The sequence below is a fragment of the Pleurodeles waltl genome, chromosome 5 (genome assembly GCF_031143425.1).
Source record: "Pleurodeles waltl isolate 20211129_DDA chromosome 5, aPleWal1.hap1.20221129, whole genome shotgun sequence".
Classification (NCBI taxonomy): domain Eukaryota; kingdom Metazoa; phylum Chordata; class Amphibia; order Caudata; family Salamandridae; genus Pleurodeles; species Pleurodeles waltl.
In genome coordinates, this window is record NC_090444.1 from 147,819,154 (window position 1) to 148,107,511 (window position 288,358).

Sequence of the window (288,358 nt, forward strand, 5' to 3'; positions counted from 1 at the left end):
ACTAGCCTCCTGATCTGAAGTCTCAGGAACATAACAGACTTCCAACCACCCTGCTCCTGGACTCTGCTGTCTGTGAGTTTGTCCTGCCAAGTGATGCCACCCCAGTCCTGGACCCTTGAAAATGAACCTAAGGTTTTGCTCCAGCTGAACCGATGCATCCTCTGCTGCAGGAGCAGAAACAATGCATTGCTGCTGGTGCATGGAGAAAATCGATGCATCACCTCTAGTGCATGGGTCAGAACCGGCACAACAAGGATTGCACTGTAATCGCCCTCAGAATCAGCACTGTGGCTCTTTTCTCAGCTCCAATTCCTCGCATCCCTGTGGACGACAACTTTGATGACGATGCTGAAACTCTGCATTGCAGCCTCTGCTCTCATCAGAACTGATGTATTGTTGTAACTGCACCTCAGCTTCTCGACGTCGGTGCAGTAGGAATTTGCAGCACAGTCTCATCGCATCTCGAACCGACGCAGCGCTGATGTTGCATGAGAAAAAGCAACACATCCCCTCTAGGGCGTGGTTCAGAACAGATGCATCACTCCTCAACTTGAGTTTAAAGTATTTGCTCAGCGGGCCCAACTGGGTCCCGGTAGCCGGCCTGCGCTCCATCATGGTGAGACTGAACTTTTGACTTTGTCCCGGTCTGGTGCCACCAGATATCCCTGCTTGGAGACTGTTGCTTCTAAGCGCTATTTTACAGTTTAAACTTAAAAAATGTATAACTCAAGTTCTACTGATTGAGTTTTTGCCATTGTCATCTTGTTTTATTTATTAAATCTTACCCTATTTTTCTAAACTGGTATGGATTCATTTTGTCTGGTGTTTTCAATGTTTTAGTGTTTGAAGTGTTACACAAATACTTTACACACTGCTTATAAGTTAAGTTTGACTGCTCCGTGCCAAACTACCAGAGGGCGAGCAAAGGTTAATTTAGGGTTTACCTGAACCTTACGCATACTTGGATTGTGGTTGGTTTTGCACTAAGGTGTACACTCCAGTCAACCAACAACCCAACTCCTAACAGTTATTAAATGTGTATTTTAACTGCAAAGTCATCCCAAGGCTAGATACGATGGACGAACTTGTGGGTATCTTAGCAGATTTATTTGGGGCAAGTTCTGATAGCAACTGTACTGTCGACCCTGCAAGGCAGCCTGTTAAACACATTTCTTAAAACCCACCAAATGAAGTCTGCCACAGGATGGACTCACTAGTGGTAAAATGCCTACCTCTTTGAACAATGTCCCAACCTTGGACTATGTGCTTCTGAGCACATTTCTCATTGGCCAACTGCTGGATTTCCCAATTGAGCTACAGCAGACCAGTGACCACCTACCACTAACTGTTGCGCTATCTTTACTGTCATTTTACAGCACCTACAAAATAAATATCCTTGGCTCTCCCACTGGGGAAGAAACATACAAATTAATGAAAAGAGTGAAATGGCATAAAATAAACGCAGTGAGTCTGACTGCCTAGAAATGTAAATGGACACAGGAGAATAACAACAGCTTTGGAGCCCACATATCCTCGCAATGGCCGAAAAACAGCAGTAGCCTTGTACCAATTACCCCAAGGAAAAACATCGGATATGCAATAAGGATACCACACAAAGGAGAGCCATTTTCAACAAAAATTAGCAAGGATGTTAAACAGAGTAAGAGAATCCTGAGGAACGCCATTAGGCAATATAAACGACTCAGGAACAAAGAGCACCGCAACAAACTAACCACAGCCAGAAAGCTTCACAATAGGCTCACATGGCAGCACAAAGACAACAATATGTAACACAATCGTTCCCTGTTCTTAATCTTCTGAAACAATGTAATCAGGCCGAATTCTGGCAGCACATTAACAACTTAAATGTTCATACCCAAGAAAAATGTAATGGCAAACCGACCGCTGACTCTTGTGTTGAGAATGTCAAAGCATTGTTCTGCAAGTCCAGAACTAGCAGTCTTGTTGGACTCGAGCCACAAGGCAGTCCAGCGCTTAATCAATCCTATCTCTAAACCAAGGGCCAACATATGACAAGCCTTGCATCAAGCATAACTCAAGGGGACTGCAGCCGGCCATCAAAATCCTGAAGAACATAAGGCAAGACAGGCCCTGGAACCAGATGTGCTGCCAGGCTCTTTATTCAAGGAGGATTGTGTATTTTGGGCATCACTGCTTTCCCCACTTTACCAGCTTTACTTTGCAACAGTCCCAGGTTCCTGGCAGGGATCAATCCTCTGATCACTGCATAGAAAGGGACACAATACTGTCCCAACAAACCACAGAATGACCGCGCTACTGGATATTGAAGCAAAGGCTTTCACTAGTGCATTACTACAGAATTTGGAACAATGGGTCAGAGAAGAGGGTGTCCTGTCATTTTACCTATTGGGTTTCAGTGAAGGGGCTTCTACCACCGATAACATCATGACACTGCATTAGCTCATGGAGCAGGCTAATCATCCTAACAATCCTCCTCTCTTTGCATGCTTTATCACTTACACAGCAGCATTATATGGTGAGGATCATCATATGCTCTGGAATAATTTACACAGCTGAGGAATTATGAAAAAAACGCAATAATTGCACTCTGTTCTCAAATTTGGGTGAAAATTAAGCTCACGCAAAACACAACAATTTACGTGGACCAAAGCCTATAACCAGAATGTGTCCTTGCACCCATGCTCTTCAACTTGTACAGAGCTGATTTAGGTCAATCTCTAAAAACTGCAAATCTGCTAATGCTCAAAATCAGTTAGGTGTGCTTACTTCTGATGCAGTATGCAGTTGTTATGATCCTAATGGACCACACTAGGGTGGGAATGAAGAAAGCCCTGGATGCTAGTTGTACACTACTAAAGACAAACTGGTGGTGAACAGTACTAAGACCAAGGTTGTCATATTTGGGCAGTCCTCTAAGTAGCACAAGCTGCAATGGAGATTACGAAACTTGAAAATAAGGAGCGCTCCCAAATACAACCACTTGGGTGCGTGGTTTGCAAGCAGATGAAAGCCAAATTTGTGCATTACCCAAATGGAAGAAAAGGAAAAGACCTATGCTTTGTGCAGACTCCATACTAGCCTGCACAGCCCGTTCACTGAAGCAATACAGAGGGTAATAAGAGCTAAACTCCCACAAACTATCTGTTATGGCCCACTATCTTTCCCTGTGGCTTTAGTGGCTACTATGCAGAGTGTGCAATGCCGAGCCTGTAAGCGCATCTTCCAATTACCTTCACATACACAAACCCCCTCAGTACGCCTACATTTCAGCTTGAGTAAACAAGCATTCGAGAATATTGCCGCCATAGTCTGGAACTACCAAAGAGCTCTTGCTCCGGCCCCAGACATATTGAATGAATGAAAGGCTGATTCACAGCCAGGAAGAACCCCTGGTCAGATTACTTCAGTGAGGCATAACAAAACTAAATCTGGCCAGGGAAAATTGGGAAACAACCCAGTTCATCCAATGTCATTAAAACTGCACTGAAAACGCAAGTAAGATTTCTATCCAGCAAAGGAAGACATTAAAACCATAGAATAATGCAAATGAAACATCAAGGACAGATTAAACTTACATAGGAAAAAGCCCTCACAGCCTTACCTGAACAGTGCTCTAAGAAAGACATCACTCGAACGCATCATATAAACAGAGAAAACAGCAAATACATACTTAATTTTTAGTTTTTTGGGACACATAGGAAAAATGTGCTCTGAATAAAAGTGTTGATTTTTTCATTAAAATGGCACCAACAAACAATTTATAGTGCTAAAGTTGTTAATATTGGAAAAACTTATGTCGATGTTCCCCATGACACATTCACATATAAAAACAAAATCGCATCTGTATTACCCAATACACCCATCATCAACTCACCATTGACCCTTGACTCAGACGTGCGTGGTCAGGGAAGCTCTGAGACCTAGGTCACAGGTGGGGAAGCATATAGCCAGCAGATAAACGCGTAAAACAGGAAATTCAGATCAATTTCACAGATAGGCGCAGCGACACCACAATGGTCGCAGGAGATTGGCTCCAATAAGACACACATGGCCAAAGGAATGCATGCTTTCCCAAAACACCATAAAGTGAGATGCCACATGTAGTTAGGAACATTCAACCAAAACACAGCACACACAGGACACACAGCGATCACGCGCACCTCAGTCCATAAATCTGAACACGTTACCAACTGGCCCTCACTGTGTCCACGCCAGAGCGAGGCCCATCTGCATATGTTATCAGGAACTTATTTATGACTCCAAGGCAACTGTTCATATTCTTCCCCTCAAAAATAATTTTGTAATGGTTTTATGGCACTCAAAGAACTGTATAAAAGACAGCTCAGATCAATTGTACATTGAGAGACAGTCCTCAGACCCCATTTCTGTGACTGCTCTCCAAGCCGCAATGTTTATTTAAACAAACCGTTCTTTTTTTGCCAAACCCCTCTTGTCTTTCGTTTTTAAGGTAAATTCACATTCAAGCAACAATCATCATCTTCCCTGCTTTCTGGAACATGCAGAGCTGAATTAAAAAACCTTTTTTTTTTACTAAAGCTTTGGCAATTTTAATGAGGTAGCCCATTGTTCCTTCAACCTACTTTCAACCTACTTTCAGTTTGTGCTGCAACACAGTGTGAAATCCATGAGTGAGCCATGAAAGCTATTGATTTTGGAACAGTAGACAACATTCTGAATTCATCAAGGGCTCATATGTGTAAGTGCTGGACCTGGCCCTTTTTGCAGGGCCATCCCCAAACCTTTTGCCTCCTTCCTCCTATTTTTTATTGACCTCTTTATCACCACTGATCAATACTAAAGTGCATGTGCTGTCCCTTCTAAAGTTGGTATGATTGGCTTACACCTAATTGGCATATTTAAATTACCTGTAAGTTCCTTGTACAGTGGTATCTCTATGCCCAGGGCCTGTAAATAAAATGCTACTAGTGGGCCTGCAGCGCAGCTTGCGCCACCCACAGAAGTAGCCTTTCAAACATGTCTTAGGCCTGCCTTCGCCGGGCCTGCATGCGCAGTATACTGTCACAGGGACCTGGCATCTAAATTTACTTGCCAGGCCCAGAACTCCCCTTTTTAGGTCGAGCTTAGCGTTCGATGTGTTATATATATTTAAGTATACTTATAATATGGGTTCAAGCAAAATCAAGCCATTTCATTTGTTGGTTCCAGTGTCCTTTAAAAATCCTTGCTTGCTTGTGGTCAGTTCTGCCTCTTTATCCTGCCTTTGTCTCTTTGGGAGCAGCACAAACTACTGTAGAATTACGCTATGTCCTGTTTATCTCTTCTGTAAGGGACTTTTTTTTTAGTATTTGCCTGTTTGTCTTACACAGTGTGTGTGTTCAGTCCCTCCTCCCCACCAGCTCCTGCTTGTTCCTTTTGTCTGTCTTTGCGAGCTCACATCAGCGCTTTGAACCGGCCGCTTATGTTTTCAGTTTGTGTGGCAAGAAAATGCTAATAGCTGAAACTCGAACGAACATGAGACCCATTGCAGTTCAAATGCTTGTTTGTATTATTGTTTTGGTGCTGTAACACGAGCGAGACGACCTCTGATTAAAGCAGCTTAATTAACTCTGCTGCTGCCAGCCCCATATCCCACTGCTCACAGCTGCTCACTTTTACTTGACCGAGAGCCTGGAAGAATAACTGCGGTGCACAGAAAACATGCTAGCAAGAGTCCTATTGGAGGGGCAGCTAAAATGCACACTGCAATTTTCAACATGCACTTGTTTGTTTGACTTTCATGGCGCACTGGCACAGAGTGTCGCTCTGCTCCTGTGCTGTAACACAAACCAGTAGACATCTGATAAAATCCGCTTAATTAGCTGCTGCTGCTGGCCCCATATATCACTGCTCGAAGCCGCTCTTCAGCTTTCGCCATTTACTTGTTTGTTCCACTTTCATAGCTGGATGGTACCGAGTGTAAAGAGCAGTGTTCTTCACAATTAACATTTGTAATGCTTGTTTTTATTCAGTGCTTACCTGTCTGCTTTTGGAACGGTGGGAACATAAACCCAAAATAAGAACACGCTACTCTAATTTTTTTTTACTTTAACTTTTTAATCAATATTTATTTACATTTGTTTTCCAAAGGGCATCCTGAACGTAGGAACAAGCGAGAACAAACTTTGCTTTAATCTGTTACTTGAAAACGTACATTTCACTGTGTATGCAAAAAATTGCAACTCATTTTCCTTGAAGCAGATCAGTGTGTAAAATGTGATTCCTTTATCTCTTGTATAGTTGCCACTATTTTTTGTAAATCTTCGTGTTCAAATATGAGTCACAGTTGATTTATCACCATTCAGGATGGCGTTATTCATAGGAAATAGAGATGCTTGTCTTGCTTTTACAAGATGTAATTTTGTAACCAATTATGAGTCCCTGTGGAATTATCATCCCAGCTCGGGCTTATTTTAATTCTGATATTTTAAGTACTGAGCTTCAAAATAGGACCATCACATAAATAACTATTATTTTGGGTCCGCTTCTATGAAATAGGGGCATCTCTGATTGCAGCTAGTGTTACTAGTGATGAAATAGGGAGACAATGTATGCGATTTACGTGGTAGATCGGCTGAAGTATTAGGGTTTCCATTTGATCATGTTTCGTTTTTAGTGTACACCATGTCCATTCATTTTCAGCAGTAAGTATGTTAATATACTATGGCCCTCATTACAACACTGGCGGTCGGTGTGCAAGCGGCGGTAATACCGCCAACAGGCCGGCGGAAAAAAGAAATTGAATTAGGACCATGGCAATAACCGCCATGGAAATCCGCCACTTTTACACATCGAGCGCCAGGGTAGTAAAGACCGCTGGGCTGGAGACTTCGGTCTCCAGCCCGGCGGCCGTCACTAGACCGCTGGTGGTATCAGGACCCCGCGTACCGCATTGGATTTCGTGGGGTTTTCTACTGCCTCAAAATCCATGGCGGTAGGCACTATCAGTGCCAGGGAATTCGTTCCCTGGCACTGATTGGGGTTGCCCCCTCCCGCCTCCCCCTCCCCTGAGTCCCCAACACACACGACCCCCCTACTACCCCCCAAAGGTGGTAGAACCACCTCCCCACCCTACCCCACAGTAACACCCACACACACTCCCCACATCCCCCTACATGCACGCTCACACCACTCATACACATACACGCAGACATACATGCACACATATACGTCACATTTCCCATACAGACTATGCACCCCTGCATGCATACACACACTCACACAACCCAACTACACACTCACACGCATACCCCCATGCACGCACACAACACCTGCCCACCCCCTCCCCTAACAGACAATCACCTTACCTGTTCCGGTGATCCCCCGGGAGGGAATGGGATTCATGGGGGCTGCTCTGCCGCCAGCACCCCATCACCAGAACACCGCCATGCCGAATCCTGGGATGTGGTAGATCAGCTGCACGTCCCACGCCGAATCCTGGGACGTGATTCGGTGAGCGGGGTTCTGATGACGTGGCGGTGGAGCAGCCTCCACTTCACCGCCGACCGCCAGTATGGCTGCTGGCGGCTCTCCGTCCGAAAAAGGCAGAGGGCTGCCAGCAGTCATAATACGGTTGGCGGCAGACCGCCACCACTGGCGGTCTTTGGCTCGGAGTAAAGACCGCTGAGGTTAAAATGAGGACTTATGTTCCTACATTAATAATTGGTCTGAAAACTTAATCTGAGGGGTATTATGAAAAAACACATAATAATAATATAAACAAATAAAATAAATAATGGCAAAATTTTCATTTTTTGATGCTTTAGTTATATGCAGGGCCACCAGAATTATGTGGCAGAGAGGACCACATTATGCAGCATGGTTGACCAATTTATGTGGCAAAAAAGTCCAGTTATGCACTTACACAACCAATAGCTCTAACTCAAGCAAATGCAAGACCTATTGCATTGCAAATGCTTGTTACTACATGTAAGTCACCCCTAAGGTAGGCCCTAGCTAGCCCTATGGCATGGTGCTATATATGTAGAAGGCAGGACATGTGTCTGGTTGTGTGGCCTGTCCTGGTAGTGACAAACAGCCTATTTGGTTTCTCACTGCTGTGAGTGCTGCCTTGCTCATACGATTGCATTGGAAATGCCCTGCCTTATGACTAGGGAGTATTGTCTGATTTATGAGGGGTAGCATAGGCATGTTTGGTATGGTTGTAATGGTAGTGAGAAATGCTGCTTACTGGTGTAGGTGGATTTTCTATTACCATTATAGAAATGCCACTGTGCTTATGATTCAGGTGTTTTGCAGCTTGACTCCAATCCACGTATGGGGCAGAATGACAGCTGAGCTTTGTGCATACTTTTGAGACAGCCTGTACACAGGGTGTGTGGTAGGGTGACCACCCGTCCGTAAATTTCACTAACTGCCTGTAATTTGGCCCTGCCATCCGTTGTCCATGATGAAAGGCTTAACGGACGTAATTTGCCTGTAATATTAGCCTTTCACCAAAACAACAATGGATGGCAGGGCGAAATTACGGGCAGATTAATTTCCCCAGCTGGATTGAAGGTCAGGGAGTCTCGTTTGCTCTGAGGGAGGGAGGAGCAGACACCTAAGAAAAAGCCTTCTTGCCAGGGTGTCTCCTTCCCTAAAGAAATGCAAGTGTGTGCAACTGGTAAATCTGCAAATGCAAAGGGGCTTGAAAACCTGCATTGACTTTAATCAAAGGAGTCACTTGAAGCTTTCAGATGGGAAAGATATTTTCTTTTAGAGAGGTACTGTAATGGTGTTCCAAGGTGAGCTGTGGAGTGTGTGGTTTGAATGGAGTGTTATATCTAATGTTAGTACTAGGTATAAACTGTATAATATTAAAATCTGTATTTGAGAAGCACTTTTTTTATTTAACCAAAATGTATTTGCGCATTTTGTAGCAGCTTATATTATGGCTTAATTGTGTTTATATAGCGCTTACTACCCCTGACGAGGTGTCAAATGTGTGTGACTTACACATTAATAGTTCTTTCAGGAACCTCAGTACCTCATAGTACTAAGAAACATTGGCAAAGCCAATAGGTCTCGTCTACGCAAAAGTTATTGGCTTTGCCAATGTGTTTTAGCCATGTTATACACCAGAGTGGCTGCTGTTCATGGCTAAAGGTTAGTGGCATAGTGGTGTGGAGTGGAGTAGAGTGGCATAGGAGCAGTGGCGCAGTGGTGCAGAGTAAAGTGCAGTAGGGTACAGTGCAGTTGTTTAGAGTGTATTGGCATAGAATGCAGTAGTTTAGAGTGCAGTGGCATAGAGTGGGGTGGGAGCAAAGTAGTGGCACAGAGTGTCATACAATAGAGTGGCAGAGAGTGCAGTAGTGTAGAGTGGTGCAGTGGCATAGAGTGCAGAGTAGAGTTGCGTGGCAGAGAGTGCAGTGGCATAGAGTGGAGTAGTGTAGAGCGGTGTAGTGCAGAGTAGAGTATAGTGCTGCAGAGTGCAGTTCTGTAGAATGGAGTGATGTGGAGTGGCATAGAGTGCAGTGGCGTAGAATGCAGTAGTACAGAGTAGATTGGTGTACAGTACAGTGGCGGAGAGTGCAATGTTGCAGAGTAGAGTGTCAGTGCAGTGATGTAGAGTGGCACAAAGAGCAGTGGCTTACAGTACAGTGGTGCAGAGTAAAGGGCAGTGGCGTACAGTGCAATTGTTTAGAGGACATGGCGCAGAGTGCAGTGGCACAGAGTGGCATGGGGTAGAGTAGCATAGAGTGTAGTGGAGTAGAGTGGCATTCAATAGAGTGGCAGAGAGTGCAGTAATGCAGAGTGGTGCAGTGTCATAGAGTGATGTAGATTGAAATGACCATTACATTTGTACAGACATACAGTTTTTCAAATCAAACTATACTGTGCATAGACGATGATGTTTGGAAATTGCATCACCTAATGCAATGATTTGTTTCAATCATATAAAGGTATTTGTTTCCAGCACAGTTCAGAATTAACAAACATGTGTTTCATTTGTACTCCTAATTCTGATATATTCTGAAGTTTATTTAAATGTTGTCACATGATAGGAAACAATTCTTTCTTAACCCCAGGATCCAGCAAGATTGTGTCCTAAATACTCCCACTTTGATGTCAGAGAAAGAAAAGTAAACACTAAGTTCCACCGAAGACAGAGCCCGACATTTGACTTTGTTCTTTGAATGCACAGCAAATGTGATGAGATAGGAACAAGATTTACAGGTCTGTTTACAGAAAGGGAGCACTTGGAAGGATACTGTAAATAAGGTTTGGGTAAGGGAAAGGAGAACTCAAGCTGCATAACCTAAAACAAATAAAGCCAGCAAATTGAAAGCAACAAAATGTGAGTTACAAACCACAAAGCCAATTGCAAGCAACGGGCGGAATGCATTCCCAAGGAAGCTCTATGAATTAAAGTGACAGCCGTGGGATACTTTGTGAGGAAAGTCCAGTATTTTAGTCCAGTCTGTATCTTGCAGAGGTTTGACCACATCAATCACCCAGGTAGTATGACGAGAATACTTGCAGTGGTTTCCATGTTGCAGGAAATGTCTGTATACCCATTCTATCAGATTGCCACCAGTTCCTATGGTGTAGAGCTTCTGGCACACCTCTTGTAGGGTTAGTGCTAGGTGACAGACATGAAATAGGGTATTTAATGATTATTTAAGGTGGTTGTAAGTGAGGAGTTGACCAGGGTGAAGATGGTGTCTTCCACAAGGGTTTGGAAATTTAGTAGCTCACTGTCTAGAAACAAATCCCCCAATTTTAAGACACATGCAGGATGCCACTGATGAAGTTGCTCTGAGCACAGCAGTCCTGTGCGAGTGGGAAGGCTTAGCAAAGATAGTGCAGGAGCACAGGGTTTCTTCTTGTCAGTGAGTTCACAGGTTCTAGCAAGGCAAGAGAAAGCTGTGCATGCTAACCCCGGATGGTGATCCACAGAATGGTCATTAGGAAGCAATGAGCAGTGGATTACGCATTCCTTAAAAGTCTTTACTGATAAACCCCATCTCGTGCAGGGAGGTGGGCAGAAAGCCAGTGAGCCACCCATTGGACCTGTGCAGCTGAATAATAGCATTATAAGTCCAGAAGACCTAATCCACTCGCAGTCACAGGCAGCTTTAGAGTGGAAAGAGCTACCTGACGGCACCGCAGTGACCAAATCAGATGTGTGGCATGTCTGAAAAAGGAATGAAGGACGAGCAGGAGAAGGTTTGCAAAATAATACTATAATTGGGGTAGCAAACCATCTTCACTAGTGCAACGTGGCCCACTACAGAAAGCAGAAGAGAAGACCAAAAAGCAAACTGGGTTTGGAGGGACCTTGACGCTCTGATGAGATTTCCATCCTGCAAATCAGTGGGAGAATGGTAGATATTAATCACTAGGTATCAAAAGGTAACTGGTTTCCAGTTCAATCTGAGATCTAATTATAAGTAAAGGGAAAAACTGAGCCATATGTTAAAGAAACACTGATTACATTTTAACATTTTTACTTTTTGTTTGTGTAATTTACATCTTGACACTTAGGGATAACCCAGATTACTAGTTTGGCTTTTGCTCAATTTCAAAACCATTTAAAGACATAGACAATTCGGGCAATTACCTTGCACAACCTTGCAAGGGGTCTGGCCCCTGCTCACCCTTCACAAGCATGAACAGCGGACCATTGCACTAGAAGAGCTTTCCAAGGTGGATTGGTGTTGCTTGTTCAACCAATTGAGAGTGCCTCTTCTGTTTCTCTCCTGTGTGAAGAGACAACTCCCCAGGTACCCATTACCTTCCGATAGTCTTGGTGGACCCATCTTGTCTGATTTTAGGAATTGTCCAACCTTGTTCTTCTCTTCCTTATTTACCCAGTTCTTAGCAACAGCTCTTTGAATCACTTGCTCTGGATCTCCCATTTGATCTCGATTTCATCCTCCTCTTGTATTATCTTTGATTGGTAGTCCTGGCTCCCAGTTCAGTGATAAATGTAGCGTACTGGATGTACTCTCTAGTGCTGTGAGACTACAGGCAAGTTGTGGGTACCTCACATCCTGACATTAGTTGTGAGAGTGTCGCCCACACCATCTGCCTTGCCTCATAAAAAAATCTTTTAGGTTGAAAGTCCATGGGCGGTTGGGGAGAGCCAGATATTTTTGTTCAATTTGTTTAAACCAGCATAAGGTTAATTACCTAAATGTTTCCCAAACTGTTTGCCAGGGGTTTTAAAATGTTCAGAAACATAATCAAAATGTTGCTGTTTCTTTCTCTTCAAGAAAGATTGGGTAGATTTGGGTAGGGGTGATGGCCTTGACACAGTGCTTGAAGGGCATTAATTTACTGATGAACAAGGATGTAATGTGACACCTGAATGTAGCCCACCAGAAGGCAATCACAAAAAGACCACAGTGAATAAATAGTGCTATGTAAAAAAGAGTAAATAAATGCACTGACAACATAGTGAGGCATGGTCTCACTTGGGTGTGTCTGTAAAACTGATGTTTGTTCTTGGATTTTTGTCCTGAATTTTAACCCTTTGTCCTGAATTTTTGTCCTGAATTTTGACCCTTTGTCCTGCATTTTTTACAGTCCTGTCCAGAATTTACCTCAGTGCCAGGTGGAGGTGCCACAGAGGTGCACCTGCATATTGAATGGTCTTCCTGGGGAGGCGGGGCACATCTGCATTTGTAAAGGCTGTGCCCTGGCCTCACACAAAGGACTCATTTACCCCCAACTGATGTCTGGAGCCTGTGCTGGAGGAGAGAGGGGACACTCCTAGAATCAGTTGCAACCAGTTGGAACCTCTTCTCTCCCTCTTTGAAAGTGCTTTGCAAAACTGAATATAAGTACATGGGATTTTTCCCCATGGAAGAGACACAAACAGACACTCTGGAACAACTGAAATGGACCCAGATTGCTGCTGGAGGGACTCACCAGGAACCATCTTGGACTGTTGCTGCTGTGCTGGCCTGTGACCTGCTGGGTCACTAGGAGTAACTGCCACTGATTGCATCCCCTTTGTGCTGGCCTGCTGCTGGGCCCTACCGCCCTGTGCTCCACTTGTGTCCTCCAGGGCCTGGGTGTTGTGGTCCCTGCACCCTGCATCTACTTGCTTCTCAGTGCAAAGGAGTGCTTTGCCCTTGATTTCCTAGTGCCTTGAAAGTGCTTTTTGGTTGCCCCCTTAATGCCTTGAGAATGCTGATCTCCTAATTTCGTAGCGCCTTGAGAGTGCTGTATTGTTTCCAAAGGAGAAATCACCCCCCCTACCCTGGCAGGCTGTAATGTCGGAGCTAGTCTGAAGTGCACTCAGTGAAGTGTCCCTGGGCACGACAGAGGGAGATCTGAAGCCAGTACGCTCTGGGGTTAGGACCTACAGGATAGAGGAGCGCTTACCGTGGTGCCTCTGGGGCATGAGCAGGAACTACTCTTCGAGGTTCACTACAGCGGCCCAGGGAGATGAGCCCGCGCACCATGTCCGGTGCAGGTACATTGCGAGCCTGGTGGAAGCCTCATCGGAGGCCTCCCGCTCCACAAGGTCCCATCCAGTTGATAGGCATCACGGATAGGGTGGAACCCTCATCGGAGGCCCCCTGTGCCGCCGAGCCCCTTTCCCTGGGATTGTTCATGGAGGCCCCCATTGCCGCTGGGCCCCGTAGGTGGAAACCTCATCAGAGGCCCCCAGCTCCCTCAGGCCCCCTATCAGTTGGGAGAGTCACAGGTAGGGAGTCAACCTCGACGGAGGTCCCCCACCCTGCTGGGTACCCTAACAAAAAAAGGAAAAACGCGGAGTGCCGATCGGAGAACTTGTTCCCACGCCAGCGGCTAGGAGAGACCCCATCCGGCTGAGGGTCAAAGAGACGAGGTGGCCCCTGAGAGAGGAGTGGGGTCACCTGTCCCCACACACTGTTTAATCCCTGATGGGAGCGATGGAGACCCTGGTAAACGGGGTGGAATGTGCATCCCGTAGTCCTGTTTCTGCTATGTTGGAGACAGATGTCTTCATGGTGATGGGTTTATCACGCTAGGGGCATTAATGATGGCATGTCCCTGAGATATACATTTTTTTCTTTGTGGCTATATCATTCAGCGAATGTGCTTCATGATGGGTTTGTGAACCCCATGCTCATGATCCTGCCATTCGCTTTCCTTAATGAGGTTTCATCCTTCATCCACTCATGCTGGTATCTTGGCATGTTTACCATGACTCATGCATTTATGGTGATATATTTTCATGACTTGCCATGTGTTTTCTGATGTTCCGTTTATGGGCATTATTAATGGTAATATGTGCATTCTTTTAGTAATGTCTACCTGACTACTGCTTATGTTGCAGGTTAACTAGTAACTTATATATATTATGTGACTACTGCTGGCTTTTGCAGAGTAATAGTACTGTGTAATGTTCTGACAACTGCTTGGGTAGCAGGGTACTACTGACATTTTGGTGGTCATTACAACATTGGCGGTAAAAGGCGCTTACTGCCGCGCAGAAGACCGCCAATACACCGCCGCGGAATCCCGCCACAGCTATTATGACCCACATCTCGGAATCCGCCGAAATTCAGACACCCACACAAGTCCGCCACACCAAGGGTCAGTGATAAACTGGCGAAAACAAAACCTCCACCTCCACGCCAACAGAAACACGCCCATGCTATTACGACCCACGAATCCACGTGGCGGTCTTTCAACTGCGGTATTCCATTGGCGTACACACCGCCGCGCTCAAAATACACACACATCTCCAAAACACCACCACATTGGACAATTCCAAACACACACCTGACACACATACAAACACCACTCCCACACACAAAGCACCGCTGAACAGTCCAGAACCGCCATGGCAAAGCACCGCTGAACAGGGCAAAGACCGCCATGACAAAGCACAGCTGAACAGGGCAAAGACCGCCATGGCAAAGCACCGCTGAACAGGGCAAAGACCGCCATGGCAAAGCACCGCTGAACAGGACAAAGACCGCCATGGTGAAGACCGCTGAACAGGACAAAGACCGCCATGGTGAAGACCGCTGAACAGGGCAAGCACCGGGTAGGAATGAATAGAACACCACATCAGGCATCCTTATCCCATGTGCAGCTGGGACAGTGACAGGACAGGTACTTTCACGGGGAGACTCATCCAGTCTGGGCACCAAGCCCCCTCCAGAACCAGTGGAGACCTGCATCTACTTGAGAGACTGTGGCTTTGCACTCCCCAGGATGGCACAGTGGGCAACCCACCCACTGTAGAGACTTGAGAGACTGTGGCTTTGCACTCCCCAGGATGGCACAGTGGGCAACCCACCCACTGTAGAGACTTGAGAGACTGTGGCTTTGCACTCCCCAGGATACGTCAATGGGCATGGAGCCCCGTCGTGGATCTGGCTTTGCAGTCATCCGGCTGAGGTGCCCCCCCTTCCCTTGCCCCTGAGGTGCCTGTAGTATTTCTATCTGATGCCCCAGCATTGTTCTCTCTGATTGTGGTCAGGTATCCTTTGTGGGCCTCGCCCATGCATTTTTGGACTGTTGGTGCAAGGACATTGTTATGTACATATCTGCACTACTTCTCGTAAAGTATATATTTATGACTTCTTTCTTACACACAGGCTTCCATTTAGAAGGTACAAATTCAGTGAAATCTGATTGGTAATAAATATATCCTACTATGCTATGCTCCCACATGTCTTCTCATAAAAACACTACCTCACTTGTGTAGTTAGGCATACTACCCACAACAGGAAACAGCCCAAAACGCAACAGAGATACATCACATTTTTCCACTCAAAACTGACCCGGTTTTTGCAAAGTGGGTGGCTGTGAATGTTGGGCCCTAGCTCAGCTAGGACATATGGAAGCCTAACAAACCTGTACATTTTTAAAAACAAGACAGCCAGGGGAGTTCAGAGTGGTATTCCTCGTGTGCATCCCACAAAGTTTTCTTTTTGCACAATGCCCTGCAAACCTCAAACTTTGCCTACAATTTCACATTTTCCTTGCACACAAGGACCTGTGGAGAGGATGGCATGGAGCGGTCCTCCACACACATGGGGTTAAAGCCAGTAATTCAAACACACGGAGTGCGTACTTGTAGGGAAGCAAAATAATTACTTTACTGCCTGGAAACCCTGGCTGAGTTGGCAAGGTATGGCAAACTCATGGCCTTATTCCCTAGCCAAATTTCCACAAAATAACAGCGCAGCTCACAAACTACAAGACTGGAACAACATTAGGGTAAAAAAATCAAAACCCAAAACTTGACCCTTGCACTAATAACTGTGTGCCTCTATAATCAGCACGTTGCACTTTCAGATGTGGCTGCAACCATTACTTCACACAATTCACCGGGCGCCAACTGACTGTGGAACACAAAGGCTTAATAAGAACAGTGGACATACGAAAGTTACTTCACTAAACTCTTATCTACAGCTACTATTTTATTGTCACCTATGGTATAATCTTCAAAGTCCTACTAAGAATAGTGGGCGCACAATTGAAATTTTATTGCTGTTATATGGCACCAGTGGTTCCCTTGTAGCAATTTTAACTTCATAACCTGACCTCTGCACTAATAATGATTGGTTTCCACAATTGTATGCTGCACTTTCGCAGATGTGGCCCCACCAGTGAACACAATCAACTCATCGGGTGCCAAATAGATGACACTGCATATTACCATTAAGGGCCTGATGTAGGAATTAGCGGAGGGAAATACTCTGTCACAAATGTGACAGATATACAGTTTGCGATATTACAATCCCGTTATCTCCTATAGAGATTGAAATATGGCAAATTGGATATCCATCACGCTTGTGACGGAGTATTTCCCTTCGCCACAACCTAAATCAGGCCTGTACTGTTGAAGGATCCATCAAGAGTAGTGGATACATGAAAGGCATTACAATCAAGTCTGATGCTCTTTTTTTAATTTTTATATAATGCCCAAAACTTTCGTAAGACCACTGTCCGTAGTGAGCAAGCTACTTCTTGCCAGATGATGCTGGTGCCAGCGACAGCTCCCACTCCATCTATTATTCCAAATTTCTCCACAGCACCATCAATATGTAAGAAGCGGAACACCAATTCCTTTGCAGGTCAGTTTAATTCACAAAAAGAACAGCAAAATGTGTTTTGGCTATGGAGTAGCCTTTGGGGCCTATTGAGAGTTTGGCGGACAGAAACATCCGTCCGCCAAACTCCCGACTGGGTGGTCTTCGGCATGCGGTCGACCTCCCTGTCGGCCACATTTCACCTTTTCCGCTGGGCTGACAGGCAGTAACCAAGGTATCTGACCATCAGCCCAGTGGGAAAGGGGCGGCAGTATTGTCATAGGCTCATAATAGAGCCAGTAGCAATGCTGCAGCAAGCAGGGGACACCAGTTTTTATATATTCTGAATTTCTCCACAGCACCATCGGTATGTAAGAAGCGGCACACCATTTCCTCTGTAGTCAGTTTAATGGCACAAAAAAGCACAGCATGACATGTTCGGGTACGCAGTAGCCTTTGTCAAGATGAATGTAACCCCTACTGGCTATCAATATAGCAGACTTGGTTGGAAAACATCAAAAACAGACATAGCCACAGTGAACGTTCTGTGCGATACCCATTTTCCTTAGTTCATTCATTTCCATAGCAATGCTGCTGAAAATATTAAGACCCAAAATATGAGAATTAGAAGAAAAGGGGGTTCTTAGAAAAACATATATGATCCTAACAATTGTATGTTAGTCAATAACAAAAGGTAATCACAGAAAAAGAAAACAGATTATAAGGGAAAAGCGAAAGGGCAGGGAAAGGAAGGAGGTACCCCATAATAATTTCATTAGTTATTACAAAAAATAAATTTCATACTCTCAATTACAATAATGGTTGATCCTGCTGTAAGAAAAAGAAAAAAATGGTGTCCATAGTAGACCTTACATGGTACAACATAATGTTAAAATCATAGCACCTAGCTACTGGAGTCTGAATAACAATAACGTATATATGAGCACAGCATGATGGGACATTAATGTGCAATATGTGAATACCTGAACACTCCAAAAAGGATTCTTCAATGCACCCAGTGTGTAAAACTGTAAAGCAAAACAGGGGCTGGATTCCTCAAAAGAAGCACTGTTCAAAGTATGGTAAGAGCATGGAATCCTCTAACGGACAATAGCACTCAGGCATCCAATCATGACGCTAGACAAAGAAATTACATTTGATTATAAAATGCATAAGAAATCCTAGTTGTCTAAAATAAGGGAGAGAAAGAAAGAAAGAAAGAAAGAAAGAAAGAAAGAAAGAAGAAAGAAAGAAAGAAAGAAAGAAAGAAAGAAAGAAAAAAAGATAGAAAGAAAAGATATAAAGCAAGTGCCCTGCAATTTTTAATGGTGTCCGGCCAATGGTATTCCAATAAATAAATTGATATGATCAAGTAAACAAATAATTATGATAACAGAAAAAAAGAAAAATATTCATATCAGAAAGAGACATGATATCAGGCAAGTGCCTGGCAATTAGTCAATAAATTACAAAATTGCATGGGTATCAGTATTCCCAAATGGCATTCAGTCATGGTGTTCCAGCTACATAGATCCTTGTGGAAGCAATCCATCCACAGTAAACAAAGCATGGATAAGAACGAAAACCATGAACTGGCCCGCATCCTATCAAGAGTGCATGTCAAGGTATGGGAACTACAGCTCATTATGTCCCTTATTCATCTAGGGTCATCCTACTTTCCCAGAAACAAGAATAATGCCCGCCAACAGTGGCCCAATAGTGTGAAAAATTGCATAAGTGCACTATGACAAGAACAAATATATAAAACCAAATACTATGAATGACCTAATCACCCAAATGAATGGCTAATTCCTCTTCACTATTTAGGCCAAAGGGGAATTTGGAATTCAATGTTATTATGTAGCATGACTCTGAGATTCTTAATGATCGTTTACAATTGCCACCCCTGATGTTGCTCATAATTCTGTTAATACAGAAGTACCTTAACTGATCACTGTCACTATTGTGATAGTGGTGAAAATGTCTGGCCACCAGATAATTAGGATTGTTGTTTTTGATTTCATATTTGTGCTCCAAAATCCTTTTTTGACAGGCAGCTTGGTACTTCCCACATACTGTAGGGCACATCAGTACATATGTTGCAAAATTGGAAGAGCAGGTGATGAGCTTTGTGATTTTCTGCTTTTTGCCAGTGGGTAAACTGAAGGTGTTACACTTTTGCCTATTATTGTATTCTTTACATGACCCACACTTGAAAAATCCTAATTTAGTAGTAACTCAGGAGCTTTTGCTAGTAGGTGTGTAGCTGTTTACCACAATATCTCTTAGAGATTTGGACTTTCTGTATGTGATAGAGGTGGCATCACCTAGATTTCTCCCTATAAAGGGATCTACTTTCAAAATATTCCAGTGTTATTGCATAATTCTCCTGATCCTGTGGGAACGTCAGTTGTATGTAGTAATAAATCTAGGGATGACATCACTACCCCCCTATTCTTATTAGATACCTTTTCTTTGAAGGGGACCTGTTCATGTGACAGAGGACCAGATTACATGGCTGGCAGTCCAAAGACCGCCACATTAGAGGTTGGCAGACAGAACCACCAACCTCCTGCTGTCCCGGACAGGATCTCAGATCTGACGGGCTGTATTCTACAATTTTCATATTTAGAATTCAACCCTGCTGACTACAACCATGTTCTCCGCGTATTCTACAATTTATATATTTAGAATTCAATTAAATAAATAATTTATAATTTAAAAAATAATTAATTATTGTTTAAGTAACTTCCCATCCTACGCCCCTACAAATGTAGCAGCCCACTAATATCATGTACCATCCTGCAAGTAAAATGTAACTAAAATAAATCAGTATTAAGTATTTTACATATTTAAAAAACAATTAAATAATTAGTTAACGATTAATAATCATTTGTTACTTAATTATTACTTAATTAACTTCCACCCTACACACCAAGAAACCTAGTAGCCAGGCATTAAAATATAAGCAAAATAAATAACCATTCCATAAATTAAATAATTACAAATAAATTAAATATTTAATGAACAGTGAATAAATAATTGTTAGTTATTTCTTTAAAAAAATCCTACCTTATACCCCTACAAACCTAACAGAACAGCCTGCAAATAACAGAATAAATCAGTATTACATAAATTGCATCATGAATATCAATCACATAATAAATTAAATTTGTTAAATTATTCTTAATTAATTACCTAATTATTTTCCCACCCTATACCCCTATAAACCCAAAAACCCAGTATGACACAACACTATAAATTACTAATAAAAAAAAACAAAATTCTACATCACTTAGAATTGCAAGCTATATTTTAAAAACGATTGATAACAATTATTTAAACAATAGTAACATAAATTAATATATCAACTAACACACATTAAAATAATTCAAAAACAATATTTTAACAAGTATATCAGTGAAAACAATATATAAAATATCAATATAATTTAAAAATTAATACTTACCATAAAAAACAATATTCTTGACAACAATATATTTGCATCACAACTGATATTTCTGTCTCCTGATATTTTTGAATCAGTATTTTTTCCAAACACCTCTTCTACTCACAGAGAATGAAGGGATTTTCATGCGGTTAACAAACCACATCAAATCAAGTCAGGGTTTATAAAGCACAATTACTCCCCCTTAGGGGTCTTGCGGCGCTAAGGGGGTTTGTTCTCTGATCTTTAGTTGAAGAGCCAGGTATGAAGGTCCTTTCTGAATTGAGGTAGAGATGGTGACTGGTTGAGGGGTAGGGTGTTCCAGCTCTTTGCCGCGAGTTAGGTGAAGGATCTTCCACTATCTTAGGTCTTTTGTATGGGGGTACGGTGGCTAGTGCTTGTTGAGCAGACTGGAGAGGTCTGGTGGGGGAGTAAAAAGCGATGCAGTGGTTGAGGTAGGTGGGTCCTAGGTCATGGAGGTCCTTGTGAGTGTGAACGAGGAGCTTAAAGTTAATTATTTTCTTGATAGGAAGCAAGTGGAGGTTTCTTAGGTGATTGGAGATGTGTTCGCAGCAGGGGATGTCCAGCATGAGTCTGGTGGAGGCATTTTGGATGTGCTGTTGTTTCTTCAGGTTCTTCTAGGTGGTGCCGGCGTAGAGGGCGTTGGCATAGTCGAGTTTGCTAGTAAGCAGGCCATGGCTTATGGTTTTGCGGCAGTTCTTTGAGATCCATTTGTAGATGTTTTGTGGAAGTCAGAGTGTGTCAAAGCAGAAGGATGCGACTGAGTTGACCTGGCGGGTCATAATGAGTGATGAGTCCAGGATGAGCCGAGGTTGCATGCGTGGTTTGTTGGGGTGGGAGGCTGCCGAGGGTTGATGGCCACCAGGAGTCGTCCCAACCTGATGTGGAGATGTGGATGGTCCCAGGATCAGGATCTTGGTCTTGTCAGAGTTGAGCTTGAGGCAGCTGTCCTTCATCCAGACAGTGACGGCTTCCATCTTGTTGCAGAGGTTCTTCTTGGCAGTAGTTGGGTTTTTGGTGAGTGAGATGATCAACTGGGTATCGTCGGCATATGAGACGATGTTCAGTCTGTGGTCCCTGATGATGGATGCAAGCAGGGCCATGTAGACATTGAAGAGTTTGGGGCTCAGGGAGGAGCCCTGTGGAACTCTGTAGCTGATCTCTGTGGGCTCTGATAGGTAAGGCGGCAGTCTGACTCTCTGTGTTCTGCCAGATTGGAAGGAGCGTATCCATTGTTGGGCCTTTCTGTGGATACTGGCTGCGTGGATCCTGGAGCAGAAGTTGCTGTGTGAGGCTGTGACAAAGGCGGCTGATAGGTCTAGAAGGATGAGGGCTGCTGTATGGCTGCAGTCGAGGTGTGAGCAGATGTCATCTGTGGTGGTGAGGAGGGCAGTCTCCGGGCTGTGATTGCTCCTGAAGCCTGATTGGGAGGTATCCAGGATATTGTTGTCCTCGATGTGCTCATGGAGCTGTGCGTTGATGACCTTTTTGATTACCTTGGCTGGGAAAGGCAGCAGAGAGATGATTCGCTAATTCTTGAGGTCCAGGGGGATGGCTGTGGGTTTCTTCAAGAGCGGGTGGATCTCGACATACTTCCAGTCCTCTGGGAAGGCGGCTGTCTCTATGGAACAGTTGAGGGTGTCTTGGAGCTCAGGTGTGATGGATGTATTGGCTATGTTGAAGATGTGGTGAGGACAGAGATCCGTAGGGGCTTTGGAGTGGATGCTGCTCATGATGGTGTGGATGTCGTTTGTGGTGAGGGTGGTCCAGTGGTGCAGGGTCTGCAGTGGTTCGATGGGATGGATCTGGGAGGGTTGTTGGAGGGCTCGGAGGGTCTTGGGATCCAAAACTCATTGTGAATCCTGTGCTAAATACTAGATGGTGTTGTTTGGGAAAGGGTTTCTTATCAATTAAAGGGGTTTACAGAAATTATTCAAATTCTTTAGGACAATGTTTCTTTTTGCATGGTCACCTCCATTTTCTATGGACTGATGCTACTGTTTCTTTGACTCTGTGCACTGGGACACAACTTACCAGGCCCCAATGCATGTAATCTGACCTTCAAGAATGTAGACTATGGCTAACACCATAAATGGCATATTTTACTATCCTATAGGGCATAGTATGCTGTGCCTTAAGTACCCCCATGACATGAAAAGTTAAAAGGCACCTTTGTACTATAGCCCTACTGTGCTATTCACCAGTGTGACAAGACAAACATGACTCCAGGGTTACCAGTGTAGCCTGGCTGACGTAGTTTGAAAAGTGCAACCTGACCTGTGAAAATAAACCCTTCTGATAGTAGACAAACTCCCTTCTAAATTTTAATAATGCACCCCTATGTAGACCTTGTAGACAACAAGACACGGTGCATGATGTTTTAAAAATAAGGCATGTACAAATTTAAAATTGACCCATTCTCATAGTGACGAGCCCCCAAACACAATTTCTACTATACGAAGGCAGACTGGCCCATGCAGAAACATTGGGAAACAATAAGAAATATTAATGCTTTTACCTTTGGCTAGGGACCTGTTAGAAAAATAATTTAAGGATTGTTTTTCATTTTTTATGAATCTCCAACTGAATTGTGAAGTCAGGATTCTAATACATATAAGGGAAAAGGCACATCTAGTAACTTACCTTGTTTCAACCTGAAAGTCCTGGAATTGAGGTCCTGGAGTTGAATTGGCTTTAGCCTCCACCTGTCACCCAGTTGGCAAATGGCCCTGGTGAGGTATGAAAACTGCTCTCAGAACAGAAACAATGGCCTTAGTAAGGGGAGGTGTTTCGTTCTTCTTGTAGGAAGAAAAGTTTGACAGTGCTCAGGATGTTAATTTACTTCAAACGGGCCTCCCCTGTCAGAAGCAGATATTGGATAACACCTGCTCAGGACCCTTCTTTTGTTCTATCAGTCAGGGAGGCAACAAACCCAGTAGGGGGCTGCCCCCAGAACTAGGTTGGGGTGACCAAGGAGGAGGGGACAGTTAATTACCTCTGGATAGGCACATAGGCTCTGCACAAAAGGAGAAGGGATTCTCCATCATGAATATAGTGAGAGCTACTTTGGGATTGTATGCAGTTTGGCACACAGTACCTACTGTAAACATATGTAGACATACCCCTGTGAACCTTTACTCAATTGGTTAGGGAGGGGCCAGGATTCACCCCCACCCACAAGCTAGTGTTAGGCATAAATGTGACACTCTAAGAAGACACACCAGAGAAAGTACTGCACCTGCTGCTTGAGACCTATGAGGACATCTGATGGGCTGGATCAACTCTCACTGGTACCCAGGACAAAGAATGGACTCCAAGGGTCAGTTGTTATGTCTTCTCAAATAAGCAACAAGGCCAAAGCAAGCTGCAAGAGGCCTTTTTATGAAGAGCCCACCTGCCCAGTACCAACTGGATCTGACCTGGACCCTGTGGGTGGCCTCTTCTGGAATGAGTCTTGACCCCAAAGCACTGTTCCCAAGATTGATATCCTTGGTTGCGTCCAACTGGACTTCTCATAATAGCTCTGTAAACCTAGGACTTAGAAAGGTTTTGGACTTCAACACCTCCTGAGGACCAGTAAACACCTGCCAACCTGGCCTGCCCAAAGCGCTATGCCCCAAGGCTGATGAAATAGATTTCCAGCACTAAGAGCTTCACCACAGCAGCAAATTCAATTCATCAAGCCCTCAACAAGAAGGCTTCTGACCTCGTGGAGCCCTTTTTGGATACATCCTACAACCTTACTCTCCTGGAGGATTCAGAGTTCTGAAAAAAGACAATGGGTCTTATTTAGATGTTGGTAGAAAGGGTACTACATCACATAGGTGATGGAATTCACTTTCCACCACCCTGATGGTTCACCCACTTGATTTACAGATGGACAGACCTTCAATATGTAGATGGCAGAGACTATTCCATCTCTGCTGCCTATATAGCCCTCTAATGGCCCAATAGAGTAAGGGCTATAGGAAGTTTGGGCATGTGTCCGCCCACCCGATGTAGAGTTGGTGGACACATAGCCAGTTTTTGCTTTTAGAAACTGCCACCCAACAGGCGGTGGCCTGTAAAAGTAAAACCTATTCAGTGACCCCCATGCTATGGTAGAACACTTGTAATGATATTTGTGTTTTGACCACTGACACCATATTGCACTTAGCCTAGCAGCACACCATCACATTAGTGACAACCAGCTTCATTTTGCCTATTGACTTTATTTTAGCATTAGCCACCGCCACGTTAAAAGCTGCATGTATTTTTCCATGCCCATGTTATGCAATGTGCTTTTAGCTCATGTTTTTACTCTATGTGTCTGCGTGTTCTTTCTCACCAAGGGCTTAGACTGATAAGAGTGTGCCAGGAAGATGTTTATGGTATGACAGGGAATGGTTTGGTTTTGAGAAAGGGCACTTTGGGATCTTGGCCAATTCCAACGTATTCCTTTTAAAACTGACCTGAAGTAGCCAGCATTTTTGACCAACAAATTGCTGAGCGACGGGGGGTTTCTAGAAATCTCCTCTCTGGCTTGTTTAAGGTATATAAGTGACCCAGGATTGCCGGTGAGGGGATTCAGAGACCTCATTCAGGGTCCAGGCGCTGACACCTGTCTTCCCGTGAGGGTAGATCTCTCTTTCTCTTCAAAGTCGATCTGGGGAGTCTACGACTTGAAGCTACCGAGCGAAAGATGAAGGCACAACTGTGCCCCTCGGTGATGAATTTTTACTAATTATTTGCTTTGCATTATGTATGAATATATATATCTATATAGGTATTTGTATCTTTGCATATGTGGATGCTGTTTCTAGATTGAAGATTCTTTGCACATGTTTTCATTTCATTATTAAACACATTTTAAATGTGCACTTTCAGTTGTACCGACCTTCCTTTATGAGCCTTGCAGAGTGATTTATTAAATGTATTTCCTAGCCTAAGAGTTGCATTCCAGAGATCCTTTTCAGTGTGTGTGTGGTTCAGCTCAGTCAGCAGTGAAGCAGAACAACACTCCAAAGGGAAAGGAACAATTGCTTTTTTTAATTTAAAAACAAATCCCTCTTTAGGATTTTTTTTTTTAAAACAGGAAAATGAATGTGTGTCCTGCAGTACCACCATGTTGACAAAGTAGTGAGGCACACTTTTATTGCATTCACAGGAACCACTTTGACAGCGGATCTTGTGAATGCAAGAGATTTCTACTGGGTCGGTGGACATCTATAAATGTGGCAGGTGGAGTACCCTCCACATGGCGGGAGTAAAGTACTTTCCCATGAGGACAGTAATAACACCACCTGCAAACATTCAAATCAGGCCCTTAGCTCGAAGGGAAAACTCTTGGCTTGTTGAAGGCACTAAAAGTATCAGACTGGTGAGGGAACTTCCCTGGGTGTGTAATTTGACTTTTCTTGCTCTCAGCTTGTCCAGCCAAAACCAATGTCTTCACCAGAACCTCCTCCAAAGCCTATCTGGAGTTGTGGAACCCTTCTTGGATATAGTCTTCTGCCTTTCTCCTCTGCAGGATTTTGACTTACAGAAAAAAGACTCAGGGCCTGACTTATATCTAAGTAGGCGGCCAGTTTCTCTGCCAGGTGACAGAGTAAAATACTCCATCACCCTGATGGAGGTGCCACCCATGGTTGTGAGCCAGCGGACCTTTCAAGTATTGACAGGATTTGCTGTCAGGCAGGTTCCTGCCAATGCACTGTAAGCTTGACCTACTGCTCCATCAGCATGACGGAGCAGCGTTCCAAACTTACAATTCATTTTCATTTTCAAAAAGACAACCCCCAAAGCCCCTTACCACCAGAATTTTCCTGAAGGTAAAGGGCATTGAAATACGGCCTTATGCCCACCCATCTAACTGTGGAGAGCGGACATATAGCCATGCGCCTGACAGTCCTTACTTCATCAGGCTATCGAAAGAGTTTGACCACTTACCTGTCTGCAAACTATGGTTCACTGGAATTTAAACTGCACGGGTGGACCACTATGGTGGTGAAGGGAAACTCCTATGCAAAAGCAATAGAGTTTCCTCCCCACCAACATCTAAATTGGGCCTTAAGTTCTGGAGCATTTGCTCACTTGGCTGAAAGAGAAGGACACGCTGATGGAGGTGTATTGTGGGTTCAGAGAGGTGGCTCGGCATAATCGAGCAATGTCTAAACCTATTCCTTTTGGTGAACAAATACACAATGGCTAGATGGGGCTCAGTCTGCCTGGCCTTTATGGGCCTCTGGGCACCTTTGATAGTGTTGTACTGTCCAAACTGTAGCAGATTCTTTTAGATTTGGGGGTAGAGGCAGAGTTGGTCCAATTATTAAGAGTTCTGCATTTTGGCTTATCAGCATCTGTGAGATTTGGCCCACTTGGGGAGAGGTCTGACAGTTTAAAGTTGGGACGTAGGGTGAGGCAGGGCTGTGTATTGGCACCATTTTTATTTCTTTTGTATATTAATGGCATTGGAGCGCTCTATCTGGTGCAACCCCAGATGTCCCCATGATTGGTAGGAAAAAAGTTCAAATTTTATTGTATGCAGACAATGTGGTTTAATTATATAGAACCCCAAACAGCCTTCATAATCAATTCCAGGAATTTGTATACTTTATTGACTCCTTATGCTTGGCTACTAATCAAGCAAAAACCTTCACCATAGTATGTAATTGGAAGAGCTATTGGATGCGGGGCATTGTGCTTAATGGTCTGCTTGTTGCACTGGTCCCTGAGTTCACCTTGGTGTGGTTATGGACGCCAGGTTTAGCTGGGGGCCCTGCAATACCAGGGTGAGGAGCAAATTTGTCAGTGCAGTAGGGTGCATTTTTACCCTGGCAAGAATATTGGAAAGAAACCTATGGCCCCTCTCTTGGAAGTGTATAGAAATGAATGTCTTCCTATCCTCAAATATGGGGCCGGGATTTGGGGGTATGGGAATACCAGTGTGCTTCAGGTGGAGCATAATAGGGTTTTGAGTAGAATTTCAAGGGTTCCTCCTTCATGCTCAACGTTTATCGCCCATCAGGAGCTTGGGATAGAGTACGTTGAGGATGCTGTTAGGCTTGCTCCTCTACTTCTTTAGTGCTCCATTTGGGCCAGTATACATTCCTCATTAAATAGAGAGATTAATATCGATTGTTTGGGGTTTAAAGGGGGCCAGAGAATCCCTTGGCTAGGCTATGTCTCATCTGAACTGGATAACCTGGATAAATTAGGCAGGCCATCACTCTTCACTAATCCTTCCTCAATTCTGAAGGCTGATTTATTGTGGGTCAAAGCTGCCTTCATGTATAGGTCTAAGCTCCTGAGGGAATGTCTCAAGTTCGAGAAGCGATCTGTTAAGGACTATACAGAAGTTCATCTTTCTCCCTTCATTGAGCCTTATCTTGTGTGGAAGGATAAAGATCATCAATACAGAGCAGTGAGCTAAATAGACCACCGCACTTCCCCCTTGTCCCAATGTGTCATACTGTCGTGCTCCCAACCAAAACACCTACTGCTCCAAAGGTGCAACTAAAAGGTGCAACTAAAAGAGGTCAAACGTTCATATAATACTATTGGAGGAGCACCAACAACAATTTCAAGTGGAATCATCCAAGCAGGTCTCTTCCAACACAGTCTTTATTTTCTTCTTACAACGAAAAGCAGCCAACGCGTTTCGTTCACCACAAGTGAACTTCCTCATGGCAATGATGATTTGTAATAGTAAGGAACGTTGCAATCTTCACCTACATCTGCTTCATAAATTCCGGCTGAGTAAATTTAGTCACAATGTCCCTTTACGTATAATAACTCCACTTTCAAAGAAACTCCAATCTAGATCGCCATGATAAGCCCCCTCGTATACCTTCCTTCCGGTCACTCAGTAAAGCACCCTGGATGGATACCTTCTGGGATAGGTGCCTGCTCACCATATTTAGGCTGGATTTTGTGCAGTGGAGTCTTGGGTTTCCCTTAGACCAATTCTACCCTGTTAAGGTGCTTTTATGCCCTTGTGATGAATCCTCCCCACAAAGTCTGTGGCAATCTATTTTCTTTTGTAATTATTTTAAAGCCCTTTCTATTCAGTTCCTAGTCCCAATTATCTGTAAAAAGGGCATTAGATCCACAAGACTGCTCTGGTGTACTTACAACAGTTAGATTCTTCTACCACTTGTTTGAACATCTGCTCTTTTTTAAAATGTGCACTTCAAGTATTCTTTATTTCGGCTAAAAGCCATAAAAGTATCCAATAAGACAATATTCCATATTCACACAGTAAAATAGAGAAAAAGGATTACAAAAGTGCCATATAATACAGTGAGAGTCCCTACCACTTTCTTCTCAAATAAATTGTATGAGCACGCAAGTATAAAAACAGTGTGAAACAGTCAGTACATTTTATAAAATTAGAAACCATTCTGCCTTAGTTCCACTTAATTATCTGCTTTGGCCAAGTGTCATTTTAGGCTTTAACAATCAGTCAGCAAGGTTTTCTCTAGTTCTTATAGCCCATGCACTTTGGAGATATCTTGCGACTGCAAAGACTATCTTGTCACTTGTATCGCTTGCCAGTATTCGTAAGGATGTATTGTATTTCCTTATCCCCAGTGATCTACATAAAGGAATGATCCACTTCTTCCTAGGGACCAAATATCTAGGGCAGAAGAATACAAAGTGTGCAAGTGTCTCTGGTTGCTCGAGGCAGAAATGGCAGGAGCTCAAGTTATTATCCTCCTTACTCCACCTTGTGGTGAATGTCTTGAGCGGCAAAATCCCTAGTCTAAATTTAATAAAAAGGCTTTTAATGTAAGGAGGGTTTATATTGTCTATGTAGGCTTCAAACTTAGGGCTGCATGTATGGTCTAAAAACTGTAATGTCCTGCTACCTTGGTCCTTTTTGGACCAAGTCTGCACCAGAACCAGTAACAACGCCTTATGCGTATTTTTGCTTCCTTAGTTAGATTACAAGGGTCTCTCCACACCTCCTCCATTTTTATGAATTGGCTCATATCTCTGATGTATTTGAACCAGGGAATTTTCAATGCGCCACCATTCGCTAGCAGCTCAGCTGCTGCTGCTTGATAGGTGGTCAGATGTTCAGATGTCCAAAGTCGAACCCAATACATAAGTGGTCTCAGGGCAATTTCATTGTGGATCTCATTTAGAGCTAAGTCAAATCTGAGGGGTGTGAGAGGAGTGCTCATCGGCAAATGCAAGAAGTTACGCATAAAGCGATTTTCTACCATTGTCACGCTTCTGGAGTTGCAGTGTCCCCATAACTCGGCACCATAAAATGTGCACTTAGTAGGAGAAAATCTCTACTGTTTTGAGCAGGGGAGTTTTATTGTTGATGGATCTTTTGTAGGACCCTGAGTGTGTGTTTTGATTCATGCATGTTTATTTCATGCATGTTTATTTCCTCTATCTTATTTATGTTTTTGTTGTCACCTTTTCTATATTGTATGTTGCTTTGATGGTGTGCTCTTTCTTGGTTGCTCCTTGTGGACGAAATAAAGTTATTATGAGGATCGCTTACGACTGAACCACTAGACCACAGATCTAAAGGTACACACAACATGTCTGTCACCCTTGTGTAGAAGTTCAATTATACTGAATTCTTCCTTGCTTCCTGAAAGTTTACCACAGTAATTGGAGGAGTCAAATGCTGAGAAACATATGTTGAGGCAACAATCATTTGTGATTCCACTCTTTAGCATCCTAATTCTGATTGTGAGGGTATTTTCATATATAACCACACATATTACTTCCGAGTTCTAACATTGTTAAGTACAAGTGCGGTAGGTGACAGTTCCTTCCATCAAGTCAGAGTTGTTTGTCTCACTGTCAAGAGCAATACACAAAGACCAACTGTCAACTACGCCTAGTCATGTGCCCCAGGATACAGTCTGCAGGTACCAAATGGTTAGGACTAGAAGATATGTGACTTAAAATCTGACATTACAATTAAACAGGATTTTAACTTACAATTCTTTAGATACCAAACATGACATTCGTATCTGTTACCAACTGAACGTCAGCACCTTAAATGTCATAAGGGAACCCTATCTTATTCCATGGGAGAGGTAGGCCTCATAGTAGTGAAAAAACAAATTTAGGAGTTTTCAACTACCAGGATATGTAAAACCTTAAAGTGCATATCCATCTTTTTACATGCACTGCACCCAACCCTTTGGGATGTGTAGGGCCTACACTAGGTATGACTTATATGTGTTAACAAAAGAAGGTTTGGGCTTGTCAAGATATTTATCTCACCAGGTCAAAATGGCAGTAGAAAACTGTACACACAGGCTCTACTGGCAGGCTTGAGGCATGTTTTAGAAGGGCTACTTAAGAGGGTAACATTTTTGAGAGGCTGGTGCCCTCAACTTGCTGATGGACCAATAGTTACGTGGGAACTCCCAGATTTTTATCCTACGGTGTATCCCGAGGTGAAGGTGCCCTCCCAGTCTAACAAAAATGTTATTAACCCTCCCAGGGGTTGGTTTGCACCAGAAAGTATTGAACCCTTGATTACTGCCGGGAGATATGGGCCGTTATCCTGCCTAGATGAGAATGATTGACTCATTGGTAGAGAAGAAATAGTTAAATTAACTTTATTGAAATCCCCCCACATTGAAGATATAAGTTGGAAGGCTATTGCCACAGATCAAAGTAATAATCCTGACATCATCCCTGTTGGTACTTTGTCTGCATTACCCAATTTTAGTACGGACTCACCCTCTGCTTTAGCTGAGCCTGTTGATATGCTATCAAGGTATATATCCTGGAATATAGCCGGTCTGGAGTCCAGCCAGTGTATTCCTGATTGGAGGGACTTCATAGATCAGGGCGATATAATTGCATTCCAGGAAACATGGGCTATCACACTGATATTTCGGGTGGGGTATCTGAACTTTAGCAAGCCAGCAATTAGAGGCCAGAAAGGGCGTCCTGTTGGAGGTCTTACAATTTGGGTCCGCCAAAGTGCGGGTGTAAGAGTTGAAGAAGTGACAATTGATAGTCCAGACATAATTGCCTTAAAGATAAAGTCCAACCAAGGTACAAATATCCTGTTGGTTAATATTTATGTCAGGGGCCTCCAGGGAGGAAGGGTTTCTCCGACCCTCCTCCTGTTGGATGACATTTTATCAGGATCAACGACCGATGGCCACAAGATTGTGATGGGGGATTTTAACACTTGTTTTGAGCCTTTGGGTATTGAGGACGGCCCACTCACTGAGGATGAGGATCTATCCTGGGGTATTCCCCAACTCGAGATACCCTTGATTGCTAAGTGGTCGAGCTCAGCCACCTATATCAAGGGGCTATGCCTGGATATGGGTCTAAGAGCTGTTAATGGTAGGGTCAAGTCAGATAGGAAGGGCAGGCATACGTTCAACAACGGCAGACACAGTAGTCGTATCGACTATATTTTGGTCGATGTGAGGCAGTGGTTTGCAGTTGTTGATATGCTAGTTACGGAACGCCCAGAGAGCGATCATGACCCGCTGGTTTTGACCTTAAGGGATTCCAGCTTTCAGAGGTCTGAGGGCAGTGGTCCTAATATAACAGGGAAAAAGGTCATTGTGAGCAATGATACGCGCAGGGTTCGCTGGCCCAAAATAGCTGTGGACGCTGGGGCCCGTAGGGCGATAAGAACCTTAGTGTCTAGTTCTGTGGAGCTTTTAAACAATTGTGGCTCACAGGACGAGATTAACAGCGAACTTACACGTACCCATTCTGACTTGTTTCAGGAACTTAAAAAGTTGTTCATCAAATCTATCCCTAAACAACCTAGGACCAAGAAATACTCATCCACTACCTGGTTTGATAAAGAGTGTAGTAAGACAAAAAGAGTTCTCTTTGAGGCTATTAAAAACAAAAATCATAGCCAGATTAGATCTTGTAGAAAACTCTTTAATGAGGCAAAACGCAAAGCAAAACAAAAGTGGGACGAGGAACACTGGCGTATGCTGTCAGAAGCCTGTGGCAAACGCAATATGCAACAGTTTTGGCACCTCATAAAATGGGGTATCTCGCAGGACGCCCACTATAGCCCAGCATTTGTGTCTAATCAACAGTGGGTAAAAAATTTTGAGGATCAGTTTAAGTGTCATACAGCAGAAGTGACTATCCCCTACTGTCCTGAGCCCGCCGAGCCGCTAATATTCTCAGTTACTGAAGTTATCAATTGCCTGCAAAGCATTCCCAAAGGGAGGGCCCCTGGCCCAGATGGTATTCCAGCTGACATTTTTTTGGAAGACCAGGACCTGTGGGTACCTTATATACTCCACCTGGTGAATGCAGTTGCAGCAGACGCTAAAATTCCCGACTCATGGTATTGGGCAGAAATCCTTCCTATATACAAGAAAGGCGACCGCTCAGTACCCTCAAATTACCGGCCTATCAGCCTTATTGATGCGATCCAAAAAATCATAGCGCGCCTCATTTTAGGGAGGATACAGGAATGGATAACTGACTCAGATATTTTGACTCCGTTGCAGGCGGGTTTTAGACCTCATGTAAGCACCCTTGATCAAGCCTTTCGTTTTGCCCTTTTATATTGGAAAACAGTTTTTTTGGGTAAGGGAAAGTTGTATGCAGCTTTTGTGGATCTAAGATCTGCATTCGACTTGGTCCCTAGAACTAAATTATGGGATTGCTTACTGGAACAGGGAATGCCCAGGGCTCTAGTGCGACTCTTAATGAATCTTCATGCATACACTTATGCTCAAGTCCGCTGGGGTAAGCCTGGCGAGGTCACGGACAGGTTCCATGTTTTGAAAGGTGTCAGACAAGGATGAGTCCTGGCTCCCACTTTGTTTTCCCTGTTTATTAACAGGGTTACCAAATATTTTGTAACACATCCCACGGATGCTCCCCAGATAGCGGGAATGAAAGTACCATTGCTCATGTTCGCGGATGATACCTTGTTATTATCAAAGACAAGGCAAGGGCTCCAGCAGGCCCTTCTCAGATTTGAGTTATTTTGTGACGAGCATGAGCTAGAAGTTAATGTTTCTAAAACAAAATTTATGGTACTAAGAGGTCGAACACAAACTGTGGCAAGGGTCAAAATGGGTGGCGCTATTCTTGAGCAAACTAATGAATTTACATATCTGGGTGTGCACTTTAGTGATAATTTTAGTTGGAAACCTCAGATTGATATCCAAGCACTTAAACATGTTCAACTAGGCGGTGCCCTTCTTAAGGAATATAAACGATCATTTAACCGCCCGATGTCCACACTTATGGAAATCTATGGGTCAAAAATTCTTCCCTCAGTCTTGTATTGGGCAGAGCTTTGGGGTTATAGCAATCTGGACCAACTGATGCTGGCCCAAAACAGATTTGCAAGAGGGGCGGTTGGTCTTCCGAGATCATCCCCACGTATCCCGCTCCTTTATGACCTTGGGCTCCAACCGGTGGAAGATCAAGCCAGATTTCGGCCTTTGGCCTTCTGGCGGAGGTTGTGGTCTACCCCAGAACTGTTATTATATGCGAAAGCATGCCTTGAGGTAAGGGACACCCTAGGATCCGATAAGATCGGTTGGTTTAAGGGTGTTAGAACCACCCTTTGTGCCATGGGTCTAGGTGCCCTTTGGCACAACCCAGATTCAGCTATTTTTCCTTCAAAAAAGGAGCTGAAACAACTATATTGGGAATGGGTGGTAGGCATAAGACACTCATCCCTTACAGGTAGTTCCCTTACAACAACATTTGTACACATGAAAGATGCCTCTGCAATTGAAAAGTACTGGGATGTTATTACAAAACCTATGGACCGCAAATTATATCACCAAGTTAGAGTAGGCTCATTACCATTAAGGTGTTTAACCTCAACCTGGGGCATTGGTGGCCCAGATAAATGCCCATTGTGTACCGAGATGCGGGAAAATGTGAGCCATTTGTTTTTTGTCTGTCCATTATATGCTGCCCCAAGGAAGAAGTGGTTGGTACCCCTATGCAAAAGTCTGGGCACACAATCGGCCGAGACTGCTTGTAGGATCCTTAAAACTGATCTTTCACCTACCATAGCAGTAGGGGTGGCCAAGTTCCTGGGGTGGGCATGGATAATTCGTTCCGAATCACTAAAACAGCTACATGTTTTAGATAAGTAAATTATCTTGAACTGTAGAACTGAGTTCTTAAAGTAATGTACTCCTTTTTTTTTTATTTTCTTTTTATATGTTAAAATATTTAACAAATGATGCATTAGATAGATTTAATACGTTCTTAGTAGCTTTTATGAAATATAGTATTTATTGTTATAATCATTAGCACTGATAATTTTATAAGTTTTATGACGTGTAGCATGTCTTTTATGATGAAATATCGAATAAAGACTTCATTGACTTGACTTGACTTGACTTGGGTAACACAATCAGTGCTGCAGGCCTACTAATAGAATTTAATTTACAGGCCCAGGGTACATGCAATACCACTCTACTAGGGACTTTCTGGTAAATTATATGTGCTAATTGGGTTTAAGCCAAAGTTACCAATTTTGCACTGGTTAGCCATGGTAAAGTGTGCAGATTCCTGAGGCCAACCAAAACAAATTCAACAAAAACCAGAGGAGTGAGGCTAAATGTTTGAGGGACCTTAGGCAAAACCCTAAGGCTGACAGGTCTAACAGCAGGAAATTGGGATATTATATGAGGGGGTGAGTACCCACCTAAAATAATAATAATCACAAACCTTTTCAGAGTGAACTATAAAAGGTAAAAGCCACTAAATTAACCTGAGCTCAACCCTTTGGTAACTATGTCACAGGCAGACAGGCTTAACTTATTGGCAATGTATACATTATTTATACGGAACTCAAACTTTAAAAAATCTCAACACCAGAAAACACAACAAAAATCCCAAAATAATTTTGAAAAATAGACGTTTCACACTTACGTCCAGTAATATTCTGTTGAGGTTAGAGTGGTGGAACTCCTGGATACTCCCTAACCAATGGGATAATAGTTACACTCCTCTGTAATCTCTCAAAATCAGTTCTGGGGGCAGCTCTTCTCCTACTGGGCCTGGCTCCTGACTGGCTAGAAGTGTTAGTAACATGTGACTTGAAAAGGAAGACCTTTTGAAGTTAATTAAGTTCCTGGGCACAGCCACATGGCCAGCTTGCCAGGGAAAAAGAACATCTTCCCACACCCAGGGCCTTTGTCTCAGCTCTGAAAACAAGTTCACATCTCATTGACGGGGCTATTCAGCTCTTGGGTGACAGCTGGAAGCTCATGCAAATGGACTTCTAGAGGACATAAACAGGGAACAGAGAACGTTTTAAAAAATGTATTCTAAAATATTTCTTTACAAATCCAACTTTAACAGTGAATTGGGTTTGTAATAAATAACTATTTTACAAAGTCCAAGAATGAAGTCTGTAGCTGCTTTCTAAGTGAAGATAGCAATATTACATTTTATATTTTATCCCTCTGTTTTCCTATGACACTTCTAAACATTCTACAGTGAGAATAGCCTTTTGGGTCTTTACACTGTATGGACATGTTACTTCTATATTTCCTCCTCTTAATACAATGACCCCTGCCTTATTGGCCAGTAATGCCTACTTAAGCGTGAGTTGTTAATATTTAAAAGGAGGGTTTAGGCATGTCAAAAAGGGTTTCTTTGACTGGTTGATTTGGACAGGTCAAATGTGTATTCAAATCCTGCACCACTATGCTGCACATTGCAGGCCTGAAGTCATATGTCCTCTGTCACTGTAGTTGGTGGAACAATGTGTGCTGAAGCCCAGGGGTGACATTCATAAATACAGGTCCTCGATGGACTTTCGGTACCATATACCAGGGACCTATTGATTTGCTAAATATGACAATTTATTGATATGCCATTTTCATCATGTTGAAATGGGAAGCACAGACACATTTTCAATGGTTAGCAGTGGAATGTGCACTGAGTTGTACAGCCAGCAAAAACAGCCAAGGCAGACATCTGGTAGTACACCATGTAAAAGATGGTCTTTTCCAACCCAAACTCTCAAAATGAACAAAGTGCACTGGCAGCTCAAAAATGAGTCAGCCATCTTGCTCCCCCAAAACCTTACACCAAGGCTAAAAATGATCTCCAAGAAAGAAGTATTGTGCAATTGTCTTTTAATCGAAGAGATTGAAAGTACTATTTTCTATAGCGTTCCCTGCTTTTCATTTTCATGGTTGTCAGAAACATACATCCCATGAGTGGTATGAAAACATGCACAATATTTTTCGGTAACACGTTTTTGAAATTTCCTTTGGAATTCCGTTGTTGGACAAAAGACATTCTGGCATTCATTAGCAAAGCTGCAAGCACTAACCCACTAGGTCCTTCATTTCTTTGTAATTCTATCACTACTCATGCAGATTGTATGCTATGAAGTTTGGCCTTGTGTATAAACTACTTGTGGCACCTACTTCTTTCATTTCCTCTTATCAAGTGTCTAGGGAATGATTCTTACATCATTAGAGCAAATTCATTTTGTTGTGGGTTGAACCCAGGGTCTGTGTATGTGCCAACTGTTCAAAAGGCAGTAAAATGCTGTGGTGTTACATTTACCCTTCCCCAGAAAAAGTGTTTGAAAGTCTTGATATGTAAAAAGATTCAACTTGTAAACTGCCCAGCCTACATCTGAAGGTCAGCAACATATCCAGGCTTAAATCCCAATGCATTTAACAGCCCTAGTCAATACCATCTTTAATGCTTTAAAAAGAACAGGCATTGGAGTTTTTTTTTAGACTATTGGATCTGATTTATTGATGGTTTCGAGACTAGGGGGGTTATTACAACTTTGGAGGAGGTGTTAATCCGTCCCAAAAGTGACGGTAAAGTGACGGATATACCACCAGCCGTATTACGAGTTCCATAGGATATAATGGACTCGTAATACAGCTGGTGGTATATCCGTCACTTTACCGTCACTTTTGGGACGGATTAACACCACCTCCAAAGTTGTAAAAAACCCCTATATTTGGTGGAATATCAACTCCAATTCTTATAGTTTTCTAAGAACTGAGATGGGGCCTTCAGAATCATTACTTCTACTTTAATGCCTTCTGTTTATAGGGGAAAGGGCAATACTATTCAGTGTGCCCTTTCCGCATCTCTATCATATGGGCATGACCCATCTCCATAGGTTTATGTAATGTATGAATTGAAGATCTCTGTAACCTCGACCCTCGTCCACAGCCCGAACTTCTGCATCAATCTGATTTGCACAGTCTCAAATTCCCCAACTCGAACACACCTGTCAGCATAACTGTTTCAGATCGCAAGGAGGCACATTATCTCTTCCTGCATGGTGCATGTACATCACAGTAAGGTGGCTGCCTTTGCATGGGGGCCCACAGCGGTAGCTCTTGTACTCTTTTGACTTCCTTGATTATTTTTACAATGCCCAAATCCTTTGCTTCTGGGCATATTTACCAAAGCTCACTTGGCCCTTTTTTCTCATAGCCTCAGATAACAGAAAATGCCATTCCAACTTTCAGGTACTTTTCAATACCATTTAATGCACTTTCATCTTCTCTTGTATATGGGTCTACATTCATCACTTACATAATCCATACTCTTACTTGAGTTTGTAGGACCACCAATTTACGGTTTACAGTTATTTTTAAAGTCATTAAACAAGGACAAATGAATTATGAGTTACCTTCTGACACCTCTTGCCACTTTTAGAACTTTTTCACGTAATATTTGTCAACTTGAATGTTCTGTAATCCAGGTTTGAGTGTAAAGTTGTTTTATTTCTCATATTACTCGCTCTGGGATTTTCCACATCTGTAATTTCCTCCACAAGCTGCCTTGGTTGATGCAGTTAAATGCTGCTTTTAAATCTAAAAAACCAAGATGTAGTTTTACATGTTTTTGCTTGCATTTGTCCGCTCTCAAGGAGATGGCTAGGATATTTGTGTATGTGCCAAGGCCTTTTTAGAAATCCAGTCTGATTGAGTGGAATGAGGTTGTTCATGTCTGACCACTCTATAAAGTCTTCTAGGAGTAATGATGCATAGTATTTTGCTTTTGTATTTATTAGAGCAATTAGCCTGTATTTCGCTGGGTTCGTACAGTTTCCACCTTTTGTATTTAGGATTAAGGATAGAGCTACACCAGCTCAATGGAATACAGATTGTCATCTCCACCTCTTTGAATAAGGTTGCTAGTGGCCGTTCCCAATATTCCGGATCCCATTTGAAGATGGCCTGAGGGATTCCATTAGGTCCTGGAGCTCCAGATCTTCTGCCTTCAATTATTATTGCTTTGATTCTGTCTTGTGAATGACATGCATGTTTGCTGGAGCAGGCTTGAAGTTATTTCATTTTCTCTCAGACCTATCCCTTGTTCAGAACAATTAATATCCCATCATTGTGGCAACCGTGCAGAGACCCCACTAACAGGCATTGAATCCGACATACAGCACCCCTCAAACATCTTTGTCAAGTAGTCGACCCAGGCTGTTTCCTGAACATCTGAGTTGTTTAATGGCTTCCCTGGCCTATTCAGGCCATTCACGACCTCCTAGAATGGTCTAGCGTTGAGTTATTTGGTGGTGAAGATTAATTTAGCCCAAAATGCTTCTTCCCTTGCACTCCTGTCTTCCCATAGCTGTTTTTTTATAGTGCTTCCTCAGATTCCGTACTTTGTCCCAAAAGGCTGGGTCGGTGTAGGTGTCTATGGAGTTTAGCTCCCTGATGGCCTGTTTTAACCACCTTTTCAAGAGTCAACATTTTCCTGAGAGTCCTGTAACCTTCTTGCTAACTGGACTCTTTCTATCAGTCCTTGTATTGGCATCTAATATGAATTGTGTGGAGAAGTTTGTCCAGGCAGTTATTGGATTATTTTCCATTGATGAACTCTTCCCCACAAGTTCCTTTGCCATGTTGTGAAGGCCTGGTAAGGAGGCGTTTGACCATCTCAGGCGTTTGAGGTTTGTTGATGTTAAAATCCCAGGATCTACTAAAGCTGCTGTATGTTTCATGAACTCATCCTGAATGTTATCCCTTGTTGGATATGGTCACTTGCTGTAGTAAATTCAAATGAGTAGTTCCCCAGGTATGGAATTAATGAGAGAGGAATGATTGTATAGTTCAATATCGTTTGTGACCCATATAAGGTAAATTTTGGAGTGGCATCCTCACTCATTCTTCTGAAAGTGACTCTCATACCTAGGTACTCCAGAGCTATTACTAGTATATGTCTTTAGCGATCAGATCGATTTGATTGCAGATTGTACTGCAGCTTCACATTCCAGAGAATATTTTCTGATGTTAAGTTATCTTCTTCATCTAGGAGTGTAAAATAAATTAGCATAGAAGTCTCCTGTTAATATCACATCCCAGGTGGGATGAGCAAATCTTAATTCGGTTGCTGGTAAAATTATCAATTTGTTGAGTGTTTGTTTTTTCTTTGAGTTTGGGTGCACATAAGGTTTTAGCATCAGTATCAGATTGGGGTTGTTTCTCTGCCAATGACTGAACTTAATTATTTGCAGCCCTGGATCCAGGGATGCTAGTTGCTCCCATGTGAAATTCAGGGCTAAGGATACATAAACAGCTAAGCCTCCCTTTGGTCTTCCATAATGCTCAGTTCTTTCCGCTTTTACATGAAAATGAACATAGCCCTCCAATGGTAATTCATCCTTTGACCATGTCTCCTGGAGTGCTATGATGTCATAGAGCTCCCAATTTCGTGGAGGTATACCCTCTTACAGCATTCATTTGGCCCCGGCAATATTCCGCAAGAGGATGTGCAGTTCAGATTCATGCCTCCTATGCATATCTCTAATCCAAATGTTTGGTCAACAATTTTTTGGGGCATTTAAGGTGGCTGATAGCCAGCTCCACTGTTTCAGACTTCTGCCACTAGTTGCGGCCTGATTCTGCAAAGTCAGGCATTGCTAGGCAGTAGTGATTCATAAGGCAAACACAAATTATTAATGACTATGTCCATTGTCCATTCTCTGTTATCATCTAACCTATGCCAACCAGACCAGTTAACCTGACAATTACTGTCCTTAGTACTACTCAATATACCGTCTTGATATTTCAAAAATGCTTCTTGAAAGTATCAATAACTCAAAAACCCAGATATCAAATGAGAAGCCACACCATTAGGATCAAGACACACCATAAATGGACTTCTATCTTGCATACTACCAGTTCTTTCTTTTCTAAACCGCGCAGTTATAAATCAAGAATCAAATGTTCTAGCATGCCACTTACCCATGTGTGTTGACACATCCCACTTATAACCCAATATGTTCTCTTCTCATTATTCATACAAAATGTTTCTTCATGTTTTGTTTTATATTTTTCATGTTTAATTGTTTTTTTATGTTTGCAGTGTCACACAAAGTGTTGCTCACACCAAAACCCGCCTATCAACAGTAGAATAGATAATTAAAAGGGTTAAATATTTTTTATGAAGGATAAACAGATTGCTTTTGTATGTATTCAGTTTTTAAAGATATATGTACTAATTTGCAGCCTTGAAAAAAATGCAGGCTTCAGAGCCATGGCCAGATGGAACACAGGTTGGCTGTAAACCTCTGAATAGAAACTAAGAAATATAAGAATGCAACCAGCTGTCTGACTGCGCACACTCTCTTTTTTCTTTGGAACCATATAATAATTTCAGAATATATACTATTTGTACATCTCTTGAATTTGTAATTGTACCATGTGATACTTACTCTGCTAGCACCCTTACTTCAATTCATAAAATTCGTATAGATGGAGGTTATTAGACCTGGCATCCTTGGTGTGGTTTCCTTTGACCTTTTGCCATCAGACCTCCTGTTTTGGTGACCTTATTTTTGCTGGCTTTAGAACTCTGAGCACTTTACCACTGCTAACCAGTGCTAAAGTGATGTGCTTTCTGATTAACACATGATGGGATCGGCCTATCCACAATTGGCATATTTAATTTACTTATAAGTCCCTAGTAAAGTGCACCACCTGTGCCCAGGAATTGTAAATTAATTGCTACTAGTGGGCCTGCAGCACTGATTGTGCCAGTCACTTAAGTAGCCCTACCAACATGTCTCAGGCTTACCATTGCAGAGCCTCCGTGTGCAGTTTTAATCTACCATGTCCACCTGGCAAGTTACCCCGCTTGCCAGGCCCAAACTGTTTAATACATATGTCACCCCTAAGGTAGGCCTTGGGCAGCCCAAGTGCATGGTGCAGTATATTTAAAATGTAGGGCATGTATTTTTAAGTTTTACATGTCTCAGTAGTGAAAAGCTCTTATATTCATTTTTCACTACTGCAAGGCCCACCTCGCATAGGATAACTTTGAGACTGCCTTATTACAAGTGTAATTTCAAATAGGGAAGAGATGGGACCCCCAAGTTTGGTGTCTCTGGAATGACAATTTAAAATCACAACTTCTGATGAAGTTGGATTTTACATTGCAATTCTGAAAATTCCACTTTTAGAACGTTGGCATTTTCTTACTTTATTCATTTGGTGCTGTCAACATCAGGGCAGTGTGCACTCTATTGGCGACTAGAATGCAAAAACCCAGCACTCTCAAAACAACGTAATTTATCCATTGTGCTGATATGTTGTTGTTTAACCTTTTGCATTGCAGAGTTCAATCCTGAAGACTTATTTTTAATGTGCTTACAAATGATGTTCATTTGCAATGTATTGCTGCAGGCGTTCAGAGTGTGTTAGGGTGTGGTCCCTTTCCAGGGCCTTCTAGATACTTTCCCTGCAACATCCCTGGGTGTGGTTGTGGGCTGAGCCAAGAATCTATAAAAAGGAGCCAGCCCAGCTCCAAGTGCTCACTATTCAGAGGTCCCGGTGCATAGCAGCAGCTACTTCCTGAGCTCCTGTCCCGGTGGCCTATTTGATCTTCCAGATATCTGACTTTCATTCTTCATTTGGAGATCCTTGTTCTGGGCGGTAAGAAGGTGGTTGGGCTGGCCTCCCGATGCCATTATCGAGAACTCTCATGTTCTTGGGCCTAATTCTTTTATGATTTGACAGAGTACTTTACACGTGTGAAATATGCACTTGAGTGTTTGTGTCATTTGCAGGGTGACTTGTGAATCGTCAAGACGCGCAATTCGTTTCATGATAATTTAATCTTGTTATTCATTGCACGCTACCATTTCTTGACATTTGCATGGTGGCTTAAGAATCGGCAAGATGCGCAATTCGTTTTATGGTGTTTTAACTTTGTTGTTCATTGCGCACTACCATTTCTTGACATTTACATGGTGGCTTAAGAATCGGCAAAAGACGCGCGATTCGTTTCATTGTACTTTGAACTTGTTATTCATTGTGAGCTATTATATCTTGGCATTTACATTGTGGTTTACGAATCGGCAAGACGCGCGATTCGTTTAATGATGATTTGACTTTGATATTCATTGCGTCCTACCATTTCTTGGCATTTTACATGGTGACACTCGAATCTGCAAGACGCAGGATTCTCTCCTCATGTTTAATTCATGTTGTTTATTGTGTGCCACTATTCTAAGATATTTATCATGTAATATTCGAGTTGACAAATTATGTGATTTATTTTCCTGAATCAATATTGTGTTATTCATGGTGCACAATCCTTTTATGGTGTTTACTATATATATATATATATATATGTATATATATATATATATATATATATATATATATATATATAAATCTACAATATGCGCAATTTGTGTTGAAACATTTTAAGAGTATACAGAAGATCAGAGTTTCTAGATACAATATTGTATGGTCCTAGTATGAATTCTCAAAAAAGGATTTATATGACTGGTTTAAAATTTAGTCAGAATATTTTTCTGATTCTCATGTAAAGGAAAATACTTGAATAAGAAAGTTTTCATTTAATCCATCTTGATTCCCTTACAGGTATCCGGCCATCTTGAAACTTAGTCATTTTAAACTTAATTCTTAGATTGTTCATGTCTTCAGAAAGACTATGCTTAGAATCATAGGGGGGTCAATACAACCTCGGCGGTCTTTTAACAAGACCGCTGAGGGACTGCCGTGCGGAAGACCGCCAGCAGTGGCAGTTTGCCGCTCGGCGTATTATGACTGTTGGCTGCTCTCCGTCATTTTTTTCACCACCTGTGAATGCCGCCACTCGCAAGGGGTTGCAAATTGTAACCCAACTCATGAATATTAATGAGGTGGGCCTTTGCGACCCCCTTGCGAGTCGCTCTGACTCGCAATTTGCAAGTCGCAAATTGGACTCTACCTACATCTGGCCCTATATTTCTAACTAGGTGTGGTATATTTTTGTGTGGTGTCTACACTGCTTTACTTCTTGAAATGTTGCACAAATCCTTAACACATTGCCTCTTGAGTTAAGCCTGACTGATCTGTGCCAAACTATCAGAGGGTGAGCACAGGTTCATTTAGGGTTGTGTTTCCTGCTTGGACAGGGTGCATACCGTTGCCAATCAGACACCCAATTTCTAACAGATGGGCAATTCTTATTTTTTTTCTAGGGAAGGAATAAAAGTCATAATCAGTGTCAACGTGAGTGGAGACAAATCCTACCTGGCTGAAGCTCCTTGAGTGAGATCTGCGTTCTGGTGCATGAAGTGCTATGAAATAACTTTTCTGGACATTACATTGGAACAATCATCAATAATGTTGATCAATGTTTTGTAAGTAATTCGACCAATGAGAATGCATCAAGCTTTGTACACTGTAATCAAGTACCCATCATCAAAGAGGCTATATATGACAATGTGCCATATTCTACGATACTTCGGTAAACGCCATACCACTAACAGTTCTTGGTTGTCAGAACCAGTTAGTTTCATACTGCAAAATGCGTCAACAATCTCAACTATATCTTCAACACCACCTCTGCCATATTTGCCTGCAGTTTCACCATTCTTGTTCATGAAAGACTTATGGATTCTTCATCATGATCATTAACAGCTTGAGGAAGGCTGCATTGCTCCATTAAAGTTTAATATTTTTGATTTGATCTGCTCAATCAGGTTAATCAGAAGTCACTGGATGTCGGCTCACCAAATGCCAGGAAGAGCAGACATGATATCATACAATATTTGACCCTAGATGACATCAAAGGGCTGATCCATTATCCCCTCCCTTGTCCCACAACAATCTTGCATTTTTTGCTGATGGGCTATGGTAAAAGCAAATTGTGAAAGTAAGCAGGACTTCAGCAGCCCTGTCTACCATATTGACACTTGTGTCATGGCTGAGATTAGCATGGCAAGGTCTGTGTCAGGGATATGAAAAGATAAGCCAGGGGTAGCAGGTACTACTCTTGACTACACCTAATTTACGTTAATAGTTCCTTTGGTTTCACTTTTAGGCAAATGAGTGGAGGCATTGCTATTAAAAAGAAAGAAGTGGAAATGCAGTGTTGACCTAACTTATGAATTGTGTTCACAATCACACTGCCTGACTAACATTAATGAACTAATTTAGGAACTATGCCCATATTTATATTTTTTGCACCACTTTGCGTAATTTATTTACACAAACGCGGCGCAAAGTTACAAAATACAATTATATTTTGTGCGTTTGTACAGCTTTTGCATCAAAAAATGAAGCAAATGCAGTGCAAAAAAAGAATAAATATGGGCCTATGTTTGCAAGCACTCTGCCTGATCAAAATTAATTACACATATACATAATTGTGCTATAAATTCTTAATGTGAGGTAGGCTATATAGCCTATTCTGCAATGAAAAGACAGATACGAAAAACACTGAGTGAAGAGAAGGGAGTAGCATAAAGAAGTTGGAACAGGAGGATTGAGCAAGATGAGAGACAAGATGAAGACAAGGTGAAGACAAGGATGAGAGGGATCAGAGACAAAATGAAGGTGAGGTGAAGACATGGAGGAGAAGCATCAGAAGCAAGCAGAAATAAGGTGACAACAAGCATGAGAAGGATCTGAGATGAGATGAAGATGAGGTGAAGACAAGGAGGAGAAGCATCAGAAATGAGAAGATGAGGTAACAATAAGGATGGAGGGATCAAAGATGAGAGGAAGATGAGGTGAAGACAAGAAGGAGAAGCATGAGAAACGAGAAGATGAGGTGATGACAAGGGTGAGAGGGATCATAGAAGCGAAGAAGACATAGTGAAAAGAAGGAATGAGAACTATCCTGGAAGGGGGCATAGCTATCAATAGTACAGTAGGTGCAGTGGCATGGAGCCCAGAGGTGTGAAGGCCCAAGGCACCACAATTATGGCTTAGTTTCCTATCTAACCTGGGGGTGATGTGATAGAGCTCCCTTGCTTGTATCAAGGGCTCACGGGATCTTTGCACATTTAGACATTTGAGAATGTCTAAATGTGTGGGAGAGAGGAGGAAAGATATGACAGGTGAGATAAGTCACAAGGGGTAGAGAATGGATAAAAGGGATCAAAAACCATAAAGAGGCAGACAGTGTGGCTATATGGTATATAGGGAAGAGAAGGAATGGGAAAGACCAGAGGGTAGAGGTCATAATGCAAAACATGAGAGGAGCTAGATCACAAGGAGAAAAGAAGCTATGAGAGATATAGCCCACGTTTGAAAAACTGCAAAATAGCAGAAATTTGAGTTCTCAAAATGTTTAGCTCATTTATATAACTAAGTGATCTCAGAATGCACCTTTTTCATATACAAACAATGTAATAAATGTTATTGTGGACTGAAAATTATTTAATTAACATAGTAAGATCTTAAGTGGAGAAACGATCTGTTAAATGCAGAAGCTTCTTATCTGTGTGCCAGGGTGATCTTCCCTGCTCTCTCACTCCTACTCACTCACTCACTCTTTCACTCTCTTTCACTCTTTCTCTCTATCTCTCCTTCTCACTAGGTGTCTGTATATATCTGCGCTTTCATAATACCAAGATTCTAAATATGACTATGGCTATCGTTACATCAGGCTACTGAGTATTATGATCTCTAATTACAAAGGGTTATTTATGATAAGAAGGTTGTGTCTTTTAAATCTTCCATAAAAATGGTGATATGACTGAGCAGTCCTTGTGCAGTATAGTTACCCTATTGTGTGTTCACTGAATGGTGGAAATCTCATTTGCAGAAACTGTGAAGGTTCTGCCATTGTGTTTGTCAAGGGGCAGAGGGATCTACACCAGAAAGGAAAGTAAATCAGCCACTTGATTAAGTGTTGCTGGTCAGCACAGCGTCTGAATGACTTACCTACACGAAAAAGTCACTGTGGATTGTGTATCAGGTTTCAATGTAGAGGTAAGTGCTGTTGTGTACCCCAAAGCTTTTGGGGTCACATTTGGTAGATAACCTTGGCTCCAAAAGGAAAATAAAACCCTTTTCATGGAAAAATGACACTGTGATTTGTCACTCACCCCTCCCACTGAGTTATTATTATGTTTTGTTAATGCATATTTACAAAGCATTTTCTCACTGAAGTGGTCTCTTGGCACTGGCGTTAAAGAACTAAGATAATGTCTTACTGTGAAGTGAAAAAGTCCAGTGCTAAATGGTACAGTCATTTAGATGCCAGACAAAAGACTTTAAATTGAATGCTTTCTTATATAGAAAGCCAGGTTAACTGTTTCAAAATAAGTTTAGCTTAAGCAAAGTGAAGGGGTGAGGTAGTTCTTAGACTTCAGTGGAGTGTGAATGTTAGAAGGCAGACACGCTTTGAAGGAGGATTTTTTATGCTCTAATTCTGAGGTCAAAGAATGTCGATATCCATAAAAACAATGTCAATGTACGCCATGATATGTGCCAGCATAACAACAAACTCACTTTGCTATTGCCGATTCCACCCGACATGACCGCCCCACCAACCCTGAGCCAGAAGTACGTGGTCAAGCAGGCCCTGCGAATCAGGCCTGAAGCAACTTATTGACAGATCACAGGTGGGGTGACACGTAATCCATAGACAAACGTGCAAAGCAGGAAAGATCCAGATCGAGTCCCCAGATAGGCAGCAACACCATAAAGGTCCTAAAAAATTGACCCCCAATGAAACACATTTGGCCAGAAAGGTACGAGTTCCCAAAAAACGATAATGTTGGATGCCACATGGGGTTAGGAACACACAGCCAATCAGAAAACAGCACACTCATCACACACACACTGATCACGTGCTCCCCATGCCGGATATCTGGACATGTTACCTACTGACGCACACTATGTTCTCGCAAGGTCGACACCCACCAGCACACTTTATAAGATGGTTGGATTTATTGCCCAGTTTCCTTTTTTTATTTTTTTTCAAAGAATGCATCAAATTGTTTTATTGCTCCCCAAGACAATGTATAAAAAGATGCTCAAATCTCTGTAACTTTGCGAGACAGTGATTAGACCCAAACTCTGTACTGCTCTCTCCCGGCCATCGCGTTTAATTAAACAGACTGTCCCTGCTTTGCCAAATGCCTCTTGTCGTTCATTTATTTAAGGTAAATCTGCATTCCAGCAACGTTTTAGTGAGGCAGCCAGTAGAGATTGGTCCTCTGAGCCTAGACTGCAGCCAAAAGAAGGGGACCCCACCTGCATGGATTCACATCTGCACAGCAAAGAGCAGATGCCGCAATTGATTGAAAGTTCTGCTGAATCTGCGGGCTGGAGGTCCATCCTGAAACCCCTGAGACTACATTTGATCCTTAGTCCCAGCATTTGGTGTATGGAAAACTAGGACTCAGCTTGGACCACTGGGTGAGCCACAGATGGTACTCATGATTCTGGCTGTGTACAGGTTGCCGCTTGGACCGCTGGGTGAGACACAGATGGTACGCTTGATCCCTCATTGTGACATAAGGATGAGGCCTCAACGCTTGGACTGCAGGGTGTGACACAGATGGGATGAATAGGCTCTGGGTGTGAAAGAGAGTCATCACCTCAATCTTATTTTTTAGTGTAAAAGGGTTTATCAGCACTACCAGTCTCTTAAACACTGGTGGTGTCTGAAAGAGGCAAGAGGTGTTATTTGCTTGGACAACCGGGCATGACACAGACGGTACAATAATCCCCTGGTTGTGAAACAGGGTGCAATTTGGAAGTTAGGGAAATTTTGGACCTTGGAGATATGGGTGTAACTTGGCTTGGCCAAGGAATGCCTGTAGTTGTCAAGTTGTTCCTTCTTGGCATAAATTGTTGCTAGCTTTGCCCCCAGGCCGATATTGACAAACTATCGGGCTCACTTGGAGCCAGATGTACGAAACATTTTTCAAGTCGCAAAGGGGCCAATTTGCAGAATCGGCCCGTTTGCGACTTGAAATTTTTTGGGGGGATGTACAAAGCCCAAACTGTGATTCGATAACTTGTTACTGAATTGCATTTTGGGTTTTGCGATTCGGTATTAGGAAGGGGCGTGTCAAGGGCGTCCCTTCTTAATACCGAATCCGATTGGTAGGAATGATTGTTTTGTGACCTCGAATGCGGTCGCAAAACAATCACAGTTAGCACCAGTTTTAAACTGGTGCCTACCCATTTGCAAAGGGGAAGGGGTCCCCTTCCCCTTTGTGAAAGGCAGCAAAAATATTTTTTCAGAGCAGGCAGTGGTCCCACGGGCCACTGCCTGCTCTGAAAAAATGAAAAGAAAACTTTTCATTTTTGTGTTTGAAATGAATCTCGTTTTCCTGCTTTTAAAAAAAACTGCTTTATTTACAAGCAGTCACAGACATTGTGGTCTGCTGTCCCCAGCAGGCCACCATCCCTGTGAGGGTGGCCATTCCAAATGGGGTCGCAAATTGCGACCTACTCATGAATATTCATGAGGTAGGTCACTTGCGACCCCATTGGGAATCACAAACAGTGTAAAGTATACTGTTGTACATCCAGTTTTGCGACTCGCAGTTTCCGAGCCGCAAAATCGGATCTTTGTACATGTCGCCCTTGGTCCCTTATACTGCGCAGAGTCTCCCCACAGCATTGGGCAGCATGCGCTAGGATCGGGCTAAGGGTTTTTTTTTTTTTTTTGGACAGAGTCATCATTATTTATCTGTCATGTTTCTTGTCTTTTCACTTCATTTCCATTGTGGTTTTCAATTGATGCATTTTTTGGTGCTGATAAAATGTTATTTTTCGTTAAGTTATTATGTGCATATAAGGAAGTCACTATCTTTCTCTCACAAAGATTTATTCCATGCCTGCTAATCCGCTGCTAAAACAGTTACAATGTTTAAGTTACACACTGCACTTTCCTACAGTTAGTGATTCTTCATATGTGTAGTTTTATGTACTGTGAAAGTCTATTTGATGCATCTCTGTCTGAAATTGAGCTTATAGATAGTTGTATTTGACAGCATAATCCTGTGTACATATTGCCCCACGATTAGAATAGGCTTTTACGACCATTTAAAATTCAAAGAAGTTAGAACTGTACCAGTTCCTTTAAAAGGTTACCAACTCATCATGGAGTCGCCGTTAAGCCACATGCAAACTAGATTCTTCAGGCAGGTTAAAAGCCAGATAATTACTGATGTGAATGGCACACACATACTAAGGACCACACATTCCACAGGCCAGAACGGAGAACCTTTGAAACCAGCACAATCGAACACACGAGGAAACACAGTCAGACAAAATTTGTATGCCGGAAAAAGGCTAAAAGAGAATCACTGTTAGAAGTATGGGCCATATTTGGGGTGGCTCTGACCTGCAACCACCCAGAACTCACAAGCAAGCTTTTCACACCTCTCCCCTCCATACAAAGGTATGTAGGTGTCCTCTCTGATGCCAGTCATCCGAGCTGTTCCTGCCCTAGGTTAAACGAATCATCTGGTTATGGGGACCGGAGGGCCCCCGCTAGGCAGCGATCCAGAGCTGGAAGAACACTAGCCCCAGCCCAGGTGTTGGCTAGGGTTCCCCCCAAGCACACACCCCATACGCCACGCTCCATAGTTCAAACCCCGGCAGCACAGGGAGAATAAACTCAAACCTGTCCAGGTGGATGTGCCTGGGTGACAGGAAGCTACATATTGGATCTGAAGCATGACACCACTAATTATAGCGAGGACGAGGGATCCAGTCCCTTGAAATCTGACAGCGAGGGGGAAAATGCAGGGCTGGTCCCACCAACCAAGGGGAGAGGTAGGGAGCCTGCGCCGGTCCTCACCAAAGTGCCTTGCGACACGCATATACCACTGCCCGTCCTAGGCTGTTCTGAAGAATACCCCATGGTCACACTATTGGTTTTCAGCACACCATACAACTTTCTGATAGACCCAGGGATTACAAGGTCATGCCTATGAGAAGGGACAGTTCCCTTCCCAAGAAACTCCACCACCATGCAAGGGGTCTCTGGTAGGGTGGCAGGGTTCCCCTTCACAGAACCCCTTGAGCTGGAGATAGGGGGGAACAGGAGGAAGGAACAGTTGTTGTATTCTCCCTCATCCCTAACTAACATATTAGGACAGGATCTAATGTCCAAGCTAAAAATGTCTATCCATTTTGCCGAGAACAGGATTATAACCTGCTCCTCAACTGGTGTCCCCTTTCAAGACCACCAGCCATCAAAACACCCTCATACCACATGGATGCCAGTCAGTATGGTCCCAGCCAATCGAATTTCCATAAGGAGAATAATTCAGGAATATATGGAGCGGTTCCCCCAGCTATGTGAATAGGCTCTGCAATGGGCATGTCATATGTGCCACCTCCTAGTAGGGAACGCCAAAAGGATAACCAAAAAGGTCCACAAGGAGAACAAGGTCCAAGGCCATGATATGCCTACAGAGTCCCCCGGACTCGGAGGGGAGTCGGCCCCGGGCACATAGCAATGGTAGCGGGAGCAAACAGATGGCACGCTCCCCCAGGGCTACCGACTCCAGCCTCTGTTGCCACTCTGGCACCTCCATGAGTGAGAAAGTGCTGCAACGAGGTGGCTAGAGATGATGTGGTGCATTCCCTGCACCCAAAGCCCCCTACCAGCTTCCGAATCCGGTACCCAAATGAGTACCCGTTGTTTGGGATTCGGCTCGCCTGGCAAGCTGAGCAACACCCCAAGGAAATGTCTCTACCAACTATGTGGGGAGTGCCCTTGAGCCTGAGGTAGGTAGGCTACCATCCAGCCCCCCACGCAGTGGCCTGCTCGAGAGATCAAAAGCAAAGACTAACCCAGAGAGTCGCTGCCAAGCTGTTAAAAGATAAATTGAAAAAGACCACTATAGGAAGTTGGCTCTGTGTATACTATTTCAAAGTAAGAAATAGTGTGCACAGAGTCCAAGGGTTCCCCTTAGAGGTAAGATAGTGGCTAAATTAGATCATTTAAATGCTCTATTTTGTGGTAGTGTGGTCGAGCAGTAGGCTTATCAGAGGGTAGTGTTAAGCATTTGTTGTACACACACAGGCAATAAATGAGGAACACACACTGAAAGACTTACTCCAGGCCAATAGGTTTTTATATTGAAAAATATATTTTCTTAGTTTATTTTAAGAACCACAGGTTCAAGATTTACATTAAACACTTTAAATGTAAGGTACTTCACTTAGATACTTTAGGAACTTTGAATAAAAGCAATATCATATACAGTCTTTGTAAAAATGTCAATAAGCTATTTGCAAAGTCGACACTGCAAAAATCAACAGTTCCTGGGGGAGGTAAGTAAAGGTTAGATTAGGAGTTAAGTAAAACACTTACATGTCTCAGTTCTGGGGCATAGGCAGCCCACCGTTGGGGGTTCAAGGCAACCCCAAAGTTACCACACCAGCAACTCAGGGCCGGTCAGGTGCAGAGGTCAAAGAGGTACCCAAAACACATAGGCACCTTTGGAGAACAAGGGTGCTCCGGTTCCAGTCTGCCAGCAGGTAAGTACCTGCGTCCTTGAGGGGCAGACCAGGGGAGGTTTGTAGAGCACTGGGGGGGACACAAGTAGGCACACAAAACACACCCTCAGCGGCACAGGGGCGGCCGGGTACAGTGTCCAAAGCAGGTGTCGAGTTTCAGGTAGGAAACAATGGAGGGACCCGGGCGTCACTCTAGCGGTGCAGGCAGGCACGGGGGGGCTTCTCAGGACAGCCACCACCTGTGCTAGGCAGAGGGTCACCTGGGGGTCACTCCTGCATTGAAGTTTGGTTCCTTCAGGTCCTGGGGGCTGCGGGTGCAGTGTTGGTTCCAGGCCTATTGGGGGAATCCTCCAAACTCAAGATGGAGGATTTCTAAAGGCAGGGGTCATCTCAGCTCAGGACACCTTAGGGGCTGTCCTGACTGGTGGGCGACTCCTCCTTGTTTTTCTCATTATCTCCTCCAGCCTTGCCGCCAAAAGTGGGGGCAGTAGCCGGAGGGGCGGGCATCTCCACTAGCTGGGATGCCCTGGGGCGTTGTAACAAAAGGGGTGAGCCTTTGAGGCTCACCGCCAGGTGTTACAGTTCCTGCAGGGGGAGGTGAGAAGCACCTCCACCCAGTGCAGGCTTTGTTCCTGGCCACAGAGTGACAAAGGCACTCTCCCCATGTGGCCAGCAACATGTCTGGTGTGTGGCAGGCTGGCAGAAACTGGTCAGCCTACACTAGAAGTCGGATTGGTATTCAGGTGGCAGCTCTAAGATGCCCTCTGGGTGTATGTTACAATAAATTGCACACTGGCATCAGTGTGCATTTATTGTGCTGAGAAGTTTGATACCAAACTTCCCAAAGGCAAAAGGTTAGGGGGTAACCATGCCAAGGAGGCATTTCCTTAAAACCACCCTTGAGAAGGCCGCTTTGGCCACCAGCATGCAAATGGCACCAGTCTTGAAGGGAGAGCCGCCTTAGAACTCCAAGGGTTTTCGACTCAGTCCTAAAAGCAGAGGTCAGGGAGGCTGGCAACTGACAGACCTCATATAGTACTACTATTGCCATAAAATGGACCACATGGCTGATCAATGCTGTTTAAAGGAATAGAGAGGAATTAGCTTAGGCCAGTCCCCACAAAATCTCCATCTGCAAAACCAAGTTCCGAGCAATCCAAATGCATCCTGCATTCAGCAGACAGGGAGCTTAACCTAGCAAGTGCCGGGGCCACAGCCACGCAGGGAGGGGTAACTGTGTGGGAAGGCAATACATTTGCACAATCAGAAAACACAAATACACAGTAAGTCAAACTTCCAATGAGTTTACATTTGCCTCATACCCACTCCAAAACTCATTTCAACAATAAAAATCAACGACACAACATTAGGAGAGAACAAATGCCTTTACTTGAATTTGGAGCAACTCAGGGCTGCTGTACATTTTGTCGATTGGGAATCTGCACTAGAATCTGCCTTTCAGGTGCTTGTAGGGGCCTAGGCCTCACTGTGTTGCTGGTCCCCCAGGGTGGGGCTGGCCGGCCACCTCCCAAAGGGAGGGCAGTCTGACGAGAGGTATGGGGCAGCCCCAGCCCAGTGCATAACAGCCAATACCCATGTGCCCCCATCCAAATCCGATTGGGATGGGCTCCAATCACCAGATCAAATGGTCCCAATTCAAGGGCATGTATCCTGGGACCACAGTTCCTTTGTGGTGCGCAGCCCCAACTACAGCACCTCCAAGACCCGGCCTCCAGCTAGTGGAGGCCCCCTTTCAGTTTGAAAACAAAACAATGTTCAAGTGTTGACAGCCAGCTTTGCTGCACACTTGGGATGATACTGTCCCCACAAAATTCTGAAGTCTAAACACAAGTCCAACAAATTACGTAGTACACACACAAAGTCAGCAAGGAAATTCAATCAGTGTCCCAGCTCATTACCTGTATCAGGAAATACATGGAGAGTACTGGTCAGGCACATGACTCCCATCACAGCAAACACTCGGCCTCATCCTCTCCTTAAAAAGGCTTCCAAACTTTTAAAAGTCTGCTTGTCCGATCTTGTCTCTCCAAAACACTGAGAGTAGCACATCCCTGGTTACAGCTGGGGTGGGGGGGCTGCAGGCCTAAAACATCATGGCTCTGAGGAGAGGGGGTGGCAGGAGGAGAAGAGACTCAGTAAGTGAACATCATAGCCCCATGTAAGGTGCTTAGATACGCTCGCCGGCGTGTCTGTCTTGTTGGTCAGATCACATGAGGCCTCCCACACACACCACCCAGGAAAGCAATAGACCTAATCCCAGCCGTTGGCACAGCAAAATCACTCCGAGCATCTCTCCGACCTCCTCCAGGATTCCAATAAAACACCATTGCATGAAGATCTAGGGAAGTTCCCAGCACCCCTCAAAAAGAAGCCCAAAACCCCCCCAAAATTAAGGTTCCAGAAAAGGGGCATAGACATAAACACTAAACTCCATTAGAAAGAACCTCATTGCACGGCACATGCAGGGACTAGAGGGATGTACACATGACATGACACCAAGCCTCCACAACCCCACCTGGCTCGCCAGTGCGGTCGCACCGCCACGGCCAGCGGTGAGCACCTGCCAACCAGATTACGAGGCTGCAAACTGGGAGGCTTTCTGTAGCTGTCACTCAGCTTGTCCACAGATGGAGGGCCTCTGCTCCCTTGTGAGTGTGTACATCTTGACCCTGGTCATCCATGGAAAAAAACCAACATCCGCTGCAGAAGAAAACAACTCTGTTGCATCAGTTTCAAAAGAAAAGAACTGCTGAATATTTTGTTACAGCTCAGTACAAGGACATTCCAGAAGAATTCAGACTATTCACTGACACTGAAGAAAACACAGGAGGGTCCATACAACTACAGACAAAAGTGAGTGCCGACTGGTTGCAGATAACCAGGTGGGAAATGCTTAAAATGATCAACAGTACTGAGCTCGACCTAAACGCTATCAAGAAAGTACTAAGAGCCATCTGCCTCATGGTGACACAACATTGGTATGTGTTGGACTTGATGACTACAATGGAGGGTGGGGTATGCACCAAGAGTGGTGTATCCTGTTGCACATTATTACCTCGTAACGACCTCGACAATGGGACATTGATTTTTGCCATCCAAGCACAGCATTATCTACAAGCCGACATGAAGAAAGAAGGAGATGCCCCGGAGCAGGACTGGTTGTTTGATTGGTTTTCCTGGCTCCCCCAGTGGGTAGTCAGACTGTGCATGTAATTGCTGCTAATTTTCATTTCTGTGCTGTTTTTGTGTTGTTCCCTACAAATGGGGGTTTCTTGCTGTAAAAACACAGTCCTCACATTAGGTAGAGTTCAAGTAGGTAGGGAAATGGTAGCAGACACAACAGAAACACATCAAATCTCGAATAGTGTGAATGTCATGAAATAAAGTGTGGATAAAGCATTTGAAATTCAACTGGGGGGGCAACGTTGATATGCATTAAACAGTGTCAATGTACACCATGATGTGTGCCAGCATAACAATTAACTTGCTTTGATATTATCCATTCCACCCGACATGACCTCCACACCAACCCAAGCGAGAAGTATGTGGTCAAGCAGGCCCTGCAACCCAGGCCTAAAGATTGACAGATCACAGGTGGGGTGACACGTAGCCCATCGACAAACGCACAAAACAGGAAAGACCCAGATCGATTCCCCTGATAGGCAGCAACACCACAAAGCTCCTAGGAAATTGGCCAGTAGTAAAACACATTTGGCTGGAGGGAGATGGGTTTCCAAAACACCAGAAAGTTAGACGACACATGAGATTGGGAACACACAGCCAATCAGAACACAGCACACACACCACCACAGTGATCTCACCCTCCCAATGCCAGACATCTGGACATGTTACCTACTGGCCCACACTATGTCCACGCGAGGTAGAGACCCACCTGCACACTTTATCAGCTGGTCGGTGTTAAAAATGGGGTCTTTGGTTGGCAGTCAGGTTACCCCCTGTCCAAGTAAGGACCCTCACTCTAGTCAGGGTAAGTCACAAACAATCCAAATTATCCTGTGCCCACCCTCTGGTAGCGTGGCACTGAGCAGTCAGGCTTAACTTAGAAGGCAATGTGTAAAGTATTTGTGCAATAAATCATGCAATGACACAGTATAACACCACAAAAAGACACCACACAGTGTTTAGAAAAATATATAATATTTATCTGGTAAGATGCAGGTCAAAACAATCAAGATTTAATAAGTATACATTGAAATATCGCTGTAAAAATGATATAAAGGGGGTGATTCTTACCTTGGCGGGCGGCGGAGGCCGCCCGCCAAAGTACCCCCGCCAGAACACTGCACCGCGGTCGTCAGACCGCTGCGGTGATTCTGGGTTTTCCACTGGGCTGGCGGGCGACCGCCAAAAGGCCGCCCGCCAGCCCAGTGGAAAACAACCTTCCCACGAGGACGCCGGCTCAGAATTGAGCCGGCGGAGTGGGAAGGTGCGACGTGTGCAGTGGCACCTGTCGCGTATTTCAGTGTCTGCAAAGCAGACACTGAAATACAAAGTGGGGCCCTCTTACGGGGGCCCCTGCAGTGCCCATGCCATTGGCATGGGCACTGCAGGGGCCCCCAGGGGCCCCACGACAGCCCATACCGCCATCCTGTTCCTGGCGGGCAAACCGCCAGGAACAGGATGGCGGTATGGGGTGTCAGAATCCTCGAGCTGCGCCGCCATGGAGGATTCATTTGGGCAGCGGAAAACCGGCGGGAGACCGCCGGTTTTCCGCAACTGACCGCGGCCAAACCGCCGCGGTCAGAATGCCCTGCGGGGCACCGCCAGCCTGTTGGCGGTGCTCCCGCCAACCCTGGCCCCGGCGGTCCATGACCGCCGGGGTCAGAATGACCCCCAAAGTGTCTTTAGTTCTTAAAAAGCAACAAATGTCTCTTGCAATCACAAAGTACCTGGTTTGTGTTCAAATTCTCCGCAAGGGACCGCAGAGGAGGAGTTGCATGGAAAACGGAGAGGTGTGCGTCGATTTTTCCGGCGCACGCAGACAATGCGTCATTGAGTTTTCATGCAGGGCAGGCTTTGGGTAAATTTCTGGCACGGACACTGGGATCCTCTTCGGGTTGCAGGGGTTTTCAGACGCCCCGGGGATGATGCGTTGAAATCCTGGGCGTGCAGGACGAAGTCACAGGGGCTGCGTCAACCCAGTGGGTGATGTGTGGATATTTCTGCTGCACGGCAGGCACTGCGTCAATTCCTCTTGGGAAGTAGGGCTGCGTTGTTCCAGCTCGGTTTTGCATCGACCGAGTGGCCTGTGCGTCGATTTTCCGGTAGCAGATTCAAAAAACTAGGATAAAAGGAAAGATTCTAAAAAGGAATGGAAACAAAAATCAGACATGGAAGGTGAAGGGGAAGGTGTCAGCATTGCAGAGGTTTGGTCTTCTTTCAAAGGAGTTTGAGTGTAAGCCAAAACAACACTCAATAAAGCATAGGGCCAAAGGGAAGGTAAAAGGTCTGTGTCTCGCCAAATCCAAGTAAACACTGCTCTATCATCATCCAGTGTATGCCCTAGTTATTACTGCAAAAAGTACATTAGGAAACACCCCTCGGTCACCTCATCACATGCTTCATTATTCTCCTGTTTCACGGTGAAAACTTGCAACGTTACTCTTAGCTCCCACAGCAGTCCCAAGAATGCTGCTGTCCTTGGTCGCCTGGACATCATTGCAACATGAATGAATAAGGGACTATCATCCTTTCTCTCAATACCTCCCTGTACCTTTCAGTGTTGTTTTCTCAGACTCTCTATTAATAAGACAATAGCACATCTAATTCCAAACTAACACTTCATGTAAAAACACCTGCAATGAAAGGACCCGTTAGCAAAAATTGGAAAACAGTTTCTCACCTTAAAGAGACTCAGTCCTAGTCCATCTAACGTTAAACTACTGGACATTTTAATTCACATTATATTGTGCACATATTAGTTTCTTCATTCATATAACCCCAGTTACATTAATTCAATTAAAACTCATGTTACAGTTAATATAAACAAAATGCAATTATTATTTTATATACTTCATTATAATGGAGAACTACATTTTTCAACGTTAACTATAAACAGTAGTGCACATATTACATAAAATGTTATAATTTCTAGTACAAATACATCTAAATAACATAAGGATGGTTCTAAAGATGCATGCAATGATTATTTTTCTTTTATAAGGGTAAATAAACTCAAGATACTTTGTTCTCCTAGCCATAGAGTGAATGCACTTCAATATTGAATTTGAGTGCACCACTTACATCAGTAAAATATTAATCACACAATATAAGATCTCTTAATCATATATAGATCATAACTGTAATGTCAAGGGTGACAACCAGTTCTCTGCTGCACCAATTCCCCCTCTGTTGACGATTTAAACCATCACATCAATCTGTAATCTCTTAACAGAGAGAAAAATCAAAACCTCAGAGGTTGATCTAGGAAAAGTAATGAATTAATCCAACTGTTTTATGTCACTGTAAAATATTTCATCTGTTTTCAAGTTATATTTCTGTTCTTCTCCCCTTTTCTCATTTCTTCCCCTGCACTCTGCTGTACGGATGGTAACATCCATATATGGCTATCCCACACAGGGCAATTATCAGCAAAGGTCTTAAGAGGCTTCCAACAATTCCATACTTAGACTTCCAAACCATTTCCCAAAAGCTGAAATTCCACTCTCTATAGCTTCCCAAGCACCTGTTGCTTTCAGTGCCCTTTCAAGTCAGTAATTTTCTTAATGTATTTATTCAGTTCCTTACTACTATCAGGGATGTACATGTAACATTGTTGAACTTGCATCTGGAAAACTCCACCCTCCTTCACAAGAAAGATGTCTAATGCAATTCTGTTTTGCAAAACCATTGATCTTATCGCAACAATTTCTGTATCGACAAGTAATAAGGCACATGTTATAGTAGTGGACAAGTTATCTACAATAGTTGAGAGCTTTCTTATCTTGAGATCATTCAGAACCACTCCTACAGATGTAATAAATGCACCAAAAATATCTCCTACTATTTCTGAAGCAATAGCAACTATCTTGATTCTACTGCTCATCTTTGCTTCCCACACAGGATCATCAAAATGCTACACATGATAAATCTTTGGAAAAACTATACCTAAATAGCATATTCCATACTAAGGCTGGGCAGAAGATTTAATTCCACCAGCGGAATTAGATGAATTTAGTAATATGCTGTCAATTTATTCAGGTGTCAGAATCGGTGTGCCATTGTATACAGAGTTATGATTGGTTTAATGTTCAGGAGAGGGACTGTCGTATCTGGATCATTCTAGTAATTTCTCATTTGAGCATACCTAGAGCGTGTCTCTTAGTACACGTAGGCAAGATGTCCGCTTGAAAGGTTTTAAGTGGCTCTGAGTGTTGATTGACAGCTTTTCTTCTCCAATAGAAATACGGTCTACTGTGACATAGCCAATAAGTGTGTGTGTGAAGGAAGAACTAAGGTTGAGAGGAAGTTTGGGTCTGGTGTCAGTAGTGGTGACCTTTGAGAACTGCTGTCAATATCTAATCACACAACACCTGTGGCTGCCTTGAGTGCCCCAGTATTCAGTACCCTCTTCTCTCTCTGTCACTAACGCTGTGGGCCTCTAGTAGTTTCTTCCACTGCTGGTTGGGCAACGCAGGCTCCACCATACCTCAGGAGGAACTTGAGGTGCTGATGAAGCAGCACAAGGTGGCAATGTTCATCAACAGCACACCTGCGCAGCCCATGTGTAGATTCATTAATGCCATGGTACAGATTCTGTACATGCATGGTGCACACAAGTATATGGAGCTCACAATGTCTTAGAGTCGAGAATCAGGGCAGGGTGAATGTTGGCAGTGGGTAGTGTGATTCTGCAGAATTTGCTGGTGGAATTGTGGCTCTTTGGGTTTATGATCCGCTGTCCATTAGCAGTCTATTCTCACATGGGGCATACATTATCCATGTCCCTACTCCCCCTTATTGTTACTGCCCCATCCCCTGGGCTCTTATTATGACTTGTTCCCTTCACTGTAACTGCCTCTTTGTTTTTTGCACCCCATTACTCATGCCATTATCACTCCCATACCTCATCATGGCCAACCAGATGGCATGTGACTGGTAAAGTTAAAGCTAAGTCAACCCGTCTTGCTACTGATTGACTGTAGTGTACACTAACATGCCAGCACATAACAGGCCCTACGATGGACAGTATTGCCCTCTGCTCCTGTGGTGCTTTCTGTTTGTCCCTTCCCCCTCCCTGACTTCCTCCTCTATGGCATGCCAAAGATTAGAAGCTGAGCGGTCCTCTGCTGTAATGCGAGGCTCCCAGGAAGAGCAGTGGCAGGAGTCAAAGGCCAGGGCTGATTCCAATGGCCAGAACTGATTTTGCCCACAGATACATTTAATTTCTATTGCCAGCAGGTCCGAGTCCCAACATCTGCCCACCTCAACATGAGAATGCAGCCACCCTGTGTTGCACAATATGCATGTGCCCACGCGGATTAACTCTCCTCTTGTCTCCAACTGTTGGTGTGACTGTATGCCGCTTTCAAGGACTGCGCTAGCCTTTCTTTTTCCTCTCGATCTTGCAGGATTTGTGCAGCGCCACCTCTATGATAAATATTGAAAGACACTAAGGGGCATATTCATACTCTGTTTGCGCCGAATGTGCGTCACAAATTTTGACACAAATTTGGTGCAAACCTTTCCCCATATGTAAACTATGACGCCCGACCCCGCGGTAGGCGTTCCCGTCCAAAAAATGACTTTAAGGCCTGTGCGCCTTATTTATACTCCCGCGTCATTTTGACGCACACGACGGGCGGACCTTAAAAAACGGCACCCAGCCTGATGTGCACCATTTTTTAACGCCTGGGTGAGGGCAGGCGTTAAGGGACCTGTGGGCTCACTTCCATGGTCTCTGACCATGGAAGCAGCCCACAGGTGCCCTCCCCTGCCCTCATGGACACCCCCTGCCACCCTCGCCCACCCCTGGAGGGCTCCCATGGATGGGGGGACCCATCCCAGGTAGGTACAGGTAAGTTGGGGTAAGTATAATTTTGTATTTTTTAAAGTGGCATGGGGGGGGGCTAACTTGGGCCACATCCGGGTAGAGCCACAGCTATTCGGATCACAGGTGCAGCACACCTCCATAGTTAGGAAGATGGAGCTATGGCGCAGAATCGTGGACAGGGTCAACGCAGTGGGACAGCACCCAAGAATACGTGATGACATCAGGAAGAGGTGCAACGACCTACGGGGAAAGGTGCGTTCCGTGGTCCGTGGTCTCAAGACACCACATTGCGGTTCAGAGGACTGGCGGCGGACTCCACCCCCCTCCTCCCCCACAACTAACAACATGGGAGGAGCAGGTCTTGGCTATACTGCATCCTGAGGGCCTCGCAGGAGTAGCTGGAGGAATGGACTCTGGTAAGTTAAATCTTTAACTACTTCATCCCTCACCCTACCTGCATGCTAACACATACCCCCACCCTCACCCTCACCCCCATCACTCCAACTCCTCACAAATGTCCCACTATCACAAACCACACATCCCAACACCAAGCCCTGCATGCAACACCAAAGCAGGGACACCCATCACCAATGCATGTCCACTGCACATACCCACACAGACCCCTAAACAATTAGCACACAAGGTCCTACACAGGAATGCAAGAACTGGGGTACAGGGTCACCCACCCATTGCACACCATGCCACACACAGATACTAAAACTATGCCTTTACACCCCTGCAGGATCCCTACCCAACGTCACCGGACAGGAGGTTCCAGTCATGTCCACTCCCCCCACAGAAGAGGCCCACAGTGATGACAGCAGCTCTGTCCAACTGGATCTAGATGACCAGCCCGGCCCATCTGGGACCTCGGGACAGTCAGTTCCCCTCACACAGGCACAAGCCACAACAGAGCCTCCCCCCTCTGGAAACACCAGCACAGCACCCACCCAGCAGGCCCATACCTCTGTCCCCAGGACACGTCAAGCAGCAGTGTGTCCACCACTTCAGGGAGCCCAAGCTAACCCACCACCACAAGAACTGCAGGGACCTGGGGGCAGTGGTAGTGGGCACACGGTTCAGGGGAAAGAGGCCCAGGAACACAGGGGAACTGTGAGGGCTGCTGTGCGACAGAACCCCTCTCCAACATCATGGGAGCCTACCATCATCCCCAGGAGACGATGGCAACTGTACTGGCCAAGTTTCAGGAGACCCAGCGGCTGCAGGAGGAACAGTAATTGGGGTTCAGGGAGGAACTCAAATTCATCAATACCACCCTGGGCACAAATGTAGGGGTGCTGAAGGAACTCATGAACACCAGGAGGGACACTGTGGCACCACCAGGGGCCCCTGACACTAGCCTGGACGATGAACTGCCCACCACCTCCGCCTGCGCTAGTGGACAGGAGGCACCACCACAGGACCACGACACCAGCACCCCACCCCCTGCAGATGGAGAACCACCCCGCAAGCGGTCCCTGAGATCCAGGACAAAGACAGAGAACAATGCCAAGACCCCCGCCAAGAAATGAGACCCCCCCTGATTGTAATCCTTCTGTCCCACTTTGTCACCCTGTCCATCCCTCAACTGCCCCAGCTCCACTTCCTATGCCCCTTTGGAAAATGCACTTGTGATACAAATAGACTGGGCTCTGCCATGGACAGTCCTCCACCATCACCCCTGCCCATTTTACAACCCCCTCCGCTATTTAGCACTTAAATAAACACCCTTAAATCACAAAACTATCTGGAGTCAGTCTTTGCTTTCACAAATGTGTATTTGCAATAACTGAGGGAAATAGCAATATCCATTGTATTGTCAACATACCTATGTCACACAGCTCTAGTCCATGAGGAAACTTAGCAGAGGTCACACAGTGGGACCCACATCTATGAAATCGAAAGGGAAGTGACAAATCAGGGTCCATACACTGGGTGAAAGTGACAGTCAGATGAGAGGTAGAACAAGTGTATCAGATGTAGCGGGCAGTGATGTCTTCTTACCTGTGTCTCACTGGAAGTATTGATTAATCAAAGTGTTTCTGTTGCCGATATCCTCTTCTTCTGCTTCCTTTTCTTCACTGTCCACAGGCTCCACAGCTGCCACAAGACCTCCTTCAGGACCATCCTCCTGCAGAAAAGGCACCTGTCGTCGCAAAGCCAAGTTGTGCAGCATACAGCAGGCCACAATGATCTGGCACACCTTCTTTGGTGAGTAGAACAGGGAACCACCCGTCATATGGAGGCACCTGAACCTGGCCTTCAGTAGGCCGAAGGTCCTCTCTATGATCGTCCCAGTTCGCCCATGTGCCTCATTGTAGCGTTCCTCTGCCCTTGTCCTGGGATTCCTCACTGGGGTCAGTAGCCATGACAGGTTGGGGTAGCCAGAGTCACTTGCAAATGTTGAGGGACAACTGTTAGACACACACTAACCCTTAGGGACAACCCCAGACCCAGACAACTATTCACACTGTATAGGGTCCATATCCTCACCTAATAGCCACACACGGTGCCTCTGGAATTGCCCCATCACATAAGGGTTGCTGCTATTCCTCAGAATGTAAGCGTCATGCACTGAGCCAGGAAATTTGGCATTCACATGGGAGATGTACTGGTCGGCCAAACACACCATCTGCACATTCATAGAATGGTAACTGTTCCAGTTTCTGTACACATGTTCACTCCTGCGGGGGGGACCAAGGCCACATGTGTCCCATCAATGGCACCTATGATGTTGGGGATATGTCCCAAAGCATAGAAGTCACCTTTCCCTGTAGGGAAATCCTCCACCTGAGGAAACACGATGTAGCTGCGCATGTGTTTCAGCAGGGCAGACAACACTCTGGACAACACATTGGAGAACATAGGCTGAGACATCCCTGATGCTATGGCCACTGTCATCTGAAAAGACCCACTTGCCAGGAAATGGAGTATTGACAGCACCTGCATTAGAGGGGGTATCCCTGTGGGATGGCGGATAGCTGACATCAGGTCCGGCTCCAACTGGGCACACAGTTCATGGATTGTGGCACGGTCCAGTCTGTAGGTGACAATTACATGTCGCTCTTCCATTGTCGACAGGTCCACCAGCGGTCTGTACACCGGAGGATGCTGCCATCTCCTCACCTGCCCCAGCAGACGTACTCTATGGAGGAGAAGAGCGAGCAGAGGGTCAGCCAACACTGAGGTACGAAAACACAACTTCATTGCGCAAACTTTTCAATCCGCTATCGGCCTGTCTTAGTGTGTATGCCAGGCCTAGATATGTGTGACGCAATTAAAAATTATGCCATGTGGCCCCCTGAAATGGTGGCTGCCTGACCTGTAAGGTGGGACAATGGGATATGAGGTAACTGCGCTGGCGTTGTACACCGTTGTGGTAGGCGGTCAAAGACCGCAGCGCAATCCTGCATTGGTGAACATTGGGGCCTATGGGTCCCAGGAGCCAATGACGATGTACGCCAGCGGTGACGGTACGCACCGCCGTGGACGTGACCGCCATTTTCTATCTATTCACTCACTTGTTACCTGATCTTCGACAGGAGAGGACCTACACTGCAAGTGCTGCTGTGACCTCAGTCTGGAAGCGACAATGGCTCATGTGTCTGGGGAAAGGGCCCCTGCCTTCACCACGGAGGAGTTGGAGAAACTAGTGGATGGGGTCCTCCCCCAGTACACGCTACTCTACGGTCCTCCAGACAAAAAAGTAAGTACACTGTGAGCATGCTGTATGGGCATGGGGAGAATGAGGCGTGCATGAAACAATGGTGAGTGTATGTGCGTCATGGCAAGGGTCACGCGGGCCAATGACTGTGACGGTCCGGACGGTTATATCTTCTCCTTTTCTGCTGTACTATTCCTGTAGGTCAGCGCCCACCAGAAGAAGGATATTTGGCGTGCCATCACCAAGGAAATTTGGACCCTGGGGGTCTGCCACAGACGGAGCACCTACTGCCGGAAAAGATGGGAGGACATTCGCCGCTGGAGCAAGAAGACGGCGGAGGCCCAGCTGGGGATGGCCTCCCAATGTGGGAAGGGTGCTCGTCGCACCATGACCCTCCTGATGTTCCGGATCCTGGCGGTGGCCTACCCGGAGTTGGATGGGCGCTTTAGCGCATCACATCAGCCACAATGTGGTGAGTACACTCTCATTCAGCTGAATCAGCGCGGATTGGAGGTGTCTGGGTGGGGGAGGTGGGCTGTGGGTACCCCTAGGCCAGGGCGAGTTTTGTAGGCAAGGTCCCTTTGTAAGGCAGGCCATGTGGCACCCCACCCCACCAGTGTTAAGAGCCAACTACACCTAGTCAGGATCCTGTGACGTCCATGTGTGCAGCAATTGGGCATAGGCCTTGTACCCCATGGCCCTGTGATTAATGAGGGAACTCTAAGTGCATGGCAGAGTGCTGAGGGCTGCTGTGTCTGTAGTGTCCGCCAACGGTAGCGGTATTGCATGCACTGAACATGCCTTTCTTCTGTCCCCTCCCCCTTTATGTGGTCTTCCTGTTCTTGTGTGCAATAGCATCATCAGGCAGAGGAGCACTGGCACCGGAGCAGGAGGGAGCTGCTTCCCACATGGCACTGGAGGGCGAGACAACGGACTCCGAATTCACCAGTGGGACGGAGGGTGAGGGGAGCTCCACGGCGGGGACAGGAGCTGAGACCAGTGACACAGACTCCTCCTCTGATGGGAGCTCCCTTGTGCTGGCGGGCCCCTCTGTGCCCCCGCATCTACAGGTACAGCCACCACCCCCCCTACCAGCCCCGCCCTGCCAGCAGCTCTTCAGCGTGTGCCCCATGGCCGCTCACCCAGGAGGGTGGGCATCTCCTTCGCCCCAGGCACCTCAGCCCCTGCCAGCCCTGCTGCCCTCAGTGAGGAGGCCATTGACCTCCTCAGATCCCTCACTGTTGGGCAGTCTACCATCCTGAATGCCATCCAGGGTGTAGAGAGGCAGTTGCAACAGACGAATGCATACCTGGAGGGCATTCATTCTGGTCAGGCAGCCCAACAGCGAGCTTTTCAGACTCTGGCCTCAGCACTGATTGCAGCCATTGTCCCTGTGTCCAGCCTCCCACTTCCAACTTCCTCCACCCAGCCCCAATCCCCTGTACATCAGCCTATCCCAAGCACACCATCAGATCAGCATGCACACACCTCAACACACAAAGGTAGCTCTGGCAAACATAAGCACCACACATCCCACAGGCACTCACACAAGCATCATACCCATGCACACATACCAACATCCACTGCCTCCACTGTGTCCCCCTCCTCCCCGTCTCCCTCCTCCCTCCCTGTCACGTCTCCACTCACACCTGCATGCACTACATCTTCAGCCACTACGTCCATCACCAGCACGCCCATCACTACACACCGCTCACGTGCACTCACCACCCCCACTACCATTCACACATCCCCTGTGTCCTCTCCCAGTGTGTCTGTGAGCCCACCTCCCAAAGTACACAAACGCAGTCACACACCCACCCAACAGCCATCCACGTCACGACAGCCTCCAGCCCATGCACCTTCACCCAAAGTCAGCAAACTTACACCTCCTACAACGACTACCTCTTCCTCCACTCCCAAACTCCCTCCATCTACCCGTCCCAGTGTGTCTAAAAAACTTTTCCTCTTAAATGTTGACCTCTTCCCTACACCTCCCCCACCCCTTCTGTCCCCTAGGGCCCACCTTTCCAGGTCCCAACCCAGCAACCTAGCACCTCAGCACCACATCACCGGGAACAGTGGTGCCAGCAATAACTGGCTTCTGAAGCCAGACCATGGACAGTCCCCCACCTCAGAAACATAAGAAGTTGGCCACAGCCCGGAGGGAGAAGGGCAAAACACCTGCCACCAAGGGCTCTCCCAGGACTACAGCTGGGAGTGGCAAGACAGCTGCGCCATCATCCAAGGTGGGGAAGGGGCAGAGAAAGAAAGGGAAGTCGCCGCCAACCTGCACAGCAGACAAGACCGCCACCAGCACCACTTCCCAGGATGCCGCCGCCACCAGCCGCGTTTCCCAGGACACCGCCTCCACCAGCACTGCTTCCCAAGACACCGTCGCCACCAGCACCGCTGCCAAGGACACTGCTGCCACCTGCACTGCTGCCAAGGACACTGCTGCCACCAGCACCGCTGCCAAGGACACCGCCACCACCAGCACCACTTCCCAGGACACTGCCGCCACCAGCACCTCTGCCAAGGACACCGCTGCCACCAGCACCGCTGCCAAGGACACCGCCACCACCATCGCTCACTGAGCCACCCACCAGCACCACAGGCCCATGAGCACTGCAAGCACCGCTGCTACTGAGGCTGCCGCAAGCACCGCCAGCGGCCACGCCACATCATGTGCCAGTGGCACCACCGCAGACATGGCTGCCATCCCCAGTGGTTAGTCGTACGAAGCTGGTGGTCAGTTTCAGGGGCCTGGATAGCTTCCATGTAGGGCCACCGTCAGTGGAGAGTTACATCCACTACCTTGTCGTGTGGGCTCTCATTATCCTAAATGAGACTACTGGATTCCTATGCAGCAGGATCGATAATGGTGTGGGGGACTGAGTCTGACCCACGTGTAAGGAACTCTGCCACCCTAAATCCGGTGTTTGCTCCGGCTAACTAGCAGTGCCTCATTCCGCCGGCAGGAAGAGATGATTGTGCAGCCGAGCGCATGACATCTTTGGAACTTCTCAGGGAAGTCGTGGTCACTCAGATCCAAACCAACTCTCATTTACAATATGATCTCATATACAAATGACAAAGACAGTATAAGTGTTATATAATGTTTTAATAAAACGACTGTATTTTAGATAATAAGGCGTGAGCCGCAATAACCAGAACAATACAACACAGTAGGATTGAAATAGTCACCAGGAGAGTAAAACATAAGAACAAAGCTATCATAGTGCCTAACAGTTTCTACTCTCCCTCTGCTTGTTCTATTTAGAGCACAGCATGTTAAGCTTCTAGCTTGCCTTTCTGAATCACTGGGGAGATATCAGCCCTCATACCTGAGCAAAGGCCTGTGATCTGGTTCAGCATCTGCAACGAGGCAGTCAGCGTCTAGTTGTGGTTCCCTGGTCGGAATCTCCCTCTTGCGTGTATTGGGACAAGGAAGTGATTTTATAACTAACTTGTCAGCGTGATCACAAAATGTCCCTAAGCAGGAATGCCAAGTCTAAACTCCTACCACGTCTATCGGCAATGTACCAGACTGTATCCTTGACTGAAGCACAGAGTGAGAACTCCAGTGCTGAAGTAGGCTAAACAGTGTGATATGAATAAATAACAAAACCGTAGAACTGGCTATTTGAAAAATAACAGTACGAAGCCTAAGAAAAAGCATTCAGAGCAAAGTGCACAGAGGCTCTAAGCTGCAAACAAATGAATAAAATACATCCAGGGCAAAGTGCACAAAGGCCTAAAGCCTGAAGCTAACGTGCAAAGGATACGTAAAACTAACCACACTACACCCTCCCCTTGTTGGTAGCAAGTGGTTCCAATAATATAAAAATGTTCCCCAGATATAAACAATACCTAAAATTATATACATATTTCGACAAGGTCAGAAGACAACAAAGTCATAAATTTAGGAAACATGTGACGATAAAGCCAAATTCAATATAAAGTCAATTTTGCAGGAGAGGAAAAAAAAAATCCAATTGTTAAACAGAAGCAATAGAAAGTAGGAGCTCCTCCACTTCGATATATGTCAATATCGGAAGATCCACGCCACAAAGTACCATGGAGCAGGTGTGTTCCAAAGCCCCAAAACCAGTCAGGGCGGCACCCCGTGCAGGGCCTATGAATGAGACAAAACCATCTTCCTCCAGGAAGGGAATCTCATAAACTGCTTCACGAAGCAAACGCAACCGTAGTGCACAAGACTGGGAATGAGCCCTAAGCGGGAACATCAACAGATCAGGATCGGCCACTGGAGGGCGCTGCAGTGAGAGACAGAGAGCCAGTGCATGTTCAAACGAGCACCAAAGGCACCGAAACACGGGTTGCACACAATCCAAAACCGGTCGGAATGACAGAGACCAGTCACACTCCAAATGGCTCAGGAGCGTTGTTCCAAAATGGTGCATCATGCGTTCACGACACAGCTGCGCTGACGGGAGCAGCAATATAGGATCTCGTCGTGGCAGGACAGCCATTACGAAAAAATAGCAACAACAGCAAGACTCCAGCCAAGAAAGCCAAAGAAATCGGGAAACCCCAAAAAATGCTTCCGAAAATAAAGTGTATAGCCGAAGGTATCAAACCGAATATGGAAGAGAAGGTGTGAGCAAAACCAACACCAACGGCTTTGAAAAAATGTGCAATACCAGCAGTGCTGGATGCATTAAATATACGTCCCACAAGTTCACCGAAGTGACTTGGAAAGTTATTATTCAAAAGGGACTGTATTTCCGCCGATGGCCTTGCCACCTGAAGTGCGTAGGTCTTGCTCGCAGATGTAAGGGCCACATGCTTTTGAAACAATAAAGCCTTTAGTCGACTCAACTTGTCGAAATTAACCTTGGAAGTAGCAATATGAGGCCAGATGTCCGCTACCTCCCTAATTTGAGTGGGGGGAAACAACACATTCCCGCAGCACGTAACGGCCTTGTTGACAACGACAACGTAAACTATTCGGGCACGCATGCCACAGCAGCGTTCGCTGTTAAGAACAATGTAACTGCTGTTAGAAAGCACCTGGAAAGTTTTTTTAATAACCGGGATTGGAACTCCCTTCAGATAACAAGCTAAGTTAGCAAACGAAGCGTTACACGCTTCGTGCAAGGACAGCTGTTTACAAACCATAGAATAGCTGACAGAAGTTTCGCATTCACTACCGCTAAGAAAAACCTCCCTCAAACCATTAATACATCTGTTTTGAAAGGGAAGCTCCCACACCTTGTGTATGTAACTATCTCCCAATAGTTCATATCTACCCACAGGAATGTGCTTCAAACAAGAAGTAAATTGCAGAGTGGAGATAGGCAGATTAATAACCCCATGAATCAACCACTCAGCTGACGGAATCTCAGCAACCGTGAAAGGCAGTTTCTCCAATTTTTCAATATTCAACATGACATATGTTGCTTCCTTTTTAGCCATCAGCTGCTGTTGACGAGTCAAATTAAAGGAGACAAAGAATGTGCTGCCCTGGAACGCGACCTGCCTTCAAGGTCTGAAGAGTCCAACCCAGCTGCATGATGGACCGCGTCTGACTCTGCCCATGATATAAAGAAGACATGTCTGATTTAATAATGTCAATAGCAGAGGAAACAATGCTATCAATCGTGTAAACACGGTCAGAAAGGGTATGCATGCCATTATCAACAACAGACAAAGTCTGCAGCAGGTTTTCCTGATCAATCTGCCTCAATCGGGCTGCAGCCTCCTGTTGTGAAAGCTTCCAAATCTCATTATAAACTTCGTATAAAAATCTTTTCTTCCGTGGTACCTTGGGACCTTACAAAAAATCTTGTAAATCAGTATCATTAGACAGTAACGTGAGATGTGACTTAACTGCATCCAGCGTGGATGATTTCAACCATTGCTGACAAAGCTTCCCCACGCTGTATGTAGTTATTATATCAGCATGTTCTGGTGAAATGTAACGAGGGTCTGCCCTACTAGTCCTGAACCCCCCTGAAGAGGTGACAAAATGTTGATGACACTTATTAGCGTCTGTAGGCCATAATAACCACCCTCCCGGATGTATCGATGAAGTGTTATGCGTACCATTCTGGACCCAATGTGTAAAGTCACTAAAAGTAGCATTCACATAGTGCTGCCAGATGTTTAATTTGGAAGGGACAGGTATACTAGGCAAATTTAACTCCCTAATTGTTGCCAAGCCCAAACAGCTAGTCTGTTGTACTGTGTCATTGAGGAAAATCATCTGCACAGGGATAATACATGCTCTAAATAATGTGTCCCTGCCTCGCATCTGCCAATTTTTCGTACCCCAAACACTTTTCAAGTCAACAGTCTTAAACCAGTATTCATACCCCTCGACCGAAAGTTTAGATACAAACAAATTTGAATACAGTAATTTAGTATCGGTCAATAACATTTGCTTATTAGAATACGGAGTAACTTTAAAATAGTAAGACTTAGCATTTCGTTGATCATGCCCAGAAAAATATGCAAATTTATCATAATATGTTTTCAAACTCCCTTGTGGAGGAGTTGAGCAATGTTCCCATTGCACATAATTAAATATGGACTTAGGGCTACTAGTTTTATGAATAAAGTGGTGTCCATAATAGTTGTAGCAAAACATGTCACCATGATTATCTCTAAATTGGTAAGCATCTTCATCATCATAGACAGTATAATATTGCAAATCTGTCAGCATAGAATCTACTGTCTTCACATCCCAATCATCAGAAACAATGCCTGGTATAACAATATCATTCATTGATAACTTGAGGACATACGGTATTTGAATCAATTCAGTGGGACCATATATATCAAACATTACTTTATCCCACACAATCCCATCCGGAATCGGTATTGCAGAAATGTTTACATTGGACAAGTCTCTTCGAACCATGTGAGACGAAAAATGTGGTTTCAACACAGTCTCCACGTGCTTAATGTCAGATCGATCAGGAAGAAAATGACCATGTATTACCAGAAAAAAAGTAACCAACCACAAAAAAAAAGTCATTACAGCCATAAAAAGCCATAAATAGTTCCAAGGAAAAACAAAATATGTGCGTTTAAGCCAACACAGCAGCTTACGTGGACCACGGATTGAAGACATCGAGGACGAGGAGCTGGACACTGCATCATCAGTGTCGTTGAAGCAACCAGAGGCAGTTCTTGCAAAAGGTGCAACCGTGAACATAGAAGCAGATGGAGGCTCTCGCCTTGGCACACTGTAAACCACATGTTCAGAAACATCAGTAGAACGTACAGCAACTTGATCAAAAGATTCAAAATCAATCGTCGTTTGTGGAACAATCGCAAGATCATCTTCTACCCTCCCCAAGCTCGGAGAGGAAACAGCGTCAGTGTAAATCACCTGCAGCGGGACATCTTCCCCAGTAGTGAGAGGGATTCCGGAACTACTGGGCGTCCCTCTTGGTCTGCTGTGCAAAATCGGCCACATGTTGTAACTTGACATTATCAATGGAAACAAAGCGATTTCCTTTGGCCCCTTGCAGCGGCGGTAAAATCACAGTTCTCGTGCCGCTTACCCCTAACACAGGGACAGGTGCTCGATAAGAAGGACCAAATTCTTTCTTTACTGCGACCTTTTCACGCACTAGATCCCCAATCCTGGGTATCCAACCAGTAGGAGTTACTGGCTCATCCTTAATTCCTGAGGAGGCAGCACTTGCAGAAGAGTTATCTTCACGGAATTGTTGTAAATCCTGCAAAACAGTGACACGATCATTTATGTCAAAGGGCGTATCCGCCGCCTCCACACCAGGACCATCTAGATCAGGAACATACATTCGTGTTCCAAACAGGCACTCATATGAAGTACGACCCCCAAGTGACCTTCTAGGCAAGTTATTAAGTGCTCTCTGTACTCCATACAGGTGGGCTAGCCAACCACGATCCGTACCTATAACTCTGGCCGTTAAGGATTGCTTTAAATCACGATTTAAACGCTCCACAACAGAATTTCCCTCGGGATGAAATGGAGACGAGAATTGGAGTTGGACCCCCAACGAAGCCATGGTGTCCCTGAATGCCTTAGAGGCAAAAGCAGGGCCCTGGCCGGAATGAAAAGCCGCAACTGCAAATGTATCAACAAAGATGCGCAAATCTTTAATAACAGTTCGAGCGTCAGCCGAGCGTTGTGGCCATACCCACACAAATCTGGAGCACGAATCTACAGCAACCAATATATATTTGTATGCACTATCTGGTGTCAGCGGACCACAATGATCCAAGTACACACACTGTAAAGGTTTATTTGAAATCAGAAGGGGCGTCTGCTGCGGGCGTCTAGCCGACGAAGCTTTAATTTGTTGACAAACGTCACAACAAAGGACATACTGCTTTGTCTCTTTATAGAGACCAGGCCACCAGTAACAATCCTGTAAAAGTGAAATCGTGGCAGCCACACCAGCATGTGCAGATGCCACCCCCTCATGTGCTGCAGAAATTAATCGAGGTCTCTCAATTTTATTGGGTAGTTCACGTACACCAATGCCTGGAATATTAACAACAGCATTTAGCGCACTACTCAAGCAGTAACCATATTTAGAAGGAAATCCTTTAGGAAATGGCGTGCCATCAGCCGTAGCTTTTATGGCAGCCGAAATCTCTGTGTCTGGTTTGGAACTTGAACGAGTCACTGCGGCCACAGTGGCGACAGCCACTGCTGACTTTGCGGCTTCATCAGCCAAGGTATTCCCAGCAATGTGTATTCCAACGCGCTGGTGTCCAAGTGTATGCACAACATGGACCTTAGGAAGCGTTTCTTTCAGATTCGCAACCTTACCCCACAACAATTTATGTTTAATGGTGTTGCCTTTAGAATCCCTGAACCCATTCAACTTCCAATAGTGCAGATATTCATTGAAAAACTGAACACAGTAGTAGGAGTCACAGACCAGCAAGGTCAAAATCGCCGGATCCGCGTGCTCCAACGCTAACAATAGAGCTTTGAGCTCAGCCAGTTGTGCAGTGCAATCTTCCAAGGTTTTAGTATAAGTATGTCGGGGGCAGAACACTTCCCCCTCCATAGTGCCGCTCACCACCGCACATGCAGCAGAATACTGTTGTTTAGTCCCAACCGCTGGCTGCGCAGAGCCATCGGTATACATGACCACCTGATATTGGTCAATAGGCAACGTACCAGCAGGAACTGGGTACTCCATTTCATATTGAAGAAATTCTTGAGTCTGCAGTTTAGGGTCAAATATGTAATCTACATCAGTGGCTGTCAAAGACGTAGCCCATTGTATCCATCGCGGGTGTAAAGCTTTCGAATTAGGAACACTCGCTTTTGTAACAGCCTCTAAGGCCGGAATCGGGGAAACGATAATGATGCGTTGGCCCTGGGCAAGCGGTCTTTCTTTAATCACAGCCATCTGTACTGCAGTGAGTATTTTCTCAGTCTGTGCAAATCGTTGTTCTGCAGCAGAATACAAGTGGGACTTGTATGCAATCGGGACTGTCTCACCCTCATTAAATTTGACATACGTAAACCCAACAGCGCCAGGTATCACCCTGATGACTAAATGTGTCTTATTGTCCCGTGTGTGTAAGTGTTTAACTGCTAAGAGATCAGTCTGTAACTCTCGTAGTATGTGTGTATGCTCAATCGTCCAAAATCTACTCGAAAAATTCGGGCGAATCAATTCGTATAAGGGTTTTATACGCGTAGCATAATCAGGAATGTAAGTTCTGCCAAAATTCAGAAACCCCAACAATGACTGGAGCTTCAGAACCGTATTAGGAGGCTGCAATAAAGCACATTTCTCCCAAAAATTAGGCGCTAAGCTTTTGCCCTCACTCGACAATTCATATCCCAGAAAAATGACGCCGAGGAAGGCAATCTTCGATTTCTTAAAATTAAACTTATAGCCAATTTCAGCAAACCCCACAGCAATGCGCAATACACGCCTTAGATGTTGCAGTATCTCATCGTCTGTCAGATATATATTATCAACGTATGACAACGCTTCAGGGTCCAACTCGTGCAGAATTTCAGTTACACGAGCCGAAAACAGTCCTGGACTATTCTTATACCCCTGAGGCAAACGACAAAACTTTTTCTGAGATCCAAATGCACTGAAACTGGTATAGTCCCGACTTTCGGGCACTATATTTTGGCAGAAAAATCCATTCGAGATATCCAACGTTGTTTTGTATTTTTTACGCACTATATTATTCATAAGCGCTGCGCTATGTGAATTCTGTATTTCATATGTGCGTGTATGACTATTCAAATGTCTGTAATCCACCACTATCCTATAGGAATGGTCCGGTTTGGCAACCGGAAACAAGGGATTATTCATCGGCGAGACACAGGGCTCAACTACACCCTGTTACTCCAATTGCGTAAGAATTTTCCTAACCGATGCCCTTGCTTCAAATTTGATAGGATACTGCGGCTGCGGCTGAGGTTCGCCCTTTATTGGAATTACATGATAAGGTGATTGTTTATTCCACCCCACATTATTTCTATATAGAGCGGGGGCCTGTGTAAGAGCCCATAATTTACTATAGGACTCCACAAGTTCTCTCGGAACAAGTGGTAAGAAGGAAGGTGCAATAACCTGCTCCCCAACTGGACAATCGCAAACAAAGTCAGGTGGCCAATCCTGTTCTGCCAGCAGAACATCATATGATTTTACCACATGGTCCCAAAAGACGGCGTGTACTATGCGGTCAATGTCCCCTTCTAATTGCAGAGTCACCTGATATACTCTATCAGGATCAGAGACTCGCATGTCTGCCGTTTCGACTTGTGTGAATCATCAGTTGCTTTCACCTCCAGATGCTCTAGAAGACTCCGGCGAACTATTGTGACCTCTGCCGCGCTGTCTAACAGTGCCAGCGCCCATGTCTTGTTCATCAAGAGAACTCTCTTCTTGAGCGGCATGTCTAACTGAGACTGCTGCCACTTTCTTCTTTTTAAATTGTTGCTTTTGTTGGAGCGGTTTCTCTTGATGTTTAACAGAAACCTCCTTTGAGCGTTGTGATTCCTGTCTCGGTTTCACATACTCAGTTCTCCGCTCTGATCGCCCACCTCTCTCACTTCTCTTCTCCGAGGAGTCCTGAAAGGAACGAGATTGGCGTGTATAAGTATATTGATATCTTTCAGGCGTCTTCAAATTATCCCTATTCCTGAGATTATACCTATTCTGCGGGGTCTCCGGTTGCGGAGACTGTACCCCATCTGTCTTAGGTGTTTGCTGTTTCTTTTCCCAGCGCTTTTTAGTACCCTCAGGTTGCTGTTGTTTAGCATTATCTTTATTATTTTTACCCTGCAATTGGGGTTTTTGTGGTCTTGCCCCTAGGCTATCGCGACCAATACTGGAATATGTTTCCGCTATTATTCTCGGGAGTTCCCGCTCTTGATTAATCTGCGGAACTTCCCGAAGACGCATTCGCACTGCTAGTGCTACTGCCTCTCCCTTGAGATTACTCAAAATAATAGAAGAAACTGCTGCAAAATTGCCCATTAACTGCATGCCCAAATCTAAGGCAGGGGCAGCCCCATATTCATCTTGAATTTGTTTAAGCACTTCCGGTAAATTTGCTAATGTCGGTGTACCGTGTGCCGTAGTGTAGAGCGCGGCAAACACCGTGCGCCAGGTATTACAAAGGTCCACCGGAGGAACCATCCCATACGGCAAACACATCGTCAATATTCTATGTTTATCCTGAGGTCCCGTATGGGAAATACTGCTTCCAGCGTATTAATTTTCTGCGCCAGCCAAAATGGAGTCTCCTCACGTTTAGCCGGTACTTTACCCATAACTGAGTGCACAGTGGCTGGATTAATACCCGGAACCACTGCTTGTGGGTGCGCCGGAGCTGCACGCGCTGCATTAGTATTCAAGGTCTGCATTACAAACTGAACCAATAGTCTATATGTAGCCGTTAAGTCTGTATATAAACAACGAACTTCAACCACTGTCAACTGAGCAGCCGCAGGATGAGGTGTATATGTAGCCAAGAAAGGCCAGGTAGGACCATCGTTACTTAGTGGACCTAACCCAACTTGTGCTATTGTGTGTGGGAGGGCGCCATCAAGCCAATTATGGTGTTCTTGATAAGATAAAGGTATCTCTAAATATGCATAAGCCCTGTATTGTCCAGGGACATTCGCAACAGAGTATTCGTGAAAAGTGTTTGTACCCCCATCAACTGCTGGAAATATGACCCAAGAATAAAAAAGTTCTGTTCTATAGGCTGCATGGGCGTCCACCACAAAAGTGACCGGACCCCCCTGGACCGCCAGGCCATGTGCCACCAGATGTCCCGTGAGCGGTTGTCGCATATTGATTGCTATATTCACTACATTAGGATTTGCCATTTGTAAAAAATAGCACTAGGTCAGAGAAGGCACACCAATATCGGGGTTTTCCTTTTAGAGTTCAAGCTTGAACAACCAACCGCAATTAATAGGATCTACCTATATTGCGGTGGCGGAAGTCCTCAGTGCCACGGACGTCTCCGTATACGGAACCAAGGAGTCAATATATATATGAGACCGAGAGAGTTAGTCGGACCCGAAAATTAGAGCCAGACCAATCGTTGGCGGCGCCATGTCGCGTGGGCTCTCATTATCCTAAATGAGACTACTGGATTTCTAGGCAGCAGGATCGATATCAGTGTGGGGGACTGAGTCTGACCCACGTGTAAGGAACTCTGCCACCCTAAATTAGGTGTTTGCTCCGGCTAACTAGCAGTGCCTCATTCCTCCCACGGGGAAGAGATGATTGGGCAGCCGAGCGCATGACATCTTTGGAACTTCTCAGGGAAGTCATGGTCACTCAGATCCAAACCAACTCTCTCATTTACAATATGATCTCATATACAAATGACAAAGACAGTATAAGTTTTATATAATGTTTTAATAAAACAACTGTATATTAGATAATAAGGCGTGAGCCGCAATAACCAGAACAATACAACACAGTAGGATTGAAATAGTCACCAGGAGAGTAAAACATAAGAACAAAGCTATCATAGTGCCTAACAGTTTCTACTCTCCCTCTGCTTGTTCTATTTAGAGCACAGCATGTTAAGCTTCTAGCTTGCCTTTCTGAATCACTGGGGAGACATAAGCCCTCATACCTGAGCAAAGGCCTGTGATCTGGTTCAGCATCTGCAACGAGGCAGTCAGCGTCTAGTTGTGGTTCCCTGGTCGGAATCTCCCTCTTGCGTGTATTGGGACAAGGAAGTGATTTTATAACTAACATGTCAGCGTGATCACAAAATGTCCCTACGCAGGAATGCCAAGTCTAAACTCCTACCACGTCTATCGGCAATGTACCAGACTGTATCCTTGACTGAAGCACAGAGTGAGAAATCCAGTGCTGAAGTAGGCTGAACAGTGTGATATGAATAAATAACAAAACCGTAGAACTGGCTATTTGAAAAATAACAGTACGAAGCCTAAGAAAAAGCATTCAGAGCAAAGTGCACAGACGCTCTAAGCTGCAAACAAATGAATAAAATACATCCAGGGCAAAGTGCACAAAGGCCTAAAGCCTGAAGCTAACGCGCAAAGGATACGTAAAACTAACCACACTACAACCTTAGTCCTTGGCAGGAAGAAGCACTCTGGGCACCAAGCCCCCTCCAGAACCAGTGGAGAAAGGCACTACCTCAGTCCTTGGCAGGATGAAGCACTCTGGGCACAAAGCCCCCTCCAGAACCAGTGGAGAAAGCAATCCACTATCTCAGTCCTTGGCAGGATGAAGCACTCTGGGCACCAAGCCCCCTCCAGAACCAGTGGAGAAAGGCATCCACTACCTCAGTCCTTGGCAGGATGAAGCACTCTGGGCACAAAGCCCCCTCCAGAACCAGTGGAGAAAGGCATCCACTACCTCAGTCCTTGGCAGGATAAAGCACTCTGGGCACAAAGCCCCCTCCAGAACCATTGGAGACTGTTATCCACTTGAGAGACTGTGGCTTTGCACTCCCCAGGATGCAGCAGTGGACAAACCACCCACTGTAAAGACTTGTGAGACTGTGGCTTTGCACTCCCCAGGATGCAGCAGTGGGCAACCCACCCACTGTAAAGACTTGTGAGACTGTGGCTTTGCACTCCCCAGGATGCAGCAGTGGGCAAACCACCCACTGTAAAGACTTGTTAGACTGTGGCTTTGCACTCCCCAGGATGCAGCAGTGGGCAAACCACCCACTGTAAAGACTTGTGAGACTGTGGCTTTGCACTCCCCAGGATGCAGCAGTGAGCAAACCACCCACTGGAGAGACTTGTGAGACTGTAGCTTTGCACTCCCCAGGATACAACAAATGGGCATGGAGCCTCCTCGTGGATCTGGCGTCGTGCACTCATCCGGCTGAGGTGCCCCCCCTTCCCTTCCCCCTGAGGTGCCTGTTTTATTTCGATCTGATGCCCCTGCAGTGTTCTCTCCATTTTGGTTGGGTATCTTGTGTGGGCCTCGCCCATGCATTTTGGGCCCAGTGGTCCCCGGACTATGTATGTGCAGTACATGGACTTGAATTCTTGGTGTATATATTTGTTAATAGTGTACATATATTTTATGAGTACTGGATGTTTATTGATTGCAACTCATTTCCTTTTGTCCTTGCATTCTTCCGGGGGGGGTGGGAAGTGTAAATGTAATGTATCAACATTTACTTGTGTGTTTGTTGTAGTGGGTGAGGGTGGGGGCTTTGTGTGTTGCGTGTGTGTGTCACTCTCTTTTCCCTCCCCCCTCCCCTGTGTTGTAGGTGCAGTACTCACCGTGGTCTTCGCCGCCGGCATTCGTGTTCCTGGTAGAGGAGCAGGAATACAATGGCAGATTGAATATGGAGTTCCGGCTCCATGGCGTTCTGGTTCCTCGTGGGGTGTGTAGAGGTGAGCGTTTCCCCTTCCAAGTACTGTTTCCGCTGTGTTTTTGTTTGTGGTGAATCCGCCCTGGAAAAGGTGTCGGATTGGCCTCTCATGATACTGTGGGCGGTATATTGTCTTCCGCCTGTCTGTTGGCGGTGACCGCCATCCTGTTTGTTTGTACCGCTGTGGCGGTCGGAGTGTTAAAGTGGCTGTCTATGTTGGTGGTTTCCGCCACAGTCGTGATTCAATTTTTTTTACCACCGGCCTGTTGGCGGTTTTACCGCCACTTTAACACCGATCGCCAGGGTTGTAATGAGGGCCTTTATGTCAGCTGTTGATCTTTGCCGATATATGCATCATTTTAATTTACGTTTCCAATCTAATGTCAAAGCTCCTTGTTTTGATGCATCTGAATGTGCTAATTCTTCTTTTTCCCAAATGGATACAAATATACCATTTTCCAACATTTATTTCATTCCTACTCTTCAGTCCTCAACTGAATTCAAGAAATCCTTTGTCAGGACACATATCAAGTTGTTTTGGTAAACAGGATCTAATGTTATAGTTGGTTTAAAGAATCCTTCAACTGTATCTATGATCTTTGCTTTGGGATTTTTGTTCAGGTGTTTCATAATAGCAACATCTGAAAAGACCAAACCATAATTTGAATGATAATTTTGAAAGTGTTCTTGTTCATATAGAAGGCTTGTCAACAGGCTACAAGTAACACCATAAGTCAAAGGAATATGGTGATATGTTATTTCTTCTGCAGCTGATGCAGGTAACTGCATACACACGTAGCAATTCTTTGCATTCACAGTGTCAATGTACTCATAAAGCAATTTATAATTCACATTTCATGTAAAATCTCCTCTAGAGGTATCTATATGTAATTATTTTTCACTTAATAAATGTGTCAGTAGGAAATGAGGTGTTAGGTGCATTTTTGGATCCAATAATGTCTACTCTAGAATATGTAGGTAAACTCAATCCTATGAGCAAAGCAAGCATTACTAAAATTATTACAATTAACAGTTCAATACAGAAATATCTGTCTTTGCTATTATTGTTTCTAAATTCTATGGCTTCTTTTGATTCAGACCATTTAATAAAAATGCAGCAGTGGTAACAGCAATAGTCTCCTCAGTCTTTCTATTAAGCAAAGCAGTAGCAAGCAATTGTTAAATGCAATCTTCGTTAGTCTTCCTTAACCCTACTCCATTGTTCTTCTAAACGTCAACCCTACGATGAATTCTCCTGACTTGGACCTTGGTACTCTTCTTCATTCTCTACAATCTATTAATTGTCTCTAATAAATGTGCAGTATTATTTACTAATAATCACATCCAGGATATAATGTCTCAGTCTATCAAGTGGCAATGCAATTTCAAAGTTCAGTTTTACCACAAAGTCAGTTCAAGGAGGTTCTGCTGGATTCAAATTGTTAAACTAAAAGAATCAAAATTCTCTCTCCCAGCCACTGGCAGCAAAATATGTCCATTCAGGTGTGGCGTACCTCCGACTGAGTACCCTTGCTCTTTTTGATTTCCCTACTACTGGCCCTTCTCCATGACTGTCGCTGAGGCCAGACTCCTCAATCTCTTCAGGAATAGTTTGTGGAACTCGCACTTCAGACACAGTCTGTACTCTTGACCCCTGGTTTCCCGGCATAACCTATTTTGCTACAGCACTGGGTCTTTTGTCAGCATCTGAGTTTTGTACAGTCAACTTCTCTCAACTCAACCCTTCTGTACCGACTTCACCCATTGACTCACTCAAACTCCCTTCAGACCGTACATGTGCAGTCTCACTCACTTGCTCATCCCCAACAGCTCGACTAACCTGCTCCCTTCATCTCACTATAACTGGCCCTTCAGGGAGAGCTGCTTCTGCATCATTAAGCGGACACGAGACTCTACGAGTATGGGCTGAATGGATCCAATTGGGAAGCCCTCCACACTTCACATAAGTTGTAGGGATCAGTTTTACCTGAAAAGGCCCCTTCCACTGAAGCTCCAAGCACGACTTCTGAACATGCTTCTTCACATGAACCCAGCCTTCAGGACTGAAGGCATGGCCACTGCTCTTGCTGTGGCTGAGCTGGTGCTTCTTCAACCTGTTGGACACAAAATTAGCCACATCAGCAATTCCTTTGCAATAATCAAGAACCATGTCATCTGTAATGTTCACAAGCACATTCTAAAGCACAGCAAGTAATCTCATGGCTCGACCCTTAATGATTTCATGGGGAGACAGTCCTATGATCCTATCTGGAGTACATCAAAGACTCATCAATACAAGAGGCAATGCACCAGGCCATTTCAATGAAGTGGAAACACACACTTTAGTCGATCTGGATTTCAGTGTTCCATTAACTTGCCCAACAATACTAGAAGCCTCTGGTCTATAACTGTAATGTTGCACAGAGTAATTTCTGGACCTCACTATTAAAATGAGTTCCTTGGTCTGGCTCTAGAGAATTCGGGAACCCAAAATGTAGAATGCGATCTCTTAACAACAACTTTACAACTGTGAGACTGTCATTTCACCAAGTTGGGTAACCCTCAACCCAATGTGAGAAGGTGCATACAACAACCAAGACTTTCTCAATCTATTGCACACAGGTAATTTGATGAAATCTAACTGCATTCTATTGAGAGGTCCTCCTGATCTGTCTATATGACCCAGTGTTCCTGCCGTTCGTTTGTCTAAATTCATCTATTGAGTTGTAACACATCTGTGACACAAAGCACCTCCCATCAGTCTAAACCTAGCGAGCCATACGTGGTAACAGTTCTTCCATCATTTGAACCCCAAATATCATCCTCATCTCTTTTGACACATTCTGCTCTAATCCAACCCTGCTGTTCTGCTTCTGGCATTTCTCCTTGTAACCTCTTGACTTCTTACCATGTATCTGCTGTAGTTAGCAAGAGATTGTATTTTGTCTCATCTCCTCCCTCATTCTAGTACTCACCATTAAAAGCACAAGACTTCAAAGCACAGTATCTTGCCACTTCGTCTACATAGTTATTTCCCAAAGTCACATAGTCAGTCCCTTTACAGTGAGCTGATCACTTCACAAATGCAACTTGGGCAGGTAGCTGTAAAGCTTTCTGTAAACTATGGACTCTCCATTACAGATGGAAGAACCAGAGGAAATCATAAACCCATGTTGCAACCATAACTGTTCAAAGTCATGGAGTACACCAAAGCCATATCAATGAAAATGGCCACCTTTAGCTGGTCTGCAACACAGCATGCTCTTGTAAGGGAAATCAATTCAGCCACTTTTGCCGAAAAGACTCCTTGAAACCAGGAAGCATCAACCAAACCTGAGATAGTACAAACTGCTTAGGCAGCTCTCGGGTTTCCTTCATGATCTCTTAAGCAGGAGTCATCCAGAAAAAATGGCATAATTTGATTCATCATGTGCCATACCTTGTATGTCAGGTCTCGGCTTGGTGCATAGTTCAGTGGCATTCTGATAGTCATTCTCAAATTCAACATCAACATTTGCATCACTTACAGGCAATGGTAACACATTTGCAGGATTACATTTGTAAATTGTTTCAAATTCACATTGGAAGTAGCCGAAATGATCTATTCATAACAGGTTAGCCTACTGCTTGTGATGTGCTGGGTTTGGGTTTGAGTTAACAACATCTCTACAGAGTGGGGAACAAACACATCCAAGGGATGGCCCATAACAATGCTGTCACACTGTTTGATGCTGACACGGTGACTACGACAGCTTTCAGACAACCAGGGAACACTAAAGGTACTGGGACAAGTGTAGCCAAAAAGAGAGCGACAGGTCTGTGAGTGTCTCCATGTAACTGTGTCAGCACTGTGAGAGCGCATCCCTCCTCTCACTGCAATACAAAGTAAAACATTTACTGTAATCAGACATTGCCAGAGCAGGGACGCAACAGAGATTTTCTCTCAGCTTTGAGAAGGCATTCATGCAGATGAAATTCAATGGTACGGGATCTGACACATCCTTGTGTGTCAGCCTCTGTAAAGGCTTGGCCAACGGGGAAAAGCTGGGAAGCCACTGACAACAGTAGCCCACCATTCCCAAGAACAGTCTGGCTTCTCTCTGAGTTGCTGCGTGATTCATTTTCAGAATTGCTGAAATTCTCTTCCATAACCTTTGTTGCACTATTCTGAATGTCATGTCCAAGATATAGAACCTCTTTTTTGCATTAATCCAATTTTGTTGGGGATACCTTATGTCCATTTTGAGCTAAGTGGTTCAACTGGGTAAATGGTCTCTTCTGCAAGCTTCATGTGTATTTGACACCACCAATAGGTCGTCAATGTATTGTATCAGGACTGAATGATAAGGCATCGTAAGGGTCTTCAGATTCTTTTTCTTTTTTTTTTTTTAATACATTTTTTATTTGGAAAGGAATAATACAGCACATATATTCTTACATCACTTTACACTGCATGAAAGAAAAAAAAAAAAAGAAAAAAAAAGAATTCCAAACCAAAGAGAAAGACAAAGGAGCCTTAGAAGGGAGGCACCACCAAAATCTCTACTGAGAAGCACATCAGCCCAACTAATCCAGACGGAGAGCGATTTCCCAGATATTAAAATTAAATTAAATTGGGGGAGGATAATCTGGTTTTCAATTTAAACATTGATCATTATGAGCCAGGATTCAATCCTGAAATGACCCCCAGATTGCCTTCCCTTTCCTCCGACCACGTTTCCCCTTACGTTCGTATAGTGCCATCTCCAAGTAATATACAGACAACAATCTAGCCAGCCATTGCTGCCAGGACGGGGGTCGTACATTCAGCCACGCAGATGATATACATATTCGATACACTGCCATGGTCACAAAAATAAATGCTCTATGTGGTCCACCCACTTCTCCAGCGACTCCTAAAACCATAATCTCTGGGGTAAGAACCAGATCATATCCCAGAACCCCTTTCAAAACGGCTTGAATACCCTCCCTCAGAGCCATTAGCTCCCCACATGTAGCCATCATTTGTACAATGTCTGTTCCATGCATCCCACATCTTGGGCAGTTTATTCCTGACAGACTCCCCCATTTGACAAGATGGGCTGGGGTATGGTACAGGTCAAATATGGTTTTATGGTGTTGTGCTTGCAGGGACGACGAAAGTAAGATGGAATATCCCAGCTCTAATGACCTTATAAAAATATTACTCCCGTCCACTGACTTCTTTCTCCACCTCTCCTTGTTTTTTTCTAAATCATCCGGGTGTTCTGCCAGCAGTAGCGCGTACATCGATCTAATTGCTATATTGGGGTTAACCAAGATATCATTCAACAGTTGAGTACTTCTAAATCCCTGCACACCCCCTGTTTTCTGTGTAAGAAAATCTCGTATCTGAAGATATTTAAAGAAGTCCCTTCGCTCTAAACCATACTGCTCCTGTAGATCCCCAAACGAATTGACCACAGAATTATCGAAAAAATTCCCTAACCTCGCTATACCTAAGGAGGCCCACCTTGTCATACACCTATCCTTGAATATTTCGGGAAGCAGTGGGTTCTTCTCAATCATGGTGTAATAATTATATCTACCAAGTCCTTTCTTTTTATACCATAATCGCCAACACTTATAGGCCGCTTCCATTACCTTAAATCGGGTTTTCTTATAATATCCAGGCTCATGAAATGTTACCAAACACCCATTGGCTGCTGCTCCTATCTGCAGCTCTGCGTATATATTAGGGCAATCTTCTTCCGCGATCCCCTCTCTCTTAGGACCCCATAGTGGGCGCATATACTGAAAAGCTGCAGCCATTTGATATAATTTTATATTTGGTAAGGACCACCCCCCTCTTTCTCGCGGAACAGACATAAATTTACTTGCTCTTCTACACTTACCATAAGCCCAAATAAATCTCATAACCAATCTCTCTATCTCCTTGAATCTTAAATTTGTGAAACTCAGTGGTATAGCACGAAACAGATACAACAGCTTAGGAAGAAAAATCATTTTCACCATATTACACCTCCCCATAATAGTCAGATGTAAATTATTCCATCTGGACATATCTTTTCTGGCTTTCGAAAGTATGGGATCCAGATTCAAGCTAACAATTTCTCCTACTTTTGGTATAATATTTATACCCAAGTATACTGCATGGTCCACCCTCCGCGTGTCCTGGGTGCTTGTATATTGATTAGCCAATAACTGCGTTTTAGCTCTATTTAGCAGGTACCCTGAGAATCTTCCAAATTTCGTCGTCACCTCTTCAACCTCTCTCAATGCCGAATCAGGGGTGGGGGTTAATATAGCTATATCATCTGCATATGCTAGGACTTTTGTATCCCATCTCTGCCTGCGTATTGGCAAAATCTTGCAGTTCTCTTCCAACTGCCTAAGCAAGGGATCTATTTATAAAGCAAACAGGAGCGGAGAGCATGGGCATCCCTGCCTAGTACCCCTCCTGACCTGGATACCCTCGGACTGTCCTCCCATTAGTTGTATTTTCACTACCGGTGATCTATATAGCGCCTTTACTGCTACAATGAATTTCTTCCCTAACCCATAACGTTCCATTACATACCACAGGTAATTCCAGTTCACCCGGTCAAATGCCTTCTCTGCATCTAGTAATGAGACTGCCATAGGTTCCTCTGCTACTTCCGTAGCATCAAAGAGTGCGAGAACTCTTTGAATATGATTGGTAGTATCCCTTCCTGGGACAAACCCATGCTGCCTAGGGAAAACTAGCTTCCTTATCACCAAAGATAATCGGGCGGCCAATATTTTTGAATATATTTTCACATCACTGTTAATTAATGTAATCGGCCGATATGAAGCCGGATTTAAGGGGGGTTTCCCTTTTTTCAAAAACATTACCATATTGGCCATATCCCATGATGGGGGGGCTTCCCCTCCACTCTGAACCTGGATAAATAGCTCTATCATTACTGGAGATAACAATTCTTTAAAAGTTTTATAAAACTCTAGAGGAATCGAGTCAGGGCCTGTGGCCTTTCCAGAGGCAAGATCACTCATTGCCTTGTCAATTTCCGAGATATCTACCTGTTCTCCCATATATAGATTATCGCTCCCAGATAGCTTGTCTACCTTAATAGGGTGTAAAAATTCCACCATTTCTCCCTCCAGATATATCGATTTATCGTTATATAGTTCCGTATAGTATCTATGAAACACCTTCCTAATTCCATCCACTTCAGATACTATTTGTCCTTGCCAGTCTCTAATCTCTCTAATCACACCAGATGCTATCTTCTGACTTGCCCTTATTGCTAGCAAGCGACCGGATTTTTCTCCAAACTCATTCCCTTGTGAGCGCTGCGCTAGATATTTCTCCGCTATTCTTTGAGCCATAGCCTTATTCATTACTGCTTTGACTATAGCGACGTCCTCCTGGGCCGTCTTTACACCCTCCCCAGTTTCTATAGCTATGACCAATTGTCTTTCAGCTGCCCTCAGCTTTGTTTGGAAGTCTTTTATTCCCTCTTGGGAGTTTTTCTGCCTTCTAAAGCTAAAGCTCAAAGTTTCACCTCGAATTCCTGCTTTTAAGGTATCCCAGACTATCTCTACTGGAGCTGATCCCTGGTTGAACCCTAAGAATTCAACTATCCACTTTCTCATATATTTACAGTATTCCGGGTCCTTAAGAAGCCCTCTTTCAAATGTCCATCTCCTGACTTTTGATTCAAGCCCACCCAATTCCAGATCGAATACCAGGGGGTTATGATCTGATATAACCCGTGGGTAAGACTCCATCCTACCCTGCTTTAATAGTCCAGGAGATATAAAAAAATAATCGAGTCGTGCTAATTTCACATGAGGGGCCGAATAGTAAGTATATCCAGGGTCTGGCTTACATAGTTTCACCCAAGCATCTACTAGTCCTAATTCTTCCTGAATAGCGACCATTGCCTTATATACCCGAGGTTTACGCCCCTGATATTTCTTAGCTGTGGGTGCTAGTATATCCTGCAGTCCCTCCCAAGAGCCATTGAAGTTGAAGTCACCACATAGAATATAGGGAGGGGGCCATCCTGTTAGCTCAATAGCGAGGGTATCTAAAACTACTGGGTCGTCCGTGACTGCCCCATATACAGAACATAATGAAAAACTGCTATGACTGTAACTGCACTCTACAATTACTCATCTCCCACCCCTGTCCGCCTTCTGCCTGGTGAAATTTAATGTATTAGTCCGATCTAATATTGCCACTCCTTTAGTTCTGACCCATTGTTCTGACCGGGCGATCACTTTCAAACCAAGCGAGGCAAGAGTTCCAGAATTTTTAAATTCCACATTTGTCTCCTGTAGACAATAAATATCTGCCTTAAAAGTCTTTAATTCTTCAGCCACTCTCCTTCTTTTACGAGGGTCATTTAGTCCACATATATTGATTTAGGCGATTCGAAGTCTAACCATTTACTCTTTTTTTTTCCCTCCCCCCTCCACTGTTTTATTTCTTTTCTCTTTCTATTATCCGACTGCACACTGTCTTGAATTCTCTTCTCTCTTTGTTCCCCTCCTATTCTTTCCATTTCCCTTGTTTCCCTTGATCCTTTCCTTTCCATTTTATTCCCCTGGTTTCTTATCCCTTCCCTCCATCTCCTACCCTTCTCCCCTATCCCTCTCCTCCTCCCTCCTCCCCTCTCCTCCCCCTCCCCCATCCCAGACCAGTCTCCTCCATCCCCCTCCCATGCTTCCTCCCTCCCCGGGACTGGCCCCCCATCCTGTTGAGCAATCAGACCACCCATGGCCTGAGTATTGGCGTTGTGTATGTGCGGGCCCACCCACCAGTCTCCTGAGCACCTTTACCTTCTAAGTATCTCCACCCTTTGCTACTCGACCCCCATCAAGTATTCTTTTGCTTTAATTTCCGAAGTGAATACTTTTTTTTTCCCATTCATTATTATTTTAAGGCGAGCAGGGGCCAGCAGATACGCCTCCCCACTTTTATCTGAAACTGGTTTAATAAGCTGTCGGAGCCGCCATCTCCCCTCGACAGTGGCATGACAGAAATCAGGGCGAGTGAAAAAGGTAACCTCATCCAAGGTGCGAGGGGTATTAGGACGGGCTTTATCATATATCTCCTGTCGCAATAAGTAATTTCCAAAATAAACTAGAATAGCTCTAGGGTACTTAGAGTCTGCCCGTTGGCCCCCCTCCCACCGGGTTACCGGAAACCTGTAGTTCATTCTCCCAGTTCCAATTCCCCAGTTCCGGGAAAGCCCCGCGCAGGAGGTTGACCATATACTTCGTATATTGCTTCCTTCTAGCCCTTCCGGTATACCCAAAAATCGAGGATTATTCCTTCTCTGCCTATTCTCAAAATCTTCAAATTTCCTCATTACATTCGTCAATTGTTCGTCTCTCGTAGTGCTCTGCTCTTTAAGATTATCAACATCCTCCTCGACTGCCACTATCCTTTCTTCCATTGAACATAGCTTAGTCTCAATTTCTGTGCATGATTTTGCAACCTTGCGAACCGTTCCCTGTAATCTCTTTGTAGCGATCCTCGCACGTCGGCTTTCAATCCTAGTCTCTGTTTGCAGCTCTTTAATTGAACTATATATTGACTGCAGCATCCCTACCTCGGCACCCATCGTAGACGAATTGTAAGTGGGGTGCCCTGTATCTGGTTCCTTATTACCATTAACTGAGCCCTGGTTAGTTATAGACGATGAATCCGCTAATCCAAAACCGGAATAATCCCACTTTAAAGTCCTACCACCCGTGGATGTCAAGTTTTCGAGAGACTCCTGAGAACAGGGTCGTGTTTTAACAGATTTCCGATGTTGGCGCGGCTGTCGCACTGTAAGATCGTTACTTGACGATTTATTTTCGGCCTCCGATGTTTCGCTATCATCAGATCTACCAAAACTGTGATCGCCGCTACTGAGATCAGACTCTTCTGTCAGAGAGTAGAATTTATCGCTATTATCCTTGCCCCACTCCACAAATTGGAGGTCTTTTCCTGTTATTTTGCCCCACTTTTTAGGGCTTGCTGAAGACTTATGTAGATTCTCTCCTTCTGTTGCAGGTCTTGATATACTTAGACCTCCTTCCCCACCCTGATGCTCCAGTTGCTCAAACTGGTCGAATTGTTGTACTTGAGACTGCTTGTTCCCAGCAGGAGGGCAGAGCTCCTTCTCTCTTGTCTCCCTATGATTGTCTTCCATCTCTGACACACTCTCAATGCCTTGTCTAAGTTTAATAAGGGGGTCGTTGTTTACAGTACACACCTTCTTGATGCTGGTACTCAGGAGAGTAGGTTCTTTCCCTGGCATGTTAATTTCAGAGGGGGGGTTATATGTGCAGACCGACTGTCCTGCGCCCTACCTGCAAGAAAAGTCGTAATAGTAGATTGACTTTTGCCTTTTACCTTAATTTCCAGCGGGGGAGTAATAGTGCTATCACTTATCTTAACATCTTTCCCCAAACTCAGCATGTTTTCCCCAGCTGGTTTGACTGCAATTGCCGTCGGGCGTTTGTTTACTCCTGGTAGCTCTCCTTTACCTCTACCAACACACGTCGCTTTTACTCCTTCAGTCTTATCTCCAGGATTCCGAGTGGCTTTGGGAGCCATCTTAGTTTTCAATACATGCAACAACAGCCTAAAAAGTCCTATTATTCCGGCCGGTGCTGATAATGCATCAAAAATTGTTTGTTTTATCAAGCTCTTCCAGGGCCGTGAGGGGTTATATATATGCCAAAATGGATTGACTTCCGAACCCAAAAACATCAGAGCCCCCAGATCTTTAGTTCTCCTTTTATACCTGTCCCCCCCCTTTTTTTTTTTTTTGGATGACCCCCCTCCTCTTTTTTTCAGTTGCAGGAAAAAAAGAAGGGGGAATATCAAATAGCATTAGGTGATAGAGACTGTATCGGATTTTTTAGGGTTCACCACATTTTAGTGAAAATTTCTCCCCCTTTTTTTCCTTTCCTTTTCTTTAGAAAAAAAAAAAAAAAGAACAGGTTACTTGCGAAGTGGAGTAAGCTGGACTCTCCTCCTGCCTCCTCCTGGTACCTGGTTGGTTACAAGCTTCAGAACTGCTCACACCCTCTTCTCCTCTGGGTGTGAGCAGAATTGGTCCAAACTCGTTACTTCAGCTCTCCAGGGAAGGCCTCCAGCCCTGTACTGCCTGGGGGGTCCAGCACGTTCACCCTCAATCAGTCTCTATGTCTCCTGCGGCGCTCGGCGTCCTCTACCGAAGCGTCGCTATTTCCTCGCCTCCCCTCGCCTCTCCCGCAAAAAGAGCGATGGCCAGGCACCTGGGCACCCGGTGGAGGAAGGCTCCTCGTTTCCTCGTTTCGGCGGTGAAACCAAGCCGAGTTCGGCCGCTTGTTCAGCCGCTCCGCTCCGGCCACCGCGCAGCTGTGCACTCGGCTTCCTGGTGGGCGAGACTGCGACCTCGCAGTTACGCCGATACCGACGCCATGTTGCTTCTTTTTCATAATCTGATTAAAGATGGACAGACTCTCCATATATCCTTATGGGAATCGGCACCATGCCAAAACACAACCACCAAACTGAAATGTGAAGAGGAATTGGCTTTCCTCATGCAATGATATGGAGAAGAAGGTTTGGCAGAGGTCAATCAAAGTAAACCACTCGGCTTCACATGGAATCTGAAACAAAATCACTGCTGGACTTGGTGCATTGGGACAACAAGGAATGATAATTTCATTTATCTTTCTCAACTCCTGGACAATGTGGTACTTCCATTGGGCTTCCACAGTCCCATAATGGGTGAGTTATATGGACTTCCCATACCCTCCTTTCGTATTCCCTGCTCAGTCATGGAGTTGATCACTGAAGTAATGCCTGCAATTGTTTCAAAGGTCATGTTGTGTTGTGGGAGTCTCAGATACTCAGCATTTGACTTTACAGTTATCTGTACAGGCTCAACACCTTTGATGAGACCTCTCTCTTTTCCTGAAAATCCCAGACTCCAGGTAGCCCTGTCTCTCTCCAGTCAGTAAACAAATCTTTGTTTGTCAGCATGGGGTACAATGTGACACTTGGGGTTTGATTCAACATTTTACCTTTGCCATCTTCATCTTGAGTCTGTATCTCTATGACCCTTGGAGTGCCATTGCTAGAGCAATTCAACTTACATATGATTCCATAGGAGATTGCATGCAAGCAGACTCACAGGACTAGAATCACACACCACAAATTGGTAATTCTCTTCAAGTGATCCTATTTTTACAGGTACAGCTTCTGTTACAGGGCCTCTCAATTGTTTATTTGCAACTCCCACAACTTGGATTCTTTTTCCTGAGAGGGTTAGGTTGGGAACCTCTGCTGTTCCCACAGTTGAGCGGGTAGCACCAGTGTCAACCAAAAATGACACGGGTGGCCATTTACAAAACCACTCTGGTCTACCTCTAGGGATGCACCAAGTATGCATTCCTCCTCCCCCTTCAGGCACCATAATTGGGATTGATCTGAATGGTACTGTTGGGTTGTATTTTGATTCCTAAAAGGGTTACTGTTTACATTTCTAATCTGGTCCTGTTTAGACCTAAAATGTTTGGAGTTTGTTGGGGCATCTGGGCTTGTGGAAATCACTGTCTGACCTTGGGATTCATTACAATTTTTCACTTGCTCTCTCTGTACCTGCTGTGACTGAACCTGATTGTTTCCCTGAGATTGCACAAATCCTCCATTCTGAACCTGATTCTCATTTGTCATATTATTCAGTTTAAACCAACATTTCCTTTTCCAATGGTCCACCTTGCTACAGACATGACACCGATTAGTCCTTTTCAAAGTCATCACATCTACTCCTGCACCTTGTCCTTACCTCCTTGCATCATTTGAGCTCCCTCACACATCCATACATGCACACACAGACAACACGCATCACACACCCGCATACACACACGCACAGACATACACCCCCCTACACAGACACACAACACCTCTTTGTGAGGGGGTCCTCTGGCAGGAGACAGGACAGGGCACTGCTGCCAGCAGCAGCGTCTGCCAGCAGAACACCACCAGGCCATATCATGTGTCAGGATACGGTCTGTGGCAGTCTACTGGCGTGGCACTGCTGGTGGCAGCAGCACCACCTTACCACCGTCCACCGGCATGACCACAGATGGATTTCTACCATTCTTCCGGCGGAAATTCGGTTATGGTCATAATCTGGCTGATGGCTGGTAGCCGCGGCGACGGTCTTTTGGCGGCCATTGCCGCTGCGGTAGGTGGTATATACCGCCAATGTTATAATGAGGGCCTATTTATTCTGACTCTTTTGTGCAACTTTCCTCTGTGCTACCATCAACTTATCCTCAAATTTCTTCTGCTTCATTTCAAATTTTTTGCTACAGTACTTAGTGTATCTTGGAATTCTGTCAATCGGTTTGGTTTGCCAACAAATCAAATGCTACTGAATGAATGAAAAGTTGTATAGAGTGCACAGCTACTACTGGAGAGTCCCAGTGCTAGGCATAGAGCTGCTAAAAGAAGGAGTGACCATTTAATCCTTAAACAGATGGGTTTTGAATTGTTTCGGAAATGTATTCTCTGGGATGTTTCTGAGAAAAAAGGAAGATAGTTCCAGTATTTGGCAGCTAATACAGAGCAAGTAGAGCCACCCCCACATCTTCCTTTTTTTAGGGGTATATATTTAGAAGACAAGCAGACTGAGATCATAGGGATCTGCGAGGGCAGTAAGGGGTTAACCAGATCGAACCATCGTTCTCACTTTTGATTTCAATCCCTCTACAAATCCAAATATAAAATGTCCCATATCTTTCACCTCAATAGTCTTGGTGCGACTATACTGTTTGAACGCATTTAACAATCTCTCATAATAGGAATGTACTGACTCTAAGGACTCTTAAATCATTTTGTCAATCCTAATCCAATCAATATTTTTAGGAGACCCCTTTAATTTAAAAAAACAAAATCACTTGATGTCAGGCTAATACACAGACACTTTGCATTCAGTCCACAAATCACGTGGAACAACAATGTCAAACAATGTGTTCAAATCCTCCCACAGAACATTTGTAAGCTTTATAATTTGCTCGATCTGTCTGTGTCATTCCACAGACTTTTCTCTCAATTTTGTGAAATCATTTGTGAATAACACAATATCACTCCGACTCCAGAATACCTGAACATATCCTCCACCTGGAACCTCTGTCATAGGAAGCATGTGTACATCTTCCTCTTCCCCTTCTGCTCCAATTGGAGGCAGGTCTAGCCTTACCTACTTCTGATCCTTCTTCTTTACCCATCTTCCTTCTACTTCACTCAATTTTTTAATATAGCCAATTAATTCCCTGATCTGTAACTTCACTCCTGGAGGTCTCATGTTTGCAATATCTCGATCATTAAAACTCAAGCAATACATTTTCTGTAATGCTTTAGAGTTATTCAGATTGATTTCATATCTCTGGGCTAATTCAGTTAGTCTCTCATTAGCTCGTCCTGCACGTCTTGTAATGTCCATGTACATGAACAGGAGTTAGTCATCTCTGTAGGTGTCTAACTGAACTAGGTCAAGAGTTCCCAATATCATATAATTTCATTCCAATTTCAGTTTGGACACATCTAGGGTTTTTTTCTCTCTGAGGTTTGGAACGTTCTCCCACTAAATCCTAATTATCTAGCATTAGTTGGATTGTCTATACTCTTAAGCCAATCATCTAATTCTGAGAGCCCTAAGGCGTTATATTTCTGCTGGAGTATTAAGCAATATGTCAAATATGTCTCCTCTGGGAGAGTTTGGATTTACATGATCTGGGGTATTTTCAACGGACATTGCAGAATCTGGCAAGTTCAAAGCTGTTCTCCTAGTAGGAGTAGTACAGCCATCATTTGGAGTAGTGTTAATTTGGGATGCGAAAAATGTTGGTGATCCCTAAGGAACCCTAGCATTGGGAGGAAATGCTGTCTGACATGCTGTTAGGTTTGTGCTTGAAATGTGCGCAGGGGTTATCTGTCTTGGGAATGAAGGAAATCTCCTTAGTGTGTATTGTCTGAATTATCATTACTTGGGATACTCCTTTCCAAATGAACATTAGGAACAGCCAATGTATGTGTATTATTCCCTGTCGTTCTCGGTCCTTATAATGGAACAACAGGACCAATTGTCACAGGAAGTCAGTGCGTCTGGAGTAGTAAAAGCATTTGACTTCTGAGGGACTGTCATCCATAAGCTCTGTCCTGTCTGATTTGAATTTATTTATACTGGTAGGTGTATCAAAAATGTAATTTCCCATTGTCTCAGTTGCCCCTCCTATCTGGATCATGTTGTATGTTGGTGGACGATTCAAAAATACCTCACTTATGAAATCATCATCTAAATCACTCTCACAGTTATCACCCTTATTCTCAGTAGCCTTCTTCTCTTCCTTCTTTACTTTTCTTTTGATTTAGTCTTTCCTTCTTCTTTACTAGTCAAGGCAGGATATAATCTAGTTCCTTCAACTATGTCAGTTCTCCAAGCTTTTTGTTGATTATCTGACCGAGCATCTGCACAAATTCGCAACACTTTTCTGACCTTTCCCGGTTATTTTTCTTTTTGTTTCTGATGAGCTATGTGTTCCCAATCATAAAGTGCTTCAAACACTGTAGGTCTAGGAGGCGGCCTCATCTCATACAGTATTCTCCTCAAATTCTCAGTAATTTTTAAATTATGTGTTCTGTAACGTGAAAATACCAGTGCACCCTCTTTCTCAGTGATCTTATGCCATTGCTCCAGCCAAAGACGTGTGAAAACTTACGTTCAATGTCATTTAACAACCTGACGAACTTTCAGGTGGAGTGTTCTCTCCCTCTCTAACCGGTCTAAATGCATCTTCCTTCATTAGACTTTGCAATGCCTTAAATAATTTCATTTTTTAACCAAATTGTAATTTATCACAATAGTTTTTGTTTACAGTTAGGAAATAACTCTTCACCTACATTTCCCTGTTCATCTTTCATAACCAATACCAACATCAATTGCCGTGACGTAGTCAACCAATACCTGCGTAGCTTTACCCAACTGACCTATACCAGCGTGGCACAATGTGACATCAATCTCACTGCTCACAGAGGCTCACCCTCCTTTACAACTTCTGTTGCAGTCATATTCTCACTCAAAATGCAAGTGGTTTTTCAACAACTTTGTCTACTCCTATAAAGGTTTGCGTAATCAATCACTTAAAAAACAGTTTGGAGCTATACTTTCTGACCTACTCTCACTCACACTCGAATGAAACTCAACCAGCGAATCACACTCGGATTGATACAGTTCTCCCTGTGCACTTGAGATTCACTATACCAACCTCTCACAATCACACAAAATAAAGTCCCTTACTGATGGTACTGTCTACGACGTCTCACAAACATCACAGCTCAAACAGCAGACAAGAACAACAATAAGTTTCTTCTACACAGGACCTTGGGCCATGACCGACCCAATAGCCATCTCAACTTCTTAGCCATAAGCGCCACATTCAAACAACAGCTTCAAATATCTCCGCAAAACACTTCACACTCACCTCAAATCACTGCAATCTAAGTATAAGCAATGCAAAGTGCAACCCTATTAATACTCACAAATCTGCTGAATTGTTATGATGCTGGAACTCCATCAATCCTTTAAACGAGCCATGAGCTTCGAATTTTTGCCTGGGTTTGGATAACTTCATAATAGGATGCCCTCATTCCCTATCTCTCTCTCTCTCTCTCTCTCTCTGAGGATTGGAACGTCATCTGCTCAGCTTTGATGGAGCATTTTGTATGCTTTCTCTCTGAGGTCGAAGACCTTTGAACCTGAGCAAGGGGTTTGGCTAGGGAACCACATGACAATCAATAAACATCTATTTGCAGTGTAACCAATTTGGCCACACAGTGAAAACCCAAGTCGGAAATAAAGTTTAAGGGTTTTATTACAAATCAATACTCAGATTAATGTAAACAGGTCTCAAAGATGTACTTAAAGATACAGGATACCATAGGGTAACCAAAGCTTCTGAAGAAATTCAAATCAGTTAACAAAAGACAAATGAATAATTCAATTGCAGCAATGCAAAACATCAGAAGTAATATCTGATCTTCAGAAAACAAATGACAGTTAATTCTCTCACACATTAGTACAAGTTAAAATCATCTAGCTAAATTAATCTAAAGGGATAGTGAATTCTTGGATCAAAAAACTAAGAAAAAAGGAAAAATTCTAAAAGACATGGGAACAAAAATCAGAAATGAAAGGTGAAGGGTAAGGAGTCAGCATTTCAGAAGCTCATCAAGAGTCTTCTTTCAAAGGAGTTTACGGATAAGAGCATGGGGACCAGGGTGAAAATCAGAGCTCCGTACGGCTAAAAAACCAAGAGAAAATTGCTCTACCATTAACCAATGTAAGTCCTAGTTAATACTGCAAATAGTCCATCATGTAACATCCCTGTCTCGCTGTGAATCTAACAACATCACTATTAGCTCAACCTGCAGTCCTGGGAACGCTGCTGTCCTTGGTCCTATGGACATCATTGCAACATGTATGAATAAGGGGCAATCATCCTTTGTCTCAATGCCTCTTTGTACATTTCCAGGTTTTTTTCACAGACTTTCTATGAATAAGACAATAGCACATCTATTTACAAACTAATATTTGATGTGAAAACACCTGCAATGGAAATACACAATAGCAGAAATTGAAAAACAGTTCCTCATGTTAAAGAAATTCAGGCCTAGTGAAGCTAATGTTAAGCTAATACATGTTTGAAACAGCCCTTTAAAAGTGCCTTTTCCCGTACCTGTGACTGTTTAAATTTACCTCTTGGTTTCTGTGAATTTTGTACTTTAAAACTGCTGTTGTTTTCTACCCGTGACTGTTTTAAATTTCTCTCCTTGTTTTTCCACTAAACTATACTAAGCTCCCACCCCTCTCCCTAAAAGGTAAAAAGGCAAAATATATCTCAGTGGCTAACCAGAGTCTATTCAAGAGACTGCTTAATCTGCGTTATCGTTTGAACTGTATAGCACTCATTTTTGGCTTGAAAAGTGATTAGTTTAAGTGTGCGAAAAAGCAGTATGTTCGTGGTTTCAAAATTGGCCATTACAGGCAGAGCTGAATCAGAAAGCTATAAAGTTTTGATTGAGCATTTCTTTATCCAAGGAGTTTCTGAATTCAGGAGCATCTCCCTGCCCCCTTCCCTTTGCCCCAACAGCGTGTGCTTAAGGTCACTTGCCCATTATATACGTTTTTACTGGTTGTTGCATCTGTGATCTGATTGGTTGCTTGGGCTAGGGTTTCTATTAGACTAAGGGCTTAGGGTTTAACTTCTGATTGATGGTTAGGGCTGGAGTTCTGATTGGTTGCTAGGGCTACAATTGCTATTGCACTAAGGGCTTAGGGTTTGAGTTCTGATTGACTGTTAGGGCTAGGGTTCTGATTGGTTGCTAAGGCTAAGGGCTTCACTGGACTAAAGGTTTAGGGTTTGTTTTTTTATTGGCTAAAAGGCCTAGGGCTCTGATTTGTTAATAGGGCAATGTCTCTCATTGGCTGTTGGGTTTAGTGCTAGGGTTCTTACTGGTTAGGGCTAGGGTTCCCATTGGTCAAAGGCCACCTGACATAGGGCTATTTAAGCTTAGGGCTCAGGGCATCTCAGCTTAGGTCCCCAGGGCACAGGGGTCCACAGGACCCCTCCCTACATTAATTAAAGCATTTTTCCCCAGGGAGGTGGTGATCGTTGGAGAGCGGGGGGTCCACAGAACCCCTCCTTACTTTAAATAAATCTGCCTCAGGGAGATGGCGGACCCCGTGGCGCCGGGGGCCACACTGCCCCCCTGAATGCAATGTCAAAATCACCATCCAGAATCCCAGGAGGAGGGCCTGTGTGCCCCCCCTTCTTATTTAAAACAATACCCCCAGGACCTGGCCTACAAGGGGGCTTTTAAAGAAACAAACTTTTTTTTCAATACTTTTTTTGCATAGAATTTTGCAAATTCATGGCAAAATGTTTTAAAAAATGCTTTTTTGCTCTGGCGGGGTCCCACTGTCCCACTGGGACCCCTCCACCACAGCTAAATGGTCAGGGTGTCCCTACCCTGGGCGATTTTCCTTTTTTATTTCCATTTTTTAGTGAAACTTGTCTACAGCCGAGTCCCAAGATGGCTGCCCACACTTCCTGGTTTAAAGTATTGGCAGCCAATCAGAGCTCTGCTTTTGCTGTGCACAATTCTTAATCTTCGCAAAGTCTTTGCGGACAGAGATATACAAATTTGTTTTCCCTTTAACATCTCATAAACTACTGAAAAGATTTACACCAAAAAAGCATACTTGCCAGGTCGACATAGCAGTTTAAAACTGCACACAGAGAGACTGCAATGGCAGGTTTGAGACATGGGTACAGGGCTACTAATGTGGATAGCACAATTAGTACTGCTGGCCCATTAGTAGCATTTGAATGACAGGCCCTGGGCACACATGGTGCAATATACTAGGGACTTACCAGTAAATCTAATGTGCCAATCATGGAAACACAATCAGAATCATAATTTACAGAGAGATTATGCACGTTTGCGCTTGCACGGGTTAGCAGTGGTAAAGTACCCAGAGCCCTAAAACTAACAAAAACAGGTCAGAAAAAGCAGGAGGAAGGAGGCAAAAAGTTTGGGGATGACCCTGCTTAAAGGGTGAGGTCCAACAACCAGACTGAAGACAATGTTCCTGTTACTTTATTAGGATGTACACTTAAGATGCTGTGTAATATCGTTCTGACTCTACCGGCACTGGACTTATAGAAGGTCAATCTGCAAGCTGATTTCTAGCTAAAATGAAGCAGAGAATGAAAAAAATCTTTGCTGATTGTAGTATTATGAGCAACTGGAAATATGTGACAACTAATTCCATACATAACTTTTTTAGCTAACACAAGAAATTACATTAAGAAACCCCTGCTTTTAGATGCTCTGCAGAAACCTGAATTGGGCCTAACAGATCTTTGTTTATGAACTCCTGCACTCAAATCCTACCCATGACTCGGAAAACGACTCGATTTCCCCCACAGTTGATACAGACAATTTTGTGGCAGAGAATGCTAAAGTTGCTTTTCCTATGATACTTTAGAGGATGAAACATCAATTGCCCAAATGCAGCCTGGCCGGTTTGAACAGCTTTTTTCAATTGAGAAATATTTTGTGATGGACTTTATCATAAAACAAGCCATCAACCATTGTGAGTACATTTTTGGAACTATTATAAGGAGGCCATGCTTTTTTTTTAACCCCTTCGCTGCCAGGCCTTTTCCCCCTCCTGTGCCAGGCCTTTTTCTGCCTAGTTCTCGCTTAGGCCCTCATAACTTTTTGTCCACATGAGCTACCCACCTCAAATTTGCGTCCTTTTTTTCCAACATCCTAGGGATTCTAGAGGTTCCCAGACTTTGTGGGTTCCCCTGAAGGAGGCCAAGAAATTAGTCAAAATAGAGTGAAAATTTCGTTTTTTTCAAACAAATTGGAAAAAGGGGCTGCAGAAGAAGGCTTGTGGTTTTTTCCCTGTAAATGGCATCAACAACGGGTTTCTGGTGCTAAAATCACCAGCTTCCCAGCTTTCAGGAAAAGGCAGACTTGAATCAGAAAACCCAATTTTTCAACACAATTTTGGCATTTTACTGGGACATACCCCATTTTTACGATTTTTTGTGCTTTCAGCCTTCTTCCAGTCAGTGACAGAAATGGGCGTGAAACCAATGCTGGATCCCAGAAACCTAAACATTTATGAAAAGTAGACAAAATTCTGAATTCAGCAAGGGGTAATTTGAGTAGATCCTACGAGGGTTTTCTATAGAAAATAACAACTGAAAAATAAAAAAATATAGAAATTGAGGTGAAAAAACAGCCATTTTTCTCCACGTTTTACTCTGTAACTTTTTCCTGCAATGTCAGATTTTTGAAAGCAATATACCGTTACGTCTGCTGGACTCTTCTGGTTGCGGGGATATATAGGGCTTGTAGGTTCATCAAGAAACCTAGGTGCCCAGAGCCAATAAATGAGCTGCACCCTGCAGTGGGTTTTCATTCTATACCGGGTATACAGCAATTCATTTGCTGAAATATAAAGAGTGAAAAATAGCTATCAAGAAAACCTTAGTATTTCCAAAATGGGCACAAGATAGTGTGTTGAGGAGCAGTGGTTATTTGCACATCTCTGAATTCCGGGGGTGCCCATACTAGCATGTGAATTACAGGGCATTTCTCAAACAGATGTCTTTTTTACACACTCTCTTATATTTGGAAGGAAAAAATGTAGAGAAAGACAAGGGGCAATAACACTTGTTTTGCTATTCTATGGTCTCCTAAGTCTCCCGATAAAAATGATACCTCACTTGTGTGGGAAGGCCTAGCGCCCACGACAGGAAATGCCCCAAAACACAACGTGGACACATCCCATTTTTTGGCAGAAAACCGAGGTGTTTACCTGTAGATTTTGGCTTCTAGCTCAGCCGGCACCTAGGGAAACCTACAAAACCTGTGCCTTTTTGAAAACTAGAGACCTAGGGGAATCCAAGATGGGGTGACTTGTGGGGCTTTGACCTGGTTCTGTTACCCAGAATCCTTTGCAAACCTCAACATTTGGCTAAAAAAACAAATTTCCTCACATTTCAGTGACAGAAAGTTCTGGAATCTGAGAGGAGCCACAAATCTCCTTCCACCCAGTGTTCCCCCAAGTCTCCCGATACAAATGATACCTCACTTGTTTGGGTAGGCCTAATGCCCGCAACAGGAAATGCCCCAAAACACAACGTGGGTACATCCCATTTTTTGACAGAAAACAGAGGGTTTTTTTGCAAAGTGCCTACCTGTAGATTTTGGCCTCTAGCTCAGCCGGCACCTAGGGAAACCTACCAAACCTGTGCATTTTTTAAAACTAGAGACCTAGGGGAATCCAAGATGGGGTGACTTGTGAGGATCTGACCAGGTTCTGTTACCCAGAATCCTTTGCAAACCTCATAATTTGGCTAAAAAAACACGTTTTCCTCACATTTTGGTGACAGAAAGTTCTGGAATATGAGAGGAGCAACAAATTTCCTTCCATCCAGCGTTCCCCCAAGTCTCCCGATAAAAATGATACCTCACTTGTGTGGGTAGGCCTAGCGCCCGCGACAGGAAATGCCCCAAAACACAACGTGGACACATCCCATTTTTTGACAGAAAACAGAGGTGTTTTTTGCAAAGTGCCTACCTGTAGATTTTGGCCTCTAGCTCAGCTGGCACCTAGGGAAACCTACCAAACCTGTGCATTTTTTAAAACTAGAGACCTAGGGGAATCCAAGATGTGGTGACTTGTGGGGCTCTGACCAGGTTCTGTTACCCAGAATCCTTTGCAAACCTCAAAGTGTGGCTAAAAAGATAAATTTGCCTCACATTTCGGTGACAGAAAGTTCTGGAATCTGAGAGAAGCCACAAATTTCCTTCCACCCAGCGTTCCCCCAAGTCTCCCGATAAAAATTATACCTCACTTGTGTGGGTAGGCCTAGTGCCCGCAACAGGAAATGCCCCAAAACAGAACGTGGACACATCCCATTTTTTGGCAGAAAACAGAGGTGTTTACCTGTAGATTTTGGCTTCTAGCTCAGCCGGCACCTAGGGAAACCTACAAAACCTGTGCCTTTTTGAAAACTAGAGACCTAGGGAAATCCAAGATGGGGTGACTAGTGGGGCTTTGACCTGGTTCTGTTACCCAGAATCCTTTGCAAACCTCAACATTTGGCTAAAAAAACAAATTTCCTCACATTTCAGTGACAGAAAGTTCTGGAATCTGAGAGGAGCCACAAATCTCCTTCCACCCAGTGTTCCCCCAAGTCTCCCGATACAAATGATACCTCACTTGTTTGGGTAGGCCTAATGCCCGCAACAGGAAATGCCCCAAAACACAACGTGGGTACATCCCATTTTTTGACAGAAAACAGAGGTTTTTTTTGCAAAGTGCCTACCTGTAGATTTTGGCCTCTAGCTCAGCCGGCACCTAGGGAAACCTACCAAACCTGTGCATTTTTTAAAACTAGAGACCTAGGGGAATTCAAGATGTGGTGACTTGTGGGGCTCTGACCAGGTTCTGTTACCCAGAATCCTTTGCAAACCTCAAAGTGTGGCTAAAAAGATAAATTTGCCTCACATTTCGGTGACAGAAAGTTCTGGAATCTGAGAGAAGCCACAAATTTCCTTCCACCCAGCGTTCCCCCAAGTCTCCCGATAAAAATTATACCTCACTTGTGTGGGTAGGCCTAGTGCCCGCAACAGGAAATGCCCCAAAACAGAACGTGGACACATCCCATTTTTTGGCAGAAAACAGAGGTGTTTACCTGTAGATTTTGGCTTCTAGCTCAGCCGGCACCTAGGGAAACCTACAAAACCTGTGCCTTTTTGAAAACTAGAGACCTAGGGGAATCCAAGATGGGGTGGCTTGTGGGGCTTTGACCTGGTTCTGTTACCCAGAATCCTTTGCAAACCTCAACATTTGGCTAAAAAAACAAATTTCCTCACATTTCAGTGACAGAAAGTTCTGGAATCTGAGAGGAGCCACAAATCTCCTTCCACCCAGTGTTCCCCCAAGTCTCCCGATACAAATGATACCTCACTTGTTTGGGTAGGCCTAATGCCCGCAACAGGAAATGCCCCAAAACACAACGTGGGTACATCCCATTTTTTGACAGAAAACAGAGGTTTTTTTTGCAAAGTGCCTACCTGTAGATTTTGGCCTCTAGCTCAGCCGGCACCTAGGGAAACCTACCAAACCTGTGCATTTTTTAAAACTAGAGACCTAGGGGAATTCAAGATGTGGTGACTTGTGGGGCTCTGACCAGGTTCTGTTACCCAGAATCCTTTGCAAACTTAAAAATTTGGCCAAAAAAACAAGTTTTCCTCACATTTCGGTGACAGAAAGTTCTGGAATCTGCGAGGAGCAACAAATTTCCTTCCACCCAGCGTTCCTCCAAGTCTCCCGATAAAAATGATACCTCACTTGTGTGGGTAGGCTTAACGCCCACGACAGGAAATGCCCCAAAACACAAAGTGGACACATCCCATTTTATGACAGAAAACAGAGGTGTTTTTTGCAAAGTGCCTACCTGTAGATTTTGGCCTCTAGCTCAGCCGGCACCTAGGGAAACCTACCAAACCTGTGCATTTTTTAAAACTAGAGACCTAGGGGAATCCAAGATGGGGTGACTTGTGAGGATCTGACCAGGTTCTGTTACCCAGAATCCATTGCAAACCTCATAATTTGGCTAAAAAAACACATTTTCCTCACATTTTGGTGACAGAAAGTTCTGGAATATGAGAGGAGCAACAAATTTCCTTCCATCCAGCGTTCCCCCAAGTCTCCCGATAAAAATGATACCTCACTTGTGTGGGTAGGCCTAGCGCCCGCGACAGGAAATGACCCAAAACACAACGTGGACACATCCCATTTTTTGACAGAAAACAGAGGTGTTTTTTGCAAAGTGCCTACCTGTAGATTTTGGCCTCTAGCTCAGCTGGCACCTAGGGAAACCTACCAAACCTGTGCATTTTTTAAAACTAGAGACCTAGGGGAATCCAAGATGTGGTGACTTGTGGGGCTCTGACCAGGTTCTGTTACCCAGAATCCTTTGCAAACCTCAAAGTGTGGCTAAAAAGATAAATTTGCCTCACATTTCGGTGACAGAAAGTTCTGGAATCTGAGAGAAGCCACAAATTTCCTTCCACCCAGCGTTCCCCCAAGTCTCCCGATAAAAATTATACCTCACTTGTGTGGGTAGGCCTAGTGCCCGCAACAGGAAATGCCCCAAAACAGAACGTGGACACATCCCATTTTTTGACAGAAAACAGAGGTGTTTTTTGCAAAGTGCCTACCTGTAGATTTTGGCCTCTAGCTCAGCCCGCACCTACGGAAACCTACTAAGCCTGTGCATTTTTTAAAACTAGAGACCTAGGGGAATCCACTATGGGGTGACTTGTGGGGATATGACCAGGTTCTTTTATCCAGAATCCCTTGCAAACCTCAAAACTTGGCTAAAAAAACAAATTTTCCTCACATTTCGGTGACAGAAAGTTCTGGAATCTGAGAGGAGCCACACATTTCCTTCCACCCAGCGTTCCCCAAGTCTCCTGATAAAAATTATACCTCACTTGTGTGGGTGGGCTAGGTGCCTGCAACAGAATAAGGCCAAAAACTTGTAGAGATAGTGGGGATAGCACAGCGAGTTGATAAGGACATATTCTTCTTTTATACATCTTTAGGCTGACTCTGCTTTGGGGACCCACACAAGTGAGGTGTCATTTTACTTGGGAGACTGAGGGGAACGCTGCGGAGTAGGAATTTTGTGCTGGAGCGGTGATCGTACAAACGAAAGTCAGGAAATTTGAAGGTTTGCAGAGGAGTCTGGGTAAGAAAATGTTGGGGGATCCACGCAAGCCACACCTCCCTGGACTCCTTGGGCTGTCTAGTTTTAAAAAATGTCTGGGTTTGGTAGGTTTCTCTAGATGAAGGCTGCACCCAGGACCAAAAACATAGGCGCCTCTTCCCCCCCAAACGCAGGCAGTTTTGTAATATATCATTTTGATGTGTCCACACACATCTGTGATGTGCCAAACACTAAAATTGTGAAAAGAAACGCACTTAGGTTATGTGAAAAAGACCCCTCACCCTACCAACCAAGTTGGTGGCATGCTTCATCATCGGAGTCCCACCTGAGACACCTAGCGTGTCTCAAGTGTGCTGCGACGCCTGATTACAGTGTAGCAGGTTTTGTCATTTGTACCACACATACTGGTTGGATTTGTCACGAGGGTGAGTGATGGTTCAGTAGATCAAATTTTATTACAAGAGATTTCACAAAAGTGAAATGCACTGGTAATAACTGAAAGGCCAAAAAACTGAACCAATGACTCACAGCTCGTGAGCTGTAAAGCCACGGCAAGGCACCAACCGCTTTACAGTCCATTCACACACCTTTCATACATGACATGCACAAGACCATTCACGCCGCCAGCCACAGGCCCAGCACATTACAACACTCGCATCGACAGACAGCGCCAGTCAAATGTCCATCACTTTCATACGCCCACATGCCTGATACAGCAATCACACCAACTGATGGGTCACCCCAAGCACACCGCCAGCCAAGCGCCACCCCACCCATACCGCCAGCCAAGCGCCACCCCAAGCACACCGCCAGCCAAGTGCCCCCCCAAGCACACCGCCAGCCAAGCGCCACCCCACCCATACCGGCAGCCAAGTGCAACCCCAAGCACAGCGCCAGCCAAGCGCCACCCCACACATACGCCAGCCAAACGCCACCCCAGGAACACCACCATCACTTTTTTTTGTTTATTAACAACAAAGAAACCACTAACTAATTATTAAATAAGTACAAAACTACAAACACAAAAGCTCTAACTAAATACATGACAGTAATGCCAACCGTGAAACTCAACATATGAAAATATAAAACAGGCAGTTTACGCTCACAGTATTTCCCAAAAATGTTTCCTTCTGTGGTAACTTCTAAAACAGCCGGGCACACACAGCCCAGGCTTTGAAGGGCATTCAGGGCAGTACATACGGCTCTCCCTCTGGATTGATCTCCGGGCACATGCTCTACATTTCTTTGTGGGCAAGTCTTTTTTGGGAGTGGGAGGAATGTCATCTGGAAAGTGGCGATCTTTCAATCTAGCCACTTCCTCCACCACTTCTACTCTAGGAACTGTTGCCCGTTCCACCACAATAAGGCTCTCTATCACTGACTCCTGAAATTTAACAAATGTCATCCTTGACTCAGGTGAACAATCCTTGAACACAATAAAAACATTAAAAGTTGCCAAATGAAATAAATGTAGGGCCAACTTTTTATACCACACATATCCTGTACTGCTTTTTGACAGCATATACAATTTAATCCCATACCATGCCCTCTTACTAGGAATGTACTGCTTAAAAACTAAACGCCCCATGAAAAGGACCAAAGCCTCGTCCACACTTATCTCTTTGCCTGGAACATAGACCTCTGAAAACCGATCTACAAAATGATCAAGGACAGGTCTAATCTTAAAAAGACGGTCACAATCAGGGTGATCTTGTGGCAAGGCTAAAGCATTGCTACAAAATGCAGCATACGAAGAATAAGCAAATAGCGAATCAGTGTCATAGTTGCAGGAAATATAACTGTTGCCATCAAGGGACCAGTAGACCAATAAGAAGCCCAGTGACGGCTTCCTGATCAACCCCATCAAAAAAGTCAAACCTAAAAACTTTTTCATCTCTTCCAGATATGTGGGAACCCACTGAGTAGCTCTAGACTGAGGCCTAAGTCTGTCAGCGTTGTCCCTCAAATATTGCTCTGCATACAAATTAGTCTGCTCCACAATCTCTTCCAAAAACACATCGTCCATAAACAAGTGAAAGAAATGGACAGGCAAAAAGTTTTCCATATTGACTCTACAACCTGGGAGACCAGTAATTGCAGATAACTGTGGCTGCTCCATGTTTGGGGAAATCCAGGTGTCAGGTCTTCTAATGGGAAACCCTTCAGCCCCAGGCTGCTGCACTCTTGGCACATCAATGTCCTCCTCTAAAACAGGCCCTTCATCTGCACTGAGAGTAGCTCCCTCATCAGAAGGATACTCTCGGACAGAAAACTCACTACCAGAATCTCTCACTTCCTCCTCTGCCTCAGATGCAGAGTCAGGCTCATAATCATGGTTTGAAGACGACTCAAAGAGCATGCCAACAACCTGCTGAGCAGTCACTCTGCGGCTAGCCATGATCCTCACTAACAACAAATGTATTGCCAACAGCAACTAGCACTAAAATAATTAATAAACAAAGTGTAGCTTTATCACAAAGAGTTATGTACTAAAAAACTATACCACTCACTTGCCTGAAAATTTTCACCTTTTGGGGGGGGTGACCCTTGCCCAAGGGGTGCCCCCAAACACACAAAACACACACACACACCTCACAATCCCTGGCGCCTAGTGGGTTTCGACCCCCCCGGGGGCCAGATCGGCCAAAAACATGGCCTATCTAGCACCAGGGGGGGCCGGAACATATACAAAAATGATTGCCCCCGGGCCAGCGAGCCTTGCCTAAGGGGTTGCTGCCCTAAAACAAAAACAAAAATTTCCCTGGTGTCTAGTGGATATCTGCCCCCAAGGGGGGCCGAAATTCAGAAAAAAATAGCCCCCCATGGGAGCGACCCTTGCCCAAGGGGTCGCTCCCTAAAAAACATTACAAACATTATAAAAAATAACATCCCTGGTGTCTAGTGGATTTCGGCCCCCCTGGGGGCAGATCGGCCTAAAAATCGGCCGATCTGCCCCCAGGGGGGGCCGAAATTCTGAAAAAATTAGCCCCCCATGAAGGCGACCCTTGCCCAAGGGGTCGCTCCATAAAAAAACATTGCAAACATTATGAATAATATCATCCCTGGTGTCTAGTGGATTTCGGCCCCCCCGGGGGCAGAAATTCAGAAAAAATTAGCCCCCCCTGGGAGCGACCCTTGCCCAAGGGGTCGCTCCCTAAAAAACATTGCAAACATTATAAAAAATAACATCCCTGGTGTCTAGTGGATTTCGGCCCCCCAGGGGAGGGGCAAATTCTGAAAACATTAGCCACCCCCATGGGAGCGACCCTTGCCCAAGGGGTCGCTCCCTAAAAAACATTACTAACATAATGGAAAATAACATCACTGGTGTCTAGTGTATTTCGCACCCCCCCGGGGGCAGATCGGCCGCAAAATTGGCCGATCTGCCCCCAGGGGGGGCTGAAATTCGGAAAAAAAATCCCCCCATGGGAGCGACCCTTGCCCAAGGGGTCGCTCCCAAATCTAGCACCTAAAATAACTTCCTGGTGCCTAGTGGGGATTCCTGCTCCACGATCGCGGGCCCCGCCCGCGATCGTGGCCAGGAATCCACTGAAAAACAGGCACAGGGGAAAAGGAAAAACCCTTTCCTTTCCCCCATGTCTGTTTCCCCCCCTCACCCCCCAAAGAAGAAAGGACTCACCTTTGGATCCTTTCTCCTGGATGCGCTGGAAGCAAATGGCTTCCAGCGCGTCCCTCTGCAATATTTGATGACGGTGGATTGCCAAGGGGGGGTCATCCACAACCGGGGGGTATGGGTGGGAAGCCCAAGGGGGGAGCGCTAGTGCTCCCCCCTGTTCCCGGGTGCAGGACAAGGTGATCTCGTCCAAGGCACCCGGGAACCGGTGCCTTGGACGAGATCACCTCGTCCAAGGCACCGTACGAGTTAATAAACTTTTTGATTGTTTAGCTCAGAAAAATGAGTGCCTTTTAGTGTGTTCCTGTGGGCGGAGGCTTCATGAGGCTTCAGTTATCAGTGCACCTTTATGCTTACCGGGCAGGAGCTTATCCTAGCTGTTAGAAATAGGTTCTTTGGTTGGCAGTCAGGCTACCCCCTGTCCAAGCAAGGACCCTTACTCTAGTCAGGGAAAAAGAGAATCACCCCCAGCTAACCCCCGCTCACCCTCTTGGTAGCTTGGCACGAGCAGTAGGCTTAACTTCAGAGTGCTAGGTGTAAAGTATTTGTACCAACACACTCAGTAACTCAAATAAAACACTACAAAATGGCACAACACAGGTTTAGAAAAATAGAAAATATTTATCTAAACAAAACAAGACCAAAAAGACAAACAGCTACAATACACAAGTCAAGTTATCAATTAAAAAGCAAAAAGAGCCTTTATGTAATGCTGTTAGTGTGAAAATGTACTGGGGTGCGTCAAAAATAACCCCGCAAGGGTGATTGTGTGTCAAAAAGGGCTTGCAATGTGTCGATTTCACTGACGAGCGAGACCTTGCGTTGTTTCTCCATCAGTCGAGTCGGTGTGCGTTGTTTCTTCTCTCTGCAGGAGAGCAATGCATTGATTCGGTCCGCACTCTCAGGTCCGGGCAGGCCTTGCGTCGTTTTTGCACGCCTGCGATGTTTGCATCAGAATTCCTGCCGCACGATGATCCGAAAACCACGCAGCGCGGGTTGCGATCTCACCAGCCTCAGCCAGCGATACGTGCAGGCGAGTATCGATTTTCGGCCGCGAAGCCAGCGGCGCATCGATTTTTCAGTCGCAGATCGGATTCACATCGATCTATTCGCCGCACGATGGTCGGTGCGTGGATTTCTCACTCTTGGGCTACCAGCTTCTCCTTTCAGGGTCCCAGGAATGGGATGGGCACTACTTGGCAGAACAAGAGTCTCAGCAGATGCTCCAGGTGCTGGCAGAGAGAAGTCTTTGCTGTCCCTGAGACTTCAAACAACAGGAGGCAAGCTCTAAATCAAGCCCTTGGAGAGTTCTTCACAAGAATCTTGAACCTGTGGTTCTTAAAATAAACTAAGAAAATATATTTTTCTATATAAAAACCTACAGGCCTGGAATTTGTCTTTTTAGTGTGTGTTCCTCATTTATTGCCTATGTGTGTACAAAAAATGATTAACACTACCCTCTGATAAGCCTACTGCTCGACCACACTACCACAAAATAGAGCATTAGAATTATCTCTTTTTGCCACTATCTTACCTCTAAGGGGAACCCCTGGACTCTGTGCACACTATTTCTTACTTTGAAATAGTGTATACAGAGCCAACTTCCTACATTGGTGGCAGCGGTGGGATACAAGACTTTGCATTTGCTGGACTACTCAGCCAATACCTGATCACACGACTAAAATTCAAAAACTTTTCATTAGAAAATGATTTTGGAAATTTTAGCTATTTTTCTACATTTGTAAAAGTCCTGCTAGGGCCTTGTGTTAGTCCCTGTTAGCATTTCTTTTAGAGTTTAAAAAGTTTTGTAAAAGGTTGGATTAAGTTCTAGAGATAGTTTTAGATTCTTAAAAAGTATCCCAACTTTTAGAGAAATAATGTCTACTGCAGAAGAGATAGTGATGGAACTCAACCTCACCCCTTACCTGCATCTTAGGATGTCAGAGCTAAGGACTCTCTGCAAAATCAAAAAGATAAAAACTGGATCAATCCCTACCAAAGTACAGCTCCAGGAGCTCTTGGCAGAGTTTGCTAGAGACAACCCCTCTGAAGATACCCTTACAGAGGGGGACGCTAGCGATGGGGAGGAAAGTTTTCCACCTCCAATCCTAATCCCACAGGGGAATCCAACAGCTCTGGAAGCATTGAGGGCAGCCTCAATGAAGATGACCTTCTGTTAGCCAGGATGGCCAAAAGATTGGCTTTGGAGAGACAGCTCCTAGCCAAAGAAAGGGAAAGACAAGAGATGGGCTTAGCTCCTATCAATGGTGACAGCAACTTAAATAGGGTCAGAGATACTACTGACATGCTAAAAATCCCCAAAGGGATTGTAACAAAATATGAAGATGGTGATGATATCACCAAATGGTTCACAGCTTTTGAGAGGGCTTGTGCAACCAGAAAAGTAAACAAATCTCACTGGGGTGCTCTCCTTTGAGAAATGTTCATTGGAAAGTGTAGGGATAGACTACTCAAACTCTCTGGAAAAGATGCAGAATCCTATGACCTCATGAAGGCTACCCTGATTGAGGGCTTTGGATTCTCAACTGAGGAGTACAGGATTAGGTTTAGAGGGGCTCAAAAATCCTCGAGCCAGACCTGGGTTGATTTTGTTGACTTCTCAGTCAAAACACTGGATGGTTGGATTAATGGCAGTGGTGTAACTGATTATGAAGTGCTGTACAATCTGTTTATGAAAGAACACATTTTGAGTAATTGTTTCAATGATAAACTGCATCAGCATCTGGTAGACCTAGGTCCAATTTCTCCCCAAGAATTGGGAAAAAAGGCAGACCATTGGTTCAAGACTAGGGTGACCAAGACTTCCACAGGGGGTGACCAAAAGAAAGGGGTCACAAAGACTCCCCAGGGGAAGAGTGTTGAGACATCCAAGGGTAAAAGTAAAGAGTCTTCTACAGGGCCCCAAAAACCTGCTCAGGAGGGAGGGTCCAAAGCCTCTTCACAATCCAATTTTGGGTACAAGGATAAAAACTTTGATCCCAAAAAGGCCTGGTGTCGTAGCTGTAATCAGCAGGGACACCAAACTAGAGACAAGGCCTGTCCCAAGAAAGGTTCCACTTCTACTGCTACTCCAGTTACTGGAATAGCCAGTCTCCAGGTGGGATCAACAGTGTGCCCAGAGCAAATCAGGGTTCACACTGAAGCTACATTAGTTTCTGAGGGTGGGGTGGACTTAGCCACACTGGCTGCCTGCCCCCCTAATATGCACAAATACAGGCAGCAACTCTTGATTAATGGGACTAGTGCCAGTGTCACAATGGTGACAGACAAACTGGTTTCCCCAGGACAATATCTGACTGGACAAACTTATCCAGTCACCAACGCTGACAATCAGACTAAAATACATCCCATGGCTATGGTAACTTTAGAATGGGGAGGGGTCACTGGCCCGAAACAGGTGGTAGTCTCCTCTGCTAACCCAATAGACTGTTTGCTTGGAAATTACCTGGAGGCCTCAGCGTGGGCTGAGGTAGAACTCAAAACCCATACAGCCATGCTGGGTATCCCTGAACTGGTGTGTGTCAAGACAAGCGCACAGTGCAAGACTCAGGGTGAAAAAGAGGTGTTGGAGCCTGGAAGAATGGCCCAACCCTCCAAGAGAAAAGGAAAGAAGACTGGGGAACCAGCTTCAACACAGCAAAAGAAAAACAACCTCTCTTCCCAGGAAGAAGTTCTGCCCTCTGAGGGAACTGAACCGATGGAGTTGGAACCTTATCAGGTTGAACTCTTAGGCCCAGGGGGACCCACAAGGGAACAGCTGTGTAAGGGGCAAGAAACCTGTCCATCTCTTGAAGGCCTTAGGCAGCAAGCTGCTGAGGAAACAAAAGGAAAAGTCAGTGGAACACACAGGGTCTATTGGGAAGATGGACTCCTTTACACTGAGGCAAGAGATCCCAAACCTGGTGCCACTAGGAGAGTGGTAGTGCCTCAGGAGTTTAGGGATGTCATTCTGACCTTAGCCCATGATATTCCGCTTGCTGGGCATTTGGGACAAACCAAGACTTGGGAGAGGTTAGTCAATCATTTCTATTGGCCCAACATGTCCCAGAAAGTAAAGGAGTTTTGTGCCTCCTGTGCCACCTGTCAAGCCAGTGGTAAGACAGGTGGCCACCCAAAGGTCCCCCTCATTCCACTTCCAGTGATGGGGGTCCCCTTTGAAAGAGTGGGAGTGGACATAGTGGGTCCACTTGAACCTCCCACAGCCTCAGGGAATCAGTATATCCTAGTAGTAGTGGATCATGCTACTAGGTACCCTGAAGCAATTCCCCTTAGGTGCACTACTGTCCCTGCCGTAGCCAAAGCACTCATTGGTATCTTTACCAGAGTGGGATTTCCTAAGGAGGTGGTTTCTGACAGAGGTACCAACTTCATGTCAGCATACCTTAAACACATGTGGAATGAGTGTGTGGTGGCTTACAAGTTCACCACACCATACCATCCACAAACCAATGGTCTTGTGGAAAGGTTCAACAAGACATTGAAGGGCGTGATCATGGGGCTCCCTGAAAATCTCAAAAGGAGATGGGATGTTCTCTTGCCATGTCTGCATTTCGCCTATCTCCCAGCCGTGATGCAGGTGGAGCATCGATTTCAGCCACGAAGCCGGCGGCGCATCGTTTATCAACCACGTCGTGGAATGTGTGTCGTAAATTTCCTAGCACAAAATTCTGTGCATGGATTTTCACTTCCTGGCTGCCAGCTTCACCTCTCAAGGGCCCAGAGACTGGATAGGGCACCACTTGGCAGACCAGGAGTCTCAGCAGAGAGTCCAGGTGATGGCAGGGGAGGTCTTTGATGGTCCTGAAACTTCAACAAGCTCAGTTCAAGCCCTTGGAGATTCTTCTCAACCAGAAATGTACAACAAAGTCCAGTCTTTGTCCCCTTTCACAGGCAGAAGCAACAACTGCAGGATAGCCCAACAAAGCACATTCACAGGTAGAGGCAGCACTTCTACTCAGCTCTTCTCCTTGGCAGAGGTTCCTCTTGGTTCCAGAAGTGATCTAAAAGTCTGGGGTTTTGGGTCCACTACTTATACCCCTTTCTGCCTTTGAAGTAGGCAAACTTCAAAGGAAAGTCTCTCTTGTTTGTAAGATCCTGCCTTGTCCAGGGCAGGCCCCAGACACACACCAGGGGGTTGGAGACTGCTTCGTGTGAGGGCAGGCACAGCCCTTTCAGGTGTGAGTGACCACTCCTCCCCTCCCTCCAAGTACAGATAACTCATCAGGATATGCAGGCTACACCCTAGCTCCCTTTGTGTCACCGTCTAGAGGAGATGTGCAAACAGCCCAACTGTCAAAATGACCCAGACAGGGAATCCACAAAGTCACAGAATGGGTTAAGCAAGACAATGCCTACTTTCTAAAAGCGGAATTTTCTAACACACAGTCTAAAAACAACCTTTACTAAAAGATGTATTTTTAAATTGTGAGTTCAGAGACCCTAAATTCCACATTTCTATCTGCCCCCAAAGGGAATCCGCACTTTAATAATATTTAAAGGCAGCCCCCATGTTAATCTATGAGAGAGGTAGGCCTTACTCAGTGAAAACCGAATTTGGCAGTATTTCACTGTCAGGACATATAAAACACATTAGCATATATCCTACCTTAAACATACACTGCACCCTGCCCCTGGGGCATGTAATGTGCCTTACATGTAAGAAAAGGGAATGTTTAGGCCTGGCAAGTGGGTACACTTGCCAAGTCGAATTGGCAGTTTAAAATTGCACAAACAGACACTGCAGTGGCAGGTCTGAGTCATGTTTACAGGGCTAATCAGGTGGGTGGCATAACCAGTGTTGAAGGCCCAATAGTAGCATTTGATTTACAGGTCCTGGGCACCTCTAGTGCACTGCACTATGGACTTACTAGTAAATCAAATGTGCCAATTATGGAAAGCCAATTACACATACATTTTACATGGGAGCACTTGCCCTGTAGCATTTGATAGCAGTGGTAAAGTGCCCAGGGTATCAAAAACAGCAAAAACAGAGTACAGCACACATCAATAACCTGGGAAACAGAGGCAAAAAGTTAGCGGAGGCCACACCAAGGATGCCAAGTCTAACAGTGTTGTTCACCTATCACATAGCAGGCGGCCAGCTGTCTTCCCTCTCAACCGGGTGTTGGGGATTGCGTATGCCACAGCAGGCGGGAAACAAGGAATGCCAGAGAAGTTGAGACTAGAGGCTGTTGAGGCAGTATCTGGGATGGTGGCTGTAGGATTGCAGAGCTGAAGCTGGCACACCTTGGGTGAGAAGAGCACAGCAGGACCAAGGCACCCAGATAGTTAGAGTGTTGGAGGCTCACCGGGGGTCACTTCTTGCAGGGGAACTGCTTGCTGCAAGTGTATCAGTGGAGCAGGGGATTCACCCGACCCTTAGTGGCTGGAGCGCCAAGTGTTAGAACGGCCCTCTGCTTCTGGGGTACTGTGATGATCCCAGGCTTATGGGGCTTCAACATGACTGCCTTGCCTGCGGATATCAGCAAACTTCAAGGGGCGTCAGAGAAGGCTGTGGTGGGTGCAGAATGGCACCTTGAGAGGCCGACAGAGAGCGGGGGTCACTGCAGCGGGCAGCAGGCCGTCAGGTGAGGTGAGGAGCAGTGTGAGCAGTAGCGCAAGGCTGCAGGGGCTGCTAGTGACTCAAGAGGCACACGCAAAGGCAGTGGCCCTCATCGCTAGATGTTACATGTGTGAGCGGGCACACTAGGGTGAATATTCACGGCCTCAACCACATGTGGCGCGCGTTGGACCCAGAGCGCGGAACAACAACACACCACACTGCTTGATGGTTACATACTCATGGGCAGGAGGCCATCCCACTATATTTATTATCTCGCCTCCCACGTCACTGGTCCCAGCCAGTACACACAGTAACAGAGGTGTTCATTCTGAAACACCCCTATCGGGGCGTCACAATATCTTGACCCACTAGGTTGACCGCAGTCTCGCGATATAACACTCACTAACACCGTACTTTAGGGCAAAACCTAAATCAACATAACATAAACCTGATACCCTTCCAAAAACACATGAAACAACATTTATTTGGACGGTATTCGACTAGGGTGACCAGATTTTGAGGAGCAAAAACCGGGACAGGTCAGACATAAAAGAAGGACTAAAGACTTTACACTCACTTTTATATCTGGCATGTCCCGTTTTTTTTTAGTAGGTTGGTGAATGTGTACCTATACATGTGTGTGTTTACATATATAAATAAATACATACATACACATACACATTTACAAGACTACACATATAAAATTAGATATGGCTTGATCTCCCACCCTGCACCCCCAACCCGACCCCAGCCACCTCTCTCTGCTCCCCACTCCGTCTCTCAGCTGGGAGCACAAAGGTGACTGTGTTGCCTGAAACCAACAGATAAATTACTTTAATTATTGCATACTTTGTAGGCGTCTGTTAAAGGAGAGCATATCTTTAATGTATGCTTCCCTAGATTATCTGACCTTTGTCCCAAAAACCGGGACATTTATGTAATGATCTGACCTTTGTCCTAAAAACCGGGACATTTGTTTAAAATGAAGAGAAGCGTCGCGACACCCGGACAGTCCTCTAAAAACCGGGAAAGTCCGGGGAAATCCGGGATGACTGGTCACCCTATATTTGACAGACTAAATTAGCAAGCCCCAAGTTCATGTACACTTACCAGCAGCCACCCCACAAGCGCTGCTGCTATAGATTTTTTAAATAATTGATAAATATCTTGCTGTTATTTTTGCTGTTTGTGCTCTCAGCGATGTTCATTGTAGATTATAAGTATCTGTTAATGCGTTCTCTCACCTTTTTGGTTGCTCCCCTCGTCTGATTGAGTCAGCTATTCTCACTTGAATTATACACGTTGCTACTCTTCTAACAGCCACTAGATGGGAGGCTTGCTACGGAGAAGAGAGTACAGCAAGCGCTAAAACCGCGGTCACGAAATAGATTGCAGATTTACGTTTTAAGGCATGATCGTTCTCATTTATTTCTTTTATCCATCTAGTATCTTCTTGCTTCAGTTGAATTCCTTAAACGTTACTTCTTATACGCCCGTGTGTATTACTTACTGTATGCTGTACTAGTGTTTCTAATTGACCGTCTTTTGTCTCCATTCTGTGGTAGCAATCCGTATTATATTTTGCACATAAATGGAATATTTTATTAACATATTGCGACAGGTGCAGGTTTCTACTTTCGTTTTAGTTCGCACGTTTTAATAGTAAGCAAACTCTTTACATATTGTGCCATAACTATCATCAAGAATTACAACTACAGTTTTTTTTTACATTTCCTCTTCAATATTTATGTCGCTCTCTTAAATATTCATGGTTATTGTTTCCTTTTTCCTAGAGCGCACAGATGGCATCTATGTTTAGCTTCCATGCCCAGGGCACCCGATGAGTGTGAACAGCTTGCCCAGGCCTCTGATGGCTACAATGGGACAGTGGTGTCTGCAGGCTAAATCTACAAAACTGCTGCCACGAGACACTTTCAGGGCAGTGAAAAACAACTTGAAACGTCTGTGCAGGTTGTGTGTGTGTTTTTCTTTCAATACCGGGGACGTAAAATACTATATCCTGTTTTTGTATGTCAGTATTTTGCGAAGTTTGACATTTGGAATTTTCAACGAGATCGAGAAGAGTATGTCTTGTGTAATTTCACCCAGTGTAGTTTATAACAATAAGTTTTTGCATCGAAATGGGAACAGATCTGAGAAGCAGACTCATCAAACTATGGGACATAATTTATGAAAAGGGGCGCTGCACCTAGTGCACTGCCACTTTCCTTGCACCCCTTAGCGCCCTCTAACGCCACCATGTGTACGCCATGTTTAAAATACGGCGTACCATGGCGGTAGTCAGGGGTACTACCGTCATTAATTCTGACGCTAGTCTGACGCTTTGCAAGATTAGCGTAAACATTTTTGTTGCTAATCCTGCAAAGCACCCAGAGGCCCATTGAAAGCAATGGGAGCCTCCCTTTAAAGCCTGCTCTTGGCAAGAATTAAAAAATGCAGATAAAAATGCTGCAAAGAAATCTCTTAGATTTCTTTGCGCCATTTTTTCAGCCCCCCCCTACCGCCGGAATGACCCCTTGCATACATTGCCTGTGCTGCACTGCGTCATTTGGAAAGAGCAGGAATCAGTGGCATAACGAAACTTGAAGGGGCCCCCAGGGCAAAGTATCTGGAGGGGCCCCCTTCCTCCTGGACCCAGGCAGGGGACTGCCACCCATGCACAGTGTACTGTGCTGAGGGGAGCCCCTGGAACTCAGCCCCCAGCACAGCGGGGGTTGTGGCGGCCTTTGTAACGCCACTGGCAGGAATGTGTCGTATTTAAGGAATACAGCGCATTCCTGTCCTTTCCTCCTATGCTGGTGCACAGTGGGCTGCCTAGAGCCAACGCAGGCACTTGTCTGCATTGAACACAGGATTGTTTTTGTGCAGAAATGAGCACCTTCCTGCACGGAAGCAATTGTGGGAGGCACACATAGAAGGAGGAAAGACTACAAGAAATAAAAACTCTTCTCTTTGTTGCACCTCCCCTGGGAGGAGTACGGTTTTCACTCATCCCCAGGTTTACAAGCCCTTGTAAATCTGGGGATGCGTCAAAATCTATGGGTGTTGCATGGGAACACCCACCGCAACACCCCTGGAATGACTCCCTAATGCAGAGTAAGGCAATACAGAGATTTGTGCTGCCTTGTCATACTCCATATCTATGAGGACATTCAAAGTCACAAAAGTGGCTTTGCATGGCTTCATGGACATGGCTGAAAAGATTGTACCACCACTGTGTCATTAAAAGTGACACAACAGTGGTGAAAGCCTCATAAATATGCCCATTAGAGCCAAGAGGACATTACATGGGTGTTCTCATTCAACCACCCATGCCTTTTGATGCAAAACTTTACCTAGCAAATATGTAAGATAGGATTTTGTGTCAATAATTCATGCCACTTGTAAGTAGGCATTAAAAGGAGAAATGTTTTAATTCCTCCTTTCTTTTCCAACTTTGCATGTGTGCTGCACCGTACAGCCACACTTGCAAAGTAGGAAAAGGTTTAGTACTTGTCTAGGCATGATATTTTGAACTGGAAGGGAACCGTCCTATACAAAGTCTATGTTAGACTCGTGCACACAACCTTGCACTATGGCACAAGGGTGTGTCCGTGGTACATTGCAGCAAAATTCGACACCCACTCTAGGGAGAGAGGAGGAGAGTGCCATATCTCTATAGATCTGGCACTTTCCTGCTCCCTCCCTGTCATGCGATGCAGCACAGCATTTTTGGCTGCTGAGCTACTTGCCGTGATATGTTGGTAAATCTGGCCTGACAAGTAGCCCATCATCCTGAAAGTATGGCAAAGGCCCCATCCGCCTAGAAGAGGTTTGCCCAACATAGCACAAGATGCTGCCAGCTTTCCCTAAATTGTTTATATCAAAAGTCCTCAAGCTGACGGAGACAGAGTTTTTTTTCACCAAAAATGTAATGCTGTCTGTCCACTATTGTTTGGCAGTCTGTAGTTACTTTCTTCATTTTGTCAAATAAATTCCCAAACCGGTGGCCAGATTTATCAAGAGTATGTGTTGTCCTCGCATCACGCAAGGTGATGCAAGGCCATGCAAGTCCTTAAGCCAGATTTACCATGCCATGGAGAGCCACCCTGCTTGGTTATGAACAGCATAGTACATCTGTAGCAATGGAAGGCAGTGCAAGTTGCTGCCTTGCATTACTCTGCACTGGGAAGGTGCTCCATGAGTGGAACATGAGTGTTCCGATGCATGCACCCATTAGAGCATGGGTTTTCATACACATCCACCCATGGTGTTTGGTGCATTATTAGACTTACTAATACTAGTAAACCTAGGAATGCGTTATAAAGCTACTCCTTCCCAGGTCAGGTGTAAAAAGGAGAAATATCTTTATTTCTCATTGATACTTTCTCTATGTGAGCTGCATTCTGCAGCACACATAGAAAGAGGAAAACGCCTCAGAGGATTGTTTTCTGCAGGAAGGTGTCCCTTGCTGTATATAAACAAACTTGCCTGTAACACAGGCTCTGTTGCACCATGGCAAACGGGTGCCAGTGTTGGCGCTAGGCAGCAAAACATACACCAGTGCAAGGAGAAAACCTTGTTATTGTTGTAAATATGGTGCATTCATGCTCTCTCCCTTTCACGCAACGCAGTGTAGCAAGTTGTCTTGCTGCATTGTGTGACTTTTTGGTAAATCTGTCCCCAGGTGTTTATTTCTGCAAAACAAAAAAATTAGTGGCCCTTTTTCTTGGGGGACATTGGCCACTTTTCCTGCTAATTTCCACCATTTCTTACATGATGGCCCTCTCTAGGATAAATATGTGTAAAAAAATCTGCCCTAACTAGGGCAGGCTTTCTGACGCATTGACTTGGCAGGCCTGTGGTGGTTGCAGAGTCACCATTTTCCTAAAGATAAAACTGGGGGCATAATTTTTGAGGCCTAGCAGCACATTGCACCACTGGAGCGTCACTTTTTTTTATGCTCCCATATTTACAGGGCCATGAAAATCCACCTTGAAGGGGATTGTGGTAATACTGTCAAGATCTACATCAAGTCCTCAGTCTCTTCTGGAGAAAGGACAGTATCCTTGGGAACCCAGGAGTTTATGTTGAGTCATTTACTCACTGATTCATCTGCACATTCAGGTCCCTGGATCATTTTCACTAGACGTTTAGGGAGATTTAGCAGACAGCCGGGAACCAATTACTTCTATATTACGGTACATGGGAGAGGTACTATGGTACCCCTCATTAGCGTTATTAAATCCAGTTGGTGAGATAGGGACCCAGATGGCATCTCATTCTGCTGTTATATATGGCCCTGCTTGAAATTTGGCCCTCAACCAGTATACAGGCACAAGTATTCCAGCCAGAGGCTCCAGGCCTGCTCAACCCACACTGGATTTATATTTGACTCAGGACAGGAAGATCTTCACACTACTTGGACAGCCCTGCCTTTTCTTGCTGCTGACTGTTTGCTACCACCACAGAATTTGGAGCTACTCCTTCTTTGTCATTTGGAAGGTAGAGGTTGTCTAGTCTTATAGCAAGAAAACGGACACATCATATTAAGGTATCTCAGGTTGTGGGAGAGCTATAATGACAAGTCTCAGGTATGATGTGACTGATATATATCTTATTTTTGACCCCGCTTTCAGGTAACTTTGACTAAAAACACACATTTTCTTCATTTGTGTGAGGGAAAGTTCCAGAATGTGTGGGGAGATACACAATTCAAAATACACAGCATTCCCATATGTCTCCCCAATTGTGTGTCTTGGTCTAGAAATGGATTTAACCAGAAACCATGCCAAGTCAATATAGCCTTCGCATGGTCCCTGGTTTGATCTGTGGAATTCTGTTTTTATCAGAATTGTGGAGATGCCAAGTGGTAGGAAATGAGTGGCTCCCTGCAGACTCTGGAACTTTCTCTCATAAAGAGGAAAATGTATATTTTTGCCAAAGTTTGGGATTTGTAGGGTAATGTGGGTATGAAAATACCATGGTATCAGTGCAAGCACACAACCCTGGGATTTCCTGGGTGTCTAGGTTTCAGAAATGTCTGGTATTGTCATGTTTCCCTGGGTGGTGGCGGAGTCAAGTCCCAAAATGCACATCTACCCCAATTGCAAAAAATGTTGATTTTGAGTGGGAAAATGTAATCTGTCCATGCTGTGTTTTGGGGTGTTTCCTGTTCTGGGTGATAGGCCAACCATACTGTTTTTATTGAGACACTTGTAGTAAGAGAGAACAGGAGAGCATTGTTTATTACTAATTAGTTCCTCTGCATTTTTGGCTTCAAACATAAGCCAGCATGCAAGAAAGAAGACATTTTGCAAAATGCTCTCTGAATCACGTGATAGTATGAATAATCCCAAATGCAGAGGTGCACAAATAGCCATTGTTCCTAAATGTAGTACTCAGTATACAGTTTAGAAAAACAAAGGTTTCCTTCCTACCGATTTTTTCATTCATTATATTATACCCCTGCACAAAGAAAAACCATTATGAACTACAGCTCAGTTGTTGGCTCTGGGTTGCACATGTTTTTTGAGAACCTACAAACCTGATACGTCCTCAGGAGCAGAAAGGTCTATCAGACATAGCAGCATTTCGATTTTTCAAACCAGCCATCATGTCAAAATGATGTCACCAATGGTCATTTTTTCTTACTTTTTTTCAGCAATTACTTTCTCTGTGAAAACCTTGAGGGATCTGTGCAAATTACCCATTTGACAAATTTAGAATTTTATCTAGTTTTCAGAAATGTATAGCTTTCTGGGGTCACCGATGAGTTTCAAATCTTTTTCTCCCACAAAAGGCTTGTATGTTGAAGCAACCACAAATAGGCTACTTTGTAAAAAATTGCAAAAACTATATTAAGAAACATTTTTGACGCAACTCTTCTTGTTCCTGAAAGCTGGGAAGATTGTGATCCTAGCATAGCAAACTTTTCGTTGATGCTGTTTATAAAAAAACAAAAAAATGCATATTCTTGCACAGTACTTTTTCCCATTTCCCTCAAAAAACAAAACACATCTATATTGTGGCTATTTTCATGGTTCCCTCTAGGGAAATTCATAAACCCCAGATACCTTTAAAATGCCAAGGATGTTGGGATAGTAGGACACAAATTTGGCATCAATACCTTTTGAAGAACAAAAGTAATGATAGTTTAAGGGCAAACTACCCCAAACATTACAAAAGGGCTCAGCACCTTGAAGTATGGGGGAGGAAGCAGTCAAGTGGTTAAACCTGAGGTTGACCTGTGTATATGTTTCTATCTACATTGCAAACTAAGAAGCATGCTCGCTCCTCTGAAGGAGAGTATCAAACTGACATACCACCTGAGGATGTGAGTGTCCCTAAGACAGGAAACTAAAGATACAGTGACACAAGTTCTTCCTTGTGCTATAGGAGTCCTTCTTCTTTTAAAGGCAAGCACTTGGGATGATTTGGCTGTATAGATACAATATGCAGGCTCAGCAGCCCGAAAACAATAGAACTTCCAATTTTTCAGAGCAAGAAACATAAATCTAAAGCAAAGAGTAAGAATGAACAAGAACCGTGGTAATGGGTAAGTCAGAAAAAAGGGATGGTGGTTCGTTCTCAACATCTTCTGGGAGGTGTTAGACCTGACATCCTTGGCATGGTATTCCATCAAACATGTTTTGTTATGTTTTGTTATGTTACGTTATGTTAATTTTGTGAAGAAAGGAGGAGGCTCTGCTGTGTTGTGGGGATCGTTCCAGGCATTAGGGGCTAAGTCCGAGAAGACATGGTCCTCTGCTCTGCTTTTTGTATGCTGGGGTGTGTGCTAGTGAGAAACCAGAAGAGTGGAGGTGTCTGGAAGGTTGGTGTAAGCGAATATTGCTGTTCAAGTAGGCAGGACCAGTGTTGTAGAAAGCTTTGTAGGTGTTGGTGAGGAGTTTAAAGTGTGTGTGCTTGTGTATAGGGAGCCAGTGGAGGTCCAAATGGCGGAGTGTGATGTGGGCTCGGTATTGTAAGTTGAGGAGTAGTCTGGTTTCTGCGTTTCGAATGGTCTACAGCGCTTGTGAGCTGGTTCCCTGCCTGCATGCTTCGGATGGTCTACAATACTCCCTGCGTACAGTGTTTCTGTAATCCAGTCTGCTGGTGATGAGGGCTTGGGTGATTGTTTTCCTTGTATTGGCTCGTAAGCACTTGAAGATTTTCTTTAGCATCCTTAGCGTGTTGATGCAGGCAGAAACCACTACTTTGACTTGCGCAGTAATATCTGGTTTGCTTTCTATGATGATTCTAAAGTTTCCTACTTGTTAGCAAGACTTGGGGTGTGTGTCCAAGGTCTGTTAGTCCCTTGATGGAGTCACATGTGGATGCATTCTTTGCGAACACTATGACCACAGGGTTGGCCAACTTCAATTTGAGGCAGTTGTATTTTATCAAGGTTGCTACTTCTGTAATGCACGTGGTTACCTTGTTCCTGGTGTTGGGTGTTTTTTCTCCAAGAGTGAAAGTACCAGTTGTGTGTCTTCAGCATATGTGAAGATATTTATGTAGCTTGTATGTTGGGCTGAGCGAGGAACCCTACTGGACTCACCAAAGAAGATTTTATCCACTTCATATGGTTAGGGGGACATATTGACGGTTTGTGCCCTTCTGGTGAGTAAGGAGCAGATCCATTCAAAGGCGATTCTTTGCATACTTGCTTTGTGGATTTGTTTGACTAGGATAGAATGAGAAATGCTGTGGAAGGCTGCTGATAGGTCTAAAAGAATGAGGGATGCGCCCCCCGCTCCCTCCAGAGACTAGATTATAGGATTGAGAGGTTCCACTAGAACCCAGATTGTAATCCACCAACTAGCCAGGTGAGGAGCAGTGCTTAGTTTGTAAAAACAGTCAGTGCCCGAGTCCTTATCAGGTGGCCACTACAGATTGCATCACCCATTGGCCAGCGCCCAAAGCGCTATTCTTGTCAGTACCAACATGTAGGAGGCTGGACTGGCTTGTAGTGAGTACCAAGGGGTACTTACACCTTGCACCAGGCCCAGGTATCCCTTATTAGTGTATAGGGTGTCTAGAAGCTTAGGCTGATAGATAATGGTAGCTTAGCAGAGCAGCTTAGGCTGAACTAGGAGACGAGTGAAGCTCATACAGTACCACTTGTGTCACTTGCACAATATCATAAGAAAACACAATACACAGATATACTAAAAATAAAGGTACTTTATTTTTATGACAATATGCCAAAGTATCTCAGTGAGTACCCTCAGTATGAGGATAGCAAATATACACAAGATATATGTACACAATACCAGAAATATGCAGTATAGTCTTAGAAAACAGTGCAAACAATGTATAGTTACAATAGGATGCAATGGGGACACATAGGGATAGGGGCAACAAAAACCATATACTCCAAAAGTGGAATGCGAACCACGAATGGACCCCAAACCTATGTGACCTTGTAGAGGGTCGCTGGGACTGTAAGAAAACAGTGAGGGTTAGAAAAATAGCCCACCCCAAGACCCTGAAAAGTGAGTGCAAAGTGCACTAAAGTTCCCCAAAGAGCACAGAAGTCGTGATAGGGGAATTCTGCAGGAAAGACACAAACCAGCAATGCAACAACGATGGATTTCCAGTCGAGGGTACCTGTGGAACAAGAGGACCAAGTCCAAAAGTCACAAGCAAGTCGGAGATGGGCAGATGCCCAGGAAATGCCAGCTGTGGGTGCAAAGAAGCTGCTACTGGACAGTAGAAGCTGAGGATTCTGCAGGAACAACAAGGGCTAGAGACTTCCCCTTTGGAGGATGGATCCCCCACACCGTGGAGAGTCGTGTAGAAGTGTTTTCCTGAAGAAAGACCGCCAACAAGCCTTGCTAGTTGCAAAGCTCGCGGTTAGGGTTTTTGGATGCTGCTGTGGCCCAGGAGGGACCAGGATGTTGCCAATTGCGTCTGGGGACAGAGGGGGCGTCGAGCAAGACAAGGAGCCCTCTCAGAAGCAGGCAGCACCCACAGAAGTGCCGGAACAGGCACTACGAAGAGGAGTGAAATGGTGCTCACCCGAAGTTGCACAAAGGGGTCCCACGCCGCCGAAGGACAACTTAAAAAGTCGTGCAATGCAGGTTAGAGTGCCGTGGACCCAGGCTTGGCTGTGCACAAAGGATTTCCACCGGAAGTGCACAGAGGCCGAAGTAGCTGCAAAAGACGCGGTTCCCAGTAATGCAGTCTGGCGTGGGGAGGCAAGGACTTACCTCCACCAAACTTGGACTGAAGAGTCACTGGACTGTGGGAGTCACTTGGACAGAGTTGCAGGATTCAAGGGACCTCGCTCGTCGTGCTGAGAGGAGACCCAGGGTACCGGTGATGCAGTTCTTTGGTGCCTGCGGTAGCAGGGGGAAGATTCCGTCACCCACAGGAGATTTCTTCGGAGCTTCTAGTGCAGAGAGGAGGCAGACTACCCCCACAGTATGCACCACCAGGAAAACAGTCGAGAAGGCGTCAGGATCAGCGTTACAGAGTTGCAGTAGTCGTCTTTGCTACTTTGTTGCAGTTTTGCAGGCTTCCAGCACGGTCAGCAGTCGATTCCTTGGTAGAAGGTGAAGAGAGAGATGCAGAGGAACTCTGATGAGCTCTTGCATTCGTTATCTAAGGAATTCCCCAAAGCAGAGACCCTAAATAGCCAGAAAAGAGGGTTTGGCTACTTAGGAGAGAGGATAGGCTAGCAACACCTGAAGGAGCCTATCAGAAGGAGTCTCTGACGTCACCTGCTGGCCCTGGCCACTCAGAGCAGTCCAGTGTGCCAGCAGCACCTCTGTTTCCAAGATGGCAGAGGTCTGGAGCCCACTGGAGGAGCTCTGGGCACCTCTCAGGGTAGGTGCAGGTCAGGGGAGTGGTCACTCCCCTTTCCTTTGTCCAGTTTCGCGCCAGAGCAGGGCTGAGGGGTCCCTGAACCGGTGTAGACTGGCTTATGCAGAAATGGGCACCATCTGTGCCCATGAAAGCATTTCCAGAGGCTGGGGGAGGCTACTCCTCCCCTGCCTTAACACCTTTTTCCAAAGGGAGAGGGTGTAACACCCTCTCTCTGAGGAAGTCCTTTGTTCTGCCTTCCTGGGCCAAGCCTGGCTGGACCCCAGGAGAGCAGAAACCTGACTGAGGGGTTGGCAGCAGCAGCAGCTGCAGTGAAACCCCTGAAAAGGCAGTTTGGCAGTACCCGGGTCTGAGCTACAGACCCGTGGGATCATGGGATTGTGCCAACAATGCCAGGATGGCATAGAGGGGGCAATTCCATGATCTTAGACATGTTACATGGCCATATTCGGAGTTACCATTGTGAAGCTACACATAGGTATTGACCTATGGGTAGTGCACACGTGTAATGGTGTCCCCGCACTCACAAAGTCCGGGGAATTTGCCCTGATCCATGTGGGAGCACCTTGGCTAGTGCCAGGGTGCCCACACACTAAGTAACTTTGCACATAACCTTTACTAAGTAAAGGTTAGATATATAGGTGACTTATAAGTTACTTAAGTGCAGTGAAAATGGCTGTGAAATAATGTGTGCATTATTTCACTCAGGCTGCAGTGGCAGGCCTGTGTAAGAATTGTCAGAGCTCCCTATGGGTGGCAAAAGAAATGCTGCAGCCCATAGGGAACTCCTGGAACCCCAATACCCTGGGTACCTCAGTACCATATACTAGGGAATTATAAGGGTGTTCCAGTATGCCAATGTGAATTGGTGAAATTGGTCACTAGCCTGTTAGTGACAATTTGGAAAGAATTGAGAGAGCATAACCACTGAGGTTCTGGATAGCAGAGCCTCAGTGAGACAGTTAGTCATAACACAGGTAACACATTCAGGCACACTTATGAGCACTGGGGCCCTGGCTGGCAGGGTCCCAGTGACACATACAACTAAAACAACATATATACAGTGAAAAATGGGGGTAACATGCCAGGCAAGATGGCACTTTCCTACACAACACAACTACAAGTGTGCCAATTCAGACTGTTCTTGGAGCCCAACACCATAAGAATGGCTAGGGTGGGTGGCAGCTATGAGTCCTTTTTACTGAATATTGAATTAATAAACAACTTTCATTGTGCTCATTTCTAAATTAGACAGACAACACAACTGTGTGGCAGAATGTCATAACTGTCAGTGTTGACAACTAAGTGCTGATGCAGAGCACTGAAAACCACTGGCGCAAATAAGGTGAGCTGATGCTAGAGCCTCCACGCTCCTGGTCGAATGCTGTCTGCCATTTTGGAATCCTCAAAAAGTTTTTTTCACTCGTTAAATGATTTCTTAACACAAAGATGTTTATGTAAGTAAATCTTCTGACCATGGGTTGAAGTGATCATTACAGGGAAATATTTTTGAAGTTTGTGAATTCAAACAAACTTACATGTTTGTGGATGTTTAAAAACTCCTCTTCTACACATTCCCAACGTGGAACAGGTTGGCAAGTTACTCTTGACAAGGGCCTAGATAAGTGCCTTTGAAGTATCTGAAGGGACAGCACAAGGTTGGTGGGGGTGTAGGAGAAGGGATTTATCCACTGGGAAAAATGTTTTCCCAGTGAAGAAAGAAATCACAAGAAGTTATTGAGTGCATTTTCACTGTTGCTACAGATTTTCTGATGTGACTATTATGCACATGTATATTTTTGCTTTGGAAAATGGGCTTCTCAAACGTACTCCCGGAGCACACCTAGATAGATACAATTCAACTGTTGATGTTTCCCTCCTATGCTTCCAGAAACATTTATGAATTCTTCAAAGTCATAAACCTACATTCATTTAAGGTCGTAGAGCTGCTGGTTCAGATATAAAACTTTTTTTCATGTCAACCCCAAAATGAAGAACATTTTAGTTTGATAAACATTATTTGATTTTGAATAAATTCATAAAAACGCAATTGCAAAATATAGCATTCACAAAACAATAAAGTAGCTTTCCAGGAAACATAATAAAATGCATACACAATGTCTGCATTCAAAAGTGCGGATTACATTGGAATAGATATCAACTACACAAAAAGGCAACAGAACCCACAAACAACCAACAATTCTTATATCAAAAACCTCAAAAGATTCGCTATTACAAGAATTTATGAAAGAAACCTGTTCTAATAATAGAAGGACTTGCTCCATTAAGTAGTAACCTCACTCCACCTTCTCACAGCGAGTCGACAGCTCTCACCAACATTCTAAGTGCAACTACCTTCCACTCCTGGAATATACTAACACTCAAGGGGAAAAAAGGGGGGTAGGCACATACTACTATTATTTACATAAAATACAATTAATAAGTATATTGAGATATATACATATATATAACATGCTATAATTACCTATATTACAACACATCTTCCCACCTAAAAACAAAAATTGCATAAGATAAAATGTTCAATATGTTGTAATACCAAAAAGATGAATGATCAAGATCAAATATTGGTCTGCCATACAATTTACAAATTAAAGGTTTGAAATATGCATCTAAGGATTACATTTAAATTTACAGTCCTTATGCCAAACTGGAGCATGGATCTGTCTACCACTTGATCTTTTTACATGGATTCCTCCATTTCTTTGACTTGATGTGTCTTATATTTCACAACGGGTTTCACAGGTGTTTCTTCCATTGGGGCTAGAAGTAGATCATGTTTGACCAGCCTATCCATACTCCAGCATTGGCCGTTGTCCATGACAACTACATTATGTCTGACATTAGCAATACTTATAGGTCCTAGATATTTCATACCTGTTCCTGCCTTTCCCATAGGTTTTTTAACATACACCCAATCACCCACTTTCCACAGTTGATGTTTTGTGCCATGTTTGAAGTCATAATACCTTTTATATTTATTTTAGTGTAAAGTGATTTTGTCTTTTGTGTGGGGAAAGATATGCACAACCTTGTCCCCTCCTCCTAACCAAGAGGGAAAGAATTTGGTGCTGGGTTTCCTGCCTTTTAATGCTGAAAACTGAGATATTTTAGTTATCGAATTAGGTGTAGTGTGGTAAGCCCAAAGCATGTCTCAAATTGCATTCTCCACGTCTATATGATTTATGCTGGCCATCTGAATACACTCTTTGATCATGCAGTTAACTCTTTCAACTAGACCGTTTGACCATGGGCAATATAAAGCAGTGGTAAGGTGAGTAACGTTGAGGTGTGTGAGAAATTCAGGCATTGCTGAAGATGTTAATTGAACACCATTATCAGTAACTATAGTAGCTGGTATACCTTCAGTTGAAAATATGTCTTTTAGAAAATTGATGAGTGATATTGTTGTAATATGATTAACCATTCTTACAGTAATCCAATGCGAATGGTAATCAACTAATACAAATGCATAGTGTTTTATTACTCCTGACATATTATTAGGTCCAATTATATCAAGAGCTACCTTTTCCCAGGGTTTATCCAGAATGGACATTGGAGAAATTGGGACATTGTGGATTACTCTTGACCTGTCACTCGTTGCACATATTGAACAATCCTTGACCTTGGCTTCTATCATTGAATTCATATTAGGGAACCAATACTGTTCCCTAACACAGGGTTTGGTCATGCTTCTGCCAAAATCACCCTTGTGGGCAACCTCGATGATTTTATTTCTTGCGTTTACTGGAGGTATGATGTTGTCATTCCTGTATAAGAAATTATTGTTTAAATTGATTTCAAACCTTACCTCCCAGTAACCTTTGATATTTTCTTCTACCTCATTTCTTGAGCTTGGCCAACCTTCCTTCTTTTGTATACATTTTCAGCATGGAAAAGGCTTCATCTTGCTTATTAGCAGAATCCCATTACCCATTAGTGATAGAAGCTGTACCCACTGTCATGATGGGGTAGTCAGGTGATTCGTAGTCTTCCTTGATATTTAAAGGAGCTCTGGATAAGAAGTCAGCTGCCCTATTTTTGTTCTCAGGGACATGTTCTTCCTTAAAACAAAAATTTTACAGTCCCAGGATCCATCTGGCGATCCTTAGGTGCTATTGTAAGACCATTTTGTGAAAAACATGTATACCAGGAGGGGTTTGTGGTCTGTACGAATGTCGAATTGTATGCCCCAAAGAAAGAATTTAAAGTGTTTAACCACCCAAAAATAAGCTAGCGCCTCTCTTTCTACAACAGAGTAATTAGATTCTGCTTTACTAAGGGCCCTGGGTGCAAAAACAACAATCCTTCCCTTACCCTGTCAGAGTCACCAGATCCTCGGGGTCTGCGCACGTTCCCAACATGTCCACCACAAGACAGCTCCATTATTATGATTAGAATGTCACAGAGTCTAAGAGAGTCCAAGTGGGGAAAAGGGGACTAGGTAGGGAACAGCTGGGAAGGAGACCTGTAGGAAGCAAAAGGTTAAACAACGCAACATCAGAATAAAATCACATTTAGATTCATAAAAACTCTCTGTTGAATCTAGGGTTCAATGATACTCAGAACATGAAATAACACTCTGCTGAATCTAGGGTTCAATGATACTCAGAACATGAAATAACACTCTGTTGAGTCTAGAGTTCAATTATACTCGGAACGTGAAGTAACACTCTGTTGAATCTAGTGTTCAATGATACTCGGAACATGAAGTAACACTATGTTGAATCTAGAGTTCTGTGGTACTCGGAACATGAAATAACACTCTGTTGAATCTAGAGCTCTATGATACTCGGAACATGAAATAACACTCTGTTGAGTCTAGAGTTCAATGATACTCGGAACATGAAGTAACACTCTGTTGAGTCTAGAGTTCAATGATACTCGGAACATGAAGTAACACTCTGTTGAATTTAGAGTTCTATGATACTTGGAACATGAAATAACACATTGGCCTTATTATGACCTTGGCGGGTGGCTTCAGCCGCTCTCCAAGATGTGACCGCCAATGCAGCCGCACTCCCGCCGCGGTCATTTTGAGATCCCTGCTGGGCCAGCGGGCGGAACCTGGTTTCCGCCCGCCGGCCCAGCGGGGATCTCGGCAGCAACACAGGAGCCGGCTCCAAATGGAGCCGGCGGTGTTGCGGCCATGATATGCAGTCAGTGAAAAGCTGCACGGGGTCCCCAGGGGCCCCGCAACTCCCCGTACCGCCAGCCTTTTCCTGGCAGTTCAAACCACCAGGAAAAGGCTGGCGGTCGGGGACTCGTAATCCCCTGCCCTGGCGGATTATCACTGCTGGAGCAAATGTGGCGGGAAACCGCCGGCCCCGGTGGTGTGACCGCAGCGCAACCGCCGCGGTCGTAATGAGCTTAGAAGCACCGCCAGCCTGTTGGCGGTGCTTCCGTCAAAACAGCCCTGGCGGTTTTGGACCGCCAGGGTTGTAATGACTGCCTTAGACTGAAAGAACATGAATGGCCTAGCACAAGACTTTAACTAGGCCTCAAGAAATCTAGGTACCTGGAAAGGAATCAAGAATGGTTAATGCAATGTTTCATATGAGCTTTTCATAACATGTCACATAATGTCTAGAAATACAAGAACCTTCTAGAATACTGTTTCAGAACAAAACACTGCATTTTTTAACATGAGGACTAAAGGCTCTCTGAAAACCATCCCTGGTAAACAATTGGAATTGTACTAGGAACTTAATATGCACAAAGAACGTCATATTTAGGATTTGTCATCATCATAGAATAAATATGTGCACTTTAACTAACATTACACTTCAAAGTTTTTTGTATGGCCATGAAATAATTGCACACACTGTTACCGATCTGGGCAGCATGTTTTACATGAGGGAAATGAATCGTGCACTCTGCCGATTCCAACAGGAATATGTAAATGTCTTGAAATGTTCGCACAAGCCTTTGCCGATCTGAACACCAAGTCTAACATGTGGGAAATGAATCGCGCACACAGCCGATTCTAACAAGAGTATGCAAATGCCATGAAACGATCACGCAAACCTTTGCCGATCCGAACACCAAGATTGTCATACAGGAAATGAATCGCGCACACAGCTGATTCCAACAGGAATATGTAAATGCCATGAAATGATCGCGCAAACCTTTGCCGATCCGAACACCAAGGTTGTCATGCAGGAAATGAATCGCGCACACAGCCGATTCTAACAAGAGTGTGCAAATGCCATGAAACGATCGCGCAAACCTTTGCCGATCCCAACACCAAGATTGTCATGCAGGAAATGAATCGCTCACAGACGATTCCAACAGGAATATGTAAATGCCATGAAATGATCTCGCAAACCTTTGCCGATCCGAACACCAAGGTTGTCATGCAGGAAATTAATCGCGCACACAGCCAATTCTAACAAGAGTATGCAAATGCCATGAAATTATTGCGCAAACCTTTGCTGATCCGAACACCAAGATTGTCATGCAGGAAATAAATTGCGCACACAGCCGATCCACACAGGAATATGTAAATGCCATGAAGTGATCGCGCAAAACCTTTGCCGATCCGAACACCAAGGTTGTCATGCAGGAAATGAATTGCGCACACAGCCGATTCGAACAGGAATATGTAAATGCCATGAAATGATCGCGCAAACCTTTGCCGAGCCGAACAACAAGGTTGTCATGCAGGAAATGAATCGCACACACAGCCGATTCTAACAAGAGCATGCAAATGCCATGAAACGATTGCGCAAACCTTTGCCGATCCGAACACCAAGGTTGTCATGCAGGAAATGAATCACGCACACAGCCGATTCCAACAGAAATATGTAAATGCCATGAAATGATCGCGCAAACCTTTGCCGATCTGAACACCAAGGGTGTCATGCAGGAAATGAATCGCACACACAGCCGATTCTAACAAAAGCATGCAAATGCAATGAAATGATCCCGCAAACCTTTGCCGATCCGAACACCAAGGCTGTCGTGCAGGAAATTAATTGCACACACAGCCGATTCTAACAAGAGTATGCAAATGCCATGAAACGATCGCGCAAACCTTTCCCGATCCGAACACCAAGATTAACATCAGAGCAATGCTTCGCGTACCCTGAAAGTTTCAAGAATAGGCCCAAAAATTCAAGAGTCTTTTTAGAGCGGGGTCGGGGGCCCAGCGCGACCACCGTCTTACCACCCTGCTCTAGGATCACCAATATAATGCCAGGCAGGCCTGGAACGTCAAGGTAGGCATCCGGAACAGGAGCTCAGGAAATTGTTCCTGCTCTGTACAGCAACCTCTGAATAGTGAGCACGTGGAGCTGGGCTGGCTCCCTTATATAGAGTCTGGCCCAGCCCACAGACCAAACCCAGTCATGCTGCAGAGAAAACTTCTAGAAGGTCCTAGAAATGGACCACACCCTAACACACTCAATAAGTCTGCAGCAATACCTTGCAATTGAACAGTTACTGCAAACATCATTAATAGTGTTTTTCAAGGTTAAATTCTGTAATGCAAAAAGTTAACAAACTGCATATAAAGACAATGCATGAATTATGCTCCTGCATAAAGGCTTGGTTTTTGCATTTTCGTCGCCTGTAGAGCGCACACTGTCCTGATGTTGACATACCCTCTATGAACTGAGAAAGGGTCACACCTAATCCCTTGTTGCTTGCATCTGTAGTTAGGATAGTTTTTCTTTTGTGATCAAAATTACATAGGTACGGTGCTAATTATATGGCTTGTTTTACATTTTTGAAAGCAATTTGATGTTTTACAGACCATATATACAGAATGTGACTTTTTAGTAAATTCCTTACGTTGTACGTGAATTCAGAAAAGTTCTTGATATATTTTGCCATGAACTCAGCGAGCCCCAAAAACGACTTGAGCTCATCTTTGTTCCTGGACGCATTTGCTTTTCTGACTGCATCCAATAAGCACAATTTTTGTTTAAACCCATCTGTAGCAATAGTGTGCCCTAAATATTCCACAGTACTCTCACCAATTTGACATGTTTCTTTTTTTAACGTGAGCCCTGCTGTTTTTAATTTGTTTAGAATGATTTTTAGGTTTATGTCATGTTCCTCAACTGTGGCTCCATATATTAGAATATCATCCTGGAAGCATAGTGTTTTAGGACCCCACTTAAAATGCGCTGCATGCTTTTCTGAAATACTGCAGGGGAAGACGCCAACCCAAAATACATTCTGTTAAACATAAATGAACCTAAAGGGGTGATAAACAGAGTCAACCATTTGGATTCCGGATGTAATTCAACCTGGTGGTAGACATTAGACAAATCGAGAACAGAGAAATACATAGCTTCACCCATAGTGCTCAACATTTCATGAATTCTAGGAAGAGGATGTCTTCCAATCCATATACTTTTCTTTAACTCTTCGCAAGTCAACACAAACTCTGATGTCATTGCTATAGGGTTTTGTTTTGTGATAACATTGGGGCAAGCCAATCTGAGCTTTCAATGGGTTGTAGTATTCCCATGGATTCTAATCTGTTAAGTTCCTTTTCAAGAGCTTCTTTTATCACATGGGGTATAGGTCTAGTTTTGTGTATCACGGGTCTAGAGTTTGGTTTCATTTTAATTTTATGTTGGAAGTCCTTCAATAACCCTAACCCCTCATTGAAGATCTCTGGAAAATTATGATATATTTGTTCACCAGAGCTGGGTTGATTGATAACCACCACTTGCTCTGGGTTGTTAGGATCCAATTTAATTCCCTGTTGCCAACCCAACAAACTGGATCCTTCTCCTACTAAATAAACTTTTTCAACTGTGGTACGGTTTTTGAATGTTATAAGGGATTTAAACATACCTTTGAGAGGAATGGGGTCTTTATTATATCCCTTGGGCTTGATGTCAGGATTGAGTAAATTAATAGTATCCTTCTCTACCATTTTTCTATAATCTGAAACATTTATGAGGGTGATAGGAGAACAAGAATCAGCAAATACTTTGATAGGATTATCATCAATGTATATTGTACATTCAGGATACTGGGAGGAAGGGACTTCCTCATTGTTTACTTGTAAAATGATCCTCTTAATATCTTATGGGTTATCTTCCATTTTCTTATAGTGAAATGGTTTATCGGCCCTGGAAAAATCCCTGCATACCCCTGCAAAGTGACCTTTTTTATTGTATTTTGTAAAAGTGGCTGTTCTGGCATGGCAAGAGTTTGAATTTACAAAATGATTGTTCCTTCCACAACTATAGCACTTTAAATGTACATTTGAACTAATGTTTCTTTGGCGTAATTTGTTATTACTCTTTATTTTGAACACATTTTCATCTGCTTTATCTTCTTTGATTTCTGACACCTGTTCAAAAGAGGGTGGAGATCTGATTTCTTGTAAACAAAGAGCAGTATGTTTAATAGATTTCGCAATTTCAATAGCCTCTTGTAAATCTGGTTGTTTCTGAAACAACTTTTCTTGAATGTTTTTGTTATTAGTACATTGTACTAATTGATAGCGGATGAGAGAATCAATAAGATCCCCAAAGTTACACAAAGTGCTTAATCCGCTTAACACAGCTATATAGTTTGTTATACTTTATAGTTTACCCTGAGTGCAACAGAAAAAATTGTTACGTTCTAATACAATATTAATTCCATCTCCAAATTATTTTTCCAATTAAATATATGTAACAGAATATTCATCGTGATCACCTTCTGGTAGTCCTGGTTCAGGTAAGGATTCATACATTTTCCTCACATGTGTTCCTAAGTTATGCAATAAAATGTATTGTTTCCTTAGAGGGCTAAATGTGTTCCCTCCTATTCCTATGAAGTAGGATTCAAAAATGTTCACCCACTCCTTCCATGGAATGTTTGGTTCCCCAATTTCATTTAAGAATGGTGTAGGTTGAGACATTCCTGCAGCAGCCATCATGTGTAAATATCTAAAATATTATTTAGGACTACTAGTTTTGAAAGTATCAAATATTTGTGAATGTTCCTTAATATGTGAAATTGTAACTGCTAGTTTACACTGTAGAAAATACTGTTTGTAGAATGCACACTAATCTTGAAAATATTACAGAATAACCAGCAAGGTTGTCCCTTAAAACATATAAAATTATATAGGTAAAGAACAATTATTGCAAATAAAAATTAAGATATGCGCAATGTGTAATAATATATAATCCAAATAACCGTTGAAAATTAATCACTTCAGGTGAAAACTAGAGAAATAAACCAACGGTCTGGACTATTTAAAAAATATATAATTTATTTATTTATTTATTTATGTTTCATTCAAGGGAGGCGGAATGGGGCGGTTATGAGGAAACAAAATACTTAATGTAATGACAGGCCCACAATAATGCTGTGCCTGTCTGCGTGAAATCAGGAAGCCATATAAAGAATCCTCCAACAGCAGTAGCACTCCTCCGACAGCGGTACGGCAGCAAAGAAACCAACAGTATGTGAATCAACAGGCTGTGCCCCTTAGCGTGAAATGGGCGCGAAACTCCCGCTCCAAAACAGGAATTCCAAGAATGTCTCCACAATTACGTTTTATTGCTTACCAGCAAAAATGACAGGCTCCCGATAAGGCTGTGCCCGTCAGCGGATACAGATCATCACCACCGGCCGCAAGGAAACAAACATGCGTGACTTGACAGGCCTCTGAGTCCGTCACCCATTCCAAATAAGGATTCCTGTCAGCAACTCAAGGAATGTCTCCACAATGGTGATTCACTGCCAGGCTCTTGACACGGCAGTGCCCGTCAGCGGATAAAGATGGGCGTCTCCCGAGGAGAATTACCGATCGTACTGACTGTAATAAAGCCAAGAGGCTGCAGGATGAATCTTTCGACAAGAAGATAGTGAACGTTGACGGGTGAAATCAATCTGCTGTGCCTGTCAGTGTGTTATAACCAGTTAAGTCCTTTTGCAGCCCAATTGAAATAGGAAGCAGTTTTAAAGCAATGGAGTGCGCTTGAAATGTAAAATTAGCCAGGTTAAGCTAGCAGATATCAATGAAGATAAATCATCTGCTGCGACCATTAGATATACAGCGCTTTGCCGTGTGTCCTATAGCAGAAAATACGCTTATGTGTAGAGCAAACTAATACGTTTTGAAGAGGTACAGTACCTTTTTTTCCCTTGTTTCCACAAAAATCAGAAATAGATGAAGTAACGTAAAAGGGGTAAAGACTGAAGTGCCCCCTTACACACTTTAACTCGCCACCAATGTTATAACAATAGAATGACCTGCTCCATTAAGTAGTAACCTTTATTTTCCATCTCCACTGCTCCACCTTCTCACAGCGAGTCACCAGCTGTCACCAACATTCTAAGTACAACTCCTTTCCACTCCTGAAATGTACTCACACTCAAGGGGAAAAAAGTGGAGTAGGAACATACTACTATTAATTACATAACATGTGTAGGAAAATGGCTCCTTGTTTCAGTTACCCCTCCCCCCCACACACACTGTTCACCTGATATCGATGCTGACTTGAATGAGAGTGTGTCAACATCAGGGCAGTGCGCGCTCTACGGGCGACTGGAATGCAAAAACCCAGCTCTTATGAGAAAACGAAATTCATGAATTATGTTGATATGCTGTTGTTTAACCTTTTGCATTGCAGATTTTAATCCTGAAGACTTATATTCAATGTGCTTGAAAATCTTGTTCATTTGCAATGTATTGCTGCAGGCTTTCAGAGTGTGTCAGGGTGTGGTCCCTTTCCAGGGCCTTCTAGAAGCTTGCTTTCTCTGCAGCATGACTGGGTGTGGTTTGTGGGCTGGGCCAGACTCTATGAAAGGGAGTCAGCCCAGCTCCACATGCTCAGTATTCAGAGGTCCCGGTGCAGAGCAGCAGCAACTTCCTGAGCTCCTGTTCCGGAGGCCTACCTTGACCTTCCAGGCCTTTGCCCTTCATTGTATTAGTGATCCTTGAACAGGGCGGTAAGACGGAGGTCGGTCTGGGCCCCCGATCCCGTTTTCGAAGGCATTCGAGTTTTTGGGCCTAGTTTTCATGTTGAAAGATTTTTCCTTGTGCTTGTGAATGTGCTCGTGGTTTCTGGCATTTACATGTTGATATTCGAATCGGCAAGACATGCGATATATTCCTTACATTTAACTCTTGATACTCATTGTGCGCTACCATTTCTTGGCATTTGCATGGTGGCATTTGAATCGGCAAGACGAGCGATTCATTCCTTGCATTTAACTCTTGATACTCATTGTGCGCTACCATTTCTTGGCATTTACATGGTGGCATTCGAATCGGCAAGACGCGCGATTCATTCCTTGCATTTAACTCTTGATACTCATTGTGCGCTACCATTTCTTGGCCTTTGCATGGTGGCATTTGAATCGGCAAGACGCGCGATTCATTCCTTGCATTCAACTCTTGATACTCATTGTGCGCTACCATTTCTTGGCATTTGCATGATGGTATTCGAATCGGCAAGACGCGCGATTAATTCCTGCATTTAAACCTTGATGTTTCAGATCGTTTTGCAGAGAGCGTGAATATTTCATGGCATTTGCATATACTTGTTGGAATCGGCAGTGTGCGCGAATACATTTTCCCGCATTTAAACCCAGGTGTTCAGATTGCTTACAGTGTGCGCGATCATTTCATGGCAATTAAAAACTTTAGATGTGTAGTGTTTCCTGAAGTGCACACAACTATCCAGGGCTTTTGCATTTTCTGCAAAGGTTAAAATTAAAGATGTTACATTATGTGTGCATATTAAGTCCTTAGTACAAGTCCTATTGTTTTCCAGGAAATGTTCAAATTACTTTTTTGTCCTCATGTAAAAAGACAATGTTTTGTTCTGAAAACATAATTCTAGAAGGTTCTTATATTCCTAGACATTATGTAACATTTCATGAAAAGTTTTATATGAAAAGTTGTATTAATCATTCTTGATTCCTTCCCAGGTACCCAGACGTCTTGAGGCCTAGTTATAGTCCTTTCTTAAGTTATCCATGGTTACAGTATGGCAATGCCTAGAATCATAGTCTAGTAAAAATCAATGTGATATAATCTTGATATTGTGTGGTTTAACCTTTTGCTTCCTACAGGTCTCCTTCCCAGCTGTTCCCATCCTAATCCCCTTTTCTCCCGCTTGGTCTCTCTCAGGCTCTGTGATTTTCTCTATCAGAGTTTTGTTGCTGTCTAGTGGTGGACATGTTGGGAACATGCGCAGACCCCGAGGATCTGGCCTCCCTGACATAGTGTGCTGGGACCCTGCTAACCAGGCCCCAGCACCATTGTTTCCACACTTGCCACACCCCTGGCACACAGATAAGTCCCTTGTAAAAGGTACCAGTGGTACCAAGGGCCCTGTGACCAGGGAAGGTCCCTAAGGGCAGAAGCATGTGTTCTGCCACCCTAAGGGACCCCTCACCTAACACATGCACACTGCCATTGCAGATTGTGTGTGTTGGTGGGGAGAAAAAGGCAAAGTCGACATGGCATCCACTTCAGGGTACCATGCACACAAAACACTGCCTGTGGCATAGGTAAGTCACCCCTCTAGAAGGCCTTAAACCCTAAGGCAGGGTGCACAGGTGAGGGCATAGCTGCATGAGCAATATGCTCCTACAGTGTCTAAGTCCATTCTTAGACATTGTAAGTACAGTATGGCCATATTAAGTATATGGACTGGGAGTTTGTCAAATGAACTCCACAGTTCCATAATGGCTACACTGAATATGGGAAGTTTGGTATCAAACTTCTGAGAATAATAAACCCACACTGATTCTAGTGTTGGATTTATTAAAAAATGCACACAGAGGGCATCTTAGAGATGCCCCCTGTATTTTATCCAATCCTTTAGTGCAGGACTGACTGGTCTGTGCCAGCCTGCCACTGAGAGACAAGTTTCTGCCTCCTGGGGTGAGAGCCTTTGTGCTCTCTGGGGCCAGAAACAAAGCCTGCACTGGGCGGAGGTGCTGCACACCTCCCCCTGCAGGAACTGTAACATCTAGCGGTGAGCCTCAAAGTCTCAGGCTTCCTGTTACAATGCCCCAGGGCACTCTAACTAGTGGAGATGCCCAGCCTACGGACAAAGCCCCCCTTTTGTCAGCAAGTGCAGAGGGATAATTAGGAAAAACAAGGAGGTGTCACCACCTCAGCCAGGACTACCCCTAAGGAGTCCATCTTGGTTTGGAGGATCAGGGCCAATAGGGATACAAATGTGCTCCAATCCCCAAAGGGAGTGAGCACAAGGATGGTGTAGCCACCCTCAGGGACAGTAGCCATTGGCTACTGCCCTCTAACCCTAAAAACGCCCCTAAATATTGTATTTAAGGGCTTCCTGAACCAAGCTGGTCAGATTCCTGACGACCTCACAAGAAGAAGAAGGACTGCTTAGCTGAAGCCCCAGCATAGAAGGAAAGGAGACAACAACTGACTTGGCCACAGCCCTACCGGCCTGTCTCCTGCTTCAAAGAATCTGCAGAAGAAAGGCGACGCGTCCTGCAGGTCCAGCAACCTCTGAAAAACCTCCAGAGGACTGCCTGCATTACAGAGGATCAAGACCTCCCGTGGACAGGGGCCATGTCCAAAGAAGAACAGACGAAGAAACCTCTTCTGAAGTACTCCCACCGTGTGAGTCCTAACCACTCTGCACCCGACTCCCACGGCCCGAGTCCAGGTGGCCCAACCGACCAGAGAGGACCCCCAGGCGACGGCGAACAAGAGCCCACCCTGGGTTGACCTTTCTACAATGACGCCTGCAGAGGGAATCCCGAGGACTCCCCTGACCCCAACTGCCCTGGATGAAGATAACTGACGGCAAAGGACCCACTGCACCTGCAGCACTCAGACCTTGGAGAAATCGGCATCCAGTGCAGCAACGATCAACAGGCAGCCTTCTTCCCTGTCGCCCCTGGACATCACCAGCAGTGCATGAGTGAACCCCGGGGTCCCCTCATGGAGTTTCATTGGAAACCCTACGTCCTGTTTGCACCCTGCACCCGGACGCTCCACTGCTGCTGAGGGCATGGGATTGGTGCCTACTTGGGACCCCTCCAGTGCTCCTCTAATCCTACCTGGTCTGCCCTCCGAGCCATGGATACTTACCTCTGGCAGACCGAATTCTGAGTACCCCCTGTCTCCATAGGACCCCACGTTAAAATTGCTCAACTTTGACCTCTGCACCTGGCCGACCCCGGTGGTGGGTGTTTGGCCTTTACTTGAACCCCCAATTGTTGACTACCTATAACCCGGAGATTAGAACTGTAAGTCATGTACTTACCTCAAAAACTGTACTTTATTTTCTTCCCCCAGGAACTGTTCTGAAAATGCAGTGTTCACTTTTAACCTCAGCATTTTCACTACCCTCAGTGGCTGCTCTGAAATCTTGCGCGTCACACAGGTCCATTGGTGTATAAGAAACTTCGAATTTTACATTTGTCAGCTTTACCACGACTGCATCTGGATCAGGGCCTCCTGAAAGCACGTCTTCATAGATCGGCGAATTCGGTGGTGCTACACCTTCTAAATCATCTTCAGTGTCGCTGAAGTTGACTGCATCACTTAATTCGTCTTTCGAAGCTTCGCTGTCGCTGCTATCAACCTTGATCAGGGATACCAGCTGCAGCAAATCCTTGAGGCTGAGCTTTTCAAACCGCCGGCAGAGTTCCTCTTGAAACCTGGTAACAGCAGAACACCCATCTTTGGGGGCAGTCTGCTGTGCATTCTCATCCAACACCAGAGGTGCTAGGGTCCGATAATATCTATTGATAGGGTTCTGGGCTCCTGAGGTGCTGGCTTTTCTGGTGAGCGGATTGCATCTCTTCATATTGCCTAGACAACCTATTTCAGCAGTTGTTCACGATTTGGCATGCTGCTCTAACCGATATGTATTCTATGGTTCAAAAAGGGCGTACGCCTCTACAACACAGAGTGGTTACATGCTCTCCTTGATGGCTCTAATATGCTGCTGGGGTTCTAAGTGGTGCTAATCACATATCACGGCTTTTGCAGCATTTGCCCAGCCCCTCTTTTTGGATTAGCCAGCATTGTAGAGGTTTGGCCTTACATTCCCAATGCGTCGTCCTGAGAGGTGGCCTCCAAGCAGCCACTTGGGCCTGAATGTTTGACGTGTCAAGACCTGTCTCTTAGGCCCTGAAACAGGTTGCACACCAGCACAGCCCTCATTTTACACAGCCCATAGATCTAGACACAGGTGCTAGGACCCTTACACATGACTAACACGTGACCACCTGATGTCACAACCCACTTGACTCACCTACACCTATGTCAGTGCCTGCGCCAGCACAGGGCGGGGGCACCCACATCACCACCTACGTAATTGCCTACGTCAGCGTGGGGAGGGGCACCTGTCAAAAGTTTGATGGACGGTATCCCTTCCTACTACTACCATGTTTTGATAAACTTTACATGCATTCGTAACCTCGACCTGAATCCTAGGCTTGGCTGCCAAAGACTGCCTAAGGTTACAGTTTGCTACAGATCATTCAGTATTAAACCATCTGGGCTGAACAAGAACAACCTGCACTGACGTCATTAGGGTTTCTTTAATACATACACAGAGATTCCTAAAATAAGCGAACATATCGTCCACCCTAGTAACTTCTGATAAGCAGGCAAGAAAGATTCCTAAGTTATTAGCAATAAGGGAAGCAAGAAAAGGCTTAAGTGCCGATAGCTGCCAACATAGCCGTCGGCCATCATTAGCAGAAGATGACAACGGAAGGTGACTAGCAGACAGAACCACTTTTAAAACTGAGAAGCACCCTGTTACCACCAGGGCATTGTGGTTGCCCAGTCAGTTACTAATGTACAGCCCTTGATGAAAACAGGGGACGAATTGTGAGTAGAAAATATATAATCAATAGTAGAAGGGTGGCCCTGCCCTCTAAAGGTTGGCCCAGGTGGATCACTTTTGTCAAAAACCTGTCAAAAAGTTGGATGATGTTGATGAGATCACATGCTGCTATATAGGATGCTGACTTAATCCAAGTCCTCAACATGGTCAGTTGCAGTCTACAAAACAAAACAATTTGGCAAAATTGCCACAGTCTGCATTAGTGACATCGTTGTTACAAAAAAATCAAATAAAAGTAAAAAAAGAACTACTATTGTCCTTAATCAACACAAATTGAGAGAATACCCTTACCTCAGCCATGAGAAGAAACTATGGCAACTAAGAAACATGCAAAACCATCATCTGATGCAAGTGGCCCAGGTCTTTTAGAAAATAATAATATCAAAATGGCTAATAACCTTCAACCGATCTGGATTGGTAATCTTGGAACTAATCCCTGCAATGTTCCAACTAAACAATGAAAAAGAGGAGATGGCAAAGAGGAGGGTGCCACAGTACTAAGGTGCCTCTCATGGCCAGGGTGATTTAACACTAAGGATGGTATAGCAGGAACAGGCTTAGCTACGGCCTCAAAGGGAGAAATAAGCAGTCAGTCAAAGTGGGAACAACTTGAAAGAATTGCATAGCGATTAGTTAAAGGGATGCCCCCAGATAAACATGTGGTGTCGGCATTAGCGCCATTAACAGTAAGATGAGCAGGTTTTGGTTTAGGGTCACAATGGCTACCTTGCAATCCAATAGACCCCGTTGGTACTGGGATACATAGAGAGTTATCATGGACAGAAATCTGGACCTTATCTCTCCCTCCTCCCCAAACAGTAGCAAAATACATTGGGAATCATCCCATGAGGCATCAGGGAGCCAGGTAAAGTGCCCAGTCATGGACTACCTGGGTAGACGACAGGCGGTTGAAGGACCTCCAGTGGAGATCGGTGTGGGCTTCTCAATGACTGTTCCAATGCCCGAATCACCTTGGGTCATGTCATGTAGTTAGTAACAGCAAGGTCCAATTGTGAGATCAAGCTGTGTAGGAGCTTGAGAGACAGAGGTCGAAAGCAGGACTCCCACTGTGTGGTCAAATCAGTGTGGGCGACATCAAGGAGCTTGTTATTCATTACCACAAAGGTGGCCTTTGTCGTGTGAGGTGGGCTTGTAGCTGGACAGCTGTTGGGAGAACTGCATCACCTCTTTGGGGTCAGTGAAATAATGAGGTTTGTCATTGTGCTAAATCTGTAGTTTGGCTGGGTACAGTAATGAGTAAGGTATCTCTGCTTCCTAAAGCAGGTGTCTAGCAGGGCGGAATTTGCCTTGGGCCACCTAGACTGTGAGTGTAAAATCGGGGTAGAAGAAAACATCATTGTCCTGGTATTGGATAGTGTGGCGTTCATGTGCAAGCTGTAGTATTGTGCTGTGTCCCCTATAATTGATAAATCTTGTGATTAGGTTGTGCCGGCGTGGCTGGTTAGGGGAGTAAGGAAGCGGTTAACGCATTCCACATGAAGATCGCCAAAAGGGCATCCTCAAACAGTGCCCACAGCATGTGTTCAACATAATCTTTGCCCAATTTTGTTAATGACAGAGGATTCAGGTACTTTGGCGATGCGAAGATTGTTGCACCCCTTTTCTGCTTGATAACTTCCACAATTTTCTCCAAGCGGAGGAGGTGCTCACCCGAGGTAATCTGTGTGTCCGCCACATAAGACGTGTGGGTCTCTAGATATTGTAGATGGTTGTCGTGCTTGTCTACTCTCTCCTTTATGTGGTTGATGCGGATGGTTAAGAGATCTATTTTGGCATTGATGTTGTGGAGGCTGTTCTTGACATCCACCTGCATTTCCTTGATGTCAAGGTCTTGTGCAGTGGCATTTTCGGACAGCTAGGACAGAGAGGGTGCCGGAGCCTCTGTCGTGGTCTGTGTGGTGCATTTGGCATTTCCCCTGGAATGCCAGTTTGGATTGACTAACCACTAGCTTCCCCATGATGTGCTGTGCTCCCACACTCTAGGGGCCCAGGAAATGGATGCAGATGCTACAACCAGAGTCTATGTCAAGGGAATCAGCAAGTGGGAATGCAGAGACGTCTAGGCCTCTGTGCAGCGCCAGTGCAGACTGCCTCCGTGTCACAGTTAGTGAGCTGTGTATGGCTTGAAAGCATTGTAATCTTCTGTGGTCCCATCAGGGCCCTGACTCACCTCAAAAATAACAGGAGGAAGTTGGGGGCACAAGGAGGCCCAACGCTGGAAGAAAAAGGGGGTGGGAGCCCCAGCAGGTGATTATCAGCCTGTGCCAAACTGGGGGAGTGGAGTGCCTCAGGGGTACCCCTTGTGCCTCTCAGGGTCTTCAGATCAGCAGGGGGGCCTAGAGAAGGGCCCAGCCATGCCTCCTTGAGAGCAACTTCCCTCACTACCTATATCCTCTTACCGCTGCCTCTCACTTGCCTCTCCGGTAATTACTCCATGGCTGTCAGTCAGAGCAGATTGTCAGATGCCTTCTATAGGCCCTCTTCTTGCATGCATCCAAAGCTCACTAGTCCAGGGGGGGCAACAAGCTAGCAGCAGGCATGCAGTGGGGCACATGGCCTTGGTAGTACAAGTCTCACTTCTGTTGGAGCTCTCGCTGCTGGGGAGAGAAGGGCCGCAGTAATGTTAGGCTCTTTTCAACCTAGGTGGTCTGATCGCCAATGTCACGTCTCTTCCCTTGGGCGCAGCAGGCCTCAGATACTGCAACACATTAGTGTGGGCCCACTGCAATGGTAGATGTCGGCTGCCCCGATGCAGGAGCCCCCATCAAGACAGCAGGGGGCAGTGAGTGATAGAACCCCCTGGAGGCAGTGCCACAATAGGTTTAATGTGGCCACTCAGCAGCAGCATGAAGCCCTGGAAGTGCAGGTCCTGCCTTCCTCCTGGATCTTGCTACCATAGGAGGATCGGCTGTAGCGGCTCGCAAAGCTGTGATGTAGACTTCAGCAGGCCAAGTAGTTGTCCTGCTCTTCCGTGACAGCTACCGCTGAAATAGTGACATCACCCGCTGTGTCTTCTATTGAGACATGTCGTCAAGTCCATTAAGCAGCATTTGACACCCTCACACCACAGATTTTTGCCAGATGATAAAGTTGCCCGGCAGAGTCTTGCTCTGTTGCGGCTGTTTTGCTGCCGGGCTCTCTAGCTCCTCCAGGACATGTAAAACTTAAGTACACATGTCCTGCTTTTTAAATTCAGTGACTCTGACCTATGTGCCTTGACAGCGTACCTTATGGGTGAATTATATTCATTAAAATGGATGTTTAGGCCTAGCTAATAGTTTGTTTTGACAGGTGGAAATGGCAGTTTTAAAACTTTCCTAAAGGCTGGGGTGGCAGGCCTGAGACATAGTTTAAGGTGCTACTAGGGACGTACAAGTACAATACATGTGTCAATCAGGTGTAGGACAATTTTATCATGTTATAGGGAGAGAGAACAAGGACTTTAATACTGGTTAGCAGTGGTAAAGTGCACAGAGACCTAATGCCCAAAAAACCCAATTCAGAAACAGTAGGGGTGAAGGCAAAATAATTGGCTGGCACTGCAGAAAGGGTATGTCCAACATATCTGGTTCATGGTTCTGATTCATGGCATGGGCCAAGAAAGATCTATGGCACCTTAGGTATAGTACACATGTGGCCTAAATGAGTATAGATTTGCAATTGTGAATTATCAACAATGGATTCTAGAGAATGCATTTTACATTTTACTCTTGATCCATTTGAATTGTCCAAAACATTTCAGCTAGTATGGACGGAAACACACTGACCATTTGAATCGTGCTCTCTTTATGTACCTGATACACCCACCAATCACTGTGACTCATAGCACCCTCTGTCAATGAAAAATGTCAGCAACAAAATATTTGCTAAACTCCTGCCCAATCGGCTGTTTCCCTGACTGACAGATATTGTTCGTCCCGGACCAGTCGGGATTTGTGCTGGTGGCGCTCCACAGCTCATTACTTCCACAGGATGTTCACACAAATGCACACCATAGATCCTCAGCTGGCTGCAGTCACTACCTTGCTAGTGTACTTATTTCACCTTCTTCACTGACCTGAGCTTAGCCCTTGGTTTGTGAACTTGATTTGCTGCTACTATATACTTCCCCAGTGGCTTGCCTCCACCTTAACGGCACAACTTCTGCCCCAATCTCAAATACCCGCTGGATTAGGTAAGGGTGTCCTTTGTCCCCTGTCTTATTTGCTACAGCAATGGAGCCTCCAGATTCCAGGCTGCAACAGCACCACTCCCTTAGGGGCCTCAACTTTACCACCAGAAGGATATTAGTCTAGTTTGCAGATAACATCATGTCATATGTACGGGAACCCCAAACAAATCTGTCCCCCATAATACGTAAAGGGTTAAGGTTTGGTGGGTAATCTGGTATCAATATAAACTGGACTAAATCCATCCTATTCTTTCTCACTTCTGGTATGCAACCATTCATGTCTGACTACCCCTTGCAGCGGCCTTGGCCCAGTTTGCTACCTGGGTATTTGACTTGGCCAAGATATGGACGTAATCTAGTGGGCAAACTATGAGAGGGCTGCAGCCTGCCTTAAAGCGCATGTTCTGGCCAGGTCCCAACAACCCCTTTTCATGGTGGAGAGAGTAGCCATTGCTAAAATGATTGTCCTTCCCAAATTCGTATATCGCTTCTTCAACCTCCTGATCCCGCTCACCAAACAATTTATAAAAAGACTGCACTCAAATATGATCTCCCTGGCTTGTGGGTAGGGGGGCAAACAAACGGATTGCGTTAGAGATGCTCAACGTGCCCTTCAAGTAAGATGGCCTGAATGTGCCTGACCTGTGCCAATACTCATACTGCGCGCAAGGGCAATACATATATTTTTGTCTTTATCTCACTCGTTTCCAGCCCCACATGGCTGTGGAGGCAGACCAGGCAGCTCCCTGACCTCTAGCTACTGCACTACATCAGCCTTTCAAACCACCACCTGGGGAGATTGACACAGTGGCATGCATTCACTGGGTGTGGTTTGCGGCAAATGCCAAGTTGTCCTGCATATTTGCTCCCTCTATTTCACTTGTGCAAAATCCCATGCTCTCATTGCTACAGGACAACGGTGCTAAACAGCGATCCTCGGTGCTGGATGACTTTCTATACCATCAGCTTTGTGCTACATGATATGTTCCTTGCGCCACCACCTACATAGCATGCACTAGACCACCTGTTAACAAACCCATCTCCCTGTATGCTGGTCACCTGATTGTATGCCACAACACAGGAAGAAGAGCTGGTGTGTGACCCCACGGCCTGTTTTGCATGGGAACTGGACCTCAATCCCCACATCTGAGAAGCACAATGGTTACATTGTTGTGCTCAGATTGTGGCCTTGTCGCCTAGTAACAGACTCTGTCTCATTCAGTTTAAGTTTCTGAACGGACTATATCGAACCCCAGTACAATTGGGCCTGATCGAGGAGGCACTCCCTGAGGTGTGCCGCCCCACAGGCCACATCCCTATACCTCACTGGGGACTACTCACATGTAGCTAGCTATTGGACTGATTTTTACGGCACCCTTGCCCAGATCACTGGTCACTTGCTGTCTCCGACCCCACTAGTGGGGCTCCTGGGATATGTCAAAGATGCCCCACCCAAAGCCGCACTGCAAACTGCCAGGAACTGCTCTCACTCTATTGGGAACACATGCCACTGTGATTATGCCCGAAAGATATTTGGGAACTGCTGCTCACTTACCTGGCACAAAGGAGAGTATGATGCCACTACAGACATGGAAGAGGCTCAGCAGGATGTGGGGACAGATTCCCCGCCTAATGCCTTACAAATCAGATCGCCCAGCCTCCATGCATTTGCCAGTAGGACCACCGAGCTGTGCAACATCTACAGACTGCATGCCTGCTTGACCTGGACAGTCCTTCTGATAATATGGTTGTCTTGCACTCCCCCATACTGCAAGATGTATAAGTTGATGTATACTGTATGTCCGCTGATTTCTCCTTCGCCTTCCTACCCATTCCTATGATTGATTACCCTTTTGCTGTTTCTTCTCTTAAATACCAATAAACACATCTATCGAAAAAAGAGTTTTAGATGTCCTAGTAGTTAAAAACTCATAAATTTGTTTTTCACCATCGTAAGGCCTATTTCTCCCATTAGATACCACTGGGTTACCTTATTACATTTAATATGTGCTACCTTTTGATTGGGGGCAGGTACAAGTAGCATGTTTGAACTCAAATAAATTGTAAGGTTGGGTTTTAAGTCTCTATTCTGAAAGTGACAATTTTGAAGAGTTGGCATTTTCTTACCCTAACAATTTTGTGCCTCTGTCAGTGTCCTTGGTTACATGGATAGAAATGGCTCTGCTTTTGGAGGTTTGTGTATTCTGGCCAGGCAGTGAGACAAAGAGGACTAGATGTAGGCAGAATGGGGCATCATGCCTAGATGGCTGGGAGCAGAGCTGTTCCCTGCCCCACTTACACTTTAAATGTCTTGCCTCCAGCACCCATGAAGGAATCTAACATCATTCCTTTGTCAACCCAGATTTATTGATGCCTTGGCAGGGAAAGGGACGACACTTCCAGAACCAGATGTAGGTGTGAACCAAGATATTCCCCAACTTCAAAGGCCGGCACCAGGTACACATATTTGACCCTCAGAACATATCTGCAATACACTCTTGGATCTGTGGATCATAGAAGAAGGAATGCCTTGTCCCCTAGATGAGTGCCCTGTTGTTTGAGGCTTGCCTTGTTCCCCAGGGGACTGCCCTGCTGCTAGGCCTTCCCTGCTCCTTGAGATGGGAGACTGGAGCTGCTTCCTTCACCCTTGGCTGACAACAGTCAGTTGGCAGACCTCCTCTTCTGAGATATAGGGACACAGCAACCTCCAGGGGCCTTCCTGCTACAACCGGACCTTCCTGAGCCCTGCTGGCCTCTGCTAGAGTGAGTTCCTGATCCCTACGAGGTGCTTCCCTTGGTTCTAGACTACTGGCTGGCATCAGAGTGTACTCATCTGGAAGATAAAGAGAAATCGTGGATTACTGTTGTTAGGCTTACATGTGTACCAATCTATTTTTTCCAGCAACAACATCTACCACGTTATAATTAAGATTAAGTTGACTTTTTTTTGTCTTTCCCTAGATGGAAAATACTCATCAAAGTGGAGAAATTGTTTTCCCTGAGCCCCCACTAAAATATGTAAGTCTGTTGTCATATGTTTTGCACACAATTTTCATTCTCTTTTGAACTGTGTATAGCACCATGTTTAGGTGTGAAAATTGCATGTGAAACAAAATAATGGCCCTCATTATGAGGCTGGCGATCAGGACCGCCGCTGCCGTGGCGGTCCGACTGCCACATTAACACCCTGGTGCTTAGACCACCAGGTTACCACCATCACCGGCGGGATTCATGATTCCGACGGCCTGGCGGTGGCGGAGATCGCAATCAGCCAGGTCGCAATCTTCTTATTATGACCTCGTTCTCTGCCAGCCTTTTCATGGCAGTGTTACAGCCATGAAAAGGCTGGCGGAGAACAGGTTCAGGGGGTTACAGGGGGGCCTCTGCACTGCCCATGCACTTAGCATGCCCAGCACCATCGCTGTTCACTGTCTGCTGTGCATTGAAAAGGTGCTGGTGTACCCTGCAGTGGCAGCATTGCCTCCGGCTCAATATGAGCCAGAGACAATCCTGCCGCCTGTTTCCCGCTATGCTGGAAACCAAGGTTTCCGCCTGCCAGCCCAGCAGGAAACTCTTAATGGGCTCGGCAGGGAGGTAGCCAGAGTGGCGGCAACCTCTCAGTCGGAAGTTCAGAGGACGGTGCAAAGGCAGGGGGAATACTTGCTGATTTTTAATATTTGTAAATTTAATTTAATCTGTGGCCATCAGTTTAGATCCTGATTTTTAGGATTGGTCTTTGTATCCCCTGGTGACATTCTTGTGTACCTAAATTGAACTAATATGTGCAAACGGATTTGTGATTTAAACCCCATTTGTCCAACAAATCAATCTAGTAGTTTTTCACAAGGTAACCTTTAGAAAGGTTCTTTAGAAAGTGTTAAAAATAAACATTGAACTCCAGAAGGTAAATAGCTTTTGCCAAGCTTCCAACCATGAAGTGCCTTTACAATTCAATCTTTACCACGTATGGGCTTCTAACAGGCATATCTTTACCACACACATCTTTACCATGCATAATGGTAAGTACAGGCAAGTATATGTTATTGTGTTACTGATGTATGTTTTGGTTTAAATTAATATTAATGTTACATTATTGAAATTTAAAAGTTTCAAATTAAATTTCTAATGACCAAAAAAAAGCAGATTTGTTAATACTCAAGAAATAGTTAAAAACCTGGGTATTATTAATTTATTACATTTTATCATTATTAAAGCTATAATGCATATTGGTTTGATATAAGCCAAGTATTTTTAGGAGCAGGATGTGAGGAATCTAGTTGTCCTGGGTGGAGGAGTGCCCAAAATTGAAAACTATTGAACTTGCCAATAGTCTTTCAGACTACCTATGAATTAATGGACCTGGCTCATTTTTTGGATGTTTTCCAGGAAATGATCAGATTGGAATGGTTGTTCCCTATGGAATTGTTAAAACTGTTACACCAGCTCTCAATGGCATTGTTTGTTTTTGCACCTACATCTAAGCAGGTTGCATAGCTGTTCCACCATTCAATTGAAAATCATGTTTTTTTTGTTGACCCAACCTGTTTAGATTGCCAATCCATGTTTCTTCAAAATAATTCAGAAGTGGTGCTAATTTTTCTTCATTTTGTAAAAAGTATTCTGAGTGTACAATTATTGTATAAAATTCATCTATACATTCAGGAGCTACAATTATACGTTTTTGTAGTTCAAATTTAACTTGACTGCTTGTCATATAATTGTCAGCTAAGGATATTTTTTGATTTTATTCCAATTTACCTCGTAAAAATGTAAAAACTATCTTTGAATTTGGGTGTTTGCATAAAATTTGCTAATAATAATTATGATTTGTAGTTTGAAGTCAATTATGTTCCTAGGACTTCTGTTTATAGTTCTAGACGTTATCACTGATAAAAAAGCTGTGTATGCTGAGGATTGTTTGACTGAAAGTAAACAATAAATTAGGGGCACAGTAGTGTTATTTTAGCATTTACTGTGTAATTTTGGATGACTGGATTGGGGGGTCGACATAAATGTACTTTCCATTACCCAAATTTAATTATTTTCAAGGGCAACACTGTTATCTAGGGTAGCTAAGATGTGTATATATAAGTCAGGGTGCTTGTTGTCATAGAGGAGGAAGGTTCATCATTAAAGGATTCTGCTAGTGAAGGGAGATATTAATTGTAAAATAGGTTTGTAGAGTTCATATGTGTGGATTACACACCTATTTTTGTTGTACCGATCTTCTCAAATTTGGGATTGTGGGCATAGTACTTGCAAAAGACATGGATATGTTCTTGGCTATTTCCCTCGGTTCTGAGCCACAGGGTTCATAGAAGGTACCACCAAGTGTCTTTATGTGTTGTGCACGTTCTCTAATTTCTAAGTCCATTGCAGAGGTGGAGTGTTTATGTTGAATAGTCTGTTCTATTATATCTCCATGAGTAACCATTCTGCCTTTGCAACAGGTTGAGAAATAGTTTACACTCCACCATTGACTCCTGGGCTCAGTAAGCCTCTATGTACAATAAATGTACCCACCATATTTAAGTATTCTATTAACTCATTTAAATTTGATGCATTGTGCTTGATGTTGATTCTTCGTGTTTTACTTATGTGAAAAAAATGTAAATATAACATATCACTATAAAACCCCTGGGTGTATGGCCGGAATGATTAAGGGCAGAAAAATGAAAAAGAGAAAGCAAAAACTAGAAAACCATGTCAGTGATGTAATGTTACCACCATGAAAAACATATCAACTGTCTTGCATGCTGGGGTTAATCCTGTCAAAAGAAATAAAATGTTATTCATTTTCAACATCTTCTCTTAATAACAGTAAAATGTTACTGATCTGAAATCTGTTAGAGGACAGATACAAATGGTGGTTGCTTCACTGCTTGAACTTAGAAAATTGTTTAACATTTTGTTCTGCAGGAAATGTGAATTTGTTTACCTTCTGGTCTTGAGTACTGATCTTTGGTCTGAATTTTGTTTTGAATTTTTTATTGGAATTTCTTTGGTTTTTGTTAGTGGCAATGTTGTCTTTCAGATGAGTGTTGATGAGAAAATAAATGAAACTATGCGATTTAAACACCATGTTAAAATGGTTACAGACTGTTTTATACCTTCTGCTTAATCCTGTTAAATGCAAGAAATGTTGTTCATTTGAAACCCCATTTTCTAAACAAAATTATTATTTCTTTGCATTCTGTAAGAAGAAGGATAAATACAGTAGTTATTTGCCTGTTTGGACTTGGAACATTTTTAAATTTGAAAGAAAATGTTAAAGAAGGCAGTTGTGAAGTTCTTTACCTGATTGGCTTCAAGATGTGCTCTTTGTTGTGAATATTACTTTTCTTTTTTGATTGGAATATTATTTGTTTTTCTGGATGGTGGGTTTTCCATCTAGAAGATTAAGACAAATGTAATTTATAGGTTAAACATTTCAATGTTTGATTTTATTTTATTTGAGACAATAAAACAAATGTAGAAATGCAGAACGCAGCACAAGTAGAAAGAGGAAACACAAGAGAAATAAGCATATTTTTCCTTGTTACATGTCCCCTGGGGAGGCATAGCATTTTGATGCATTCTCTGGTCTACCACAAATGGTAAACATGGGAATGCACCAAAATCATTTGGTGGATATGTGGGAATACATCACGAGCCACCCATGGAATTCCTTCCCAGGTCACAGTAACATAGGGTAGCGACTTGCACTGCCTTGGATTAAACCACATTTACCAAATCACGCAGGGCCACACAAATATGCCCCTACATCTGCCCCCTTCATTGTCCAGCCCCATACACAAGTTGGCTCTTACTGAAATTTTGAATAGTGCATCTGCCCCTTCACTATCTAGCACCTTCTTTGAATTGGCTCTGACTGGAGTTTGAAACAGTAAATCTGCCCTCTTCACTATCCAGCACTTTCCACAAGTTGGCTCTAATTGGAGTTTTGAATAATAAATCTGCCCCCTTCACTATTGAGCAGCTTGTTTGAGTGGGTTGTGGCTGGAGTAAGGAATAGTAAGCATGCTCCTTTCAATGTCTAGCACTTTCTATGAGTTGGTTCTGACTGGAGTATAGAATAGTAAGGGCCTGATTACGAGTTTGATAGTCGGACCGCCAGACCGCCAGACCGCCATGTTGCCCGTCCTACAAATACCACTACGTCGGCGATCACAAGACTGCTGTATTACGAGTTATACAGACAGGACCACCTATTACAAACACAGTTGCTTGGTGGTCTCCTCACAGCAGTCAGCCAATGGCGGTCGATCATCGCAGTCCAAGTAACTAAAAAGTGCACATTGGATGAATTAAAAAACAACACAGCTGACCCACATTGGCCAAATGGACACAACTGCAAATCACACTATAAAACACACCCCTTCACAGACCAGAATCCTTTGCATTTCCACTGCAAGACAGACCACACATCTTGGATCCATTTTTCGTTCTAAGGCGGCCCTTTTTTCCACCATCATATTTTACACCTTTCACACACATCATCTATTTTTTCCCCATATTCACTTGTCTTGTTTAGTTAGTCACTGTCACCCCTTTATTTTTTAGTCAAGTCACGGTCCAAAAATCGTTTTACATAGGATGAATTGAGAGTAGAGTCTCAATTGTTTGGATCCCAAGTCTAGCATACTCCTCTCAGTATGAAAATAGAAATGTGGGACAGGATAGTTGACAGAGTGAATGTTGTAGCACCCCCCTGTGCACAAAGGAGGACATTGGGAAGAGGTGGAACGACCTCAGGGACAAGGTGCATTCCCTGGTCTCCAAGCACCAGCTGCAGGCCAAGAAGACTGGCAGTGGCCCTCCGCGTGCCCCATTATTACTCTTTCCCTGGGAGGAGAAGGTCTTGGACATCCTGCATCCTTAGGGCTTGACATGAATACCTAGGGGAGTGGAGGCTGGTAAGCCACAACATGAAAACTGTCACAAAACTGCATTGTCATGCATGCTCACAGCTCAGCTTTTGTCACTGTCTTGTTCATGTACTTCACTAAAATTCAATAACCAGAGTATCTGAGTATTAACACTGTTAATCTATATTGTTGGATACAACATCATTGATATCAAGGCCCATCACATGTCATATGTCCAAATGGAGTCTGTAAGTCTTACAAGATCAACAAACCATCCCAGGACTCATGGTATGTGTCAGCATGTAAATGTATGCCCCAATCTAAATGCAGCCTGCATACAGATATGTAATACCCCAAAATGTGTCTAGTGTGTGTAGTAGAGAGCGTTACCTGACTGCAACTCCCAGGAGGCACTGTTTCACTAACTCCAAACACCAGGCCAGTGTACACTTATCCAAATACCCCTGTTCCTCAATTCTCAATTGGAGTGTTCTTTCCTGGGAGGATACCATGGGGGGTCATTACAACCCTGGCGGACGGTGTTAAAGCTGCGGTAATACCGCAAACAGGCTGGCGGAGAAAAAAAGGGAATTATGACCATGGCGGAAACCGCCAACATAGACAGCCACTTTAACACTACGACCGTCACGGCGGTACAGATAAGCAGCGCGGTGGTCAACGCCAACAGACAGGCGGGAGACAAAGTACCGCCCACAGTATCACAACCTACCAATCCGCCACCTTTTCCGGGCCGGATTCACCGTGGATAAAAACACGGCGGAAACAGCTTTTGCAATGCAAAAACGCTCACCTTAACTCACTCCACGAGGAAGGAGGGCACCATGGAGCCCGAACTCCAAATACTCCCTGTGCTTGTCTTCCTGCTCCTCTACGAACATCAGCAACGGTGGCGCCGAAGACAACAGTGAGTACTGCACCTACGACATAGGGGAGGGGAGAGGCAAAAGTCAGGGGGACACACACGCTACACCCCCAACCCCACCCCGAACCTCACCCACTACAACACACACACCAATGCATATCCAAACATCACAGTAACAACCCACAACCCCCCCGGAAGAATGCAAAGACAAAAGGGAATCAGTATAACTATTGTAATGAATAAAAATACAGTAAGCTCATATATACAGAAATATATGCACATTCCAAATATATCCATCATGATTAGTAGTGCAGGTATGCACAATTCAATGTCCGTGGACCACTGGGCCCAAAATGCATGGGCGAGGCCCACACACGATACCTGTCCAGAAACGGAGAGAACACTGCAGGGGCATCAGATAGAAATACAACAGGCACCTCAGGGGGACGGGAAGGGGGGGGCACCTCAGCCGATGAGTGCAAAGCCAGATCCACGACGGGGCTCCATGCCCATTGATGTATCCTGGGGAGTGCAAAGCCACAGTCTCTCAAGTCTCTACAGTGGGTGGGTTGCCCACTGTACCATCCTGGGGAGTGCAAAGCCACAGTCTCTCAAGTCTCTACAGTGGGTGGTTTGCCCACTGTACCATCCTGGGGAGTGCAAAGCCACAGTCTCTCAAGTCTCTACAGTGGGTGGTTTGCCCACTGTACCATCCTGGGGAGTGCAAAGCCACAGTCTCTCAAGTCTCACAAGTGGGTGGCTTGCCCACTGTACCATCCTGGGGAGTGCAAAGCCACAGTCTCTCAAGTCTCTACAGTGGGTGGTTAGCCCACTGTACCATCCTGGGGAGTGCAAAGCCACAGTCTCTCAAGTCTCTACAGTGGGTGGCTTGCCCACTGTACCATCCTGGGGAGTGCAAAGCCACAGTCTCTCAAGTGGATAACAGTCTCCACTAGTTCTGGAGGGGGACTGGTGCCCAGAGTGCTTCATCCTGTGAAGGATTCAGGTAGTGGATGCAGTTCTCCACTGGTTCTGGAGGGGGACTGGTGCCCAGAGTGCTTCATCCTGTTAAGGATTCAGGTAGTGGATGCAGTTCTCCACTGGTTCTGGAGGGGGACTGGTGCCAGAGTGCTTCATCCTGTGAAGGACAGAGGTAGTGGATGCAGTTCTCCACTGGTTCTGGAGGGGGACTGGTGCCCAGATTGCTTCATCCTGTGAAGGATTCAGGTAGTGGATGCAGTTCTCCACTGGTTCTGGAGGGGGACTGGTGCCCAGAGTGCTTCATCCTGTGAAGGATTCAGGTAGTGGATGCAGTTCTCCACTGGTTCTGGAGTGGGACTGGTGCCCAGAGTGCATCACGCTCCTTGTGACGGTCCCAGTTCCGTCACTGTCCCAGCCGCACATGGGCTAACGATGCTTGAGTTGCTGGTGCTTGCCCTGTTCAGTGGTGCTTGCCATGGCGGTCTTTGCCCTGTTCAGCTGTGCTTGACTTTGCCATTTCTGACCTGTTCAGCAGTGCTTGCCCTGTTCAGCGGTGCTTGCCATGGCGGTCTTTGCCCTGTTCAGCGGTGCTTGCCCTGTTCAGCGGTGCTTGCCATGGCGGTTTTTGCCCTGTTCAGCGGTGCTTGAATTTGCCGTTTCTGACCTGTTCAGTGGTGCTTGCCCTGTTCAGTGGTGCTTGCAATGGCGGTCTTTGCCCTGTTCAGCGGTGCTTGACTTTGGCGTTTCTGACCTGTTCAGCGGTGCTTGCCCTGTTCAGCGGTGCTTGCCATGGCGGTCTTTTCCCTGTTCAGCAGTGCTTGCCCTGTTCAGCGGTGCTTGCCATGGTGGTCTTTGCCCTGTTAAGCGATGCTTGACTTTGCCGTTTCTGACCTGTTCATGACGGTCCCTCAGTGCCCAGCGGGGCTGTGGGTGCCGGGGCCCACCAGGGCACTGACGCTGGCGGTGGTCTCTGGACCAGTGACGATAGTGCTGCCCTCCAGGGCACTTACTCTGGCGGTGGTCTCCGGACCAGTGACAATAGTGCTGCCCTCCAGGGCACTGACTCTGACGGTGGTCTCCGGACCAGTGATGATGGGGCTGGAGGTGGCGTCCTGGCCAGCGGGGAGGATGGCGGCCTTCTCCGCCGTGCTGCTCTTGCCAGACTTTGGAGACTTCTTCTGCCCCTTCACCACCTTCGGAGGGGTCACAGCTGACTCGACACTCCCCCCGGGACCCTTGTGGGCGGCTTTGCCAGCAGGAGTCTTCACCTTCTCCCGTCGGGCACTGTCCAACTTCTGGTGCTTTACAGGGGGTGGACTGGCAGTGCTTTGGCTCTGTGTCACACTGGCTGCCCTGGTGGCCGGTGCACTCCACATACCTCTAACACGCACCACTGGTACTGGACTTTCTTTGCCTGAGGTGCTACTACGGGACCTATGAATTGGAGTGGTGGGGGTGGTGGGACAGAGGTCAAGGTTGCTCAGGAAAAGTTTCTGACGAACACTGGGACAGGTAGCTGGAGGGGGTCTGGGAGTGGAGGAAGAGGAGGTGGTTGTAGGAGGTGTAACTTTAGATGATTTGGGTGCAGGTGCATGTTCTGGAGGCTGTCGTGAGGTGGATGGATGTTGGGTGTGTGGGTGTCCGCATTTGTGTACTTTGGGAGGGGGCGTCACAGACACACTGGGAGAGGACACAGGAGACGTGTAAATGGTAGTGGGGGTGGTGAGTGCAGGTGAGCGGGGTGTGGTGCTGGTTGTTCTGGTGCGAGTCTGGGAGGAAGGAGGGACACAACGACGAGGGGGACACGGTGGAGGCAGTGGATGTTGCTGTGTCTGTATGTGGGTGATGCTTGTGTGAGTGCCTGTGGGATGTGTGGTGCCTATGTTTGCCTGAGCTGCCCTTGTGTGTTGAGGTGTGTGCAGGCTGGTCTGATGGTGTGCTTGGGATAGGCTGGGGTACAGGGGATTGGGTCTGGGTGGAGGAAGTTGGAGGGGGGAGGCTAGACACAGGGACAATGGCTGCCATCAGTGCTGAGGCCAGAGATTGCAGGGTTCGATGATGGGCAGCCTGACCAGAATGAATGCCCTCCAGGAATGCATTAATGTGTTGCAACTCCCTTTCTACACCCTGGATGGCATTCACAATGGTAGACTGCCCAACAGTGAGTGACCTGAGGAGGTCAATGGCCTCCTCACTGAGGGCAGCAGGGGTGACAGGGGCAGGGGCTGAGGTGCCTGGGGAGAAGGTGATGCCCACCCTCCTGAATGAGCGGGCACGGAGCGAAGCCTGAGGGGCTGCTGGGAGGGCAGTGCTGGTAGGGGGGGGGTGGCGGCTGTTGGGAGGCCATCCCCAGCTGAGCCTCCGCCGTCTTCTTGCTCCAGCGGCGAATGTCCTCCCATCTTTTACGGCAGTGGGTGCTCCTTCTCTGGTGGACCCCCAGGGTCCGGACGTCCTTGGCGATGGCACGCCAAATATCCTTCTTCTGGTGGGCGCTGACTTACATGACATGTACAGGGGAAGAAGAGAAGTCATTAGCAACAGCACCCTCGAAGTGAGTGGCCCACATCCCTGCCCTTGCCATGTGGCACATGCAATCACACTTCTACATGCTCGCAGGACTCTGCCCCCTTCCTACTGACATCCAGCCCTCCCCACCCAGGCATAGCCCATACAACGTGCTCCCTGTGTACTTACCTGTTGGTCTTGAGGACCGTAGAGTAGCGTGTACTGGGGTAGGACCCCGTCCATGAGCCTCTCCAACTCCTGTGCAGTGAAGGCAGGGGCCCTTTCCTCAGACGCACGAGCCATTGTCTCTTCCAGTCACAGCAGCATTTGCAGTGTAGGTCCTCTCCTGTCGAAGATCAGGTATCGAGTGATTGAACAGATAGAAAATGGCGGTCACGTCCGCGGCGGTGCGTATCATCACCGCCGGCGCACTTCGTCATTGGCTCCTGGGACCCATAGGGTCCAATGTTAACCAATGCAGCATTGCGCCGCGGTCTTTGACCGCCTACCACGACGGTGTACAACGCCAGCGCAGTTACCTCACATCCCATTGTCCCACTTTAGAGGTCAGGCAGCCGCCATTTCAGGGGCCCACATGGCTTCATTTACAACTGCGTCACACATACCTAGGCCTACACGCAACACACATACAGGAAGGATATTGTATTTAGTGTCGTGTTCTGTGTAGCTGTGGGTACATACCTCTGAATTTGTTGACTCTGTGGTCGATGTTGTCCTTCCTAGGCACCGTCAGCTGGGACATGTGAGGAGATGGCGGAATCCTCCGGTGTACCGACCGCTGGTGGACCTGTTTACAATGGAGGAGCGACATTTAATCATCACCTACAGGTTTGACCGTGCCACAATCCAGGAACTGTGTACCCAGTTGGAGCCTGACCTGATGTCACCAATACGCCATCCCACAGGAATCCCCCCTCAAGTGCAGGTGCTATCAGTGCTCCATTTCCTAGCAAGTGGGTCATTTCAGACAACAGTAGCCATGGCATCAGGGGTGTCCCAGCCTATGTTTTCCAACGTGTTGTCCAGAGTGTTGTCTGCCCTGCTGAAACACGTGAAGAGCTACATTGTTTTCCCTCAGGTGGAGGATTTGGCTACAGTGAAAGGTGACTTCTATGCCCTGGGACATATCCCTAACATCATAGGTGCCATTGATGGTACCCATGTGGCTTTTGTCCCCCCCCCCCACAGGAGTGAACAGGTGTACAGGAACCGGAAGAGTTATCATTCGATGAATGTACAGATGGTATGTTTGGCAGACCAGTACATCTCGCAAGTAAATGCTATGTTCCCTGGCTCAGTGCATGACGCCTACATCCTGCGGAATAGCAGCATCCCATATGTGATGGGTCAACTCCAGAGGCACCGTGTGTGGCTATTAGGGGACTCTGGTTACCCCAACCTGTCATGGCTATTGACCCCAGTGAGGAATCCCAGGACCAGGGCAGAGGAACGCTACAATGAGGCCCATGGGCGGACTAGGAGGGTGATCAAACGCACCTTCGGCCTCCTTAAGGCCAGGTTCAGGTGCCTCCATATGACATGTGTTTCCCTATTCTACTCACCAAGGAAGGTGTGCCAGATCATCATCGCCTGCTCAATGCTTCACAATCTTGCTTTGCGACACCAGGTGCCTTTTCTGCAGGAGGATGGTCCAGATGACGGTGTTGTGGCAGCTGTGGAACCTGTGGACAGTGATGAGGAGGAAGCAGAGGAAGAAGACATTGATAACAGGGACTCTGTCATACAGCAATATTTCCAGTGACACACAGGTGAGAACAATTTTTTTACTATTACATTCACTTTCACACTTCTACCTCTATCCTGTCTGTCAATTTGAAGTAGTATCTGCTAACTGAGTGATACATTTCCATTACGGTTTAACAGGTGTGGTTACCAACGTGTGTCATCTGCTTGCATCCTTCATGGACTTGTGATGTGTGACATAGGTATGTTGACATTACTATTGAGAACGGATTTTGTCACTGTCATAGCTAATACACATTTTCAAAATCACAGGCTGACTCCAGATTGTTTTGTGGTTCAAGGGTGTTTATTGAAGTGCTAATTATTGGAGGGGGTGGCAAAATGGTGATGGGTGATGGTGGAGGAATGTCCATGGCAGAGTCTAGTCTATTAGTCTCACAGGTGCATTGCCCACATGGGCATAGGAAGTGGAGCTGGGGCAGTTCCAATATGGACAGGGTTACAAAGTGGGACAGTGGGAGGACAATCAGGGTGGTCTTATTTCCTGGCGGGGGTCTTGCCATCTTGCTCTGTCCTGTTCCTGGATCTCAGGGACTGCTTGCGGGGTGTTTCTCCATCTGCAGGGGGTGGGGTGCTGGTGTGGTGGTCCTGTGGCGGAGCATCCTGTCCACTAGCGCCGGCGGAGGTGGTGGGCAGTTCATCATCCATGCTAGTGTCAGGGGCCCCTTGGAGTGTCACGGTGTCCCTCATGGTCTTTTGTATGTCCTTCAGCACCCCTACGATGGTGCCCAGGGCGGAGCTGATGGTTCTGAGCTCCTCCCTGAACCCCGAATACTGTTCGTCCTACATGCGCAGGGTCTCCTGAAACTTGGCCAGGACCGTTGCCATCGTCTCCTGGGAGTGGTGGTATGCTCCCATGATGGAGGAGAGGGCCTCGTGGAGAGTGGGTTCCCTTGGCCTGTCCGCCCCCTGTCGCACAACAGCCCTCCCAGTTCCCCTGTGTTCCTGTGCATCCGTCCCCTGGACCGTGTGCCCACTACCACTGCCTCCAGGTCCCTGTTGTTGTTGGGGTGGTGGGTTATCCTGGGTTCCCTGTAGTGGTGGACACACAGCTGACTGACGTGTCATGGGTACGGAGGTATGGGCCCGCTGGGTGGGTGCTGTGCTGGTGTTACCAGAGAGTGGAAGGTCAGTGTTGGGCTGTGCCTGTGTGAGGGGAACCAACTGTCCCGAGGCCCACGATGGTCCGGGCTGGTCATCTGGATCCAGTTGGCCAGAGCTGCTGTCATCACTGTGGGCCTCTTCTGGGGGTGGAGTGAAGATGTCTGGACCCTCCTGTCTGGTGACGTTAGGTAGTGGTCCTGCAGGGGTATAAAAGCATGATTATTGCATCTGTGTGTGTCATGGTGTGCAATGGGTGGGTGTGCGTGTACTCCAGTGCAAGCATTCCTGTGTGGGGGCTTGTGTGATGATGGTTCGGGGTGTTATGGGTTTGTGCATTGGGCATGCTTTAGTGATGGGTGTCCATGCTTAGTTGTGTCATGCAGGGCTTGGTGTTGGGATGGGTGGTTTGTGTTATAAGTACATTAGTGAAGAGTTGGAGTGATAGGGAAGGGGGTGAGGGTGGGGGTGTGTGATAGCATGCAGGTAGGGTGGGGGATATGATAGTTAAGATTTGACTTACCAGTGTCCATTCCTCCACCGACTCCTCCCAGGCCCTCAGGATGCATAATGGTCAAGACCTGCTCCTCCCATGTTGTTAGTTGTGGGGGAGGAGGTGGGGGTCCGCTGCCAGTCCGCTGAATTGCGATGTTGTGCCTGGAGACCACTGAACGCACCTTCCCCGTAGGTCATTCCACCTCTTCCTGATGTCCTCCAGATTTCTTGGGTGCTGTCCCACTGCGTTTACCCTGTCGACTATTCTTCGCCATAGCTCCATCTTCCTGGCTATAGAGGTGTGCTGCACCTGTGATCCAAATAGCTGTGGCTCTACCCATACGATTTCCTCCACCATGACCCTGAGCTCCTCCTCGGAAAACCTGGGGTGTCTTTGGCATGCCATGGGGTGGTGTAGGTGATGTGTGGGTGGTGTATGTGGTGATGAGTATGGTGATGTGTAGTGGTGTGGGGAATTTTGTGCTTGGATGTTGTGTGGGTGATGGTGTTTTGTGCCTCTGTGTGGTGGGGTTCTCTATTGCTGTGCTCTCTCTCTGTCACCTTTGTCTCTGATTTTGGGTCGTAGGGGTTTGTGGGTGATGTGGGTGTGTGTTTTATATTGTGTTGGGTGTGTGGGAGTGTTGTTTGTATGTGTATCAGGTGTGTGTATTTTGAATTGTCCAATGTGGCGATGTTTTAGAGATGTGTGTGTATTTTGAGCGCGGCGGTGTGTACTGCCAATGGAATACCGCGGTTGAAAGACCGCCGCGTGGATTCGTGGGTCGTAATAGCATGGGCGTGTTTCTGTTGGCGTGACGGTGGAGGTTTTGTTTTCGCCAGTTTATCACTGACCTTTGGTGTGGCGGACTTGTGTGGGTATCTGAGTTTCGGCCGATTCCGAGATGTGGGTCATAATAGCTGTGGCGGAATTCCGCAGCCGCGGCGGTGTATTGGCGGTCTTCTGCACGGCAGTAAGCGGCTTTTACCGCCAATGTTGTAATGACCCCCCATTTGTATAGTGTGTTTGTAATAAAGAGAGTGACCTGACTGCAGCTCCCAGGAGGGCTTGTGTCTGTAACTCAAAACACAAGCCTAGTGTTCACTTGTCCAAATACCCCTGTTCCTCGATTGAAGTGTACACACCTGGGAGGATACCATGTGTATAGTGTGCGTAGTAGAGAGAGTGCTCATACTGCAACTCCTAGGAGGCCTTGTGTCTGTAACTCAAAACACCAGCCTAGTGTTCACTTGTCCAAATACTCCTGTTTGTAATCTCTCAATTGAAGTGTACTCACATGCGAGGATACCATTTGTATAGTGTGTGCAGTAGAGGGAGTTACACGACTGCAACTCCCAGGAGGCCGTGTTTCTGTAACTCCAACCACCAGCCCAGTGTTCACTTTACCAAATACTCCTGTTTGTAATTTTTCAATTGAACTGTACTCACCTGGGAGGATGCCATTTGTATAGTGTGTGTAGTAGAGAGAGTGACCTGACTGCAGCTCCCAGGAGATATTGGGGGTTATTACAACTTTGGAGGAGGTGTTAATCCGTCCCAAAAGTGATGGTAAAGTGACAGATATACCACCAGCCGTATTACGAGTCCATTATATCCTATGGAACTCGTAATACGGCTGGTGGTATATCCGTCACTTTACCGTCACTTTTGGGACGGATTAACAACTCCTCCAAAGTTGTAATAACCCCCATTGAGTCTGTAACTCCAAACACCAGCTCAGTTTTCACTTGTCCAAATACTCCTTTTTGTAATCTCTCAATTGAAGTGTGATCACCTGGGAGGATACAATTTGTATATTGTGTGTGGTAGAAGAAGTTACAAGACTGCAACTCCCAGGAGGCCTTGTTTTTGTAACTCCAACCACCAGCCCAGTGGTCACTTGCCCAAATACCCCTGTTTTTAATCCCTCTAATGCTCTTCACTCACCTGGGAGTATTCCATTTGTCATGTATTAGGAAGTAAAGGGAGTGACCTAACTGCAAAGCCCAATAGGCCTTGTTTCTCTAACTCCAACAAAAAGCCCAATGTTCACTTGCCCAAATACCCCTGTCTGTCAGCTCTCAAAGTAAGTGAAATCCCCTGGGAGATATCAAGATACAGATCATGCTCAACTCAGAAACGTGTCTGTCTACCTTGCTAACCCAAGATGGAACTATTGAGAATGGGAATGACACCTTACACAGTGTGTGCAACAAGTATTCCTAAGGCCTCAAGCTGCATCCCCAGATTGGTAGCGGCAGACACATTGAAACAGCACTGTGCACATGATGACTCCAGTCACATATACCACAAGGTCCTGGGTTTGCCTGCATCCCACTCAACTAGGGCTCCAAATGTTCAAAGCCATATCTTGCCTCTCCACTGTGTTGCCTGCACTGGTGGTAAAATGTCATTTTCCGGCCATCTTCCATAGTGCAACTGCTCTGCACATCTCATCAGCCGCTTGAGTCAAATTATGTTGGCATGCTTCACACATGTCATGTCAAATTACTCTATACCATGGTTGCTTGACACAACTGGATTACCTACAACTTAACTTTGTCCAAGGTCTCTGCTTACTGTAACACAAAACCTTTGGAGGTAGATGTCACGATTCAACCAGTAAAAATGTATATTTTCCATCAACAGGATGAGCTGCCGCTGGGCACATGGAGGCCCTGGAAGTCTTCCACTACCCCCTTGGATGAAGCCCTCAATGATAACAACACTCCTGGACTTCTGAACATGGAGGATGGTTCTGGCCCATCTGAGCAACCTGGCAGATGGCAACAGTAAGTCTCACTGTGGCCACAATGTCTGTCACCTCCCAGCCCCCTTCCATCAACATCACAGGAAACCATTTGTAACCCAATCTGTGTCCCTAGCTCAGTGTCCACTATCTTGTGTACCCCAAGTCATGGATCCTGAGTTGCAGCACAACACTTCGGACAGCAAGGGCCCAGGAAAAAGCTGGAGAAGGCACCGTGTGGCAAGGGGACAGGCCTGTGGGGGTAGGGTGCATGGGAGAGATGCTGAGGGCCAGCAGGGTGAGGTCACTGAGGTTGTTATTTGCCAGGGCACCATCAGTCACGTCTTGGGGGCATCTATCAGGAGTCCCAAGGGGTGATGGACTAGGTGTTGACCAAACTCCAGAAAATCAAGCAGCTACAGAGGGACATGGAAAGGGACATGCATGAACAGATGCAGGCCCACAGTTCCAACATGGCCTCCCTAACGGGTGTTGAGGGAAATACATACCACCCTGAGCTTGGCTTTTCAAAACCAGTGTACCCCTCCCTTCAACTCATCAACAGCAGGCCCATCAAAATCGGCACTAGCCACAGGAAGGGAGGCCCTGCCAGAGGAAGAACCAGCTACAGACAGCCCTGCCTCTGTAGCAGCTCATCACCCTCCCCCGTAAGCGGGGAAGTCCAACAAAGAATCCAGGAGGTGCTGATGGCAAGACACCCACCACCTTCTTCCTTAATGCCTAACTTTGTGTGCCACACATTCACTCAGTGGACTGACCTGAATGACATTCCAGTTCCAATTGGAGGAGTACTCTGGACTCTGGGCTTCCAATGGTGTTGCATCTACTCCAGTGAGTTTATTCACCATGACTGACTCCTTCACATATTTTTTGGGTTGGTTAATGGCACGTATATTTTCTGTTATTCGTAGCTTCACAATAAAATCACCCATCACTGATTCATTTTCTGCTGATTTTGCTTTCATATTGAGCCATGTAGCTATGTCAGACCATGTGCACTATACGATGATGATCTAAGGTATTTATTCAAGATGGGATATGTTGCATGTACACAGTTTCCAGCTCAGGATTACAACCATCCCACACAAACACATACATGCAAGTGTCTGGTCTAACTTGAAATGTATTACAGTGTTCAGCACATAAGCTGTCAATATGTCTGAACTATTAGAAACTTAATGATTGCCTCATACTGAGCAAATGAACATATTTACAAGTACAGACCTCCAGATCATGGAAGGAAGGGATTTGTCAGACATTGTCCTGTAGAATAGGCAAACATTGAAGTTGTTGATGTCATCGGCCTGAGCCTCATAACATGCCACACCAAAGTAATCCAATATCACATTATCCAAGATTCAAACAGATGGCAGCACAACAGTTCCTGATCACAGGACCATTATAATCTAATGCTCATGCATCAGGTGGTATGACACAAACAAATGTCAGTGTTTTGGCACAGGCACCGTGGCCTACAGTGATGAAACACATCTACAGGTTCATACAGGTCATATAAAAAGAGTGGTTAGCCGATGTGAATGGAAAATGACTTTGTTGTAAGCTAGGACTACATATTTTATGATCACATGATGACACACATGATGCACCAGGCCCACCACAGGAAACAAAACAAGTTGAATGGGCAATTCTGAACTTCCATCCAAACACTTTGCAAGCTGTCTTGGCACAGGTCTCACACACCAAAACTATGTAACATACATTACCCAGAACAATCCATGTCCACTTCTATGTCAGAACAGCATCACATACCTGCCAATGTCACAACTCTGAAATGTCCACATGAAGATGTCATGGTAAAGGTACAGTTACAAAGAACAAAACAAGGAGTATAGGCTTGAAACCATAAATATTACACAAGTCACATAGCAGGCATCTGGAAAACAAAGTACATTGCTATAATTCTGACACAAACAAAGCAACATCATCAAGGTGGGGATGCGTCGAAAGCTATCTTATCAATCAGCCTTTGGCTGATTTTTGCAGTGTATCAGCTCCCTACCTCTTTGGAAAACACTAAACTCCACACATTCTCATAACTACAGGTCATTGTGCAGTCACAGTCATGATTTCACATGATATACTTACATTCACGAGAAGTAGCTGTGGATGAGATCTTCTTGCAAGTCAGCTCCTTCCTCTTCACCACTGTCATCTTCAGTTGTCATTTCAGGATTCTCACCTGGTAGCACTGCAGGCTCCCCTCCTCTGGGATGTATGGGATATTCCTCTGCAAGGCAATGTTGTGGAGCATGCAGCATGCCACAGTGATCTGGCACACTTTCTGGGGTGAGTAGAGGAGGGCTTCACCAGTCCTGTCCAGTCACCGAAATATGACCTTCAGGAGCACAAAAGCCCACTCTACTGCCCGCCGTGTTCTTCCATGGGCCTCATTGAAGGGGACATCCCCTGGTGTAGTTGGATTCCTCAACGGCGACAATAACCAAGCACAGTTTGGATATGTTGAGTCCCCTGTTATGAAATGGAAAATAAGTGCAGCAATGAGTCACTATCTGCAGTAGCAATGAGGGACATGACAGATAGTACTAGAGGTTTTACAGACAATGTGCATTTCCATGCCATTGATGTGGCATCCTGTGGAAATGTGCACTGTACATGTGTAATGGGAAATGTTTGTTATCTGACTGTTGTCATGCATCATGGAGTGACTTGCCGTTATGTTGGAATCACATGTGATTGGGTACCCCCATTCATCCATGGATATCTGAGTGTGCAGGAAGAAAATAGAGACAGTGATATAGCTTCCCAGTGTGCAACCTGTTGAGGGCCTTCTACAAGTACGTGGAAATCTCTGGGCCTCTCCAACATACAAAGCACTAATTGCTCCTACTGATGCAACCAGAGTAGGTCATTCTAAGGGGTGCCAGGCAGTAGTGGTGAGTTCCCTAGGTCTTGCTGATTCACTGAGTTGTAAATTTTAGTAATATATCTCCCTGACATTTTGCACATTTATTCAACAGTGTACATTTCCATGCTAAATGTGTAATATATCTGAGCAACATTAGCACTACCTCCATGACTTCATTAGGACAAATTATACATGGTGAAGTGTGCATTGTTGATATGTTTGCAGTGTGGCATGAGTATATCCATTTCACCTTCTTCAGGCTACTGTATTGCTGTCAGCAACATGGCATGATTTTGGACCATCATCTCTTATTGTTGTGTTATTGTGTACGTGACAAATAGATGTCTGCATGACCTTGTGTGGGATCTGTGGGAATGAACTTGGCACTGGTCTACTATTGTATGACAACAGGTAACTGAGGTATGCTCCATGAGGCAAAGCATTGAATATGAGGTGGTTTCCTACTTGCTTAATGGTTACTTTGATTGCACAACTTCACCCATGCAACTGTAGCTGTCTGAGATCTTGATTTTCCTGTGGGCAACTGTTGACAGTTCATGAGGTATGCATGCATATGGTACATGTAGAAGCCACTTTGATGTAATTTGTTGCTGGGGCCTACTTGACATCATTATAATGTTTGCTATTCATAGCTGTTAATCGAGTGTGATCAGGAACATGTGGTGCACCCTTTCCTCTTTGTTGTTGTAGCGTCAGCCCAAGCAAGTGAAGGAGACAGGGAACAACCAAGTGGGGAAGCATCTGGCCATTGTAGCTCCAGTCATGATACTGCTGACACAAATGGACCCAGTAGCCCAGAGAGTGAGGGGAGTGCCATGGAAGAGACAGGATCAACTTCAGCATCAGTGGATTCTACCTCCTGTGGCCACTCCCTAGTGATGGCGGACCCATCAGGACCTGCTCCTGTACCATCTTTGTCTGCCACCCCCAGTTCTATCTCCACCCTCCCTGTTGCTCACCACACAGTTGGTCGTGCCCACTCACCCAAGAGGGCATCTCCTTTGCCCCAGAAAGGAGTATCTCTGTGAAGCAAACTGCCATTGTGAATGCTATCTAGGGGTTGGCCAACCAACTTCAGCAGACCAATGCTTACCTGGAAGTCATTCAAAGTGAAATGTCTGGCCTATAGAGATCTTTTCGGGCTCTAGCCTCCTCACTGATGGCAGCTAGCCACCCGGCACTCCTGCCACCTCCATCTTCCCCCCTCTTCCCAATCCACATTCCCTATTACTCTACCTGTCCTAAGCACACAGACACATCTGCACTCACTCACCTCAACACAGACAAGCATCACATATTTACACAATCACCACAAGACACACCGGCACGCAGCCACTCAATATTCACCCACAGACATCACATCAGCCACCACTTCAACAGACACCACAATCATTCCCATGAAACATACACCACATCCAGCATACCCGCAAACACATCCACCACACCCACCATATACCAGACAACAGCTCATAACCCACGAACCCGCACACCTCAGATACCATACCCCAAGACACCAGCACAACACTCACAGACACATCCATCACATCAACCATACCTGCAGACACTACCCCAACACACACAGACACATCCACCACACCTGCAGACACCACCCCAAACACACAGACACACCCAACACATCCAGCATACCCACAGACACCATCCCAATAGACACATACACACATCCACCACATCCACATCACCCAGCACCTCTACTTCCCAGCCCCCCAAGACACGCAAATGCCCACACTCACTCACTCAACGGACACCACCCAAACAGAAGCATACCTCACACACGTACACACCCAAGGCATCTACACCCATACACAAGACGACCACTCCCTCAACCTCCAAATCCCCAACCCCTTCTCGTAACCCTACCTGTTTTCTCAAATAGAGTTTTCTATTCAAAACTTGCCCTTTTCCCTGTTACCTCCAAACCCCCTCCCAAAACAAAGAGGCTCCCGCCCACATCTCAACCCATTCCTTCTTCATCCAAGTCCTCTCCCGTCACACCTGCCTCCCTGCAAGCATCCATACCCCTCCCCCAAGAAGAAGCCCACCCCTGCAAAGAAAAAGGCTCCCCTCTAAAACCAAAATCCACCCTTCCCAAATTCAACCCCACCTCACCCAAGGATGATCCTTGAGGTGCCTGCCTGCCCACTTGATGTGCCTTCATGTGGAGGTTCCCTGACAGTGATTGGAGTCAAGTTTGGGAACAATAATGTGCATGGACATATATGGACTGGCCAATGGCCTGTGCTCTGAAGCATTTGGTTCCACTAAATCCAAGTTATTGTGTTTTGTGGATACATATTTGTCCTGCAATTACTTTTCTACCTTTATGTTGTTCCTTTGTAATTTGTTTGTATGCCTACAGTTGTGCATGTTTCACCTTGATTGCTGATCCATTTGCTGTTGTTTGCAAAATTTGGCTTCGTGGTCAGTGCTGGTGTGTTGCAAAGTCATCTTTTAGCCCTGTTCACCCCCAGTTTTTTGATGCTGACTGGTGCTGATGATAACTGACTCGGACTGTGCCCTGGGCTCTGTTACCCAGACCCAGGCCAGTGCTTTGTTAAAACACAAACTTGTAATAGAGTACAGTAGGTATTAGGGTACCCTTCCAAGTGGCCTGACAGTCCCAGTAAGGCACTAGTATATAATAGGGAAAGGGTGTACAATCTGCTGAGAAGCCCCTAGTATATAATAGGGCATAGAGAATAGAGGCCCAGCAGAATTTCTGCACTTGCATGTGTGTGCTTTCTGCCCTTTTAAATGCAGGCCTGCCTTGCAGCATGTCTTTAAAAGTTAAATTCATACCATTTGCATGACATCCCCTATACGGCCCTAGTAAATAATATGGCAAGGGGGTGCCAACTACCTATAAGACCCTAGTACATAATAGGGCATGGAAATAGGGGCCCAGCAGAATTGCTGCCCTTTGCATGTGGGCACTGCTGGAGGTTTGCTGTGATTTTTAAATGCAGCTTGACTCTTCAGACTGCATTTAAATGGAAACTGTGTCCCAATTTGACTTGGGTGCCATGGGCACTTTAAATGTGATGATCTACCTTATTTTCACTTATTAGGTACTCCCCAGGGTCTCCCCTAGGTGTCTGAGTCGTGGGGGTGGGGGGTCACATCACTATAAGCAGGGGCCTAAGATCTTTTATAAGCCCTGGTGTGGGAAAAACAAATCTTTTCATTTCACCCCATTGTAGATACAGGCCTTCATAGGCTATTATTGCAATATTGTATTTCATTGAAATTATACTAAGGAAAAATGCAGAAAAGCATTTTAAGGATTCAAAATATTTTTATGATAAATCCAGCAATTTGACATTGGTGAATTTATCACAACTTGTACAGAAAATAAGTTATAAGGCTTTTCTTTCTGTAAGCCAAAATCCAGCCTTCTGGGGGTCCCCTCTGATTGGTCAGTGCTAACAGAATTAACACAGCTACTTGATTAAGTGACATGTGGCTGTCCAGGGGAGCACCTATCTGATGAAGGGCGGCTCTGGGGCTACACAGTAATGCCAGAGCAGGGGAAGGTGCAATAAAACATACAGCCTCAAAGGGGAGCAGGACAGGGGGGAATGCCAGATCACCTAACCCCCACCTTCTGAGCTCCTAATCCAGATACTAGGCTCAAAGAAGGAATTAGCAGATGGTAGGAAGAGGAGAGCTATGGAAAGGAGCCACACTAGGGGATGGTTTAGTCAGCTCTTACTGCTCTGCTGAAATTTGAGCCATCATGGATTTTGGAAGAATGGTGCTATCTGGGAGAGGAATATGCCACACTTTGGAGGAAGCGGTCATGCATTTGGGTGTCATCCAGCATTCCATTGGTTGGGGTGCTCCCCTTCCTGATTCCCAGGAGCTGGGAATAAATATGTGAGAGGTGTATAGCCTCTCCGATCTGCTGCCTGAAACTTCAGGAGGAAGAAGGACTGCCTTGCTGGAGTCTGGATCTGCACCCTTGGTCTGCACTTCTGAGTGAACTGCGCCCGCTGCACAATCTGGTACTAGAGCCCAGGGGAGGGTGCCTTGCTTTAAGAAGGACTCAGGAGTGGACTCCCTGCAGCTACAGGTTAACAAAGTTTCACCTGCATCATCCCCAGCAGGAGTCCCCAGCCTGGAGTGCTTCCAGTGGACTTTTATGGATTTGTCCAGGTGCATTGTGGGAATTGTAGTCTAACTTTCCAAGGACCATCCAGGAGATTCCAGACCCTTGGGTTTGTGTTTTGGACGCTTTCTACCTGCAAGGAGGACTTCAGGAAACACCTCCTGAAGACTGGAGAAGTTTGGAGCATTTTTGGAAAGCTGGCTCTTTGTGTTTCTAAGCACTAGAAAGTTTTTATTCTTTAAAAAAAATCATATCTCCGGTTCCAAGGATCAACCAGGAGATTCCAGACCCTTGGATTTGTGTTTTGGACCTTTTGGACCTGCAAGGAGGACTTCAGGAAATACCTCCTGAAATTTGGAGAATTTTGGTAAAGTTGAAACTTTGTGTTTCTAGCGACAGAAAGTATTTATTCTTCTAAAATCCATAACTCTGGTTCCCTCCACTGAATTATTTTCATTTTGGTGTCTATATGCTCTTAAAAATATGACCTATTTTTATAAATTGGTGTGGGATTTTGTATTGTGTGTTGTGTCTCACTTATTTACTGTATTGCTGTTTTTCAATGCTTCACAATTTTGTCTCCCCAAGTTCGGTCTTCCTGCTCGATTTTAGCTACCAAGGGTTGAGCAAGGCACTAATTTACTGAGACCTTTACAGAACCTATATTTAGTTAGTGGCCTTATTGCCAGTGGTAGGTTCATTCTTACTACTACCAATAACCCACTTTCCAACATTGGGTCACCCAGGACAAGGGAAGATGCTCACTGTATGGATATTTGTTTGTTACGGCAATTGGGCTGTCATTGCAATGCTTGATAAGGTAATTGGGGTGTTGTTGCATTGTGTTCTGTTTGCTATGGTAAGTATCTCATCTTGTGTTGGCCAATGTCAGCATGTATGGTGTTAGACTTGTCTCCCTGACATGGATTGTACATGTGTCTCATGTGTGGAAGCTAGAGTTTTGTTTGTCCACACATGGAGTAAAGAGTGCTTCACCAGGGAGTTCAAGAGGCCTTGGAAGGTGGACACAGAAATACATATCTTGTCATTCATTTTGTACAGAAGTTTTCAAGGAAAGCTCTATTTTTCTCAACTTCAGCTCTGTTCTTTGCAATGAGCTTGGGTAAATAGCATGGAAACATTTAAACACACATTAACAATGACAATAGGTCTGGCTTATGAATGAAAGTGCTTTTTGTGTCACTGGATGTAGACACTCAATAAGACATCATACAAATACTCTGTCATTCATCTTTGCACACATCATCCGTTCATCAATCCACTGACTCACCTTTCCATTGAAACTCTGACACAAGGACAACATAACACACACAAACTCATTAAAGTATGTTTTTTTTTTTTTTAAATACATGCATAAAAAAGCTAACGTGCTGACTTCTAAACAAAGCGTGCAGATGATTGCACTAACAAAACTAACCATAGGACCGGGTATAAATCATGCAAAGGCATTGTAAATAGTCTATCATTGTTCAAGAAAGGCAGCTACATTTAGAAACAATGTGTTCGCCATTTTGGAATTGTAAAACAATAATAGACTGTGGATGACAGCATTTCCTCCTTGTTTAGAGGAAGTGGCCACATGGAATGCAACATGCAGATGAAATGAGAGGCAAGCACCTAACAAGTTAGCACTTTCTGAAGAGCTGAAGAATCCTCTTAAGAAACATTAAAATAAAAAGAGGAGAAGCAAAGAAATGAAAAGGGAACTTTAAAAGGAGAAAACTAAAAACTAAAGGACTGCCCAACCAGCCTTGACACTGTAGCACACTCATTTTTAGGCAGATGTACACATGTGCTCAGACAATGTTATGATTCACAGGGAAAAAGAGCCTATGACTGAAGCAGACTGAACCTTTACTCCATGAGGTACTGTTATGGATGGAAACCAAGTGTAGATGCCACTCACACAGACCAATGGCTGAGCGGAGTGGACCCAAAGGCCTCTCTGTATCAATATGGATATATATTTATATAGATGAATGTATGTATTATTTATTATTTTTATTACAAGATCCTGTTAGGCATTTAAGAAGAGAGTCTAGCAAGAATTATTACTGTGCAAATCATCTCCTCCTATGGTTTGTTAGAGGGAGCAATCACACCACAATCAATGCCCTAGAAAGGTAACCCCAGACTTTGTCGGTAGTCTTTAATACATAAAAAGAAAAATCCACCCTTAAATGCCTGATGAGTTTAACATAATGTTTTCATAATCAATAAGTCAAGCCTAATGTGTTTATGATAAATCTTCATAATAAACAGATCAGACCTTTGGCAACAGAAATAACTAGGCCTGTTTTCAGTGATGTATCACCATGACCAACTGAGGCCCTCCGTATGGAAAAGAAGCATTCCTGCAAGTCAACTATCAGGCATACAATCATAATATCACACGTTTTACAAAATTATAGTGGCCAAAGCAAAATCTTAAGAGAACCTACCATGGATTCTCATAGTACAAATTGTCTATATCCATGGTTTGTCAGAGGGTACAACCAGCACCAAAATGTTTGCTTACTATGGTACTCTGTGAGATTCCATGTAACAAAATACCTATCAGTGGCCTTTAATATAGAGTGATAACAAAGGTTTAAATGCCTACTGACTTAAACATATGCTTTTCACAATCAATATGTTAGACCTACTGCCTTTATCATCAATTATCATTATAAACAATCAAGCCTAAAACCTTTATCAGTATCTTGTCACCATAAGCAACCCACACCTTAATGTGTTGGTTCTTAACTTTCTCCAAGAGACCATCAGGTATAGCATAATACAATTACAAATATGTACAAAATACATTTGTCAAAATAATACAAATTCCCTTCATATGAGCCTAATAAGGATAACCATAGTGCAAAGTGTCTATACCCATGGTTTGTTCAAGTGGCTTCCCAGCTCCAAATCTCATGCCTACTGCAATGATCTGTGAGATTCCATATAATAAAATGCCTGTCTAGAGGCTTTAGCACTGTGTAATACCAATCCACCCTTGAAAGCTATTTGCCTTTAAAACATATGTTTCACAATAAGTAAGGGCTACTTGCTTGGTCATAACTTTTCATATACACAGACTACACCTAAGGAATCTGACATAATATTTGCCAGTGAACTGATAAGGCCTCCATCCTTTCCCAGTGGCTTAAAACTATATGTAACCTAGTTATATTGAAGTGTGCAGAAGCTGGCAGTCATCAGACATACATAAAATTGCAAGGCTGCAAAAAATTACAGTTGGCAAAACAATATACAACCCCTCTCAATTGGGGTTTACAAGAACAAGCACAGAGTAATTCTACTTCAGAGTTTATCAGAGACAGTGACCAACACCATTATCCTTGCCTAAAGTGGCAATTTGTGAGATTACATGTATCCGAAGTTCTTTCTAACACCTGTAACATAATGTGACAACAATCCACTGTTGAAGTCGTACTGGCTTTAAAATATTCTGTTCACAATATAAAAACCAGGCCTGCTGCCTTAGTAATAACATTAAATATTAAACAGGCCAGAACTATTGCATTGGATATAACAATTCCATGCACAACAATAAAGCTGGTAATATTGACTGGTGACCATAACCAACTCAGGCCTACTGTTCTGAGAATAAGATTTCCCACAAGGCAACCATCAGGTGTGCAATCATAAAACTGCAAATGTAGTCAGAAATACAGCTGGAAAAGCAAAATAGCATTTCTCCTTATAAGGTTAAAGAAGGATTCCCACAGTGCAAATCATCTCATGGTTTGTCAGAGAGAATAACCTACAAAAAAAGTCTTCCCTAGTAAGGTAATCTATGAGATTCCATGCAACAAGAAACCTATCTGTAGGCTTTATATTCAGAGTAATAACTATCCACCCTTAAATGCTTATTGATGTTAACATATGCTTTTCATAATCAATATGTCAGGCTTACTGCCTTTATCGTACCTTTTCATGAGAAACAATCAGGCATATAGCCTTTATTATTCACTTGTCCCCATAGTCAACTTAAGCCCATCATACTGAGTGAATTTCCACAAGGCAACCATCCGGCATGCAGTAGTAAAAGTATATACATATACAAAATTATAGTTGACAAACAAATATGCTATCTTACCCAAGAGAGCATATTAAGGATTATTGTAGTGAATATGTTCTATCCCCACCATTTTTTCAGGTAGCTCCTCAACACCAAAGCCCTTGCCTACTACACTAAATCTATGGAATTCCATTTAACCTGCCTACAGGCTTTAGCACAGTGTAATAACAATCTATTCTTAACCCTTTTGCTGCCAGGCCTTTTCCCCCTTAGGTGCCGGGGCTTTTTTTTGGCTATTTGGGGAAGTTTGCGCTTAGGCCCTCATAACTTTTTGCCCACATCATCTACCCATGCCAAATGTGCGTCCTTTTTTTCCAACATCCATGGGATTCTAGAGGTACCCAGAGTTTGTGGGTTCCCCTGGAAGAGATCAAGAAATTAGCCAAAATACAGCAAAAAGTTAATTAAAAAAAAATGTGAAAAAAGGCTTGTGGTTTTTTCCTTGAAAATGGCATCAACAAAGCGTTTGCAGTGCTAAAATCACCATGATCCCAGCTTTCAGGAACAGGCAGACTTGAATCAGAAAACCAAATTTTTCAACACAATTTTGGCATTTTACTGGGACATACCCCATTTTTACTATTTTTTGTGGTTTTAGCCTCCTTCCAGTTAGTGACAGAAATGGGTGTGAAACCAATGCTGTATCCTGGAAAGCTAAACACTTCTGAGTAGACAAAATTCTAAATTTACCAACTGGTCATTTGTGTAGATCCTACAAGGTTTTCCTACAGAAAATAAAAGCTGAATTAAAAACATTTAAATTGAGGTAAAAAAAGGCATTTTTTCATGTTTTTCCTCTGATGTCAGATTTTCAAAACTAATATACCGTTACATTTGCTGGACTCTTCCAGTTGCGGAGATATATTGGGCTTGAAGGTAGAACAAGAACCCTAGGGGTCCCAGAGCAAATAAAGGAGCTGCACCGTGCAATGGGTTTTCCTTGTATACCTGGTATACTGCAAATCATTTGGTGAAATATAAAGAGTGAAAAATAGGTATCAAGGAAACCTTTGTATTTCTAAAATGGGTACAAGATACGGTGTTGAGAAGCAGTGGTTATTTGCACATCTCTGAATTCCAGGGTGCCCATACTAGCAAGTGAAATACAGGGCATTTCTCAAAAAGACATATTTTTTTACACACTGTTTTACATTTTGAAGGAAAAAATATAGAGAAAGACAAGGGGCAATAGCACTTTTTCTGCTATTCTGTGTTCCCCCAAGTCTCCCCATAAAAATGGTACCTCACTTGCGTGGGTAGGCCTAATGCCCGCAACAGGAAACGCAAGATGGACACATCACGTTTTTACATTGAAAACTAACATGTTTTTTGGAAAGTGCCTAGCTGTGGTTTTTGATCTCTAGCTCAGCCGGGACCTAGGGAAACCTACCAAACCTGTGCATTTCTACAAACTAGACACCTAAGGGAATCCAAGATGGGGTGACTTGTGGGGCTCTCACCAGGTTCTGTTAACCAGAATCCTTTGCAAACGTCATAATTTGGCCCCAAAAAACTTTTTATTCACATTACGGTGACAGAAACTTCTGGAATCTGTGAGGCGCCACAAACTTCCTTCCACCCAACGTTCCCCCAAGTCTCCCTATACAATTGGTACCTCACTTGTGTGGGTAGGCCTAGTGCCCGTGACAGAAAATGGCCCAAAACACAATGTGAACACATCACATTTCCAACAAAAAACAGAGCTGTTTTTTGCAAAGTGCCTAGCTGTGAATTTTGGTCTCTACCTCAGCCGGCACCCCGGGAAACCTACCACACTTGTGCATTTTTTAAAACTAGACACCTAGGGGAATACAAGATGGGGTTAGTTGTGGGGCTCTCGCCAGGTTCTGTTACCCAGAATCCTTTGCAAACCTAAAATTTGGCCAAAAATACACTTTTTCCTCACATTTCAGTGACAGAAAGTTCTGGAATCTGACAGGAGCCCGTTCTCCCAAGTCTCCCGATAAAAATGGTACCTCACTTGTGTGGGTAGGCCTGGTGCCAGTGACAGGAAATGCCCCAAAACACTATGTGGACACATCAAAATGATCAAATACAAAACTACCTGTTTTTGATGGGAAAGGCACCTGCGTTTTTGGTCCTGGGCTCAGCAGCCATAAAGGGAAACGTACCAAACCCAAACATTTCTGAAAACTAGACACCCGAGGGAGTCCAGGGAGGTGGACTTGCGTGGATCTCCCAGTGTTTTCTTACCCCGAATCCTCAGCAAACCTAAAATTTAGTTTCTCACAAAACTGTCTGGTTACAGCTGCACTGTCATGCCAGACCGGAAAACTACAAAGTGGGTTAGAATTGACAACAGAAAATGTGATTTAGATTTTATTAGACATTACAAAGGATGAAAATTGAAAACATCTGAAAGATAAAGGCTGGAAATGTGGGAAAAGGTGTAATATATGTTACATAATTGCCCTAAAACTAATTTCTTTAGGAAAAGAATGAAAGGAAACTTTTGACACTCCTTGATAAAACTGTATAACAGATAGAAAAATGCCAGGGTAAAAGGCAGATCATGCAGCTACATTAGAAACAATAAAAACATAAAGAGGTTTCTCTTTTCTTCTGATATGTTTTCAAAAAAGAAAATGTTATAAATAGAAACAACATATTTATGATGTTTTTTTCCATGCTATGGGTTCTTACAGGAAAGATAGACTCTCTACCTCTCTACACTGTGAGGACATCACCCTTTTAGACTGCTCACTCCAATGTTTCTGACTGATACTGATTACTGATGGTAACTGACCCTAACTATGCCCTGGCCTCTGCTTAACAGGCCCCAGACCAGTGCTCTGAATAAAAGGTATATGGTCAAATGGCACAATGTTATATTTCCAATTGGCAATGATAGACCCTGTAAGTCCCTAGCAGATGATAGGGCAAGGGGGATTCAAACTGCCCATAAGTCGCTAGTATATAATAGGGCAGGAAGTTTTAGAGGGTTAGTAGATTTTGTTCCCTGGAGTGTGCACTGCTGTGTGCCTGTTGTCAATTTAAAAGGCAGCCCTACAAAATGTATGCAAATTCAGCTTTGGAATTAAAGGTACTTCCAAAGTAACAATCTACCTTATTTCTATATATAGGTCACCCCCAAAGTCTCCTCTATGTGTCCCAGGGGTAGGGTGCTATTTACCTATAAGCAGGGACATTATAACATATGTTTTATATGCCCTTGTGAGGGAAGAACTGCACCTTTCATTTCCCCCCATTGTAGAAAATTGGCTCCTTAGGCATAAGCCTAAATATTGCTAGAAAAAAAAGAAAAATGCCATGAAAGGACTAAAATGAATGGTAATGATACATGCAACAGTTTATAATGGTTAAATGTATCATACCTTGTACAGAAAATAAGTTATGAGACTTTCTTTACTGTAAGCCAAATTCTAGCCTGCTCTCTCTCCTGATTGGTCAGCCCTAACAGGATTAGTCAGGATGCTTTGATGAGGTGAGAACTGTCCTGCCCTGAGCAGAGGTTATCTGATGGGGGAGGTAGGCAGATAGTGAAGCTAGTGTGTCCTGGTCTAATACAACCTTACCTTTGAGCACTATTTGCTTCTAAGCGCTAGTTTTACTTTTAATCTTTAAAAAGTAATATCTTGTGTTCTCTACATTGGATTTTTGTCATTTTGGTGTCATTGTAAAGATAAAAAGATTTACTATTTTTACAAATTGGTGTCGGATTTTTATTGTGTGTTGTATCTCACTTATTTATTGTATTGGTGTATTTAAATGCTTTACATACCTGTCTCCGAGTTAAGCCTGACTGCTCATTGCCAAGCTACCAGGGGTTGAGCCAGAGGTTACTTTGTGTGACCTTGACTGGGCACAACCCTGTGATGGGGGTGTATTGCTAGTGGTAGTTGTATACTTACCCCTACCAATACCCAGCCTCTAACGTACACAATCTGAGCAACAGCTTTTTAAAAAAAATATATGACTTTCCCTTTATACTGGTTCTGATGTCTTTTTGTAAAAATTACTAACTTCTTTTTGGAGTATTTAATTTTGCCGTACAGATTTGGCTTTTATTCTTTTTGTCTTCAATGAACATTAAGGAGAAAAAGACACTGGGTTTAAGCAGTTTATGGTAAAGGTGTTGTTGGCAGGGGCGGCTCCTCCATGGGGGCGGAGGAGTGTCACCTCCCCCCGCCAGCAGCGGCAGCAGCAACACCTTTACAAGGAAACAATAACAAAACAGTGTTTGTTATCATTTCGTTGTAAAGGGGCGGGCCATGGGGGTGACTTACCCTGAGGGGAAGTGCTGGGGGAGTGCTCAGCACTAGTCTACCTGGGAGTGCCCTGGCTGAGTGCCCCCAGCCAATCCTGATGCTGCTTTGAGCAGCGTCAGGATTGGCCTCAGGGCAGGCTGGGAGCCTGTGCCTACAGCCAGCAGAGGAGCGGCGCGGGAGACAAGGTAAGTTTATGTATTTATTTCATTTTATTACTATTGCCATATCCCCGTGCCCCCGGCCCCCACGCGTGCAACACCACGCCCCACTTAATTTCTCAACCGCGAGCTGTGGCTGGTCGGTAGGACTATTTTATTATAGGCATCAAAATATCCCTGCCATACATTAAAAGGCTATTGCATGGTCATATAAAAGAACGAGGCTGCTGTACAGCAGGGTGTATTTTATCCTATGTATCTCTCTCTTAATTTTCTCAAGTGTTGTAAACTAACTTTCTTGGTCACAATTTCATTACAAGATTTTTTTTCTTTGGGAAAAATATGGCAAGAATTATTTCCACCGGATTGTACATTGCTGTTTGCAACTTGAGATCACCCATGCGGTAGATGGTTGCACTCACAGGATCCACATGTTAAATGTTACTAATGACAGCCCAAATCGTGGCGAACCTTTGCCCTTTAAAAACTGCTAGCTGCTCCTTGTTTTAATTCAAGCAACCGACTGTAACACTTAAATACATAATGAAGTAGAAAAAAATGAAGCAAAGTCCCTCAAGCGCCAGGCGATCTCTTCCCTGCTGCTGATTTTCTGACCAAATGTAATCGGTGTAATTGCTGCGCCTTCAGCTCCGTCGCAGATAATGTCAGGTCTGCCCGTGAGCGGCATTGTGCCCCTGGGCTGGCATGCTGTGCCCTCCGTCAGCACGGACTAATGCTTTGAAATCACACTGCTAACATAACTTCACTGCAGCCTGTGCTTGCAGCCAAGAGACGCACCTGTCACATAGTTTGATATGAAAATGTTCTTTCAAAAATGGCATCTGCCAGACCAAAACAGAATGGGCTGAAAAAAATCACTTTTTCAAATCCTGCTGAGAAAATCTTTCATGTGCAGTTGTCCATTATACCAGTTGTCCGCATCAGACTAGAGCCTAGAGGGTGGTGCCCCGGCAAACAGCAACAACTTTCACAGGGTGAAATAAAATTATTCTTCGTTTTATATATATTTATATATATTTAATATATTTTGTTTGGAATTTACTTCCAGAAGCCAGAAATATATATATATATATATATGGCTTCTGGAAGTAAATTTGCAAGGAAGATATATGTAAGTTTAAAGAATCTAGCATGCTTTTATTTGATGTTAATCAGCGTACTGCTACTGAGATGTCACAATAAATGTTTGTCTTCCAGGCTTAGAGCACGAGAACCTATCTGTGTTTTGCAGATGTAACTGTACAATCCACATAACGGCTACATGTTGAATGCAGTCAAATATGTATATCTATTTTTATCTAAGTATGTGTCCGCAGAAAAATACACATGTACACTGCATTTATTCATAAGTGCACATATGGATGTCTGTGTATGTGACAGTAAGGCTAAATATACTAAGGGTTGCACGGGTGCTCCCTTCAGTGCACCACAATTTAATGGTGTGCCTGTGGAACTTTTAATGGTATGTTAATTGATAAAGTCATTTGCACTCATTTGTACCATGCAAGTGCCTTTGCGCAACACTAGAAAATAACCCTCAAAGACCAGAGTGTATTGCTTATTTTCTGCTTTTCAGACAGACCATGAAACATCTCTTCTTTCCCATTTTGTCAACCCTCTGCTCGTTGTTGTCCATCAGGACATTGTGACATGGGCTAGCAAATCCTGTGCCACAAAAAGGAAACTTTAGTGACACAGATTTGAGTTTTTTGTGCCTTTTCCTGTAAGCATCAAAGTCTGCATTACAAATGTTTCGGGAAACAGGACAAATTTCCCACCCCCCCAAAATTATCAGTGGTAAGTAAGGTGGTGGTGAAAATCCAAGTCATTATGTGTTGGACAGAGAGGGACGACTTAGACACGAGGAATTGGCTTTGGAATTGGTAATTCTGGATCCAAATCCCCCGATAATTCCTTATTTTTAGCAGGACTTTCACCGGAAGTTTCTGGTGACTTCAAGCAACCCAAAGCCAGTGGTGGCCAGTAATTTTAGGAGGGAGAGGGCTGGATGGGACACACACGCACACATGCACAGTCACTTACACACATCCATTCACAACACTGATTACCAAATATTCAAATATATACACGTGCACCAAACATTCATTTAAAAACAAAAAACACACACACACACACATACCTGCAGATCAGCCTCGGGAGGTCCCAGGATGGTTGGGACTGCTTCCTTCCCTCACTGGCTGACCTAAGGTCAGCCAATGAGGGAAAGCAGCAGTCCTAAACTCGTCACAGAGTAGGATGGGGCCAATGGGACTGCTGACCCCACCCCACTCTGTGACGACGTGTCACGGATTAACACTCGTCCATAGGCTCAGGTCAGACTCAATTAGTGACACTAGCCCTTGTCACCAAGAGAGAGGGCCTCAAGGGCCTTTGCTGAGCTGAGGAGGCCACGTCCACAAGATCTGTGACCTCCTCAGCCCAGCAAAGACAGCCCAGGCAGCTAGGAGTCTGCACAAATAGAGCCTGTCCAGTTCCTGGCTGCCTGACCTGAAATGAAGAGTGTCTGACCTTTGCTCCGTCTGACAGACACTCTTCTTGAGGGGCAAAATGCAAGGGGCATAGCCCTTCAGCCCCATAGGATGGGCCACAGTTGCCAAAAGGTCCAGGTGAAATCGAAAAATGTAATTTACTAGCTTCATCAGCATAACGTGTCCATATCTACTTATAATGAGACCGTTACTGCGCTGAGTACATGACAGGGAAAGTGCAGGAATGCACCATATTTAAAAGATTAAGGTGCAATCCTTCCTTTGTCCCTGTGCTGGTGCCTTTTTGGTTGCCTAGTGTCAATTCAGGCACCCTTGTCCCATGGTGCAAGAGTGCCTGCATTGTAAGGAGGGTTGTTTTTGTGCAGGAAGGGATGCCTTCCAGCACAAAAACAATCCCCTGAGGTGGTTTCCTCTTTCTATGCATGCTGCAGAATGCAGCACACATAAAGAGAGGAAGAATTGAAAAGTAAAGATATTTCTCCTCATTATGCTTCACATGGGAAGGCAGAGCATTTTGCCGCATTCCCAGGTCGACCACTTCTAGTAACTCTTGTAATGCGTCAACATCCATGGATGGTGGGGGGGAACAACCATGCAACACTCAGGGAACTCCTCCCTGCGGCAGAGTAATGCAAAGCAGTGATTTGCATTGCATTGCTTTACTCCAGATTTATGAAGCCACTCGGGATCACACAAGGTGGCTTGGATGGCTTTATGGATACCATTTTGGGCTTGCATTGCACTTGAACCACGTTGAGTGGCGCAAGAGCGACGAAACTCCCCCTGTAAATATGCCCCTTAGTCTATTATGAGCCTGATTAAGCTATTATTAATTAAAGTCCCTTGTTTAAACAATAGCCTGGGAGAATAGCGATGTCTTCCCAGATGGATTATAGACCACTTTGTAACAATGCGCTCACAGACTGCTAAGGAGCACAACAAAGAATCCTATAAGACTGAGCCTCTTTAATGTATTCTGACTTCCTTGCAATTTAAGAAATCATTTCAATAATTGAATTCATATGGGATGATGACTGCAATAACAAGGTGATCTATTTTTTCCATATCCAAAAATCCACCAACCGATGCTGCTGAAACCCATGCTTAGGTTAAGCAATGTGCTGCTTGGAAAAACTCATTTGCGGTAGCCTACAGATATATTAGTCGATGTGATATGGATTTGCTTAATAACATTAAAGCTGAAAATGGAATTAATGCCTGGCCATCGGCAGCCCATGCACACGCGTTGAGGTGCCCAGAAGCTCTGATGAGTCACAGAAAGTTGCTGCCCATTACATGCTAAATCACCACCATATACAGCTCAGGGCCAGAGGCATGGCCCTTCATCTCCACTCAGCTCACGACTCATCCTTATCTAATTTGCTCATTGATGCTCTGAGGAATGCTAAAGGTTCATGCAAATGATCATCTTAGAACGAAACTGATCATTTGGAAATCTCATTAAAAATATTAAAATAAGTTGCAATTAAGCACGGCTGCAGCATGCTCAGCTAATTCTCTATACATTTAAAACAGTAAATTCCCATGGAGGCAAATAGTTTACCCCTGTTTCCCTATTAGTTGGGATTAACAACTCTGAATATCTTTTTCGCCATATGTTACCATTTCACCTCTCACTCTTCACTCCATGAAGATAACTCATGTGAAAAAAGCAACACCTCCTCCAAATTATTATCACCTGCATCCTATCCAAGTCTGGTGGTAAAGTAAACTCACAGATTCATTCATAAATGTTGTACCTGATCCTTCCTGCAGGATCACCCCAGTTTTTCGCCTTTCTTTGATGAACCCGTTGTTGTTGGCTTTTAGTACCATGTCCCTGCTAATCACTGGTACAGTACATGTGATCTCTCCCTAAAGCATAGTAAAATTGGCCTATACCTGATAGGTACATTGAATTTACTATAAGTCTCCAGTACCCAAGGCCTGTAAATTAAATGCTACTAGTGTGCCGCAGCACTCATTGTGTCATTTAGTTAAGTAGTCCTTTAAAAAGGTCCCATGCCTGCCACTGCAGCCTGCAGTGCAGTTTTACACTGCCACTTCAACCTGGAAAAATAAACAATTTGCCAGGGCCAAACTTTCCTTTCAAGTATTTGTAAGTCATTCTTAAGGTAGACCCTAAAGCCTCATTTGGCAGGGTGCATGGTATGTAAAACGTTACACATGTGATTTTACGTTTTACATTAGCTGGCAGTGAAAAAACTCCTAAAGTAATTTTTCAGTGTTGTAAACAAACTAAGGCCCTCATTATGATGTTGGCGTTCTGGGCCGCCATGCCGGCAGTGGCGGTAAATACCGCCATCCGGCATGGTGACCCAGACCGCCACATAATGAAGACACGGAGGCCCCTCGTCTACCGCGAGGCTGCCTCCGACAGGCAGTCTGACAGTGGACGGCATCATTATCCGGATAATGATCACATTTCCTCCAGCCTTTCCCTGGTGGGTTTCCCCGCCAAGGAAAGGCTGTCAGAAGGAGTGCTCTGGGGCCCCCCTGGGGGCCCATGCACTGCCCATGCATTTGGCATGGGCAGTGCAGGGGCCCCACTGCAGTGCCCCATCGCGCAGGTCACTGCCCAATTTATGGGCAGTGATCTTCACGACGGGTGCAGCTGCACCCGCTGCACAGAGGCATTGACGGTGGATCCATGCGGAGCCGCTGGCAATGTCCCGGCCCAGCAGAATGTATATTATATGGCCGGTGAGGTCCCAGGGGGGCTGGCGGTCTATAGAAAGACCGCCAGCATGAACACGGCGGTATTAACCGCCATGTTCATAATGAGGGCCTAAGACTGGGTTGCCTAATTGCATTCAATAAGTGCTAACTCAGATTGGAAGCAAACAGCAAAAAGAGGTTTAAACTCATATGAATTGTAATTTCAAATCCTATGTGACGGTAAAGTCGGTTTTTAAGTTCCAATTGTGAAAATGGCACTTTTAGAAAGTTAGCATTTTCATATCCAAACTAAAGGCACCTTTCTGCCTGTGTCCAGGGTCACATGACTATAAATGGCACTCCTGTGGAGTTTTCTGTATTACTTACAGACATAGGAGCAAAGAAAATCTAGGTGTGAGGTGGGTGAATTTTCCTGACTGACTGGATGCTCAGGCCAGAGCTGTACACTGCCTGAATTATTCTTCAAATGCTATGCCTGCAGCAAACGCTAAGGAACCTTACACCAGGCCTGCCCTTGCTTTTTTTTGTGACCCTAGTCAGAAAGGGCAAAACCTAGGGGAAGGTAAAGAACTGACCAGAACTGGTTTTAGGGGTAGTTCATGGGTTTCCCCTGGAGAAAATTAGGTTTTGATTGAGGAGGTTAAAACTCTTGTCAAGCAACAACCTCAATCCCTGTCAGGGTGAATCACAAAAGTCACTAAATTGACCTGTAAAACCCTCTGGTAGCTTAGCACAAAAGCGGTTAGCTTTAACTTAAAGGCACGGTATAAAGTACTTATGCAACATGTGAGAAAGTGGGTTATTGGTTGAAGGGGGTAAAAGCCTACTCAAGCAGGAACCACAATTCTTGTCAGGGTGAGGTAAAATCAATCCCCAAATTAACCTGTGCTCAACCCTCTGGTAGCTCAGCACAGAGCAGTTAGGATTAACTTAGAGGCAATGTGCATTGATGCCCCACTTCAAACATTAATAAAGTGAAACACAACACATGGAAAAGTACCACACCAAACGTAGAAGAATAAGGTACATTGTATAAAATAAAACAAGACAAAAACAAAAACAATCCAATCAGCAGAACTGGAGATGTGCAATTTTAAAGATTTCAGTGAACAGCGTGCCAAAAGCATAAAGTTCAAACTGTGGATATCTGGTTGTGCGAGACCAGGACAACGTCACAAGTTCATGCCACCTACGATGGAGCGGGGGCTGGCTACAGGGACCCAGTTAGGCCTGCCCAACAAGAATATCTTAAATCCTGGTTGCAGAGCATTGCAAGGTCCCCTGCAGTTGTGTTGCGCAGCAGAGGCGATCTGTTGGTTTGAGGTGGTGTGGAGATCTGATGAGAGGTTCTGCATCCTCGTCGAGGATCCCGTGGATGAGGGCTTGCAATGGAAAGTCCAGGTTTGAGGATGCATAATGTTGTTTACGTGTGGTGCCAAGGTTCCGACGAGCTGCAAGGCTGTGAGATCCTGGGTCCCTGTTGAGGCTGCTTTCGCCAAGAGATTTGCGATGGTGAAGCTTCACGCAGTGGTGGTTTTGATCTATGCAGCAAGGTCATTTGGGAGTACTTTCACTTGGAGAACCCTTGCTGCAGATGCGATGCATCAGTTCTGCTCTGATTTGTGCCGCCCAGTAGAGGAAATGCGTTGGTTCTGCTGGATTCATATATGAGCTGGCAAAGCACCTTCAGGGCCACTTCCATGGATCCAGGACTGGTGTGGCACTACTTGGCAGGGTATGTCTCACAGATGGCAGTCCAGGTGTTTGAGTTAAAGGTTGTTGGAGCTTTCTGTTCCTGAGGCTCTAGTCAGGAGTCCAGCCAAGAAGACCTTGGGATCACTTTGAGCTCCTGGGTTCAACACATGCAGGTCCAGTCCTTCTCACTCAGGCAAGAGGGCAGAAGATCAGCACAGAAGCGCAGCAGTCCATCAGAGCTGCAGTCCTTCAGAGCAGCAGTCCAGTAGAGTGGCAGTCCTTTCAGCAGCACAACAGTCCTTCTTCCTAGCAGAGTATCCAAAGGCCCTGAAGTGTACTTTAAAATTGGTGTCTGAGGTCCAATAATTCTACCTGGGCCTTCCTTTAAAGTAGGGAGAAGCTTCTAGAGGTTTCCCTTTGAAGACCACAGGCATCCTGCCTCCCCTGCCTTGGCTCCAGACTAACTATAAGGGGTATTCAGCACTTTACGTGGAGGCAGGACACATCCTATTCAAGTGTAAGTAAAATGTGCCAAGTCCCACCCTCCCATCCTGTCAGCGATGGCATATCCAGGCACACCTAAGCTCTCTATTGTGTATGCCTGTCTAGAAGGTATACACAAAGCATCTACACCTAGTCCTGTGGCCCAAAGACAGACTGTAGACACTAAATAGCTAAGAGAGGAATATGCCAACTTTATAAAAGCTGCATTTTCAAATTTGTAATTTAAAATCTGACTTCACCAGTGGAGAGGATTTTTCATTACAATTCCTAAGATCAAACATGAACTGGTTACCTGCTCCCAACTGGAAATTATCACTTAGGGTGACTTATATGTATTAAAAAGGAAGGTTTGGGCCTGACAAAAGGCTTCTTTTGCCAGGTCGAACTGGCAGTTTATAAACTGCTCAGAGGCTGCAATGGCAAACCTAAGACATGCTTTAAAGGGCTACTTAAGAGGGTGATACTATACTTGCAGCAGACCAACTAGTAGCATTTTATATTCAGGCCTTGGGTACAAGTAGGGTCACTTTACTAGGGACTTATAGGTAAATTAAATGTGCCAAATGGGTGTATGCCAAATTTACCATGTTCAAAGGAGTGAGTACAAGCACTTTAGCACTGGCTAGCAGTGGTAAAGTGCACAGAGTCATAAAGCCATGCTGATATCTGTGTTGGGAGACCAAGAGTTACTCGTGGGCCCGCCTCTACCCTTATATAACCAATGTTAGGCAGGGAGGGCACAATCAGACTGCACCAGGTCACTGCCCAAAAGCAATTGTGCAGTGATTCGTCTATGGTCCACAGTAGTGATAGCCTGCAGCCCAGTCACACATAGACCAGAGCAAGCAACACCACCCGGCCATGTCTTACTGCTTTCAAGCTAGTAGGCCAATGGTCCCCACTTGACCATTTGTCTCACCCTGTCAGCCAAACCCCAGTACCCAAGTCCGGACAGATGGAACTTATTCATCCTTAAGGGCAGGCTATCTACTCTGAGGATCTCCCTCTGCCTGAAGACGGGCTCAGTGTTGCCCTCCAGGCCCCGAACAGTGAGTATCCCAGCTTCAGTTCCCTGTGCTCTGCAGGACAGACAGGGGCTAGGTGGCTCTGTACCTCCACCCTGCAGTCGTCCAGTGGCCAGAGGGCCCAGTCGTGGTCATACGGTAGTGGTTTTGAGCTCCTCTGGTCCATGTGTGACCTTTTTCTACCTTGCAATTGACTAGTTGGCGTCGGTCCACGGAGAAAGAAGTGGATGAAGGAGTTGTTTTTGGAAATTGTACAACATTTCCGACGGATGTGTTGAAGCAAATGCATATTGAATAGATTTATATTGCAAACGCCAGCAACGAGTGTAAAAGATATTTGTTCCGGGATCAAGGGGGAAGCACTGATTTTGAATTGGACACATTTCAAAGAAAAGCTTGATCATTTATTATGCAGAGGGTGCTACCTGTAAAAACATGACTTTTGTCCTGATGATTACCCTTTGTTGATTGGTTCTCTTCTTGGGGTCCAAACGTCGACATTAATTCTTGTGGATTATCTCAGAATGAAATGAGTGACTTCTTGACACCTGGACTTAAATGTGTGCATTGCTGATACCCGCCTTGCCTTCCAATCCTAGAGCAGAGGACAACAATCATGACCCTCAATACACTCGACTGTAAGGGAAATGACCCTGCTGCAGGACTGGAAGTAGATTCACTAGCAAAGTCAAGCTTAAACACAACATGCCTACACATTCGCATGACAGGGCCTTGATCAGGATGTGTGACACTCTCAATGTGGTTCTCTGCTTATTGCACATCCCAATGGAGGCAGGCCCGAAAAAGATGAGAAACTACAACGAAGAAACTAGGAACAAAGCAACCATCTTGAGGAGTGAAATAGAAGCACTTGGCTACACTGAACATGACCACTACACCGAACATGACCACGTCTTCTTTAGAGTAGGTGTTGAAAGGCTGCACCTCTGAGATTGTAGATATTTTTTAAACAAATATACTGCCAAAAAAAGTAAGTCCTTCTTTCTGCCTGTCAACACTAAAGGAGCCACTGAACATGTATGGAATGATGGTCATCGAACCAGCGTGTTGTCATGAAGCTCAGCTTCAGTTAGAATATGCAGCAGTGACACAAATACAGCCATAGTTGTGGTCAGTAATAAAGCACACCACATAACTGAATTAACGCTGAGCATCACAACTTCTGATGCCATGTATTTTTATTCTGTAATTGGGGTGTGCTGCTGTTTCTTTCTAGGTAGCCCAACACTGACAGAAGCCAAAATATAAAAGGAGCTGAGCCATTTCCCCACTATATGTGTGCTAACTGTATGCTGATCCAGAATGTGAATTCAGTTCCTCAACCCAGTGTCTAAAGAAGGCTTACCCAAAGATTATATAAGTTATGTAAATCAGCTAACATTCTCTCTAGGTCACATGGAAACACTCATGTTGTCACAGAATATTTAAGGACTAATCCAACCCTGTAGCCTTATGTTACAAAGGATTGATTATGAAGTAAGCCAAACTCATCTTGAAGTAGTCATAAAATCAGTCAGGAATTGTAAAGAGAAGGTCTTTTTGGCAATGGTTGCAGAGTCCTCAGTACACAGAAATGGCCTACTCTCTAAAGAAACAAACCCATATGTCAGAATGAAACTGAGTGTCTAGAATTGCTCCAGAATATCCAGCAGGAAGGAAAAGACTTAAGACCAGAAAACTCTTCCAACTATCCAGCCCAACAAGCAAAGTGAGGAGTCGAAGCAGAAAACTGGAGAAGTCAGAAATATCCAAATCTAGAAAGCAAGCAATCAAGCAACCAAGCAACCATAATTCCAACACAACTGAATTGAATCAGTCCCCCCTATGGTGCCTCGTGTCCTGTAGATTTTCCTGAATGCGGCACTACAGAGATGCCAGCATGCAAGAAATGACTTGCCCCAGGATTCTTTACAAAGGACCACATCGACCTGACGTGCAGGAAGAGGGTAAGATGGCACCCAAGAAGGCCACGGCCTGTCAGGTTCTCAATCAATCAGAACCATGGCTGCATGAGAGAAATCTCACCGGGTGCGTAGGCCCAACAACCGAAAGGCAAAATCCTCACACTCTGCCTCCTCTTAGTTCTGGTAAATAATGAGGGGGAGGTTCGAATAGGATTGTTTAATAAAAAAGGAAGCTTGAACTTGTTCTGCTGGTTTCCAGGAGCAATTGCAAGGATTATATCCCTTCCAGTAAATTAGATACTGGAACTTCTGTATAAATTATTGAGAGTTACAAATGCCTTGATCCCCATTCTCTGGTTACCCATCAATACAATAAGTATGGGAGATGGTCTCTTTTTAATCTGAGGTCCTCTGCAAGGATGTTATGCGGTTTAGATGAGAAACATGGAAGGAAGGATGGTAGGCCATTTCTGTGCACCAAGAAGACTCTCCGAGAAATACTCATTGTGTCACCAACTAAAGTAACACAGTAAAACATGCAGCTTGATGGGACAGTTGTAAACTGCCATTTCGACTTGGCAAAATATACCTTTTCCAAGCATAAACCTTCCTTTGTAATGCTTATAACTTACCCCCAAAAAGGCCCTAAAGGCCGTTGGGCTGGGTGCATGGCATTTAAAATATTAGGCATTAATTTTTAATGGTTTAAATGTCCTGAAAGTGGAAACCCCCAAAGTCATTTTTCACTGTGTCTTGCTCCCCCATTGAAAAGCATTGGGTTACATTATCACATTAGCTTTAATTTGGGTGTAGCTAGAAAAATGGTTCAAGGAATAAGGATAATGGTTAAGGATTGTCATGGTAATGCAAAATCCAACTTACTAGTCAAGTCAGATTTTATATTACTAGTTTGAAAATGACACTTTTAGAAATTTGTAATTTTCCTACTTATGCCAAAAGGGGGCCTTTCTGCCAGCGTCCATGGCCACCTAACGGCATATAGTTTCCCTCTAGTGCAATGTGGAGTGCACAATGATCAATGTGCTGGATTGGATGTGTGGATTGGGTGTGGAGAAATCTTTTTTTCCCTTGATGCAGGATAGCACAGGGGCTGTGCCCATTCCTATCAAGAACTTTAAATGATGCCTACCTTGTCATTGGCAGATGTAGCTCTCACATAGGCCTGCTTCCCTTTTGCCCTGCTGGTCAGCTTGGTACCAAACCCAGTGGGGGGGAGCTGTCCCAGAACTGATTTGGTGTGACCACAAGGGAGGGTTTGCCCATTATTATAACCACACCTCAAGGGTGGGCACACAGCATTCTCACTAGGGGAAAAAAGGTTCTGACATGTTGGAGTTAGGCAGACAAAGGTGGGATAGATTACAGTAAAAGACAAGTGCTACAAAAGTCATTAGGGTCACCCCTGGGGACTTTCAGACAATTGGTTAGGGAGTGGCCATGAATTTCCAACACCAACATTCTGGCACTACACATAAATAAGGCATCCCTATTCCCCACCTCAGAAAACTTGTGGACCCCTAATGAATCTGAAGAAGGACTGCCTTGCTGCCTGAAGAACCAGAAGGAAAACTGGACCCGCTTGCCTTGAACCAAAGACTCCAGCCTCCAAGGGTCAGCTAGCTGACCTTCTGTTTGAGCGACAGGGACACAACGAGCTTCCAGAGGCTCTTTACCTTCAACTGCCCAACTGACCAGTACCAACTGGCTCTGCTCTGGACCCTGCTGCAGGCCTCTGTTGGTGTGAGTCCCACCCCCAAGCGGTGCCCACCAGGTCCTGACCTCCTGGCTGGTGTTAGAGTGTACTCCTCCTGTAGAAAATCTTGAAATTAGAAATTTTTTGCCAACTTTCTGAAAAAAATTAAAGGAAACGAAAATGCATTTATAAAGCATACAATTACCCAAAGTTTTCAATGTGTTAACAGACCAAAAAAACATGACAGCACAGATAGAAAAAGAACTAAACAAGTTCCCTAGGTGATTCAGAAAGAAAAAAGCAGTGTCGTAAGATGTCTTATAAACAGGAGGTGATCTTCAGTTTCTATGATATATTGTGATAGCATATTCCATTTTATCAGTGGCATAAGAAAAAGATCTGCCACCCCATCTGGCCCTGCAAATTCTGGACACTGCTACTAGTAGAGCACTCTTCTGAGTACACACCGCTGAAACCTGGGTGTAAGAAACCAGGGGCAAAGATTAAGTAGTGCCTTATGTGCTATACATAGGATTTAAAACATATTTGTTTCCTGACAGGTAGACCGAGCAGACCCCTCAGCTTCTGTAAGACTGACTGGTATTTTAGGATGTCAAGGATAAGTTGAATTGCAGCTCACCTGGTCCACCAGCAGTTTGTTAAGGGCAGCCTAATTGATAAAAAGATACAACCCATTGCAGCAGTCCAGCTGAGAGGACACCAATGCAAGGACAATACAGATCCATGAGGATAAAAGGACAAAGCTTTTTCTACAATTTACTGATATGAAAACAAGAGATGGCAAAGGAGAGCTTTTCATCAAAAAGTTCACCAAGATTTTTGGCTGAGCTAACCAGAGAAGGAGGGTAACTCAGAACTTCTGGCCACCACAATTGATGTGCACACAAACCAGGACCTCAGTTTTATCTGCATGAAACTTTAAGTAGTTGTACTTCATCCAGTTACTGATTTCCAGTATGTATCTCCTACAATTTGTTGTGACTAAGGAAAAAACATCAGTAATAGTAACAATATTCTGGGTATCATCAGCTAACAATAAAACTCAGAAACCAAAGGACCAAATCAGTTTCGCTAAGGACGACACATATAAATTACATAGAGCTGGACTCAAAGATGAACCCAGGGGGATTCTGCATGGTAGACTAAATGCTCAGCAGTAAACTGTCAACACCTAACAGTCTGAAGTCTGTCACCCTGAAAAGATTCCATGTAGGAGATTTCCTTTTAATACATAGCTGAGAGGGACACAATGTCAGAAGTTTGGGAGAGACCGTGTTGAAGGCTGCAGACAAATCAAGCATATTCAAAACATCTGCCTCCCCACCATTCACCACAGATATTACACCTTCTCCCACTACAGCTAGGGCGGATTCCATACTATGCTCACTTCTGCAGCCTGCCTGAGTTGGACCAGGAACTCACGTCTATCAATATACCTAATAGTATGCGGATTCAGATATTTTTTCAGAATCATTAGCCGGAGTAGGCAGCAGCAATATGGGCTGGTAGTTTTTAAAATCTTTGGAGTTGAGGTTGGGTTTCTTTAATAGCAGGATGACTATTACAAGAGTGAGGAAAATACCCTACCTCTATAACAGAGTTACAAGTCTAGGTACGGTACGGTGATTGGCCACTAGTGAGAAGCTAACTGAGAATTTTAGGAGGGCAAGGTCTAAAGGAGACCAAGATTTAGTCCCAAGAAAAAGCATCTTGACTTGTGCCACCAAGATCTGAGGAAAGGTCAGCTGTGCTAGCAGAAGGGATACAGATAAACACAGAAATCAGTTGTATCTGGTTAGAGAGGCTAGAAATTTGTTAAAGATATTGTTTAAAAGAAGGCCTCCAGGTTGTCACAAAAAATTTGGGAGGTATCCAAAACACATAGAATTGTTAGGAATAGACAGAAAATTCACAACATTAAAAACGTCTTTGAGGAATAGTCAGTGGTTTTAATTTTCCAAGTAAAATATTCTGATTTAGCCTCAAAGCAGCACGTTTAAACTCTTGCAAGGATCTATACTTCCTTTTATCTTGCTGATCAAGTGTGAAACGTCACTTACATTCGTGCCTGAGATATTTCTGCTGCAAAAGCTTAAGTTTGTTTGGGGCAGATGTTTTTTTCTATGAGGCCTGGCAGATTTGAGTGAAGCTACAGCATCCAAGGTGGAGCTTAGCCACTTCGAATAGTTTACCCCCAGCTCTGTCCTCATTCTGATAAAGTATAAAAAAGCCCCTAGCTGGACTTCTTTAAAGTTTTCACTCTATATCATTTTCAAATCACGACTCATGACATACATCCACTAGTACTGGAGAAATTGAGTGACTTTAATGGAAATGCCAACAGCCCAGTGATCTGACCACTTTAACTGAAGCAATTCCCTCATCTACATAAATTCCAAGCTGATAAAAATCTAGGGGCATATTTACAAGAAGTGACGCATCATTACATTGAGACAGCGATGCAACAAAATAACTTTGTACAGTTTCTTACATGGATGCATCATATTTACAACACAGTGCACCATGGCGTAAGGTCCCAGGCAGCATCAAAAAAATTTACGCATCTATGGTAGGGAGGTCATAAGGAAAACTGCTGCATGTGCTGCCAAAGTGGTGCATGGCTGATTTGTGGCACGTAAAGTAAGGTAAATCAGCTGTGAATCACATAATTTTTGAGTGTGTGATGTGTCAGAAATCCTTCAAAAAGTGACGCATTAAAAAAAAGTTTTCCCCTTTCACAGAAAGGAAAATATGGAGCAGGCAGCAGCAGCCAGGGTACCAACCCCACCATCTGCAGCACCAGCCAGGATGTCCAGGCAGAGTCCTAGGGAAAGAGGAAGAGGGAGATGAATTTTAGTGAGGAGGAGGAGAATGAAATACTAGTAACAGAGGTGACATAGCATGAACATCAACTCTTTGTCACCTCAAAATTGCCATTAATGAAGAAAGAGGCCATATCCAATTCCCTAGTGGATAAAATCAACACTGTAGGGGAAGTCAAGAGGATAGTGACAGACTGCAAGAAGTGCTGGCATGACTAGAAGCGCAGGACCAAGGAGAAACTGACAACAAATTGAAGGTAGCCATGCTCCCTAGAGGAGGAGGTTTTGAGGTCCAGAAGGAGTCGACATCCTTGGAGGAGGAGGTGGCATCAGTCATCTCAGCTGACATTGCAGCCTATCAGGACCAACAAGACACACAGGGTAAGTGGCAATAAGGGGAAATTGCACCAAATATGCCAGGTTCTGCAGTGCAGCAGGCTACCTTTCTGGGCTTCACTGCGCTGACTGTAAGGGAAAGGGATGGAAATGGCCACAAGTCCAGTCTCACATTATAGAAATGTAACTTAAGAACAAACACACACATGTTGCACAGCCCAGTCCACAGCCATCATGTGTGTTCAGTCCATGTGTGATGTGCTGCACCAGTCCAGCTTCACCGTTGGGTCTTTATATAATTTTTTTATAATGTATAACATCAGTGTCCAGGAGTTAAAGTCCCACATTACCAAGCAAAAGATCTCAGAGCATATTTACAAGCCCCATGGTGCAGGGCAGCGCAGCAAGTGACCTTGATGAGCTTCCATGCGCCACATGGAAAGGACAAAAGTGCACTGTATGTACAAGATACGCTTATAGATAAGATTGTGCTGGCACACAAATTCCTGTCAAGTGCCAGTGCAGGTACCCTTGCATCATGGTGCAAGGGTGCCTGTATTGTCAGCAGGATTGTTTTTGTGCTGGAAGGGGGTGGCTTCCTGCACAAAAACAATCCTGGGAGGGATTTTCTTCTTTCTATATGTGCTGCATTCGGCTTGTAAATATATCCCCTGGACTGGAACACCACAACATGGCAGGACACAGGAACCCTGGCAGCTCTTACTTGGATAATGCATGCTCCCTTGCGCCATGAGTCTAGTGGGTTTCTCGTGGGGCCATGCAGCCAAATCTGGACTGCAAAGCAATGGAATGGAATGTGGGTGCCAGTGGATCAATTCCTCATCTGAGAGGAGTGTCAGGTGTTGGGCATGTGAAGTACCACTACATAGGACCATGTGAAGAGCCATGTGCAGAGGAGCATAAGTACAACAGTACTGGCCCAGGGCAGCACAGCAAGTGACCATGCTGTGCTGCCCTGTGGAACAGGGAAAAGGCAGGCATGCTATGTATGTTAAAACAAACTGTGCATTCATGTTCCTTACCACAGCACCGATGCCCTTATGGCTGCCTAGCATCAACCCAGGCAGAGGTGCAACATGTGGCAAGAATGCCTGCATTGCATGCAGGATTGTCTTTGCCCAAGAAGACATACCATCCTGCACAATAACAATCCATAGAGGCATTTACCTCTTCCCGTCTGTGCAGAAAGCAGCACACATGGGAAGAGGCAAACAGGAGGAGAAGCAAAGTTATTTCTTCCTTTCATGCCTGCTCTAGGTAGGCCTATGTGTTAGAGATCGGGTCTCTAGTTGGCAGTGATTTGCGCCCTGTCAAAGTAGGGACCCTCACTCCAGTCTGGGTAGGGGAGTCACACAGCTAAGATAACCCCTACTCACCCACTTGGGAGCTTGGCTCAAGCAGTCAAGCTTATCTCAGAGGCAATATGTAAAGTATGTGTACACACACACACACACACACAGTAACACAGTGAAAACACTACAAAAGGATTCCACACCAGTTTAAAAAAGTCCCCGCTATTTATCTGACTAACCAAGACCAAAACGACAAAAATCCAATATACACAAGCAAAGATATCACTTTTAAAAGATTACATGCAATTGTAGTTCCTTGAAGTCAATGAAGCGCTTGACTGAGTCAAAGTACCTGAGATCCGTACAAAACAAAGACGATGCAGGCAGCAGTGGAGGTGATGCCTCAAAAGAGCCAGAGATGCGTTGGTTCCTTACTGTTGCAGGGGAGGTGATGTGTCAGTTCCTTATCGCTAGGCAGGGGAGGTGATGCATTGGCTCCTTAATGCCACAGGGGAGGTGATTGCGTCGTTTGTTGCACATAGAGTCAGTTTCTTACTGTGTTGTCGATGAAGAAAATGGCACCCAGGGACAATGCATCAGTGATGCATCAGAAGTCAAGCCGTGATGCTTTGATCCCACAGCGATGAAGCTGGTGGTGGATCAGAGTCAGAGTGTTTCATCACAGACTCCAGTGATGTGGTGCTCAAAACTCATGCAGCGTGGTTTTTCTGAAGCCCTGCGATGGAAAGCTGGGGCCTGTGTAGAAAAGCTTGGTCACTGGGTCAAGTGGGGACCATGTTCTGGTGCAGGCAGAAGTTATGTATCGAATTCTTGCAGCGGTGCGTCAGTTCAAAATGACTCAGTGAGTCGATGCGTGTATTTTCTCCTTACAGCACCACTACAAGGGACCAGACTGGATTTGGCACCACCTGGCAGGACAGGGGTCTCAGCAGAGGAGTCCAGGTGTTGGCAGATGAGGTCTTTGATGTCCCTGAGAGTTCTTAACAAGAGGCAAGCTCGACTCAAGTCCTTGGAGAACCTTGGAAAGGAAAGCAGGATGTAGGAAGCAAAGTTTAGTCCTTTTACTCCCAGGACAAAAGCAGCAAGCAGCAGGTCAGCACAACGAAGCAACAGGCAGAGTGGCAGTCCCTCCTACTGCATTCAGCTCTTCTACCTGGCAGAATGTCCTCAGTCAAGAAGTGGTCTAACTTTGTGGTGTCAAAGGTCCAGTTCTTATACCCATTTCTGTCTTTGAAGTAGGCAAACCTCAAAGAGTAGTGTTTGTAGTGCACAAGACCCTGCCTTTATTGCAATGGCCCTAGACACACATCAAGGGGTTGGAGACTGCTTTGTGTAAGGAGAGGCACACCCCTATTCAGGTACAAGTGTCAGCTCCCCCACCACTCTAGCTAAGGAAGACCCGTGAGGAAATGCAGAGCACACATCAGCTCCCTTTGTGAAACTGTCTAGAGTGAATTCACAAACATCCCAACCGCCATTCTGACCCAGACGTGTATTTCACAGACAAGCAGAGGCACAGAATGGTTGAGCAAGAAAATGCCCACTTTCTAAAAGTGGCATTTTGAAACTTACAATTTAAAAAACAACTTCACCAAAAGATTTATTTTTAACTTGTCAGTTCAGAGACCTCAAACTCCATATGTCTGTCAGCTCCCAATGGGAAATTCTATGTCAGGACCGGAGGCGAGGATTATGCCTTGCTTTCTTCACTTTATTAAATGAGCAGCCAAGAAATTAATACAAACTACAAGTTCCATGAACAGTTGGGAAAAATTAGTACAGTGATAACCAATGAACAGTAAGAATTTTGTCCAATTAACAGAAGGCAGTCCATAACATAGTACCTTGTTTGTGTTCAGTCTTCCTCTTTCGAAGCGCAAGCCAGTCAAGAACGATCATGAAGTCTCCTGTTTTGTCGTATCAGATCCTATGAAAATAAAACAGATTAAGGAAAACGTTCATTCTGAAACAAATTAAGTTGTTGTTTAAATTAAATGAATACATTTTTTTAAATGCAGTATAATAATAAATATGAGAAAAAACGTGAAATATATAAGATAGAAATTACTTACTAAAAATTTGTAGTATTATAAAGGTGATCAGGGTGGGATAATCCTCGCCTCCGAGTCCTTAATAGAATTGAAACTTTCCGTTACGATAGCTAGGAAATTTTTCATTCTATGTCAGGACCGGAGGCGAGGATTATGCTAGTTTAAAGCTCGTTGACAACCAACTGTGCTATGTTCAGAACTGGTTTGAAGTAAAACCTTTTGAAGGTAGAATCTGACGACCAGTCTGCTGCATTAATGATGTCTTCCAGACGAGCACCTAAGTGGAATGCTTTAGAGGCCATAGCCCCACGAGCAGAATGTGCACCAAAAAGGGAAAGATCAATGCCCGCTTCATGCATGACCCAACGAACCCAGCGAGCAATAGTAGGAGAAGAAACAGCTCTATGAGGCTTACGTAATGAGATAAGGAGCTGATCTTCACCAGGAGGACGGAGTTCAGAGGACATGTCCTCGTATGCTTTAAGGCATTGAACCACACATAGTTTTGGAGCATCAGGAAAAGATGGATAAGATATAACCCTGGTATTAGTTTTTGTGCGTCTACCTACTGTAAACGAGACTCCTGAAGGAGAAAAGGACCTATGGGAAATGTCGAGAGCACGAACATCAGAGACCCTCCTACAAGAAACGAGACAAAGTAGCATGGCTAACTTTGCCGAAAGCTCCTTCCTGGAAAGATAGTGATTATGATGCCAAGATAGGAAGAGATTCAGAACTTGATTAACATCCCAAAGGAAAGAATACCGGGGCTCCGGAGGCAAAGAAAGTCTTATACCCCGAAGAAGACGACACACCTTGTAGTTTGTATTAATTTCTTGGCTGCTCATTTAATAAAGTGAAGAAAGCAAGGCATAATCCTCGCCTCCGAGTCCTTAATAGAATTGAAACTTTCCGTTACGATAGCTAGGAAATTTTTCATTACACTTAAAAGATATTTAAAGGCAATCCCCATGTTAACCCATAGTAGAGATACGCCCTGCAATAGTGAAAAACAAAGGTAGCAGTATTTCACTATCAGGACATGTAAAAAACACCAGTACAAGTCCTACCATTTAAATACACTGAACTCTGCCTATGGGGCTGACTTGGGCCTACTTTAGGGGTGACTTACATGTAGTGAAAGGAAAGGTTTGGGCCTGGCAAGTGGATGAACACCTCAGGTCGAAAAGGCAGTTTAATACTGCACAGACACTGTAGTGGCAGGTCTGAGACATGTTTACAGGGCTACTCATGTGAGTGGCACAATCAGTGCTGCAGGCCCACTAGTAGCATTTGATTTACAGGCCCCAGGCACACATGGTGCACTATACTAGAAATTCACCAGGTAATCAAATCTGCCAATCATAGATAAACCAATTGCCAATACCATTTATACAGCAAGCACTTGCACTTTAGCACTGGTCAGCAATGGTAAAGTGCCAGAGTCCTAAAGCCAGCAAAAACGAGATTCAGCACAGGATCAAAAACAGGCAGTCAGAAGCAAAAAGACAGGGGAAACCATGCCAAGAGCTGACAGGCTTAACAATATGTTTTTTATGCATGTCCAGGTTTACCCATTTTAGAAAATCTGGAATGAGTCAAAAGCCATGGGGTTGTGTTAGAAAACTGAACATGACGCTCATGGAATGAGCCCCTGATGCAGACTAAGACAACACAGTCATTTTCCAATGCCTTAGTCCATATCTATAACGCTATTCAAAGGCATGCAAACAGCCTTTGCGTAGCCTCATACATATGGGTCTGCAGTCTGCACTGTTGATACGTCAGCACAAGTATTGCAATGGCAGTGCATGCAGCTTGTAAATTTGTCCCTTAGTCCCAAGTCTTAAACTAAATTTCACAGAGATGCTATGATTTGGTGGGGTGGAGGGTGGTGTAAGCATGCAGGTGTAGCCTGTAATGGTAGCCAACACCCTCAATCCTGGTATATAAAATAGCTTGGGGTGATGCATAAATAGTGAGTATGTTTTGTCAAACAATAGATGATGTGGGAGATAGGTTGTCCCCTGGAAGTGCTATTTAATGTAAGTGTGGCTGAGCACAATGAACTGTCACTGTGCTTGAATGGGGGCCAGTGATTAATTTGTGCTTGTTATTTCCGGTGCGGAGCACCAGTACTTACTTTTTAGGGCCGGAGCTTAGTTTTCTGCATCAGGCATTTACTGCGAGCAAAATACACACATAGGAAAGGCAGAGGAAGAGAAAAATGAAAAAGCGTTCAAAAGGAGAGAGCAGAAAGTTGCAAGAGTGAGTTGAAGAGGCAGGGAGTGGTTGTGAATGGCTTTAGGACTACGCTGCCCTGATGTTCTATGTTTGCAGATTTAATTGCAGCAGCCACTTGTTTCAGAGGAGAGCTTTGTGCACCGACACATTTTTATTTACAAATTAAGCACTGATGGGGGCACATTGCATAGCAAGAAGTTGAGAAGTGGCGTGTGTACTGCAAGGTAGCCTGAGCTATACCCACAACTTGCTGTGTTTGATATTGTCACACATCTGTTGCAGCTGGGAAGGGATGTCATAGAAGAGGGCATAGGTGTACTTCATACAACATGTGATGCTCACCGGGGGGGGAGTATAGCATCTGTCAGGAAGGGGACAGAAACAGAAGAAGAAAAATTGTACCACAATATATATGTCAAAGCAACAGGATGACAAACTGGATCCAGAAGAGACAGGATGAGCTAGGTTGCCATAACTATGGGCATAAATCTATGATGTTTTCAGGCTGTGAAGTAGGTGTAAAGTTGTGTGGCAAACCAGGGTAAGTCGTGCATTATGAAACATATTGGCCTGTGTGTGTCTAGCCTGATACATAGCTCACAAATACACTCAGACATGTTAGGCAATTGGAACTGGTGAATCAAAATGCAGGCTTTCGTGCCACATGAGTTAATGTATGATCAGGCTTCCATCCATGCGTGACAGTAAGTGAAGAAACTGAGCCAAAATGAGGATTGCCAGAGGAGTCATATATACATTCATTTGAGTGGCAATGAGTCTAACAATGTTTTATACTCAGAAGATAGTCAACTCTGGCAACAATGAAATCGGTTGAGGGTCAGTGTTAGCTCTCTACCTAGTTCCACTGTGTATATCCCCTCAGATTTCACACACACTGGCCACTGTTTAGACCGATAGCGCACCCACGGCAAGTATCTGCACTGACTAATTCCTGCAGTGTAGTAGGTTGCTAGCTGTGTAGAGTAGAATGGGTTCATCACCAATATGAAACTAGAACACATGAATGCACAGTGTGCATGCCAGACAGCACAACAAGGCAGACCGCCATGATGTAGCATGTGTAAGGCTAACAGCAGGATCCAATTGAATACATTAACAAACACTTAGGGCCTGATTCTAACTTTGGAGGACGGTGTTAAACCGTCCCAAAAGTGGCGGATATACCACCTACCGTATTACGAGTCCATTATATCCTATGGAACTCGTAATACGGTAGGTGGTATATCCGCCACTTTTGGGACGGTTTAACACCGTCCTCCAAAGTTAGAATCAGGCCCTTAGTGTTTCTAGGAGCTGTGGCCTGAATAGTGGCCACAGGGAATGCTAGGTACACTAGTGACCTGGGACAATATTGGAACAATGTGCACAGTAGTGCTGTGAATACATGAAAACATGTTAGACATAACCATCATGGAAAGAAGTACCAATCACCACGCAGGATGTGTACCTCAACTCAACATATCCTCACTGGCAGGACAGTCCAGCAAGCTGTGTAACTGTGTTGTAATGTGTGGTATGACACCAACACCCTTGTCACACAGTGACATGTGAACAGTGCACAGATACTACCATCTGAAAGGCAAATGCTTTACCACTTCCACTCAATACATTCAAGTCACATAGGTACAAAGCATCAATGTTGAGTTAAAAGTGAATGAGTTTAAATACTATGTCAGCCAGATAACTGCTGTCAACATCGAGCATTGAACAATATTGGCATATATCTATTTTATTGCAGAGGGAGAAACAACTACCCTTGACCAGCTGCCTGTCCAACAAGGCCAACAAGCTGCCAATGACATCCTGCCCCCCTATGGACGATGACTGACACCTTTCAGCAAATCCTGGATTACACTGTCTCACCTTCTCCGGGTGTGGGAGGGGTTGACAGCATCATCGGGTCTCCAGAGGAACTGCTTATAACCCAACCTACCCCATCAGCAAGTCCCAGACCAGCTCTGGACTCCACGGACCCACAGGTTGCATTTCAATGGCAATCGGTGGAAGTCCAGTGCCAGATGTTGGATGTGGTGCAGGCGGGGTTAGGGACCATTGCGGCACCCTAGAGGGAATCCGTAGGTGCCTCAGTCCCAATAAGGATACTTCTGGTGCAATTAGAGGCACCTACACTCTGCTCCAGAGACTATACAGTCCCTGGCTGACATCGCTGGTGTCATGAGGCAGAAGCAACAGCAACAGCCCTGCCAATGTAACACCAGCGAGGTTGCCACCCAGCTTGGAGCCACAAGTAACTTCCTACAATCCATGGCGCGGAAGCAGGACTCCTGTATTACAACAATGGGTGCCTTCACTGTGATGTTGTTGCTGTGCTGACAAGCCAGGAGGCCCTTCTCCTCGCTGTGCTGCTTCCTTGTTGATACAGGCAAATGCTGCTGGGGAAAGGGGAGCCACATCTTCAGCTACTGATGTGTGTGTACCTCATGCACAAACACCACCACCCTCAGGGGAGGAACACCACATATCAGAAGAGGAAGAAGTGAATTTCGCCACCTTCTGGGCAGAGAACTTCCCAGTAACATATGTCTGTGGCCTTTGGCCAGTTTCCCATTGAACCTGTGTTGAGTAGCATGCCATCGCCCTTGTCATCTGGCACTGTCCACTTTATGATTGCCCACCTGTTGCTCTTATCCATTTGTGGACTGTCAATGTGGCCTCCCTTCTCAAATGGCAATTTGGATCTCCTCTTCACTGGAATACTCCTCTCCTACACATGTGTCATGACATGTATCCTCTATGGGCTCTCTCTGGACACCTTTTAGCTCTAAAACAATGTTGAGGTTGTTGCTGAAATAACTGTGACTGTGATCCTGCATATTTACATACATGTAAATAAATGCCCCATCTTCATCATGTGTTGTATGTCTGTTGATGATTGTACTAAGTAGACAATGGTGGATTTCCGGACCCTAAAAACACTACCTTCTACCTAAATGGAATTGTGTTTCATAGAGACATGGACAAATGTACATGAGCCGGGGGGATAGTTTATGAGAACACTATGTGCATCTAAACTAGCAAGTATTTACTCAAGGTCACAAGCATGAAGTGCAACAATAAGTATTCAGTCAATGGCAAGGGTGAATAAAGTTGCAGCACAGGTGGGGAACACCTCCATGGACACTGGCCAGCAAACAACACTGCTGTGACATAAAATTGTGCAAGGGTGAGTGTGTAAGATGCTATCCCCAGTGTGTGAGCTGAAACCTCCTTGAGTACTAACAATCATTTGACATGATCATCCATATAACACATGTAGCACAACTTACACACAAACTGCCTGTTTTGGGGTGTGTCTCCATTCACAGCACGAGTGCCACTTACATTGTACAATCATGTTTGAGGATCCCTTAATTTAAGCCATTGCAAACTAGACAGGATCGTCTCCATAGGTGTTTTCTCTTCCATAAGGAAAATCTTCCCTTGTGTTCTGGTAGGCCATTAATTTTGTCACTTCCCAACTTGGGCCATTAGTCTGTTGGCCCTTCATGAGCAACAATCTATAAATATTTATGCTACCATACCTGTTGTGTTAAGGGTTTCACTTGGTCACACATGTATATAAACACTGCATGGAAGCCCTACACCATGTGCCTAACACAGCTTCAACAATATATGCAGTAAATCATGAAGCAGTTGTGAAAGTAGAAAACATACTTTATTAATATTTAGATATAACCTGTAAAATCCGAACCTAACTACACTACCTCAGCTCACCTAGCCTATCTAAAATACTCCTAAACTAGCATATGCAAACACACCTACACTAATTTAACTATAAAATACCTTAACTTACCTAATCTTAACTTATATTACTCTACACATATACCGCAGCAAACACTCCGCTTAATACATATTTTAACACAATAACATCATAAATTTCACCTATACACAAACTAACTAAACATTGAAACCTAAACAATTATATATTTTTGTATTTTAATTTTGTGTTTGTTTTTTGTGTTTTTTAAATTGTTAACATATACTAAACATCAACCTCCCCCTTAACAACCTACCCACCCATATCTCCACCTAACAACAAAACAGTAATAAAATCTCATAAATTACTACTACAAAACTAACCTATTCCTATGCTAATAACTAACCTAAGCTATGCTAATATACACATCCATAAAACTACATCATAAAAACTGGGAAAGGGCTGGTAGTAAAAGTGAGCCCTAGATCTGGGCAGCAATCCGGTCCACACACTGCTGTAGAGTGTTTTTCATCCTCATCATCATGTCCATCTGCTGTTCCATGCTTGCAACATGTTTTTTTTAGTTTGACACGGTCATTTAGTGCCAATTTCTCAAACACAGATGCCAGTCCTGAGGATGGTGTCTGGGCCTGTGGTGCCTCTGTAGTAGGTCCTGAAGATGGGCCAGGAACTGCTGCACCTCCCTCACCATGGGGTACATTGACTGCCTAGCTGGTGCCTGCCTTGTTTGCTTCTTGGTGCCTCTGAGGTCCTGAGCTCCAGGTCCCGGCTGCTTTCCCCTCAACATACATCAGGGGCATCCTACGGTATGCCAGTGAAACACGCCTGAGGTGGGGGTACCTGTCAAGACGGATCCCATGGGCCTCTTGCTGGGCAGGTGTCATGTTGTCTGTTGGAGAGGATGAATATGTGTATCAGACAAAGCTGAAGCTGTACATGTTGTAATCAATAATAGCCTTAAGTCAAATGTATTGGCATGTCATGTTCATTTTGTAATGTAATAATGAGAAAGACTCTTTAGAAACATATACTTCTCTGAATGTAACAATGCAAAGGTACTCATGAAATGGCAGTGTAGGTCCAATATATATGTGTACACATAAGATTACTAAGACAGATTTGTAAATGTGATATTGTGTACACGTGGAATGGCACACATGGTCAACCTAGCTACTCACTGGGGTGTTTCAAGCAGCATGCAAGATGGTTGAAACATAGATGGAGGGTGGCTAGCTATTCTTCCTTCATACTGGCCTGTTGAACACGTCTCCAATATTGACTCATGGAAGTACATGGAACCATATTACATGCTCCATGTGATGAAATTCAAGCAAATACATGTGGCCCTACACATATCCTAGTATCTGCCCACACATGTCAGTTTGGACTGTTACATTGATGCACATAAAATTAACCCACATCCATGTGATGAGTGTGTGCATGAATGCTGTAGTTCTCATATGTATGAGTATCCTGTGCTGTACCTTGCATGTATTTGCCTAAATTTAATCAAGGATGATAATTTTAGAGGGAGCCAGCATGGGTAACGCCACTAGTCGTTGGACTGCGTAATGGGCTGTATGCTGACCACTTAGTGCAGACATCCATGTGGTACTTTACACATTATCCTTTTACTTCACAAAATACTAGAAAGGTATGGTGATGTTTTTTATAGGACATTGGGCATATGAGGAAAAGAGTCAGACCTTTAACTGCATTACCAGGTGTGGACTGATGACATGTGCCATATCTAGTCTTGTCTATTCTGTCTGCACTGAGGTAGGAATCCTCACACTCCTGTGTGGACCTGCCATAGAAAATGACCATACATTCCCATGAGTACAACAACACTAGCAACATGCATCAGATAGGCAGATTGAAGTTGACCCGTACAAATGCAGGTTCACATAGACTTTCGATCAAACACCTTTAAAAAACCATGGCATGTTAGACGTTGCGCCTCTGCCATCCCTTCTCACACATCAATAATATTCAGCAATCTGAGGAAAGCTCAGCACCCCTGATTGTGGATGACAGTTCCCACATATCATGATAAATGTGGTATAAGAGGGGAATCCAAGTGAATGATTGCTATGGACAATAACACACAATCATAACAGAGCACAGTAAACATTCAACTGACACTCATTGGTATCATTGGTATCCCGGAATGTTTCCATCTCTGCAGCTGTGTGTGGTTCTGGTCCATCTACAAGACAAAAACATGGTACACTGCTCTGTGAATGTAGAACACCTACTCTTTGTACATATGAAGCACTGTACATTTGGTTCACAAATGTCTCAAAGTCTACACATTAGACGTGTAGCATATGGCAAAAATGATATGGCTTAGTGATGAACGGAGGTCTGCCATGTTGCAGTGTTTATGGGTAATATCCGGGGAAATCAAGACTCAGGTGCACAGAGTGCAGGCAAAGTTCTAAACCATCACTCATTGCTACATGTTCCAAGGGTGCCTGCCTTTGACAGCTATGTGAACAGAATGAATTGACAGACCACACTCTGCAAGGTAACAATTTTGCTGGCACTTTCTCACATCAATAAGAGTTCTGAACAATGCCACACACATCAGACAGTAGCCATTCTTGTTTGTTGGCTTCACTTAGCTCATTACATGGTATTACTGCACCGTAAAGAAACATTGTCCATTATTGCTCTGTACAAGCTCATTAAGGAATAGTGATCATGTTCAAAATAGCATGTACATTAAATTTTTTGGGGTGCTCGAAACAACCTGTTCAACCTGTGACATGATGACATGTGAGTGTGCTCCCCTGCAACATACACAGAGGGTGGCCCACACAGTTTGGACTTAGTAATGACCTGGCAGGCCAGGTGACAACACTCCATGCACAGTGCCAAATGGGTCCCCAATCACCTCTGGGCCTCCCCTGCACTGCGTGGTCTGTTTGGGCTAGTGCTAGGCCACTCTCTTTCATGTTTTTTTTTCATACCAGATTTGGCCTGTAACATGGCATACTAATCCCAAAACATATCTGACCCTTTGAGTCATAAAAGCACTAAAAGATTTTTACAAAGGAGCCACAGCTATAAGCTCATGGTATATATGTTCTTAACAAAAGGCTTACCAAGTTCAAGGCCGAGATGATCAATTAGTTCTTTCTCATGGCTGACAACATCTGACCTTCTGTGCGTCAGCTGATGGACTGCTCTCTTGACACCAATGACACAGTTCAGATGCACCTACACCGTCTCCCAGTGCTTCTTCCTCTCTCTGGTAGGGTACTCCTGGCTCACCGCCCACCGTGGCAACCATATTGGGAAGGTAGTGTACTAGGAGCCACAGGAGGTCATGAAACTCCCCCTCCAACAGATTTCTGGATCTGCTCCTCCTTGACATATCCCTCAACAAAGGAAACACCCTTAACTACTATCTAACTTAACCTAAAACCTTCAACCAATCTCTAACACTACAAACCCCTATAATGACAAACACCCAACAATAGAGTGACACAAATTACACTTTTGCCACACAACAGGAATAGCACAGACACCAACAAGATGAAAAACACCACCAATCTCTCCAACAACCACCAAGCACCTCCATCATCTAGCACAGAAAAAAAGACTGTAAGGGAAAGTGAAAGTAACTTCACACTTCCTGGTTTGCAGCATGGCAGAGCCATGCATCATTTCCTGGTTGGATGTGTCACATTTTCTCCAAATGCGTTGTTTTTTCAGACTCATCGTTGACAAATTAGGCAACGCGTGATCTATGCATAATGCATGCCAATGCACATTGCTATATTTTTGATGCATTGGCGTGGATGCGCAGCTGCTGAATGACGCAATGGGTGCAATCCTTCATGCATAAGGCAAATGCATGTGTTTACATTGACGCAACTAGCCTATTGTGTCTTGTACAGGGTAGTGTATCGTGCAATGCAGGTAAACACTCCCAGTGATCAGTTATTTAGTTCAAAATTTCTGACCTGACATGCTTGATGACTTGGAATGTGTTGCCTGTGAATGTTAACAGTGAATATACGTATGACTCATTGCATTATTGGTGCAGACACTGGGACATGCAAAATATCAATGTGAAATGCATTGACATATTGTGAATCCTTGAGAGCTTGCCATTAATTGTATGTCTTACAGTTTGTATCATGCTTGGCTAGATGTGGATAGCTGTGTAGTAGTTTTTTAAATTACTTAGCTATTGTAGTCCTATGCAAATGTAATACACATTGCAATACGTGATTATGGCAAAACCTGTGTAACATACTATTCTCTCTGCATTCATGATATAGGATGTCTTATGGATGCAATACACAGAGAATGACACACACTGGCTTCATCTGTCAGTCTCCAGTGTATGTAGCATCCTGGTCACAGATTGACTATCTAGATATGTAAGGATGGTGGCTAGGCCTATATGACACATGTTAATATGTGTGAAACAACACTTACCACACAGAAATACCCAATAACCACCACATCATGTTAGAGGGACACACACATCTGCTGACTGGGCTTGGTGTCTGGAACAATATATGTGGCATATGCACAGTAGTCCTACAGAAAAGTGTAAACCTTAAATGTTAGCTGATATTTTGCCCATCATGAGGACAGCTTCAGTATTCAAAACAAGTGTGATGACTTCCAAGTAGGTATATGTTTACCATTACCATGCATCACATTTTTTGACAACAGAGAGGACTTCTGTGAACTTGGAATGTGGGTAGGCATTCACACCAGATGGTCCTCAGTGCATTTCTGGACACAATATGCGCTCTAACCTGGAATGTGTCAGTGCATGCTAACTTGGCAGAAGTGATATTACATATAGTCATACCTGCACATCTATTTTTTAGAATCTCTTTGTGTACTGTTTTCACTAACCAACATAGATGGAGTTGTAGGCGTGACATCATTGTTTCTATCAGAGTGTGACACACCAGCACGGTCACAAACATTCCTGCATGTAACAGTTGCAACCTTGCCTAGTGGGACAAGTGTGCCAGCATTGGTCTTATGTAGCCAAACCAGCACTGGCACAGTTGACAAATCCACACTTATATGTGATATGTGATATAACACAATGATTTTGCTATGTACTTGCAAACATTGATGTTGCATATGGTGACTATATGGGTTGTACTGTGTGCCTAGGCATATCATATGTGCCTCTTTTCACAGCCATCGGACTATGAGTTCACTAAACTGACCTCCACAAGTGTAAGGCGCTAAAAGTACAACACACACACACAGTCATTTCATGCTGTCTACATTTACACTCCCTCTGGACTGTGGTAGGATGTCTGAAGGTCAGTACACTGTGGCAGCAGACGTATTCACAGCATGTCTACACTGTACTACATTACTAGTTTTTGTGGGTGTATGTCTGCCACATAGTGATGATATGCACACTGATTTCGTTCAAGATGATGCTGTGATGGGGTGAAAGTAACTCCCAGCCAGATACTTTTGGAATAGGCCTTAATTTAGTTGAGGATATGTGAGTGTTGTGTTGTTTACAGTAATTGAGATATGCAATTGGTAACATAAAGGTAGTGTTTAAACATTTATTTAAATTTAGCAGACATCTGTCCTTAAATCATAATCAAGTCCATCCGGACACTGAAAAATTGTGAAAAGAAATTTTTAACAAAGTTGCATCTCTGTGTCCCAGCAATTGATTGTTCAATATCTCCTCTGTCCTCATGCTCAGCCTCATCCATTGCTTCTGGCTCCTTAGGGGAACATCCCATGGTACATTAGCCCTTCCACATATATTGGGTAGCATGCAACATGCTAGGATTATTTTGCACATTATAGGAGGGGAGCATAGCAATGAGACTTCAGGATGTCAAAGGTCCATTCCACAATACCCCTGGTCTTTCCCAGTGCTTCGTTGTAGTTGGACTGTGCCTCTGACTGGGGATGTGCAAATAGGGTCATGATCCATGGCTGCAGAACCATATCCTTGGCCAGTTGAAAAGACAGGAAAAAAAATCAGACAATGATCATGTTGATCGATTCACCCACATTCACATACGTATCTTTTATGTGTACCTAATGACTCCTGCACATTTCCGCAAGTATAGGCCCTACACTGACATTGGATAAAATACATGCCCTTTCATTTTTTATATTACTGACACAGGACTACACATACAAGTATACTGGCATGTGTGATACAGTTACTAATTGTACAACTTTTTATTGGCAATACCATGAACCTGGTGAGTCTCTACTGATATGGAGAGTGAGTACGCCATTGAGGAAACACTTATCTCACACTTCTCTATTGTGTTGGCTTGGGACTATTCTTGGCATTTCTGCCCTACTACATGTATTCTTTTTAATTAGTTACCTAGTGCAGATGATGTGGTCCCATTCATTCACACAGATTTAAATGTGAGAGTAGTAGTCACTGTTCTTTAGTAGCTACTACCATGTATTGACTAGTGAGTGCATATCAGTGTGGGATAGTATTGTCTACACTTTGCAGTGCATTGGGTCAGCTATGTTGACAGGACACAAGGGCACAGAAGTTTAGAAATTGTGCACCGTACAGTTCAACTAGTAAATTATCAGCACGGCACTGGCATACTAAGTAAAGGCAGTGTAGGACACATTTTAGACCATACAGCAGTCCTGAGTTTTCAAGCTGCACTAGCACACAATGGCCTGTGTGGAACCAAGGCAGGCACAATTACAGCATTGCGATTGTGTGGCTGCATTTCCTATGAGATATACTTTGTGCATGAGTTGCTAGCTTCTGGCACAGCATGAACCCTTGGAAGTCTTATAGTGTATGTCTGTGTGCAAAGGAATGCACCAGATAGGGGTGGCAAGGGTGTTTGGGATTATGTAAGAAAGATTTCCATGGTACACATGACCTGAGGAGGGCAAATGATTTGAGACATTTCACCGTTTACATGGTGTTGAATACATGAAATGCCTCATGACCATGGGAGTTACATGTGGACACATAGGCAACAGACATTGAACCCTTCCTTGCACACTATATTACAAAACAGCATTTTCCAAGGTATTGCATTGATTGGGATCTTTCTACCATTGCAAATCACACACAGTGGCTTAGCAGGTCTTAACATGTGTGACTTGCTGGGTTGTATTGCACATGTGCCATGATGTTTGGTGCAAATATGACGCATACCTCTCCTACATATGCACTATCTCAGTCAGCAAACACAAAGACGGCTATTTTAGCATACATTGATTACTGTTTGCTAAACCTGACAGCCCTAGGGTGGTCACCCCTAACTTTTTGCCTGCCTCCCTCCACTTTTTGGACACTGTTTTTGCTTGTTTTAGGACTCTGCGCATTTTACCACTGCTAATCAGTGCTAAAGTGCATATGCTCTCTCCCTTAAAACATGATGACATTGGAGCATACCCTATTGGCTGATTTAATTTACTTATAACTCCCTAGTAAAGTGCACTATATGTGACCAGGACCTGTAGATTAAATGCTACTAGTGGGCCTGCAGCACTGCTTGTGCCACCCACTTAAGTAGCCCCTTAACCATGTCTCAGGCCTGCCATTGCAAGGCCTGTGTAGGTCTGTCATATACTTCAGATGTACTTGCAAACCAGTAGGCCATTTCCATATCGCCCATTCTGGAAGGGCTTATTGGTGATGGAGTGCCTGAAGATGTAGGCATGTTGAGCATTCCAAAGGTACTTTGCCAGCACATTGACTAACATCCCCAGATTGTCCACCATTCCCTGTAAGTTGAAAGAGTATGTGTGATTCCTATTGCGGTACAGGTGGGATGTAGCAGCAGGAGGCACAAGTTGCACATTTGTGCAATCCATTGCCCCCAAGACGTGGGAAACCAGCTATCTCAAAGAAGCCTTGCTTATGTTCCATTTGTTGCTGCTGTATCTTAGGGAACATGATGAACTAGGGAGTCAAGCTGATGATGGCATCCAGAACGGAGGGTAGGAATGCTGAAAAGGATGGGTGTGAGATTCCTGCCACTCTGGCTGTGGTGGTTTGGAATGACTCAGATGCCAGCATGTGCAGGACTGCCATCAGCTTGACCTGCAGAGGGATGTTGGTGTACCTCTGTGATGTTGCCTGCAGCCTTGGTGCAATCAGGTTCAGTAGCTGGATGATGGACTCCCTCCTGAGCCTGTAGTAAGTATTTACCTCCTCCTCCCTGAGGTCAAAGGGGGTAGTCCTTTGGCAGCATATCATCTCCCTTCTCCTGCGCTGCGTACATGGTGGTGGTGGAGGTAATGATAGCGCTGGTCTTCTCGCTGCTACCAACTGAATTACAAGTAACTCCATAGCGTAGTTGAGCTTGCCAAAGTGCTTTGTGTATGTTCTGTTCATATATCAGTGCCAATGCAGCATTTCTTACGCCTGGGTTGCCAATGCACAGGACTTTTTATGTTTTTCAGGCTCTGTGTGCCGTTTACTGACAATGCGCCACTATTCCATACACTCATAAATGTCACTGCGTCAGTTCTGCATTGGTTTTTATAAAGGTATTCCTACCTTGTGTATATTTATGGTTGTGTTATGTAGCTAGTTCAGGTGTAGGGAAATTCCCACGCAGGCCAATGAAAAGTGACGCATTGGCCCTAATGCGTCACTTTGTAAATATGGAGCACTGAATGCACCACCATAGCATGAAAAAAAATGTTGCAACGACCGCGCAAGCCCCTTGTAAATATGTCTCCTAGAGTATGACCCACAGCATGAGAAGGTGACTGAACAATCTGTGTAAAATCCAGGTTGGCCATCATGTCAATTAAAGATGAGGCACCACCATAGAAATTAAATTCCCTGAGGATTGTAAAATTAGATATAATTAAGAAAGGTTCAAGTATTTGGCCACAGGAGGACAACAAACTAGTCCTAGGTCCTCGTGGGAAATAAATAAGCAGTCCATAAAGGTAAAAGTGTAAAGAATTTAAAGTTCAAACAAAGGGGCCTCGCAAAGGGATTGAGAAGTGTGAGGTTCAAGTCTGCAGTGCAAAGTGTTTCAAAATATGATAGCAAGACCACCTCTGGCTCTGTTGGGAAGATCCTGCCTGACAATGGCATATTCTCTCGGGACCTCCTTCACTAGGTTGGGTCCCGGATGCTCACACACCCAGGTTTCTGTGATAAACACACAGGTTCCGTGACTGGATGAAGTCCATAACTTCTGTTTTTATTTTTGACCAGTGACCATGTGTTAATAAGCAAGCAGGCTGAATTGCACTCCCCATCCTAAATTCAGGCCCGATTCACAGAGGTAAACTTAGACCAAAAGTGTACTAATGTCAGTATTCACAAAGTCATGTTACAAGTATCTTTATGTCCGCACTTGGGGGAATTCTCTGCACTCGGGCAGAGTCTACATGCTCGGGGCAGAATCTCTGCACTCGGAGCAGAGTCTCCGCACTCAGGCCGGAATCTCCGCACTCTGGGAGGAGGAAGTAATCTTTCATCACGATACACCTTTTTTTAGTACCTACCATCCCCCCACCCAGCTCCACCTGAAACTCTTTAGCCCAACAGCCAATCCCAGCCCTGCTGCACACATAATAGCAGAGCTGCCACAAACAAACCTTTTCAGACCTTTCAACATGTCGCTGAATGTGTTTGTTGGTTTGCCCCTTGCCATGCGACAGGTGGATTTGAGGAGAAGGAGAGTTGAGAGGATGTACGGGCAGTGAAATGCGCGACGGGTGCTGCTGTACCTGCCTCACTGCTACATTGCCGCCAGCTCCAAATGTTCGGGCCCTGCATTCAGCTGGGCCGGCTGGAGGAAACACTGTTTCCGCCTGCCGGCCCAGCTGAATGTTCATTATGTGGCCGGCGGGGAGTTCTGCACGCTGGTGGTCTTTTGTTGACTGCCAACCCTGAACTCTGCAGGTTTTCCCACCGAGTTCATAATCACCACCATAGTACCTGCACTATCACCAGCAGGTGTCCATTCATTAGCATGGGGGTATAGCCCCATGCAAATGAGGGAATCCCTTTGCCACTGCACCTACGTCATATATTAGATGCGGCTGCAGAGGCAAAGAAGCTGTCAGGATGTGCATTGACAGTGAGCCAGATAAAAGGTGGGGCACTGTCATTGTATTCCCTGGTGGCAGCCCTCTGGCGGGGAGAAAGCTGTTCCCATGGGCCCCCCAGACCTACCTTTAGAGGCGGGTGCAGTCACTCACTGCAGCTGCCTCCAAGGGCATCTCTAATCCCTCTCAAACATGCACGTGGGTTGACACCTGACCAGTACTACATAGAGCGGATGCTTTAAGACTGCTCTGTTTTACACATGACTGTGCCGCCCCCAGAGCAGCACGAGTTTGCGGCTGACCTGGGGGCAGCTCATTCAATGTATTAGGGCACACTTTCTCTGTGCATGGCACATCTGTTTTAAGCTCTGCTGTGGCGCAAACAGAGAAAGTGTGTCCCATGTGTAATAAGGCCCCAGGTCTTTTTGTGTGGAGCTGCCCTCATCTGTTCTTCTGGGCCCACATAATGCAGAGACTACCTATCAAGCACCCCCTCAGTTAGTATATTCATGTTAGTGTCACAGAATGTGTGGGTGCCTTGTCCTTAAGTCCCTCAGCCATGTTGGGTGAGGTAGGTTCAACAGTGCAGCACAATGGCAGAGGATCGTGCTTGAAGGAGAGGCTGACTCAAAATTACCATAAAATGGATGTCTGAACCTCCATATCCCTGATGAAGGATGATATCCAGAAACACATTTATGGCCCAGATTCACAATAGCCCTCCACTTGGAATTCTCATTGTGGAGATTCTGCTCTGAGTGCAATAACTATCCCATGATTGATGGGCTTCTGTCACTAGTGCGGACGCTGTGTGTGAATCAATTCCTATGTGTCTAGGGATAAATAGCACTACCTGCTCCAACTTTGGTGAAACACTACACTCTACTTTGATGTAGTTGCCAAATGTGCACTGAATGTACCATAATGCAAAGTGGCTAACTGTGCTGGGATGTTAGGTAGTGTGTACATAAACGCTCTTCCGTTCCTGAATAGGACTTCCTACCTTTCTTTTACATGTTTTCAGATTTTACACTTATTAAACCTTCTTTTCTGTCCTGAGTGCGAAATCTCTGTCCGAGTGCGGAGTCTACACCTTGGGTGCAGAGAGTACACCCTGGGTGTGGAAACTCTACACTTGGGACAGAGAATCCGAAAATGAGCCAGAACCCCATGTTTTCATACAAGAAATGACAAAGAAAAAATACAAGGTAGGAAGTTCAAGACAGGAAGCTGCAGGCAGCTATTTTATGGTCATTCTGAGTAATCCTCACCTCCAAGTAAGATCTTCTGCCATCCTACTGCTCTGTTTATCCAAACTACCTCCAACATGACTGAGAGACTTGATGAGAAGGCACCCCTCTTCAGTGAAGCTGAATTGGACATATTAGCTGGGAGTGCTTGAAAACTACCCTCAGCTTTATGGGGTCCAGAGGACCAGCTGAGAGATGCAGCATGTGCCAGACTCTGGGCCAACATTGCAGAGCTCTGCAGTGCAGTGGGTGTGTACCACCGGCGGGCCAGAACATGCCACAAGCACTGGGAGAATCTGAAACACTGAGCCCGTCTGAAGGCCCAGGAATTATTGGGCCAGTCCTCCCAGTCCCACATGCACAGGCCCCACTATACGCCACTGTGCAAGAGGGTCTTGATGGCAGACTGGCCATGCCCAGCTGGAGGAGTATGAGCAGCAGAGACCTGGTAAGTGCATTACCTGCATTTTGTGTCTGGGAGTATGATGTGAGTGGCGAGGGAGCTATACCATCATATGTCTCATGTCACGTTCACATAATCTGAGCAATTGCTGCACTACTTAGAAGGCTAATGCCTCATTGGAGCACAATGGATGCATTAACCACACTGCATCCTGGGACTTGTAGTGTTGTGAACACAATTGGGGAAATGAGACTCACACTTGCATTTGAATGAATAAATGCAATGCCCATACCATGACTTGTGAAGCAAGGGCCTTATAACTGCTGTGTGCAATGGCAAAGGAATGTGCCAGGCAATCTCCCGTGTGGGGAGAAGAAGCCTTTGGGTGTTGGATGCTCTATCATGCATGCCTTTTGTGTGTTTCTCATGTCTCCTTTGACATAATCTGAGTGACTACAGTGGTCCAGGGTGCATTCTGGGACTTGTAGTGTTCTGAACATAACTGGGGAAATGAGCCTCTCACTTGCATTTCAATGAATAAATGCAATGCCAACACCATGACTGCTGAACCAAGGGCCTTATGACTGCTGTGTGAAATGGCAAAGAAATGTGCCAGACAATGTCCAGTGCGTGGACAAGAAGACTTTGGGTATTGGATGCTGTATCATGCATGCCTTTTGTGTGTTTCTCATGTCTCCTTTGATGTAATCTGAGCGACTGTAGCGGTAGTCATAAGGCCAACGTCTCATTGGAGCACATTGGATGCACTAACCAGATTGCATCCTGGGAGTTGTAGTGTTCTGAACACAACTAGGGAAATGAGCCTCATGCTTGTATTGAATGAATAACTGCAATACCAACACCATGACTGGTGAACCAAGGGCCTTATAACTACTGTGTGCAATGGCAAAGGAATGGGCCAGACAATGTCCAGTGTGGGGACAAAAAGCCTTTGGGTGTTGGATGCTGTATCATGCATGGGTTTTTCATGTCTCCTTTCACGTAATCCGTGCAACTGCTGCAGTAGTCGAAAGGCTAATGCCTCATTGGAGCACACTGGATGCACTAACCAGACTGCATCCTGGGACTTGTAGTGTTCTGAACACAAATGGGGAAATGAGCCTCACACTTGCATTTGAATGAATACTGGTGAACCAAGGACCTTATAACTGCTGTATGCAATGGTAAGGGAATGGACCAGACAATTTCCAGTGTGGGGACAAGAAGCCTTAGGGTGTTGGATTCAATCAATCAAAAAAAATCAATCAATCAATCAAAAAATGTATTAAGCGCACTACTCACCTGTTAGGGTCTCAAGGCGCTGGGGGGGAGGGTTGCTGTTTACTGCTCAAAAAGCCATGTCTTGAGGTGCTTTCTGGGTCTTGCGTAGGTTGGTGGGGAGGGAGTTCCAGGTCTTGGAGGCGAAGTGGGAGAAGGATCTGCCACCGGAGGTGGTGCGTTGGATGCTGGGGACTGTAGCGAGGGCGAGGTCACCGGGGCGGAGGAGTCGAGTAGGTGTGTGGAAGTTTACTCGTTCATTAAGGTAGGCTGGTCCAGTGTTGTGGAGGGATTTGTGAGCGTGGATAAGGACTTTGAAGATGATCCTTTTGCTGATGGTCAGCCAGTGTAGGGATCTGAGGTGAGTGGAGATGTGTTCATGGCGGGGGAGGCTGAGGATGAGACGTGCGGCTGTGTTCTGGATTCCCTGGAGTTGTTTCTGAAGCTTGGCTTTGGTACCAGCGTAGAGGGCATTGCCGTAGTCCAGTCTGCTGCTGATGAAGGCATGGGTGACCATTTTTCTTGTTTCTAAGGGAATCCATTTGAAAGTCTTCTGTAGCATGCGAAGGGTGTTGAAGCAGGAGAACAATATGGTGTTGATTTGCTGGGCCATGGAGAGAGATGAGTCTAAGATGATGTCCAGGTTGCGTTTGCGGGTGGTGGGTGTTGGGGGTGGTCCGAGGGCGGTGGGCCACCAGGAATCGTCCCATACTGTTTTGTTGGGGCTGAAGATGATGATTTCTGTTTTGTTGGAGTTAAGTTTGATGTGATTTGCTGTCATCCAATTGGCGATGTCGAGGAGTCCGGTGTGCAGGTTTGTCTTGGCAGTGGAAGGGTTCCTGGTGAGGGAGATGATGAGGTGGGTGTCGTCTGCGTAAGAGATGATGGTGATTCCGTGGGGGCGGAGGATGTTGGTGAGGGGGGCCATGTGTATGTTGAAGAGGGTGGGGCTGAGGGAGGATCCTGGGGGGACCCTGCAGATGATCTTGGTGGCTGGGGACCGGAAGGGAGGGAGGCAAACTCTTTGGGTTCTTTCGGTGAGGAAGGAGGTGAGCTAGTCTAGGGCCTTGTGTCGGATTCCTGCGTCAAAAAGGCATGAGCAGAGGATTTGGTGGCATACAGTGTCGAACGCTGCGGAGAGGTCCAGAAGGATGGGAGCAACGGGCTCGCCCTTGTCCACTGTGGTTCTGAGGTAGTCTGTGCAGGCTATGAGGGCGGTTTCAGTGCTGTGGTTCTTGCAGAATCCAGACTGGGAGGTGTTGAGTGCGTTGTTTTCCTCTAGGAAGTGAGACAGTTGGGCCTTCACTATCTTCTCAGTGACCTTGGCAGGGAAGGGGAGAAGAGAGATGGGACAGTAGTTTGTGAGGTCTTCCGGGTCTGCTTTGGGTTTTTTGAGGAGCGCGTTGACTTCAGCGTGCATCCAGCTGTCTGGGAAGGTTGCGGTGTTGAAGGAGCTGTTGATTACGGCGAGGAGCTGGGGAGCAATGATTTGACTGGCCTTGTTGAATATGTGGTGAGGGCAGGGGTCTGTGGGGGAGCCTGAGTGGATGGGGAGCCTGAGTGGATGGATTGGATTCTACATCATACATGCCTTTTGTGCATGTTTTAGCAGTGTAAATATTATTTCATGTGCCTTGGAGTAAAGGCTGACTTTGGGATACTTGCCTCACACAAAATGGTACCAAAATTTCCAAGGGGGACCAAATGCACACATCTTACAAACAGTGGCTTGTATGTCATATGTAGTTTCTAGCTAGCTGAACTAACTATGCATACGTGCCAATTAGTGTACGGCACCACAAGCAGTCTTGACCTGCTAAATGTGGCACTTACCATGTAGATTGTCTGATGTTGTCAGGGTTATTCCAATACATAGATTTTTATCTCAGCATAGGTCATATCCAAGGCCTTGTTTGTATATGTACTCCCAATCCAGCATTTGTGTGGTATCCAACCATGCTAAACATCATGTGCCATTCAATAGTAAGTTTAAGACTGTTAGGACTTCACATTACAGGATGATCATAGATCCATCCCTAGGTGTGGACATACCCATCCAGACTGTGTCCCATCTCCACCTGTAGACTGACATTGGAAGATGACTATGTAGCAACCTAAGGAGACACTGATAGCAATAAAAGTGAAGGTGAGAGTTAGTCAGTACATAAGTGTATACTCCCCACAATTGTGACAGGTGTCAATGTGTGAGTTATTTCACGACATCAGAGTGATAGTACACATGCATTTTGGCTCCAAGGCACATCTAATTGGTTAGTAAGATCGAAGAAGAACAAAGTCTGCACTTGCTTCATGTAAATATGTGTTTTGTCGTGAAGTATACACCAACTACATTATGTTTTTACTTCTATTTCAGTGGACCTGGCTGGCCCGGGACACCAGGAACAGGACCAGGGGCAGGCCAGGGCATTCTTGGGACATCGGTAGGCACAGCATCTTTCCTCCGCTGAAGAGGAGGAGGGACCTGGCAGGGGTTGTGCACCCACCTGGACAGAGGCTACAAACTCTACAACAAATCAGCTTATGCAAATGAGGAGGCTAAAGGCACTGTGGGGGAGGGCATCAATCTGGACACCTCTGGCTGGTGGGGAGGAAATTGATTCTCCCCCTGACATACAACAACTGGACACTGCTGAGGTGTCCCCTATGTAGAGCATGCTCTATCACCCTATCATGACCTGGGCCTGGCACAACCCCTCCTTACCTCTTGAGGCCACCATTTCATCGGGGCCTCCAGCTGCACCTTCTACCTCTAGTCCCCTCCAAGTGTCTGCCCAGAAGACCCAAGGGAAATCTCTGTCCCTGACATCCAACACCCCTTATGTGTGACCCAAACCCCTCCCTGTGTTGACACTCCTGTGAATGCATCCCAGAAAGTGATGGTGGCATTTGAGAGGGAGCCAGGTATGTCCTCTCAGATCCTATTGTGAATCTATGTTGAACTGTGAGGGTTCCAAGAGGAACATGTTAGAGACATTGCCACCCTCACTGCCAACATCACTTTTTTGGGTGCAGCCATGAGGTCTGGTGTGTCACAGTGTCCCTCCCATACCACCCTCCGTGTGTCTCCCTGTCAATCTACCCACACTGTTTCCTCTCGTGCCCCTTGTACTCCTAATGTATCACACTCCTGTGGGGTGTGTGGTTCTACACCGGCCAGCAAGCTCAAGGCCGCAGAGGTGGAGGATCTACTCATCATACAAAAGGAGGATGACCAGTATGACTTGTGGATATTAGGACAGTGGACAATTTGTTTACCCCTTGTATATGGACTGATTCCCCTGGCATTTCCTGATGTGTTTTATTTATTTTGTCTAACCCCATCCATGTCCCCTTGCCCATTCTGTATGAAGATCATTTTTTGTTAAGACCATTAATTATTTCCTTTTTCCCTTTCAAATCGACGGTTATTTAATTGCATTATTTTTTTCTAGTTAATATAAAAGGTCATTTTTTATCCAACCTCTCTGTCTTGTGTAGTTCATTGTATCTGCTGGATTCAAAGTATGGAAGTATATGTCTGGAGTGGTATAGCTATGCTTTCAACATGATACCTTTGTACACAAATGGTTCCACTAATAAACATGTCTTACACACATTTATCAACACATTTAAGGCCTACAACCAGATTAAGCAATTGACCATCATCAACTATTACTCAACTCAATTTAAATGTGGAATATATATTTTATTTTCAAAGTGTAGTAAAATATATATTACAGTGATCATAGGGGCTCTCCCTTGCGACTTCTCAATCGTGGTGGTGAGGATTGCTGTGTGTATGTTCGTTTCCTGGGGTTCTGAGGTGTGGGTGGGTGTGGTGCCTGTGTCTGTACATGTGGGGGAAGTGCCTGGACCTGAGGGTGCCTGTACAGGTGGGGGAGGTTCCTAGACAGGGGATGAGGGTGCCTTTACAGGTAGGGGAGGTGTCTGGACAGAAGGTGATGGTGGCTGTGCAGGTGGGAGAGGTGCCTGCACAGGCGGTGATGGTGTCTGTACAGGTGGGGGACACTTGCAAGGGGAGTAGTGCCTTTGAATATTGGGCAGTGCCTGTGCAGGTTTTAGTACTATGGGCTGGGTGTCACATGGTGCAGGTAGATGTGTTGGCTCTCCTCCATGTACTGACTGTCAAGGCTGACTTTGAATCAGTTTCAGCAGGCCCTCCACCATCCTCATAGCCAATACATGGTGTCTTGCATTCTCTTCCCTATGTATGGTCATGATGTCATTTATCTTCTTTCCCATGTCTTGCCAAGAAGTATGCATCCTCTCCAATACCTGAGTCATTCTGTGGACCAACTATTGGAGTTGGTGCGTGTCCTGTGGTGAGTCTGACATGTCAGACAGAGTAGGCCCTATGGCACGAATGTCCTGACTCACATCAGACTGCTGTGGGAAAAACTCCTCCCACTGTTTACCATGAACATCTACCAGCCTCCTCCACCCGGGATGGCCTCGGATACGACCGTCAGGTTCATCAACAGAGGGGGCTGGTAAGTGGGAGGTTGTGGGGAGGAGATGGGTGCCTAGGGGCTACCTGCTCCTCTCCAGGGCTGACAGGTCCCTCAGATGTTGGAGAGAAGGCCTGGGAGGCACTGTCATAGGAGGAGTGCGTAGGGGAATCAACACGCCTGACCTGGATGAGAGGGCTGTGAAGAGGTGATGGTTGTTTTGGGCTATGTGAATGCTGTGGCTGAATGGCTGACTGCTGGGAATGGGAAATCCTTGGGGTGAAGTGGGCGGCACTATGCTGGCCAGAGTAGGTGTGGGCTTAGATGTTTTGCCCAGTGGGCCAACAATGGTGGGCAGGGGATTAGCCTTTTCATCCATTGCAAAGAGTGCCAGAGCTTATTCATCCTCTATTTACTCCTCCTCCTCTTGTGCATTTTTGGCAGCAGACAAAGCTGCTTGGAAGAGGAGTGGGTTTTCCCCTTAGATTGCCCATTGCCTGCCATTGGTGCATGGTCCTCGGCACCTGAAAGGCAGAGGTTGCAACAGGCTAAGTATTTGCCTTAGAATATCATGTGGTGCAACACAAGGGTTGAGTCAAATGATCTGTGCATTAACTGATGTTCCACAAGTGATCTGCTTTGTGTACACCTACACATGACAGCTAATCCTGTAGCATTGATGTGTTCAATGCAGATGTGCAATGCAAAAGCAAACTGACCAGTTCCAAACACAGCTCTGTGTGATATTGAAATACCCGTTGACGTCAGCTGCTGAACCTGGCTTCTCGAGTGTGTAGCAGAAGATGTGGTCCTTGTACCAGCAGCTTGAGAAGGAAGTGACACGATACTTAGGGGGATTTTTACAAGAAAGTGGCACATCAGCTATTATGCGTCACTTTTCTTGCAACCCGCTGCGCTCCCTAACGTCACCTTGATGGCACTTTCGGAGCACCAAGTTGCACGTTAGCACAATAGCATCAAAGTTTTTGATGCTATTGTTGCACATTGATTGACTAGCACCAAAAAGGATGGTGCTAGTCCAGCACTATGTGGGGGGGCCCATTGGAAACAATGGGAGCATCACTTTAACGCCTGCCTTGGGCAGCCGTTAAAAATTATGAGAAAATGGTGCAGTGAAATGTTATCAATTTCACTGCACCATTTTCTGGGCCTCCTAATGGGGGAATGCCACCTTGCATACATTAAGGCCAGGGCTGGCATAATGTGGGGCAACGGATTACAAAGTGGCACAATGCTTGCATTGAGTCACTTTGTAAATCTGGTGTGGGGAAAAGGCCTCCTTGAAAATGCCTTAGCATAAAAAAATGACGCTAGGGCTGCGCAAGGAGGAGCTAGAGGCTTGTAAATATGCCCCTTAATGTTCTGCATGAATTGTGTGTGAATATAGACACTTGACATGTACATCAGTGATTATGCTGGGGACATTTTACACACCAAATTCAGATGCAATTCAAAAGTCCCTATAACTGCCAATGCCCTTCCACAAGGATATGGTTATTGTGCATGAGTAGGGTATCAATAGGCTACAGCACTATATGGCACACTTCCCTGACGAATGGATGGCAATGGGTTTGACTGCTGAAGCCAGGATGGCTCCTAAGCCCTGGATCGTGTCATCTGTATCACTGCGGTAATCCTGCCAGCAGATGTAATGTAACATAGGCAGAGTGTAGGATCACATCTGCATTGAAACTGCCAAGCGTACTGGTGAACTATGCAATCTGGGCGTGGACGGGCCCAGACAGGCTTGCCTTTGGCGTGTCTTCGGGGCCAGCAGTGGGCCTGCTGCAAGCCCCGACTAAGTGTACATTCTGCCATCTGGTTGAAACAGTGGGTGTGGTTCGGCAGTGACATGCCTTGTGTGTGCCTGAAGACTAGACAGAGAATGTGATCGCTATCGAAGTTGAAGCCTTTGACTTTGAATCGCTGAGGACATCTGACTTCCAGAAAGGTTTCTTAGTTAGAACGTAGAGTGCTTCACCAAGACCGGTGCCAAGCCAAAGCCGATAAATGATGAGGCCTTCCTAGGCACAGACATCAGACTTTGTCCACTTCGACCTTTCCCGCCTTTGTCAATGCCCATAGTGGCATACTCCAACAAACCACAGTTGTCAAGCTCTGCTTTGGATCCAGTTGCAGTTTGTCCCACGGTTGATTCTTGGACAACCACTTTTCCCTCTGTACAATGTCTCTAAATCAGAAGGTAAACTTTCCAGCAGGACGAATTTGTTCCCTGAATCTGACAGACAGTCCATCACTGCTGGCTTCAACTTTTGACAACATCTGGTTTTGACAAGGTCTAGCACAGCCACATAACCACAGGTGGCCCTTTGTGCTCTTTGAGGCTTTTTTAATTTGAAAATTAAAAAATTCATATCTCCCATTCTACTAATTAGATATTTCTTGTTGTGATGTCATTTTCTTGACTCTATTCTTGTAAATTTGTTTTGGGTTATTTTTCTGTTGTATTTTCCCTTTATTATTGTTTGAGTACTGCATTGCCTCTATGCTAAGCCAACCTGCTTTGTGCCAAGGTACCAGAGGGTTGAGTGCAGGTTTATTTAGTGACATTTGTGCTTCACAAGGATTGTGATTATTATTTGGAGTGGGTCTCAACCCCTCAACTAATACTCCAATTCCTTACAACCACGTATGTGTGAATTCATCTCTCCAGGTGAGATTTGGCAGGCATAAGCTGCTGCACTTCTGTTATACTTATTTGTATGTATAGTAGTTTTGTACCCCCTCTGCTGTTCTTCATCATTTTGCAGGGATGATTTTCTTGATGTTGATGGCGGTGCTCTTAAAATGATAAGGCCAGATTTACAAAAAAATGGTGCAGAGCAGTGCTACGCCAAAATTAGCAGCCCCATGCTGCACCAGTTTTGAAATTCAGTGATGCGCCATGTTTAGAAGAATACAGCACACCCCTACGCTTCCACCTGCACCAGTGCTAAATTAAGCAGCCTGCACCAATGCAGGCATCCTTGCACCATAGTACCTGTAAATCAAATGCTACTAGTGGGCCTGCAGCACTGATTGTGCCACCCACATGAGTAACCCTGTAAACATGGCTCAGACCAGTCACTGCAGTGTCTATAGGTGCAGTTTTAAACTGCCAATTCAGGCCCAAACATTTCCTTTTCACACTTGTAAGGCACCCCCTAAGGTAGGCCCTAGGTAGCCCCATGGGCAGGGTGCAGTGTATGTTAAAGGTGGGACATGTACTGATGTGTTTTACATTTACATGTCCTAACCATGAAATACTGCCAAATTGGGTTTTCACAGTTGCAGGGCATACCCTTCCGACTTACGGCAACTTCAGCAACACAAAAGGATGATGGACAGAGTGCTGAACAATGCCAACACTCACCCCCAGCCACAGATCTGGGTTTAATCCATCGTCCATCATCTGCTATTTTTTCATTTGTTGCCCCAAGTGGGAAGGGTACGTCCAGACGTGGGTCCCGTGCTTGCTATGCCACCAGATTCTAGCTAACCTGGCTGATGAAGGGTGATACCCTGAAACTGGTCCCAGGATGCTTTTTTCTGGTCCAGAGGGGACCTGGCCTGGCAGTTCGGGCTGGACTGTTCCCATGGGTAACAGGGTCAAGACTGATTTGCATATGGCTGGGTCCAAACTGGAATGGCATGGCAAGCAAAATAACATTGGATTAAACCCAGATCTGTGACTGGGGTTGATTGTTTGATTTGCTCTGCATTCTGTCCATCATCTGTTGTTTTTTCATTTGTTGCCCCAAGTGGGAAGGGTATGCCCAGACGTGGGTCCCGTGCTTGCTATGCCACCAGATTCTAGCTAGCCTGGCTGATGAAGGGTGATACCCTGAAACCGGTCCCAGAATGCTTTTTTTCTTGTCCAGGGGGACCTAGCCTAGCAGTTCAGACTGGCCTGTTCCCATAGGGAACAGGGTCAAGATTGATTTGCATATGGCTGGGTCCAAACTGGAACAGCATGGCAAGCAAAAGAATGATGGATTAAACCCAGAACTGACTGGGGGTGAATGTTTGATTTGCTCTGCATTCTGTCCATCATCTGTTCTTTTTTCACTCCTAGAAAGTAGGCATTTGTTTCGCTTTAACTATTCTGTGAATCTGTCTGTTTGTGGGTTCCCTGTCTGGGTCAGACTTATAGTTGGGCTGTTTGTGAATCTCCTCCAGACAGTGACACAGAGTGAGCTGGGGTATAGCCTGCATATCCTGATGAACCATCTGGGCTAGAGTGGAGGGATAACTGGTCACTTATACCTGAATGGGCTGTGCCTGCCCTCACACAATGTAGTCTCCAACCCCCTGGTGTGTGTATGGGACCTGGCCTGGGCAAGGGAGGATCCTGTAATCCACAGAGACTTTCCTTTGAAGTTTGAATACTTCAAAGGCAGAAAGGGGTATAAGTATTGGACCCAAAGCCCCAGACTTTAGATCACTTCTGGAACCAAGAGGAACCTCTGACAAGGAAAAGAGCTGACGAGCTGAGGAGAAGTTCTGCCCCTGCCTGTGACTGTGCTTTGTTGGGCTATCCTGCAGTTGTTGCTTCACCTGTGAAAGGGGACAAGACTGGACTTTGTTGTGCATTCCTGCTTGAGAAGAATCTCCAAGGGCTTAAACTGAGATTGCTTCCTGTTTTGAAGTCTCAGGACCATCAAAGACTTCCTCTGCCAGCACCTGGACTCTCTGCTGAGACCCCTGTCCTGCCAAGTGGTGCCCTATCCAGTCCCTGGGCCCTTGAAAGGTGAAGTTGGCAGAACAAGAACTGAAATCCATGCACAGAACACCATGCAGGGAAATTTTCAACGCACCATCTGCAACGCTGCTGATAATAATTGACATGCCACCCGCTTCGCAGCTAAAATCTACGCTCCACCTGTATCGCGGCTGGGAGATCGGCACATCGCGGCTGGAGAAATGGCGCAACACCCGCTTGCGGCTTCTGATAACAACACAAACCCCACACAGGGTGTTTTTCTAACACTGTGCAACCTGATTTCGCACGCATCGTCGCTGGGCATCAAAGTCATTGTGAACCTGTGCGGATCTGAGGTGCCCTGTCCGGAAATCGATGCATCGCTCTATTGCGAAGGAGAAAAATGATGCATCAGCGACACGACCGGAGAAGAAACGACACACGGCCTCTCTTGTGAGCAAGGAATCGACACATCACTGACTTTTCCGACGCACGCTCGCCCGTGCAGCTTTATTTTTTATGCAAACCAGGTACTTTGTGTAAAATCAATGTTTCCATTGTTTTCTATGGAGTAAGACTCTTATTCTTTTGAAAATTCATATTTTGACTTGTGTATGTTGGAATTGTAGTTGTTTTGGTCTTGTTTGATTTAGATAAATATTGCCTACTTTTCTAAACTAGTGTGTTGTCCCTTTTGTAGTGACTTCCCTGTATTACTGTGTGTGTTGGTACAAATACTTTACACATTGCTTCTAGGTTAAGCTTTTCTGCTCATGCCAAGCTACTAAGGGGGTAAGTGGGGTTAACAGGTGTGTTTCTCCTTTGCCCTAACTAGAGTGAGGGTCCTTGCTTGGACAGGGGGTAACCAAAGACCCCATTTTTAACAGCAGCACACATAGAAAAAGCAAAAAAACAAGGAGGAATAAAAGTATTTCTCCTCGTGCTGCCATGCTAACGCCACCCCTGGGGTGGCATTAGATTTTGGCGCTGCCTCAGATTTACAAGTTCCTGTACATCTGGGGCAGTGTCAAAAGCAATGGGTGTTGCTGTGGGCCCATTGCACGCCCCTCTGATGCAGAAAACTGCATCTGAGGGGCCAATATTCACAATGAGGTGTAAAGCCACAAAAAGTGGTGTTACACTTCCTTGTAAATATGGAGAAGTGGTTAGCGCCATCGGAACGTGGCAAAAAGTAATGCTCAGGTGGCGCTAGAGCCTTGTAAATCTGGCCCATAGTGCTTTATAAGTTACATTTCAAATGTATTTGAGGAGGGAGTGGGACATTTCACATCTTTCTTGTGAAGATGGTTTTCAACGCCATGATGTTTCAGGCCCAGTGTGCTTTTAATGCACCATTTTCGATGCATGTTCCTTGGAGGAAAACAACCTGACTGTATAAAGTTGTTTTTAAACCATAATAATGTTTTATTTATATTAAAATAGACAATTTAATACAATCTGTGCAGTGGAGCAGCCCGAGAGGAGTGCTCTAAGCCCCTCTGTAGTCTACCTTCAAATTCTACAAACACTTTGCTAATGTTTGACACAACAATGTTGCAATGATCAATGCACCAGTCGAGGTTTTATATTGCCAAGATAATGTCAAAGACAACCTAAACGCCCCTATAGTTTTAATGTTACACCTTATCCAGGTTTCCCCAGTACTACATTTCCAATATGGCTAAAACAAATACTACCTCCAAACTAAAGAGCCCCAAAATTCCTTCTTTGAGACCAACGTAGGCAGGAGTAGAGATGTGAACAGAAAAGACAATTTAAATGCACCTTTGTACAGAAGCAGGTTGGCAGGTAGACAAATCACAGCAACTTGCCGCTTTAACACCTTCGATGCCAGGCCTTTCCCCATCAGGTACCAGGCCTTTTTTTGGCTATTTGGAGCAGTTCGCGCTTTGGCCCTCTTGACTTTTTGTCCACATAAGCTACCCACACCAAATGTGCGTCCTTTTTTCCAACATCCTAGGAATTCTAGAGGTACCCAGAGTTTGTGGGTTAACCTGAAGCAGACCAATAAATTAGTCAAAATACAGTTCAAATTTAGTTTTTTTTAAAAACAGCGAAAAAAAGGGCAGCAGAATAATGCTTGTGGTTTTTTCCCTGAAAATGGCATCAACAAAAGGTTTGTGGTGCTAAAATCACCAGCTTCCTAGCTTTCAGGAACAGGCAGACTTGAATCAGAAAACCACATTTTTCAACACAATTTTGGCATTTTACTGGGACATACCCCAGTGTTACTATTTTTTGTGCTTTTAGCCTCCTTCCAGTTAGTGACAGAAATAGGTGTGAAACCATTTCTGGATCCCAGACAGCGAAACATTTCTAAAAAGTAGACAAAATTCTGGATTCAGCAAGGGGTAACTTGTGTAGATTCTACAAGGTATATCTACCGAAAATAACAGCTAAAATAAAAATAAATTTAAATTGAGGTAAAAAAAACAGCCATTTCTCTCCACGTTTTACTCTGCAACTTTTTCCTGCGATGTCAGATTTTTGAAAGCAATAGCCCGTTACGTCTGCTGGACGCTTCTGGTTGCTGGGATATATAGGGCTTGTAGGTTCATCAAGAGCCCTAGGTACCCAGAGCCAATAAATGAGCTGCACCTTGCAATGGGTTTTCATTCTGTACTGGATATGCAGCAATTCCTTTGGTGAAATATAGAGAGTGAGAAATAGGTATCAAGGAAACCTTTGTATTTCCAAAATGGGCACAAGATAAGGTGTTGAGAAGCAGTGGTTATTTGCACATCTCTGAATTCTGGGGACCCCATACTAGCATGTGAATTACAGGGCATTTCTCAAATAGACGTCTTTTTTAGACACTGTCTTACATTTGGAAGGAAAAAATGTAGAGAAAGACAAGGGGCAATAACACTTGTTCTGCTATTCTGTCTTCCCCCAAGTATCACAATAAAAATGGTACCTCACTTGCATGGGTAGGCCTAATGCCCACGACAGGAAACGCAACATGTAGACCTCACATTTTTACATTGAAAACTGATGTGTTTTCTGGGAAGTGCCTAGCTGTGGATTTTGATCTCTAGCTCAGCCGGCACCTAGGAAAACCTACCAAACCTGTGCATTTTTGAAAACTAGACACCTAGGGGAATCCAGGATCGGGTGATTTGTGGGGCTCTCACCAGGTTCTGTTACCCAGAATCCTTTGCAAACCTCAACATTTGGCAAAAACACACTTTTTCATCACATTTCGGTGACAGAAAGTTCTGGAATCTGAGAGGAGCCACAAATTTATTTCCACCTAGTGTTCCTCCAAGTCTCCCGATAACAATGGTACCTAACTTGTGTAGGTAGGCCTTGTGCCCGCGACAGGAAATGCCCCAAAACACAACATGGACACATCACATTTTCCCAAAGAAAACAGAGATGTTTTTTGCAAAGTGCCTAGCTGTGTATTTTGGCCTCTGGCTCAGCCGGCACCTAGGGAAACCTTCCAAACATGTGCATTTTAGAAAACTAGACACAGAGGAGAATCCAAGATGTGGTGACTTGTGGGGCTCTCACCGGGTTCTGTTACCCAGAATCCTTTGCAAACCTCAAAATGTGGCCAAAAAAACCACTTTTTCCTCACATTTCGGTAACAGAAAGTTCTGGAATCCGAGAGGAGCCACAAATTTCCTTCCACCTAGTGTTCCTCCAAGTCTCCCGATAACAATGGTACCTAACTTGTGTAGATAGGCCTTGTGCCCGCGACAGGAAATGCCCCAAAACACAACGTGGACACATCACATTTTCCCAAAGAAAACAGAGCTGTTTTTGCCAAGTGCCTAGCTGTGTATTTTGGCCTTTAGCTCAGCCAGCACCTAGGGAAACCTACCAAACCTGTGCATTTTTTAACACTAGACATCTAGGAGAATCCAAGATGTGGTGACTTGTAGGGCTCTCACCGGGTTCTGTTACCCAGAATCCTTTGCAAACCTCAAAAGTTGGCCAAAAAAAACACTTTTTCATCACATTTCGGTGACAGAAAGTTCTGGAATCTGAGAGGAGCCACAGATTTCCTTCCACCCAGAATTTCTTCAAGTCTCGCGATAAAAATGGTACCTCGCATGTGTAGGTAGGCCTTGTGCCCGCAACAGGAAATGCCCCAAAACACAACATGGACACATCACATTTTCCCAAAGAAAACAGAGCTGTTTTTTGCAAAGTGCCTAGCTGTGTCTTTTGGCCTCTGGCTCAGCCGGCACCTAGGGAAACCTTCCAAACCTGTGCATTTTTTAAAACTAGACACATAGGAGAATCCAAGATGTGGTGACTTGTGGGGCTCTCACCGGGTTCTGTTACCCAGAATCCTTTGCAAACCTCAACATTTGGCAATAAAAACACTTTTTCCTCACATTTCGGTGACAGAAAGTTCTGGAATCTGAGAGGAGCCACAAATTTCATTCCACCTAGTGTTCCTCCAAGTCTCCCGATAACAATGGTACCTAACTTGTGTAGGTAGGCCTTGTGTCCGCGACAGGAAATGCCCCAAAACACAACGTGGACACATCACATTTTCCCAAAGAAAACAGAGCTGTTTTTGCCAAGTGCCTAGCTGTGTATTTTGGCCTTTAGCTCAGCCAGCACCTAGGGAAACCTACCAAACCTGTGCATTTTTTAACACTAGACATCTAGAAGAATCCAAGATGGGGTGACTTGTGGGGTTCTCTCCAGGTTCTGTTACCCAAAATCCTTTGCAAACCTCAAAATCTGACAAAAAAGACACCTTTTTGTCACATTTTGGTAACAGAAAGTTCTGGAATCTGAGAGGAGCCACAGATTTCCTTCCACCCAGCATTTCTTCAAGTCTCGCGATAAAAATGGTACCTCGCATGTGTAGGTAGACCTAGTGCCCGCGACAGGAAATGCCCCAAAACACAACGTGGACACATCACAGTTTCTCAAATAAAACAGAGCTGTTTTTTGCAATATGCCTAGCTGTGGATTTTGGGCTCTAGCTCAGCCGGCACCTAGGGAAACCCACCAAACCTGTGCATTTTTAAAAACTAGACACCGAGGGGAATTCAAGATGCGGTGATTTGTGGGGCTCTCACCAGGTTCTGTTACCCAGAATCCTTGGTAAACCTCAAAATTTGGCAAAGAAACACTTTTTCCTCACATTTCGGTGACAGAAAATTCTGGAATCTAAGAGGAGCCACAAATTTCCTTCCACCTAGCCTTCCCCTAAGCCTCACGATAAAAATTATACCTCACTTGTGTGGGTGGCCCAGGTGTCTGAAACAGAAAAAGGCCAAAAACCTGTAGAGATTGAGGGGATAGCACAGCGAGTTGATAAGCACATATTTTTCTTTTATACATCTTTAGGCTGACTCTGCTTTGGGGACCCACACAAGTGAGGTATCATTGTACTTGGGAGACTGAGGGGAGTGCTGGGTGGTCGTAAATTTGTGCTGGAGCAGTGATCCTACAAAGAAAAGTGAGGAAAATATGCTTTTTGGAGCACATTTTGAGGTTTGCAGAAAAGTCTGGGTAAGAAAAAGTTGGGGGATCCACGCAGGTCACACCTCCTTGGACTCCTTTGGGTGTCTAGTTTAAAAAAATGTCTGGGTTTGGTAGGTTTCCATAGATGAAGGCCGCACCCGGGACCAAAAACATAGGTGCCCTCCTCTCCCCAAACACAGGTAGTTTTGTAATAGATCATTTTGATGTGCCCACGTACTTCTGTGATGTTCCAAACACTACAATTGTGAAAAGAAACAGACTTAGGTTATGTTAAAAAGACCCCTCACCCACCAACCAAGGTGGTGGCATGCTTCATCATCGGTGTCCCACCCGAGACACCTAGCGTGTCACAGGTGGGCTACGACGCCTGATTACAGCAGAGCAGGTTTTGTCATTTTTACCACACACACTGGTTGGATTTGTCACGAGGGTGAGTGATGGTTCAGTAGATCAATTTTTATTAACAAGAAATTTCACAAAAGTGAAATGCACTGTTAATAACTGAAAGGCCAAAAAACGGAACCAATGACTCATAGCTCGTGAGCTGTAAAGCCATGTCAAGGCACCAACCACTTTACAGTCCATTCACACACCTTTCATACATGACATGCACAAGACCATTCACGCTGCCAGCCGCGGGCCCAGCACATTACAGCACTCGCATCAACAGACAGTGCCATTGAAGGGCCCACCACTTTCATACACCAACATGTCTGATACAGCAATCACACCAGCTGATAGGAGTGTGTGGAAATGTGGAGTGACGTTTGGCTGGCACTGCCAGTCAAGCTCCACTCCAGGCACACTGCCAGCCAAGCGCCACCCCTCGCACACCGCCAGCCAAGCGCCACTCCACGCACACCACCAGTCAAGCGCCACCCCTCGCACACCGCCAGCCAAGTGCCACCCCACGCACACCACCAGCCAAGCGCCACTCCACGCACACCGTCAGTCAAGCGCCACTCCACGCACACCGCAGCAAAGCACTACTTTACGCACACAGCCAGCCAAGCACCACCCCACGCACACTGCCAACCAAGCGCCACTCCATGCACACTGCCATCACTTTTTTTGTTTTTAAACAATAAAGAAACCACAAACTAATTATAAATAAGTACAAAACTACAAACACAAACACTCTAACTGAATACATGACAGTAATGCCAACCATGAAACTGAACATATGAAAATATAAAACTGCAGTTTACGGTCACGGTATTTCCCAATAATTCTTCTGTGTGTGTTAGCTCCTGACACAGCCACCCACACAAAGCCCAGGCTTTGAAGAACAATCAGGGCAGTACATCCTAGTCTCCTTCCTGATACCTTTTCCAGCACAGACTCTGCATCTCTTATCAGGAAAGTCTTTTTTGGACGTGGGAGGAATATGCTCCGAAAAGTGACAATCTTTTATTCTAGCCACATCCTCCACCACTGCTTCTCTAGGAACTCTTGCCTGTTCCAGCACAACAAGGCTCGCTATGACAGACTCCTGAAATTTCACAAATGTCATCCTTGACTCTGGAGAACTATTCTTGAACACAACAAAAGCATTAAAGTTGCCAAGTGGAAGAAGTGAACCACTAATTGCTTATACCAAACATAAGCCTTACGAGTAGCAGTGTAAGGTACCAACCTCTGATCTACTCTATCAACACCACCCATGTGCTTATTGTAGTCTAAAATGCACACAGGTTTGCGTACTTCAGCAACTTGACCCCCAAACAGCCACAGGTGAAGTACTCTCATCATGGATGGTAGTTAGCATGTACACATCCCTCCTGTCCACAAATTTCAGAGCTAGCAGCTCATCATTCCGCAAGGCACTGCACTGTCCCTCCTCAAGTTTTTTACAACAAGCTCTCTTGGATAGCCTTTGTGGTTAGAGCGGATTGTGCCACAAGCAACAGTGTCCACTCTGAACAATTCCTTGAACAACCGCACTCCAGTGGAGAAATTATCTACGTACAAATGGTGATCTTTGTTAAACAGTCATCTACCAAGTTCCCACACAATTTTCTCGCTAACTCCAAAAGTGGGCGGACAACCAGGGGGGGTCAGTACTCGAATCCCTACCAGTGTAGACCTGGAAATTATAAACATATTCTGTACTACTTTCAGACAGCATATACAATTTAATTCCATAGTATGCCCTCCTGCTAGGAATGTACTGCCTAAAAACCAAACTACCCTTGAACAGGACCAAAGACTCATCTACAGATATTTCTTTGACTGGAATATAGATCTCTGAAAACTGATCTACAAAATGATCAAGGACATGTCTAATCTTAAAAAGACGGTCAGAATCAGGGTGATCTCATTGCAAGGCTAAAGCATTATCAACAAAATGCAGCATCCGAAGAAGAAGCTCATACCGGTTACGACCCAAGGCTGCAGGAAGTACAGCAGTTGCAATAAAGGGACAAGTAGACCAACATGAAGATAGTAATCACCTCCTTATCAGCCCCATCAAAAAAGTTAAACCCAAGAACTTTTTCAACTCTTCCAGATTTGTGGGAATCTAGAGTGTGGCCTGAGTCTGGCAGCGTTGTTCCTCAAATACTGCTCTGCATACAAATTAGTCTGCTCAACAATCTCTTCCAAAAAGACATCGTCCATAGACAACTAAAAGAAATTGAAAGGCAAAAAGTTTTCTGTATTCCCTCTACACCCTGGGAGACCAGTAAAGGCAGGCATCTGTGACTGCTCCATGATTGGGGCAACCCCGAGTTCAGGTCTTCCAATGGGAAGCCTTTTAACCTCTTGCTGCTGCACCATTGGCACATCAGTGTCCTCCTCTAAAACAGGCACTTCATCAGCACTGAGAGTGGCTTCATCATCAGATGATTCCCCTCTGACAGAACATTAACTTCCAGAATCTTGCACTTCCTCCTCTGCCTCAGATGCAGAGTCAGTCTCATAATCATGGTCAGAAGAGGACTCAAAAAGCACGCCAAGAACCTGCTGAGCTGTCATTCTACAGCTAACCATGATCTTTCCTATGAAAAGTAACTGGACAAATGCACCACCAACAACCAGCACTGTGTAAGATAAGTAATAAAAAAAGTGTGGCTTCATCACTAAGAAACTCAAAAACTATACCACTCACTTGCCTGAAAAATCTAGACTCACCAGAAACTACTCTGCACAGCCACATCAATCACCAATGATATCCCATTAAAAAGACAAAAGAAAGGCAAATTAGACATAAGACAACATAAATATCATTGTGCACAAATCTAAGGACAATTTCACACACAACCCTGCATTTAGTACACCACCTACAAACATGTCATTCATGCATGGCAACAATACTCCTTTGGAGTAAATTTATTTACTTACCTAAAGCATGCAACTATGCAAACCGCAGGTCAAACACTGCAAAAAACACAGAAAGCCAACGCAAAGGAAGCAAAAGCTTTGAACTAGAACAAAAAGGAGAAATAAACTGTTATAATCACAAATGCAAATACTTCGCCAGTTGACAAACACCCCTCCACCAAACATTTAGACATTTTCCCTGGTGTCTAGTGTTCTCTGCCCAGGGGCCAAAAAAAACGAGGACCGACCTGCCCCGAAGGAGGGCAGAAATGGCCTCCAATACTGTGCTGAATTCCTTGCCTAAGGGGCCGCCACCCACACAAAAAAAAACACAAAAAACCCTGGTGCCTTAGTGGCTTCTGCCCTCTTTGGGGGCAGATGGGCCAGAAAAGAATAGGCCTATCTGCCCCCAAGGGGAGCAGAAATGGCATAGACTATATTGCCCCCTTTGGGGGACAACCCTTGCCCAAGGGGTCACCCCCCACACAAAACACACACATGCATGATCCCTGGCGCTAAGTGGATTCTGCCCCCCATTGGGGGCAGATGGGCCAAAACAAAATAGACCGATTGGGGGCAGAACTGCCCAACAGTGCTTTGCCCCCTTTGGGGGTCGACCTTTGCCAAAGAGGGTGCCCCCCAACACAAAAAAAAGGAAAGAAAAAATAATATCCCTGGCATCTTGGTGTCTTCCCCACCCCCATGTGGGCAGATGGGCCTAAAAAAATAGGCTGATCGTCCCCCAAGGGGGCAGGAATGGCATAGAATATATTGCCCCCTTAGGGGGACAACCCTTGCCCCAGGGGCCGCTCCCCTTCACACAAAAAACACACACACCCAAAAAAAACAAAATCCCTGGTGCCTAGTAGCATTCCTGCTGCCTGATGTTATTATAGGATGGTGTCGGTGGAAGGGGAAGCGATTCCCCTTCCAACCCTGATCTGGGAGGGCCGCGCCACCAGACGTAACCATTACGTCCATGGTGACCAAGGGGTTAAGGAACACATATCAAAATAATGTCACAAATTCAACTTATAATCAACAACGTAATGACAGTTAAAAAGAAAGCAAATCCACTAAGAGCTTGTTGAAGTGTCATTGTAATGAAGCTGAACAATGTAAGTTTAAAGTTATTTATAGAAAACAGATCCCTGCATGAAAGGGAGAAACAATGGGAATGCCTTTAAACTCCATCCATTCTAATCCATGAACCCTCTTTCATTCATGTTCATTCATTCCACATTCTCCAGCAATCTGCCTTTACCTAGGAAGTTGGCTCTGTATGTACTATTTCAAAGTAAGAAATAGCATGCACAGAGTCCAGGGGTTCCCCTTAGAGGTAAGATAGTGGCAAAAAGAGATAATTCTAATGCTCTATTTTGTGGTAGTGTGGTTGAGCAGTAGGCTTATCAGAGGGTAGTGTTAAGGATTTGTTGTACATACACACAGGCAATAAATGAGGAACACACACTCAAAGACAATTCCAGGCCAATAGGTTTTTGTATAGAAAAATATTTTTTCTTAGTTTATTTTGAGAACCACAGGTCACAAAAATGGCAATAAGCTATTTTAAAACTAGACACAGTGCAAATTTCAACAGTTCCTGGGGGAGGTAAGTGTTTGTTAGTTTTGCAGGTAAGTAAACCACCTACAGGGTTCAAAGTTGGATCCAAGGTAGCCCACCGTTGGGGGTTCAGGGCAACCCCAAAGTTACCACACCAGCAGCTCAGGGCCGGTCAGGTGCAGAGGTCAAAGTGGTGCCCAAAACACATAGGCTTTAATGGAGAAGGGGGTGCCCCGGTTCCAGTCTGCCAGCAGGTAGGTACCCGCATCTTCGGAGGGCAGACCAGGGGGGTTTTGTAGGGCACCGTGGGGGACACAAGTCAGCACAGAAAGTACACCCTCAGCGGCACGGGGCGGCCAGGTGCAGAGTGCAAACAGGCGTCGGGTTTGCAATAGGTTTCAATGGGAGACCCAGGGATCTCTTCAGCGAAGCAGGCAGGCAAGGGGTGGGGGGCTCCTTGGGGTAGCCACCACCTGGGCAAGGGAAAGGGCCACCTGGGGGTCGCTTCTGCACTGGAGGTCGGATCCTTCAGGTCCAGGGGGCTGCGGGTGCAGTGTCTTTACCAGGCGTTGGGTTCTTAGAAGCAGGCAGTCGCGGTCAGGGGGAGCCTCTGGATTCCCTCTGCAGGCGTCGCTGGGGGGGCTCAGGAGGGTCAACTCTGGCTACTCACAGGGTCGCAATCGCCGGGGAGTCCTCCCTGTAGTGTTGTTTCTCCGCAGGTCGAGCCGGGGGCGCTGGGTGCAGAGTGGAAAGTCTCACACTTCCGGCGTGAAACGTGCAGTCCTTTAAAGTTTGTTTCTTTGTTGCAAAGTTGTTTCTTCTTTGGAGCAGAGCCGCTGTCCTCAGGAGTTCTTGGTCCTTTTAGATGCAGGTTAGTCCTCTGAAGCTTCAGAGGTTGCTGGACCCTGGGGAACGCTTTGCTGTTGCAGTTTTTCTTGAAGTGGGGAGACAGGCCGGTAGGGCTGGGGCCAAAGCAGTTGGTGTCTCCGTCTTCTCTGCAGGGCTTTCAGGTCAGCAGTCCTTCTTCGTCTTCAGGTTGCAGGAATCTCTCTTGCTAGGTTCTGTGAGCCCCTAAATACTCAATTTATGGGTATGTTTAGGTCTGGGGGGTTAGTAGCCAATGGCTACTAGCCCTGAGGGTGGCTCCACCCTCTTTGGGCCTCCTCCCTGAGGGGAGGGGGGGGGCACATCCCTAATCCTATTGGGGGAATCCTCCATCTGCAAGATGGAGGATTTCTAAAAGTCAGAGTCACCTCAGCTCAGGACACCTTAGGTGCTGTCCTGACTGGCCAGTGACTCCTCCTTGTTTTTCTCATTATCTCCTCCGGCCTTGCCGCCAAAAGTTGGGGCCGTGGCCGGAGGTGGCGAGCATCTTCACTAGCTGAAGTGCCCTGGGGCGCTGTAACAAAGGGGGTGAGCCTTTGAGGCTCACTGCCAGGTGTTACAGTTCCTGCAGGGGGAGGTGAGAAGCACCTCCACCCAGTACAGGCTTTGTTACTAGCCACAGAGTGACAAAGGCACTCTCCCCATGTGGCCAGCAACATGTCTGGTGTGTGGCAGGCTGGCAAAACTAGTCAGCCCACACTGGAAGTCAGGGATGTTTTCAGGGGGCATCTCTAAGATGCCCTCTGGGATGTATTTCACAATACAATGTATGCTGGCATCAGTGTGCATTTATTGTGCTGAGAAGTTTGATACCAAACTTCCCAGTTTTCAGTGTAGCCATTATGGTGCTGTGGAGTTCATGTATGACAGATTCCCAGACCATATATTCCCCTTTTGCTACCCTGCACTTACAATGTCTAAGGTTTTGCTTAGACACTGTAGGGGCATAGTGCTCTTGCACCTATGCCCTCGCCTATGGTATAGTGCACCCTGCCTTAGTGCTTTAAGGCCTGCTAGAGGGGTGACTTATCTATGCCATAGGCAGTGTGAGGTTGGCATGGCACCCTGAGGGGAGTGCCATGTCGACTTAGTCATTTTCTCCCCACCAGCACACACAAGCTGGCAAGCAGTACGTCTGTGCTGAGTGAGGGATCCCCAGGGTGGCATAACACATGCTGCAGCCCTTAGAGACCTTCCCTGGCATCAGGGCCCTTGGTACCAGGGGTACCAGTTACAAGGGACTTACCTGGATGCCAGGGTGTGCCAATTGTTGAAACAAAGGTACAGTTTTAGGGAAAGAACACTGGTGCTGGGGCCTGGTTAGCAGGCCTCAGCACACTTTCAAATCATAACTTGGCATCAGCAAAGGCAAAAAGTCAGGGGGTAACCATGCCAAGGAGGCATTTCCTTACACAACCCCCCCCCCCCCAAACGAAAGAGGATGAGACTAACCTTTCCCAAAAGAGTCTTCATTTTCTAAGTGGAAGAACCTGGAAAGACCATCTGCATTGGCATGGGCAGTCCTAGGTCTGTGCTCCACTATAAAGTCCATTCCCTGCAGGGAGATGGACCACCTCAACAGTTCTGGATTTTCACCTTTCATTTGCATTAGCCATCTGACAGGTCTGTGGTCAGTTTGAACTACAAAGTGAGTACCAAAGAGGTATGGTCTCAGCTTCTTCAGGGACCAAACCACAGCAAAGGCCTCCCTCTCAATGGCACTCCAAAGCTGCTCCCTGGGGAGTAACCTCCTGCTAATGAAAGCAACAGGCTGGTCAAGGCCATCATCATTTGTTTGGGACAAAACTGCCTCTATCCCATGTTCAGAGGCATCAGTCTGCACAATGAACTGCTTGGAGTAATGTGGAGCTTTTAGAACTGGTGCTGTGCACATAGCTTGTTTCAGGGTGTCAAAGGCCTGTTGGCATTCTACAGTCCAGTTTACCTTCTTGGGCATTTTCTTGGAGGTAAGTTCTATGAGGGGTGTCACTATTGATCCATATCCCTTCACAAACCTCCTGTAGTACCCAGTCAAGCCAAGAAATGCCCTGACTTGAGTCTTGGTTTTTGGAGCTGCCCAGTCCAGAATAGTCTGGATCTTGGGCTGGAATGGCTGAACTTGGCCTCCACCTACAAGGTGTCCCAAGTAAACCACAGTTCCCTGCCCTATCTGACATTTGGATGCCTTGATAGAGAGGTCTGCTGCTTGCAGGGCCTTCAAAAACTTCTTCAGGTGGATCAGGTGATCCTGCCAGCTTGAGCTAAAGAGAGCAATATCGTCAAGATAAGCTGCACTAAAGGACTCCAAGCCAGCAAGGACTTGATTCACCAACCTTTGGAAGGTGGCAGGGGCATTCTTTAACCCAAAGGGCATAACAGTAAACTGATAGTGCCCATCAGGTGTGGAGAATGCTGTCTTTTCTTTTGCTCCTGGTGCCATTTTGATTTGCCAGTACCCTGCTGTAAAGTCAAATGTACTTAAGTATCTGACAGCACCTAGTTTGTCAATCAATTCATCTGCCCTTGGAATGGGATGGGAATCTGTCTTGGTGACAGAATTAAGTCCTCTGTAGTCCACACAAAACCTCATCTCTCTCTTTCCATCTTTGGTGTGAGGTTTGGGGACTAAGACCACTGGGCTAGCCCAGGGGCTGTCAGAGTGCTCAATGACTCCGAATTCCAGCATCTTGAGGACTTCCACTTTGATGCTTTCCTTAACTTGGTCAGACTGTCTGAAAATGTTGTTTTTGACAGGCATGCTGTCTCCTGTGTCCACATCATGGGTACACAGGTGTGTCTGACCAGGGGTTAGGGAAAAGAGCTCAGCAAACTGTTGTAAGACCTTCCTACAGTCAGATTGCTGTTGGCCAGAGAGAGTGTCTGAATAGATCACTCCATCAACTGAGCCAGCTTTAGGGTCTGTGGAGAGGAGATCAGGGAGAGGTTCACTCTCAGCTTCCTGGTCCTCATCTGTTACCATCAACAGATTCACATCTGCCCTGTCATGAAAGAGTTTGAGGCGGTTCACATGGATCACCCTTTTGGGGGTCCTGCTAGTGCCTAGGTCTACCAGGTAGGTGACCTAACTCTTTCTCTCCAGCACTGGGTAAGGGCCACTCCATCTGTCCTGAAATGCCCTGGGAGCCACAGGCTCCAGAACCCAGACATTCTGCCCTGGCTGAAATTCAACCATAGCAGCCTTTTGGTCATACTACATCTTCTGGAGTTGTAGGCTGGCCTCTAGGTTTTTGCTTGCCTTTCCCATGTACTTTGCCATCCTGGAACGTAGGCCTAGTACATAGTCCACTATATCTTGTTTAGGCCCATGAAGAGGTCTCTCCCAGCCTTCTTTTACAAGAGCTAGTGGTCCCCTTACAGGATGGCCAAACAGAAGTTCAAAGGGGGAAAACCCTACTCCCTTCTGAGGCACCTCTCTGTAGGCGAAAAGCAGACATGGCAAGAGGACATCCCATCTCCTTTTGAGCTTTTCAGGGATCCCATGACATGCCTTTCAATGTCTTGTTAAACCTTTCTACAAGACCATTGGTTTGTGGATGGTATGGTGTGGTGAATTTGTAAGTCACCCCACACTCATTCCACATATGCTTCAGGTATGCTGACATGAAGTTGGTACTCCTGTCAGACACCACCTCCTTAGGAAATCCCACTCTGGTAAAGATACCAATGAGTGCTTTAGATACTGCAGGGGCAGTAGTGGACCTAAGGGGAATTGCTTCAGGGTACCTAGTGGCATGATCCACTACCACTAGGATATACTGGTTCCCTGAGGCTGTGGGAGGTTCAAGTGGACCCACTATGTCCACACCCACTCTTTCAAAGGGGACCCCCACCACTGGAAGTGGAAAGAGGGGGACCTTTGGGTGTCCACCTGTCTTACCACTGGCTTGACAGGTGGCACAGGAGACACAAAATTCCTTTACTTTCTGGGACATGTTGGGCCAATAGAAATGGTTAAGTAACCTTTTCCTAATCTTGGTTTGTCCCAAATGCCCAGCAAGTGGAATATCATGAGCTAAGGTTAGAATGAACTCCCTAAACTCCTGAGGCACTACCACTCTCCTAGTGGCACCAGGTATGGGATCTCTTGCCTCAGTGTAGAGGAGTCCATCTTCCCAATAGACTCTATGTGTTCCAACGATCTTTCCTTTGGACTCTTCAGCAGCTTGCTGCCTAAGGCCTTCAAGAGAGGGACATGTTTCTTACCCCTTACACAACTGTTCCCTTGTGGGTCCCCCTGGGCCTAAGAGTTCAACCTGATAAGGTTCCAACTCCATGGGCTCAGTTCCCTCAGAGGCCAGAACTTCTTCCTGGGAAGAGAGGCTTTCTTTCTCTTGTTGTGTGGAAGCTGGTTCCCCAGTCTTCTTTCCTTTTCTCTTGGAGGGTTTGGCCCTTTTTCCAGGCTCCAACACGACTTTTTCACCCTGAGCCTTGCACTGTGCCCTTGTCTTGACACACACCAGTTCAGGGATACCCAGCATGGCTGCATGGGTTTTGAATTCTACCTCAGCCCATGCTGAGGACTCCAGGTCATTTCCAAGCAAACAGTCTACAGGGATATTTGAGGAGATCACCACCTGTTTCAGGCCATTGACCCCTCCACACTCTAAAGTTACCATAGCCATGGGATGTACTTTAGTCTGATTGTCAGCGTTGGTGACTGGATAAGTTTGTCCAGCCAGGTATTGACCAGGGGAAACCAGTTTCTCTGTCACCATGGTGACACTGGTACCTGTATCCCTCAGGCCTTCTACACTTGTTCCATTAAGAGTTGCTGCCTTTATTTTGGCATATTAGAGGGCTAGGCAGCCAGTGTGGCTAAGTCCACCCCACCCTCAGAGACTAATGTAGCTTCAGTGTGAACCCTGATTTGCTCTGGGCACACTGTTGATCCCACCTGGAGACTGGCTATTCCAGTGTTAGCTGGAGTAGAGTTTGAAGTGGAACCTTTCTTGGGACAGGCCTTGTCTCCAGTTTGGTGTCCCTGCTGATTACAGCTACTACACCAGGCCTTTTTGGGATCAACGTTTTTACCCTTGTGCCCAAAATTGGATTGTGAAGAGGCTTTGGACCCTCCCTCCTGAGCAGGTTTTTGGGGCCCTGTAGAAGACTCTTTACTTTTTCCCTTGGATGTCTCAACACTCTTCCCCTGGGGAGTCTTTGTGACCCCTTTCTTTTGGTCACCCCCTGTGGAAGTCTTGGTCACCCTAGTCTTGACCCACTGGTCTGCCTTCTTTCCCAATTCTTGGGGAGAAATTGGTCCTAGGTCTACCAGATGCTGATGCAGTTTATCATTGAAACAATTACTTAACAGGTGTTCTTTCACAAATAAATTGTACAGCCCATCATAATCATTTACACCACTGCCATGAATCCAACCATCCAGTGTTTTGACTGAGAAGTCAACAAAATCAATCCAGGTCTGGCTCGAGGATTTTTGAGCCCCCCTGAACCTAATCCTGTACTCCTCAGTTGAGAATCCAAAGCCCTCAATCAGGGCAGCCTTCATGAGGTCATAGTATTCTGAATCTTTTCCAGAGAGTGTGAGGAGTCTATCCCTAGACTTTCCAGTGACCATTTCCCAAAGGAGAGCACCCCAGTGAGATTTGTTTACTTTTCTGGATGCACAAGCCCTCTCAAAAGCTGTGAACCATTTGGTGATGTCATCACCATTTTCATATTTAGTTACAATCCCTTTAGGGATTTTCAACATGTCAGGAGAATCTCTGACCCTATTTATGTTGCTGCCACCATTGATGGGACCTAAGCCCATCTCTTGTCTTTCCCTTTCTATGGCTAGGATCTGTCTTTCCAAAGCCAATATTTTGGCCAACCTGGCTAGCAGGAGGTCATCTTCATTGAGGCTGGCCTCAATGCTTACAGACTTGCTGGACTCTCCTGTGAGAGAAGCAGCATCTCTGACTATCACATTTAGAGTCAGGGTTGGAGAAACCCTGGTCTCCCTATCTAGGGTTGGAGGTGGGAGTTCCTCCAACTCACTAGTGTCCCCCTCTGTGAGGCCATCGTCAGAGGGGTTGTTTTTAGCAAACTCTGCCAAAAGCTCCTGGAGCTGTACTTTGGTAGGGTTTGAACCAGTGTTTATCTTTTTGATTTTACAGAGAGACCATAACTCTGACATCCTAAGATGCAGGTAAGGGGTGAGCTTGAGTTCCATCACTAACTCTTCTGTAGTAGACATTATGGGCCTCATTCTGACCCTGGCGGTCTATGACCGCCAGGGTGGAGGCTGGCTGAAGCACCGCCGACAGGCTGGCGGTGCTTCATTTTGTATTCCGACCGCGGCTGTGAAGCCGCGGTCGCCCAGCCGGGTCCGGCGGTTTTCAGACGGATTTCCCCCGGCTGGGGGAATCCTCCATGGCGGCGCTGCTTGCAGCGCCGTCATGGGGATTCCGACCCCCTTCCCGCCAGCCTGTTTCTGGCGGTTTTCACCGCCTGAAACAGGATGGCGGGAACGGGTGTCGTGGGGCCCCTGGGGGCCCCTGCACTGCCCATGCCACTGGCATGGGCAGTGCAGGGGCCCCCTAACAGGGCCCCATAAAGATTTGCACTGTCTGCTTAGCAGACAGTGAAAATTGCGACGGGTGCAACTGCACCCGTCGCACCCCTGCAACTCCGCCGGCTCCATTCGGAGCCGGCTTCCTTGTTGCAGGGCCTTTCCCACTGGGCCGGCGGGCGCTCTTTTGGCGGTCGCCCGCCGGCCCAGCGGGAAAGCCAGAATGGCATCCGCGGTCTTCTGACCGCGGAGCGGCCATTTGGCGGTTCCTGCCCAGCGGGCGGCGCCCGCCGCCCGCCAATGTTAGAATGAGGCCCTATGTTTCTAAAAGTTGGAATACTTTTTAAGAATCTAAAACTATCTCTAGAACTTAATTCAAACTTTTACAAAACTTTTAAACTCTAAAAGAAATGCTAACAGGGACTAACACAAGGCCCTAGCAGGACTTTTAAAAATTCAGAAAAATAGCTCAAATTTCAAAAATCAGTTTCTAATGACAATTTTTGGAATTCAGTCGTGTGATCAGGTATTAGCTGAGTAGTCCAGCAAATGCAAAGTCTTGTACCCCACCGCTGATCCACCAATGTAGGAAGTTGGCTCTGTATGTACTATTTCAAAGTAAGAAATAGCATGCACAGAGTCCAAGGGTTCCCGTTAGAGGTAAGATAGTGGCAAAAAGAGATAATTCTAATGCTCTATTTTGTGGTAGTGTGGTCGAGGAGTAGGCTTATCAGAGGGTAGTGTTAAGCATTTGTTGTACATACACACAGGCAATTAATGAGGAACACACACTCAAAGACAATTCCAGGCCAATAGGTTTTTGTATAGAAACATATATTTTCTTAGTTTATTTTAAGAACCACAGGTTCAAGATTTACAATCAATACTTCAAATGAAAGGTACTTCACTTGGGTATCTGAGGAACTTTGAATCAGCAAAATAGCATGTACAGTTTTCACAAAAATGGCAATAAGCTATTTTAAAACTAGACAGTGCAAATTTAAACAGTTCCTGGGGGAGGTAAGTGTTTGTTAGTTTTGCAGGTAAGTAAACCACCTAGAGGGTTCAAAGTTGGATCCAAGGTAGCCCAGCGTTGGGGGTTCAGGGCAACCCCAAAGTTACCACACCAGCCGCTCAGGGCCGGTCAGGTGCAGAGGTCAAAATGGCCCAAAACACATAGGCTTCAATGGAGAAGGGGGTGCCCCGGTTCCAGTCTCCCAGCAGGTAGGTATCCGCGTCTTCGGAGGGCAGACCAGGGGGGTTTTGTAGGGCACCGGGGAGGACACAAGTCAGCACAGAAAGTACACCCTCAGCGGCACAGGGGCGGCCGGTTGCAGAGTGCAAACAGGTGTCGGGTTTGCAATAGGTTTCAATGGGAGACCCGGGGGTCTCGTCAGCGAAGCAGGCAGGCAAGGGGTGGGGGCTCCTCGGGGTAGCCACCACCTGGGCAAGGGAGAGGGCCACCTGGTTGTCGCTTCTGTATTGGAGGTCGGATCCTTCAGGTCCTGGGGGCTGCGGGTGCAGTGTCTTTACCAGGCGTTGGGTTCTTAGAAGCAGGCAGTCGCGGTCAAGGGGAGCCTCTGGATTCCCTCTGCAGGCGTCGCTGGGGGGGTTCAGGGGGGTCAACTCTGGCTACTCACAGGGTCGCAGTCCTCCCTGTAGTGTTGTTTCTCCGCAGGTTGAGCTGGGGGCGTCGGGTGCAGAGTGGAAAGTCTCACGCTTCTGGCGGGAAACGTGCAGTCCTTTAAAGTTTGTTTCTTTGTTGCAAAGTTGTTTCTTCTTTGGAGCAGAGCCGCTGTCCTCAGGAGTTCTTGGTCCTTTTAGATGCAGGGTAGTCCTCTGAAGCTTCAGAGGTCGCTGGACCCTGGGGAACGCTTTGCTTTTGCAGTTTTTCTTGAAGTGGGGAGACAGGCCGGTAGGGCTGGGGCCAAAGCAGTTGGTGTCTCCGTCTTCTCTGCAGGGCTTTCAGGTCAGCAGTCCTTCTTCGTCTTCAGGTTGCAGGAATCTCTCTTGCTAGGTTCTGGGAGCCCCTAAATACTCAATTTAGGGGTGTGTTTAGGTCTGGGGGGTTAGTAGCCAATGGCTACTAGCCCTGAGGGTGGCTACACCCTCTTTGTGCCTCCTCCCTGAGGGGAGGGGGGCACATCCCTAATCCTATCGGGTGAATCCTCCATCTGCAAGATGGAGGATTTCTAAAAGTCAGAGTCACCTCAGCTCAGGACACCTTAGGGGCTGTCCTGACTGGCCAGTGACTCCTCCTTGTTTTTCTCATTGTCTCCTCTGGCCTTGCCGCCAAAAGTGGGACCGTGGCCGGAGGGGGCGGGCATCTCCACTAGCTGGAGTGCCCTGGGGCGCTGTAACAAAGGGGGTGAGCCTCTGAGGCTCACCGCCAGGTGTTACAGTTCCTGCAGGGGGAGGTGAGAAGCACCTCCACCCAGTACAGGCTTTGTTACTAGCCACAGAGTGACAAAGGCACTCTCCCCATATGGCCAGCAACATGTCTGGTGTGTGGCAGGCTGGCAAAACTAGTCAGCCCACACTGGAAGTCGGGTATGTTTTCAGGGGACATCTCTAAGATGCCCTCTAGGGTGTATTTCACAATAAAATGTACGCTGTCATCAGTGTGCATTTATTGTGCTGAGAAGTTTGATACCAAACTTCCCAGTTTTCAGTGTAGCCATTATGGTGCTGTGGAGTTTGTGTATGACAGACTCCCAGACCATATACTCTTATGGCTACCCTGCACTTACAATGTCTATGGTTTTGCTTAGACACTGTAGGGGCATAGTGCTCATGCACCTATGCCCTCACCTATGGTATAGTGCACCCTGCCTTAGGGCTGTACGGCCTGCTAGAGGGGTGACTTATCTATGCCATAGGCAGTGTGAGGTTGGCATGGCACCCTGAGGGGAGTGCCATGTCGACTTAGTCATTTTCTCCCCACCAGCACACACAAGCTGGCAAACAGTGTGTCTGTGTTGAGTGAGGGGTCCCCAGGGTGGCATAAGACATGCTGCAGCCCTTAGAGACCTTCCCTGGCATCAGGGCCCTTGGTACCAGGGGTACCAGTTACAAGAGACTTACCTGGATGCCAGGGTGTGCCAATTGTGGAAACAAAGGTACAGTTTTAGGGAAAGAACACTGGTGCTGGGGCCTGGTTAGCAGGCCTCAGCACACTTTCAAATCATAATTTGGCATCAGCAAAGGCAAAAAGACAGGGGGTAACCATGCCAAGGAGGCATTTCCTTACAAGAACCCCTAGCGCCACCTTACATCCGCAATAGCCTCATTTTTTTTACGCTAAGGCGGCGCTAAAGTGGCTTCTTCCCCACGCCATATTTACAAAGTGGCGCAATGCATACATTGCGCTACTTTGCAAACCCTGGTGCCACATTATGCCTGCGCCAGGCATAATGTATGTAAGGGGGGCGTTCCATATCTTGCCATTGCTCGATTCTGCTTCTTCATATTTGGCGTTTTCCATCTCCTGTGCCTGGCCATCCTTCCTTTTGCACTAGATTCTTGCCCATAGGCGGTTGTTTGCTTTTTCTGCTATTCTTGGTGCCTTTTCTGAAGGGCACTTTTCTGCCTCGCTGCTACCCAGTGTCGGTGGCAATGTGGCTACCAGAAAGGGTCACCCTTATCTCTGGCAGATAAGGACTGTAAATACCTAGAGGTTCTGGGTCAGAAAAACTCAGAGGCCGGTGGCCCGGCATCAAACCCCTGAAGGTGACACAATGAGATTGTGCATTATTATGTCTAAATCACGGCCATTGTAGATGGAGAAGAGGTGAACCTACTGTTGGACTAAGGTTTCAAGATAACTTTCTTCTGACACTGTATTTTGTCAGAGATAGCTTTTAGGAATTGTTTGCTTGTACTATTCGTCAAAGTGTATATGGAGCACATACCTTGATTATACAATTTTTATTTTTACAGAGATCCTATTTCAAGATAGAAGAAGAGAACTACATGCTGCTCAAAAAGGAATCAATATTTTGGGATGACTGCATCAAGGAAAAGTTAAGTTAGTTTACATATTTGGTGAATGCCAGCAGGTATTGGTGATTTTAGAAACAGAGGTTGCAACTTCTACACAAGATAAAAACAAGATTGTTTGTGACAAGTATATATCGAGGAGTGCTTTCTGATACTTTTGGGCAAGTTCAATTGAGACGGATAATTACAATCATAGCCAACCATATTTGAGTGTGTGCAAAGACTTCTCCATTGCATTACATTGGAATGTCTCAGGGTTCATGCACAACGCGTCAGTAACTGTGAGCAGTGAGCAGAGATTTCCTCTCATCGTTTTCAACCTTTTCTGTCTAAGGTGCCTGCATTCACTCTGATAAACGTTGAGTTATGTGTTTGAGGCTTAGACACCTCACACACACAAAAACACAGGATCTCTGCTCTGAGCTGAGGCACCATAGGCCATCATGATACTGCACCTGATGGTTTATTTCAGTACTGATGTTTGCCTTTTGGATTAGCCTCTGTAGCGTCTATCATATATTTGGATGGAGCTATTACATTTCAATTTATCTTGTTCATCTTTGGAAAATATAAAAACTCTCATGACACCATGCTGGAGAAGATTGTGTGCCTGCTAAATCCGGCTAGGGTAGGAGAAATCAAACTTCTGCTGTTAACTAGTGGAGTATGTAGGTCGTCTTGTTTCCACATGAGGAATTTCTAGCCTTCCCTATCTCATGGAGGCCATTAAACATGATAAACTGCCAGAAAATAAGGATGAGTTGAAATCCCATTTATGTATAAGTTCTATGCCAAATTCATGCTAAGTTTTGCCAGAAAAGTGTTCCTCTCGGAGACATCTTGAAAAAGATCAGAACCCTTTTTTGTCCCTTGGTGCAACAGAGAATTCTGATAGGATGCAAAGCTGAATTATTCAAACATTTACTCTACAAACGTTCAACCAAAGACGTAAGTCTTACATTCTTGTAGAGTTAGTGATAAAGGATTGGAAGAAATATTGTCAGAAACCGATAGTGTGAAGAATTTTACATTAGGTTAGCTGCTTCGGTTCTTAGAGAACAAGAACAATCATTTTGTGATAGGGAGAGAACATCTGGTATCTGTGTGGGCTGTCAGCAAATTTTGTTCATTTGTGTGGGACAGAAAATGTATTTGTGTTTTGAACAGATTGCCACCCTTTAGTCAATACTGTGAATGCTACTGCCAGAGTAAACTACAAGGACTGTGAAATTATGCACACATTTGTAGGAATACTGGTTCACTGTTGAATATACTCTTTGTGCAAGGAATGCTTGAGACGATTATCTTTCTCGTTCTTCTTCCTGATATGATGATGGCTTATGAGAATTTGAAGGAGATGAAGAATGTTTTGTCACCAGATTTAATATGGGTGTTGTCTCTAAGCATGGGACATTATCTGCATCTGCAGGTCCTCGGGCCAGCTCTTACCTCTCCGTCTGGCAGTCTCCTTCCAGCATTCCTGATCCCTGGGAAACCCCTTAGCAGCAGCCTTGCTGAAAGCACCACCGCTTCCGGTACCGTAGCCTTCCTGTCAGTATGTGCTCCATGCTAGACCCACATCTGTACTGCCCTTGTTGTCCTTATTGCCTCCTCAGTATTTCTGTCTTTGTTGCCCTCGTTGCCCTTGTTACCTCTTCAGTAGTTTTGTGTCATTGTAGCCATTTCAGCCTCTGCGTGTCCTGCTGTTTTTCCAGCTGTTTTTTTCCCCCCCGCTGCTAGTCTGCCCACCACCACCCAGCTCCCCACCCTCCCCAGGACCTACTTAATGGAGGCTGCAGTTTCAGCCATGCAGTGGGCCGCTCAAGGTGCGCCAAAGGCAAGCCCATCTGCACCACTCTGCAACTGGTCTAACCTCAGTGCCAGGAACCCTGGCTCTCCAACCATCCACCGATACTCAGCTTCCAGAATCGGGGATCTGACCCCCAGGAATTGAGAGGCCACAGTAGGACTGCTCGCCTGCCACCAATGCCACTTCACCTGCAGCACCAAAGCCACCAACGGTCCACACTGCCATCACCCCATCCTGAGAAAAAGCTCCACTGTCTATGGGACACTAGAACCACTCCCAAACCGGATCTTATGTTCATCTCAAAACCTGTCTCACCACTGCATCAGCTCCCAACATCACCTGTGCAAACCCCCAAGGCTACAAGCTGATTCACAGACACCAATGCAACAAACATGGAGGAGGCTTAGCCATGTGGCACAAGGACAACCTCCTATGCACCATGTTAGAAATGGGGTCTTTGGTTGATGGTCAGGTTACCCCCTGTTCAAGCAAGGACCCTCACTCTAGTCAGGGTAAAAGGGAATCATCCTCAGCTAAACCCTGCTTACCCCCTTGGTAGCTTGGCAGAGCAGTAGGCTTAACTTCAGAGTGCTAGGTTTAAAGTATTTGTACCATACAAAATGACACAACACCAGTTTAGAAAAATAGGAAATATTTATCTTAACAAAACAAGAACAAAACGCCAAAAATCCTACATACACAAGTCAAGTTATGAATTTTTAAAGATTAAACTCAAAAATAGCACTTAGAAACACAGAATGCTTCGATGAGTTGTTAATACGGCATCGTGACGGACTCGTTCCCAACAAGCCGACACCAGCGGCGCCGGACACGGAGTCGCGTAGACCCCCAAGTACAGTACCTTTAGTGAAGAGTGAAAACAAGTCGATGCGCGAAGTCGGGGATTGCGGCATCTGTGCGAAACGTTGAATCTGCGTACTTCGAGGGGCGTCGGTCACGACATGGTGCAGCGACTTCCACAGAGTCGCAGACTTCAGCGGGGCTGCAGCTGCGTAGGTCGTCGTGTTCCAGTGAAGATCACGGAGTGGGTTGCAGGAAGGCGTCACCGGACTCAGCAGCGTCATCGGTCCAAAAGTCATCCGAAGTCGATTTCCTTGGATTTTCACCAGCTTTCCTTTCAAGGGCCCAGGGACTGGATAGGGGACCACTTGTCAGAGCAGGAGTTTCTCCAGAGACTCCAGGTGCTGGCAGAGAGAAGTCTTTGCTGTCCCTGAGACTTCAAACAACAGGAGGCAAGTTCTAAATCAAGCCCTTGGAGATTTCTTCACGAGATGGAAGGCACACAAAGTCCAGTCTTTGCCCTCTTACGCTGGCAGAAGCAGCAACTACAGGATAGCTCCACAAAGCACAGTCACAGGCAGGGCAGCACTTCTCCTCAGCTCTTCAGCTCTTCTCCAGGCAGAGGTTCCTCTTGATGTCCAGAAGTGATCTAAAGTCTGTGGTTTTGGGTGCCCTTCTTATACCCAATTTCTCCTTTGAAGTAGGCCTACTTCAGAGTAAAGTCTCTTTTGAATGTGAAATCCTGCCTTGCCCAGGCCAGGCCCCAGACATTCACCAGGGGGTTGGAGACTGCATTGTGTGAGGACAGGCACAGCCCTTTCAGGTGTAAGTGACCACTCCTCCCCTCCCTCCTAGCACAGATGGCTCATCAGGAAATGCAGACTACACCCCAGCTCTCTTTGTGTCACTGTCTAGTGTGAGCTGCAACCAGCCCAACTGTCAAACTGACCCAGACAGGGAATCCACAAACAGGCAGAGTCACAGAAATGGTATAAGCAAGAACATGCTTACTTTCTAAAAGTGGCATTTTCAAACACACAATCTTAAAATCAACTTTACTAACATATGTATTTTTTAATTGTGAGCTCAGAGACCCCAACCTCCACATGTCCATCCGCTCCCAAAGGGAATCTACACTATAATAAGATTTAAAGGTAGCCCCCATGTTAACCTATGAGAGGGACAGGCCTTGCAACATTGAGAAAACAAAGTTAGGAATATTTCACTGTCAGGACATATAAAACACATTACTAGATGTCCTACTTTAACCATGCACTTCACCTGCCCTTGGGGCTACCTAGGGCCTACCTTCGGGGTGCCTTACATGTAAGAAAAGGGAAGGTTTAATTTACAGTTAAAACTGCACACACAGACCCTGCAGTGGCAGGTCTGAGACATGATTACAGAGCTACTTATGTGGGTGGTACAACCAGTGCTGCAGGCCCACTAGTAGCATTTGACTTACAGGCCCTGGCACCTCTATTGCAACTTGCTAGGGACTTACTAGTAAATCAGATATGCCAATCATGGATAAACCAATCAACCCTACAATTTACACAGAGAGGATATGCACTTTAGCACTGGTTAGCAGTGGTAAGGTGCTCAGAATTCAAAAGCCAACAGCAACAGGTCAGAAAAAATAGGAGGCAGGAGGCAAAAAGATTGGGGATGACCCTGCATAAGCAAAAAAGTCCAACACGCCCCCCTACCAGCCTAAAGCCAGGGGAGAACAATCAATAACTTGATGTACTTCCCTGATTGGGGCGATCGAACAAGGACCCAGGCCCACAACAGCAGGGGCATGTTCCAGTTCTACGCCTTCCTGACTCCAGTTGGAGCCCGCTGTCCATACTCTGAGGGTCCACTAAGCTAACCCATGGGGAACCCTTGTCCACATCTACAGATACCATCTGTGCAGCACCTAACTTTACTTTGCTCACAGATGTATCCCAAGGGGGAGAAAGCACCACCAAGGCCAACACAGTGGTGTTGCCCACTCCACCCCCGGGGTGTGACTTTCGTCCCCCACCCAGTGGCAACTCTGTCCACCAGGACGGCAACCCACAGTGACCTCTGACAACTGTCAGGGATGAGAGCCCGACCTCTGGCCTCTCCAACCATTGTGACTGTGGAGAGTGGGGGACGGTAGCTCCAGGTGCTTGGCACCCTTTGACCACTCTCCCTTCCAGCAGGTCAGGGATAACAACCTGACCCTGGTCCTCCCCTCTGGGGCTCTGTACACTCCTTGCCGGAGTGGTACTCCCTGAGTCCAGAATTGTCAGGGTGCTTGTAGAAGCAGTCCTGCACAATTCTCCCACCAGTGCAGGGATGTTGACCTGCAACTGGTCCTCCAACCTGGGGTCTGCACATTCAGGTTGGACTAGGGCCAAGGATGAGGCTTCCCTCATCCTGCCCTCCCTTCTGGGGTCCTGCACCCCCCAACTAGGAGTGGCCCCCTAAGAAGACAACATGGGAGGGGCACTGTTAGCAGTAGCCCCTTCCTCCAGGTCAGGGGGACACCCTGCACCTGATCCTCCAGTCCAGGGTCTCTACCCACAGACTGGACCATCGCCTGGCAACTCAGGACTTCCTGGGGGGCATACCTACCCCCCACCAGGTCAGAGTTTACCCTCTGAACCTGGAAATCCAACCCAGGGTCACCACCCTGCGGTTGAACCATTGCCTGGTGCACCAGGACTTCCTTGGGAGCACACCTACCCCCCATCAGGTCAGAGTTTACCCCCTGAACCTGATCGTTCAACCCTGCGGTCTAACCATTGCCTGGCACATCAGGACTTCCAGGGAGCACACTTACCCACATTAAGGGACACACCGTCCCCAAGGGCCACATAAGAATCTGGCTGGCGCAGGTCTCCTGACCACTGCCCATCTGACAGAGTCTGGATTCCTCCCAACCCAGAAATGGTCTCACCAAGGTCATTCCTGCGTGGCTCTGCTCTCAGAGCTGACCCTGTTGTAGTTTGGACTCTTGCTCTAGGCAAGACTGCTGGTTAAAGGATGACAGTACTTTTGTTTGTAGGTGACTATGCCTATCCTACAAGAAGTTGCAACTGTTGTCCCAACCTTCCTGGCTCACTAGCAGCACCTCACCAGAAACACAATAGTAAAAGGTGATTTGTGGCAGCCTTTACGCATGGACTCGAGAGTAATACATCTCAGGGAGTGTGGTGGTTAAACGGAGATTAGCCCTTTCTCACAGATATATCATGTCTCATTCAAACACAAGCAATGACAAAGATGCAGTAAAGTTTCAATAGTTTTTATTTAACATAACTGCAATGTGCGATACGTTGCATGGGCTGCAATGATTAGGATAATGAATAATGCAAGACACAGAATTGTGAAGACGAGAGTCATTATTACAAAGACCCTCACCATCTTGCAATGCATAGAAAAGACATACGAGATGTAATATGCCCATATACCCTAATGTGAGAGACCTAACCTCCTACCTAAAGGAGAGCTGGGTTTGCTAAACCTAATCTGCCAATGCCATGTCCATGAGAGGAGCCCCCAACCCTTGTTACCTTGGAATGAGGTCTCTATCTCAGGCTCCGCAGGGACACGAAGACTGGGTCAGCGTCAAGACGACGTGCAGCATCGATATCAGCGATGGTGGCGATGCCCTCTGGTCGGAATCCCTCTGATTATCTGTCTAAAGTGCAATGTATTTATACAGATCTACCAGGACCCCTGACGTAGGTGTGTTCCCAAACAATAGCTAACAGACATGCTTGGGACGGCAATTAATATAAGCAATCCCTCAAAAGTATAGAGGTTGAAAATCCCCAAGTGTGAACACCTACTGTTTGTTTGTCTTTGTTGCTTGATCTTGACGCCTTAGCGCGGTCGCACTGATAATGCAAAGCATAACAAGTGGCCTAACTATAAACAAGGCAGTCATCTTAGAAAAATTAAACAATTAAATGGGCTAAGACAGAGCAAGCTTAGTAGGTTAAAAGTCACTAGGTGACGGGGGCACAAGTCTGCAAGCCAGTTATCCCATTCAAACGAACTAGGATTCACTATACCCTCCCCATTGCCGTAACAGGTATGACAAAGGTACAGGAACCCAAACGTTAAAATTGCTCTGAACTTAAAAGCTAAAAGCATAAAAACCAGCAATTTTTTTTTTTTTAAATGTGTTAAAAGGGTAATAAAAACTGTTCCGCTAAAATACATACAGAGATGTTAATGTCAACCATGACAAGCACAGCGTGCCAAAGCAAGTTAATTTAAATGCATAACTTTAATCGGGAATGGCAAACCAATTGATCAAATTAATTGCTAGACGCATGATCTTGAAGAGTGTCTTCGAAGTCACCAACCAAGGACCTCAAAAATTAGTCAACATTATCTGAAGTTAAATCGAGTGCTGGGCGGACAAACAGATCCACAGAGCAGTAGTAAGCAGTACTTACTGTTGTAACATGATTCATTTCATGGCCCTCGTCCATGGTAGATCTCAAAACGGAAGGCTCATAGGTGGCCTCGTGGAGCAACCTCAGTCTCAAGGGGCATGACCGTGTATGAACTCTCATTGGGGACATCAGCAGTTCGTGGTCCACAGGAGATGTCGGTGCAACAGCAAGACAGACCATAGGCAGATGTTCAGAGGCACCATATGCAGCGGAAGACTGGTTGTACGCACCAGAGAAGGGGCCGAAATGACAACGACCAGTCATGCTCCAGTTCCACCAGCAAGGGTTCCACTGCGAATCAGAAGAAATAGCAGTAGTAGTCCACCAATCGAGTGGATGGCTGACGGGATGACTCCGAAGACAGTCTGGAAGATGGACACGAAACCAGACCTGACAGCCTTAAAGAAATGAACAATCCCAGTGGTTCCCAGTGGTCAGTAGCTTGAAGCATTGAATATTCTGGATACCAGTTCTCCAAAGTGCTTGGGGAAGTTGGTATTTAATAGGGATTGTATCTCGGCTGATGATCTTTCAATCTGGAGAGCATACGTCTCTTTTGCAGATGTCAAGGCGAACTGTTTTTGAAACAATAGTGCCTTTAGCCTGCTCAGCTTGTCATAGTTCACATTAATAGTATCTATGTGGGGCCACATGTCAGATACTTTTATCTCTCGTGTAGTGGGGGGGGACTAAACATGTCCTCAACACGTAACGACCTTCGAGACCGAGATTGCGTAGGCAATTCCTGGTCGCATGCCGCAACAACTTTGATCGTTCAGTACCACATAGCTTCCATTGGAAAGTACATGAAATACCAGGCGAATCAAAGGGACGGGAGTACCCTTCAGCAAACAGGCCAAATTGGCGACCCCCGCATGGAATGACTAACAGCAGTCTCACATTTGCTTCCGCTAAGAAAGACTTCTGTTTCGCCGTTCAGACATTTGTAATCAAAGGGCAACTCACACTCTTCCTTAATATAACTATCTCCTCGTTGCTTGTACCTTCCCATTGCAAGATGTTTCAAGCAGCTTGAGAAACGAAAGGTCGAAATGGGTAAATTAATTATGCAATGTAAGCGCCAGATAGTTGAAGGACTCTCTGCTACTGTGAAGGGCAACTTATCTAACTTTTCTACGTGAAGCATGGTGAAACTAGCCTCCCTTTTAGCCATTGTCTGTTGTTCCCTGGAAAAATTAAAAGCAGTGAAGAATTCATTCCCATTAATATACTTCCATGGAATGCAGCCATTTTTCAGTGTCTGTAAAGTCCAACCCTGCTGCATGCTGGAACGTAGCTGTGTTTGCCCATGATATAACCGGGACAAGTCTGTCTGAGTAATATCAATAGCAGATGACACTATATTTGATAGTGAATAAATCCTGTTGGACAGAGTATTCATGCCGTTGTCGACAACCGCTAAAGCCTTTTCTAAATTTTCCTTATCCAATTGCCTTAAACGCGCAGCAGCCTCAATCTGTGAAAGTTTCCAAATTTCAGTGTACATAGCATATAGAAACCTTTTAGAGCGCTGTTTTCTAGGACCCAGCAGAAAATCCTGCAAGCCTACATCTTCAGAAAGAGTGTTCAGGTGTTTCTTAACTGCGGCTAACGTGTTGGTCTGTAACCATTGCTGGCACAGCTTACCCACACTGTATGTTGTAACTACTGTATACCTGTATGTTGACCCGATACAAAGCGAGGTTCTGGCCTGTTAATTGATAAAAACCCTGAAGAGTTCAAAAAACGCACTTGACACTCATTAGTGTCAGTGGGCCATATTAACCACCCGTCGGGACTGGAAAGTGAAGAATTATAGGTACCAGCCAGAACCATTGCATCTAGCCTGCCCTCTGTGTTGTTAAGGAAGTATTGCCAATCTTTAAACCTTGCCAGAGTGGGGATACTGGGTGTGTTCAAGTCTTTAATTTTTGCTAACCCCAGACAGGATGTCTGCTGAATAGTGTCATTTAAGAAAATCATTTGCACAGGAATCAGGCATGCTCGAAATAAAGCCTCCCTACCCTGTATCTGCCAATCTTGTGTTCCCCATACACTTTTCAAGTCAATAGTGCTCTTCCAGTATTCGTAACCTTCAACTGTGAGCCGGGAAACAAAGGGATCTGAATAAATCATTTTTGTGTCAGTTAGCAGAATTTTCCTAATTTGTGCTGGAGGTATTTTAAAAATAATACGACTCTGCTTTTTTTGTATCATGCCCATAAAAATATGTAAATTTATCACTATAGTATTTTGGGCTCCCCACCGGTGGTGTAGAACAGTATTCCCACTGTTTGTAGTTTAATACTGGCCTGTATCTGGTGGCACGGTGTAGGTAGTAATGTCCCCAATTGTTATAGCAGAACATTTCCCCATGATTCATTATATGTTCATATACATCATCACTTTCAAAGGCGGAATAGTCCTTCATTTCAGTTAGCATGGAATCAACTGTTTGGACATCCCAATCATCCGAGACAACATCAGGTGTAATTACATCTGTCATAGAAATTTTGAACACGTATGGTATTTGAATAATTTCTGTAGGCCCGTACATATCAAATGGAACTTTGTCCCACACAATCCTGTCAGAAACCGGTATTGCTGTAACATTTACAGGGCACAAGTCTCTTTGGACCTTATGTGAGAAATGATATGGAGTTAAAACTTCATCAACAGGCTCAACAGAGGAGTGATCAGGAATATAGTGACCATTTATGAGCAAAAAGAAAACAGTCACAAAACCAATCCATAAAAATAATGCAAAAAATTTCAAACAGAACCATAAATAGTTCCATGGGTATATCAAATAGTTCTTTTTAAGCCATTGATACAGCTTACTTCTTTTTGAATCATTGTCAATCACAGTAGTGGATGAGTCTGAAGACAAATCATCAGTGTCTATGAAATAGCCAAAAGCAGTCTCTGCAAACACGGGAGCCGGTGCACTCTCCGTGGCTCTTGGTAGATGGTGTCATTAGTCTGTGATGTGTTTGTGTAAAAAACAGCCAAATCTTGGACAGGAGTGGTCACTGAAGTGGTGACAGGAACTAGCAAGAGTTCATTTTCCGCCCTCCCCATGGTTGAGAGGTATCTGGAACAGCGTTGGAGATCGTTGCATAGTCCGTAGTAGTGTTGTTCATCCTACTGTGTAGATGTATGTCCTGTTGGGTAGTGAGAGGGGATCTGGAACCACCCAAGGGACCTCTTGGTCTACTGTGAAGGATCGGCCACATGGCGTAATTTGATGTCATTGATGGAAATGAATCTGTTCGTTCTAGAGCCAGACAGCGCTGGTAAGATGACAGTCCAGGTACCTTGGATTCCCAAGACCGGTACAGGTGCTCTGTATGATGGACCGAATTCCTTCTTCACAGCGATCTTCTCACGAACCAGATCCCCAACTTTAGGAATCCAGCCAGTCGAAGTTTTCGCTAAATCCCTTTTTACTAAGGTGGCAGCACTTGCAGATGATTTATCATCACGAAATTGCTGAAGCTCCTGTAAAACTGAGAGACGTTCATTTATGTCAAATGGTGTTTCTGCTGCCACCATACCAGGGGCATCAAGATCTGGGACATACATAGGTATCCCAAAGAGAACCTCATATGGAGTGCGTCCCCCCAAGGACCGTCTTGGTAGATTATTCAGTGCTCTCTGGACCCCATATAAGTGATGTAACCAACTGCGGCCTGAACCTAATACTCGAGCTGTTAAGGACTGCTTTAGATCACAATTCCGCCTCTCCATGACCGAATTTCCCTCGGGATACTATGGTGAGTAGTAATGGAGTTCAACACCCATCGTCCCCATGGTGTCCCTGAATGCCTGAGAGGCAAATGTAGGGCCATGGTTCGAATGGAATGCTGCAGCTGCATATGTACCGATAAAGATCAGCAAGTCTTTTATAACAGTCCGAGCGTCAGCGGACCACTGTGGCCACACCCACAGGAATCTAGAACAAGAATCTACAGTGACTGGAATGTATTTGTATGCACCATCAGGCTGTAAGGGACCACAATGGTCCAGGTACACACACTGTAGTGGCCTGTTGGACACTAAGAGGGATGTCTGTGGTGGGCATTTGATAATAAAACCCTTTATCTGCTGGCAAATGTCACACCAAAGGACATACTTTTTTGTTTGTCTGCATAGACCAGGCCACCAGAAGCGTTTCTGTAAGAGTATTATTGTGTCCGATATACCAGCTTGTCCAGAAGCGACACCCTCATCCGCTGCTTTAATTAGATCTAATCTCTGGTCTTCGTTGGGGATCACTCGATCTCCAAACCCAGGAATTGTTGGGTAGGCACCATTCTGTGCACTGATATGGTAAGTATAGTTCGTAGGGTATCCCTTCGGAAGGGGCTTGCCTGCAGCCAAAGCTTTCACGGCAATCAAAATTTCATTATCCAATCACGTCTGTGAACGAGTCACTGCAGTCACAGAAGCCATAGCTACTGCTGCCTTGACCACTTCATCAGCCAATGTATTACCGGTAATGTGTACTCCTACACGTTGATGGCCCAATGTGTGTACTACATGGACACGCTGTAGCTTATCCTTAAGATCAGCCACCCTCCCCCACAATATTTTGTGTTTAATGGTGTTCCCTTTAGAGTCTCTAAACCCATTCAGTTTCCAATGACTGAGATAATCATTGTATGACTGAACGCAGTAATATGTGTCACAGACTATTAAAGTCAGGCTTCCTGGCTCTCTATGTTCGAGCGCTAGTATAAGAGCTTTAAGTTCAGCCAACTGGGCTGTGCAGTCCCCTGAGGTCTGCGTGTAGGTATTGTGTGGGTGGAAGACTCCATCTTACATCACTCCGCTCACGGCTGCGCAAGCTTTGGAGTATTGATGTTTAGTACGTACAGCCGTCAGTGTATATGACAGTATGGTATCTGTCTAGTGGCAAGATATTTAGAGGAGCGGGGTACTCTTGTTCGTACTTGAGAAACTATTGTGTCTGAAGTTTTGGATCAAAAATGTAATCGACATCAGTGGCGGTCAGAGACGTTGCCCATTGAATCCAACGTGGATGTAATGCTTTAGCGTTAGGAACGCTTGCTTTGGTGACAGCCTCTAAGGCCGGCACCGGGGAGACAACAATAATACGTTTCCCCTGGGCAAGTGACCTCTCTTTTATGAAGGCCATCTGAACTGCCGTCAGAATCTTTTCTGTAGGTGCAAAATGCTGTTCTGCATTGGAGTATAAATGGGATTTATATGCTATCGGTACTGTGTCACCCTCATTGAAGGTGACATAAGTAAATCCAATGGCACCAGCAATTATTCTGATGACCAAATTTGTTTTATTGTCACGTGTGTGCAAGTGTTTAGCTTCTGGCAGGTCCTGTTGAATTTCCCTAAGGATGTGGGTGTGTTTAACCGTCCAGTGTCTGCCAGAAAAATTGGCTGAATCAAGTAATAAAGTAGCTTTATTCGTTGTGCAGAATCTGGAATGTACGTTCTGTCAAAATTAAAGAAACCTAGTAATAACTGTAGTTTCTTAAGTGTTAGGAAGGTGCAGTTGAGTACATTTTTATAGAAAGTGTGGGGCCAGGCTTTTTCCCTCGTTCGATAGCTCATATCCCAGGAATAATACACTGAGAAAGGCGATCTTGCTTTTCTTAAAGTTGAATTTGTAACCAAGGTCTGCAAATCCCAAAATGATCCGATCGACCCTTGCAAGATGAATGCTGAGGTCGCCGTCTGTGAGATATCTGTCATCCACGTAGGATAACGCCTCGGAATCAATACCATGTAATATTGATGTTACGTGGGCTGAAAATAGCCCCAAGCTGTTTTTAGAGCCTTGAGGTAAACGACAAAAGCGTTTCTGAGAGCCAAATGAGAATGCACTCAGGTCCCGACTTTCATGTGCTACGTTCTGGCAGAAAAAGCCATTAGATATGTTTAATGTTGTTTTATATTTTTTACGCACTATATTATTTATTATTGCTGTGCTGTGTGAATTTTGTATAGCATATGTGCGTGTATGACTATTTAAATGTCTATAATCAATGACTATTCTATATAAATGGTCTGGCTTTGCAACGGGGAATAACGGATTGTTCATTGCAGATGTACAGGGCTCAATTACTCCCTGATACTCAAGTTGGGTGAGGATCTCCCTCACTGGAGCTTTTGCTTCATGTTTTACAGGATATTGTGGCTGCGGTTGGGGTGTAGACCTAATGGGAATAACATTAAAAGGAGACTCCTTGTCCCAACCTACATGATTGCGATATAGCGCAGGTGCCTGCGCTAAATCCCATTCAGCAGCATAGGCTTCTTTTTCTGCTTCTGGAACAAGATCGGAGAAAGAAGGCAAAATGACATTTTCTCCATGTTGCAGCTTACGGACGCTTTCAGGTGGCCAATCTCTTTCGGCCAGTAGGATATCACTAGTGAATACATCCCAAAATATCACACTTATAGTGCGCTCCACGTCTCCCTCTATCTGAATTTTTAAATCATAAACCCTGTTGAGGGGAAGAACACGGCCATCCGCTGTTTCAACTGCGAAGAAATCGCTAGTTGCTGTCGCATCCAGATGATCTTTCAGACTCTGGTGACATATCGTGACCTCTGCTGCGCTGTCTAACAGAGTCACTGCCCACGTCTTGTTCCTCAACAGTGTTCTCAAGTATACTGCCATTTTTAGCTGTCAGTGCTGCCACCTTTTTCTTTTTAAACTGTTTTTGCTGAGGAGTCTTTTCTTCTTTTTTAGTGGTAGACTGCTGCGAGTCTTTCTTTTCTTTCACGTATTCAGGACGTCGATCTGGATGGCCCCCTCTCTCGCTACGTCTATCCGGTGCGTCCTGAGAGGAACAAGAGGTACGTGAATCAGTATATCTGTCTAGAGTTTTTATGTCCTCCCTATTTCTTAGATTGTATCTCCTTTCGGAGTTCTCCGGATGTGGAGAATCAGCTCTCTTATTTCTTCTATCCTTGAAATCTTTGTGTTTGTCCCAGCGCCTCTTAGGGCCCTCTTGTGCCTGCTTTGTACCTTCCTTATGGGTGGTACCTTGTAAGTCCAATTTCTTTGGTTTGGCTCCCAAACTATCCCAGCCTATACTAGTATAGGTTTCGGAAATTATTTTCGGTAGCTGTCTCTCTTGTTCCTGGTGTGGAGTTTCCCGGAGATGCTGGCATATTGCCAGTGCTACCGCTTCCCCTTTAATATTACTGAGGAAACCGTGTCAAAGTTACGCATTAATTTCATCCCCAAATCCAGGGCTGGTGCAGCTCCATGCTCATTTTGTATTTGTTTTAACACTTCCAGTAAATTGGCAAGTGTCGGGGTACCATGTGTGGTAGTATATATAGCAGTGAAGACTGTACCCCATGTGGCACAGTCATCCACCGAGGGAACCATCCCAAAGGGCAAGCACATAGTGAGCAGTCTATGTTTTTCCTGTGGTCCCGAATGGGGAAACACAGCTTCCCGCTGATTAGTTTTCTGGGCAATCCAGAACGGTATTTTTTCCCGTTCTGCGGGTACTTTACCCATGATAGTATGCACTGTTTGTGGATTAATCCCAGTAGCCAATTGGTAACCACCAGGTGCTGGCGGTGCTGGCGGTGCCAGACGCGCTGGTGTTGTGTTCAATGTTTGCATTACGAACTGAACTAATCGTCTATACAATGTCACCAATTCATTATATAAATCTCGCAGATCTGCTATTGGCATATTTTGTATGCTTGGGTGAGGTATGTCTGTGGCAAACATAGGCCATGTTGGTCCATCATTACTTAAAGGACCTAGCCTCACTCTTTGTAATACATGTGGTAGGGTGCCTTCAAACCAGTTCTGGTGCTCTTGGTATGTGAGCGATATTTCATGATACTGGTATGCTCGGGACCGTAAAGGTGCGTTTGCAATTTCATATGTGTGGAACGGATGTGTTCTTTGGTCTACCTCAGAAAAGGTGACCCAACAATAAAATGTTTCTGTTTGGTATGCTTCATTAGCTTCTATTATAAGAGTAACATTCCCGCCCTCATCTGTAAGGCCATGTGTTAATAAATGTTGTGTTAGTGCATGTCTAGCATTTTCAGGAATTTCTATGGCAGCAGTCATTTCTGTTTAGAAAACGGAACACCAAAATGGAGAGTTTCAGTCCTTTTATGAGTTCGAGCTCGAACAACCTACAGCTTAATCAGGTATTACCTTTTCAGTTGAGGAGGATTTTCCCAAAGACCACGGACGTCTACGTATAATTGTACTTAGGGTACCTGTTGTCTGTGAGACAGTGATAGTCGGGGTATCCGTAAATTAGTGCCTAAACACCATCGTTGGTGGTGCCATGTTGTAGTTTGGACTCTTACTCTAGGCAAGAATGCTGGTTAAAGGATGATAGTACTTTTGTTTGAAGGTGACTATGCCAATCCTACAAGAAGTCGCAACTGTTGTACCAAGCTTACCGGCTCACTAGCAGCACCTCACCAAAAACACAATAGTAAAAGGTGATTTGTGGCAGCCTTTACGCATGGACTCAAGAGTAAGACATCTCAGGGAGTGTCGTAGTTAAACAGAGATTACCCCTTCCTCACAGTTATATCATGTCTCATACAAACACAAGCAATGACAAAGATGCAGTAAAGTTTCAATAGTTTTTATTAAACATAACTGCAATTTGTGATAAGTTGCATGGGCTGCAATGATTAGGATAATGAATAATGCAAGAAACAGAATTGTGAAGACCAAAGTCATTATTAAAAAGACCCCCACCATCTTGCAATGCATAGAAAAGACATATGAGATGTAATATGCCCTAATACCCTAATGTGAGAGGCCTAACCTCCTACCTAAAGGAGGGCTGGGTTTGCTAAACCTAATCTGCCAATGCCATGTCCATGAGAGAAGCCCCCAACCCTTGTTACCGTGGAATGAGGTCTCCATCTCAGACTCCGCAGGGACACGAAGACTGGGTCAGCGTCAAGACGACATGCAGCATCAATATCAGCGATGGTGGCGATGCCCTCTGGTCGGAATCCCTCTGATTATCTGTCTAAAGTGTGATGTATTTATACAGATCTACCAGGACCCCTGACATAGGTGTGTTCCCAAATAATAGATAACAGACATGCTTGGGACGGCAATTAATATAAACAATCCCTCGAAAGTATAGAGGGAAAATCCCCAAGTGTGAACACCTACTGTTTGTTTGTCTTTGTTGCTTGATCTTGATGCCTTAGCACGGTGGCACTGATAATGCAAAGCATAACAAGTGGCCTAACTATAACAAGGCAGCCATCTTAGAAAAATTAAATACTTAAATGGGCTAAGACAGAGCAAGCTAAGTAGGTTAAAAGTCACTAGGTGACGGGGGCACAAGCCTGCAAGCCTGAGGCTAAGCTAACTCCTGTTATCCAATTAAAATGAACTAGGATTTACTTCAACCCCTGACCCTCCAGGTTCTCCACTGGGGTCCGCAACACCCTCTCACACCTCTGTCTGAACTTCCACACCCCCTCACTAGGAGTGATACTGCCAGACACCAGAACTGGTGGGACGCTGGCTACAGCCGCCCCTCCAAGTTCTCCTGACACTGTGGGGTCTCCCTCAACAGATGGCCCTACGGCACATGCTAGGCTCCCCTCCTGGTGTTCCCTCATGGAACCCTCCAGGACCTGGGACCGGATTTCGGGCACGTTGGGCCTCAGCCGATCCCCATTCCCTCTCCTCTGAGACTGGACATAGGGTCCCTCATCATTCCCACTACACCGGGACCTACCTGGGACACTACAATCCTTCCCTACCTCACCTGTTTGGGAAATACCTAGACCACTCACCTCAGGAGCACCCCCAAATGCCTCTTCAGACTCTCTGGTACTCATCCAAAGGTCTGCCTCCAGTGTAAGTTCCCTGAGATCAGAGAACTCACACTCCACCTGGTGTTGGCATAACTCTGGAAAATAAGGACTAGGCATATGCTCTCCAGCAATTACATCACTCAGCTCCTCACATGAATTAACCAAAGTACCCTTCACCCAACCATCCAGTGACTCTGCTTTGAAAAAACACCCCACATCACCCTCCTGAGACTGGTGAGACAGTTTCTGACTGTCCCTGACACTCAACCCACTCTCTTCTGGGATGTCTTCACACTCCATAACCAGGATTTCTACATGGGGGGAACCACTCTCCCTGTCACTCTCATCTGGAATCAGTAGAGTGTCCCTCCCATCATTAGGAATATGACTCCCTATGCCAGTTCCCTAATCCACCTCAAGGACCCTGCGCATCACTGGAGCTACCTCATACCCCTGAACCTCCTGGTGTGTGTTAACTCCCTCCTTTAAGTAGGGCACCACATCTCTGGGCATGTGCATTTCTTCGGCAGCACTGGATACAAGATTTTTGCTGCCACCATCTGAACTGGACTCAGCCCTCATGGCCCCCAGCTTCAGCTCTTCACAGCTCAGCTCTTGAGCTGCAATCCTTTCTTTTTCCAGGGCTAAGGCTCTCTTCTCCTCAGCCCTCTCAAGCTCTGCTTCTAGCTCTTCCAGACTCCGGATTCGAGCTAGGAGCCAATCATCTCTTTCTGTTCCCTCCTCAGGGCCACTGCCCTCCTCCTCTGAGTAGTCCTCCTCCTCAGAGTAGTTTTCCTCCTCAGACTCAATTGGTGGTGTTGCCTGACAACGTTTCAACTCATACTGAAACAGGGCTGACTCAAGATCCTCCCTTCTGGATTTCTTGTTCACAGCCAGTCCCCTTTCCATGCAGAATGCTTTAAGCTGCCACTTTTTATACATAAATAGGTGCCAGAAATGAACTTCCATTCTGCAAAGGCTTCACAATCAAAAACCAGAGTCCAAAAATATTAGCAATATTTCCAGGAGGACATCAGAGAACAAAAATCAGAATCACAAGACAAGTAGTATTTGGTCACGTAGTGGTCTGAACTCAACAGTAGTGTAGACTTAATCACTTTGTCAAGTACAAATACAAGTCCAAATCCCAACCGCTGATCACCAATGTTAGAAATGGGGTCTTTGGTTGACAGTCAGGTTACCCCCTGTTCAAGCAAGAACCCTCTCTCTAGTAAGGGTAAAAGGGAATCACCCTCAGCTAACCACTTCAGAGTGCTAGGTTTAAAGTATTTGTACCATACAAAATGACACAACACCAGTTTAGAAAAATAGGGAGTATTTATCCAAACAAAACAAGACCACAACGCCAAAAATTCGACATACACAAGTCAAGTTAGGAATTTTTAAAGATTAAACTCAAAAATAGCACTTAGAAACACAAAATGCTTTGATGAGGTGTTAACACGGCATTGTGACAGAGTTGTTCCCAACAAGCCGACACCAGCGGTGCCGGACACATAGTCGCATAGACCCCCAAGTACAGTACCTTTGGTGAAGATTGAAAACAAGTCATTGTGCGAAACTTTGAATCCGTGCACTTCGAGCGGCGTCGGTCACGATGTGGTGCGGCGACTTCCATGGAGTCGCGGACTTCAGCGGGGCTGCAGCGGCGTTGGGCCTGCGAAGGTCGTTGCGTTCCAGCGAAGATCACGGAGTCAGTTGCAGGTGGCGTCATCGGATTCAGCATCGTCGTCGGTCCAAAGTCGTCCGAAGTCGATTTCCTTGGCTTTCCACCAGCTTTCCTTTCAAGGGCCCATGGACTGGATAGGGCACCACTTGTCAGAGCAGGAGTCTCTCCAGAGACTCTAGGTGCTGGCAGAGAGAAGTCTTTGCTGTCCCTGAGACTTCAAACAACAGGAGGCAAGCTCTAAATCAAGCCCTTGGATATTTCTTCACAAGATGGAAGGCACACAAAGTCCAGTCTTTGCCCTCTTACTCTGGCAGAAGCAGCAACTGCAGGATAGCGCCACGAAGCACAGTCACAGGCAGGGCAGCACTTCTCCTCAGCTCTTCAGCTCTTCTCCAGGCAGAGGTTCCTCTTGATGTCCAGAAGTGATCTAAAGTCTTTGGTTTTGGGTGCCCTTCTTATACCCAATTTCTCCTTTGAAGTAGGCCTACTTCAAAGTAAAGTCTCTTTCGAATGTGACTGGAGACTGCATTGTGTGAGGACAGGCACAGCCCTTTCAGGTGTAAGTGACCACTCCTCCCCTCCCTCCTAGCACAGATGGCTCATCAGGAAATGCAGACTACACCCCAGCTCCTTTTGTGTCACTGTCTAGTGTGAGCTGCAACCAGCCCAACTGTCAAACTGACCCAGACAGGGAATCCACAAACAGGCAGAGTCACAGAAATGGTATAAGCAAGAAAATGCTCAATTTCTAAAAGTGGCATTTTCAAAAACACAATCTGAAAATCAACTTTACTAAAAGATGTATTTTTAAATTGTGAGCTCAGAGACCCCAAACTCCACATGTCCATCCGCTCCCAAAGGGAATCTACACTATAATAAGATTTAAAGGTAGCCCCCATGTTAACCTATGAGAGGGACAGGCCTTGCAACAGTGAAAAACGAATTTAGCAATATTTCACTGTCAGGACATATAAAACACATTACTATATGTCCTACCTTAACCATACACTGCACCCTGGCCTTTAGGGCTACCTAGGGCCTACCTTAGGGGTGCCTTACATGTAAGAAAAGGGAAGGTTTAGGCCTGGCAAGTGGGTACACTTGCCAAGTCGAATTTACAGTTAAAACTGCACACACAGTCCCTGCAGTGGCAGGTCTGAGACATGATTAAAGAGCTACTTATGTGGGTGGCACAACCAGTGCTGCAGGCTCACTAGTAGCATTTGATTTACAGGCCCAGGTATCTCTAGTGCACCTTGCTAGGGACTTACTAGTAAATCAAATATGTCAATCATGGATAAACCAATCAACCCTACAATTTACACAGAGAGGATATGCACTTTAGCACTGGTTAGCAGTGGTAAAGTGCTCAGAGTTCAAAAGCCAACAGCAACAGGTCAGAAAAAATAGGAGGCAGGAGGCAAAAAGATTGGAGATGACCCTGCATAAGCAAAAAAGTCCAACACACCACCATTTAGGACAACACATCACCCATCATGGAACAGCTAAACTTCCTAATTCAAACCACCGCCAAAACTACCATGAGAGGAACCCTCGCTTACCGGTCCTCAGGCCCTCATTCCGCCTTCTGCAAGGCTATCACCAAATTCATCTCCCCCCTGGCCATCGACTCCAAACATTACATCCTACTAGGGGACTTCAATTTCTACCTCAGTGATCCCAATGACCACAACTCCACCTGCCTCCTGGACAGCTTAAGCAACATCGGACTCAAGCAACTAGTCACTGGCCCTACACACAATGCAGGACATATTCTGGATCCCATTTTCACAGCCAGCGATAGGATTCAATTCTCCCACACAATTAAGCTAACATGGTCCGACCACCACATCATTCACTTCCCCATAACTAGTTTACCGGAACCCTCCAATGCAGTCCCAGCCCCCCTCACCACAGGAGGGGAAAAATCACACAAACCAAATGGACCACCACCCTCAACTCCAACAAACCCAATCCCTCCGGCAGCCTTGAGCAAGACACCCGCAACTTCGCTGATTGGATCCTCAGGTGTGCCAACTAGGTCGCCCCTACAGAGAACTCCAACACCAGAAGATCCTGTAAGACCACCAGCTGGTTCACACCTGAACTTCACCCACTGAAGAGAGAATTCAAACACCCAGAAAGACAATGGCACACAAGAAAAAACAGTGGACTGCACCAGCTATAAAGCTGCCCTCAACAAATATCATCACCACCTCAGGGAAGCAACACAGGATGCCCTACACAGCCTCATAGAGAAAAACATCAACCACTCAAAGGAGCTCTTTAGCATCGTCAGAGAGTTCTCCCACCCGACAGCTAACGAGAACACAATCCAACCCTCCTAGACCCTCTGCAACAGCAGACTACTTTCATGACAACATTATAGCCATCTACAGCAACTTAGAGCCTCAACCCACAATATTGGCTACCTCCTGACCCCTACTGATGACACTCTCTGCCATCTAATCACCGACTAGAACCAGTCATCAACTCAAAAAACAGCAGCCTTTATGAGTGCGACCACCTCTGGATCACCCAACTATCCATGCCCCATTACATCTTCAACCTGGGGCAATGTGAGGTCAGCATATCCATCACTCCCATCCTCAATGCCTCCATTACAAATGCTACCATTCCCAATGAGCGGAAACCTGCAGAGGTTAAACTACTCATGAAAAAACTGACCACCGACCCCAGTGAACTAAAAAAATACAGCTCAATCTCACTGGCAACTTTCCTCGCCAAAGTACTGGAAAGAGCCATCAAACGACAGCTCTCCAAGCACCTGGAAGAACACAACCTTCTGGATACCTCCCAGACCAGTTTCTGCACCAACCACAGCACCGAGACCACCCTCATCACCGCAACTGACCATGGAGAGAAGGTAGCCCTGATCCTCCTTTACCTCTCAGTGGCATTCAACACCATATGCTATTACACCCTAGTCATCAAACGTCACCACATCAGAATCTGAAGCAACGCCCTCAAGTGGGCCTACATCTTATTCACAGGACGCACCCAGAATACCCACCTACCTCCTTTCATCTCAGAGCTCAAGAACATGATCTGCAGCATCCCCCAGGGGTCCTAGCTCAGCCCTACCCCCTTCAACACCTACATGACACCACTAGCCAACATCGCCGGCACTCACAGCCTCCACATCATCCCATATGCCAACAACATTCAGCTCATACGCCACTCCCAGAGCCAATTTCAGCAGTGCCATGACTGACATCTCCAAGTAGATCCAGCTGCTTGAAACTTAACACAGACAAGTCCGAAGTGATTATTTTTGGGAGCAACACCTTCCCCTGGAACGACACCTCGTGCCCCCCTGCTCTTGAGCAAGTTCTGACCCCAACAGACCACACCCAAGACCTCAGTACCATCATCAACAGCCAACTCACATTCAAGCAACAGATAAATGCAGACCAGACTACAGGAACACCTTCTACTATGGAGTCACCACCCAACTCCTCAACTGCCTCCAAGCTACACCGAACGCTGCAGCAAGGCCCATCCTGGACCTCCCCAGACGTACCAGCATCACCCCCCCACCTCACATGCCTCCACTGGCTGCCCATGCCCAAAAGATGCAAAATCAAGGTCCTCACCCTTGCGTACAAAGCCCTCCACAACATCAGACTTAAACACATCAACCACCAGCTCTCCTTCTACCGTCCCACCAGAGAACTCCTCTCAACATCCCTCGCACATGTCCATGTGTCCACCGAAACTGGTTCAGTGGCTGCTTCTTCTCCTACCTCATAGCCAAAGCCTGGAACGACCTCCACCTGCAAACCGCACACACCCTTCCCGATTTCAGGAAGAGACTCAAGACCTGGCTCTTCGATGAGAGGCCGCCAGCACAAAGCATCAGTCCTCAGTTCCTGGGTACCTCCAGGGGTGACAAGTTGCGCTCTACAATTACCGATTGATTGATCAGTTGATACTGAGTAGAGTGATGTATCCAAAAGAGTTCCAAAGATTTTAATACAGTATAATATTAAGGGATGTCCTGATGATGATGATTTAGCCTGGATTGGGTTTTTGAATATTTAATGAAGGACTAAATTGGGGATTGAATCCTGATTAAAACGAGTTTTGATTCAATGCGGAAAAAGGATTAACCAACAGGCTGATATATATACTTCTTCAAGTTTTTGATTGGTTTAGTGGGAGATTGGCTATCTCTTTTCTTTTCTAAATCATGAGCACTTGATCTGTTTGCACTTTGTTATGTCCTTCTTCTGTGGTGTTACGATGGGGGATTCGTTTTATCTAATTTTGTGTATGAGTAAAGAATATATTTTGTATATATAATAAAGGATGGTTTCCTGAAAGAGTATGTTTCTATGCTGCATGTAAGAAATAAGGGGTGTTGTGGTTGTTATGTTTGTATTTTTTTTCCTAAGGGGTCAATGTTGTTTTGTAACAAGTTTCTACCCAGACCCTTTAGGTTTTTCATGGGTTACCCTCTGTGGTTTTCAAGATAGGTTTAGGGATGATAGCATTTTTGTGTAGGTGACTGAGTCACTCCTACATCAAGTCACAACTGTCGGCCCAACTCTCCCGGCTCACAAGCAGTACCTCACAAAAAAAAAAAACAGTAAAAGGTGATTTCTGGCAGCCTTACGCATGGACTCTAGATTGCAACATCTTAGGGGAATCGTGGTGGAACGGAAGTTACCCTTTTCTCATGTCAGCAATAAGTCTCATTTACAAACAGGCAATGAAGGATATGTAGGAGAGTTTTCAATATATTTATAGAAAAGACTGCAATCTACGGCAAAATGCATGAGCTGCAATGATTAGGATAATGAATAATAAAAGAAGCATAATAGTTAAGATGAGAGTTGTAAATACAAAGACCCCCACCATCTTGCAACAAACATGATATATAAAATCCCTAGCATAGAGAACCTAGGCCCATATTTATACTTTTTTTGGCGCTTTTTTACACAAAAGCAGCGCAAACTTACAAAATACAAAATTATATTTTGTAAGTTTGCGCCGCTTTTGCGTCAAAAAGCGGCACAAATGCGGAGCAAAAAAAAGATAAATATGGGCCCTAATTCCTAACCTAATGAGAGCCAGGTGTGATAAACCTAGTCTGCCAGTACCATCTCCATGAGAAGCACCCCCAACCCTCGTCACCGTGGAATGAAGTCTAGGTCAGACTCTGTGGTGATACGAAGGCTGATTTCTGCAGCGAAGTGATGTGCTGCATAGATGGCGGAGATTGCAGCTGGTAGGAATCTATCTGATAAGATTGTCTGTGTGAGATGTATTTATACAGATCATGTAGGACCCCTGACGCAGGTATGTTCCCAAACAATAGATGAGGGGGAAGATTTATGGTGACAATTATGTAAACAATCCTCAAGAAGTGTACATTATGTTCCTATCACAGGTAACCCTGTGAGAAAGTGACATGATGAGAATACCTACGTACATCACTTGATTATGACGCTGATAGTGACACCTTCACAGAGTGGCAATGATAACGCAAATCAAAACATTTTTATAACTCTAAATTATGTCAGCCATCTTAAAAGTAATAATAAAATATATGGGCTACGACAGGCCAAGCTAAGTAGGTTGAAAGTCAATAGGTGATGGGGCCACAGGCCTGCAAGCCAAAGGGCTAAGCTAATCTCCTAAATCCCAATAAAACTAATATGGATTCACTACACCCTCCCCATTGCCGGATCAAGGATGCTAATGTGCTATATGGAGTGCATGAGTATGAACTAAAATGATATGGGCTAAAATCATGCTAAATTTTACTTAAAAACCAAAGAGATGAAATGTCGACCATGACAAGCGCAGCAAGCCAAATGCAAATCAAATTAATAAGGCAATATGGCATGAACCTTTAGACTTTACAATAAGGTCAATGGTTAAATCATTTAACAATTGTCATGATCTTGAAGAATGTCTCTGAAGTCATCGAATGGGAGTGCATCTAGGAATGACTCCACATCGTCAGATGTTATATCGATTACAGGATTGACAGACGAATCCATGGAGCAGAGGTGCGCAGAAGCCTAAAGCGCAGGAAGACTCGCAAAGACAGTATCATCCATAGTGCCTGATGGAGCCAAATAGTTCACAAGAAGTGGCTCATGGGTGGCCTTGGAACCAGCCTCAGTCTCATGGGGCATGACCCTCATCAGGAACATCAGCAGTTCCTTGTCCACAGAAAGTACTGGCGAAACAGCAAGACACACCGATGGTAGGCACTCGAAGAGACACCAGGTTGCACTCAACATAGGACAGGGTCAGAATGACAATGAGCAATCATGCTTCAATTCTTCAAGCAATGGAGCACCAAAGAACTGTACCAATGCGATCATGGCACAGCTTAGCTGGTGGTAGTAGCTCCATCATTCTGCTTCGCTGAGAATGCACAACCACTGAGTAGCAGGAACAGCAGCAGCAGTATCCCACCAATCAGTGCCAAAGTCACTGGGAAGCCCCCAAACATGCTTGAAAAGAGTTAATGGATAGCTGATGGAATGACTCTGAAGACAGTCTGGAAGAAGGAAACAAATCAAGACACAACAGCCTTAAAGAAGTGTACAACCCTCATAGTGCTGAAGGTGCTGAATATTCTAAAGACCAGCTCTCCAAAGTGCTTGAGGAAGTTAGGATGTAATAAGGATTGTTTCTCGTCTGATTATCTAGTTATCTGGAGAGCATACGTCTCTCTGGCCGATGTCAACTCCGCTCGTTTTTTAACAGTAGCGCCTTTAGTCTGCTCAGCTTGTCATAATTTACATTAGTAGTCTCAATGTGAGGCCACATTTCTGCTACTCTTATCTCTTGAGTTGGGGGGAATAGAGCATGTCCACAAGTTACTATCTGAGAGACAGAAATTGCTTATGCAATTCCTGGTCTCATTCCGCAACAGCTCTCATCGTTGAGGACCACATAACTTCCATTCAGAAGTATAAGAAATGCTGGGCATATCAAAGGACAGTAGTACCTTTCACAAAGCATGCCAAGTTCACGACCCCACATTACAAAACCTGTGAAGTGACACTTGCTTGCAGATCAGTGAATGACTAACAGTAGTCTCGCATTTGTTTCCATGCAGAAAGACCTCTGTTTCGCTGTTCAGACATTTGAACTCGAAAGGCAACTCCCCCTCTTCTTTAATATAGCTATCTCCTAGCCGCTCGTATCTGCCCACAGCAAAATGTTTCAACCATTTTGTGAAATGAAATGTGGAAATTGGCAGATTTATAACACCATGTACCAGCCATACTTTTAAAGGACTTTCTGCTAGTGTGAAAGTCAGCATTTCTAACTTCTCAATATTGAGAATGGTGTAACTCGCATCTTTTTTAGCCATTATCTGCTGTCCACTGGACAAATTAAAAGCAGCAAACAAGCCACTACTGTTAATGTGTTTCCATGGGACGCAACAATTTTTCATAATCTGTAATGTCCAACCTAACTGCATGATGGAGCGCAGCTGACTTTGGCCATGTTGTAAAAGGGACATGTCATTCTGACTGATATCAATTGCAGATGATACTATGTTATTAAGGGTGTATATTCTGTTGAACCGAGTTTTCATGCCATTGGTGAGAACGGCTACAGCCTTTTCTATATATTCCTTATCTACCTGCCTGAAATGTGTAGCTCCTTCCATTTGAGAAAGCTTCCATGTTTTATTGTATATGGCACACAGGAATCGTTTAGAGCGGGCTTTCTTGGCCTTAGCAAGAAATCTTGCAAGTCTATTTCCACCGATAGGAGATTAAGATGTTCCATAACTGCTGCTAAGGTGTTGGTGTGTAACCATTGTTGACACAGTTTACCAACACTGTATGTGGTAACTATACCCAAGTATTGACTCGAGACATAGCCTGGGTCCGGCCGGCTAATCTTGAAACCTCTTGAGGAATTCACACAATGCACCTGACACCCATTTGTGACTATTGGCCACAATAACCACTTGCCAGGACTTGAAAGTGTGGAATTACAGGTAGCATCCTGAACCCAAGCATTTAGTTCTTCCTCTGTGACATTTAGGAATGCCTGCCAATCAGTAAATTTGGCTGGTGTGGAGATACTGGGCGCATTCATTTCTTTAATTTCTCTAACCCTAGGCAGGATGTTTGTTTAACTGTGTCATTTAAAATTTTATTTGAGCAGGAATAAGGGAAAAAGGCATGCTCTAAATCAGTGGTTCCCAACCTTTTGACTTCTGTGGACCCCCATTTTATCAATACTGGAGCCCGGGGACCCCCACTGAATCATTATTGGAACACGGGGACCACCGAGGAGTCATTACTGATAGCTGGGACCTAATATTATTAAATGTTTTAAGCAGCCGCGGACCCCCTGAGGAGGCTTCGCGGACCCCCGGGGTCCCCGGCCCACAGGTTGGGAACCACTGCTCTAAATAAAGCTTCTCTACCCTGAATTTGCCAATCTTATGTGCCCCATACACTTTTGACATCAGTAGTGCTCTTCCAGTGTTCCTAACCTTCAACAGCAACTCGGAAGACAGAGGAAACTGAATAGATTAACCTGGTGTCAGTGCACAAAATCTTTTGCATTTTGGAAAATAGTAATTTGAAATAATATGACTCTGCACTAGTAGTGTCATGCCCAGAAAAGCATGCTAATTTTTTCTACATATGTTTTGGGGCTCCCCACAGGTGGAATGGAACAGTGTTCCCACTGTGTGTAGTTGAATACTACATGATCTATGTCTAGTTGCTCGGTTCAGATAGTAATGTCCCCAGTGATTATAGCAGAACATTTCCCCATAATTTGCTGTGTTCATGTACACAGCATCACTTTCAAATGCAGTATAATCCTGCAGCTCAGCAAGCATTGAATCAAGTCTTTGAATATTCCAGTCATCAAAAACAATACCAGGTTTAATTACATCAATCAATTAAATTTTGTATACATATGGAATTTGAATAACCTCAGTAGGCCCGTAAATATCAAAGGGAACTTTATCCCAAAAATCCCTTCTGGAATTGGTACTGCTGAAATTTTCACAAGACACAAGTCTCTTCAGACTTTATGTCGTCAGATGTTATATTGATTACAGGATTGACAGACAGATCCATGGAGCAGAGGTGCGCAGAAGCCTCAAGCGCAGAAAGACTTGCAAAGACAGTATCATCCATAGTGCCTGATGGAGCAAAATAGTTAACAAGAAGTGGCTCATAGGTGGCCTTGGAACCAGCCTCAGTCTCATGGGGCACGACCCTCATCAGGAACATCAGCAGTTCCTTGTCCACAGAAAGTACTGGAGAAACAGCAAGACACACCGATGGTAGGCACTCAAAGAGACACCAGGTTGCACTCAATATAGGACAGGGTCAGAATGACAATGAGCAATCATGCTTCAATTCTTCAAGCAATGGAGCACCAAAAAATTGTACCATGCGATCATGGCACAGCTTAGCTGGTGGTAGGAGCTCCATCGTTCTGCTTCGCTGAGAATGCACAACCACTGAGTAGCAGGAACAGCAGCAGCAGTATCCCACCAATCAGTGCCAAAGTCACTGGGAAGCCCCCAAACATGCCTAAAAAGAGTGTATGGATAGCTGATGGAATGACTCTGAAGACAGTCTGGAAGAAGGAAACAAATCAAGACACACCAGCCTTAAAGAAGTGTACAACCCTCATAGTGCTGAAGGTGATGAATATTCTAAAGACCAGCTCTCCAAAGTGCTTGAGGAAGTTAGGATGTAATAAGGATTGTTTCTCGTCTGATTATCTAGTTATCTGGAGAGCATACGTCTCTCTGGCCGATGTCAACGCCGCTTGTTTTTTAACAGTAGTGCCTTTAGTCTGCTCAGCTTGTCATAATTTACATTAGTAGTCTCAATGTGAGGCCACATTTCTGCTACTCTTATCTCTTGTGTTGGGGAGAATAGAGCATGTCCACAGGTTACTATCCGAGAGACAGAAATTGCTTATGCAATTCCTGGTCTCATTCCACAACAGCTCTCATCGTTGAGGACCATATAACTTCCATTCAGAAGTATGTGAAATGCTGGGCGAATCAAAGGACAGTAGTACCTTTCACAAAGCATGCCAAGTTCACGACCCCACATTGCAAAACCTGTGAAGTGACACCTGCTTGCAGATCAGTAAATGACTAACAGTAGTCTCGCATTTGTTTCCACGCAGAAAGACCTCTGTTTCGCTGTTCAGACATTTGAACTCGAAAGGCAACTCCCACTCTTCTTTAATATAGCTACCTCATAGCTGCTCGTATGTGCCCACAGCAAAATGTTTCAACCATTTTGTGAAATGAAATGAGGAAATTGGCAGATTTATAACACCATGTACCAGCCATACTTTTGAAGGACTTTCTGCTAGTGTGAAAGGCAGCATTTCTAACTTCTCAATATTGAGAATGGTGTAACTCGCATCTTTTTTAGCCATTATCTGCTGTCCACTGGACAAATTAAAAGCAGCAAACAAGTCACTGCTGTTAATGTGTTGCCATGGGACGCGACCATTTTTCATAATCTGTAATGTCCAACCTAACTGCATGATGGAGCGCAGCTGACTTTGGCCATGTTGTAAAAGGGACATGTCATTCTGACTGATATCAATTGCAGATGATACTATGTTATTAAGGGTGTATATTCTGTTGAACTGAGTTTTCATGCCATTGTTGAGAATGGCTACAGCCTTTTCCATATACTCCTTATCTACCTGCCTTAAATGTGTAGCTCCTTCCATTTGAGAAAGCTTCCATGTTTTATTGTATATGGCACACAGGAATCATTTAGAGCGGGCTTTCTTGGCCTTAGCAAGAAATTTTGCAAGTCTATTTCCACTGATAGGAGATTAAGATGTTCCATAACTGCTGCTAAGGTGTTGGTGTGTAACCATTGTTGACACAGTTTACCAACACTGTATGTGGTAACTATACCCAAGTATTGACTCGAGACATAGCCCGGGTCCGGCCCGCTAATCTTGAAACCTCTTGAGGAATTCACACAATGCGCGTGACACCCATTTGTGACTATTGGCCACAATAACCACTTGCCAGGACTTGAAAGTGTGGAATTACAGGTACCATCCTGAACCCAAGCATCTAGGGGGTCATTCCGACCCTGGTGGTCCAAGACCGCCAGGGCCGGGGACCACGGAAGCACCGCCAACAGGCTGGCGGTGCTTTCCAGCCCATTCTGACCGCGGCGGTAAAGCCGCGGTCAGAAAAGGGGATCCGGCGGTTTCCCGCCGGATTTCCCCTGCATGAGCTGAATCTCCATGGCGGCGCTGCTTGAGATTCCGACCCCCTTCCCGCCATCCTGTTTCTGGCGGTTTTTACCGCCAGGAACAGGATGGCGGGAACGGGTGTCGTGGGGCCCCTGGGGGCCCCTGCACTGCCCATGCCACTGGCATGGGCAGTGCAGGGGCCCCCTAACAGGGCCCCATAAAGATTTTCACTGTCTGCTTAGCAGACAGTGAAAATCGCGACGGGTGCAACTGCACCCGTCGCACCCCTGCAACTCCGCCGGCTCCATTCGGAGCCGGCTTTCTTGTTGCAGGGCCTTTCCCGCTGGGCCAGCGGGCGCTCTTTTGGCGGTAGCCCGCCGGCCCTGCGGGAAAGCCAGAATGGCCGCCGCGGTCTTTTGACCGCGGAGCGGCCATATGGCGGTGACCGCGTGGCGGGCGGCGGTCGCGGTCAGAATGACCACCTTAGTTCTTCCTCTGTGACATTTAGGAATGCCTGCCAATCAGTAAATTTGGCTGGTGTGGATATACTGGGCGCATTCATTTCTTTAATTTTTCTAACCCTACGCAGGATGTTTGTTTAACTGTGTCATTTAAAATATTATTTGAGCAGGAATAAGGGAAAAAGGCATGCTCTAAATAAAGCTTCTCTACCCTAAATTTGCCAATCTTGTGTACGCCATACACTTTTGACATCAGTAGTGCTCTTCCAGTGTACCTAATCTTCAACAGCAAGTCGGAAGACAGAGGAATCTGAATAGATTAATTTGGTGTCAGCGCGCAAAATCTTTTGCATTTAGGAAAGTAGTAATTTGAAATAATATGACTCTGCACTAGTAGTGTCATGCCCAGAAAAGTATGCTTATTTGTCTACATATGTTTTGGGGCTCCCCACAGGTGGAATGGAACAGTGTTCCCACTGTGTGTAATTGAATACTACATGATCTATGTCTAGTTGCTCGGTTCAGATAGTAATGTCCCCAATGATTATAGCAGAATATTTCCCCATAATTTGCTGTGTTCATGTACACAGCATCACTTTCAAATGCAGTATAATCCTGCAGCTCAGCAAGCATTGAATCAACTGTTTGAATATTCCAGTCATCAAAAACAATAGCAGGTTTAATTACATCAATCAATTAAATTTTGTATACATATGGAATTTGAATAACCTCAGTAGGCCCGTAAATATCAAAGGGAACTTTATCCCAAAAATCCCTTCTGGAATTGTACTGCTGAAATTTTCACAAGACACAAGTCTCTTCAGACCTTATGTGAGGAAAGATATAGGCCCAAATTTAATAAGGGCCTAGCGTCAACTATCGCCACATTACCATCATTTTTTTCCGCTAATGTAGCGGCAGTGTGGCAAAAACGCTGCACCATATTTACAAAGTGGTGCAATGCATGCATTGTGTCACTTTGTAAACCCTTGTGCCATATTATGCCTGTGCCAGTCATAATGTATGCAAGGGGGGCATTCTCCTGTTAGGGAGCCCGCAAAAATGGCACAGTGGAATCAGATAGATTCCACTGCTTTAACGCCTGCACAGGCGGAACAAGATCTGAGAAAGAAGGCAAATTACATCTTCCCCATTTGAGAGCTTACGGATGTGTTCGGGGGCCACTCTCTTTCTGCCAATAGGATATCACAATTAAGTTCTTCCCAAAAAATAACAATAATGGTGAACTCTATGTCGCCCTCAATCTGGATATTTAAATCATAAAGACTGTCAGGTGGAAGAATACACCCGTCTGCAGTCTCGACTGCAAGAAAGTCATTAGTTGCTTTCGCATCCAGTTGATCTTTCAGACTCTGACGACATATTGTGACTTCTGCTGCGCTTTCCAGCAGGGTCACTGCCCACATCTTGTTCTTCAGCAATGTTCTCAAATTTGCTGGCATGTTTAGTTGAAATTGCTGCCACCTTTTCCTTTTTAAATTGTGGCTTTTGTTGTGGGGATTTGTCTTCTTTATTGTCTGAAGACCACTGTAAGTCTTTCTTCTGTTTTACGTCGTCAGGACATTGCTCTGACCCGCCCACTCTCTAATTATGTCTATCCTGTGTGTCCTGAAAGGAACAAGAGGGATGTAAATCTATCGGGCATGTAAACTCAAATATGCTCCAGAGCCCATATCTGCTGTTTAATGAAGTGTGCCCCTAAGCAAATCACCTGCTCTTGCGTGGGCCAATGATTGTTGTTGCCTTTGAGAAATGTTTACTTGAGCCAATGCTTGTTTTAGAACTCGTGTAGGAATCTGGGCACGTGTCAACTTGTTGCCCGAGCCTGTGGCAGCCTTATGACTCAGATTGGGTGTGGCAGGTTAGGGCAGCCTTATGACTCAGACTGGGTGTGGCCAGGTGCAGCAGGTATTTAAATCCAAACCAGTCTTGAGGTGATTGCTTGCTGTCAGAGGTCTTCAGATGCAGAGTGGGATCTTCTGCTCCTCCATGCTTGTTCTTGGATCGTCTACTCCAAAATCCAGCATTGCGGATGGCAATCCTAGAAAAGAATAGATCAAGAAGATTAGCATCAAAAAAGGTAGCAAGGCACTGCACACGCTTGAATGGCTTCTCACCGGTTACTTTTGATAGTTGACTGCCCAATGTTCAGATGGGCAGCACACACAAGAAGGGCCTGGTATCAGTGTCCTTGGTTACTTGAATACTTGCTGTCTGCCGAATAATAACGCTCATTGTTGTTAGCTTGCAATGACAGTACGGATTTGAGCGTGTGTTGGACAATTGGTATTTTAACGATGTACTATGAACGTTTCTGATAGTTGAGTTTTATGTAGCATTTTTGTGATACCAATCATTACTATGATAAAGAACACTCAGTGCCTGGCACACACTAGTTTCAAAATGTGAATAAAGATCTGCTATTTCCATGTTTAAATGTCACTGTGATGTAACAGTGATGACACCAATTACATACAAAAGTGAGCTTTAGTATATTAACAATAGGTTCTCAGTGTGGTTAAAACACTGAATTGTGTTCTTTCCGATACTAACATGCTGTGCTGATTAATCCCTGAATAGCTGGGCAATATAAATACTTAAGAATTGATTTTCATTCTTTTTCACCTGTTATATGTCTATGATTGTGAGTGTGACTGTGTTTTATAAAGTCTCATCAAAGCCCAACGAGCAAGATGTACAATGAACTTCTGAAAAACTTTAGGTAGGTAGTTCAGTGGCGCCACATTGACTTGGGAACAAGGTGGGAATCTAAATAGAGAGGGGAGAGCCATCAAAAGCTAGAAAGGGGAGCCTGACAGGTACAAGTAGTTTGTGGGAATTGTTTTAGTATATTGGTGGCATGAAAAGTGTTACTTGACTAAGGGGGTCATTCCAACCCTGGCGGTCGGTGATAAAGCGGCGGCCAACCCGCCAACAGGCAGGCGGTCAAAAAAAAGGTATTCTGACCCTGGCGGGAACCGCCAACACAGCCCGCCACTTTAACACTCCGACCGCCACGGCGGGACAGACAAACAGTGCGGCGGTCACCGCCAACAGGCAGGCGGCAGACAATGTACCGCCCACCCTATCACAACGCACCAATCCGCCACCTTTTCCGGGGCGGGAGCCCCGCCGATAAAAACACGGCGGAAACAGACTACGAACGGTAAAACGCTCACTTATACACACTCCACGAGGACGGAGAACAGCATGGAACCCGAATTAAACATCCTATCCGCTATTGTCTACCTGCTCATCTACCATGAGTACGAACGCCGGCGCAGACGACAACGGTGAGTACTGCACCTACGACACAGGGGAGGGGGGAGGAGGAAAGCTGACGGGCACACACATATGCGACCCCTCCCCCCCAACTATCTACACACCAATGCAGAGCACCAAGTCACAGTGACACCACCCAAACCCCCCGGAATAATGCAAAGACATAATGAAAGTGAAAAACAACATTTATGTATAAAAGAGGTTCTTTGAAGTCATGGTAAAATAGCAATATGAATTGTAAAAAAAACAAGTAAGAACATTGCGAAACCGATCAACATAGGCAATAAGTCCTGCACAGTCACTTAAATTTCCACTGTCCGTGGGCCAAAGTGTATCAACACATGGGCAAAGCCCACACAGGAGACCTGAGTCCGTTGGAGAGAACACTGCTGGGGCATCAGATGACAAAACTACAGGCACCTCAGGGGGAAGGGAAGGGGGGGCACCTCAGCCACATGAGTCCATGATGCCAGATCCACAAAGGGTCCACCATGCCCACTGTGCCATCCTGGGGAGTGCAAAGCCACAGTCTCACAAGTCTCTACAGTGGGTGGTCTGCCCACTGTGCTATCCTGGGGAGTGCAAAGCCACAGTCTCACAAGTCTCTACAGTGGGTGGTCTGCCCACTGTGCCATCCTGGGGAGTGCAGAGACACAGGCCATCAGGTGGATCACAGACTCCACAGGTAATGGAGGAGGCAGGGTGCCCCGAGTGCAGCGTGAACACTAGCTCGACACAGAACCGGCACTGTCAATGGGCCAGCGGTGCTTGACAGGAAGGGCCCAGCGGAGCAGTGCTTGAGACGGCGGGGCCCAGCGGAGCGGTGCTTGACAGGAAGGGCCCAGCGGAGCGGTGCTTGAGACGGCGGGGCCCAGCGGAGCGGTGCTTGATAGGAAGGGCCCAGAGGAGCGGTGCTTGAGACGGCGGGGCCCAGCGGAGCGGTGCTTGAGATGAAGGGCCCAGCAGAGCGGTGCTTGACAGGAAGGGCCCAGCGGAGCAGTGCTTGACAGGAAGGGCCCAGCGGAGCGGTGCTTGAGACGGCGGGGCCCAGCGGAGCGGTGCTTGACAGGAAGGGCCCAGCGGAGCGGTGCTTGAGACGGCGGGGCCCAGCGGAGCGGTGCTTGAGATGAAGGGCCCAGCGGAGCGGTGCTTGACAGGAAGGGCCCAGCGGAGCGGTGCTTGAGACGGCGGGGCCCAGCGGAGCGGTGCTAGACAGGAAGGGCCCAGCGGAGCGGTGCTTGACAGGAAGGGCCCAGCGGAGCGGTGCTTGAGACGGCGGGGCCCAGCGGAGCGGTGCCTTTCTGCACGGCGGGGCCCTCTTCAGCGGTGTCTTTCTGCACGGCGGGGCCCTCTTCAGCGGTGCCTTTCTGCCCGGCGGGGCCCTCTTCAGCGGTGTCTTTCTGCACGGCGGGGCCCTCTTCAGCGGTGCCTTTCTTCCCGGCGGGGCCCTCTTCAGCGGTGTCTTTCTGCACGGCGGGGCCCTCTTCAGCGGTGCCTTTCTTCCCGGCGGGGCCCTCTTCAGCGGTGTCTTTCTGCACGGCGGGGCCCTCTTCAGCGGTGCCTTTCTGCCCGGCGGGGCCCTCTTCAGCGGAGCCTTTCTTCCCGGCGGGGCCCTCTTCAGCGGTGTCTTTCTGCACGGCGGGGCCCTCTTCAGCGGTGTCTTTCTTCCCGGCGGGGCCCTCTTCAGCGGTGTCTTTCTGCACGGCGGGGCCCTCTTCAGCGGTGCCTTTCTGCCCGGCGGGGCCCTCTTCAGCGGTGTCTTTCTGCACGGCGGGGCCCTCTTCAGCGGTGCTTGTCCAGTCATTCAAGGGAGCCAGACCTGGCCAGGACTCCCTGCTTAGTCGCCCTCCGACCGTGCAGTTGCTGGACCCTTCTGTGACGGAGTCCTGGGCCCGTGGGTGTCCTCCCTCACACCCGGGATGGGGCTTGTGGGGCCCTCCTGGTCCGCGCCCCTGCTGGCTGACTTCTCCGCCCTGCTGCCTTTGCCCTCCTTCGATGAGGCTCTCTGGCCCTTGCCTCCCCTGGATGTTGTGGCAGGTGACGGCCCAGGACTTTGCTCCTTGGGGGCAGCCGTGTCAGTCTTCTCGCGGCGGCCCTTGATTTTACGGGTCCTCTTTCCAGGGGGGGAGGGGGCTGGCTGTCCCCTTGCTGCTGGCCGATGTATCAGTGCTGGGAAAGGGTGGACTTCAAAACCCGTGCACAATGGTGACACTTGAAGCAGGGCTGGTGGTGGCTGAGGTGCTCTTGGGACTCTTAGCAGATGGAGGGGGTGGGTCAGGTGGGGCAAAGAGGTTAAGTTTGGAGAGGTAAAGTTTTTTAGGACCAACGTAAAGGGTAGGTGTAGTGGGTATGGGAGTGGAGGAAGAGGATGTGGTTGTAGGAGAGTCAGGTGTGCTGTCTTTGGGTGCAGGTGCTTGTGACGTAGGCTGTCGTGAGGTGGTTGGCTGTTGGGTGGGTGGGTGGCTGCCTGCGTTTGTGTGTCTTGGAAGAGGGGGTGACAGACACAGTGGGAGAGAACACAGGGGACGTGTAAATGGCAGTGGGGGTGGTGACTGCACGTGTGCGGACTGTACTGGAGGGTGTGCTGGTGATGGAAGTACCGGCTGATGGTGGTGTGCATGCAGGTGTGAGTGGAGACGTCACAGGGAGGGAGGAGGGAGACGAGGAGGAGGGGGACACAGGGGTGGTAGTGACTGTTGGCATGTCTGCATCTGGGTGTTGCTTGGGTGAATGCTTGTGTGATCTGTGGTGCTTATGTCTGGATGAGCTGCCCTTGGGTGTTGAGGTGTGTGCAGGCTGGTCTGATGGTGTGGATGGGATAGGCTGAGGAACAGGAGACAGAGACAGGGTGGAGGCAGTTAGAAGAGGGAGGCTGGAGACAGGGACAATGGCTGCCGTCAGTGCTGAGGCCAGAGCATTGAACGATCGTTGATGGGCAGCCTGACCCGAATGAATGCCCTCCAGGTATGCATTGCTCCGATGCACCTCCCTCTCTACCCCCTGGACGGCATTCAAAAGTGTAGACTGCCCAACAATGATGGTCTGTAGGAGGTCAATGACCTCCTCACTGAGGGCAGCAGGGCTAACATGGGCAGGGCCTGAGGTGCCTGGGGCGAAGGAGATGCCCGCCTTCTTGGGCGAGCGGGCACAGAGCGAAGGCTGAGGGGCTGCTGGGAGGGCGGAGCTGGTGCGCTGGGTGGCGGCTGTGCCTGTAGAGGCGGGGGTCCCGGATGTTGCCGCCACCACTAGGGAGCTCCCTTCCGAGGACGTGTCGGTGTCGCTGGTGTCACCACGGGTCCCCGTTGTGGTGCTCCCCTCGCCCTCCGTATCACTGGTGACCTCGGTGTCTGTACCATGGCCCACCAGGGCCTTGTGAGTTGCAGCTCCCTCGTGCTCCGATGCCAATTCTCCTCCACCTGATGATGCTAATGCACACATGCACAAGAAGATAAAGAAAAAGGGTGGGGGGAGAAATAAAAACAGGTTGAGTGCATGCATTGTCAACACCGTTTGCGGAGAGGACAGACACAGGAGCCTCATGCACTACGCCGCGCAATCGGGGTACACTACTCAGTACTTGTGACTAGGCCAACAGGTCTATGGACAACAAATGCGCACATGGGTGATGCAGGACCATGGATTGCTGTACTTGGCACCCTACAGAGTTGGGGGGCGGGGGCACAGGGCCATGCCTAAAGGAGGGGACTACACTACAGAAAGCGCCCTGGCCTAATGTCACCCACAGCCCTCCTCCCCCACCCAGACGCCTCCACTGCGTGTAAAGATAGCAGAATGTGCTGGTACTCACCCCCTTGTGTCTGCTGTGATGTCCTCACGCGCCCATCCAAATCGGGGTAGGCCACCGCCAGGATCCGGGACATCAGGGGGGTCAATTGGCGGCTGGCACCCCTCCTACGTTGGGAGGCCATCCCCAGCAGTGACTCGGCGGTCTTCCTGGTCCCGCGGCGGATGTCCTCCCACCTCTTTCGGCAGTGGGTGCCCCGTCTGTTGTAGACCCCCAGGTCCCGGACTTCCTTGGCGATGGCACGCCAAATGTCGACTTTCTGATGGGCGCTGACCTATTTGACATGTACAGGGTGGGAAAGGAAATTTCAACATTTTTCTGCATGTTAGATGTGATTGCCCACCCCTCCCCAACCCTGCCATGTGGCACATGCTCTCATCTGTCGTGCCTTGCACTCCTCATTCGCTCCCCACCCCACCATCTTACATCCACCATACACAACCCAGGCATAGCCCATTCAACGTGCACCCAGTGTACTTACCTGTTGGTCTGGAGGACCGTAGAGTAGCGCATACTGGGGCAGGACCCCATCCACAAGTTTCTCCAACTCTTCTGAAGTGAAGGCAGGGGCCCTTTCCCCAGTCGCAGCAGCCATTGTCTCTTCCAGACCGAGGTCACAGCAGCACTTGCAGTATAGGTCCTCTCCTGTGGATGATCAGGTCTCGAGTGATTAAGCAGATAGAAAATGGCGGTCACGCCCGCGGCGGTGCGTACCGCGGCGGTGCGTACCGCGACCGCCGGCGCACATCGTCATTGGCTCCTGAGACCCATAGGGTTCAATGTTAACCAATGCTGCTTTGCGCCGCGGTCTTCGACCGCCTATCGCCACGGTGTGCCACGCCAGCTCAGTGACCTCACATCCCACTGTCACACTTCACAGGTCAGGCAGCCACCATTTCAAGGGCCCACATGGCATGATTTCTACTGCGTCACACAGGCCTAGGCCTTGCATTGCCACTCATACAAGCCTTTCAATGCATAGCGATTCGTGTACTGTGCAAGCTGTGTGAAAGAACCTGTGGGTTGCTTGACTCTGTGCTCCATGTTGTCCTTCCTAGGCACCGTCCGCTGGGACTTGCGAGGAGAAGGATGAATCCTCCCGTGTACCGACCGCTGGCGGACCTGTCGACAATGGAAGAACGACATATTATACTTCGATACCGACTTGACCGAGCCACTATACATGAACTGTGTGTCCAGCTGGAGCCAGACCTGATGTCCCCCCATCCGCCAACCCACAGGGATTCCCCCTCTGGTGCAGGTTCTGTCAGTACTCTTTTTTGGCAAGTGGGTCTTTTCAGACAACAGTGGCCATGTCATCAGGGATGTCTCAGCCTATGTTTTCT